Below are 288,358 nucleotides of genomic sequence, written 5' to 3' on the forward strand. Positions count from 1 at the left end.
GCTGAAGCCAAGGATACTATTCCCCCCTTGGAAAAATACATCCATTCATTGGCAAAAGGCAATTCATAGACCTCGTTCATGAAATTCCAAAAGGTTTATTGCAGGCACATGTGAGTGTGACAGCCGACTGCCTAACCCAGCTCCTCACAGGCACACTGGAGTCCAGGCATCCACCCATGACACCATGAGGCCAAAGTTCCTGCTTCGAGCCACCTTTTTATTATGCCCCTAAATACACATTCCCTCCCCATCAATCATGCCTTATTATTTTTTTGGTTGGGGTTTTAAACAAGAAAAAGTCCAATCTCTGAGAGGTACGAAGACATAAAGCTCTGAGAATGCCTTCCAGCAGGGAAGTGTGGAAGGCAGATCTTATGTAAAATCATAGTGTGCAATCTAATATCCTTTTCCTTTAGGGGAGGCAGGAAGGAGAGAACTTTAGATACCAATTATTTTGCCTTTCATAAAGAACGTGTCAGAGTCCCGAAGTCTAAGATTCCAACTCAGTATTTTCTTGGATTAAGAATTTGAAAATATTTCTTCCTTTAAAACTCAACATGTTTAACAATGTTTCTTTTCTATGACTAGTAGAGATAGAACACTCTTAAATTCTTGCCCAGTGTCAAAGCAGGACTTGTAATCCACATGCCAACCTGCTTCACAGGCTATGAGGTAAAGTTTGTAAGAGGTATCATCTCTGTTTTTTAGCAGGCTTATGGAAGAATCTTGCCCTAAGAGAAAAACAGGGATGAGGCTGGGAAGAGGATAAAGTTATAGCAGGATAAAGTTATAAGAAGATAACAAAGCAGGACGACATCACATGGGCCCAAGAAGGGGGCTGCATCATCCCTGGACCTGCTCCTGGGGGCTGTCGGATTGTGGGCGTGGCCGCTTTAGATGCCCAGATGAGCCCTGACACAGAGGTGCTTCCTCACATTACAGTGAGGAGAGGATGGGGCCAGTACAAAGACTGAAGAACCAGCACTCCTCCTGGGTCCGTCTTTGCTAAGTTGAGTCATCCCAGCCCAGGCTCAGATCATGGGCACTGTGGACGGAGAGAGACCTGTCTTCCAGCAGGCTTCTGTGTGCGTGGCTGCTGCAGTTTCTGAGGGCTGACCTAGTTTTCTCATCTCTGGACTTTATACCTTCTTTGTCCCTAAATAGACCACAACACCACTCTGTGTTCTCTGCAAGCCTGGGGCTAGGAAGCATCGCTGAGGTAAAGGCCTTTTTTAAGGTTCTCTGCCAATAACAAACACGTCTTCAATTATGAGAGCAGTACTCCATGATCCTGAATCTCTGCCAACCAAAAGAAAGCTGTGCACACACTGCTGAACTTTTACAACTCTACAACTCAGAGGACATAAGGCGTGTGTAAGCCAGCTGTAAATCTCGTTGACAGTCTTGCCCCACCCACTGGCCACTAGGCAGCTGGATTTCCAATTTTACCCCGGACACGGCCAGCCTATCAACCCTCTCTGCTTAATGCTCTCAGTTCATTTCTCATTTTTCTACCTCCACTCACCAGGCCACTTACCCTCCCTTCCTCCTTCCAGCTTCCTGAGCCCTACAGAGATAACAACTGGCAGAGTGCACCAGCACATACATTGGATTATCCGTTTCATTGTGTCTGAGCCAATCTGCTTAATGTTCAGATACACATGGGGAAAAAAAGGCAAAATATTTTTGCTTTAGATCCTTTCAGAAGACATAAAAAAATAAAGTACAAACACGAATCACTTGACAATTTTATGATTAAAACCAACAAATGGAAAACAGACAGTGTTGGGTGTTGCTGACATAATCAAGCATTTCGTGCGGACCCACTCAACCACCCCATTTCTTGGATCTATTTCTGGATGTACCAAATGTGTCTGAAGGTGAACTCACTTTCGCACGTCAAAGATGTATCCAGTGTTAAACACCGGAGCCAGAACCCAGGTGAAAAGCTGCTGGTTCAGGGCAACACCACTTCTGGCTTTATTAAACACTCAAAAGTCAGGTTCCCAAGAAACGCTTGGATCTATGCACATGTGTAACATGTCAAAAGTGTTAAACATGACCATGAGAAAAATGACATGAGCATGTTTCATCTTTGGGTAGAGGGTGGTGGTTTTCTGGGAAGACACTGTCTGAGACACAGAGTAGAGAAGTCAAATGGAAGACGTTTAGCATGTGCTTAATTCTTGCTTGATAAGAACAAGAAATCCCGGAAAAGGTCACCACAGAACAGTGAGCGAAGTCCCCAGTGAACAAGTTTGAGGTGGGGCTTAGCAGTTCGTTTACAGTTGTGGAAAACTGTTTTAGTCACTTGGCCAAAAACCATATGAGGGGAGGCAACCTGAAACCCTAGACTACTTGACCGTCCCTGCATTTTTCTGCTTGAAGCAGGATAAAAAGCCTAAAATTTTGGCTGCATCTCTATTTATGTAACAGCCACAGCTGCTCCCCAAAATAGCTGCTGTTGGCCAAAAGAATTACGGGATTTTGTTGCTAATATGTGAATCTATAGTCAATAGCACTCTGCTAAGTTTCCTTCCCCTCCCTTTTGCCGTCCCAGGTCTAAAAGGAGATAGGGAATCTCACTATTCACACATCAATTGTGCCATCAGTTATGTGGATAGATTTTAAAATCGAGGCTCATCTTTTCGGCAAGAGCAAATTAACACAGAACATCTTAACTCTCCACCTTCTGCGGGTGGCAGTGTGGCTAATATCAAGGCCCTTCAAAGTCACAACCCCAAAAGAGAGAAACATACAGTGCTCTTGTGTTTTTTGTGGGACAAACCCAGACCCAGACTGCTGGCATGGCATTTAATAGGATGCCCTCCCCTGAAAGTAACAAAGAGAACCCTCGTCAAAGCTATCAAACACATTAAAAAAATACAAAAGTTATTTTCTCCTTTTGATTGCTATTTACTTGTGACAATATTTGTTAAAAATATCACTTCTGTCTTTGAAAAGAGATCATTCTCTTCATATAGTATGGAAAAATAAACTCTGCTGAACACTCAGTCAACATTCCCCACCACTGCCAGGGGATTTTGGCTTTCACATCTCCAAATATCATCATCAGCATAAAAGTATTATGTTTTTGAGTAGGCAAACACTTTTCCTATGTCTAGTGTGCTGGAAGTAAGAGAAAAAGGAAGTGGCAAGGCTCATGTAGCATTTTGAAGGGGGAGAGTTACGAAATAGGATGGTTTATTTGCTAACAAAATGAAATGTAACAAGGTGGTTTCAGGCCCTCCTAAAAAGTCATAGGATGTCCCCTCACCTCTTAGACCACTTTCAGTCTTGCTAATGCTTGGTAGATTCTTAATGGAAGGGTAGGGAGCCCTTTAGGCTACTTATCAGTGTCAATGCAAAGGAGGGCTCAACTTCTGCACCCAGGATCATCTTAAAACACTGAGCTGGATGAATGGGAGAAGACAAGGATCCATAAAAACAGTAAAATGTTTATTTTCTTAGAAAAAAAAGTGAGGAAGAGGGATTCAAAATGATTGTGATCACACTTCCATCTGCATCTGAGCAAAGCCAATGTTGCAAGCTTAATTCTTGATTAAGATACCTATTAAATCAAACAACCTGCCACTCACTCCTACGTCACTTCCAGGAGTCACATCACAGCATGCTTTTAATTGATAATAGCTTCTCTACTTCTTCTGAGCAGAGAAACAGGCTTGGCATAGCAACCATTCCATCTCCAAAGCTCAACACTGCCAGTGAGAAGCAAGGCTCAGTCCATCTCTAGACTGCGTACAAGAGATGGGGAGGAAGGAGAGGGCAGGAGATGCTTGTCTTAGAAGCAGAACCAGTTTAGAAGAGAAGTTTGATATCTGAGTTCCCCACTACCTCATCTTATAGAAAATAGGTTGGAGAGCATCTGTAAAACCAACAGTATCTTTAAGGTGAAATTGCAGAATTTTGCTGCATACCTGGACACAAGAGAAGTGAAAAGTTGCAACAAGTTTTAACTAGCAGCAACAAAGAAAGTTCGATAACAGTTTTTTTTGTTGTTTGTTTTTAGCAATATTCCTTTGCAAGTTCATTAAGAAACACTGTAATTTAATGGGGCGTACAATATGGAACGATCTTCTTTTGCTATAGTGCTGTTTGCTGAATAGAACCGACCTTTGCAAAGATTTCAACTGGGGTGTAACCTATTTACACAGTAGTAGCTCCTGGTTTGAGTGGTAAAATTGGTGCTATGTGATATCCTCTTCTTCCGAACAGTAATCCCGACCCTTGGAGGGAAAAAGAAAAAAGAGCATGTGAATGAGAAATTCAAAGCAGAGCCTGAAATAGTTACTTGTAATCAATTTTCTCTCAATATATGTTTCCTTGCAACAGAATCCAGGCTTTGTCAGTGATAGCTGGCACAGGGGTAGCTACGTCATAAATACATGTTAGCCAATTTATAAGCTATATATACTTCAAGGCATGACAGTTTTACCAAGCCCCAAATAAGCCCTTACTTTATGTTGGTAAGAATTTATATTATAATAGCCGTATTCAAGAGTCAGCCTTTCACTAAGAAATTACCAAATGGCCAGTCCATTCAGGAGATCAATTTCTTATCAGGAAGAATGAACAAGCCACATTCTACAGCTACATCCCTGTGCCCGAAAATCAACATTCTACAGAGAGCATACAATCCAGGGATGTCTGAGTTTAATTCACTCTAAAACGTATTACAAAAAACAACAAACAAGAATCCTTAAACACGCATAACAGGTCTATGCTTGGTATGTGTGGGATGCACAAGAAAGGCAAAGATGCTTCTGATTCATTTGCTAACAAAACAGGTTATCTGAAGCTCTAAGGACTATGTACAATGGTTATTTGTGAACATATTTTATCCTCTCTCCTCTAGGTCATAAACTCAATGAAGACATGATTGGGGCTGGGCTTTAAGGATCCACATTTAACCAAGCTGGCTTGTCTTGGTCAAAACACATGACTCTCTTGGTCTGTAACCCATCACAGGGCACCTGCCCTGCCTGTGTCCGATGTCATAGATAAGGGTTTTGTAAAAAGTCAGGTGTTATTATTATTTGTTTCCTTCAACTTTTTCTTTTTCTTTTAAAATACACACTACATGTTTCATTTTTTTTGGGGGGGAATGTTCTTTTAAAAGCAGAACTTATTTCTAAAAGTACCAATACTTAACGATACTAATAATAATTTTGCATATAACTATTTCTCAGATGTATTAGATGTTTTTTGGACACATTATATAACAGAAATATTTTACATTTTCCTAATATTTAAGCATTACCAAAATGGATTATTTTGTGCCATGTGGCTGGGTGCTAATCTTGACTCTGTGACCTCCTAGCTCTGGGATCCTGGTAAAATTACCTCTCTGTGTCTCAGTCTCTTCATCTGTAAAATGAAGAGAACAATAGTACCTATTTCACAGAATAGTTGAAGATTAAATGAGTTAATAGTAATAAAGTGATTAAATCATTTCTGGCACATACTTTTACACATGATGTATATGTGCCCATGCCCGTGTGTGTTTGGCAAATTACAAAATACTGCTGGCTGGACACGGTGGCTAACGCCTGTAATCCCACACTTTGGGAGGCCGAGGCGGGTGGATCACCTGAGGTCAGGAATTCGAGGCCAGCCTGGCTAACATGGTGAAACCCCATCTCTACTAAAAACACAAAAACTAGCTGGGCATGGTGGCGGGCACCTGTAGTCCCAGCTATTTGGGAGGCTAAGGCAGGAGAATCGCTTGAACCTGGGAGGCAGAGATTGCAGTGAGCCAAGATCGCACCATTGCACTGCAGCCTGGGCGACAGAGTGAGACTCTGTCTCAAAAACAAACAAACAAACAAACAAACAAACAAACTGCCACACAATGAAGTCTTCAGGCCTGTGGAAGCAGGCAGGGCTGCTCACTCCCATGCCAACTGGCCCCAGATTGCTTGCTCCTTTAGAATGGGATTCACCCCTTAGCATGTTTTGGTTCTTCCACCATCAGATTGCTAACTCCCACCCCTACCGCTTGCAGAGTGTCTGAGTCTAGTGTCATCTCTAGGCTTGTTTTACTTGCTGCACAAAACATCTCCTGAGCAGAGAAGCTGGGTAACCAGTCATCCTGACATGAGGAGTGTGTACTTGGCAGTCATCCCATGGGCAGCCTCCCTGGTGACACTGCCCAAGCAGATGCCATCCCTAGCCTTGGCCCAGACCACTCAGGAGACATGCTCTGAGTCACACACTGGAGAGCTAGAAAGAACTTAAAGGTCCCTGGCCACTGGGGATTTATTTTTTAATCTGGGGAACAAGACACATACAAATGTATCCACAGAATGCCATAAATATCAGATGATGCTCTCCACAGATCCCCAACTCACGAGGCTCAGAGAGGAAACTTACAAATGGACCCAAGTATTCAGGTGGAGAGGAAAGGTAGGGCTCATGGAGTTTTCCTGAAGGTTTTATTAGGAAAGGAAAGTGGACATCTCCAGTGTATATATGTACATATACACTGTTGTTTGACAGCACGCAAATTGCTGGGCTTTGGTTTCCTGGGGATAATCACGGTCTCCATCCCATAGGGTTATGGTCAGGATTAAATGGAAAAAAATATAGTGTCTGGCAAGTAGTCAATAAGTGTTAGCTAATGCTACTATTACTACTACTGCTACTATTATTGTAATTGTTGTTATTATAAACTCTGTGTTTGTTCAGTCCCCCTGGCAGGGGAATAGGGACCTCCTCCCTTAGTGGCTGTCAGGTGAGTAAGGACTGTGACCATAAGCTGTCATCTGATAGGTGTCAGGGAACTCTTCCTCCCACCTCAGCCTTGTACTCCAGACAGGCCAAAAACCGATGTACATGAATAAAACTTCTACAGCAGAAACCGAAGTCCCTCTACTACCTATGACTAAATGAGGCCTCAAATCAAAGCAAAGTCTCAGCCAGCTAGTGTGGAGTTTAGAGGGTGCTTCATCCATGAGGAAGAACTTGGAAGGAATGGCAGACAGATACACACACACACACACACACACACGCACAAACACGTGTGCACACAACACGCATACACACGTGTGCACACAAACACACACGTGCACACATGCACACACATGCATACATGAAAGGTGGTGTTCTCATTGTCTTCAATTTGGTAAATGAGTTTCTGGGTTATGCAGCAGAAGGACCATTTCAAACCACAGTAAAGGTTCCCCAACCCCACCTTTTGAGGGACAAATACAATATAAACCTTCTTTGTAAACACAAGACTCTGCAACTTTCATTTCCCAAGCATTGGCTACTCTGAAATTATTATCATTACTGGAGCAAGAAAACAGCATTAGCTGCTTTGCGGATATTATTTTATGTACTATTTATATCAGTCCTGCAAGGCAAAGAGTGAAGCCCTGATGCTTGTGGGGGAAGCTCAGAGAAGTGCAAGCCCACAGGGCTGCTCCTTGCCTTTGTTACAACTGCAGTGATTTGATAACTAAATTCAAATTCAATTCAGCTTCATTTTTATTATCACCTGTTTCAGCAGCACTGAGAAGCAACTGCTTTGGTAACAAACTTTGAAATCAAAACACATTGAAAGTAAGACATGGCCAAAAGCCATATGGCCATCCAGTGCCGTTGTAATAAAGGAGGCCTGAGAATGGTGATTACCAGAGGTGATTACCTCGTGCAAAGGATAGTAGGCTTGGGGCGAGGATGAAGAGAGGCTGGTTAAGAAGGAATAAATTCTAGTGTTCAACAGCACAGTAGGGTGACTAGAGTTAATAGTAATATATTGTATATTTCAAAGTAGTGAGAAGATTTGAAATGTTTCCAACACAAAGAAATGATAACTCTTTGATGTGATACATATACTAAGTACCCTGATTTGACCATTACACACTGTATGCATGTATCAAAATATCACATGTACCCTATAAATACGTACAATTACTATATGCCATTTTAAAAATAAATAAATAAGTAAATAAAAATAAAGGGGATTTGAGAGAATTGTCATCGGAGGGGCCCCATCTCAGCATCACAAGGGACCCTATCTGCACACTGGCCCTACTGGGCAGGACAGGGAGCCTGCTTCTGTAGCATGACTTCATGTCTCATTTAGTTTTTAAAGAACTGTGCTAAAAAGAGAACCTGAAGACCTTCAGCTGTCAGAAAGCAGGAAGTGGGAGCCGGGTTTGGGAGATACACAGCAATTCTTCGCTGAAGTATGCCCTTCCCCCTTAAAGGAACCCCAAATGGAAGTCTTTGTCAGGATGCGTTACTCAATTAGAACTGGAGGCTCTTAGTCACAATCCCACCCTTGTGCAAAGGACACACTGAAAGCTGCAGAGAGCAAGATCCCCAGGAAGCCCTCGAAAGCTAGAACAGAAACTCCTAGTGATGGTGACAAAGAAGGGTTGTTTGAAAGAACCATGAGTGCCTTCGGGTGCAGACTCAAAAAACCCCAAGGAACCTTTGCCTACCAAAATTTTTCCGACCACACCCTACCCTGTGTAGAGGCTTCCACGTCTTCTTCAGTTCTCTGTATTATTATCCTCCTGGAAGTGTAAGTTGATGTCAATGCAGAACACACATTTCTAAGGTTCTAGAGTAAGGGGTTTTTGTTTGTTGAAGTGTCTATAAGAATTAGAAGTATTAAGGAAAGGACATCATCCTAATTTTAAATCCTGCTAGTTTAAAGAGCAACAGCTCAAACAGTGACTTTAAGAACCTGTTCCTCCAATGTGCCTAACGTACTTTTCCTCCACAGGTTTAAAATAGACAAATAGTCTAGGCCAGGGGTCCTCAGTCCCCAAGCCATGGACCACTACTGGTCCATGGCCTGTTAGGAATTAGGCCACACAGCAGGAGGTGAGCGGCAGGCGAGTGAGTGAAGCTGAGCTCTGCCTCCTGTCAGATCAGCGGCAGCATCAGATTCTCATAGGAGCACGAACACTACTGTTAACCGTGCTTGTGAGGGATCTAGGTTGTGTGTTCCTTATGAGAATCCAATGCCTGATGATCTGTCACTGTCTCCCACCATCCCCAGATGGGACCATCTTGTTGCAGGAAAACAAGCTCAAGGCTCCCACTGATTCTACATTATGGTGAACATGTAATAATAGAAATAAAGTGCACAATAAATGTAATGTGCTTGAATCATCCCGAAACCACCCCCACCCCGCCCCACTCAACTCCCCACCCATGGAAAAACTGTCTTCCACAAAACCAGTCCCTGGTGCCAAAAATGTTGGGGACTGCTGGTCTAGGCCTTGCCATTCAGTGTCAGGTATGATTCATCATATATGTTTTTAGTATGTTTCTGTAGACATGTATGCATTCAGCCCAATACACACACCCCTCAGACATGTAACAATCAGTGTGAACTGAGTATCCTCCCACTGGAGTAGACTAGATGAAAGTGACTGAGAGGAAGTGTTGAATCTGTTTCTCCATCTGTAAAATGGGGACAATAAAACCTAACTTGCAGAGTTGTGGGAATTAAACATATACATGAAAGTGTTTAGCAAAGCTAGGCACATGGTGGGTGCTTAATAAATTATAGCTCTTATGATGATACTGAAAAATGAGACCAACTGGTTCAACAGGAAATAAAATTGTCTAGGTGAGAAATGGGGCCCACATCTCAATCAGTCAGTTCACATTCAGATCCTCAAAGAAGCCAAGTGCCAGAGGGCCTCGGTGCTTCTCACTCTGTCCTGGCTGGTTTCTCTTGCTCCCATCTCTTTATTTTTATTTCTTCAGAGAGAGTCTTGCTCTGTCACCCAGGCTGGAGTGCAGTGGCACGATCTCAGCTCACTGCAACCTCCACCTCCCGGGTTCAAGCAATTTTCCTTCCTCAGTCTCCCAAGTAGCTGGGACTTCCCTGTAGTTGCCCTAGGGAGAAACAGTCTCTTCCCTTCTCAGTGGTCCTTCCATCGCACCACCATGCTGTATAGAATTTTAGGCAAAATGTTTGCCTCCCTTACTGAGGGGGAAAACATGTTTCTTGTCCATCTTTGTATTTTGGGTACCTAATGGAATCCTCGTGTGGCCCATATCCAAGGGTTGTGAACACTCTGGCTTTGGAGGGAAGCAGTGCTGGGGTGTGGGGGTAGCAGGGTGGAGGCTGTTAAATGGTATTACACAGAAAGTGTCCTGGTACTTTAGTAAGGGAAGAAAACTATCAACGTTTTGCACATCATAATGGAAGATGCAGCCTTTTTAAACAACACAACTGATAGTAAGTTTTGAGCAAAACTATGCACACAGAATAGGGCATAGACCCTGTTACAAGAATAGCTTGGAACTTAGGAGAGGGGCAACAGGACTGCAAAGAGAGGCAACCGAAGTTGATACTAGAATCCTACTGTCCATTATTCATTATTTGTATTTATTTAAGTACAGTTGTCTCCACTTATCCATGGGGGATTTGTTCCGAAATCACCAGTGGATGCCTGAAACCTCAGAGAGTACTGAACTCTACATATACTATATTTTTCCTACACATACCTACCTACCTATATAAATTAGGCTCACGCCTGTAAGCCCAGCACTCTGGGAGGCCGAGGTGGGTGGATCACTTGAGGTCAGGAGTTCGAGACCAGCCTGACCAACATGGTGAAACCCCATCTCTACCAAAAATACAAAAATTAGCTGGGCGTGGTGGCATGCGCCTGTAATCCCAGCTACTCGGGAGGCTGAGACTGCAGATCACTTGAACTCAGGAGGTGGAGGTTGCAGTGAGCCAAGATGGTGCCACTGTACTCCAGACTGGGTGACAGAGTGAAACTCTGTCTCAAAATTAAAAAAAAAAAGGAAGGAAAAGAAAAAAGAATTAGGCACAGCAAGAGAGTAACAACAATAACAACTAATAATAGAACAATTATAATAATATACTATAATAAAAGTTATGTGAATGTGTTCTCTCTCTCTCAAAATATGTTAGTGTACTATACTCACCCTTCTTCTTGTTGACTCTGGGAAACTGAAACAGTGGATAAAGGGGACTACTAATACCCACATAAATCACATGTGGAATCAGGTCCAGTTCTCTTTCCATAATGTTCAGCCGGCTTTTTTTTTTTTTTTTTTTGAGATGGAATCTGGCTCTGTTGCCCAGGCTGGAGCGCAGTGGCACAATCTTGGCTCACTGCAACCTTCGCCTCCCGAGTAGCATGCACCACCATGCCTGGCTAATTTTTGTATTTTTAGCAGAGACAAGGTTTCATCATGTTGGCCAGGCTGGTCTCGAACTCCTGACCTCAGCTGATCCGCCTGCCTTGGCCTCCCAAAGTGCTGGGATTACAGGTGTGAGTCACCACACCCGGCCTCAGCCAGGCATCTTAAACTCTGTCTTTTGCTTTCATCACAAAGTTCTGAGTTAAAGAACCTCATGGGCAGGGCAATGGAGTCAGCAAACAAGTCCGGTCAAGACTCTTGGGTTTGTAGGAAGCAAACATGAAGTTTTGTTAATAAAGGCTCATGACAGAAGTTCATTTTAATGAGGCTTCTTTCTGTCTGGAAGTGTAAGCTGTTATGCTTGTCATAAAGCAGGCTCTTGTTGCTTGGTGACTAGCTGAATGATCACCTGAAGAATTTTTCCTCCGCTCCTTTACCTGTCTGGATGACACTGGGAATCTCTGTTAGTTGCTGGACTGTGCATTATCACCAAACTATATTTCTAATAGCACAGTCACTGAGATAATGCCTTTTGTTGAATAATTTCCTCATTCAGTAAGGCTTTTAAAAAAATTATAATTTTTTTTATTTCAATAGCTTTTGGGGTACAAGTGGTTTTTGGTTACATGATAAATGACACAGTGGTGAATTCTGAGATTTTAGCGCACCCTTCACCCAAGCAGTGTACACTGTACCAATATGCAGTTTTTTACTCCACATCCTCCTCCCATCCTCCCTGTTCTGAGTCTCCAAAGTCTATTATATCCTGAGTCTCAGTTTCTTGACTTACTGTTATCCTTCCTTGACAGCCTTTATCCCGTACTGTGGGACTTAACTGCTTTCTGAGTGGCAAAGAGCATCTTGATTAATGAAGCACAATTGCCCCATCTGCATTCTGGTGCATAAATTTAATAGGCATCTCCCTCCTCTGTCCACCTAACACCCTTTATCCCCTAACACCTTCCTCCATGTTTTACCATCCACAGGCAACCTCAGATCCAAGTTTCCATAAGAATCTGTATGTTTCAGCTCTGTCCTTGAACCAGGACTGCAGGGGCAGATAACCACGTTCTGCAGCTTGAGCATCTGTGCACGACTAGCTAGAACCCAGAATACACAGGAAGAGGAGGATGGAAAAGTGAAAGGAAGGCTATCCCCAGGGGCTGCTGGGCTTAAACCTCCGCCTGCAGGGTTGCAGGGCCCTCCTCCTGTAGGAAGCAGGTGCCTTCCACCCCTTTCTCAGGGCTGGACGTGTCAGAGCCTCTTTAATCACAGAGCACTTTTCAGCAGCATTTTCGTTTATAGTCAAACAACAAGTCATAAGAACAGTTTTAAATGCCAAAGACATACTGAAGAAAAGCAAAAAATAATTAGCTGTGCTGTTAAAGTCTCCTCCCCCGGCTTACTTCATTAGAAAAATCAATCGAGGCATTAATGGCTTTCTCCGTCTCTAATGAGCTTTATTCTAATTAGACTCACGTGTTATTATTTCAGCTGGAAAAAGGTCTCATTTGTAATGAGCAGTGGAGTGTGACAGCCTCTGACTGTTTCTTTGACCATATATAGGAATGATCACCGTGACAATAACAGCAGTGACAACAATCCCGGGATACTGGGCTTTTCATTTCCAAGAGAGAATAAGTATTAACTAAACAGCTTCGAAACCCCCATGAAGTGTTTATTATACCCGAATCCCCATTTCACCAACAGTAAGGAGGATATTTTAGAAGCTTTTTTTTTTTTTGAGTCAGAGTCTCGCTCTGTCGCTCAGGCTGGAGTGCAGTGGGTGATCTCGGCTCACTACAAGCTCCACCTCCTGGGTTCACAACATTCTCCTGCCTCAGCCTCCCGAGTAGCTGGGACTACAGGCACCTGCCACCAAGCCCAGCTAATTTTTTTGTATTTTTAGTAGAGACAGGATTTCATCGTGTTAGCCAGGATGGTCTCGATCTCCTGACCTTGTGATCCGCCTGCCTCGGCCTCCCAAAGTGCTGGGATTACAGGTGTGAGCCACCGCGCCTGGCCTAGAAGCTTTAAGCCACGTACTTTTCAAGCTTTATCTGAGGCTGGCACTTGGATGACTTCAATGATGTTCTTTCCCCACAAGGAGGTGAGCAGGAGTGAGGATAAAGACATGGAGAGAGAATGCAGATGACCACGTTCTCTTGGCCATACTGAACTGATGTCCGAGAGCAGGCCTTGGCAAACTTCCTCTAGGAAGGGCCACAGTAAATATTTTAGGCCTTCCATTCCATATGGTCTCATTGTGATTCAACTCTGCCATTGTAAGCTTGAAAGCGGCCATAGATAAAAGTAAATGAATGAGTATGGCTGAGTTCCAATAAAACTTAATTTATGGACACTGAAATTTGAATTTCATGCCATTTTTCACACGTCACAAAATAGTCTTCTTTTATTTTCTCCCAACCATTTAAATGTGTAAAAACCATTCTTGTCTCACAGGCTAGATGTGGCCTATGGGCCATAGTTTGCCTGCTCTGCCCCAGAGAACAGAATTAACCACCAGTAGCATCAGAGGCTAACACTGTTCAAGGGTTTTGCCCTCTTTAGAGCCCAAACAGCAGGGATAATTTCCACCTTGAGAGACATCTCTCCAGAGCTCTTCTGCAAAAACTGTTCTTATTTTACAAACATGAAAACATTGAAAATCAAAATTAAATGGAAAAATTCATCCCCAACAGCATCTCTTCCCAGTCTTCAAATTTCATTTCAATCTTTGTCCACATGCATGACATTTTTATACCATTTCAATCCTATTATAGACACAGTGTTTTACTTTGCTTTTTTTCACTTAACATTATCTTATAAAATTCTTCCCTGTTGTGACTGATTTCTTCTAATCAGACATATCATAATTTTTTGTGGAAGATTTCCATGCTATTTGTTGGACTTCATTAAAAGGGATGTCTTAGTGTCTTCTCAAGTGTAAGAGTTAAGACTCAAATGCTACCACCTTGCCCTCAAGCCAGGAAACCTGGGAAAACCCACTTGGTAGACTGGAGCCTCACACACCTCCCCCAGGATTCACTTCCTTTTGGACAATGGCTTTAGCAAATCTGGCATTTTAATTCATTTGCCTCTTGACAAAGATGTGCCTTCCAGACAAACTCTTTAGAGCTCTTTGTTCTGAAATAGCTCTCTGTTCCACATATACCCTAGAATTTATATTGAACTTGGATGGAGGTTTGGGAAGACTAATCACACATCTCCTTTCATTACAGTTTTTAACCAGGAAATATCAGAAGCAGTTAGATGAGGATCAGTTTTCTTGCTGGATTAGAGAACTTGGTAGGTCCCCATTAGTCCCTTGACTCACACCTGCTGAGACCCTCTGGATGGTGACTGACTCATCCAGTCACAAGTGGAGAAAGGAGAAGAGGTTGGGTTTGCCCCTTCACTGTTCCATGGGCTGGGCCCCTGGAGAGGGAGAGGTGAGGGACATACTTTAAGTTGGTTCCTTTCTTTCCTCTCCACAAAGGGGGGTGACACTGTTTGAGGGACCACAGGGCTCACCTTCCCTTCCTTTCTCTTTGCTTTCAGAATAGGAAGCACATGCATTTGGCCAGGAAGAAGACTTCAGCTATTGATGGGAGGGCCCTCTCTCTAGAAGGCAGAGAACAATGGACTAGCCAGACAGGCAGGGGAGAGGCCCAGAGGGCAGCAAGGAGTGGGCATCCGGGGCCCAGTGTTGGGGAGAACACTTCTGTTTGGCTTCCTTCCTCTTCTAGGGCATGGCTAAGGTGGCCAACCTGCATGCACCCCAGAAGAGGAAGATAAGTAGGCCCATGGGACTTTATTATGGAGCTTGAGGCTTCCACTGGCCTGATTAACCCATTTTCTGGGAATGAGCACTTTGGGAGGATAACAATCGAAGGAGCCCCAGAGGACACGTGACAGGCTGGGGCCATCAGAACTACTGATTCGTGGGGACTATCCGGCTTACTGAATTATGAAACACAGGTTAAATTAAGGATTTTCACACATTTGGCTAACTGGCCAATAAGAACAGCAATTAATAGAGGTCAGGCAATTCAACTGCATCTGTGGCCATGACTATCAGAGCCCTTGGAAACAGCAGTGATTTCAAGTGAAATCTAAATCAGCAGTGTTTCAGGTGACCTAGAGCAGGGCCCATGGCCCATATGTTAGCACTTCCTGTAGGTTTTCTTCCACCCAAAGCCACATGTTGGGACCCAGGGGAAGGTGTAGCAAAGCCAGTGACCACTGTGTAATCTGCTTTTGTTTTTTCTATTTGACACTTTGTCAAAAAACACATTCCTGTTTTCATAGACTTCTTTTGATTTTGAGAAATTTAAAAGATAGAGAAAAGTATGAAGAATGTAAAGACACTATATTCCCACCACTAGACATAAGAACTAGTAATATTTTGTACCATCTGCTGCTAGCCTCTGCCCTCCTTCTAAGAAATGAAACTACCACCCATTCATTGCTCATCCCCCATCCCCAGGCACAGCAATGTTCATGGGTTTGGTCGGGTTGTATGTTTGGTATCATTTTAGATACTTTGATATTCATGTTATATTGATATAACAAATATGCTACACTTTTATGTGTATGTGAATATTTAAATATGTAACAGATATAAACACATGCCATTTGTAAATATGCCATGTAAAAACTGATGGTGCTTAATAAATATTTGTTGAATGTCCATCTATAAACAATGTATTTGTGTGTTTTTAACGTACATGGTACCATACAATTTTTATCATTCTGCATAATCCTCTCTTCACTTAATAATTGTATTTAAAATCTATAATTGTGACTCTCTCTCTCTATATGTGTATATATATATACACATGTATATACATATATGCACATATATACATACACATATATATCATATATACACATATATGTGTATATATACACGTGTCATATATGTGTATATATACATGTGTCATATATGTGTATATATACACATATATACACATAAATATACATGTATATATATACACGTGTATATATATATATATGCTTGGTTTATGTCTCTTAACTGCTGCATAATATTGCACTGTACGAATATGGAGGATTTTAATTATTCGTTTCTCCATGGGTGGATACTTAGTTTTCTTCCAGTTTTTTGGCTATTGAATAAAGAATGCTGCAGTGAACTTTATTGTAGTTTAATTGATGGTTTTTACTGGTTTGTACTAATATTACTTCTTTATATATTATGCCTACAAATCATTTGATGTTTTAAGTGTTATGAATATATTCCAAACTCGCTCTGGATCCACACCTGGGAATCAGCCGGCCCATTAATAAGGTAGATACTGGCCATGATACTCATCTGGCTCCCTGTGCCTGTTTTCAATTTGTAAGAAACCCAGAAGACAGGCAGGGTATGATTATGCATCTCTAAGCAAGCCTCCAACAATCCATTTTGTAAATATGAGCTTACAATTTTTTGGTACTCCTTTTTGAAACAACTTAGAAAAATGGAATTGAAGTGAGGGGAGTCTAGAAGTGTCTGCTCCAAGAATGCTTTCTCTAGGAACAGAGCAGAATGTGCCTGCACTCGATAGAATTGTGAAAGAGAGGAATAAAGTGCACCAGAAATAACATGATACTTCAGAATAAATTTTTCAAGCAATGTTCAGAACATAATATGCCTCATAATTCCTTCCCAGCTGATATAAACGGGAATGTCTCATTCTTTGCTACGGAGGGTGCTGTTTAGTGGGAGATGAAAAGTTGAGGGTAAATTGGATAAGACATTCTCTAAAGTTCCTTCCAATGCAAAATGTTATTCTTCCAGATTTGAGGTTCCCTAAAGACAAGAATCCTATTTTCTAATTCCTCATTATGTGCCTCTCATGGCCCTGGCTCATTTCTAGGTCCAGAGAACACGTTCGTGTCAAGCTTATTAAATGGATCAAAGAAGTCAGTCTTACAATTTCTATGATTTTGTTTGGAGCCCCTTTCCTAAATTTTTGTTGTTGTTGTTACAAGCATATTTAGGCTGATATTAATATTTTTTTGTTTTTAAGAGACAAAGTCTTGCTCTGTCACCCAGGCTGGAGTGCAGTGGCACAATCACAGCTCACTGCAGCCTTAAACTCCTGGGCTCAAGTGATCCTCCTGCCTCAGCCTCTCAAGTAACTGGGACTACAAGTGAATGCCACCACGCCTGGCTAATTTTTATTTTTATTTTTTGTAGAGACGGTCTCGCAATGTTGCCCAGGCTGGTCTCAAACTCCTGGCCTGAAGTGATCTTCCCACCTCAGCCTCTCAAAGTGTTGGGATTACAGGCATGAGCCACTACACCTGGCCAATGAATATCTTTTAAAAGGCTTATAAAAGCCTTTCAAATGAGACACAACAATTAAGAGTAAAACTTCCAAACAGAAAAAAAATATATAGAGATTCAGCTGTAGCTGTACCCATGCCACTGACTCATTCTGTAATCACAGCTCGAAAGTTAGCATAGGTTATTTAATGGCTCTGTAAGTGTTCACAAGAATCTAACTCCTGAACATGTTTATTATACCACATAGAAGGCAGGTGGATGAATACACTGGAAAGTGTGCGATTCTAATACTCTTTCTACAAGGAGATATTTGTACCATAGGAAGGCACTTGCTCACGCAGGATCCAAGTTTCTAAGTTCTGCATTTTCAGGTTCAGTCTTAGCACCACCCCCCAACCCCATTCCAAATCCTTCCTGTATAAATGGCCTTGATGGTACAAATACAGGCGACTTCAACTAAAATGAAGGCTACCAATTACAGAGCACATACAACATATCAAACACTACTGGAGAGTCTATGTGTATTTTCTTTAATATCCCAGACAAGTTAGTATTATTTGTCAAATTTTATTGGTGAGGAAACTGAGAATCAGAGAGTTTAACTTAACCTGGGGTCACACAGCTGCTGCCAGAGCCAATCCTTGGCTTTGGCCCAGGTTTGAAGCATGGGCTCTTTCTCTTGCACTGTGCTGCCTCCTTCCCTAGGCCTCTATCAGTCCAATTATCTGGCACTGTGCTTGCTCTATACCTGCTATGCTGCTCCAAGTAGAGAGGTTTACTCTAGGAGTCTTCCAGGTCACATTTCCTGCCTTTGTATGCTTCTGTCTCCATTTGAAGCCCAGTGTTCTTATCTGCACCATTCACTCATTCAACAAGTTTCTTAAGCATCTGTTTTGTCCCAAGCCCTGTGCTAGATTCTGAGGAAACAAAGACAAATGAGACCCAATTCTTATCCTTAGGGAGCTGTCAGTCTAAAGTGAGTCCTTTTAGATGTTCTTAAATAACAATGCAGTAGTTACCAAGACTGGTACACTTTCTCTCCCTGTGTGTTCTCTGTAGGGCGGAAGCAACATCCATGACTGCCAAACCCAATGAATGGAAAGGTAATGGGCAGGAAGAGAAAAGGATAGCTGAAGAGAAGACAGGGCAAGGAGAAGCTGAATGGGAACTAGTCAAGGGAATAAGACACACCAACATTCCTGTCTCTGTTACTCTCAGTGGTACCTTGGGTTTCTTTCCTGGTCCAAATACTTGCATCCATGGCAAAATGATACCATTCACTGATTGTGTCTCACACTGCTATTGAGTTCACAGCATTGTTGGCCACACCTGATGCACAGAAATGGCATGGTTTTTATTTGGACTCATGACTATGTTGCATTAGAAACTGAACTCTCCTTCTCTTCTTGCTCCCTAAAGAGCCAGGCTGATAGATTCTCAAGAATTTTCTGAAAATCAAGCCCTCCAGAAAAAAGAAAGTGTGTTGCATTTCTTTTCAGCTTGTTCCCTGATTCATTTTCCTTGACAGACTCATCTACTACTGTTAGCTGGATGGGCATGCAGGATCCTAAAGCCCAGAGTATACACACACTTCACCAGTGGTTCCTACACCAATGTCATCATCATGACGATTAAGAAGTCATCTGCATAAAACTATGCAGTAGAGATAAAACCAAAACAGACTGAGTCACATCCTTGCCTGTTGTAATTACAGCTCTAATTTGGCTGAAGAATCAGGAAAGGTACACTCAGAAGAGAGAGATGGCAAGGCAAGGTGATGAAGGGAGAGGAGACAAAAACAGACTTGGTTATGAGCAAAGCAACTTGGTTAAAATATGTTTACCATGGAGCAAGAAACTGTTTCATGGAATGACGATGGCAGCCCTGCCCACTGCTAAACTACATATGCCAGCAAGAGTATCTCTCTGCCAGTGCTGAAGGCTTTGGTTGCTACTGAAAGTGACAACCTGCTGGGTGGGAGGAACACACCATGACTTTCTCTGCACACGTGGGGCAGGCCACGTTACATTGTTTAGGTTTTGATATGACAGTCCCAGGTTTTCTTATCATTGGTGGGCACTAAGCAGGCCTTTACACACAGTTAAAAAATAAAACCCATCATCATATCCGCCACATCTGCCAAACATTATATTTGGTTCTGTGACAACTCTGAGGTTAAACAGACTACAGAAATCGTTTATACGTAGAACCCAACATCATAGTTCACAACTATGTGCAAGTCACTCTCTTCACTGGATGAAAAGCAAACGTCTTCTGATCTCTGACACACCGACTCATAACATGGATCAGACTGATCTGATGTACTGTCAAGAGACAATTCTTGAAAAAAATTTACAAATGCAGATTTACCATGACCTTTCTCACCGACCAGGTTGGTTCTGAGGCCATGGAAATAATGCCACTTCAAGAACTCAAACATTTTGTAAGTGTAAATGACTGTTCAATAGATGTAGAGGTCTACAGACCAACAAATATCTTTTATTTATTTTTATTTACTTTTTTGACACGGAGTGTTGCTCTGTCGCCCAGGCTGGAGGGCAGTGGCATGGTCTCTGCTCAACTGTAACCTCCACCTCCCAGGTTCAAGCGATTCTCATGCCTCAGCCTCCCGAGTAGCTGGGATTATAGGCGTGTACCATCAGGCCTGGCTAATTTTTGTATTTTTAGTATAGACAGGGTTTCACCATGTTGGCTAGGCTGGCCTTGAACTCCTGACCTCAGGTGATCCACCAGCCTCGGCCTCCCAAAGTGTTGGGATTATAGGCGTGAGCGACTGCACCCAGCCAAACAAACATCTTTTGAAATCAGCTGATTTAAGTCCACATACTGCTCTTTCTCAGACTTTTCCTGAAATGTCACATTGAATAATATCAATCAACAGAGCCAGAATCTCAAGATCACACTGGAATATGTGAGATGCATTAGGCATGCTCATGGCTCTCCCTCAGGAGACTGTGAACTATTTTTACAGAGAGGAAGGAGGGGATGTAAGAAAGGAAGAAGAATGAGTTTGCATGGTGTCATCTGTACTCAGTTCCCTAATCCTCTTTAAAGTCACAACTATCTATGGATAGGGTCGCCAGCTAGGCTCATGCACGCTCATGACTGCAGCTGGGCCCTGGATCTGACGGAAGCACATCAGCAAAATACATAAGAAAGAAATCCAAAGTTTCTTTGCCTGGGGCCCATGGCCAGGTTCCATGGAGTCTTAAAACCCAGAAATTTATACTTAAAAGTTTTGTGTATATGATTTGTGCATTTTCATAGGGAGAGTCTTTGTAACTTTTATAATAGACTCCAAAAAGATGTACAAGGCCCAACAAACTTTAAGAAGCCTTTCATCAGAAACAGCAACCAGGTGCAAATGGCACTGTACTAAGATACTCTTTATTTAATATTCAGGATCCTCTTTGAGGAAGCCAAGGACTCCCTGGTCATCAGCAAGGGTCTTGCATTTTCATAAAGCAAAATATAAATCCCTGTTTTTGCCTATAGAAGATACTATTATTGCAGATACCTAAAAAATTTATTTACTTTTTCTGCTTTTTACAAACAAACTGGAATGTATAGTGGAAAGCACATCTTAACATCAGATGTCACCTGTATCTGGTACTATATTCAGAAACTCCTCCACAGGCTACTTTAATGTAGATACTGTCTTCCCTCTCTAGGTACAGTGAAAAAATGAAGTTTAAAATCACTATTTTGCTCCACAGAAAACTGTCATTTTCTTAAAGCTGCAAAGTTAGGCAAATGCTAAAACTTCAAATAAGATTCTAGGAGCTTGTGAATCATGAGGTACAATAGTAACTATAGATTCCAACGGAATAACGACGGTTAGGTAGCAGAGTAAAAAATAATGAGGTGAACAGAAATGAGGTGGCTCCCACTGGTTCACAGTGTTTTTACTCTCCAAAAGGAAAAGCAAAAGTAGATCAGATTACAAGCTTCTTTGAACTTTCACTGCTCTCCTGACAATCTGTCTCTCTTGGTCATCTCCGGTTGCAGCAGAGTGTTGTGGCCTCCCACCAGCATAGTGAAATGGTACCAAGTCCCAAATCCCTGGTTAAAGGACCTGAAGTTTCAACCCCTGAACCAGCTTAGAAGGCAAATAGTTGTGTTCCACGGAGGAGAACCTCACTCTCAGTGACAACAGCAGGGTGAGGGTGAGGATGGTGGTGGCAGTGATGGGTGAAGTACTCCTTGATCAGAAAAATAATTAGATATTTTAAAAATTCACTTTTAAAATTGAACTTGTCAAAGCAATGGACTGTTTACTATTTATTTATAGTGTACTCTATAATTCCTATCTAATTTTGTATCCTCAGTAACTAGCATAATGCTTAGTATAGTATTCAGCAGGTGCTGAATCTTATTTTATTTTTTTTTGAGATGGAGTCTTGCTCTGTCACCCAGGCTGGAATGCAGTGGCAGGATCTCAGCTCACTGCAACTTTCACCTCCCGGGTTCAAGTAATTTTCCTACCTCAGCCTCCTGAGTAGCTGAGACTACAGGTGTGTGCCACCACACCCAGCTAATTTTTGTACTTTTAGTAGAGATGAGGTTTCACCATGTTGGCCAGGCTGGTCTCGAACTCCTGACCTCATGATCCGCCCACCTTGGCCTCCCAAAGTGCTGGGATTACAGGCATGAGCCACCGTGCCTGGCCGAATCATTTTCTTAAATTGCATTTTTGCTACTTGCTTTTTCTTGGTCACCGTAACTTCTTAGAAAACCACTTCTTCAGCTGTGGTGCAAAGGTAAACAGCAGCTCTGCACTGTGACAATCTCTGAATTACAGTAGTCCAAAATGTGCAAATTAAGTTTTACTATAAATATGAAACCACCTTTCAGTCCCCGTTTCTGTATACTAATGGGGCTTTTACATCTATTTTGAGGAAGACAGAGCAGAAATTTGTTTTTTGGTATCCAACAACAAATTAGGTTAGAAGGCAAATTCAAGCCATGCCCTAAAGACATCCAATAAATGCAAAGGCTGCATCAAGGAAGGGCATGTTTACATCTCCATGGGTTAGTCAATTTTGCTTCTTATTAATTTAAGGGAGAAAAAAAGAATTACTGGTCATTTCTGAGAGAGATGAAATCTTAAACTCAAGGTCTCTCAGCATGACTCAATCTCTCAACATGAAGCTCTACGTGAGTTTAATTTTCTTTCTGTTTTTAACCAACTCTGTAAAATCTAAATAGATTTGACTTGCATTTATGGTTGTCCTCATGCTAGCCTGGAACAAATAAATATTTAGCAATGGTAAATGCCCAGGAAAACAATTTGGAAGAAATTTGGAAGAATCCAGCTTTCAATTTTGGTTATATAAACGATGGCGAAGATTACATTAAGCAAACACATATATTAAGGAGGAGCATTTTAATTTTTGGGGGCTTAATGTTTAAACGACACATAAGATAGCATATTCAAAATATTTGGAAGGATGAGCTTTAAGAGAGGAGAGGCAGGAAAGCATGGCTCGGAGAGGATAGAAAATTGCCTGTAAGAATCTACAGCTGGGTACCTGTCATGGCTGATACAGGAGCTCTTCTTCCAATGTAAATGTATTCAATAGTGGAAACAGTGTTTATGTTGAATCTACCAATGCTCTTTTGTCCAGGGAAGCTTCCATCCAATAAATGATCAAGTTATAAACTTTATTTTTGTTTTACTCTACATTCTGGATTACTCTTTATTTTGTTGTACTCTACATTCTGGATGCAAAAGCAAAAGGGGATCTCAGATTTCAGGTGGGAGCAATGAACTTCAATTCTAAGTAAAAGGAGGTAGAGTTTCAATTACCAAAACACACTGGGCCAGGCACGGTGGCTCAACGCCCATAATCCCAGCACTTTGGGAGGCCGAGGCAGGTGAATCACCTGACGTCAGGAGTTCGAGACCAGCCTGGCTGACACAGTGAAACTCTGTTTCTACTAAAAATACAAAAATTAGCTGGGCGTGGTGACACACACCTGTGATCCCAGCTACTCAGGAGGCTGAGGCAGGAGAATCACTTGAACCTGGGAGGCAGAGGCCGCAGTGAGCTGAGATTGCACCACTGTACTCCAGCCTGGGTGACAAGTGAGACCTTGTCTCAAAAAAAAAACACAAAAAAACAAAAAAACCCACACTGGATATAGATTATATCATTTTAAGTGTTTGTAAGTGTTGTTTAAAAAGAGAACTTAAAATTCAGGTTTCAAGTTTTACCATCTACCCCTAACTACTATGCAAATCTTTTTCTTACCAAAAAGCTAGTGGGGGGAAGTACAAATAAAGAAAGGAAGAAAAGATCTTCATCGTTTCAGTGGGAAGAAAATACAGGTTGAGTATTCCTTATATGAAATGCCTGGGGCCAGAAGTGTTTTGAATTTCGAACGTTTCTGAATTTTGGAATATTTGTGTTATATATACTTACTGATTGAACAGCCTTAGTCTAGAAATCGAAAATGCTCTGAGCATCATGTCTGCACTCAAAAAGTTACAGATTTTGGAGCATTTTGGATTTCGATTTAGGGATACTTAACCTGTATTTCTTTTTATGCTTCTCTTTACTAAAAAAGGTTATTGACAAATTGAACAGATTTTGAACCAATATGTGAAACTTGGCAACTGTTCCTGGATGAAGTTTCCAACTTAAAAAGTCATTCATAAGCCACAATTCCACTGAAAATTAAAAAAAATTATTATACTTTAATAAGTATTTATTTATTTACATTCAGGGAACATTATAGATTTAACTCTCATTTTAATTCATTATCCATCTCTATTTTTCGCATTGGTGACCTTTGCTGGTCTTTTAATGGTGGCTTAGCAGATGATACAATTATTCTCTCAGAGGGTCCACGTCAAAGTGGGATCTGCTGCTAAATAATACTAATGAATTTAAGACCGTCTTCATTATCTTCTGTTGAGTGATACACATCATAACTTAGAAATTCATGAATAAATACTAAAATAAAAGGGCAACACAAAGTAAAAAACAAATACAAATTAAAACTGGAAGATTTCAAAGGTAAAAATCAGCCTGTCACGCCTTAACCATAGTGTGATATGTTCTGAACTTAGAATTTCACTCTTCTTTAGAATAAAAAAATTACAATACTCGGATTTGTATCTTTAACATTTAAGATTCACCCCTTTGAAGAGATGAATTTAAATTCTATAAGTATGTAAACTCTTCATTATGACAGATCAACTTTGTATCTTACTGTCAATATAAATCCCCACACACTACCAGAGAAGCAACTTGGAGACACTGCTTTGGAGTCAGACAGACCTGGGCTGGAATTCCAACTTGTCCACTATTAGCCTTGCAAATCTGGGTAAATTACTCAAGCATTCTGAGCCTGTTTCCTTCTGTAAAATGTAGATAATACCTGTCTCAACGCCATTTTCCTGAGATAAGTATAAATTGAATTAGGTATAACATGCTTGCAAAGAACTCAGATCAGTGCCATGCATAGGCCCTCGATAGGTTTCAGCAGGTACTATGGGCCCCCTTGCAGTCGGAGGTTAGTGCAGGGCACTGGGTGCAAAATGACATGCAGTGGTCAGAATGCTTGGTCTAGAAAAAAAGACTGCTTATTGCTTTCCAACTGACTTTACATACTTTAATAAGCAAGGACAGTCCTGGATCCTGGGAGTCTCTATTATACATTAAACATTCTCACACACACTTTATTTTGGAAGGGCGGTGACTTTAATTTAACTCTCCACCCAAACGTTCACAAAAATAGCTTTATGACATAGAAACAAGAATGTTATTGCCCTCACATATGAAGCCATTACTATACTTCCCTTGAAACATGTAGGTTATTTATTTCACTTCTTACCTTTTCAATTTTTTCATCCAGCATTCTGAAGAATTCTTGTTGGCTTTCAGAGATGTGCATGCTGAAAAACAAAGGGTAGTTAAGTGCGTATTTTAGTGCTTTGCTAAACCTGGTCCCCTCAAAGGAAAATGCTGAGTCCCCAAACTTTGGGGAAGACATTTATTTATTGCAGACTTTTCCACTGAAATACTCTGAAGTTACATTAAGGATAAACAGTACAGTAATCCTGCAAATGTGTTTCATAATAGTCTATCAGTGCCTATGACTTAAACGAAGACAATTTCCCTTCAATGTACAGATGCTATTTATAGTAATGTTACTGGGAGCTGCATGTCAAATTCTTTCTTCAGATACACATTTGTGATTTTTAAAAAAAGCATGAACAAGCAGCACATGGCATATTTCAAGTGTATTGAAAAAAAATAAAAAAGAAAATGTATCCTAGTTATTGTATTGAAATATATATTTTACAAAGGTTGTCAGTATCAGCATGATCTCCAGCTGACTATGGGTGTGGGCCGGTGGCAAACAAGCTGAGGACATACAGATGACTTGATATTACTCCTGAGCACTTTCTGCACTGGTGGCAGCAGATACACCTCTGAAAACACAATTCCACTGGAACATGGGAGGACGCCATGTCTGAGCAGCACTTGCTCTGTGTTTCCTGTCCTATGACATTTAACAGCCTTCTTAGTGAGATGGCTGACAAGGCTGGTGGGGACAAAATAAGACGGTAAGGACAGCAGGGATGAATTACAGATGGGAAGGGCATGGGGCAGTATAGGACTTAGTCTTAATGGGCCATGGTCTTAAGGACAGTTGCTTCTACCTAGCAGATAGCTGTGCGTGTTCCAAGGAGGTGAAGGATGCTGGATAAGAGACGTTATCACACAGAGTTTCCTTTAGTTACTATCAGTGCCTACTGGTTGTCCTGTCTGAGGGAGGGGGTTGGGGGTGGGCTCTGGAATGGCTTCTTCCCTTCATATCCAAGTGTGGCGAAAAGCCCATCGGATGTACCCTTTAGCATCATGCCTTATCCTTTAGGGGCCACAAGTGACCTGAAACCCTCCAGGCCTCCTGTGACAGACAGTAGGGCCTGAGGCTCAGAGGAGGTTCTCCCCTCTGTATAAAAGCAATTAAATCTGTGAGCAATGACATTAACTTGGCTATCAAAGGAAAACAATGTACATATCTGATTCCATTAATCAACTTTCATGGTTTACAAAGCACTTTCACATATATCACATAATTTTACTTCCCTTTCTCTGATCATTCAAATAAGGTAAACGTTTTGTTTGGGAAACACGCCCTCTCTTATTGCAGGTTTGAAAGGCAGAACAGAATCTGGGATGATGAGAGTACATTAAACTGTCTCCTCTCTGTAGGATCCTGGGCAGAAAAGCCAGTTTGCATAGCTGAGTTTTCCCAGGTTCCTTATGTTTTCACCGTCTCAAGCACCAAAACATTTTTTATTTGAGCCATGCTGGATGCAAATCTTTCTAAATTTCATATTCTTATAATAGAGGATCTCTCTCATAAACCCTTCTTTCTTTTCTTTTCTTTTCTTTCTTTCTTTTTTTTTTTTTTTTTTTTCGAGATGGAGTCTCGCACTTTCGCCCAGGCTGGAGTACAGTGGTGCCATCCCGGCTCACTGCAACTTCCGCCTCCTGGGTTCAAGCAATTCTCCTGCCTCAGCCTCCCGAGTAGTTGGGACTACAGGCATGAGCCACCACGTACAGCTAATTTTGTGTATTTTTAGTATAGATGAGGTTTCACCATGTTGGCCAGGCTAGTCTTGAACACCTGACCTCAGGTGATCCACTCACCTCGGCCTCCTAAAGTGCTTGGATTACAGGCGTAAGCCACTGCGCCTGGCCAGATCTCTTTCTCTTAATACAGGTAACTGGATAGATAACCGTATGTATATGTTGCCCCAGAAATGTTGCCCTAGAAAATATTTCAGAGACCTCATAAAAAACGGCATTTTTAGGATTTGACGTTCATTGTGGAAACTCTCTGGTTGGAGTTTTTAGCATATATTGCCTTGAATATAGCAGGAGGGCAAAAAATATTTCTTAATTAATTGACAGAGTCCCCCTATTTAAGTTCAAGTGATTCATGACCCCTTGCTGAAGCAGCAGAGTTTGTCAGCATGGGTGATGTGCAGAGCCTGAGTCCTCATCTATAAAACCAGGGCTGGTCACTGATGTCCCTTCTACTGTCTATGATCGTCACTAACTTCCATTAGCTCCTTTATTTAAATACCACAACATGAAAACTGCGACGTTTGGTCAGTACTCATACATATGCACATGAGAGGGACAAGAGGGGTTAACTCTGCAAATGTATCTGCAACCTCTGTGATCAAGAATGCACTTATCACACGGTCAGGATCCCTATCAGGAGCTTGAGACCAAAAGTGGTGGCTAAGGACCTCGGGATGCTTATGTAGGAAAGCAACCACAAAACTCTCAGTGATTTCAGTTTTGTGTTGTCCCATGATAAAGAAATGCTGCCTGCTTTTTCTATGTCTAAGAACATTAGAACATGCCTGCCTGCCTTTGCCACATTTCATTACCCACGAAGAAGAGTCACACACCAGACTGAGTCCTCTCTTGACATCTTGAAGTACAGTGCATGGGTTGTGTTAGAAAAGACTGAATGGAAGGGAGCCTGATGCACCAGACAGGCTCCTCCAGATAACCTGCATTGTCACTGGAAGTGTGTCAGACGTTGCCGGGGGAGCAAATGCCCACACAGGTCACCTGTGCATCGTCTCAGATATGGTGTAATCCGAAAGCATGAGGCTGCTATTCTCCATTGGATTGTTTCAGAGAGAAGAAGAGAAATCTCTTCAATGGGACAGAGACAGAATTTTTATTCTGATGAAATAAAAATTTCCCCATATCAACTGATTCCCGTCTAGATAAACATGGGTCCCCTCTTCCCATGTGGAAGAAACTTATCCACACAGCGCCATGAATATGTGTTTACCTTCAAGAGTACCAACTGCACTGTAGAAAACAGTTCCTGCATAAAGACTTGATTCTAAAATCCTTTCTGATGCACAATTTGATGATTGTGAGTGGGGGAGATGAGGAGGAAAAGCTCACTGGATTTCTAACTTTTTTCAAAATATTAGAAAGGGATCACTGAATTGTTTATGACTTAAGTTTATAAAGGATGAATAATTGATTCTAAGATTCACTTACAAAAGATTCACTAGCATTCACTTACAAAAGCCTGCACATTGGTACCTGACTTAACCAATAAGGCTCAATAATTTTAGTAATTCCTATTTCTCTCTCGTAACTAAAACAACCTTGGAAAACTCAATGCAGCACTGGAGCACTCCCTGTGCCGTTAGTTAGCGCTGGCAAAGCTCTTGTGAATTAACTCTGCACCCTCAAACACTCTTCTTCCTGAGACTTCTCAGCTTCATGGGACTAAGGATGACAATACAATGGCATCTTAATGCAAAGTAAACAAATTAATGAATGGTGGGCAAAATAGGCTTTAGAGCTAAAAGATATGGGGCTTTCGCTTTTAGTGTCTTAAAAAAAATAAAATCTGCAAATGATAAAAAGCTAAGCCCAAAAGTATGAGGAGGCAAAGTCCTAATTCCCCAATACCTCACCCATGAAGCCTGGCAGAATAAGCCATCCTAAAATATGCTCACTTTGGCATAAGGACTATTTTGAGCTAAAGACAACTGGAAACAGCAGGTGCAGGAGGGGAATTCTGACCTCCTCTTTTCTTCCTGAAAGAAGGAGATGAAACTCCCATGTGAACAATGCTCTCCCCACACCAGGAGGAAAGAAACATTCTCATCACCAGAGACAGGCAGTCAAGGCCAAGAGAATTCTGTACCAAGAGACTTTGTTAAAATAATTCCTTTCTTCCTTTAGTCTCCCCACATATTTTAGGTGCTTTTCCATAACTGTCTCTGTTTGTTCAACCTAGTATACAAATATGTGGGTTTTGTCACTTCTTGGGTCTTCATTTTCTTATAGGGGCTCCCATGTACATGTAGAAATTGATATCTTTTCTCCTGTTAAATCTGTCTCATGTCAATTTAACTCTCAGGCCCAGCCAGAAATCCTGAGAGTGTTGGGGTAAAGTTCTTCCTCCCCTGCAAAAATGAAATTCAATTACTAGGTGGGTTCCTGGTAAATCTTGGCCTGAACACAGTTTTTCCTTCATGATCGTCATTTTTCAATTGGACCTCAGGGAAGTAGATTCATCCTAACCCTCATTGTGTGACAGACTCCTACTAGTAGTTCATGCATAGCTCACTTTTATTTATTTTGTTAATTACTTTTTTAAAGTAGTATAATAAACACCTGTGAAACCAAACTAAAAAACAAAAGCGAGGACCTTGACAACCACCCATAGCTGACTCCATGTGAGCTCCCATCTGCGTGTGTGTTTCCACAACCCAATGTAACTATCACTCCCTCACTTCGCTTTTATATAGTTTTAATGCATCTCTTTGTATGCCTTTAAAAAACAGATTATTTCAGTTGTTTTTAACTTTATAGAGTGCATCATGTTCTATGTAATCTTTCAGACTTACTCTTTTCTTGTAATATTAGACTGCTAGGGCCCATCCAATATTGTGCATTGCTGCTGTGCATTTGTTTGAACTGCTGACTAATATCCCATTGTGTGACTATAGTGTAGTGCATCCACGCAACCTCCTGTTAAAGGCATTTGGGTTGTTTCTAATATTTAAGGCATTTTTACCAAGTGCCAGACAATGCCATAAGCAGTGGGTATACCCTATTTCATTTGTTCTTCAGCTCAGGACAGGATCTTTCACTTCCATTTCTCTCTGAGAAAACTGAAGCTCAAAGACATAGGTCACTTGCCTGATATCAAATTAAAGCATTAAATGAAGGTATGAAGATGACATGCCTTCATGGTGGTATGAGGATGATCTGCCTTTATAGTATGGGATTGTCCTTCCACTCATGGGGAAGAAGAAGCCTCATCTTATTTTATGCATCAGTATAGTAAATTGATCCTATATGTCAGCAAGTAGGAAAAGTAAAACTCTTCTCTTGGCCCTCCAGAAAGATTTCTTAATTGAATTCCAGGAATCCAATGTTCTGTTCACAGTTTGAAATACATACACACATGTGTGTACACACACACACACACACACACAAGCATGCTGCTGTGGGGAAAACAGAATTTTCTCCTCTGAAAGCTTCAGCACACGCCAGTCTGTGAAGTGTGCTGCTTCAGGGTGTCAATGTTAAGTAAGTATTCTTTCAAACAGAAAAGAGAAATTCTCCTCCATTCAATCTCTCTTTATAACTCTGAGATAAGGGAAGCATTTTAAAATAGCATTTTTCAGACATCCTGGATGATAAGGTGGTTTGGCTGTGTTATCAGATATCTGCTGTCCCCAAAGGCAGATAAAGTGGATGAAAGTGATCAGCAGTAAGGTGGGCTAGGGAGGTTGTGGCCATAGCACATTTACCTGAGGGTGAAAACATCAGCGGCATCATTACACTGACATTGTAAATGGTAAGTGGATTTTAACATGTCCAGTTTTCTTTGAAAGTAAAAATTAAATGACAGAGCCCATTACCTACCCCCTGAGGTCTCCTAACTGCGACACCACAGTGGCCACAGCTGCAGTGATTCCACAGACACTGAGCCAGGGGAAAGTGATTATGAGTTAGGTCATTTTTGTCACAATTTTTTGGAAGAACTAGAGATAACATACCTCCTTCTGCTTATGATTTTGATTTACGGGGCTATCAATACACATATGTAATAGTCAAATTTATTTTGGGTTGGGGTGACTGTGTCAAATGTACCAGTGTCATCGGTACTCTCAGGAAATTTGTCTCCATTTAGGTGAAACACTAATAGAGATTTGTAGCCTCTGGGATAACACAGCCTCTTTGAAGGAGAGGACAGCTTCAAAGTCATACAAAGTACATTTTATCATTAAGGTTAGAGTCAGTTCTAGAACAACCTAGAAAACTACTCATTATTGTTTTTTAACTTTTGAACATGCAATGACCTTTTAAATGAAACATTTAGGGATAGTCATCTGTTGGTAATCAACAATCATATTTTCAAGTTTCTACTATAAGTGGGAAAATGTATTAGGCACTCTATGGATCCTCATGTGATACAATCTTTTTCTTCAAGTTAATTTTTTTCTTTTCTTTTTAACTTTCCAATTGTGATATACCTAACACACAGAAGACATGTAATGTTATTTGTACATTTTTTTCACAAAATAACAATTGAACATTCATGTAATTACCACCCAGATTAAGAAATAGAGCCTCTGGTTCCATTGTCCTCCATTTGGTCAGAAATAACTAATATTCTGAATTTAATGCCTTTTCATTTCCTTATATCTCTTTATTGTTTTACCATATACTAACAGACAACATATGCCTTAGTTCTGTCTTTTTTGACTTCATATGAATGAAACCACATGTATGCATGTATCGCTGCTTACTCTACTGCCTCATCCTTATGAGATTCCTCCATCATGATATGTGTCCCTATAGGCACTCATTTTCACTGATGTACAGTATTCCCACAGTTTAGATGCCACAGTTTAGTTACCCATTATATTTTCTTTTTTTTTTTTCCTTGAGATGGAGTCTCGCTCTGTTGCCCAGGCTGGAGTGCAGTGGAGCCGATCTCTGCTCACTGCAAGCTCCACCTCCAGGGTTCACGCCATTCTCCTGCCTCAGCCTCCCGAGTAGCTGGGACTACAGGAGCCCGCCACCATGCCCGGCTAATTTTTTGTATTTTTAGTAGAGACAGGGTTTCATCGTGTTAGCCAGGATGGTCTCCATCTCCTGACCTTGTGATCCTCCCTCCTTGGCCTCCCAAAGTGCTGGGATTACAGGCGTGAGCCACCGCGCCTGACCTATATTTTCAATGGACATTTGGGTTTTACCTTTAAGAGCTTTAAGAGCTTCTTAATTTTAATGCAGTCATATTAATTAATTATTATCCTTAAGAACTACATCCTTTGTGTCTTACTCAAAATTCTTCCCTACCTCGTGGTCATACTGATAATCTTCTCTGTTTTCTTCTAACTGGCCTACAAAGTCAGCTTTGTCATGTATTGTAGGTCTGTTTTCATTATTCTGTTCTGTTACACCAAACCACTTTCTCAATTACTAAAGCTTTATATTAGATCTTGATTATCTGGTAGGCAAAATGGAACTCACTCTGAAAACATTTTTAGCTCTAAAAACAATGCAGTTGTTCCTTGGTATCTGTGGGCGATTGGTTCCACGACCTCACTGCAGATAGATACCAAAATCTGTAGATGCTCAAATCCCTGATATAAAATGGTATAGTACTTGCATAACCCCCACACATCCTCCCATATACTCTAAATCATCTCTAGATTACTTATAATACCTAATGAAGTGCCTACACGTCACTTCATTCACATGAATTCAACATAGTACTTGGTGTGTGGCAAGTTCAAATTTTGTTTTTTGGAACTTTGTAGAATTATTATTTTTTGAATATTTTTGATCCGTGGGTAGTTGAATCCACAGATGCAGAATCCATGGATATGGAAGGCCGACTATATAAGGAAAACAGAAACTAGAACTTACTTTGCTCTGGGTTGATGAACTAATCCCGGAACCTCTTTATTAGTTTTAAGTCTTACATTTGAGCTGGCACTTTTTTCCTGAAACACATAAACACACACATGTAAAAGACAGGATTAGAATCCACAATTAAACAAGTGTATGAGTTTTCATCACAGAAACGTTCAATCTGTTTGGGGCCCTATACTACGGCTGGTTACCTCACAAGGGCAAAAGTCCTTGCAAAGATGACACACAGAACAGGTAGAACCTGCCAAACAGGGAGCATTGCTATGAAAAGTGAAATTAGCTTTATAACAACTGTGACTCTGTTTAGAAAACAATGTACAGTTAATATTTAATTCTTTAACACTAATAGTAATGAATCAAAGAACAGAAGATCTAGTATCAAGAGAAACAGCAGCAATACAATCACAGCCTTTGTTCACTTGCTCAGGTTAACTGACTTCCGTGCAATTTACTTGTAAAAGACAACTGCACTTACTGAGATGTAAAGTTTGCTGAAGGCCCTAGCCATGACAGGAACAGGAACAGGACTAAAACCCACGACAAATGCTGAGATTGAATTCAATTGAATTACTACAATTCAATCCTAGCCTGTATTCAAGAAACACTTCTTTGGCTTTTAGCCTGACCTAATTTCTTATTCCTAATAACTAGCCACATGGGAAGGAAATACTCTCAAATCTTAAAATGCTAGTATATCAGTAAGGACATGATCTCAATAATACGACTGCTCTGTGTTTTTCAACGTTATCTTAAAAAGATATTCAAGGTGCTTTATAATTTGCTCACAAAACATACCCCTGAAATGAAAGGAAAGACCACTCTGAACCTATGTAACAGGTGACTATACACACTTGAGGAACTTGAGGTAAGGCCACAATTAAAGACCAAATCTAGAGTGAGGAATAAAAACTGCCATGGGCCGATGCAACATTCTCATCACATGCAGAGTGAAGTGGGATGACACATAAAACAGATGGTCTTTTTGTGGTCCTATTTCTCCTAGGACAGCAGAAGCCACTTAAGTCAGTGAAACTCAATGACTTACATATTCTGGTTGTCTTTTTGAGGTCCTATTTCTCCTAGGACAGCAGAAGCCACTTAAGTCAGTGAAACTCAATGACTTACATATTCTGGTTGTTTGTTATTAACTATCAAACATGAGCTTATGTGCCTATCATCAGTACTCCAAAAAATATGTGATTTTGTTTGTTTTCTTTTAGGAAAAGAAACAATCATAAGTTTCTTACAGTCTATCTTACCTTCTTTACCTTACACTAACTTAAGAATGTTTTCATGAACATTTAAGAAGGATAAAACATATTGTTCTGTCTGTTGACGTATGTCAGGGAACAGAAGATGAACACTTCTAATCTTCTACAAAGCAGGTGGGAGAAATTAGAAAACCCGAATGCACTCACACCAGAAGGGCAGGGCCCATGTCCTTTCTTTACCACATGGGGTAAGGGGCCTTGCACTTCATGGGAGGCACTCAGCAAATACTGGTGAATGAATGAACGATGTCAACAAGTCATTCACATGTTTTTATTATTATTATTATTATTATTATACTTTAAGTTTTAGGGTACATGTGCACAATGTGCAGGTTAGTTACATATGCATACATGTGCCATGCTGGTGTGCTGCACCCATTAACTCGTCATTTAGCATTAGGTATATCTCCTAAAGCTATCCCTCCCCGCTTCCCCCACCCCACAACAGTCCCCAGAGTGTGATGTTCCCCTTCTTGTGTCCATGTGTTCTCATTGTTCAATTCCCACCTATGAGTGAGAATATGTGGTGTTTGGTTTTTGTTCTTGCGATAGTTTACTGAGAATGATGATTTCCAATTTCATCCATGTCCCTACAAAGGACATGAACTCATCATTTTTTATGGCTGCATAGTATTCTATGGTGTATATGTGCCACATTTTCTTAATCCAGTCTATCATTGTTGGACATTTGGGTTGGTTCCAAGTCTTTGCTATTGTGAATAGTGCCGCAATAAACATATGTGTGCATGTGTCTTTATAGCACCATGATTTATAATCCTTTGGGTATATACCCAGTAATGGGATGGCTGGGTCAAATGGTATTTCTAGTTCCAGATCCCTGAGGAATCGCCACACTGACTTCCACAAGGGTTGAACTAATTTACAGTCCCACCAACAGTGTAAAAGTGTTCCTATTTCTCCACATCCTCTCCAGCACCTGTTGTTTCCTGACTTTTTAATGATTGCCATGCTAACTGGTGTGAGATGGTACCTCATTGTGGTTTTGATTTGCATTTCTCTGATGGCCAGTGATGGTGAGCATTTTTTCATGTGTTTTTTGGCTGCATAAATGTCTTCTTTTGAGAAGTGTCTGTTCATGTCCTTCGCCCACTTTTTGATGGGGTTGTCTGTCTTTTTCTTGTAAATTTGTTGGAGTTCATTGTAGATTCTGGATATTAGCCCTTTGTCAGATGAGTAGGTTGCGAAAATTTTCTCCCATTTTGTAGGTTGCCTGTTCACTCTGATGGTAGTTTCTTTTGCTGTGCAGAAGCTCTTTAGTTTAATTAGATCCCATTTGTCAATTTTGGCTTTTGTTGCCATTGCTTTTGGTATTTTAGACATGAAGTCCTTGCCCATGCCTATGTCCTGAATGGTAATGCCTAGGTTTTCTTCTAGGGTTTTTATGGTTTGAGGTCTAACGTTTAAGTCTTTAATCCGTCTTGAATTAATTTTTGTATAAGGTGTAAGGAAGGGATCCAGTTTCAGCTTTCTATATATGGCTAGCCAGTTTTCCCAGCACCATTTATTAAATAAGGAATCCTTTCCCCATTGCTTGCTTTTCTCAGGTTTGTCAAAGATCAGATAGTTGTAGAAATGTGGCTTTATTTCTGAGGGCTCTGTTCTGTTCCATTGATCTATATCTCTGTTTTGGTACCAGTACCATGCTGTTTTGGTTACTGTAGCCTTGTAGTAAAGTTTGAAGTCAGGTAGCGTGATGCCTCCAGCTTTGTTCTTTTGGCTTGGGATTGACTGGGCGATGTGGGCTCTTTTTTGGTTCCATATGAACTTTAAAGTAGTTTTTTCCAATTCTGTGAAGAAAGTCATTGGTAGCTTGATGGGGATGGCATTGAATCTATAAATTACCTTGGGCAGTACGGCCATTTTTCACATGTTTTTAAAAGTTAGAGGTAAGAATAGCTCAAATGTAGTCTCTTTGTAGGACTGAAGGCATAAGTTCCTTCCAAGTTGGTCCTTTTCTCCTTTAAATCTTATGTTGTCTTAGATTAAACACTGAAAATGAACAAGACCTTATCCTCTTTCTCTTTCACATAATTTCTGCAACTCTTTGAGCTTAAAAGAAATGCACTATAATTTTAAACATTGCTGAGGCAGGAAAGTGACTTCTAATTCTAAAAATGCAAAGGATATACAGTGGTATGTTGTTTATATTCCATTTATTTAACTGTACCCTTGAAAATTATGTTGCCTCAGCAAGTCTTTCTTAAAAACCCATTCTGTGGTTGCTAAGTAAGGAAGGATCTCCCCAAACAACACAGGCTCAATGGACAAGCAGGACCGAGAAGAGGCCGGCCCTCAGTAACGCATCACTCCCAGGAGTGCACTTCCAGGGCCAAAAGTGAGACAGAGGCAACAGGAAGACAAGCAGTTTAGGATTTCCCATATAATTCCAAAAAAACTTTCTTCTACTATGTATTTACAATGTGTTTGCTCAGTTTTACAAATTTTCACTCACCAAGACCAATAATAACCACTCACTGAGCACTTACTGTAAGTCAGGCATTATTCTAAGCACTTCCAAATATTAACTCATTTTAACATTCACTAATATTTATATATATTAACTCATTTTTATGCCTACAATACCTCTCACGGATGGGTACCATTATTATCCCCATTTTACAGATGAGGAAGCTGAGGCACACAGTGGTGAAGCACTCAACCTGAGACCATACAAGTAATAAGCAGTAGCGCGGGGATTTGAACCCAAGCAGTTTGGCCCCAAACTCCATGCTATTCGCTACTAGCCCAGCATTTCTCAAACTTTTTAGTATCAAGACCCTTTTACCTATAATCTCCAAATTTTGACACATTTCATTGTACAACATAAAAAAATCCCATTTGTTAAAATCACCATCGATCTCATCAGAAAACCATTGACTGAAGCTGTCGAGCTCATGGTAGTGAATCTAAGTTTTCCAAACTTCTAGATTTTGTTTAAAGTTTGAATTTTATCACTGGCAAGAGATACTGTCAGTTATTTTTCTTGAAGTGTCAGGCTCTCTTATTCTTTTTTAAGAAAATGATTCACCAAATACCAGGTCTGAATATCCATAATTTATCTGCCAGAGATAATATATTTTTAAAATAGAGAAGATGTCCCATAAAAAACAACATCTAGTTCAGCTTTCAACTCAATCAGCTACAGAGGTGCTTTTCTCCATGATAACCATCTAACTTGGACATGCAGAAGAAACGCTTTATGCATACTTCCCATTTCATCACACAGGCTATTAAAAAGATATGCATCCAAAGTCTCAGGCTACAAAATCAAGGTACAAAATCAAGGTACAAAATCAATGTATACCGTGGCTGGGCACAGTGGCTCATGCTTGCAATCCTAGCACTTTAGGAGGCTGAGGCAGGCAGATTATGTGAGGTCAGGAGCTCCAGACCAGCCTGGCCAACATGATGAAACCCCATCTCTACAAAAACATAAAAATTAGCCAGGCATGGTGGTGTGTGCCTCTAATCCCAGCTACTCGAGAGGCTAAGGCAGGAGAATCGATCATGACCTGCACTCCAGCCTGGGCAACACAGCAAGACTCCATCTCAAAAAAAAAAAAACCCATACAAAAACAAAAATCAATAGCACTCCTATACACCAACAACAGTCATGCCAAGAGCTAAATTAGGAATGCAGACCCATTCACAATACACACATACACACACACACACACACACACACATACACACACACAATTCCTAGGAATACAGCTAAGCAGGGAGGTAAAAGATCTCTACGAGACACTGCTCAAAGAAATGAGAGATAACACCAGTGGAGAAAACATTCCACGCTTATGGATAGGAAGAATCAATATTGTTAAAAAGGCCATACTACCCAAAGCAATTTATAGATTCAATGCTATTTCTATTAAACTACCAATGTCTTCACAGAACTAGAATAAAACTATTTTAAAATTCACATGGAACCAAAAAAAAAAAAAAAGCCCAAATAGCCAAGGCTGTCCTAAGGAAAAAGAACAAAGCTGGAGGCATCACGCTACCCGACTTTATGCTACAGGACTACAGCAACCAAAACAGCATGGTACTGGTACAAAAACAGACACATAGACCAATGGAACAAAATAGAGAACGCAGAAATAAGCCTGCACACCTACAACTATCTGATCTTTGACAAACCTGACAATAACAAGCAATGAGGAAAGGATTCCCTATTCAATAAATGGTGCTGGAATAACTGGTTAGCCATATGCAGAAGCTTGAAACTGGACCCCTTCCCTACACGATATACAAAAATTAAGTCAAGATGGATTAAAGACTTAAATGTAAAACCCAAAACTATAAAAACCCTGGAAGACAACCTAGGCAATAGCCTTCTGGACATAGGAATGGACAAAGATTTCATGACAAAGACCAAAAACAACTGCAACAAGAGCAAAAATTGACAAATGGGATCTAATTAAACTAAAGAGCTTCTGCTCAGCAAAAAAAAAAAAAAAAAAAAAAAAAAAAAAGAAACAAAAAACAACTGTCATCAGAGCGAACAGACAACCTACAGAACGGGAGAAAAATTTTGCAAACTATGCATCTGACAAGGTCTAATATCCAGCATCAATAACGAACTTAAACAAATTTACAAGAAAAAAACCCCAAACAACCCCCATTTAAAAGTGGACAAAAGACATGAACAAACACTTCTCAAAAGAAGACAGACATGCAGCCAACAAACATATGAAAAAAGCTTAACATCACTGATCATTAGGAAATGCAAATCAAAACCACAATGAGATACCATCTCATGTCAGTCAGAATGGCTATTAAAAAGCCGAAAAATAACAGACGCTATTGAGGTTGTGGAGAAAAAGGAACACTTATACACTGTTGGTGGGAGTGTAAATTAATTCAACCATTTTGAAAGACAGTGTGGCGATTCCTCAAAGATCTAAAAACAGAACTACCATTTGACCCAGTAATCCCATTACCGATTATATACCCAAAGGAATATAAATCGTTCTATCATAAAGACACACGCATGCACATGTGCACTGCAGCACTACTCACAATAGCAAAGACATGGAATCAACCCAAATGCCCATCAGTGGTGGACTGAATAAAGAAAATGTGGTACATATACATCATGGAATACTATGCAGCCATAAAAAAGAATGAGGTCATGTCCTTTGCAGGAACATGGATGGAACTGAAGGCCATTATTCTTAGCAAAATAACAGAGGAACAAAAACCAAATATCGCATGTTTTCAATTATAAGTGGGAGCTAAATAATGAGAAGACATGGACACATAGAGGGGAACATCACACACTGGGTCCTATTAGAGGGTGGAAGGTGGGAGGTGGGAGAGGATCAGGAAAAATAACTGATGGGTATTAGGCTTAATACCTGGGTGACGAAATAATCTGTACAACAAACCCCTATGACACGCATTTACCTATGTAACAAACCTGCATGTGTACCCCTGAACTGAAAATAAAAGTTAAATAAAGGTATGCATACAAACCACAACATTTTATAAAATTAAGTAATTTTTACTGCTTCATTGAGAGCATTCTTAAGTGAAAACAGTGGTGGAGAACACAATGTCTACTAATAAGGTTTGCTGCCAATGCCTTGGTTTAGGCTAAGGCACCAGCAGTTTACCTTACTGTTGCTGTTGCAGCATCAGTGCATACTTCAACACCATGAAAACAGCAAATAGCCTCTTAGTATCATTAGGAAAATGGCTTCAAGAACTCCCTGAGAAAGTCTCAGGGACCCCCAGACCACACTTTGACCATAGCGCCTCTCTATTTCTTTTGCACAGAAAAGAACTATTAATTATTTAATTATGCTATATGGCTTATTTTAAAAACAAATATTTAACAGCCTTATGGGGGTAAAATTTACATTCTATAAAATTCCCCCACTACAACTATATGATTAAATGATTTTAGTAAATTTATAGAGCTACGCAGTCATCACCACAATCCAGTTTCAACATAGCGCCATCATCCCAGAAAGTTTCTTTATCACCATTTACAGGTCATCTCTGCTCTCATTCATAGTGCTGGGCAACCACAGATCTGCTTTCAGTCTCTAGAAATTTGCCTTTTCTAGATTCATATCATGAAATCACACAATATTTAGCCTTTTGTGCCTAGCATTTTTCACTTGGCATAATGTTTTTGAGATTCATCCAAATTGTAGCATATAACAGTATTTTATTCATTTTCATTGCTAAATAATATTCCAATGTATGGATACACCACATTTTGTTCATCTCCCCATCCCTTGATGGACATTGATATTGTGTTCAGTTTGTGGTTATTATGAATAGCGATGTTATGAACATTCAGATAGAAGTCTTTTTGTAGACATGTTTTCATTTCTCTTAGGTAGATTCCTAGGAGTAGAACTGCTAGATTACATAGTAAGTTTATGTTTCATTATTTAAGACCTTCCAAACTGTTTTCCAAGGTGGCTGCACCATTTTACATTCCCATCAACAATGCAGAAGAGCTGTAGTTTCTCCACATCTGCACCACCAACACTTGGCATTGTCTTTTCAACTATTGTCATTCTAGGTAGTGTGTAGTGGGATCTCACTGTGGGTTTTATTTACTTGAAAAACATGATTTTTTAAGGCTTGTTATATTGGTGTATTCTCCAGAAAATCCACCTTGGGAGCATGTATATACTTAACTGGTTGGCGCATTTGCATAAAGAAGTCAGTTTTATATTTGTTTATAAACATTTAACTTCTACTTTGGGATTTGTGTGTTGGGAAAGGGTAGGTTTAAAGAGATCTGCTTTCTTAAAAAAAAAAAAAAAAAAGAAGGAGAAGAAGAACAAGCAAACAAACCAACAGGGCTGGAAGGAGGAGGAAGGAGAAAGTGGTGGGAGCAGTGAGACATGTGGTTCACTATCAGCAGCAGCTTCGATGAAGCAGACCCAGCAGAGGGGGCTGAGAGCCATGCAATATCTGAGGTGCTCCAGAAATAAGAAAAGAGAATAAATTGCGAGACGACAGACGAAGCAACTAAGATATTGTTTCTCTTAGCAAAAAAAAACTATTTTGATGGTATTTGACACTTGTGAACTAAGTATTCTCCCTAAAACAAACCGAGACCAACTGCGACTAAGATAAAGGCTTTTGACAGGGTCTCCACAGGCAGTTCGTTTTTCATCAGCCATCCACACTTGAATCAGAATCATCTGGGATGTGTGTTAAAATAGAGTTTCCCAGGCCCCACTCAAGACATCTCAAGTGGGAGTCTGTGGAAGTGAAGCCCAGGAATCTGCATTTTAAACAAGAGTCTTAGGTTATTCTTCACTCAAAAAAGTTTGAGAACGTCTATTTCAGCAGAAAGATCCTTTACACTTAGTATTTCCCCATTTGGCTCTCTACAGAGCCAGCTTTCAACCTAAGCCTTGGGGCTCCGTGGAGCTATCTCAGGGTTGACAGGCAGACCCACCAGACCAGCAAACTCTTAACTTTATTTATTATTAATATTTAGGGGCTCCATCAGTTGGGAAAAACATCCATTTCTCAAAAATGTTTGCACTACTACTGTCAGGTAGTGACAGATTTATTTACACAGCAAATCAAACAATTTTTTCCTTTGCTTGAAGTAATTTTATTTCTTTATGAATTGAATGTATTTGTCAGTGTCTAGAGTAAACTGATCATTCTCTTCTTAGTTTCTCTGATGCTGAAGACAGTCAAACTCACTATACTTATGCTGTTGTCGTGAGCTTCCCAATCCCTTATTCCCTTTGGTATCTCCCAAAGGGAAAGTGAAAATACCAAGAGGATCTTCTTTAAAACATTCCCGGCCAGGCACAGTGGCTCACGCCTGTAATTCCAGCACTCTGGGAGGCCGAGGCGGGCGGATCACCTGAGGTCAGGAGTTTGAGACCAGCCTGGCCAACATGGTGAAACCCCTTCTCTACTAAAAATACAAAATTTAGCCAGGCGTGGTGGCGTGTGCCTGTAATCCCAGCTACTCGGGAGGCTGAGACAGGAGAATCTCTTGAAATCGGGAGGTGGAGGTTGCAGTGAGCTGAGATGAAGCCATTGCACTCCAGTCTGGGTGACAGAGCAAGATTCCACCTCAAAAAACAAAACAAAACAAACAAACAAACAAAAAAACATTTCCTCAAACCTCACCTTCTTAATTCTGAAGGGAACAACACCATGTTCAGGATGCCGACTGAAAGCATTGTCTGCAAGGAATGGAACTGCTTTTCTCCTATCACTTCTTTACCTTTTTTATCCCACTTAGTCTAAGAAAGCTGTTGCCCTGTAAGGTTCCCTTTGCAAATTGGTTCTGAATTGATAGTGTGGAGAGGAATCTCATTTTCTTTTTCTGGGTCCAGCAATAGGAAGTCTGTCTTACAGAGAAATCTCAGGGGCCAGACAGATGCTGGAGGCATAGAGAAAAGTAGTGGGGATTAGAGTATCGGCTCTTGGGACTGCTAATGAGTGCCCTACACAGAGAGGAGACATAAAAGCACTAAATTGGGACTCTCAAAGGGTGTGCCCTGCACACAGACTGTGAGCATGTGTGTGTGTACATTTGCACAACTGCATTTCAGAAGCACATGAAAACTAGAAAAAATAATTTGACAACTAGAAGCAAGAGATTTGTGGTGAAGTACACACACATTTTAAAAATCTGGCTATAAAATAAATAATAATTCTAGCTTTGGGGGAGTAACCCACAGGATGTAATCTCTAAGAAAACAATCCCATTTGATGTCTTATACTTGATTTCTCAAGCAGTATTAACATGAGATAGGACACTGTCTCCTTCAAATACAAAGGAATTTTATCTTGTCTTCTGAATGATGGTGATCAGAGAAGCCACCTTGACTCTCAGAATTTTGGGATGTTTACAAATGAAAAGGCCCAAGCTGCCAGATTCAACTATTAACTCAAGCCACCAGTATCAATACAATTACCTGAAGTCAACACTTCCATTACAATTACCTGTCCACAGAGATTATTAGAGTTATTAGTATTTTGTTACAATTATTTAGTAGTAATAAAGTTGGCATGTAAAGTCTCAGCTTTTTGGAAGTTATTTTTCTATAAATTAAAATACTGCCATGTATCTCATTTTATATCAAACAAACATGAAGTGGGGCAAATCAGTTTTAAAGCACCTAACATTTTTCACAAAGTTGCTTTTCAAGGTAGACTGCAAACACAATCTTAAGAAAGTAAACAGAGTTGTAAAAAATTGCTCAGAACAGATTTAATTGCATACCAACAAATTTATTAAAAGTCATTAAGTCACCATGTCAATAATTAAAATAAACAAGCTATATTATAAATTCCACCAGGAATTATAAGTTAAGGCTGTTTTAAAAAGATAATATATCTCCAAGTTTTTCAAATAAGTATTATATACACACACAGAAAATCAACGAACTTGGAAGAACCACATTCAATTTTTACCCAGAGTGTTTTTAATCAGTCAGAATAGGGTAGGTTATGCTATAGTAAAAAATGACCCCAGTATTATTATTATTTTTTTTTTTGAGATAGGGTCTCCCTCTGTCACTCAGGCTGGAGTGCAGTGGCACAATCTTGGCTCACTGCAACCTTCGCCTCCCGGGTTCAAGCGATTCTCCCGCCTCAGCCTCCTCCTGAGTGGCTGGGATTACAGATGCATGCCACCATGCCTGGCTAATTTTTGTATTTTTAGTAGAGATAGGGTTTCACCATATTGGTCAGGCTGGTCTGGAACTCCCAACCTCAGGTGATCCATCTGCCTTGGCCTCAAAAAGTGCTGGGATTACAGGCGTGAGCCACCACGCCCAGCCAATATTAATAATTTATCTCCTGCACACGCTACATGACCAGCACAGGCTGCAGGATGGCTCTGCTTAATCTAATCACCCAGCGACTTGGGTTAATGGAGGCCCCATGTCAACAGGTGCTTTTATAATCACCATGGCTGGAGTTCAGCAAGGGTTAGATGTTCTTACTTACTTGGCCAAAACATGTCACAGGACCACATCTAAATTCAAGAGAGAGGAAAAAAATATATAGGGGGTTTTCAAAAAAGTTCATGGAAAATGTGTATTATGAAAAAATTATGCATGGATTTCAAAATTTTTTCCACCAAAATAAATTTGTACTGACTAGTTATAACATGTTTGAGCAGAATCTAGTTCAAGGCACTAAGGATAAGATATCAGTTTGAAAACAGCCCCTATCAGAGCAATATGAATTTTGCTAAAACTGAAGCAAGAACAAACACAAATTTATGGTGAAGCTTAAGTGGAAGAATGGTGAAATCACTGATGCTTGTTGAAAAGTTTATGGGGACAATGTCCCAAAGAAATCAGCAGGTTACAAGTGGATAATTCATATTAAGAAGGGATGAGATGATGTTGAAGACGAAGCCCACAGGGGCAGACCATCCACATCAATTTGTAAGGAAAAAATCAATCTTGTTCATGCCCTATTTGAGGAGGACCAATGATTAACAGAGACATCTCAATTGGTTCAGCTTATGTAAGTCTGACTAAAAAATTCAAGTTGAGTAGACTTTCCATTCGATGGGTACCAAAACTGTTGCACCCAGATTAGCTGCAGACAAGAGCAGAGCTTTCAATGAAAACTTTAAATAAGTGAGATCGAGAACCTGATCTGCATTTCCTCAAAGGATTGTAACAGGAGATGAAACGTGGCTTTACCAGTACAATCCTGAAGACAAAGCACAATCAAAGTGATGGCTACCAAAAGGAGGAAGTGGTCTGCATAAAGCAAAAGTGAACCAGTCAAGAGTCAATGTCATGGCAAAAATTTTTAGGGATGTTCAAGACATTTTGCTTGTTGACTTTCTGGAGGGCCAAAGAATGATAACACCTGATTATTAGGAGAGTGTTTTGAGAAAGTTAGCCAATGCTTTTGGAGAAAAATGCCCCAGAAAGCTTCACTAGAGAGTCCTTCTCCAACATGACAAGGCTCCTGCTCATTCCTCTCATTAAGCAAGGGCAATTTTGCAAGAGTTTTTATGGGAAATCATTAGGCATCCACCCTACAGTCCTGATTTGGCTCCTTCTGACTTTTTGTTTTCTAATTTTAAAAAATCTTTCACACAAGGAGTCATCTCTACTTTAAGAAAATCTTGGGCTGGGCGCAATGGCTCATGCCTGTAATCCCAGCACTTTGACAGGCCGAGGCGAGTGTATCACGAGGTCAGGAGTTTGAGACCAGCCTAACCAACATGGTGAAACCCCGTCTGTACTAAAAATACAAAAATTAGCCAGGTGTGGTGGTGGGTGCCTGTAATCCCAGCTACTCAGGAGGCTGAGGCAGGAGAATCGCTTGAACCCGGGAGGTGGAGGTTGCAGTGAGCCGAGATCATGCCACTGCACTCCAGCCTGGGTGACAAGAGCGAAACTCCATCTTAAAAAAAAAAAAAGGAAAAAAAAAAAAAAAGAAAATCTTGATGGGATGCTGAGGTGGGCGATTGCTTGAGCCCAGGAGTTCAAGACCAGACTGGGCAACATGGTGAGACCTCGTCTCAAAAAAAAAAAAAAAAAACCCAGCTTATATTTTAAAAAATACCTTTAGGTCAGGTGCAGTAGTTCATGCCTATAATCCCAGCACTTCGGGAGGCTGAGGTGGACAGATCACTTGAGGCCAGGAGTTTCAGACCAGCCTGGCTAACATGGTGGAACCCTATCTCTACTAAAAATACCAAAAAAAAAAAAAAAAAAAAAAATTAGCCAGGCATGGTGGTGCACCCCTGTAGTCCCAGCTACTCAGGAGGCTGAAGCACAAGAATTGTTTGAACCCAGGAGGTGGAGGTTGCAATGAGCCGAGATGGAGCCACTGCACTCCTGCCTGGGCAACGGAGTGACTCTGTCTCAAAAAAGAACTTTAAAGGGCACCCATTTTTATTCAGCCAATATGTTAAAAAAAAAAAAAAAAACTGCATTGATATGGTTAAATTACCAAGATCCTCAGTTCCTTTTTTTTTTTTCTTTTTTTTTTTAACCTTCCAAGAGGATGGATGCCAGGTCCTCAGTTCTTTAGTGATGGACTAAATGACAGCTATCATTGCTTACAAGACTGTCTCAAACGTGACAGAGCTTATGCTGAGAAAGTTTATATTTTTATTTTTTAATGCCCTTTATACAATTCTACTCTTGTGCTTGGAAGGAGAATTGGAATATTTATGGATAGCCTTAATAACTACTATAATGCTAATTAATAAAATATGTATGTATTCTTGATCACAGAACTATCTAACTATCTAAGATTGATCACAGAGGTCTCCTCTTCTTAGTAGTCTGATATGCAACTCTGTCAAGTATCTTATTTGTTACGAACATATGTGTATTTCACAGAAATATAGAAAAAACTGTATTGATGATTTAAACTGGGCCAAAATGCCATTTGGAGCTTAAACTTCCAAACAAACTAAAAGTACTCGATTAGCTTACTGTAGTGGAACAGGGCTAGTCAATTATGCTAAATGCCACTTGGACACAATAAAATAGACGAGAGACAAAATCCGTGGTTTATACCCCAGAAAGCTGCATACATACAACCCTACCTTGTTTTCTCCATTTCTAATTTCTCCTCTCTGATTACCAAATGAGACAAAACACGTGAATGGGAATCACATTCACTGTGATCCAAAATAAGACCAAAGATCTTAGGAATTAAACTATTAACTATGCCTGTTGCCTGGTCCCCAGGAGATTGCATTTAAGACCTGACTACTGGCCAGGTATGGTGGCTCACACCTGTAATCCTAACACTTTGGGAGGCTGAGGTGGGTGGATCACGAGGTCAGGAGTTCAAGACCAGCCTGAACAACGCAGTGAAACCCTACCTCTACTAAAAATAAAAAAAATTAGCCAGGCGTGGTGGCAGGCGCCTGTAATCTCAGCTACTCGGGAGGCTGAGGCAGGAGAATTGCTTGAACCCCGGAGGTGGAGGTTGCAGTGAGCTGAGATGGTGGTGCCACTGCACTCCAGCCTGGGCGACAGTGTGAGACTCTGTCTCAAAAACAAAAAACAAAAAACAAAAAACAAACAAACAAACAAAAAACCTGACTACCACAGAATAAAGATGCTTTAAAACTAGATTTTTCTGGTGGGTAAAAATATAGCCAGAAAAATAAAATTACATTGGTAAAAGTTAACAAAATATTATAACAAAGAAATGTATCATCCATCATGTCTTTGATATTTTAACAAATAAAAACCCACCATTTGTGCAGAATTGCTAAACTTTTTCTGTGACTAACCAAAACCTTGCCAGTTTTTTTTCCCACTAAACTGAGAAACTGCACATGTCAAAGCTAAAAACAAAAAGTTAAATGATCTAGTTTTTCTTACAAGCAGATCATTTTTCTCACACTCATTGTGCCATAGAAGCCAGCCAAAAATTAAAATCAGACTCCAGCCTTCCCGAACAAGCTGGACACACCCACAACTCTCTTTAATTCCAAAACTGTCAGTGCCCAGAAAATCTGCTATATTATTTTCCTACTGCTGCTTTAACAAATTAACACACATTCAGTGGCTTAAAATGACATGGATTTATGACGTGACACTTCTGGAGGCCCGCCTTCCTTCTGAAGGCAACAGGAGAGAACTTGTTTCATTGCCTTTCTAGCTTCTACACATCACGGACCCGCCTCGGTCCATAGCTCCTTTCTCCATCTTCAACGCCAGCAGTATAATATATCTTCTATCTCCAATCTCTGCTTCTGTTATTACATCTTCTTTCTCTAACTCTGATTCTCTTGCTTCCCTCTTGTAAGAATCCTTGTGATTATACTGTGTCCACTCAAAGCATTCGAGATAAAGCCAAGATCCCTAATTTCATCACTTCTGTAAAGTCTCTTTTACCATGTAAAATAACATATTTATAGGTTCCGTGGATTTGGATGTGGACATCATTCTTCAGCTTACCACAGTGTGCCCTCTGGGCTGTAAAGAGTCACACCCATCCCACATGCAAAATGCATTCATCCATCCCAAGGTCCCCAAAAGTCTCAAACCATTTACAGCATCGGCTTGGCTCCTGGCTGGAGTGCAGAGTGTAGGCCAGCGGGGGATGAAGCTGAGCCGGGCGCCTCTGCCAGATCCCCAGGGCCTTGCAGACAAATTAAGGATTTGGGGTTTTATTCCAAAAGTCATGGGGAGAGCCTCTGAAGGGTTTTAAGCAGGAAAGTCACAAGAGTGGATCTGAATTCTCTAAAGACCACTCTGGCAGCAGTACCCATGAGAACTGGAGGTAGGGAGGCTGCTTAGGAGCCTGCTGCAGTAATCCTGGGGAGGAAAACGGGGCAGTCAGTTTAGTTGAGCATTGCCGTAGACTGTGACTACACAAGGGTGGGCCTGAAGCTGGGTGGTAGTGGAGGCTTGAGAGGACCCTGGACAATAGAGGAAGAAGAAATTTCGGTTGGCTAGGGCAATGCAGAGGGCAGTGCCAACGAGGACACAGCAGAGGAACTGGCAAGACAGTGAGAGGATAGAAGGTTCTGAGAACTGTCTGTTCTGCAGCAGTTAGGACTCCTTCCCTCAAAAGCCACAGAGGCCGGGTGCGGTGGCTCATGCCCGTAATCCCAGCACTTTGGAAGGCCCAGGTGGGTGGATCACCTGAGGTCAGGAGTTCGAGACCAGCCTGGCCAACGTAGTGAAACCCCATCTCTACTAAAAATACAAAAATTAGCTGGATGTGGTGGCGCATGCCTATAATTCCAGCTACTCAGGAGGCTGAGGCAGGAGAATTGGTTGAACCCAGGAGGTGGAGGTTGCAGTGAGTCGAGATTGTGCTACTGCACTCCAGCCTGGGTGACAGAGTGAGACATTACGCCCAAAAAAAAAAAAAAAAAAAAGTGACAGAAACTCAACTTGATTTACCTCTGCAGAAAAGTGATACGTTGGTTTACCTAACAGGAATGAAGCTGATCAGGCTTGGGCCTGACTGGATTCAGGGAGTCAAGCAATGCCCTCTGTCTCCCTGTCTCCCATTTTTGCTTGTCACCTTGGTTTCATTTTTTTTTCATGACAACCTGGCAACCCCAGAGTCAATCCTTCCTCCTCTGTGGCCCAACAGGCAAGAGGGTCTTCCTGTTTGTATCAATTACAAGCATCCCAGGGAAACACTGGTTAGCCTACCTTTAGTCAGGTGCCTACACTGTATTAAGGGGTTGGGGGGTCTCTTAGCAGGGGTCGGGGGTTTGCTAGGAGAAGAGAAGCCATAGCTAAAACCTCTCTAATTCATCTGGTATGAACTCTTTGTATTAAAATTTTTTTCTATTAGTATACATAGATATAAAATGTATGGATTCTGTTGCACGTATTATGATTTTTTTAAAGTTCTTCTTTCTTTTTTTTTTTTTTTTTTTTTACCTTTTTGTGTTTTCACATACAGGGGGTTTTAAGTTTTTCCCTAATGGAAAAAATGGATTGTTTTCATTTATTACTTCTTCTAGCACTTCTATGATTAGTCCTGGTTAATTGTAAATTTAGGTCCTTATTCATACACCCTCTTCCATACCCCTCTGCAACCTCTTCCCATCAGAAGTCAGAGTAAATGAGGGGAAGTTAATATTTTAACAGTGTACCCCTTCACCTTCTTGGCTTTTTAACTAACACAAGGGTCATCTCTGTTGTGCTATAATTATTTTACAATGTAGAGCCAGTCACTAGATTTCTATACACAATCTGAACAGTCAATAATCAAATCTGGCATTGTTCTATTTCTGAGGTACTTTTAGTCCAAGGCTGCTAGGAAGAGACTGGTTGTAGCTAGAATTTGGGTTAAAAATGTTCTTCAAAATTGAGATACGGTATTTAGGCAATAGAGACTAAGCGCTATTCTTTTTTTCTCCCTTCTTTCCTTTTTGAGAAATGTATGGCTAGAAATATCTTCATTCTAAACTCTGCAAACAGAATAGATCCTGTAGTCCTTTAAAGTGGTGTGTTGAGCCCCAAGTTTCTTCATTTGCATATCTTTTCAGCCTTTTAGAAGCTTTCTTAAAAACTCCCATACTATCTTTCTTCACACTTGCCCTCAAATTTGGTGTGCATTCCCCTAAGACACCTGAGCTGAGCTCATCCTGTGGATGCGGGGTAGCGACAGGACTGGGCCCTCCGCAGCCCGATAGGGACAGCAGCTGGTCAGGGAGAAAGAGTGAGAACAAATGAGCCACGTCCCCTGCTGCTCTTATGGCTCTTCCATCTGAGGCTCTTTCACTAGGAGGCTTTCAAATTAAGCGTTCATTAAAGATACAATAAGCACATTCTTTCCATTCTTTTCACGCCCTCTAGGTCCTGCTAGTCAAGTCAGTCTTAAGAGCCAGTTTCCTTTTGCCCTTATTCCTTGCCTCTCCACTTAAGTGAAAATCTTTTCCTACTTGAGTAAAAGGCAAAGAAAAAAAAGGTAAAGAACATGATTAAGAGCTTTAATGAATCATATAGGTCTGAATGTAAAGTGGTTCCTGTCTTTCCAATGAGATCCTCAGACATGTGTCTTGGCAAACATAAATATATAATCCTTTAGGGATGTGGTTGAAACCTTCAGCTGACTACTTATATGGTTTGTTAATTCAGTGACATATATATTTAAGTTCACATATTATGTAAAAATCATATTTAGAAGTATTACTTTTTCCATATGCACATTTCATGAAACAATTTAAACTTTTCAGATGCATCTGACATCAGAGTTTTCACAATCACTTAGAATCACAAAATGTTTGAGTCTTCTGATGTTTCCCAGGTATATATTATCTTCACTTCTCCTTTTTTTTTTTTGTTTTTTTTTTTTTGTTTTGAGACGGAGTCTTGCTCCGTTACCCAGGCTGGAGTGCAGTGGCACGATCTCAGCTCACTGCAATCTCCACCTCCTGAGTTCAAGTGATTCTCCTGTATCAGCCTCCCAAGTAGCTGGGATTACAAGCGTGTACCACCAAGCCCAGCTAATTTTTGTGTTTTTTTTCTTTTAGTAGAGATGGGGTTTCGCCATGTTGGCTAGCCTGGTCTCGAACTCCTGACCTCAGGTGATCTGCCTGCCTTGGCCTCCCAAAGTGCTGGGGTTACAGGCATGAACCACGGTGCCTGGCCTATCTTCATTTCTACTTTGAAGTAAAAGGCGGTTTGAATTTTTTATTTATTTTATTTTTAATTTTTTAAAGATTTCAACTTTTAATTTATATTCAGGGGGTACATGTGTAGGTTTGTACCAAGGATATATTGCTTGATGCTGAGGTTTGGGGTATGAATGAACCTGTCATCCAGGTTGAATTTTTAATTCCAGGCCACCAATACTCCACATTATTCACCACTTATCATATTATTTTTTCAAAGTAACTGTTAATGCTTTTCCTGTGTAGAAAAAAAATTGAAGCTCGCTGCCAGCACTTATTTAATTTTACGTAAACATGCTCTTTGAGGCTGAAGCAAATCTGACTTTCAATGTGAAAATAAAATATACAAACCGTTTTTGGAGTTATTTCTAAACAGAACTAACATCAGAATTGTCTGAATCATCAGAAACATCTATTTTGGAAAAATCGGATTCATCAAATGAATCTTTGGCCAAGAACTCTTCGAGAATGATGTTAACATCATGCGTAGGAATGTTACGTTTTCTAGGACTTGACATTTTCAGTGATTGAGAATTACTGTATTTTGTAAATGGAAATACCACTACTAAAAACAGAATGGTATGAATAGAATGTCTTTTGTTTCCGAAGTCGATATACTAGAGCGATGTGAAAATAATATTGAAAGAGATTTTGCATGGTGAAAGTTATCTCAGGGTAAACGCTGCAGCTGCAAGTGCCATCAGTGAGTATTCTCAGGGCAAATGGAAAAGGGTTAAAAGGCTGTTTACAATGACACACAGCAATAATGACTACATTAAAATATTTTTTTTTCCTCTGTTAGAACTAAAGTTGATTCTGACAGAAGATCTCTGCAAGCATCCAGAGTGATCATGGGCTGAGAGAGTGCCTACACCATGAGACTTACATACAAGGTGGCATCCACTTGACTGAAATGTGTTTTTTTTTGAGAAGGAGTCTCGCTCTGTCTTCCAGGCTAGAGTACAGTGGCGTGATCTTGGCTCACTGCAACCTCCGCCTCCTGGTTCAAGCGATTCTTTTGCCTCAGCCTCCTGAGTAGCTGAGATTACAGGTGCATGCTACCACGCCTGGCTGATTTTTGTATTTTCAGTAGAGACGGGGTTTCACCATATTGGTCAGGCTGGTCTCAAAATCCTCACTTCATGATCCACCTGTCTCAGCCTTCCAAAGTGCTGGGATTACAGGTGTGAGCCACCGCACCTGGCCTGAAGCGTAATTTTTTTAAAAAAAATCTTGCTTGGCTTATACCATAATGCAGTAGAAACTTTTACCAATGATCATCTTCAACAATTCAACAATGACTTTACCAAACTCCAGGGTTTTCTGATTGATAGAACTTACTAGAAATGTTAGAGACTTTATCCCATTTCTCTAAATTTCACTTCAGTAAACTGCTGAAATGAAAACTCACAAATGTGAGTGCTACATCTGCTGTCTAACAGTCATTTTCCAGAAAACATGTTTACAAAACAGAACAGAACAGCATGTATACTGGTCCATTTACCTATATGCATGTTCTCGCTCCCTCACCCCCTCTTCCTACGCCTCCTTTCTCAAAGAGTTGTATGTTGTAGTTGATAAACTACTAGAATACAGACACGATCGTGCTTAATTTGTTCCTTACATGAGATCTTATGTATATTCTTCACTGATGTTCCCTTGATAATCTGATAATGGAGAGACACAGCTTTTGATTCCTTGTCTCTTATGGTCTCTTGTAATCATAAACACAATAACAACAAAAATAATGGCTATCATTGACAAGCACCCCTCCCAAGAGCCAGACACCCGACTAAGGCCTGTGGGCATTAACTGAGTTAATGCAGATGAAATGCCAGGCACAAGTCCTGCCATGTGGTAAGAGCCCAATAGATGACAGCCATTACTATTATTGCTGTTATCTGTATTAATTGTTATCATTCAATCCTCATAACAACTATATGAGGTAAGCATTCCCACAATTGAGAACATTAAGAAGAACATCAAGGAAACAAGGCCATAGAGTTACTGGCCAAGAGGGGACAGAAACTCTGCATGTCCATCTTTTTCAATAAATATTTTACATTCTTAAAAAGGCCAAATCTATATAAATTAAAGAGGATGAGGAAAAGAGCAGTCCACATATTTTTAAACTCCCCCCTTATGTTCCAGTATCTAACGATGAGAGAGGTCTGGAAGGGACACATAATTTTAATGACAGGGCAAGAACCCTGGAAATCCCCCAATGGCCATAGATGAGAAACAGCAGCTGCCCCTTTCCAGCCCAAAGCAAGTCAAAGCCAGGCAAGTCATGGAAAGAGATGAAGTGTCTCCAGCAAACAACAGGGGGTAGAGGGACCAGGTATAACTGGTAAGATAAAGCCCACTCGAAAGGCAATCAAAATTCTTCTAAAAGGTCATTCAAGTTGACCAAGTAATACATATAGCCGGCGTTGATACTAGGGAGAGCCAGTTGTTAAACACAGTCACATGCTACATAACAGCATTTTGGTCACCGATGAACTGCACATACGACAGGGGTCCTGTAAGATTATAATACTGTATTTTTACCATACCTTTTCTATGCTTAGAGATATTTAGATGGACAAATACTTATCATTGTGTATAAATGCTTGCAAGATTCAGCTCAGTGACATGCTGTACAGGTTTGTAGCCTAGGAGCAACAGGCTATACCACAGAGCCTAGGTGTGTAGAACCTGTATAAGTTCACTCTGTGAGGTTCACATGACGACAAAAATCACCTAAGGATGCATTTCTTAGAACGTTTCCTGGTCGTTAAGCAACCCAAGACTGTGAATATGCCACCTTCATTACATCTGGCAAGATGTTCTGCCTTAGCACTCGGTTGCATTATTTTCCTTTTCTTTCCTGTTCACTATGCTTTAATTCTGAGGACCATAAGAGGGTAGTTTTTAAAAACTTTAATAATGTGTCTAAGCATACCCTTTTCTTAAATTGATGACCTGATGTTAAAATATTACTTTTCATGTCATTTATAATCTTATCAGAATCCATTTAATGAAGTTTGGTTAGACTTCAGTGAAAATTATCTTCCAGAGTTGTTTTCCCTGACTGGGATATAGGGGTAACTTTACTAAAATTAGTAAGTATAGTGCAGAATTTCATGCAAGGGGACTGTGGCAGCAGTCTGATAATTTAAACATTATAATTTAAACATATTTAACAAATTAAACAAACATATTTAACACATTTCAGCATATTTAACATAATTTAAACTTATTAAACATTATTTAAACATTCAAATGAACAAAACAAAAAGGATATATGCACAAACTTGCTGCTACTTAGATCACTGCAGCTTCTAGGATCCAATGTCTTTTACTGATTTAAAAGCACAGCGAAAATAAAAAAATAAAAAAGTTGTGCCTGAAAAATATATATTTAAATCTTATTTAATATAGTATAAAATTTGTTTGCCACCTCTACCTAATTCCTTGTTCCAGGGTGACCAAGGCAGAATGATATTACATAACTAAGTGGCAGCTTTTCCCTCAAATAAATGTCCTTTATCTATTATCAAGAGGAAACTGCAGTTTTGAGGATGATTTGGATAGACCAGACTGCAGTGTCCATGCTACTTTTTGAAGACTCAGTTAAAGGGCCCTACATTCTTGGCTTCTGTAGGCTTTGGCTTAGGACATATGGCTATGCCATAGTCCTCTCCACAGCACAGTGACCTCTTCCTGAACTGACAACAGTAAGTCCTTTACCAACCCTAGCTCACTGTTCTGACATCCCTGGCCCCAATCTTCAAAATAGTATCACCCTGTCACAACCAGTTTCTATCATCATTCTGTCTTGTACAAAGTTTTATTATCTATTTTATTTTTTAGAGATGGAAGTCTTGCTATATTGCCCAGGCTGTCCTTGAACTCCTGGCCTCAGGTGATTCTCCATCTTTGGCCTCCCAAGTAGCCTGGAACAGAGGCACCTGCCATTGCACCCAGTCTGGAGTTTAATTTTACTTTTTCCTCCAAATTAAGTAGTTGTCTATTTAGGTAATTTTATTTGAAAGGAGAATACCATAATCCAGAAATGAATGAGCATTTCCTCACTTAACCTTCCAAAGAAAAGTTCAGCCTCTGACAAAGTGTAAGGCAAGTAACAGAATTTAGCTTATCTGTATACAAAAGGACTCTCAACCACACTCTAGAAAATGTGCACACTTTCATTTAATGACCACTGATGATGGAAATGAGAAGCAAGTGGCAATGGGAACTGCTGCTTCCTTGTCCAAATTAGAGAACCACCCCCTGCTCTACTACTCTGTATCACTGGAACAACTCCAGTTCCTCCAGAGACTATGAAAAGGAACTGCAGAAGCTCGTCAAGGTAGCATGGTACACTCCATCAGGCTTGTGAAGAAAAGCAAAAGAAAACACCATGCTGATGCCCTCTCGTCCTGGGTAGAACCACTGTCTCCCTCCCTATTCCTGGCAGAGACTTATCCCAATGCCTTGGCTCATCTGCTTACATATCTGTCTCTTCTTACGACAGGCTCCTTTAAATGCTTCAACCTAATAAAATGCAAGCCCCTAAAGATGATGTTCATGTCTTATCCATCTTTGTATATAGTAGGTAATGTGGTAGGCACTCAATAAAGGTTTGTTGGAAGAAAGAACGAATGAACATTTGTCCTCCTTTACTTGTGTGCTACAGGGTTCAGCAACGTTAATCCCACTCAGAATGAAGCTGGGCACAGAAAGGGCAGAATGACCTTTGGAGCTGAGGCACAAGAATGGAGGACCATCAAAGAGAAGGAGTGGTGCTTTCATTGTAACCTTGACTAAAATTGTGATTGTGGCTCCATGGGAGAAAAAGAGAGCAAGAAACAGCAGTCACCTCAGTGCATGCACACCATCACTTTTAAGGTGAGTTATAAGAACCTCAGGGTGTTTTTTAAAAAATAGGTTTTAAGTTACTTCAAGGAGGAAAAAGAGCTTAACATGCATCATTTTACTCTAAATAACTTTGAAATATTTTCACCATAAGACTTTTAGGTTGTAATGCCAATAAATATCAAGTATTATTCGCTTATAATACTCATAGTATCATGTAAGAACTTCTCTAAAATGCACAGCAGCCTGGAGTAGTCAAATTCATGGAGAGAGAAAGTAGAATGGTGGTTGCCAGTGACTGGGAACAGCGAGGAAGGAGGAGTTAGTGTTTAATGGGTACAAAGTTTAAGTTTTGCAAGATGAAAAAAGTCCTGGAGAGGATGGTGGTGATGGTTGCACAACAATGTGAATGTACTTAATGCCACTGAACTATATTCTCAAAAATGATTAAGATGATAAATTTTATATTACGTATATTTTACCACAGTTTTTTTTGTGTGTGTATGTGATAAAAGGAAAGTCGCTCTCAAATGCTAGCAGATAGGAGAATGCCTGGGCTCTAGCCTCAAGGGAATCACTTCAAACTTTAGGCTAGAGAGAGGGTTTTAAAATGGTGAACATGGAATGGGAGGTGTGCAGGAGTATGCTGGGTACAAGGTCTAGGTGTCTTGTTCTGGTGGCTGTCTTCAGTCACGGTGCACCTGGAGAGAAGCTGGGTGTCGTCTCAACAATGGCTGGGTTGTGGATTAACTGCCTTGAGGTCATCTCTGGAATTTCACAGCTCAGTCTTCATGCTTGATTGTCTCAAGATTAGCCCCTGGAACTTTCAGTGTGGTTTATTCCTTGTGGTTTCATCACGGGGCCTGCAGGAAACAAAAGCTAGTATGCGGAGGGCCTTGAAGTTTCAAATGGCTTGAACTTCCTTGTAATGCAGTTCAGCATGGGCTGGGTTCACATAGCAACAATTAACTGTCCACCTTCCTTTGACTTTAGCAGCCCTGGAAAAATCTCTGCTTGACCAGTATGAAACTCAAAGCTGGTGATGCCATTGTAGGCTGCAGTCTGCCTAGCATCCTCCACTGCCTGCCCCACCATCGAAATCCCAAGGACCTGCGATATAGCTGAGCCAAAGGGAGGCTGATCACACCGGTTCCACAGCAGATGTCAAGGAGGATGGTGTTAGAGTTCACTCCACTCAGCTTCCCCACAATTCAATACAGCATCTCTGCACCAGCAGTGTTAATCTGGAAAAAGGCATCTGGACAGATGCAGACCTTCAAGCCCAGGAGATCTTTAAAGATATGAGGTTCCCCAAACAAGAGCTGGTAGGTGGACTGATGATGGCTGAAACGGGTCCTGCTTTCCTGGAAGTCAGGTGAAGTCAAGTCACACACTGCTCCAGGACCTTTAATGAAAAATTCCTTTACAGTCTCCTGAACATGGAGCTCCTCTGGACTTAATTCCTGGGGATGGAATGTGATGACAGCCATTGTGTGCCTTAGGCTATTGGTGCGGACTGTGAGCTCACACCAGTATCCACCTTCACGAAGAAGGCAGGGCTCTTTTGGAGACTGTGGAAGGACTACTTCATAGTACTGTGCCACCTGATTGTGTTTCTCAGGGATGTTTTTCAGATGGTTAGACTGTACACAGACGATGTTCCCATCTCTTCAAGTTCCCAGGTCATATTCCACAGTCTTTGGACTGCCATCCAGACCCTGATTCACAGAGAAGGTGGACTTATTTCTGTAGCCACTGACGACAGGAGATGGTATTATAGGATGGAGAAGACAAGACAGCCCCTCAGATTTGGGTGCAGCTGTTGTCACTTGACTCCATCGAGCATTTGGATGTGAGACTCTAGTCTTTGTAAAATTTCACCTTGAGCTGTTCATAGCTCAGCCTCCAGAGCAGCATCACACCACCAGCCAGCCTTTCCTGCCAGGAATCACTTAGTAGTCCCAGATGGCTTGGTTTCTTCTGACTTTTCTTGTCCTTTTTGACACTTCTTGGCTACCACATGCATGAAATTTCCCTTACATACTATGCCCCCAAAGAGGTGTGACCAACCTGGTGGTTTTACGGCACACCAGGGAAGCAGTTTTGATTTGGAGAAGAAACCCACCATGGAGAGGAAGCACCTGAGGCTGTATGTTAGGACTCCTCTCTTAATGCCTACCATCCAAAGACACCTCTCATCCACCTCATCCAAAGACACTGACATCCACCTCTCAGGGTTGAGGTGAGAACAACAAGTTCATATATATGGCGCGCTCTGGACTGTGCTGAACACGGCAGCTGTCTGACATGTGTCACTACTCTTCCTTAGGCTCTGAATTTAAGCATGTCACTTGGTTTCTTCAGGCCTTAATGTCTCCAACCTGCAAAATCGAGGCAGCAAACCAAAAGGGCAGCAGATGGCCCGGTTTACTGTGGCGGGGAAAGAGTCATTTCCTGTTGAGCAGGGCACTTCTACTACTCCCTGGCACACGCAGCCAACCTGGGGGCAGGTGCAGCAGAACGTGGGGCTCCTCCCAGTGCCAGTATAGCAGCTGACCTGGGTACCTCGACTCCTCTCGGGGAGTACCCTTCCCTACTTTGCTGGGGGTTCTTCTCTTGAGACCTTCCTCAAAAGCATTCATAACCCTAATCCACAATTTTAAACAATGTACAACAAAAGTTGGAAGGAGTTCTCACCCCCAGCCTCCCCTAAGCTTCCCCTCCCCTTTTAATATATTATCTCTTTCATTCCATCTATTAAATGTCCTCTCCTTATTTTTATACTCAAAAATCAACATTAAACAGAAAATTTACATACACGGATTGGTTAAAATATTTACTTGTAGATTTATAAATAGTCTGCAGTCCCAAGGACAATTGGCCACATAATCTATTGAACAACAGTGATCTGTCTAAGTTTGGTCACAAAGGAAAACTACAGATCCTGTAAAGGTTTCATATGCAGGACTTTAATAATGTGTAATTTCACACATGCAGGGCCTTTTACATGCCTGTGGACTTTGAGAATTCAGAGCAAACCGACTTCGTGAGAGAAACATGGTACTTGGCTTTTTTATAATTCCAATGCCAATCCACTTTACAGGGGGACACCCCACATAATTTTCCAGTTGAAGGTAATAAAGTCATACTACAAACTCAAAGCAACCATAGGAACTGGAATGAATGTGATGACCTTTCTGGAGAAGCACCAGTGTTCAGAAAAGAGGTGCATGGTGAGGTCTAGAGAACCAGGGCTCTGAAGGTGGCCAGATCTTTAAAAGCTAGACTCTGCCACTTAATGTTTGTAAAGTCTGTAAGTAACTTAAACTCTTAGAGCCTTAGTTTCTTAATCTGTAGACTGAAGATAACAGAATTTCTCTCATAAAACACTATTATTATATCAAATGAGATTAAGTAAGATAGTGCAAGCACCTGGAACATGGTGGATATTCAATAATTCTTAGATACTATTAATTATCCTCATGAATAACATCAGAATATAATATTGTTCTGTTCTAAATTTATTATGTGTGTGCATATGTGTGTGCACACACTTCTGAAAAGTAACCAGGTCAACCTCAGAGTCTTGTCCTGAAATACTTTTTTGTTCTAACATCATGAGGTTTGAGAGCAAGGATGGCACTTTTAAGGGTAGTCTAGTCTAGCCCTTCATTTTACATCAGTGGTAACTAACGTCTAGAGAGAGTAAAGGACTTGATGAAGGTCATACTGTCAGTGGCACAATTAAAGGCTATCCTTTGATCCAGGTCTCCTTCCTTTCTACTGTGGAACTTCTGTAGGCAGCAGAACGAAAACAGGTGAATTTTCAAACCTCACCTTCTAATTCTGGACTGTGTGCCGTGTAAGCAGCAGGTGAAACATGGCAGAGGTGACTCACTGTGTCCTGTGATGGCTGAATTAGAAAACACCCCAGCTAAGGTTTCCAGAGATCCCTAGTGCTAGCAATTCCTGAGCCTCTGGTTCATTCTACATATAACTGGCTTTCTTGGGTTTGCTAAGAAACGCAACTCTTCACTCCCTCAGCTTTCCAATTTACAGAATGTTATAGTATTATTGTCTCCTGTTCTCTTAGCCTTAGAGAATTATTATTATTAGGCCAGGTGTGGTGGCTCACACCTGTAATCCCAGCACTTTGGGAGGCTGAGGCCGGATCACTTGAGGTCAGGAGTTCAAGACCAGCCTGGCCAATATGGTGAAACCTGCTCTCTACTAAAAATACAAAAATTAGCCGGGCGTGGTGGTGCATTCCTGTAGTCCCAACTACTTGGGAGGATGAGGCAGGAGATCACTTGAACCTGGGAGGCGCAGGTTGCAGTGAGCTGAGATCACATCATTGCTCTCCAGCCTGGGCATCAGAGCAAGACTCTGTCTCAAAATAAATAAATACGTAAATAAAGAGAATTATTATTATTATTATTATTCTGTAAGACCAACAGCTGTGTCCTATCTCTTCTACCTAGCCCAGTCTAGGTACTTTGCATATGTATTCTAATTCTAGAGTAGTAAGCAGTAGTTGTTATTATTACTTCTAGTTAGAAATGAGGAAACCAAGTTTCAGCAATTTGCCCAAGGTCTCTCAGAGGGTTTGAATTCAGGTATCTCCAATGTCAGAACCCAGGCTGTAGATCCTGACTTCATTCATGCATCCACGGTGAAATAAGGCTAACAATGACTGTTGATCACCTCTGAGAATTCACTTTGTGCACATTAACCACAACGGCCTTATGATACAAGTACTATTAGCATTTCTCGATTTTATAGAGGAGGAAACTAGGTCACAGAGTGGTTAAACTGCTCAAGAGCCCAAACTCCTGAGACTGTGTTCCTAAAATTCACCGACAGTTAAATATTCTCTGTCCACCTTGTGCATTTCCACAATCTTCTTTAAGAACTTCCCCCAACCTTGTATTTTCTTTCCTAGATGGCTTGTTCCAAAAGAAAACAGAAGTCTCCTTGAACCAGCCAACCAAAGCAGCGACAATGGATAGAGGATAGCCAGAGTTAAGTAAAATCATTTTGAAAATATTTTCACAAGAAATCATTTTGCTAGATTACACTATTCTCTGCTTATAATTACCTTCAGACATTCAATTCAGGAATAATATCAAGAAGGTGCCCATGTAACTAGACACGTAAAAAATGATAACTAGAATTTGCTTTCTAGTCTGACAGCCTGAAATTATGTATGCTAGGGGGAGCTGTTGAACAATTTTAAGGTTTTTATCCATTTGGTATTTTTAGAGTTGCATGTGGTAGTACTTTGGGGTAGGGTGAGCTTGTAATTTTTAATTAAAACCCATTTAACCTCAGCTTGGTAACTTTTAACCAACACAATGTTTTGCTGCAGAAGACATTTTAAAATAAGTTGTATTCATTATATGTGCAGTTAATTTTTATTCATGCAGAAGCATTTATCACCCATTGTTTTTTCTCCTATCACATTTAAGAACTTGATTAAAAGATAACGCAACATAGGTGTTAAACCTAAAGAAAGAGGCAGTGTCTCTAGAGCATTATTGATGATGGTAAGATGTGCATCTCATAGTAGTTAACAGAATCTCTAATATATAGGAAGCAAAGAACCAAAACCTTGGCAATCAGGAAATCTTAGCTCTAACTCTCTTGCTCCACAATTCAGCTAAATGACCTAAGTACTTGTTAATAAATCATGATGCAGAAAATACACAGGACTAGGAAGGTTAGAAAGCAGAGCACCGCTTATGCTGAACTGACACAATTTTGGTCACGTAGGCTCAGTCAAAAATAGAAAATGTGATGTAGTTAAACATAAAAGGTCACACAATAGGCAGAACTACCCCAAAGTCTATATAATTAGGAATTAAGCATATGTGTAAATATATATCCTTCTCTGAACTTTCATTAGTGGTCTACAAAATTATTTGTTGTAGAACAGTGCCTACATCTACACAAAATAATTTTAGTAGTAAATGCTTAAATTTTTTGAATGAATAAAGATGATCAAGTCCAGCAGTTTCAAGTTTGCAGCACTTTTAATACTTGCTTCTTAAAAGAAAATGAAGGAGAATCACTCGTGTGTGCTGAAAGGCGCTGTGTAGACAAATGACAACTTACCAAGATATCACTCTGTTGCCTTAATTATTCCCTTGATGCTTCATATATCGCTTCTCCCATATGGGGCGAATGACTTGAAGTAGGAGGCAATGTCTTTACACGCTGCTCAGACATTTTATGCAGCTGCTAGGGCTGTGCTAGGCAAAAGGAACTCAGTGAACACTTGTTGACTGATAAACTGTGCAGATGAAAATGTGAGCTACTTCCTATGTAGTTTATCCAAGTTTATGGGAACATTCCTGTGGTATGGGGAGAGCTATTGCTATATAACTGCTGTTTAAAAGGTGGAGTGAGCAACCTAACTCCATTTGTTATAATTCACTCTTTGAAAATTACTAAATCAAATATAATTTTTTTTCTTTCCATTCTCAAGTCCAGGAAAATTGTTGCTTATGATGAGAAGATCTGACAGCTGCTGGAACACTGGGGCAAAGGGGTTTTCCTGCTTTCCATGAAAATATGTGAGTTACTCCATGTACTGGTTTTCTAGAACCATTTAGTTTGTTCTTAGAAACAGCTTACGGCAGCATCCACAACACATAGGTCCTTTTGCAGTTGGCAACACTGAAACTACTATTCTGGTACACGGGCTAAAAAAAGAAAACCTAAAAAAGGCCTTTTGGTGGGTGAAAAATGATCTTAGATAATTGTAAAAAAGAAAGAAAGAAAACTGGGGGTGGGGGGAAGCGCCCAAAGGAAAATGTTTTTAAAAATCCCACTTTGGGAGGCCAAGGTGGGCGGATCATGAGGTCAGGAGTTCGAGACCAGCCTGGCCAAGAGACCAGCCTGGCCAATATGGTGAAACCCCATCTCTACTAAAAATACAAAAATTAGCCAGGCGTGGTGGTGGGCGCCTGTAATCCCAGCTACTTGGGAGGCTGAGGCAGGAGAATTACTTGATCCTGGAAGGTGGAGTTTGCAGTGAGCCGAAGATCACACCATCACATTCCAGCCTGGGCAACAGAGCCAGACTCTGACTCAAAACAAACAAACAAACAACCCTAGAAACATACCTGTTCAACAAAGTCAGACTTTTGGAATCAAAAGTTGCTTTTCAGGGAGCAACTTAAAAAGATTTAGGAGAGAAAACACTTTGAGAGGTACTGGGGCTAAGGCACATGATCTGAGTATGTCCTTTGATTCAAATCTACTGATCCTAAAATGCCAGGTGTTGGCTTCATCTCATCACTGACAGTACACTGTCATCCAGATAAAGTCTATCTGTTGGATTATACCAGCCCAGGGGCCTATAGCCCTGCTCAAGGTGGTTTGGCAAAGTTCAGCAGGTATCCTTCCCCGGCTCCACCCTGAAGCCTTAAAATTAGGAGGAGGAGGGAGCTGTACACCAGAGTGTCTTTGAGGAGGGCAGTGGGTTGGGTGAGAGAACCAGCTCTGCAACACATTAAAATGCCTTCTTGCTGTGGCACTGGCAGGCTTAGGTTGGCTAGGCAAATCCACTGCCCTGCAATTTATTCTAAATATGGTAAATGCCCTTGTCAAGATGATCTTGCTAAAACTGGATTATTCCACAAAGGCTGGAAATACACCTCTACTTAGCAAAGGATTTCTCATAGAGAACACAACAGCATTGTAAACAAGAGTCTTAACAGAATTAAGAAAATAAATCTTTCAAGACGCCTTAAGCACATCAGAGAGCATCATTTACATACAGATAATTGGTGTACTAATTAAAAATAATTCCTATTGATTCATTAAAACAGGCAATTTCAGAGCTGCCATTAGTCACCATCTCATTAACCCATGATCAAAGAATCATTCAAGGTAAAGTGAAGAATTAATTTCATAGGGGCATCTTTGCCAGGGACAGATACCTTTTAGAGGTGGTAAGCTGGGGATCATGCCTGTCACACTGGAGGATTCTGGAGAGCCTGCTCTTGGGGCCTCCAGACTTCCTGGTCTGGAGTGTTTGTGGTCAATGACTGGGAGGAAGCTGATCGTCGCCCCCCCACTCCACTTGAGGTGTTTCTCTACCTGCAAAAAAGGTACCTAACAATGATTCTTTCAGCTAATTAGCTTTTACAAGAAAGGGGTGGGGGGAGGATATTGTAATATTTGAAATGAAAAGTTTGAATTTTCTTAAAAATATTCTGATTTGCCTTTTCTTCTGGCTCACATGAACCAGTGCGGTTTTGCTGTCATTGAAATTACTAGAAATTTGGAGTTGACACACATCATCTTACTCATTCTAGTGGGTTATTGTAAAAGGTTTTCAATCTCTACATTTGCAAAGATCTTACGGTGCCTTTTCTTTGGTTTCTAGAAGTTCCAAACCTGAATTACTCTCCAAAGTCATCTAATATCTATTATGTACTAATGTGACAGGCACATTGCTATTATGTCTTAGGCAAACATATCCTTTTTTTTAATCTCTTCAACTAAGCATGTAACTAATAATAATTGTTTAATGTGTGTCTACTCTGTACCAGGCATCTTATATGAATTGTTGCTAATCCCTTAAGTAACCTGGCATGTTACTGATTGCTTGCTACATGTATTAGGCCATTCTTGCATTGCTATAGAGAAACCCGAGGGCTGGGCACGGTGGCTCACGTCTGTAATCCCAGCACTTTGGGAGGTCAAGGCGGGATGACTGCTTGAGCTCAGGAGTCGGAGACCAGCCTGAGGAACATAGTGAGACCCTGTGTCTACAAAAAATACAAAAATCAGCCAGCAATGGTGGCTCATGCCTGTAATCCTAGCACTTTGGAAGGCTGAGGTGGTGGATAACTTGAGCTCAGGAGTTAAGAGACCAGCCTGGGCAACATGGTGAAACCTCATCTTTATAAGAATTACAAAAATTTGCTGGGCATGGTGGCATGCACCGGTAGTCCCAGCTGCTCAGGAGGCTGAGACAGGAGGATTACTTGAGCTCAGGTTGTAGTGAGCCATGATTGGATTGTGCCACTGCACTTTAGTCTGGGTGGCAGAACATGTGAAAGAAAGGAAAGAAAGGAAGGGAGGGAGGGAGGGAGGGAGGGAGGAAGGAAGGAAGGGAGAGAGGAAGAGAGGGAGGGAGGGGAAGAAAGAAAGAGAGATAGAGGAAGGAAGGAAGGAAGGAAGCAAGGAAGGAAGGAGGGAAAGAAGGAAGGAGGGAAGGGAGAGAAAGAAAGATACCTGACACTAGGTAATTTACTTAAAAAGTGGTTTAATTGGCTCATGGTTCTGCAGGCTTTACAGGAAGCACAGCTGCATCTGCTTCTGGGGAGGCCTCAGGGAGCTTCTACTCATGGCAGAAGGTGAGGCAGGAATAGGCACTTCACATGGTGAAAGCAGGAGCAGGAGAGAGAGTGGGGGTGGGAGGAGGTGCCACACATTTTTAAGTGACCAGATCTTGCAATAACTCACTATTAACTCAGACTAAATAACTCAGACCCCCAGCACTGGAGATTACCATTCAACACTAGATTTGGGTGGGGACAAATACCCAAATTATATCACTACAGCAAGTACATACTGGGGATGGACTCCCTATCCATATTTTACAGTCAAGGAAACTCAAGCTCAGAAAATATCAAGCAACTTAACTTCCATGTTCACATGACTAGGTATTGGCAAATTCTGGACTCCTGCCTTGTCAGTCTGACTCAGGTCTATCTGCTTTCTTCTACTCTACAATTCTGCCTACAGGGCCAGTATTACTAACTAGCAGGGACTGAGTATGTGGCTCTTGCCAGGCATTGTCCAGATGGTTTTGCATGTATCAACTGATTTATCACTCACAACAATTCTATGAGGAAATACTATTAGTATTACTAGTGCTATTATTGCTATTGCTACCATTACTATTATTATCACTATTTCAGAGAAAGAAACAGAGAGCTTAAGAAGCTAGCCCAAGTTTACTCGAAGGATCCCAGATGGCCAACAACCAAGGTGGGCAGCCTGGTGACCCGAGAGTTCCCTCTCTCATCAGGAGTGGCCGTCTGCAGCCAAAGGACTCTATGTCTGGGATGCTGGAAAAGGGAGTCTATATTGGATAGATGGCTGCATTTGACCTCCAAACTTCTTTCTAAAGATTCCTAGATGCTTACAATCTAATGGTTTATGTACATTTTGACTTCGGAATTCCTGGCATATAAGATAGGTGTGCTTTAAAAAATCCTAGCAACTACTCTAGAAAAATTTTTTAAAACAGCACAATTTTTCACCTTGTCAAGATCAAATGTTCTGAAAGCATTAGCAGTCATCACACAAATCAGGGCCATAGAAATCATGAATAATTTACTGATGAACATTAAGATTTTATATTCTGTGACATACATGGTAGAAGCTTATTGGTGAGTTTTGAAGGAGATGTGAAGAGGCTGCTGGTAGGAAAGGGAAACAGAAAGCTAAGGTGACTTCTACTGTACTGGCTGCTAATGAATTAATAAGAAGTAGTAAGTAAGAGAAGACAGAAAATCAGCTGGAGAAACTGAGCCTGTAGACAGCCACCCTTTGCTCTTACCATGTTGAAAACCAAAACGGTAAAGTAGGATATAAATGAGACTTTGCATACAGACATGTGCCTGAATTCATACAAAAGACAGGGGTTTAGCGCAATGAAACCTGTTAAGGGCAACTGCATATGCCAGTCAAGTTCCACAGGAATTCCCCACTTCACATCTGCAGAGCTGTGCCCAAATCACAGTGATTTTATCTAGAATGAACAGCTCTATCAGCTACATTATCTGGTAGTACTGCCAACCAGCTGGTAGTGGTATTTTATGTTAAAACAAAATAACTGAAAATAACTAATACATAACCAAAGATCACCAAAATCAATCTAAGTACTTCCTAAATGGAAACTGAAACTTAAAGGGATGAGGTTTTAAATTGAGCTTCTCACACAATTAGCAATTGCAAAAATATGGAACCAGACCAAATGCCCATCAATCAACAAGTGGATAAAGAAAATGTGGTATGTATATACCATGGAATACTACTCAGCCATAAAAAGGAATGAAATAATGGCATTCACATCAACCTGGATGGAACTGGAGACCATTATTCTAAGTGCAGTAACTCAAGAATGCAAAACCAAACATTGTACATTCTCACTCATAAGTGAGAGCTAAGCTATGAGGACGCAAAGGCATGGGAATGATACAATGGACTTTGGGGATTTGGAGGAAAGGGTGGGAGTGGGGCGAGGAATAAAAGACTACACAATGGGTACAGTGTACACTGCTTGGGTGATGGGTGCACCAAAATCTCAGAAATCACCACTCAAGAACTTACCCATGTAAGTTAACACCACCTGTTCCCACAAAACCTATTGAAATAAAACACACACACACACACACACACACAGAAATTGAGCTTCTCAGGCTAACTAAACACTACAAGAACAATAATGGCACAGTTCATGACACCCACATTGACATTCATGAGCGTCAGGAGGCTAAGACATATACGTGGAAAATTCCATCTGATAGTGCAAAGGTGGGAGCAGGGAGCAGTTCACATGCATGCAAACGAATCAGTAATAATTCACAAGTTGATAGAATGTTTGTCAATGAGGAGAAACTACATATTGTTTGGAGCAAGATAAAAACGAATATAAAAAAATACCAGCCATTTTGGGAACAGAGTGGGAGGGGAAATGACATAAAGGTTAGTTAAGTCTTGTGATGCTCAGGCCGCTTTTATCAGAGTGATTCAGTTGGACAAAAAATAGAAATGGGTTTTCTAAGCCAAGACAGTCTTCCATTCATCTTTTCCTTTCTAAAATTATAGTCACCCTCCTTAACAATAAGGATCAGATTTTCAAAAAGTGAGTGTGGCTCATGTGTTTTTCCCTAGGCTTGGTCATATGATACAGATATCACCTTTCCACTCTTTAGAAGTCTGATTCTGTTTCCCCTTCCTTCATTCTTCCTCAACATGTAGAATAGTTCAAAAATAAAACATAATGGCTTTAAGATTTTCCATTTAAAATCATTATTTGACCACATAAATCTGAAAAAATAATGGGCAGTGGTCACAATGGTGGCCAAGACGGTGGAGGGTTCCTTCCTTCCTGTTTTGTGTTTAAATAATCAGGGGACTGTTCTCTGATTCCCGTTCTTTGGCTTGACCTGGCCTCTGGCAGAGGCTCCTGTTCTCCTCTGCCTGGGTCCATGACAGATACAGCCTTCTGGAACAGAACTTCCTTCACCAGCAGAGGCTCTTGATTCTTTTGGCTCTGGAAGCAAGAATGGGTTTTTGGATATGCTTTGATAATAAGCAAGGAGTATACCTAGTATGAGGGCATGTCAGCAGGCACTGCAGGTTCCTTTTCTAAAACAGGGAGCCTGACTCACATCCCCTGCTACTGACCCACCCCACAGTGTTATCCAACAAGTACCTGCATCAGCTTATTTGTCCAAGAAGCCAAATAAAACCACGTGAGAATCCATACTGTGGTGAACACTGTGGATGCCTCTCAGTGTGTGTATGTGTGTGTGTTGTGTGTGTGTTTGGGGTGGGGGGGGTGGTGTGGGAGAGGAGAGAGCAATTACCTATTAGGACATTTCTTACAGATTGTTCTAGAGTACAGTTCAGGACAAAGAAGAAGGGAAGTGGTAAAGCTTTATCTCCCTCTAGCAGGAGTCCCAGCCTGTGGCTAGTGAGATCCCCTCAGGGATCCCTTTTGTCCAGATGGCCTGGAGGGCCAGTGGGTGGATCCTCACAGAGGTAATTGGCATAAGGCACCACATTGTGCCAGGGAAATTATTTTTCCTGCCAGAAGCTTGTTTAGCTAAGTCAGAAGAATGCCTCTGTGTTGGAGGGGAGCCTTCCTCACTCGGAACTTCTGATTTAGTTAAGCCTCCCACCCCACCTCCAGTCCTCCCTCCCCCAACTCCTTGCCCCACTCCTGAGAGTAAGGCCAGAAAGTGAGTTTCACCGAAAGAAAAAAAATGGGGGCACAAGGCTGCTCTGGCCCAATGGTCTGGGTAAAGAAGGTAACAGGTGTTTGTGCATATGTGTGTGACAGTGTGTGTGTGTGTGTGTATGCATGAGGGTGTGTGGGGGTGTGTGTGCTATTCCCACATCACAGCACAGTTTACAGAAGAGTGGACTTTGGTGAAGATCCTTCCATGACAGAAGCAGCAGCATCTGGCTGTGAACACACATCAGTGACCTTAGCTTGGGATCTGAGGGGCTGCCTCAGTGCAGACATTGGCAGCAGCTCACAGGGGCCTCTGCCTACCACCAATGGTTTCTTGGGTGTCAGAGGTCTGGCAGAAGATGCCAGTCCCCGAGATTTCCCAGGAATAACTTAGGGACCTCAAAATGGAGGGGAGATGTCTGGTTCCACACAGCTGATAAGAGGCAGAAAACTGATTTATTTGTTCATTCATTCCATATAAATGAAAATGAGGGCTAGTTATAGGCTAGACATTGTTCCAGGTACTGAGCAGGAAAAATGGCAAAAAGTTACGCCCTGACAGAGCTGCCATTCCAGTGAAGGCAAAGGGAAAGGAGAAATGAGCAAAAACATAACTAGTATCAAGTCAGGTGGTGAGAAGTATGAAGAGAAAATTACAACAGAATAATAGAGACTGGGGGCTGATAGGGGCTACTCTAGCCAGCTGGATAAAGGGCTGTCTCTGGAATCAGAGAAATGTGTATATTCTTGTTACACACATGTGCACACATTTTTGAACTATAAACAATAGAAAGCTTAAATTTTTATTTCTATTTTCAAGAATCTTCCAACCATCAAATTAAAAGAACCCTATCATATACCAGTAAGTTGTAAAAAATTTTTAAGAGACTGTCCCTAATTTTTATTTACTTAGATTTTATTCTGTAAATTAGAAAACAAAGGTTACGTCATAAAGTTTACAAACATTTGTTATACAGATTTCCTTGAATTGGTGTTTGTTTTATTCATTGAATGAATGAATGAGGCACTATAAGCCAGTTAAGAGATGGGGTTAAAACCATCACTTACTTTTTTAAAGGCACTAAAATACGTCAATTTTATTGTTTGGCTATACAAACATTTATTTGCTACTGAAAACTGAAATAACACAGCAAAATTTCCTTTTATTGTAATTCAAATTTTTGGAAACCAAAATATCCAACTAATTAATACGCTCTAGCCAAACCACCCAATAGTTTCTTTACCTTCTTTCTCCATACCTTACTTTGCTTCAAATTCTTGACACTGGGTTTCATCTCACTGATTTGAGGCTTCTAAAACACAGGGGAATGCCTGAGACCTACTGGTGCTTCCTTGGGTCATATCAAAAAGTAGAACTGAAGTATTATTGAAGTCACTCAAATACATTCAAACTATATAGATCCCTTATAAATTACTGGTATCAAGGTAGGAAGGAAAAGATACAAGAAGAAAAAGACATCACAGAACTCATTATAGGTTATCAAAATTATTGGTATACAGTCTGTCTCAGAATAAAGTAGCGTTCTCAACCTGCTGCATAAAATTACCAGTAAGAAAGGAAGGTATAGGAATAAGGTTTATGACTGAACTGGCTCTGTGCCATAATTCTCCATTGTGGCATTGTCAGAAGGATCCCATTAATGCAGAAACTGTAGCTACATTGGAATGGTTCACGTCTTGATTTATTCTTAACTCCCTTAAGCCTAGTGTCTGTTAATTCTCTTTCAAGCCGAGAAAATCAGTTGAGTAAGATGTAACCGAGTTTTACCATCTTTTCTTTCTGAACAAATAACAACAATGACCTTGTTCCTCTCCTCCTGTGTGGCACGCCATCTCTGATGTCCTGGAAGATCTTTTCTTTTCTACCCTGCCATTGGGGTAGACCTTCTGGTAGAGGGGAAAGGGATTTAGTACCAGGGTTGAGAGTCAAGTTATGCTTTGTGATGAGTCCATTGGTGATCTAGCTACAGCTCTAAGCTGCTCCTGGATCTTTGGGTCTCAGGAGAACATGATGCTGGACTCACAAATTGCTACAAGGTAGCCTGGAATAAAGTCTATAGCCCAGAAAAAGCCTGAAAACCTGAACTCCAACAAACAGTGCCCAAAGAGCCAACCCTTCACTCATTAACTTGACTTCTAAGCCTATTTCTGTAAAACAGGAATAAGAACCTTAACCATCAGATTGTAAAGACAAGGTAAGATAGTCCATTCAGTGTTTATGGCACAGAACCAGGAAAAACAGTAAGCAGGCACTCACTTCTGTAGGTTAAAAAGAAAAATAGAATGAAACTTATGAGTTCTAAATTAGTTTAAAAAATCATTTAAAGACAACCTATGAAATAACTTCTTTGCCTAGGATTATTAATGGAAATCCAGCAGATATTCTCAAGAAAAAAATGGAATTAGTTTTTCCCCTCTTTGGACTTATGAATAAACAGTGTTAGAACTAAATGGTTTTTTTCCTATTCTAAAATCAAAAAAATACACCATCCCTCATCCTCGTATCTGTGACAAGTCGTACCCAGACTGTATTAAGAATTGAAAAGCCATTCTCATTAGACTTGAGGGCCCTGTAGACATGCACAACAGACATTTATTGAGCACCTATTATGACCACCAGGAGTAGACCAAGAGCTTTAGATGGATTCTCTGAGTCCTTCTTAACCAATATGCCAGAATTCATGGAAATAACTTCATTGTTGAGCAGACATGTCTCTTCTCTAGGCCAAATGACAAAAATGTACATTTTGCTTGGTATAAATACCAAATATGTTGTTGCTGTTGTTTTTCTTATAACCAAAGCAATATTTCATTTTAGAAAATAAATAGTCTGTTATCCTACCAATTGAGTGCCATTAAAATTTGGAATGTTTCCTATGTCATTTTTTTCTCTCTCTGCTGTTTATCTACAAAATTGGAATTATGTAATCAAACATTCTTTGAGCAAATGCTTTTTTGGTGGTTTATACTATCTCATTATATGGATAAGCCATTAATTAACCATCTGGGTAATATTGGGAAATTTGGTTATTACCTTTTTTTCACCATGACAAATAAAGCTGTAGTAACCATCTTTGTACATCTCTTTGATTTTCCTCTTCCTAGGAAAATAATTATTAATTTGAACACGACTATCTTTTGGGCTTGCAATATCTTCATCCAGAAAGGTTGTGCCTATTTACACTCTCAGCAGCGGTATATGAATATGAGTGCCTGACTCCTCTACTTTTGTCAGAATTGACAGTGTGATTTTAAAAACACACAAAAAAGTTTACAAAAAAGTTGCCAATTTCCTAGGAAAAAAAGTATCTGATTGTTTTCTTAAATCTGCATTTTTAAACTGTATACTATAAGGTTATTCTTCTACCTTCCTTCCATACAGGCTATTTTCTTTGTTCTGCAAATTATCTATTCCTATCCTTTGCCCATTTAAAAATCTGTGTTAGGGATATCCTTCTTGTCTGGCAAAAACACTTTCTAAGTTAAAAGTATTAATTTTTTTCCTGTAATATTTGTTACAGTTACTACAGTATTACAACAGTATTTCTGGGCAGTATTTATCTTTTAAATGTTTACTGTACTATTTCCATGTAAAAAGTTTCAAATTTGTGTATACAAATGAATCATCCATGGCCTGCCCAAAGCCCTCTTGTTTTCTTTCTGTTTCAAAAAAAATGTTAATTCTATCACCTCAAGTTTTTTTTTTTTTTTTTTTTTTTTTGAGACAGGGTCTTTCTCTGTCACCCAGGCTCAATTACAGTGGTGTAACCATAGCCAGGTCTACAGGCACATGCCACTACACCCAGCTAATTTTATTTTTTGTAGAGATGTGGTCTTACCACATTGTCCAGACTGGTCTCAAACTCCTAGTCTTGAGTGATGGTCCCACCTCAGCCTCCAAAAGTGCTGGGATTATAGGCATGAGCCACTGCACCCTGGACTCCCAAAGCCCCTTTCTGTCCAATTCATTTCTGCCCAGAGGAGGCGATGGATCCACCCTCCTGCCAAACACGGTAGATTGGTACAGGGAGGGGCAGCTAACCAGAAAGATGCAGACGCAGGTGATGTAACAAAACTACATTAATGATGAGCCCAGTGAGGGAAGATCCTCAGATTCAGTGCCCAAATCCTGGTCCTTCCAGAATCTAGCCTTGCTTCTCTATCTCAGCCTTGAGAAGGTCCAGCCCAATGACAGTCCCTGCCCTGAGGTTAATCCAAGATCACTTTACAGTAAACTCTCCATTTACTTGTGGTAATTTGAGTTGGTTTTGTTCCTCACACTCAAATTTATCTTCACTAAAACATGACAAATAATTCTTTCCCTTGTGGTTTCTTCCATTGCTTTTATATTTAAAAATACTTCCCCATCCCATTATTAGTTAGGTTGTCATTTTTTTCTCCTGGAGTTTTTAAAAACATGATTTAAGAAAAATACACACATAGTTCTCTAAATAATTCGTCTGGAGTTTATTTTGGTGTAGTTTGCTGAATAATCTACATTTTCCCCATGGGATTGCTGTATTCCAGGGATCATATGTGTCTGTATGTTGTCTGTCTGTGCATTTCAGGGCTATTTATTCTGTTCTATGTGATTCCTATGCTGGCACTAAACTGTTTTTAGCTTTACTACATATTTTACATTTGAAACAGCAAGTTTCTCTTCGTTGCTCTTTTAAAATGTTTCCTAGCTATCCTCTCTAAAACCATTTTGTTATCAGAAAATTCTTTTTTATTTCATCATGTCACTGACTGAACTATCTCAACCTCTAGACAGCCAGTTATGGCTTAACCAAGTCCAGGAAATCCATCTTTATAAAACCAGAAGACAGCCTGGTGTGGCAACTCATGCCTGTAATCCCAGCACTTTGGGAGGCTGAGGCTGAAGGATCACTTGAGCCCAGGAGTTTGAGACCAGCCTGGGCAACATAGTGAAGCCCCATCTCCACAAAAATATGGAAAAATTAGCCAGGCTAAGTGGCATGCACCTGAAGTCCCAGCTACTCAGGAGGCTGAGGTTGGAGGATCGTTTGAGCCCAGGAGGTCAAGGCTGCAGTGAGCCATGATTGCACCACTGCATTCCAGCCTGGGTAACAGAATGAGATCCTGTCTCAAAAAACAAACAAACAAACAAACAAACAAAACAAAACAAAATCCCCACAACTTGAAGAGATGAAATCACTTCACGACAGCCAGGTCTACTGCTGTAACTCCTGTCTTGCAGCCCTGCCAGATAAAATTAAGAAGGCAGCAAAGAGAAATTTAGCAAATGTGTTCTAAATAGTATTATAATTTGCCTCTTTTTTTCTTGTATTGGGTGAAGAAAACTGAGCAGTCCATGAAATTAAAACAAATTAATTTACTTTCCTGCTAAAAGGTTTTTAAAAATAGACAATAACAACCTTTATAATCTCATCTAGCACTATATGCGTTCCTTGATATTAAATCTTTTTTATTCTTAAACACTTACACTATTTGTTTTTACAAAACAAGATTCAATAGTCATTGGGACTTTAAGGAAAAATATCTATAACAACAACAACCAACTACTACATTTTGTCACATCATGACTTAAACTAGCTTACCTTAAACGTGCTGAGAACACTGACGTTAGCCTACAGTTGGGCAAAATCAGGTAACACAAAGCCTATTTTAAAATTAAGTGCTGAGATCTCAGGTAATTTATCGAATATTGTGCTGAATGTGAAAAACAGAATGATTCCACACCACCGTAAAGTTGAAAAATCATAAATCAAACCATCATATGCCAGACAATCCGTGTATGATTGGATATTTTCAGTGAAATATAAAAACATTTATACATTATCTAAATCTAGTATTTATGTATATTATTTGTATACGTAAAAATAAATAGGAAAATTACTCATATTGGGACTGTAGTGATGAATTTTTCATTAAAAGGAAAAGTGATAGACTAGAGAAAAAACACCTGCCAGGAATGTTCCAGAACTGCCTGGTTGGCAGTCCCTTCCCTCCCTGCTGCTCCACTCCTGAATTTTTACACATCACAAAAACAATCAAACAAAAAGAAAAAAAAAAAACTCAAAAGATGTTATATCATAGGGAAAAGTATGAGTAAGGAATACAATGTTACCTCCTTACCAGAAAACTAGAGACTACAAAATATTTTAAAATGCAACAACTAAAAAGGTAAAAATGTTAGTGCATGTAACATGTTTTTACTTTATATATTTAATACATATATTTAAATATCAATTTAGTATATTTCACAACACTGCTGTTGACTGAGAAGACAAATGCAAATAAACAGATCTGAAGATTGCAGGTGATTTCTTAATGATTCTACTTCATTAATTTAAAAGCAAAGTACTTTAAAGAAGGCGTCACACTTTTTAATAACCAGAGGAAGAAGAAGTCATCCCTTGACTGAGATTCTCATCCACTTCACCAAAATCATCACTCATCTTAAACCATTTTGCAGATGACAAAACTGAGTCTCAGATGTTGCTATTCTAAAGTTCCACGGCTAGGAGACTGACCAGGACTTGAGCCCACCACCCAAGGAGTTCTTTAGCTTTTTTGTGCCATGTACTCCTCTGACAGTCTGGTAAAACCTACGTACCTCTTCTCAGAATAATATTTTTAAATTCCTAAAACAAATACATAACATTAGAAAGGACAAAAATTATAAAGAAATAATAATTATCAAAATATTTTTAGGAAAAAAATTGTGATAGAGTAATATATGTTCTTTATTAATGTATTAAATAAGAAGATATACTAGTGGGTCTGATTACTATGGTAATTTTAAAGGAGTCATGAGCATTAATATTTCAACAACTTTAACATGGTATGAAAACAACTGTGACTTTTATTGTTGAAAAGTCACAGGTACTGCTATTACTACTGGCTTGTTGCCTACATTCATAATTAGGGTGTCATTTGCTGAATACTTTAGTTCCTTCTCCAAAGGAAAGTACCCTGCAAATTTGTCCAAATCAAATGTCTAAAATTTCCATTAAAGGTTAGTGAAAATAAAGATGTAATTTTTTTTTTTTCTCATGGAAGTTCACAAACTCCCTGAATTCTGTCTACAGACCTCTTTAACTGCCTATTTTGGCTAAGCGCTTAGCGTAGATTCCAGGTAGACTTCTCTAAGGAGTCTGCAATGGGGAGAATGGCGTGAACCCGGGAGGCGGAGCTTGTAGTGAGTTGAGATGGCGCCACTGCACTCTAGCCTGGGCAACAAAGCGAGACTCTGTCTCAAAAAAAAAAAAAAAAAAAAAGAGTCTGCAATGGGTATAAAATTAATGAATAAATGCAAGTTCCCACTAAAACACTGAGGTGGGTCAGGCACCACTGCCAGACGGTTCACTTCCTCTTTCAAGGCCAATTTAACCAGCCCATGCTCCCTAACTACAGTGTGAGTGTGTGTGTGTGTGTGTGTGTGTTGGGGATTTGAGATATGGATTACTATACTTCCTAGAGGTACCTTCATTTACCTGCCTAACCAGTATCTTGTATCACTTGATTCTCATTTTCTAAGATCACACAGCCTGAGGTACCAGAAGGTATAATCAGGTCTTTGGGAAACAGACCAGGTTGTGAGGCCCAGCAGAGAGTAAAAGCCTCAGCTAGTCTGCAGCAGCCTCTGCTATGGTCAGGAGGAGCAGGAGATGGTCAAGTGGGTACTGATGGGACAGCAGCCAGTGCCGCCGTGGCCACAGCAGGTATCCATTTCCAATGGTATAACTTGTCTGCCTTGGAGCAGCACATTTCTGATGCCCTGGGTCAACATTTCAGATTGTTATGAATGTCAAACAACTGTTACTGAGATTCTTGTCTGATATTCCCTACACCTTCTTTCTAGAGAGGAGCATACTCCAGTATTTTGATTATTCTCTTCATAAAGGATGGTATATGCTCATTTCATCTATTCAAATTTTTAGATTAACTTAAGATAGTTAATAATTTAAATATCTAAAATGCTGTCAAAATAAAAGAGAAAACACATTTGTCTTTATTCTCTCAACTTTGTATGTGAGAGAGAACATTCCTGTGTTCATGTGCATGTGCGTGCACACGTGTACACTGCTTCGTGGGGAAGGAAACAGAGCTTCCCTGTGATTTCCTAGATTTCCTCCCTGTGGTTTTCAGAAACCATGTTCCCAGCAGCAAATCCAAAGACTTGCCTTGAGCATTCATGCCATTTTTGCAAAGAGACCAAAAAAAAAAAAAAAAAAAAAAAGTCTGGATGTATCTTTCAATGGCAAGGAAGTAGGATCCTAAACACAAATTTAAATAAGCAAAGAATGATTAAACTTCAAAGCAAAAAAGGAAACAGAATAATTCAGACCCTGATATAAATAAAAGAACGATACTCTAGTTCAAATTCCCTAGCTAGGCATTCAAGACCATGCTCAATCCAGCTCTACCGACTTGTCCTCAGAGGTCCTGCCCTGCATGGTCTGGCCTCTTCTGGCTGCTCTGGCTTTGTATCAACCTACTCTTGCTCTAATTCTCCTTCTCTAGACTCAGTTCCTGGAATATTCCAGGCTCTCTCCTACTTTGGTGACTTTTAACATGCAGTTTTATCTGCCTGAAAGGCTCTTGATGGTCTTGCCCATCGCCCTTCTCCCATTTTTTAGTTACTGCTGTTCATTCTTCAGGCTTCATCTCAGGCCTTCCCTGATCCTCCAGATCAGCCAGATTTCCAAGTCCTGTGCATTAGATTGGGTCAACTGTGCTCTAAATCAGGGTTTAGAGTCAAGTATGGGGATGGCGAGGCTGCCCTACTGGCCAAGCCATGCACCTTAGTGCTGGGTTTTGTCCAACTGGACACTTTTTCCAGTCCTTTATGTGAACTGGAAAAGACTCCACTGGCTTGCCAAACCGTGTGCCTAGAGGTTTTCATATACCTGGGGGTTGCCTTTTGTTTTGTCCTCTGAGAGGGGATAGCTTTTTCTAATGTGCACAAAGGCATGCATATCATATTACTGACCCTACAAATCTCCCTGCTTTACATATGCAGTTGGCCTTTTCATTCATAGACTTAACAGAGTCTTTAGTGTGTAGTCATTGATGTGTATGTGTAATTGAGTGGTATCAGAGTTTCCCATTAGATGGTAAGATCCATCAGGGCAGGAACCATGGCTTTTTGCTCACAATTATCCCCAGTCCCTAACACAGTGTCTGGCACAGAATAGATGCTAAATGCATTTTTTTGTTTGTTTGTTTTTGAGATGGAGTCCTGCTCCTTCACCCAGGCTGGAGTGCAGCAGTGCAATCTCGGCTCACTGCAGCCTCTGCCTCCCGGGTTCAAGCAATCCTCCCATCTCAGCCTCCCAAGTAGCTGGGACTACAGGTGTGCACCACCATGCCCAGTTAATTTGTATATTTTTAGTAGAGACAGGGTTTCGCCATGTTGGCCAGGCTCGTCTTGAACTCCTGGCCTCAAGTGATATGCCCACCTTGGCCTCTCAAAGTGCTAGGATTACAGGTGTGAGCCACTGTGCCCAGCCTGCTAAATGCATGTTTATGAAGTGAATTAATTAAGAAGAAAGCCATAGATATGCTGTAATGAAAGAAATAACCAGACTTAGGGCAAGATGGAGGTGTCTAGCAGATTTACTTATACTTACTGAATAAATCAGGATTTGACAGATAGTAAGAAGGAAAAGTTGGCAGACCGAAGGACAGACTTTGCAACTTCATAATCGAAGTAGAATCTCCACTGAAGCATTTCACCCTAGGGCTAGGAAGAAACATGCTGCTTCTAGAAGAAAGCAGAGTCAGGCTGGTAGTGCCTCAAGAGCCTCCTTGGGAATAAAGGGCGTTTTAAATAGGATAGCAAGCTGGGAGGAAACCTAAGTGAGACAAAAATCTAATGATTCATGAGATTCCAGGCAGACCAAGAACCCTGGAACTTGCAAAACTTGTTGCAACAAGAATTCTTGTTCAGTTGGCTGAAGACACTGAGGCAGAAAGCCTCTGTGTGTCACTTAGTGCACTGCACAACAGGAAAACCAGCTTCAAGTGAAGATCTGAGGCGAGCATAGTAGTAGTTATGGCCTGAACAGCCCTGAGACTTGGAAAATAAAGATCTGTATAGTTCCCTGAAGACAGGCAGGGAACACGAGCATCAGTACAGACTTAGGTGCTTCAATTCTAAATTTCTAAAAATTTCTCCCTATGGAAAGGGAGGGAGGGAAAAATGCAAAACACTTTTTCATTCTAGAAAAAAAAATATATGCTACACCAGATTACATGTATATATTTTAAATTTATCTAAAATATATCAAGCTATATAGCACTATTATAAATTCATTCTTTACTTAATAGTATAACTTAAAGATCTTTTCATATCTGCACATACAGATTTTTTATTCTTTTTAACAGGTGCGACACATTCCACAGTATGATGGATCATTCTTTAGCATAAAGAGGGTCATTCAGCTTGGTGATACAGCTCAGGCTTTTGTGTTTTTAGAGTAGCCTCATGGGGTAGGAAGACTCCAAGATGGCCTGCAAGGACCCCAGCTTCTAAGATTCACACCCTCGTGTAACCCCTTCCCACACTGTACCTATACCAGGGTTGGTCTATGTGATCAATAATCTACAGCAGAAATAATGGTAGGCCACTTCCAAGATTTGGTTATAAATGATTGCAGCTTCCCTCTTGGGTGCTCTCTGACTGGCTCCCTCTGTCTCTCTTGGTTCATATGCTTTGAAAGAAGCCAGCATGCACATCATAAAGACACTCAGGCCACCCACGGAAGGTCCAGCTGGTGAGGAACTGAGGCCTCCCAACAGCAAACATGAGTGAGTGTGCTTGGGAAGTGAATTCCCCAGCCCCACTTGAGCTTTGAGATGAATGCAGCTGCTGCCCACAGTTTGGCAGCAACTTCATGAGAGACCCTAAACCACAAATGCCCAGCTAAAGTGCTCCCAATTCCTGAACTCAGAAACTGTATGAGATAATAAATATTTGTTGTTTTAAGCTGCTAAATTTTGTGGTAATGTGTTATGTAGTACTAGGTAACTAATACATCACATATGGTGAAGTCCTAGCAGTAGACTACGTAGATCAATGGTACATGCATTAAACATTTTGAAAGATATTGATAAATTATCTACCAATGAGGAGCCACTAACACAGCAAGGGCTCTGGTTTCCCCAAATCCTCACCAGCATCAGAAATTATTAAACTCAACAATGTTTGCTAAACTAAATGGGTGAAAAATGGCATCTGATTGCTTTGACCTGTGTGTTTTTTTTAATTTCAAAAGTTCTTTGGGGCACATACCAGGCTTCATCAGCAATGCACAGGAAAAGGTGCGTGGTAGGGTTCAAGTGATTCATTACACAATAAGAGACTCTGAGCCACCCTGCCTCAACCTCTAAACCACTGCCTTTCATTTAAAATTCCCATTAAGCAATTAATTTTATAAAAGAAATAACCACTGAAGTTGAGTCTAGGAGTGAGAGTGTCTGATTTTGATTACTTGCTCAGAAATGTATAGAACATTAAATGATTTTAATAAGAGGCGTGCCCTTGAACCTCAAGCCATGAGCTTCAAATCAGAAGAGATGTAAATTCAAGTGTTAATTCCCTTTAATGTTGCTGAACCAGAAGTTTGATGACAAACTAGAGTGAGTAACCGGGATCAAATGGCAACCAAATGTCTGCATTTTCCAAAGCTACTTAAATGAAACATCACTATAGTCTCAAATCAAATATGAACTCAACTATGTCTTTATTTGGATTTAGTTCCTGGTGAGAATAAATGGTTCTGAAAAAAATTATCTTTTATAAAAAGCTATAAAGAAGACTGGAACTCAGTGATATTTGAGAAAAGCAAAAATAATACTTCTTGCTAGAGAAAAGCATCTGAAATCATTATAAGTCTCCTACCGCCAGCAACCCCAAGTTCCATAATAATGAAGACAAATGTATATTTAGTATTTTTTAAAATAAACACTATTCTTGATGACATCTCATTAAATTATCAAATATATCTGTTTCTACTGCCAGAAGTGATAACATTTTTATAAAAATAAACCTAACTCTTATAAAGATACAGTGGACATATCACATCAGAGAAATTCTAGAAAGAAGTTCCCAGATACCAAGGGCCAAAAACCAAGACAAATAGTTTAGATGATTTCAAATGGTCTTTAATCACATAAATAAACAACTCAGAAGGCTTTGTATGGTTATTAAACTAACTAGCTGATTTCTCACTTGTACATGACGAATAAGTGACAATATAATTTAATTATTACTGTTACTTTCCCAGGCTACAATGGTCAGAGAAAGATTTTTTTTTTCTTCTTGTAAGAGATTGAGTCTTGCTCTGTTGCCCAGGCTGGGCGATCATGGCTCACTGCAGCCTTGACCTCCCGGGCTCACGTGATCCTCACACCTCAGCCTCCAGAGTAGGTGGGACCACAGGCACACACCACTACCTAGCCCAGCTAATTTTTAAATTTTTTTGTGAAGAAGGGGTCTCACTATATTGCCAAGGCTGGAATTCCTGGTTTCAACTGATCCTCCCGCAAAAGCATCCCAAAGTGCCAGGATTACAGGCGTGAGCCAGAGGAAAGGAAATTAAAGTGTTGGTTCCCACAGCAAGGTGGATGCCATGCTCAGGGTTCTCTAAGGTTCAGGCCAGAGGACATTTTATTTGCACTAAGCAGTATCATCCCCCAAAGCACTCTTTCCCAATAACAGTCAAAGAAGGCTTTGGATAAGGCCATGGAATGTTAACTCTCTCTTTCCTCCCTTAGGATAATGTGGCCATGGAAGGCAGGCAGTCTCCAAAAAGCCAGGAGAGTGAGGGGCTCTGGCCTCATTGAAGTGAACTCTCCTTCTTCTCCCTAGAGGTCTGCTGGATCCTCACAGAGACACAAAGACAATCATCCTTGTCTTGTTACTGGCACATGCTCCACACACAGCGTGTGCTCCATAAAGATTTTCTAATAACTCATCTATGTATAAGCACTATCTCTTATTGTACTCACTAACTCACCACCTCTCCATGTAGGAAGGAGAAAGGATTCTCTGACATGGAAGTTTCTCATCCAGTGGCAGCTCAGAATTCTGACATGCTTGCCAGGTACATCATCTACAACCTTCAGACAACACAAAACAAACATATGTTTTGTTGAGATATGCATTCTATCCTATGAATCATTATGGATCCTATTGAATCCCTTGAGTGAATACTACTGTGAATTATGATTGGGTCATTCTGGCTACTGCAGCCAGCCTGCTTGGGTTTGAATCTAGCTCCATTCTTTACTGGTTGTGTGACCCCAGGCAAGTTACCTAAGTGTTTAAGTTTTCCTCATCTCTAAAATAAGGATACGAAAAACCTTTTCCTAAGACACGTAAAGTGCTTAGAACTGTGCCTGGCACATGGTATATGCTGTTGCTGTTGGTATTATTATATGAATTGCCCTGTCTTTTACCTTGATATCCCCACATCTGGTAGGATGTTCATGTGAGACCCTGCAGAAGGGCTGGGGTTTCTGCTCAAATATTTAGGCGACTCTATGTGGCTAAGCCGACGATCTTCCCAACAAGTTGTGACAATAACTGACAAGCTAAAGATGACTGCACCCGGTATAGAAATTTGCCTGAAAGCAAAAACGAGAGCACAGTTCAATCACCTTCGCCCTTCCTTTCCCAGAATATTCAACTTCAGCATATTCAAGAGTTCTGTACTTGTAAAACTGTCATAGGATAGCTGGCTAAGCTCACAAACCACACCGGCCCGAAGCCACACTGAATCCTGTCACCTTCCCACACAAGTTCAGATGCTTCTAGCTGAGCAACTCTGCACGCCAGTCCGTGATCACCCTGGTTTCCAGATTATTAAATGAAAACACATTCGTTGGCACACCTTTCCCAAAAAGCCAACCAAGCAAATGAGCTTTCCCTCTGGACTGCCAGGTCCACTCTGAAAGAAGAAACCCAGGCCACTGCTTTTAAAGTTTTAATGGGAGCGCACTATAAACAATTAAGATTCTTTGGGTTCTTAACATCATCAGAGGACCATGATGAGATCTCTTCGTAAATATTTAAGAATCACATATTTTCTCCCCGTCATTTCTGCCAGGGTCTGAGCACAAGATATATATCTGTATCTGTCATCTGAAGACATCCAGACAGGCCACTTATAAACAGCCCTAGCTGGAGACCTAAAGAAGAGGTGAGGTCATAATTCTGTGTGCTGGGGTGGAGGCATGAGGTAGACGGCGAGGTCAAGGCTGGTTCTTCTAATGATGATAAGAAAGTATGATCATTGAAGATGGTGCTCAAAGTAATTATTTTAAAGACATTTACTTAAATAAACAAGAAAAAATAAAACCTAGGGGTCCTGAGGGGGAAAATAACACACTGGCTGTGTGTGAAAAAAGTATAATTTATATTTCATCCGTACTGCTACCTTCACACTTGGGCAAAATCAACAACAGACATAAGTAGTTCTGGGATCCCACCCTTCTCCAAGAGGCCAGATGTCACAGACAATATGTCTTTAAATCCCAATTCCTTCATACCCACCCCCAACTATGTGGGGTTTAGTACATTTATTGGTTTCTCTATATCTCAGTTTCCTCAGGTAAATGATGATTGTTATGAAGATTTTTGAGATAATTCATATGGACCACTTAGATCTACATGGCAAATAGGAAGCATACAACAATTGTTAGCTATTCTCATTTATTTTTGGAACTGGCTTTCAAATAAATGAAATAATTCTTTTAAATGGTTAAAAAATAATAAACATTTGGAGAAAAAACTGGTATGATGGCATTTACACTATTTGTGGCAATACCATTTACAGGTACAGATCAAAAAGTCACCAAATTGCAGGGCATCAGAACTACAAAAATAATTTTTTAGCTTCATAAACTTTTTCTAAAACTAGATTAGAAATTCCTGGCTGGGCGCGGTGGCTCACGCCTGTAATCCCAGCACTTTGGGAGACCAAGGCGGGCAGATCACCTGAGGTCAGGAGTTCAAGACCAGCCTGACCAACATGGCAAAACCCTGTCTCTACTAAAAATACAAAACCTTAGCTGGGCATGGTGTCATGCACCTATAGTCCCAGGTACTCGGAAAGCTGAGGTGGGAGAATTGCTTGAACCCAGGAGGTGGAGGTTGCAGTTGAGATTGTGCCACTGCACTCCAGCCTGAAGGAAGGAGTGAGACCCAGTCTCAAAAAAAAAAAAACTCCTACAGCCACCAATGCTGCCAGAATCAAAGATGTATCATAAGTCTGTCTATCTCTTTTAAAATCTTGGTACATCTTATAACTTAAAAATTATGTTAAGATGCAATTTGTGAATATACATTTACTTAAAATATTACTACTACTATGAAAGAACACTAACAACTAAATTGAACTAATAATTTGAGCACTAGTTTTTAGTATTTGGGTAAAAGATACATGCATTATGCACTGGATTTCTCTGGCATTTATTACATTTATTAACAATTATCAACAATAATGGATCTTTATTTAATGACTTCACTTTCAAAAACTAAGTAGTACCTGACATGCTACCACTCATTATCCACAGGTGAGGTATTTTAGTTTGGTTATGTTGTAGTAACAAACATCCCCAAAACAGAATGGCTTAAAACAACAAGGGTTTATTTCTCACTCATGGGTACATGTTCATCACAGGTCAGCAGGGTCACTGCTCCGTGTCATGTCCTTATTCAGGAATGCAGACTGAAAGAGATCAGAAATCTGGAACTTTGCAGGTCACCATGGTAGGCAGAATGGAGTTTGTAGAATCCTGCATTGGTTCTTAAGACTTCGCCTTAAAGGTGACACATATCCCCTCCACCCACATTTCATCTGGAAAAACAAGTCACATGGTCACAATGGGCAAAGAAGTGCCCATGGACCCAGAGGGAGGAGATTTGGAATACTAGTGACCATGTCAAGTGACTACCATACCATATAAAGAAACTTTGCAGGATTTTTTCACTTTAATTTAAAGGTTAAAACATGCAGCTGTGAAAAGTCCTGGGCCTGATTGCTTCACTGGTGAGTTCTACCAAACATTTAAAGAACAAATACCAATCCTTCTCAAACTTTTCTAAATAACTGAAGAAGAGGAAACACTTACTAACTTATTTATATAAGACCAGCATTATCCTGATATGGAAACCAGACAAAGACACTACAGAAAAGAAAATTATAGACCAATATTTCTTATGAACATTGATGCAAAAATCCTCAACAAAATACAAGCAAACTGAATTCAGCATATTAAAAAGATTATACACCATGACCAAGTGGGATTTATTCCTAGAATGCCAAGATGGTTCAACACATAAAAATCAATCAATGTAATATACCACATTTACAGAATAAAGGGAAAAAAACATAACCATCTTAATTGATGGTGAAAGAGCATTTGACAAAACTCAACACCCTTTCATGATAAACACCCAACAAACTAGTAGTAGAAGGAAATCACCTCAACATAATAAAAGCCACATGTGAAAAACCCCAGTGAACATCATACTCTATGGTGAAACACTAAAATCTTCCCCTCTAATATCAAGAACAAGGTAAGGATGCCCATTTTCATCACTTCAATTCAACATGGAACTGGAAGTTCTAGCCACAGCAATTAGGCAAGAAAAAGAAATCAAAGGTATTCAAATTGTAAAGAAAAAAGTAAACATTTCTTTTTGCAAGTAATATAATCTTATGTTTGGAAAATGCTAAAGATTCCACACACAATAAAAAAGTCTGTTAGAACAAACGACTTAATTACAAAATTACAATAATCAAAACAGTGTGGTACTGACATAAACATAGACATATAAAATGAAACAGAATGGAGAACTCAGAAATATACTTTTGTATATGTGGTCAAATGATTTTTGACAAGGCTGCCAAGACCATTCAATGGAGAAAAGAGAGTCTTTCCAACAAACGGTGCTGGAAAAACTGGACATCCATATGCAAAAGAATGACATTACTCTTACTTAATACTATGTACAAAATGACCTCAAAATGGATCAAAGATTGAAACATAGGACTAAAACCATAAAGCTGTTATTAGAAAGCATAGGGCAAAAGCTTCTTGACATTGCATTTGATAGTGATTTATTGGAAATGACACCAAAGTCACAGGCAACAAAAGAAAAAAAAAATTGGATTTCATGAAAATGAAAAATTTTGTTCATCAAAAGATATGAGTGACAGAATAAAAAGGCAACCTACAGAATGAGAAAGATTATTTGAAATCGCATATCTATTCAGGGATTAATATCAAAATATATATAGATTTCCTAAAACTTAACAAGAAAAGAAGCAAACAACTAAATTGAAAGACTGGAAAAGGACTTGAATAGACATTTCTCCAAAGAAGATATACAAATGGCTAATAAGCATATGAAAAGATGTTCGACCTCACTAAATCATCAGGGAGATATAATTTGAAACTACAATGAATTACCACCTCACACTCAGTAGGATGACTACTCTCATGAAAACCCAGAAAATATCAAGTGTTGGTGAGGATGCAGAGTAACTAGAATTCTTGTACAGTGTTGGTGGGAATGCGAAAAGTTACAGCGACTGTGGAAAACAGTTATGGCAGCTCCTCAAAACATTAAAAATCAAACTTCCATATGGTCCAGCAATTCCACTTCTGGGTATGTGCCCAAAAGAATTGAAATTAGGGTCTGGGCGCAGTAGCTCACGCCTGCAATCCCAGCATTTTGGGAGGCCGAGGAGGGCGGATCACCTGAGGTCAGCAGTTCGAGACCAGCCTGACCAACATGGAGAACCCCGTCTCTACTAAAAATACAAAATTAGCCAGCATGGTGGCGCATACCTGTACTCCTAGCTACTCAGGAGGCTGAGGCAGGAGAGTAGCTTGAACCCAGGAGGTGGAGGTTGTGGTGAGCCAAGATCATGCCATTGCACTCCAGCCTGGGCAACAATAGTGAGACTCTGTCTCAAAAAAAAGAAAAAATAAAAAGAATTGAAATTAGGGTCTCGAAGAGATACTTGTACACCCATGTTCAAGGCAGCATTATTCACAATAGCTAACACATGGAGGCAACTCTAGTTTCTACCGACAGATGAACACGTAAGTAAAATGTGTATATACATACAATGGAATATTATTCAGCCTTAAAAAGGAGAAGCTAAAGAGGAAATTCTGATATAGAATACAACATGGATGGACCTTCAGAACATTATGCTAAGTGAAACAACCCATTCTCAAAATGACAAACATTATATGTTTCCACTTATATGAGGCACTTAGAGTAGTTAAAACTATAGAGACAGAAAATAGAATGGTGGTTGCCAGGGACAGAGGGGAAAGAGGAATGGGAAGTTACTGTGTAATGGGTATAGAATTTCAGTTTTGCTAGATGAAGAGTTCTGGAGATGGACGATGGTGATGGATACACAGAATTATGAATGTATTTAATGTCACTGAACTGTACACAACTATTAAGATGGTTAATATTGTTATGTGAATTTTACCACAATTAAAAAAACCCAAACATGCAGCTATATCTAATTCAAATATCAGACATAACAAATGTGCCTTTTCAATTTCCCCTTGCACAGCCCATACATAACCTGGGCTATGCAAGGGAGCGAATTAGTACTTTGTATTCAACAGAAGCCAACTTGATTTTTGGATGCAAAACGAAACTTGGATAAGAAAGTTGCAAAAAGAAATTAAGGTCCCAGTTAATTTGTTTCTTTTTGAATTTCTTATCTGTTTTTCCATTTTTAGGGAAAGTAATCTTTTTTTTTTTTTTTTTTTTCACACAAAGAGTGCACTCCATCAGACTATGCTGTTGAAATTTACAAGGTCACCCCTGCTGCGCTTTCTTCCATCTACCTCCTCTGCCACCTTCAAACACAGGCATCTGCACAAGAGGGACAGTGTCTGAATTTTTTTCATAGGTTGATAGGCAATTAGACATGGAACTTGCACACATTATTTATTTTTAAAACTGAAAAGGACCTCACATGCTATGGCAGGCACCTACTAGTTGTCCTCAGATATCTACCCCTCCCCAACACACACATCGCAGTTGTACATGACAACTATATGACATGACGTGACAGCCATTTCTCACCTCTCTCCCAGTGAGGTGTGACCATGTGACTACATTCTGGTCAAAGGGGTATGAGTGGAGGCCGTGTGTCACTTTTAGATCATGCCTCTAAAGGAGGGGGTGTGTCTTCCCCTTGGTCCTTTCCCTTCTCTCACTGGCTGGTGTGTGGACATGAGTGTGGGCACTGGAGCAGCAGACTCAACCACAGGGTGAAGCTGTGTGGTGAGCACAGCGGAGCAACAAGATAGCAAGAACCTGGGTCCCTGAAACTGTGAAGTTCCCACCCAGCTCTTAGAGTGTGTATGCCAACATTGTATGTGGAAGAAAGAAATGTTTGTAATAAAGTTTGACCCAGGTCAGATGGGTCAAATCTCACTTTAAAATGAAGAAACTGAGGCCAAAGAGATTAAAAGGCATGCCCAGGGTCATACAGCCATCCCCTCTGTAAACTGTATATTACAACGATGGAAAATTACTCTTTCTTCCTGTTAATGGCCATGAGATTAAAATCTTCTTTCTGCAATTCCTTCTTGAATGATTTAATGTCATACTCAGCAGGGGTAACAATAGAATGTAATGGTAAGAACCATATCATTTCAAGTTTCTTAGGATGATAAACATGTCTTATTAATAGAAATTATTTAATTCAGTGTAGATTGCCAGAGTATAAAGCAAATGGAAAATTTTGAAGGTTTTAACAGAGGAAACAGCTGAACTATGAGACAGTCTAGAAGTACATTTCCTAAAGTCCACAGGAAGACAATCAGTGAGTTGTACTGTATTTATACTTCCTTCTGAGTAGGAACAGTAAGCCTTCAAACGTGATGGAACTTGGCTCTGAGTGGTGAAAGTATCCAGCTTTAGTAAGCACACATCCAAGAAACCACAGCCTTACCCTACTAAGATCAAGTCCATCTATGATGCTGCATTTGTTTTTAGTTAACTTTTTCATAGAAATGGAGAAAAAGGGTTCTCAATTCACTATGTCCTTGGTATTCTCATTTGCTGTTTAAAAATGACATTCACCAGGAATGATGCTGTTTGACATACTTCATGTGTCTGATGCTCTAAGGGATTGCAAAATGGCTTGGAATTGTTTCAGAGAGTACAAAAACATCTGACCTTATTGGTTTAAGCTTTGGGTACAGTTTGTGGAAAACAAGAAATTCTTTTTCTCCTTTGGAACATACTTTGGAAGCACTTCTTTTAGGTTCTACTTAGCGACTTCCTGTTGAGAGAGCTGATACTAGGTCACAACATCACAGGACAACTAAAACCATCAGAATGCAAAGCCATTTGGTTCAATTTTACGTTAACCCTCTTTCCAAGCTCCTACACAGCTGTCCTGAATCATTCTTACTACTAGCAGAAATGACAGCTGGTGTGAAGGGGGCTCACTTCCCTACAACAGATCGTAGTTCCCTGTTTCACTGTACTTGTAGCTCTCAAAATCTTCAATGCCAGTTAATGTTTCAAATCTGATGTCACACACCTATTTTAAAGAATTTCAAGAGCTCCTTGTTGCCTCGAGAATACCTTACCTTTAGCACCCAAAGACCTCAAGTCCCCCCACCCTGCCTCTTCAGATCCAGCCCCTTACTGTTCCTCTTTGCTTCCACTACCTCGGACTATACTCCAGTTCAGGGACTTTCTCACCCCACCCTTCTGTACTCTCTGCCTGGGCTGTCACCCGCCCCAATCTCTTCCATATTTATGACCTCTGCCTGCCCTCTCTCCTACTCCCACGTAAAAGTGACCATTTCTTAGACTTTCCTACCTCTACAGAGTTACCTGTTCAACTGCATTTTACTTATTCATGTACCCGTGCCCCATTCTATGTCGTGAGCACCTCAAAGGGAGGCATCGTGTCTTAATCTTCTTCCTAACATCTGGGATGGTTCTTGGCACACAGATGTACAATATATGCTTGCTGAATGACTATGAGAATAAAAGAAAAAAAGAATCAGAAAGTACGCAGCTTAAATCACTAAAAAAAAAACCAAAAAACCAACACAACCAAATGTGTGAAGAAATCACAATTTGTAATAGTGTCTTTGTTAAATCTATTATGCTGAGATAGAAAGAAGCAAATCATCTATGGTGCAGAAAAGCCCGGTGAGAGGCAATTGATGTCTTTACACCTGGAATGAGAAGACCCAGATTTGAGTCTTAGCTCTACCACCTTCTGCCTCTAACTCTGGGCAATTGACATGTACAAAATGAAAATCTAAATTCCACCTCATTCCAAAGTAAATCTCGGCAATAGCTGGCAAGAAACACCCCACTGAGCTTTTCTTTTCCCTTTCTAAATTCGCTTAAACAGAATTTAGAAATTTAAACAGAGATGAAAATACCCACAGTACCGACCTCACAGTGTGTGAGGCTCCAATGAGCTAGTGACTGTAAAAGCACTCTATAAACTATGCAATGACACATAAATGAAAGGCATTATTATCATAGACAGGAAAGAAAGAAACTATTCAGAGTGGTTACTGTGGGCCAGGTGTTAGGGATTCAAAGACAACTCAGAAATTCAGGACTGCCCCGGTGAATGCTCTCTCAGACAGATCCCACCCCACTCTTGGGTGGAATCAGAACCACTCACATGACTTTACTCTGCCAACCAACTTCTGTCCCCATAGGTCTGAGTATCATGGACCAAGTACAAGTCTGGATATGGCAAAGAAACAAAGGCAGCCCAAGGTAGAGACATAACACACCAAATACTGAAGAAAATGCTCCGTCACATACCCCATTCACTGCCCACTCCCCAGCCCCGGCCAGGGCCTCCTGTGGAACTGGCTGGCAACCATTCACCCTTTCCTGAAGGACATTTTGTGGGGGATTGTGTGGAGCAAGGTCCCAGAGTTGGGGATATTTGTAATTGGGAAAGGTATACAGAACTGGTCACTTCTTACTTGAAATGAGGATTGCAATATAATTTAATTTTACTTTATTCTTTGTCAAAGAACCAATAGCTGAAAAAAAATCATGTTGGAACATTTATTTTTGAAGTTGTTAGGAAGCCTTATTTCTTAGCATCCAACCTGCCTAAGTCTTGGATCTACAGGAAGTATTAAAAATAAAAGACCATGCCTTCTTTAACATTATGTTCAAGATCACAGTCATTCATTCATTCATCCTGCAAATATTTATCCAGCACTTATGACCTGCTAGGGCAGTAGGCTACGTACTGGGGAAACAGCTATTAACCACCTAGAAGTAGGGGCCTAGAGCAAACAGGACTTTAATTATGATTATGATATGAGTTACAAAGGAGAAGTATAGGCTTCCATGCTCTAATGAAATCTGTGTGGGGAAGAGGATGTGGTGGGAGGGGTCAGGGAGCAGTCAAGGGAGGAAGCTGCAGGAGTGCAGGCTCTAGTGGGGAAGGAGCTTGGCCAGAGCTTGAGCCAGAGGGAAGGGAGAGAGAGGACCCCAGAGAGGAGTGAGAGGTCATCCCTGCTCAGGTTATTACCCGGGAGCAGCAGGAAGCCACTGTAGGAAGGGCTTTATACTGGGGAATGACATCATTAGCTATATGTTAAAAAACAAAAACAAAAGATGACTTTAATACTCATGATGGTGGTAAGAAGCTTGCAGACCTAGAAAAAGGTGACAGGAAGAAGTCATCACTGTTGCACCACCTCTTCAATATATGGATGAAGACACCAAACCTAAAAAATGAAGTGACCTGGCCAAGATCACACAGATTCTGGCAGAGCCTCATTTTTCTGACTTGGTCCAGTGGTTTTAAAATTTTTCTACAATAAAAACTGTAACTGTGAAGTTGGAGTCAGAGTTCTCCAAATCTTATCTTTAAGAAACAAGTTCTTGATTTGTTGCTCAGGCTGAAGTGCAGTGGCACAGTCATAGCTCACTGTAAACTTGAACTCCCAGGCTCAAGAGACCCTCCTGCTTCAGCCTCCTGAGTAGCTGGGACTATAACTGTGTGCCATCAGGCTTGGCTAATTTTTTTTTTTAATTTTTAGTAGAGACAGCATCTTTTTATGTTGCCCAGGCTGATCACAAACTCCTGGCCTCAAGTGATCCTCCAGCCTCAGTCTCCCAAAGTGCTGGTATTACAGACATGAGCCATAATGCCTGGCCTCTCTCAATCTTTGACTCATATCCACATAATCATAGAACTGACAGTGCTTTCTCACCACTTTGAACTTAATAACACTACTAATAATAGCAGCAATCACTTACTAGAAACCTTCCAAGTGACCGGCAACTTGCTAGGTGCTTTCCATATCTCATCTTTACAACAATCTTGTAAGATGGGTATTATTTTTATTGTTTTACAGTTGAAAGAATGAGGGTCAGAAATATTTGTTTAATTGCTCAAGGTCACAGAAGTGAGTTGAGTGTGATCAGAATCTGCAGCCATTTCCCTCTCACTCTAAACTCTGCCACCATGCCATGCCAAATCTAGATTTTATTATTATCCAATGCTAAATTCTGGCTTTCTAGGGAAAATCAGAATAGAAAAGGAGAGCTTCCTCTCCCTAAATTAAAAAAAAAAAACCTACATGAAATTGTCTGAAAAGTTCAATCAATTAATCAAATGTATACAAACACAAAGAATAATAATAATTGAAAAAATTTTTATTTTTAAGCTACATTAGAGGCACAAAATTCTAAGAATTCTCCTATAATCTGTTTTAAGAGATAAACATTGGGAGTAACCATGTGGTTGGGCCAAGATAAAAATGTCTCATTAAAATTGTCTGATCTACAATCTCAGCTGCAGGAAGTGCACTGCTGATTCCTGAAAAGGTGAGCCGTGGGGAAAAAAGAGATCATCTCTGATTGACCTGCTCTTGACCCTCCAAAACTGATGGAAATGAAATTTAAAGTCAGCTTCCATATGATAAACACTCCAAAAATTGGAGAGGAAGTATAAGAAAATGGAAAAAAAAACTGGGCCTAATGAGAAAGTTATGTAGCCCAAAAGAAAAATGGAAAACTAAGATTTTATAAGCAATTATAGCCCACCTTAAATAAACCTTGGACATCACATGAAAAAATTATTCAGGAAACAGCTGTTATTCATTCTTAAGGAGCTAGAAATATTCCCATTAAGACACAGGAACAGACCAGGATACACTCATTCTATGACAGACGAAATAAGATCATCACTGCATATAGTAAACATTAAAATCAACACTGCAGGAAATTGGGCTAGTGAATCAGAAATAGATACAAGAAATACATATGGAGGGTTGAAAGAAGGAGAGAGAAGATGGCAGACACAGAAAATAGAGCGTAGAGACGTAACCTGCAAGCAATGGTAGTCTCTAAGAAGAAAGGAACAAATGAAAGACAGTCGATTTTCCAGAAGTTAACACCAAAGCCAGATACAAAATATTTGTGGTGTAAAGATGGGAAATGCTCTGTGTTCTCTTATATTTATAAGCAGAAAAACACATGCAGGCCTATCTGTTTTAGGCAAACAAAAAAGCTTTTTTAAGTCTAAAACCAGATCACTTTGAAACAGGTGGAAATTTATATAGCTTTAGTTTTTCCCATGGTAAAAACCAATTCTAATGAGAAAACAGAAAAGTGGGAGTACAGGGACTGGGGACTTGGGAAGAGGGTAAAACCTACATAATATTTAAATGGCCGTAGGTATCCCAAAATGTTTCTGCTTGCACCCATGTTACCACAATGCCATTTCTACAAATATCAGACTGTTGCCCCAAATACCAGAAGAAAAGGGGCAATCTCTTAAAGGGAGGATACTGACGTTCCACAGGGTATGGGTGATCATAAAGTCAGTTTTCCACTTGGAAATAAGTAAGCAAGATCATAAATTCAAGGTAGGATAGTTGCTGAATAAAAAGAGCTATAAGAAAAAAAAGTCATAAGTGTTGAGCTTGATGAATCTAATAGCTGATGAAAATATTGAAACAAAATAGACAAAAGAGAAATAGAAGTGAACCCCAGCTCAAAAAAAAAAAAAAAGAAAAAAGAAAAAAGAGACTTTTAAGACTCTCAGGAGAGATTAATGAAGTATGACCAAGGGAAAGCATAAAAAGAACTCAAAAGGCACAGAATTACTTATATTATTAAAATGGAGTAAAGTTATTTGGTCCAAAGATGTAGCTGTCATCATCATCAGCATCATCATTGCCTTCATCATCACTGTCATCATCATCATCATCATCATTGTCATCATCATCAAAGCTATCACTGATGCAGCACTTATTATGCAGCAGGCACCATTCTTAATGCTCAAAATAAATCTATGTGGTGGGTGCCATTATTGTCTCCATCTAACAGATGAGGAAACTGAGGCCCAGAGAGATAACTTGTCCAAGGCCCAGAGTTAATAACTGAGATTTAGTCCAGCTCTTAACTACTTCATTCTTCTACCTCTCTAAGACTAGTTATGACTAGAAGAATAGAGCATGTATGGGATATGTTTTAAAATAATCACTACTATATTTAGAGTACTAATAATTAAAGCATCTACTATTTGCAAAGGACCTATTATGTGCCAGGCATTGCATTAAGCATTTTGGAGACATCAGTTCATTTAATCCTAGCACCCTTGCAAGATATTGTAAAGGTGAAGCGTGTAAAAGTAAAGATATAGTAAAGATTGCAAAGGTGTTAAGATTCTTGCCCAAGGTCATGCAGCTAGTAAGTTGCAAAGCCATGATCTGAACCAGGGTCTATTTGACCCTAAAGCCCAGGCTTCTTCTCTACTAAGCTAATACCCACATAGGGACAAGATAGTCACATTCCGAATGGCATTCAAAGGTAAAAAGATACCAGACCCAATGACTTCTAAGTAGCCCAATCTGGTCCACTCCTGACTTCTTTAAATTCCTTCCTTCCACTGCTGTCCTCTGATTTTCCTCCCACCTGACTGCCTTTTTCTTTCATTCTCCTTTATTGGACTGCTCTTTGTCCATCTTCTTATCTTCATTGCTCCTATCTTTGGGCATGGGTCCTCTTGTCATCCCATGATAATAATGATCCAATATGATACATCTCCAGATTTTTGTCGATACACATGGGTGCATGTGCACACACATATCTGTATGCAACTTCCTGTTAAGTATACTCATAAATACATATGTACAGACAGAATCTATATATGTTTCAAAATATCTTGACAGCCAAGAAGTTTGACTGTTCTCCTCCCTCTATGTCTATATGTTCTTATTATATGTGGACACCTATCAAAGTGCTTATCACATAAAGCTGAAGTCTGTTTGCTCAAATATCTCCCCTACCAGACATAAAATCCTGTATCTTTCACTTCACATTTGTATCCAAAACATGAAGCACAGGATCTGGTGCAAAGTGCAAAGTAAACACTCAAGAAATGTTATTAATTGAATAATAAAAACTAGAGGAGAAAGAAAGCAGAAAAGAGAGTAGGAACTAAATTAGGCAGCAATCTATTTTAAAGAATAATCAAAATATGCAAAAAATAAAATGGCCTTGAGGTATCATTTTTACTCTTAAGTAAATCAGCAAGAATTAAAAAAAATAAAATTCTCATTGCTAGTAAGGGTGTCAATTCTGCCTCTTATCTCAGTGTTGAAATTGGCAGTCTCCATATACTGCTGGTGGAAGGCACCAGGCAATATATGTCCAAAACAATAAAACGATTCATAATAATCAATCCAATGATCCCATTCCTGGAAACTTATCTAAAGAAATAAATCAACAGAAGAGAATGGCTGTATTTGGGAATATGCTTACAGAAGTATTATGTAATATATAATAACAAAAAACAGGAAATAGACTAATACCCAACAGCAAGATAAAAGCTAAGGAAAATCAATTTGATGTGCTTTTACACATCCATTAAAATTTAACACAATGACTATAAAGGAAAATAGAAAATGATATAATGCTCAATTTGGGAGGCTGAGGCGAGTGGATCACCTGAGGTCAGGAGTTCGAGACCAGCCTGGCCAACATGCTGAAACCCTGTCTCTACTAAAAATACAAAAATTAGCTGGGTGGGGTAGCAGGCACCTGTAATCTCAGCACCTTGAGAGGCTGAGACAGCAGAATTGCTGGAACCCGGGAGGCAGAGGTTGCAGTGAGCAGAGACTGCACCATTGCAGTCCAGCCTGGGCTGACAACAGTGAGACTCTGTTTCAAGAAAAAGAGAAGAGAAGAGAAGAGAAGGGAAGGGAAGGGGAGGGGAGAGGGGAGGGGAGGGGAGAGGGGAGGGGAGGGGAGAGGGGAGGGGAGAGGGGAGGGGAGGGGAGAGGGGAGGGGAGGGGAGGGGAGGAGAGGAGAGGAGAGGAGAGGAGAAGAGGAAAGGAAAAGAAAAGAGAAGAGAAGAGAAGAGAAGAGAAGAGAAGAGAAGAGAAGAGAAGAAAGGAAAAGAAAGAAAATGATATAATGCTAAGAAAAAAGTGGAATGTGAAATTTATGCAGGCTATGCCTACAATTCTGTAAAAACTATTACTTGCACCTGGGAAAAGATGGAAAGCATCTCACAAAAATGAAAAATGTGTTGTGATGATAGGACTAGGTATGTCTTTTAAAATCATATTTTAAGATGCAGCTGCTACAATATGAAATGAGACAGAGATTGAATACTGGTTCCATACTTTATTAGTTGTATTACTTTAGACAAGAAGTTTAACTTATCTGAATTCTGCTTACTCATCTGTAAAGTGGAAAAATTTTATTTCTATTGCTTAGCAGATTTCATTAACTTAAAATATAGAATAAACACTTATACAGCACTTACTATATACCTGGCACCATTCTAGGCACTTTACAAATATTAACTTGTTTAATCATCAAAACAATATTTTAACAGGATGCACAAAGAGGTTCTGGAATATGGAGTGACAACAGCAAGATAATAACTTTCTATAGCTTTCCAATGTCCATGGGATAAAACTGTAAATAAAATTAACTGCTAACATTTATTGAGTGTTTGCTATGTGACAAGCATTGTGCTAGTGCTTTCCTGACCTTATCTCAGATAGCCCTTACAACAATCCTGTTAGGTAGTTACTATAAACTATACTTTCCTGAGGACTGAGAAAACTCGGGCTCAGAGAGGTTAGGTAACATGCTAGTAAGTGACAGGGTCTATATCTAAATCTGGGTTTCTCTGAGTTCACAGCCAGGTTCTTCACCACAGTAGGACAGCGTGTCCCATTTTGTTAGGAGAGTATACAAAGTCTTTCACAACCTGAACCTTACTCCCAGTCCCATCACTCCAAATCTGGGACAGTTCTGGGTGGATACCCTCACCTTTCAAGTCCCTGGCCTCTGTTCCCGCTGTTCCTCACCTGATCTTTTTTAAATACTTATTCAGCCCTTAAGGCTCCGCTTTCCCATACCTTCTGAGACATAATCAATTGTTCCCTCATCTGCTGTCATTTAGACACTAATTTGTGCTTATAAGTCAGTGTGTAATATATTATTTTTATGCTTCTTTACCAGCCTGTTTCTTCCAGACTATGAATCTCACAAAAGCAAAGACCATGTTTTACGCTGTTTTGTATACTGCTGTACTCCTTGTTCTAAGCATAGCTGCCACACTTGATAAGGACCCAACAATTACTCGGTGAATGCACAAACACTTCTGGCATAGAGGATATTCCCAAGACTCACCAGTCAACACTGGAGCATCATTTGCTAAGTACAAAGGATTAAGCATCAGGACATGGTATTTCTTGATACGGTTTTTCACAGAGCTTTGATGCTGAAGGTAGTTTAGCTAAATGAGAGCATAAAGGGGGCCCCTCCATTAAGAAGGCTTCCCTGATGTTCCAAGTTTGGGTTATGTGTGTACAATATGATGCGTTTCCCTGTTAGGTCCATTAGCATACTTCATGGAAACTGCCTGCTCACTGGCTTGCCTCCTCCTTCTTAGACAGTGAGCCCCTTAAGGACGGGACTGTGCGTTTTACTTATAATACCCAGAACCAAGGACAGTAGCTAGCAGGTAGCTGGTGATTAATAAATACTTGTTGAGGGAGCGAATGAATGAATGAATGAATGGAGGGGGTTGAGACATTTTCTTTCCCTCAGTTCTCCCTTCCTTACCTCTATAAACATTCTATTCAGATTTTGGGCTATTTCTCAGTGAATAGGCTACAGGTAAGTGTTATGTTCCAAAGCTGATGCTTTTATTTTTAATCCAGAAAACAGAGTAGGTTTTTGCAAAATTATTAGATATACTTGGAGTTAGCTGGCCATAAAGTTGTCAAACAACTCTCATTTTTTAAAACAATAGCCAAAACACGACTTAGTCCCTGACCAGCTTTAGAAAGATGACAACCTGATTTATGTTTGTATTACCTGCCAAGTTCTACCCAAGCTAAGAGAGAATTCAGCACTAATGATCCCAGGTAAAAGAATAAAATGCTGGGGATGGAAGGATGCTTCAAAAATACCTGTAGGTTTAGTATAAAAGAAATTATTGTAAAAATATTTTCTAGGGGATGTCAGAAGGCTAGCAAAGAATTAGTCAAACATCCTCAGCTTCTGATTCTATTGTTCAGTTTTTTGGTGTTTTTAACAGTGACCTTAAGGCAAGGCAAGACATTGAATCATGAAGAAAAATTCACTAATGTTTAAAATCCTGTATTTACTAACAAGGAGAAAACTTTCAACAATAAGGCAAGAATGATCAGCACACTCCAGTCCTTGGACAATATGGTTAACTCAACATTTTCTGTCATTAACTCTAACAATAAAATTTTAAAATGACTGCCACTTTCCTAAATAATGGGAATAGCTTCACAACAGTACTTCCACCGTATCTTTTAAAGAACTAAAAAGCCAAAGTAATTTGTCCACATGGTGAATGTATTTACCTTATAAAGTCCTGAAATTATATATTGCTACAATCATTAATTTACCATCTACAGCAGAACGAAGTTTCCACTGATGCTCCACAGAGATGGAAATTAGGTGACTGGACATTCTCCTTCTTCTCATAGAATGTCCATTACAAGAAGAAAAGCAACAGGCTTTTGATCTGGCAGAAAGTCTGCTGTTCTGCCCAGCTGTAAATCCTTGTGTTTTAAATGCTTTTTGTATAATTTTATTTTCTTGAGTTGTAAAGTAATACCTTTCACTAAGGGGCAAACCTTTTTAAATGTAGAAAAGAATTTTAAAAATAATCTCCCATAACCCTACCACCCAGAGATAATCCCTCATATCCTTCTGGTCAGTTAACACCAGCAAACTTCTCTCATAGGTTATTCTACAGGTGCGTTTCATGATCAGATCACTAAGTTCCTGTGCATATCACAACCTCGATATGGCTTTTGATTATGCAATTGGAACCCCAAGCCAATATTTCTCAATGATGATATGGATGATTTCTTGGCTTAAAAACAAACAAATAGAAAAGCTAAATGATGGAAAAGAAAGAGGTCACCAAAGAAAGGAATAAAATTAAAACTAGTAAAGTTGGAAAATCATAATTCAATCACACTGAAATATAGTAGGAAGAGCACACTATATACATTTTATGATAATTCGATGACAAATTAAGATGTTATCACCAAAAGTCAACTTTCCATGGAAACCAGTGGTATGAGAATAATCATCCATGAATAATTACGAGAATGACCAAAATTTATATAAAAATAAAATGGAGGTTTTAATAGTTAACCCTATGTTTAAAACAAAAGTTTTTTTTTTCTGTTTATCCATGCAGGTATGTTTATTTTTGCCTAAACAATGCAAAATATCACCATACTGCAAAAACATGATGTGTAAGAGACTTTCACTCTTTAGGGAGAAAAAAATTTGCCATTCTTCCAACTCAGAAAATACTGTTATTTTAAGAGATAATCTCAATGTACTCCTCAGACTAATGGATATTTTAAGAAGTAACCAATGAAAATATTTTCTATAATAAAACCAATAATGCCCACTTAAAGATTTTAGTCCCTGCTCAATTCTCCCATCATTTACTAGACTACAAGCTGCCTTGAGGTTGAAGCAGAAACCTTATAAATTTTGATGTTCCTAGTCCACATCATGGAGGAGGGGTGCTCCTCTTTAGGGGTTTGAAACCCGTTGAATGATGTAAATCATCTAGCAGCCAGTGAAGCTATACTGTCTAGCTGTATTTATTTGTCTAATTCAATACTGTTGGAATAACTAATGAATACTTCAAAGTCATTTAAAAAAACCCTAGTTCTATATTAAAAAAAAAACCCAGTTCTATATTCTAACTGAATGGAAGAATGTACAGATAGATGAGTAGATGAGTGATTTTAGAAGAATATTTTAATCTGGGACAATTCCAGCTAATGTCATGATTTTTTTCCATCTTATGCAATGTTCTTGTGTGGTATAATCTTGGCTCAAATTCAAATGCAACATAATAAATGATGAGTCAACTTATCTAAGTAAGGTTCAAGGAGGTCATTACTTAGGAATTCTCCACGAAGGTACCCAGTCTTATAGTTTCATATTCATATGTAAGAATAGAATTAACAAAGTCTTTAGTTCTAATTTTTTTTCTAGATTCCAATGAAAGGAAAACTTAAGATTCCAGTCAAAGGGAAATGTATGAAATATAGTATATTCATTTGTTCAGCAAATATTTATTAGTACCTGCTCTTTGTCAGGTCCTGAACAAAACAGACAAGGATCTCACCCTTGTGGACCTTACACTCTAGCTTATAAACACATTTTAGAAAGTGCAAACTCATTACTATAGTAATCAAAAAGTACAAATCAAAACAAAAAGATACAAGTTGTTTATAAACAACAACTGAAACTTGTAAAATTACCTGTAGTGGTAAAAAGTCAAAAGAAATCAGCATGCTCATATTTTGGTGGTGGGAAGACAAGTTGACGTAAGATTTCTTTTTTGGAGGGAGGCTTATTTGGTGTACATATCAAAAAAACCTTTTTGTCTCAATAACCCTACATAAAGTGGTTTATCCTCATGGAATGCTTGGAGATACAAAGTATTACAGAACACTGTTCATTAAAGTATTAGTTAAATTATGGCATATTCAAATGGCATTTCACAGTGTGTACCGTATAGGTCCTTTTTCATACTTAAACAAATTTTATACCTTAAATTACAGTTTTAGACTTACATAAAAGTGAGGATAGTACAGAGAATTTACATATACCCCATACCTAGCTTTCTCTTCTAGTAACATCTGACATTAGATAATACACTTGTCACAATTAATCAAGTAACATTGATAAGACACTCCCTTACGGTTTTTATTTAGTGTCCTTTTTCTGTTCTAGGATCCCATTTAAGACACCATGGTACATTTAATTGCTGTCTCACCTTAGATTCCTTTTGGCTGTGACAGTTTCTCAGATTTTCCTTGTTTCTGATGACCTTGATAGTTTTCAGGAGTACCAGTCAGATATTTCGTAGAATGCCCCTCAATTGAAGCACATTTTTCTCATGATTATACTGAAGCTTAAGGTTTGGGGTGGAAGACCACAGAGATAAAATGCCTTTCTCATCACAGCACATCAAGGATATATGCTATTAACATGACTTATCACTACTGACGTTAATTTTGATCACCTGGCTGAGGTATTGTTTGTCAGGTTTCTCCATTGTAAAGTTCTCATTTTTTCCTAATTTCCATACTGTACTCTTGTAATGAAGTCATTATGCGCAATCCACATTTACTAATTGAGAAGTAATGTTCCACCTCCTTAAGGGTAGACTATCTACATAAATGATATGAAATTACTCTGCATAGATTTATCAATTCGTCTGCATGTATTTATTCAGTCATTTACATCAGTATGGACTCATGGATATTTATTTTATACTCTGTATAAAGTATATTCTTTGTAAGTCTGGGCGTACTGGCTCATGCCCGTCATCCCAGCACTTTGGGAGGCCGAGGCAGGTGGATTGCTTGAGCTCAAGAGTTCAAGACCAGCCTGGACAACCGGCAAAACCCTGTCTCTACAAAACATACAAAAAATTAGCCGGGCATAGTGGTATGTGCCCGTGGTCCCAACTACTCAGGAGGCTGAAGTGGGGGAATTACCCAAGCCTGGGAGTTCAAGGCTGCAGTGAGCCAAAATTGCACCACTGCACTCCAGCCTGGGCAAATCGGAGTGAGACTCTGTCTCAAAAATAAATACAATAAAAAATAAAGTATATAGTTTATATTCTCCACTAGATTAATAGTGTAATCTAACACTACATTACATATTTTGTTGCTCAAATTATTTCAGCTTTGGTCACTGGAGCTTTTCAGTGGGCTCCCGTGTCCCTTTGACATATCCCATCATATTGTGTGTATGTGCGTACACACACTTCCTAAATTTCTGACACTACAAGACGCACCAGGAGCCTCTTACATATTCTCCAGCCCTAGACTCAGACATTTCAAGAAGCCCTAGTTCCTTTTATTGGAGAATGGTACTAGAAACAAGATCTGGATGTGGGTATGCTTATTGCTACTGGGGTGTCATTGTTTCTAGGCCCTCTTAACTGACAGAGCAATAAAATAAGTGTATACATACATGTATCTACACTTTTGCAACCATATATACATTATATGTATTTACACATGTATGTACAAATATCTATTAATATTTTTCCATGTTTCCATCTGTATCTATATTAACCTAAGCATCAGTTCATACTGACATCTCTAACTCTAATCTATTGCTGCAGGATCATTCTAGCCATCCCCTGTTAAATACCTGTAACCTCCCACTCCAACAGTGAGAAACCTGGCTTCACCATCCAGTAGCCAATATTTAATTGTTCAGTTAAGTATACATTTATAGTGTTTTCAGAATTGTTAATTATTACCTCCATAGTAAAAATTAGTATAGTGCTTATGTATGGTTGCTTTTAGTTTTGGTCTCACAGTCTTCGTTGATTTCCAAAGTTACTTAGGTTAGCATCTTTCCCTCAATCTCCTTCAGTAAGGTTATTTCACATATTTGTAATACTGTTAGATTCTTTTGTCAAAGTCTGCATTCTATACCGAGATCCCCAGGCTTTCATTTTTGTTTGTGTTTTTAATTTATGTACGTTAAATTTCACTCTCTTTGCTATAAAGCTCTATGAATTTTGACAAATGTATAGTAACAGGTACCTACCATTACAGTACCATACAGAATAGTTTCACCATCCTAAAAGAAAAATCCTCTGTGCTTCACCTATACACCCTTCTTTTTTGTACAAATCTCTGGAAATTTACAGTTCTGCCTATTTCAGAATATCATTCAAGTAGAATCATGCAGTGTGTATCTTTCAGACTGGCTTTTCTCACTTAGCAATATGCACTTATCCATGTTTTTTTCATGGCTTGGTAGCTCATTCCTTCTTATTACTAAGTAATATTCCATTGTCTGGATGTACTACAGTTTGTCCACTCATCTATTGAAGGACAACTTGGTTGCTTCTAGTTTTTGGTGATTATGAATAAAGCTGTTCAACAGTCACATAAAGGTTTTTGTATGGTTACAGTTTTTCCAATCAGTTGGGAAAATACCCTGGGAGCACGATTTCTAGACATACGGTAAGATTATGTTTAGCATTGTAAGAAATTCAGATCTATTTTGTTTAGAAAAAATTATATTGGCCGGGTGTAGTGGCTCATACCTGTAGTCCCAACACTTTGGGAGGCCGAGGCGAGTGGAGGTCGGGAGTTCGAGACCAGCCTGACCAATATGGAGAAACACTGTCTCTACTAAAAATATAAAATTAGCCAGGCATAGTGGCGCACACCTGTAATCCCAGCTACTCAGGAGGCTGAGGCAGGAGAATCATTTGAACCCAGGAGGCAGAGGTTGTGGTGAGCCAAGATCGTGCCATTGCCCTCCAGCCTGGGCAACAAGAGCGAGATTCCATCCCAAAAAAAAAGTTATATTTCTGTATTTCTATTTATATTAGGCATAAAAACATAAATGATTGTTATGGGGTTTATGCCTGATTTTATTTTTTATTCACTTCTGTATTTCCCAAAGTATGTTTGAAAGTAATTCAAGCAAGTAGTATGTTTACAAACAGAGAAAGGTTAATTTTAAAAGTACAATTAAATAAAGTACAATTATTTAAAGTACAATAAATAAGAAAAAGACAGGAGTAAACCAATCCATTAGCTATGTGTGGTTTACTTTGTCTCACTAAATGGCCATCTCCTGGCCAGCAGAGATTGTTTGATTTGAGCTGAAACATTATGAGCAGTAAGGCATCGCTATGAATCATTAGAATGAGATCCTCTGTTCTCTTTGTCTGCAGTTGGTGTTCCCTGCTGTTCCTTTTGGTTTCATTGTGTCTCAGACTTAGGAGAAGCAAAGGAACCCTGGCCTGTATTTGGAAGACCCTGATCATGTTAGACCCCTGTGCTAATAATGAATCTTCAGCTTCGTTTCTGAGACCAAGCCCTACCTCATATTCCAGTTCCACTCACCAGATTCCTGTCTCATTTTATGCACTCAACTGTAAAAATTCTAAAAGAAGTATTTGCCTAAAATTAAGCAAGCTCTCAAGTTATCCAGTTATAAGCAGAAGTTTGCCAGTAAATGAGACTCTGTAATGTACCATTACACTCGGACAGGAACCAAAAAACTGAGTCATCTCATTACATTTTGGGAAATATTGTTGTCATTATCAATTGTTTTACTTTTCAAAGAAGGAAGAAATTTGGCACCTGTTATCATACAGAGGACTGAGTAAATAAGTTAATCCTATTATGAACATGAAGCAGGCACTTATAATGGTACCTTCATATACCTATTATAATGTTGACAAGCTAAACAATATTCCTCCTCCCTCCAAGGAAGATGTATGAAATTTTTATGCTTCATTATTTATTTCTGTTTTCTGGATGACAGGAATAAACTCCATTTTCAGAACTACCAAAAACCTTGTAAAAATAAAAATCATAAGGCTGGTGAATCCTGTACTCTGTTAATACTGGGTATTATTTGCTCACAAGTGAAGTCGACAGGAAGAGACACTTACCAGAGCCCAGACTCCTGGAAACATAATGGTTACTTTTGATACTCTCACCTCCAAGGCATAAATTATTAATGTTGGGTGAAGCTACCTCACTGAGTTTGCCAACAGATGAGTGAAACTTATATGCTCTGGTTTTATTTTTAGCAACACACAGGGAATAAGAGAAATCTGAACAACCTGCAGAAAGTAACACCACTGTGTTATTGTTCTGGGTACTCTAGTAACAGTGGCCCAGCCTTAAAGGTGGCACTCTCAATTGTCACTCATTTCCCCCGACTCAGGTGTCTCAATGGGGCCACTTGCATATAAAAAATGCTCATGTTTTAGTGAGATAAATAAATCCACTACCTAAAATGACCATGTAGATCAAACAGGATCAAGCTTTGAAGAGAGCTTCTTTCTACTTTCTACTTAAATATCAGGGTCCTGCTCTTGGAGAAGAGGCCAGAAATCTAAAGTATTGTTTATGTTGCTGTATTTCCAAAAGTTAAACAGGAAAGTTTCAGGGGATAAACTAGATGCTATCCTTTACTGGACAGGAGGAGGTCAGAGTAAATCTGTTCAACCACTTTTAGATAGCACCCTGCATCTAAGGAAAGCATGTTTAAAAGCAATCATATTTATAACAATGCTGGGAAAAGGGAAGTCATTATCAACACCTCAATCTTTAAATTAGACCAGCAGAGGTCTGTTCTATTTATTCTGTAGTTACAAATACTGCAAACTGGCCAAAGAATGTGACTATTGGTAAACCAAAAATTAATGTGCTGACAGGAAAAAAAAACCCAGCTAGCCAAATAAACACTTCCTAAATTATTCCATCAGCCTCCCAAACCACTTCGTTATTCATGCCACGTCTCCATGCCGGGGTGACACTATTCCTTCTGCTTGAAATCTGTTTCCCAATTTCATCTGCCAGTGAAAACCTGGTCTCATTCGAGGCCCTGGTCTCATTCAAGAACCTCCATCAGAGACTCACAGTATGTTTATCTATCTCCTCTTGAGTTTCCTGAGAGTTGCAACTGTGCATTGTCAATCCTTACACACTTTCAGGGCCTATATTATGCCTAAATGACAGTGAGAGTACACTGAAATAGAAACTGATTCAAGAGATATGTTGTACTGGGACACTAACACTGTGTTCACCTGAATATGGTCAGTTCAGCGTTGAGCATGTAAAAGAGAAAAAAACATTTAAAACAGGATTGCAGTCATGTAGTTGCTTCAAAAACCACCAGAGTCATTAATTTCTGTGTACGTTAAGTTGAGATATACTTTAATATCATCCTTTCTTCACAGGAGATTGAAATGTGAAGATATAACTCTTTCTTCAAGGGAAGTAGGTATTAACTCTTACCTACACCCACAAGCATGCTGTGCCGTAACTTTGTTTCCACTATAAAATAGCAATGAACAGAAATGAAGCCAAGTGTCCTCTTTTAACTAGCAATAACAATAATCATTATAATTTGTTGGGCTTTTTGTTTACAAAGCAATTTTGTGTGCATTATTTTATTCTCCCAGTATTCTGCTCCTGAATCAAAAACTTTGCTTCCGTTCAACACTTAAAACTTGGAAGACTGATTTAATAAATCTCTCATCCTTAGAGAATTAAACTCTACTCCAGATCTACTCTAAATCAAATTACCACAGTGCCAGAATAATCTCTAAGACCTTGAATGTGCTTGGCTCATGTAACACAAAAATGCTAGCTGGATATAGGAAGTCTTCCAAGATCAATGAAGGGGTATCATTCTTCTCTCTTATACTTTCTATGCCACAACAAACAGAATAGAATGACTCCTGTGAGTAAGGTTATTCCTTTAAGAAACTAAATGTTCAGGTAGATGGTGTCTGGGATCCTGACACTATCGCTCTAACTATCTGGAAGAAGTTCAGGCTGATGTCACCATCACATAAGGCATGAGAGAATAAGGAGAGAGACTACTGAGTTAGAACCATGAGATCTTTGGGGATGAATCTGATGCTTTAAAATGGTATTTATTAAGCTGTCTAGGAAGGGGTATATCTTATCTAAATCAGACAGCTAGAATCACTATCTATCTTCACTTTAGTTTGGGGAACACCTCAGTCCTCTAGAGGTCCCCAAACTATGAAGTACCTCCCTCAAGTCCAGAACTTTCTCTTATAATTCATCCCAGCCCCACCCAGCCTGTGCTCAAATCCAATCTGTCCCTAGAAGGAGAAAGTGAGAAGAGAAGTAGTACTTCATATAGCTTGACACTTTGCCTATTAATACCAGTTTCACTCTTGCTGGTTTCTTTTACTTTATTCTCAAAAGTGCTAGGAATGTACAAGCGGCTTGGGAAATTGGGGCTATTCAAAGTCATGGTCTTTTGCATTAGTTGGTCTCTAAAAATAATTACTTGACCTTGCATTTGAGAGTGAGAACTCAAAGGTAAATAGTCATTTCTAAGATAATCAGGTACAACCTTTACACAGAAAAGTCAGTTTGCTGTTATATTAGCTGCTCTACAGAGTCATAGGAAAAGTAAACATAGTACTTATTAAAGAGTTCAAATGGACTTGTAGAGGGTTCCTAAATATGAGAATATGTACAGGGGAATGTATATTACTATAACAAACATTTTATTAGTGATTGAAAGTTTTAACATTCATTCACAAGCCTTTTATTCCTTACAAGTTATATTCTAACAAATAGAGTAATATGACGACCATGATCTTGAGCTCTTGGCTTTCCTGCTGACCTACAGTGAATGAATGGAATTGCAGAATATCCTCTGGTTTATGTTTCAGGCTGCCAATCAATCAAATGCTTTGGAAAACACAAGCTCCCTTACAGGGTACTGCTTCAACCACAGCTTATTCTGCCGATCAGGCCCACTTCCCAGTTTTCACCAACTGAATGCCACTGCTCCAAAGAGCTCACATGAGCTTCTGAAGCATTTCATCTGATCAGGGATGCCTTCTAATTTCCAAGTCTTCATTTCTTCAGCTGGATGTTAATATGGTTTGACTCTGTGTCCCCACCCAAATCTCACTTTGAATTGTACTCTCATAACTCCCATGTGTTGTGGGAGGGACCTAGTGGGAGATAATTGAATCATGGGGGCAGTTTCCCCCACACTGTTCTCATGGTAGTGAATAAATCTCACGAGAGCTGATGGTTTTATCAAGGGCTTCCGTTTTGCGTCTTCCTCATTCTCTCTTTGCCTGCTGCCATCCACGTAAGATGGGACTTGCTCCTCCTTGCCTTCTGCCATGATTGTGAGGCTTCCCCATCCACGTGGAACTCTAAGTCCAATTAAACCGCTGTCTTACATAAATTGCCCAGATTGGGTATGTCTTTGTCAGCAGTGTGAAAATGGACTAACCCAGTAAAGATGTCCTGACATGTATTGGAAATTTAATGCATTGGAGATAGGTCAGGAAACTCTCATAAGCTCCACAGGTGCGGGGATGTAGTCATGCCTAAAATTTGATTTCAATCTCCTTTTCTGCTAACGCACATTAAAACATCCTGTTTTGTTTGTTTTAATTTTGTCATATAATTGTTTTCAGGAATTGATGACTGTGAAAGGGTGTTTCAAATTAGTCCTCAACTCTATAGATAAGACTGAAATCAAAAGCTCAACCAACCATGTTATATGTCATCAAAGAGAAAACAATCTTTTCATTTGTACGTAGATACCTGGAAACAGTGAATCAAAAACCAATGCAGGCTGGGCGTGGTGGCTCATGTCTGTAATCCCAGCACTTTGGGAAACCAAGGCAGGTGGATCACTTGAGGCCAGGAGTTCAAGACCAGCCTGGCCATCATAGTGAAACCCCATCTCTACTAAAAATACAAAAATTAGACGGACGTGGTGGCAGGCGCCTGTAATCCCAGCTACTCAGGAAGCTGAGGCAGGAGAATTGCTTAAACCTGGAGGCGGAGGTTGCAGTGAGCCGAGATCATGCCATTGCACTCTGGCCTGGGGGACAAGAGCAAGACTCAAAACAAACAAACAAACAAACAAACCGAAACTAATGTAATACGTTTAAAGCTAGGAAATACAAGCAAACAAACAAACAAATAAAAAAATCCATCATCAAATGGCTTAATATTCTTAAGGGAATATGGGCTCATAATGACAAGTGTTAATTAAAGAAATAATTTTCCTTAATGTCCTTAATATTTTCCTTAAATGATTTTTTTTGTATAGTAAGAAGGAACACTTAAAAACTAAAATGGGAATGTCCTTTATCTGCCAAAATACTTACTTTAGAGAAGCCAAGGAATCTGAGTACTGCCAAGTCTAGGGTAATATACTTTTAAATCATTTATATGCAAAACTGGTAACCTACGTAAAGCGACGCCCGGTGATTCTCAAGTTTCCTTCTAACTGTGTTCTAACAGTCCCAATCTGTTAATCAGACTTCAGAGATGACTAAAAACTGAGGATATGTAAGATAAAGAGAAAATGTCCTAATTCTACTTGCAGATTCCCAAGTAGTCAATATTGGACTTTTATTATTGTTATCTCTCTTTTTAAAAATCAATTTTAAAGCACACAGATAATATACTCATATTTTCTTGAAAAAATTAAAAACATTAAGTTTAAGGATAAAAATCCCCTTTAACCACCACACGCAGTTCTTCTAATCCATTCCCACCTGACCCAACTCCACTAATAAAAGTAACAGGAAAATAGCCAAGAATGGCATTTTCTATGCCAGGAAGTGTTCAAAGAGGTGATAGGTATATCTTATTTAATTTTCATAACTTCCCACTAAAGTGGTTCCAATTATTCTCCCCATTTTGCAGAGCAGGAAACTGAGTCTTTATATTCTTAGGTTCCCTATCAACTCAGGTATCCACTGTTACATCCACCCAGTTTTTAATCTATGAATAACTATACATATATGGGTACCCACAGAAAATACAGAGTGTTGCTGTTTTATTTTGTTTAATAAAACCTTAAATGTCATCATGCTATACACATCCATTCCACAATCTGCATGATTTTTCGATGGCAGCTCATAGAATTCTAACTCATTCTTCTTAATTGCTGCCTTGTATAATATAGCTGTATTATTCTCGTATCGACAAGCAGGGAGGTTATTTTCTAATTTTCACTAATATAAACAATGCTGTAGTGAACAAGTCTTGTGCAAGCTTCCTCATGCACATGGGCAGCTGCTAGGGTGGACAGCAAGATGTGGACGTGCTGGGTTATGGGTGTGCATGTTTAAACTTTAACAGATGCTGTTAAACTATCCTCCAAAATGTTTACCATTAGTATTTGAATACCTATTTTCCTATAATCAGGCCAAAATCTGATATTATCAAACTTCAACATTTTGCCAATCTAATGGGTGAAAAATGGGATCATGTCATAGTCTGCATTTCTCTGATTACAATAAAAGTCCTATTAGGCAACACCATCCAAACTGGTAATTAAACAATCTAGTGAGTTAAATGTATATACACATTAAACATATGATTTTATTTTAAATTATATGAATGTGTATTTCCTCTTTTTAGAGACAGGGTCTTGCTCTGCCACTCAGGCTAGAGAGCACTGGCATGATCAGAGCTCACCGTAGCCTTGAATTCCTGGGCTCAAGCGATCCTCCTGCCTCAGCCTGCTGAGTCACTGGGACTATTGGCATGCACCACCAGGCACAGCTAATTCTATTTTTACTTTTATTTTTGTAGAGACAGAGTCTTGCTATGTTGCCCAGGCTGGCCTCAAAGTCCTGGCCTCAAGTGATCCTCCCATTTTGGCCTCCCAAAGTGCTGGAATTATAGGCATGAGCCACCGCACCTAGCCCACTCCCATTTTTTGATGTAGGAACAAGGCTTCTCCTTTAAGCAAGGAACCACTGACTAGGGCTGCACATTCACCTTCTGCATTGACCATATCATCTCATCTAAGATTCTCTGTTTTGGTTTCTTATGTGAAGTGGGAATGTAAAGACCTTGTGAAATAATCTGAGCACAGAATTTAACATCAAGCTTTTAGTAATTTGCCTTCATCAAGACTTTCCAAAGCATTCGGCTTAATTTTCACTGAAATAGCTCTTTCCATACTTGTGTTTCATTGGCTTACGTATTATTTAACTAAATTACATAATTACAATGGCATTCAACCAGTATGAACCAGTTTGGGAACCAACAAACCAGCTCTTGGAAAACACACAATTAACTGTGGGAGCAAATGCATAGAGGTGTTCTAGTGAATAGCCTACCAGCCATCCAGGCAAGTATGCTTTGGCTGCAGCCAGTATCTTTCAGAGAGAGATTTGCAGAGCTGGTTAAGAGGGTATCCACTGTTCTAGTGATACAGAACATATTTTCATACACTTATCAACAATGTCCTCTACTGTAAACCATCTGTTCATTTATCTATTTTTCTAACAGATTATCTTTTTCTCAATTATTTACATGTTCCTTCTGAATCCCAGTCACTAATCCTTTGTCTTTCATCTATCATAAAAATTTCCTCCCAGGATTTTGCTCATCCTTAAACTACTTTTTGTAGTTATTCTGCTTTACCAAAATATTTAATTTCAATGTAATGAAAGAAAGCTTTTTCTTCATAGCTTTTGCTTTCCCTCCCTTTGCTTAGGTTGTAAACATATTCTCACATAATTTCTTCTAATACTTTAATACAGCGGTCCCCAACCTTTTTGACACCAGGAACTGGTTTCATGGAAGATAATTTTTTTCACAGACCAGGGTGAAGGGGCAAAGGGGTGGGGCTTCGGAATGAAACTGTTTCACCCAGATCATCAGACATTAGTTAAGAATCTCATAAGGAGCATGCAACCTAGATCCCTCACTTGCGCAGTTCATGATAGAGCTTGTTCTCCTATGAGAATCTCACGCCACTGCTGATCTGACAGGAGGCGGAGCTCAGGTGGTAATGTGAGTGATGGGGAGCAGATGCAAATACAGATGAAGCTTCGCTCTCTCACCCGCCTGCTGCTCACCTCCTGCTGTGTGGCCTAGTTTCTAGCAGGCCACCGACTGGTACTGGTCCAGGGTCTGAGGCTTGGGGACCCCTGTGTCAATAATTAATAATTTTGCGATTCTCCAGGTTCCAGATGAGGAACTTGAAGTCTGAAAGTTTTCGATATTTGGCCAAAATTATAAAGCTAGAAATGGGGAAGCTAGGCCTCATACTGATATTTACCTATGTATACCCTCCAAAGCAAATGCTACTACTTCACACCACCATCCTTAAGATGGAATTAAAGTCAGACAGAAGCAAAGTGGAATATATGACATTAAGCAATGATGAAAACTGGGATAATGAACATCTTCATATTGTGAGTACATAAATGACTGACATATAAATCATTTATCACCAGCCTCAGAAAACCAGCACGATCTTCTCCATTGCACAGCCCTGATGACAAGGGGCTCAAGAAACTGGAGGTCTGCAGCAATTATTGAGCAACCACTAGGTGCTACGAACTCTTAGGTGCTAGACACTTAACCATAGGCCAAAAAGATAGTTTTTAGCCTCGTGAGCTTACAGTCCAAAAGAGGAACACATATTAAGCAGATTATACACAGTTATCCCAAAACAGTTGTGCTGAGTACTATAAAGAACTTGGATATAATCCGAATGAATAACGGAGAATCTTTAAAAATGAACCACCGATGATGAGGCCTGCTGTGAGCAAGGAGGACAGTGGCAAGACAGAAACCAAAGCCTCCTGTGGGCACAGACCACCTAGGGAGGGCCTTGAAGTGGACCTTGGAGTCTCAAGAGGCTTTCTTTGACCATTGTCTCTTCTCTTCCTTTTGGCTGCCCCATTTATACTCAAGTGATACAGTCTGGCTCTGTGTCCCCACCCAAGTCTCATCTTGAATTGTAATCTTCACTTGTAGGGGGAAGGACCTCATGGTAGGTGATTAGATCATGGGGCCAGTTCCCCCATGCTGTTCTCATGACAGTGAGTGAGTTCTCATGAGATCTGATGGTTTTATAAAGGGCTCTTCTCCCCTTCACTACGCACTTCTCTTTCCTGCCACCATGTGAACAAGGACGGGTTTATTTTCCCTTCTACCATGATTGTAAGTTTCCTGAGGCCTCCCCAGCCATGTGGAACTGTGACTCAATTAAACCTCTGGCTTTATAAATTACCCAGTCTCAGATATGTCTTTATAGCAGCATGAACACGGACTAATATATCAAGTGTTCAGCCATCAACTTGATCTAAATGTATATCTATAGGCCCAACTATGCCTATTCATTCATTCTTCTGTTCATTCAAACCAACAAAAATATTCTGAACACCTGACATGTCCCAAGCAATGCTGCTGAGCTGCACACCTTCATTTCCATCTCTTCACCAGAGTTTTTCCACATGAATGTTCTACAAGTTCCTAAAGCTCTGCTTGCTCAAAACCAATCTCTATTTTCACATAGTACCCTGAATTGTGGTAATTTAGGTCACATGCCTGCTATCTGCTATCAGAAAGTGGGTTGCCAAGGGGGGTTTATGTCTAATGTGCTTTTGTCTCCCAGATAATCTGACTGCCTAAGAATCTAGTAGTAACAGGTGAAGTTCTGTTACTGCACTTATTACATTGTTGTATGACCCATGGCTTAACTTTCTCTTTTGTGTACTATACTTTGAGCTTTTTAAGGATTAACAGGAATAAATAATGAATGAATAGACGGATACCTTATATTTTCCTCAAACACAATCTTCCTACTGATTTCACCATATCATTATGCTCACTACTTATTCTCACCACCACCAACCCATCATCGTTCCAGTGGGTCTAAATCTTGGCATTACCATCTCCTGATTCATTGGTCTTCTTTAATATCTAATGAGTTGTCAAATCTTGTGCTTCTACTTCTGCAACCTTACCCAAATCTTTCCTACTCTCCCTGCCAACACCTTGGTTCAGACTTACTGCCTCTTGAAAAAATTATTGTGACTGGTCTCCCATTTTGGTTCCCCAACCAAATCCGTATTACACCAGCTGTTGCCACATAAACTTTCCTGAATTGCAATCCCATTCTACCAATCCCCAGTTTATGAACACTCAAAGCCTCCATTTAATCCACTGCATTAATTTTAGGCCTCTCGGCTGGATATTAAGGCTCTATACATTAGCCCATCTATGTTTTGATTCTAATCTCCCACTGCTTCCCTACTGACACCTACTCCTTCTCTTCTCTGCCATTCCCCAACCAAAAGGACTATGTGCTTTTTATTAAATATATCTTATGTTTTCCACCTGTTACTTCTGCTTGGGCACTTGTCCCCAATTCCATACTTTGAGGCCCATCGTAAATGTCAACTTTTTCATGAAGTAGGTCCTGATACCCCAACAGACGAGTTCTCAGCCTCCTTTGAATAGCTGCAGCTTTTTGTATTTCTTTCTTAAAGTTCAAGCTCACCTTGTTTTACTTATAGTCATTTCATACTTACTTTGTCCACTGCAATATAAGCACCCTGAGGATCAGTGGTTTTCTTATTTATCTGTTTCTCTGCAGAGTCTAGTGCAAAGGCACTCTCTTTGCAAGAGGCAATCAAATATTTGTTGAATTGAGCAAAATTATACTGTAAGCTCCTTGAGGACTGTGACCTTAAGTATTCTGTGTCTCTCAAAACTTAGTGAGTGTTTTGTACATAATAGGCACTAAATGAATACATAATAAGTATTCATTTAGAAACCTCTCACCAATTAACATAAAGGAAAAAAGAAAGAAACCTGATTTTAACACTCTTTATTCTTTCTTTTTGTTTTGCATGATGATGCCTAACTCTTACAGGTGCTTATCATGTGCTAAGCACTGAACTCAGTCTTACGACTATCATCTCATGCAGTACTCACAACAGGACTATGAGGCACTGTTTTTTCCTCATGTGATGGGTGGGAGGTTTAGAGAAATAAACAACTTGATCCTACAGTGAGCAAGTGGCAGAGCTGAGACTGGAACCCTAAGTCCTCACCATCATGCCATACTTCCTTGGTTGTGTTTGCTGAGCCCCTTCAATGCAACAGTTTGAGTTTAAATAAACTTTTAAAAAACACTTTAACCTACATCTTAGTATCATTCTTTGAAACGCAAGAACTTCCCGATACTTATTTTAAAGAGTGTTTTTTATTTTTAAAAAAAGAATTGTTAAATCTATTTTATCTACCTTCCAATGTTAAGCTTCAAGTTTAGGAGGCTATTGGTATTTTTTCAAATGATGTGTATGGTCAATACTTGATTATGTACCCCAAAGGATGGAGTAGGTAACAAAGACAACAAATTACCAAATAACTGAACAGTCACTTAATTTTGGAAAACAGTCTAGAAATTTCAGATCAAAGACAGCTATTTACTCCCCAGTCTCCATGCAAACCTTTACACACTTGAAAAGTTCTATTGGGATCCTGGACTCTGGCTGGCTGGCAGAGCAAAGGGGCGAGGCTTGTCACAGATAATCCACAAATAAATCAGAATGACCAAATATTTTTCTCTTTTCAAATCCCTATTCAGTCTGATTCTGACCACAATGTTGAAAAAGAATACACCAAGTACCAAGTAGTTGACAGATTGCAAAACTGAGAGAGAAAGAAAAAAGTTATACTGGTCCTAAATATGATGAAAGCACACTGAGAAAAAACTCACAAACTATACAAGGTGTTGCTTCTTTGGTTCTAGAGACATAAGCATGTGAAGCAGAGACACACATTAGTAGATTTAAGGAGAAACCACTGCCAGACTACTCACAAATAGCTCTCTAGCCTCTACAGTAAATATTATTATTAAGGATGAGATTGATAACTCAAGCTGAAACTATATCAAGCAAGGACAAACTCTGCTATTTAGTAAAATAAAGTAGAAAAATGACTACTGATATTTCAATACTCAGGTCTTCGATTTATCCATTCAAAACAAAATAAACACCACGTAGACAGTATGGTAATATTAACTTTTAGTATTTAGTCATAGCTACTTTCCTGGATTTAAGTGTTAATGTTAAAATACATTATCACTCTAGATATGATGAATCTCTGTGTCTTAAATGATACTTTAAAATCCAAATCCCATTTATGAAGCAAGACTTCATTATCTAGAGTATATTTTCATTCCTTGAAAATGATCTAAAATATTCACTTGTTGATACTTCAGTATTTCAAGTTATAGATCATATATTCAGAAAAGAATTAGGGAAAAGAATCAGCCTCCAATATTTACAAATGTGTAATGGAAAATAACAGCCCTAAATACTCCTGTGCACTGCTTAATATTCTGCCAAATTCCTCTGCTGTAGCAGAAGTCATTAAAACAAAAACAAAGCACATCATAAAAAACAACTTTAAGTCAAGTGAAAGTATTATACGACATTGCGAGCTTCTTAAAAATACCTTTTTTAACTCAATTATGAAAAAAACAAATATAGGTAATCCAAAAATAAACAACAAAAACAATTTTGCTCCAATACAACTGAGTAAATACATATTCTTAACAATTTGTAACTGCTTTTAAGAAATCATCTATATTATAATTAGCTAAATGTTTTTATAGATATGGGAGGTTAAGATGGAATGTGTACACTGATTCCTACTCAAAAAACGGATTCCTAACTTCCTGTTTCAGATCTTCACAATTCTCACATAAACTCAAAACCCACAATACCTTTAATATTGTGAATGTGAAGTACTGACTCTCTGGAGAAAGACTTACCTTGAAGTAAGTTGCTTTTCCTTTGAAAATGACCTTTGATTCCTTTGAAAAGCAACTTTGTCAACATTACATGTCTAGAATAATGAAACAACCATTCATCCTGATTTGGATATGAGTTAAAAGAGGTAGAAAAAAACAAAACTAAAACAATCCTCCCCTCACAAACCTCAATCCTACTTCATTATTTTTCCCTTAAATTTAGCTATTTTAAAACACAAATAATTTTGCTATATTTTCCCTGGAGCATTCCCCATCAAGATTAAAGAAGGGCTTATTCAGAGACAAACAGGATACAGGAGTAATGGTGCAGCTTCCAGGCAAGCTATAAATAGCTGCAGCATTTTCAAGAAATCTTGTGCCAGTGTGTAAGCTGCAGTTAAAACATGCAGTGCAGATTTGATTACAATGGTGTCAACAAAATTCATTGTTAAGTGAGAAAATCAATTCTTACCAAGTTTTCTTGGTTCCTGGCTGCTATTTTCTGCTCTTCTTCTGCCCCATTTTTCATGTATTTGACCTCTTCCACTGGTTTGATCCTATACTCATCTGAGTGCCAAAAAAAGAAAACACATTTTATAATTTTTTCCCCAATAGTAGAAAAGTGTCAGTCAGAAAATCCCAATAGCGTAATTTGCTAGACCCTTTCGCCTGTGGCCTTCATATGTGGTTCATTTGGAACAATCTGGAAGAAGCTTAACCAGGCATGTTAGATCTTTTTATGAGGCCCTCTCCTCTGTCTACTAGAAAAAGCTCAGCATCACGAATGCATCTAATCAAAGTGTCACTGCCTAGTCCTTCCACAGAGAGCAAATGTTGCAGAGGAAACAGGATACTCCATCTCTAAAGACTTTTTGAAATGTATGTTACACTAGGACATATCACAGAATTGTCTGATAAGATTCAAGAAAATATTCTTATCTTTCTCCAAGAGAGTATTAGTCCAAAATGCCTGTGCCAACAATTTTCAGTGATATATTCATTCTTTAATTTCTCTTTTGAAAAAACAGAGTAAGACTAAAGAGTTATATTGATAAATAGAAACAACTGAAGAATTGAGACTTTTTTCTGTGATCCCTATATTAAATTTAAGCAGTCTGCAATTATTTCACATTAAATATATATATTTCATATATATATTTATTTCATATATATGTATATATACACTTTAATTCAATCTCTCTGTAAAGTCATATGCATGAAGAGCTATTATACCTAACAGATGAAATGGTAGGTATATCACTCAAGGCTGGAGAGTATAGTGGGATGTGGAGGGGACCCAGCCCCCGCAACAGCCAGAGAGAGAACACAGATCCCAATATCAATATACATCATAGAACAAACTCAGGAAAACTTGCAGCTTCAGTTCTCCAGAATAGTAATCACTATGATGACATTTCCATCAGATTCCTGTCAACAGAAAATGATTTGAGCACACTAAAGTCAAAAATAGGTGTGACTCTGAATCATTCTTAACCCAATTTGTGGGAAACATCACAGAAATTGTAAAATTAGAAAATATCATCAACCAACAAACTGACGATTGTCTGGCATATGGCATGGAGTAATGTCTAACTATAGGGACCACCTGAAAGACAGCTGTCTATCACTAAGAGAGTTTATATTTCAGTTCAGAAAGTTGCAATATGTTTTCTTATTAACTATGATTAAATGGGTACAAAGACTATATTCTTATTTAATTTCTTATCTTAGTATCTATAACACCACTTTCTAATATAGTTTCAGGTTTCCTCATCATATTACCCCTTAACACACAACTCCCAAAGATGTTTGTTATAGTAATATTTCTGCAAGTAATTATGCTGTCCAAATGTTTCTCAAAATTATCATTCTTAAGAATGTAACACATTTGCATGTATCTGAATAAAGACTTCATGTTCACTAAGCCAACTGTTTTTTCCACCTGACAATTTAGAGTTATTATTGATTCTATTTTTTTGTAAAGATATTAGAAAGACTAGTGTAAGGTTCGGTAATGAGCCCTTTAGGAATACTAGGTCCTAAATATATTAACAAGTTAATCAACAGATTCTGATCCACAATTACAACACAAAAGAATTTTACATACCAACTTGGTATTTTGAAGAGACAAAAATGAATGTAAATTAATAATACTGACAAATTTGATGAAGGATTATTTACTGAGAATTTGAAAAAACAATTGTTAATTAAAAAAGAGAAGACACTGACAAATTTGCCCCCAACACAATTACACAGAGATAAAAAAAAAAGTAAAAATGGGCCTCCCTAACTTCAGTTTGGGACATTAATATTTATAAATCCTGGCAGACTGAGATAATTACTATTAATAACTTTTTTTTTTGTTTTAGACAGAGTTTCATTCTACCGCCCAGGCTGGAGTGCGACGGTGTGATCTCGGCTCACTGCAACCTCCGCCTCCTGGATTCAAGCAATTCTCCTGCCTCAGCCTCCTAACTAGCTGGGATTACAGGCGCCTGCTACCACGCTTGGCTAATTTTTCGTATTTTTAGTAGAGACGGGTTTTATCATGTTGGCCAGGGTGGTCTCGAACTCCTGACCTCAGGTGATCCATCCGCCTCGGCCTCCCAAAGTGCTGAGATTACAGGTGTGAGCCATTATGCCTGGCCTACTATTAATAAACTTTAACTGAACTAAATTGGGAACTTAATTGCTAATGGTGAGTTTCTAATTATTTAAATACAAAGAATACTGATATAAATATATATGTGTATATATATGTCTATATATATGTGTATATATATGTCTATATATATGTGTATATATATGTCTATATATGTGTATATATGTGTCTATATATGTGTGTATATATATGTCTATATATGTGTATATATATATTTCTTCATGTATCACAAGTGGATTCTATGATTTTGTCTGTAGGATGGGGAAGAGGGTAACATTTTCGGACCTAAGCGGAACCTTCTGAAAGACCCAGATGGCCCCTTGTCCACTGCGTGGTGAAGGTTTCTCCTAGGGAGGAGATGCCCTTGCCCTTGCCCACTGTCCTCTCCCATCCACCAAGCCACAGACTAGTGCAGACATACTCTGAGCAGCCCAGTAACATTCAGTCTTCATTTTCTTATCCCTCCAGGGAACACAACTAAATTGAAGGTAGTGGACAAACTATTACTATTTTTCCAATATATTTTTCCAATGAAATGGAAAAGCTACTGGCTACATGACTTTCAAAGCAGCATTATTCTAAACACAGGCCATTTTTTAAATCAAGACAGAATCCCCACCAATTTAGACAGAAGATAGGCTTTAACATGTCATTAACAACCCCGACTGGCTAGCCAACGTGGTGTTAGAGGAACACAATAAGATTGGATACAAAGGAAGAGAAAACAGACAGCCACGACTACAAAGCCAGACCTATCATTATTACTTACACAACACACCGCACAAAATCCATCATGGTATAAAACAAAAAAAGCTGGGCAAGATCCTTCAATAGGCCACAATTTGTACAAAGCAAATATTTAAAAATGGTCTGTCACATTCTCAAAGGCTGGTGCTGGGAAGGAAGATGTCCATCTGGAAACAGACATCTCATCAGCAAATGCACCACATATTCCCAAGGCAAGGCAGCCATCAGGAACGTCTTACCTCACCAACCAGCCTCTGAGCGAATGAATGAAGCATTTTGGGTTACGACAGTAAAACAATCACTACCAAAATCCAGTTTTCCTTTTGTTGAAGACATGGGGGATTAATTTGAGACTTTAGGTTCCCTTTATCAGAGCCCACACTGGAGGAAATGGAGACAGCCACTGTTACAGCCAGAGGGTCCTGGCAGCAGAAAAACGTGCCAACTCGAGGAAGAGCAGGGAGACATAGGACCTGTCTTCCTTCGGCTTCCCCCAGCTCCCTTGCACCTGCTCACAATTTTTCTTTTCTTCCTGTTGATCTTGTCAGGTGGCTTATTAAAATGCACGTCGGGAACAGTAGGCTGACTCCTGTTCTCTGCATGTAAACAGTTGCAGGCTGTGCTAGTCAAAATAGATCTGGGGTAAAAGCAATGCCTGGGTGATATTTTTAGCATTTTATTCCTCAGATTACATCCAAGTGGGGCTGGGATTGTTCAGTGGCATTGATCAAAAGAAGACTAGGTGAGAAGGTGTCAGAGTAGGTTTAAATTTTCATCATTTTAGAAAACTGTAAGATCCCTTCTGATCTCAAACAGTAGTGGGTACAGTCTGCTTCTGCCATTTTTCCTGCTTCTCCCTTGAACATGTACATCTATGAAAATTTTTAACTTTTTAATAATCCTGACATGCCAAACTCATTCCAGCAACCATTTCTCTAGTTGATTCATTTAAAAGTCAGTTCTATTAATTACAAAGGTAACCTCGTGTCAGATCTTCTATCTGCAAAGCTTGGAAGGAATGGGGTCTGGCCCACGAGTTCTAGTATTGTAGCTAGCAATAGGTCAGAACCTAACATCTTTATTGGGTTGAACACAAGTTTGTTGGAGAGGAATTAAAGAGCAGAGAAGAGTGAAGCCGTCAATCACTTCAGCATAGCTAACTATGGTTTACTTCTACACTGGAAGTAGAAGTCCTCATCTGGAAGGTGTACACTCAGTACAGTCTGAGTACCTATGTGCTGGGCTCTGTACTAAGCGATGAAGGGATGTAGAGGAGAGGGGATGAAGGACAGCAGAGAGCGCCCAAGGAAAACCAGCTGTCTTGAGGGGAAGACTAATGCTCTGAGAACTCATCTTCTACTTGACTGACCACAGATAACTAGGGCTGACTCTAAATTTGGAGTAAACTTACACACAAAGACTCAGCTGAAGGACCTCATATACTACTATCAATTCCCTGAGTCAGGCAGTCCCTGAACGATAAGCTTTCCTCACTAGTAGAAAGTGATTTAGTCAGTTCCAATGTAGTAGTCATTATTAAGCAACTTTTAGGGTAGTTATAAACTTCCTAACAAGAAGCTTTGGTACACTTAGTATAAAATATTCTCAGTTCCTTCCAGAGTTCGCTTCAAATTAACCTAATAAAGGCAAACATTTCAAAATAAGATTGCTTGATACATCTTTTTAAAAATTATTTATTTATTTATTTATTTTGAGACAATGTCTTACCCTTCACCCAAGCTGGAGTGCAATGGCATGATCACGGCTCACTGCAACCTCATCTCCCAGGCTCAAGTGATCCTCCCACCTCAGCATCCTGAGTAGCTGGGTCCACAGGTGCACACCATCATGCCTACCTAATTTTTGTATTTTTTGTAGAGGCAGGGTTTCATCATGTTGGCCAGGATGGTCTCAAATTCCTGGACTCAAGCAATGCTCCCACCTCAGACTCCCAAAGTGTTGGAATTACAGGTGTCAGCCATCATGCCTGGCCACGTTAAGTTCTAATAATCTAAAAATACGATTTGTTAAAAGTAACAAGCAGGAAAATTATGTCTTTAGACTTTAAGTTTGTAGAGACTAAACATGAAAGGTGTCTGACCACTGTATCTCTAGTAGGGGAAGTATAAAGACTGTACATATTTGTACATATCCCTTATGATACCTCATAATCCAAAAATGTTAATGTCACTAAGACAGCAATTCTCATATGCCTTTTGTATCCTTATTCACTACTGAAACCTAATGCTTATTTACATTTAAATCAGAGATAAACAAACAAACAAAAAAAAACAGAGATGAAAAGCCCTGTGGTGGTGCTTATTATTGCCTTGGTGGTTGCTATGGTTTGAATGTTGACGTTCCCTCCAAAATTCATGTTGAATTTAATTCCCATGACGGTGGTATTGAGAGGTGGGGCCTTTGGAAGGTGATGAAGTCATGAGGGCTCAACCCTCATGAATGGGATTACAGCCCCTTGTAAAAGGCCTTGCAGGAGTGAATTTAGCCTGCTTGTCTTCCACCTTCTGCCATGTGAAGGCACAAGCAGGCTCTCATCAGATACAAAATGCAGGCACCTTGGTCTTGGACATCCCAGCCTCTAGAACTGTGAAAAACAAATTTCCATTGTTTGCAAATTACCCAGTCTGTGGTATTTTGTTACACCAGCACAAATGAACTAACACGGTGGTGTAAGACTCATTTCAGTGCAGCCTCACTAATAAAGGGTATTATCATTTTGTAAAATTTGTAATAAATTGAAGGATGAAAATGGTAACTAATTTTTATTTTTGTTTAATGTTTTAAAATTTACTAGTGACACTGGATACTTTTCCTATGTGTTGATCATTTATTTGTATTCCTTTATTTGTGAAGTGTCTCTTCATATCCTTTGCCCTTTTTTTCTTATTAGAGGTGTGGTGTTTTTCTTATTGACTGCTATGAACTCCCACAAATCACACCATTTTATGGGCACACTTCTGGCCCAAAAAGGTCTGAGCAAAAATACCTCTTGATTTTAGCCCAGACATAAAGATGGAAGAAACTATCTGCTTTCTGTCCTTGAGTCAAGTGCTGGGCACTATCCCCTGCTATCCTTTCTGTGTTTCTTCTTTACTTCAACAATATTTATAAAGCACCTACCGTGTGCCAGAGACAACACTCAGCCCTGGGATTATGTCTAGGAAAGGAAGCAGTCAGTCCCTGTTCTAAAGGAGTTAATGGCCAGTAGGAGAGGATGTAAGAAAATAAGAAAGTAGTGCGTACAGTTTTTATGGCTATGAAAAGCACATGTAGGGGTGGTGGTTATAAGAATGGAAAGAAGAGACCCCTAATCAAGGTTAAGCGGAGTCTTGGAGGACGTGACATATCTCAGTGGAGTCCTGAGGAACACAGCTTCTATGTGTGGGAAGGAGCTTTCAGGAAAGGGCTCAGTGAATTCCAAAGCCAAAGGGAGCACAGCAAATGGAGGGAACAGCAAGTCATGCAACATGGCAGACATGCAGAATTCCAGGAGGTAAGACAGGTGTAACGAGAAAAGGCTGATAGGGCTACAGGAACTGAAGACCTTATACAAGTCTTACTAAGGAGTCAGGCTCCATTCTGAAGGTGATATGGCCTCCCCGGCCAGTGTCCAGGCACTGAAGCTGCCATTAATAGGCTAAGCCTCTTTCCTCTGGCCTGTCCTCAAGCATCTCCTCTGGGGAGACTCCTAACCAGCTTAATCCAGGGCTTTCTGCCTCTCTCTGAAAAAAGGCAAAGGTGGAATTGATTAATACATCCTGAGATGGACCAGTCTGTTGAGGCAGGTGAGGAAGAACACATGGGGAAGACTAGGAAGGAGCCAGAGAAGCCACAGCAAGTCTCAAGAGGGAAGAAAGGTCAGCTGCTGGGGGGCTGGGGGTATGAGGCTTAAGATGCAACATATCCCAGGGCCTTGTTTCCTGCCTCCTCCAACAGACATGCCTTCGCCTGAAGACTGGGAGGCATCACTGTCCTCAGAATGAGGAGCAGTCATGACTTATCCTAGGGGAAAAAGAGAATGCCACTGAATCATGATCCCAGCTCCTTCTCCTTCAACTGTCACTGAAACAGCACACCAGTGAATTACAATGAACACAGCACTGGCTTCAAAAGGCCTTTCTCTTCTGCACCTGGCTTTGTGACTTCCCAGCTGTGTGCCGTGGAGATTGAGTATAGACCTCTCTGGGTGAACTGAATGAGTTGAGATGCACATGCACAGGATGATACAGTCTCTTAGCAATCCTAGGGTCTTGCCCATGTTTTTGAGAGCAGAAGATGAAAGGCGCCCTCAGCTGCAAAGAGGAAAAGGTGACCTTAGGGTTCAGGGGTTCTATAAGAAGGATCAAAATGATAAAGCTTCTGTCACGACAGCACCTTTAATAATTAAGAGGTCCAGGACCTGCAGGCCCCATTCCTGAATCATTTAATCATTCCTGAGGCCAGACAACACATTTCCTTCATTCATCTGGGGTCCATTATTCAGTGACCAAGGACCTATTACCCAGTCATTAAGGGCCCTGGAACATTCATCTTCTGACAAGCTCCGACAAAAGACATACAACCAGATCCAAATCCAGCCTGGACTCTTTTAGGAAGGTGCACTGCAAACCAAGGCTCTCTATAGCAGGAGGGGGCTTAACACCTGTGCTGTACAGTAATCATTCCCAATCAAGGAACAGAATGAGTGGCCAAGGATTCGGAGCCACTTCCAGAAAGGGAAGACATGCATGGTTGTTCTGAGAGACATTTATCTAATTTCTCAAGAGCCCTTCTCTGACTCTCCTACTGCTCATTTTCCACCCACTGAAGAACTGCTGGGACTCTTGAAGTCTCAGGTCAGCTAAATCCTCTCAACTATTCCTAGCAGGATTCCTGTTATCCTTGGTAACCACTCAGGATAAAAGGCTGTCCTAGTCAGCTAACCTCTCCCCTGCTTTGACTTAATCCTCGTGTCTACCCTACGAGGCCAGTATCATGACTCTCTTTTACAGCTGCAGAGAGATTTGTCGTTGGTTGGTTAGTCACAGGGTAGTGCTGGGCTCAAATCCAGGTTGGTCTGAGTCTAGAGACAGGCTCTTAACTACCAAGTCAGTTTTTTTTTTCCCTACCACAAAGCACAAGAAGTAATTTTTTCAGGAGATGATGTAGGAATAAAGTATATCAGAAAGAATGTGGACACATTTCCAAATCATAATCCTTTGTAAATCACAGAGAGATGAGCAAAAGTTAGAAGTACATCTAGCCTTCATAGATAACATCAGAAAAACTACCATATCCTCTCTTGTCACGTCTCTGGGGCCTTTATCAGTGGGAGAATACCAGCCCTGTGCTACTTAAGTTAGGAATTCATGTGATATCCAAAGGAAATGCTGTGAAATCTTGCGTTAAAATGAGGATTTGACCACCACTGCATCTAAAAGGAGAAAACTGAAGTTTTTCTCCAGTATATGGTAATTAATGCAAGGTCTTTACAACTTGGCTTAAAGTAACTTCATTTTAAGGCCTGCTGATATTCTAGTAGAATTTAGACATATATTCTTAGCATTAAGGCCAAGCAATAAAATCAAGGATCTCTTCCTTCACGAAAGTGAACAGGAGCAGAAAGGGGAAGAGGAGGAGGAGGAAGGGGAGGAGGAAGAAGAGGGGGAGGAGGAAGAAGAAGGGTAAGAGGCAGAAGAGGAGGAGGAGGAGGAGAAATGAGAGCTACCATTTACAGAGCCCTTTCAATGTTCTGGATCTAGTTCTGAAAGTTTCACATATAACCCATTTAATGCTGACAACAGCTTTATGAAGTGGAACCATTAATGTCTCCATCATAAAGAAAAGGAACTAAGGCACAGTTATCTAGCTGTACATCTACAGAGTGGTGGGACTGGGCCAGGCCTTGAACCCAGTGGTCTGATTCAGAGCCCATGCTCTTACTAGTGTTTCCCACAAATGGGTAGTGAAGTAAATTTCTGATAAAATGAAAAGTTCTCTTTATATACTGATATCCATTACAAAACCTGCAGGACTACAGCACTTCACAAAATGTATCATTTCCACAAACAGTGATGTTCTTTTTCCAGGTAAACTATATTGCAATAACAGCAAATATGAAAAGATACTAATATAGTATCTCACATGCCCTCCTTTGTATATGAAATCAACAAAACTCCACCATCATCAGGAGGACCTAAAACATGAGTTGTTTTTCTAGGGCTGGGAATAAATTTCTGCTGACTCATCTGTAGTTACTTCTTCACTGCCATCGAGACTGACGGTCATGGATTTACAGGATGGCTGTTAGGATTAGGAAATTATATGACCATTCCAAAAACTCTTCTTCATTTGTGTGACTGCCTTCTGAACATTTAACAATTTGGCCAAAGGTGAGAGAGAGAGAGAGAGAACGCATGGACATACACGCATGGATGCATGTCTTAAAGAAGAAATATATCTTAATGATCTTTATGTGCATCTGACTTAATTCCTTTAATTGGATTCTGTCTTAAGTGAATTTCAGTGAATGAAAAATTCTCAGATAATAACCATCACAGAATAAAGCATTAGCCTTTGAGCATCTCAGGCCCCCACCCCCAAGCCACCTGGCGGAGGAGAGCTGCCTTTGGCCAGATGGGCTAGTGCGCTTTTGTGATGCAGATTGGGGAAGGGGTGAGGAGGTTAGTGGGAGAATTGTGGCGGTCTGGATTGACACCGGAAAGAGCAAAGCTAATGAGAGGCATAGAATAGATACAGCGAGGTGCAGAAAGCCCAGAGTAGGCTGAGCAGGAGGGAAAGTTTTGCAGAAGATGAGAGAGATGAGAGATTTTTGAGGTAGAAGAGAGACAGATGAAAAGTCATCAGAGTGGCAGAGAGCTATAGATTCTTGAAGGGGTAGGCTTCAGAATGTTGTGCTGTGGTTTATGAATGAGATTATCCAGTATAAATTTAAACTGGTTTTCAGTGATATTTGGTGCTTCTTTTCATATGTCTCTGGGCTGAAGCTGGCTTCCAGGAGGCCTGACTTTATCTGGGTTATACAACTTTTAGAAAGAATTCAGTGGCTCCAAAGTCATTAACGAAATAGGAAGAAACTGGACAGATTAATTTTCAGCTCAAGTAATTCTCTCGTATGAGCACTGCCAATGAATTTTTAAAATGGAAAAATACATCTGAAATATCTTCTGTGATAAAATTACATCATTTCTCTCTTTATAAAAAATATTCATGACTTGACTTTCCACTGCAGATCTCCCAAAATCAGTGCTCATATTCATGAAGAAAGCCCCCTGAAAGCTGGTGGGAGCACCCACTCACATGTGTGCACGTGGGGAGGCAGCAGGCAATCCCTCTCCTTCTTTCCTTCTGACCGTCTGTACCTTTTCTCACAAGAGCTTCATTCACATAAAACAAAAGATCATTTCCAGTTGATACGAATCACCAACTTATTTTCCCCTCAGAGACTAAAGTGTGTTCTGACAACAACAAAGAATAGCTCTTTAGGAATAATGTCTGGGTGAGTGGGGAAAACGCATGCTCCATGATAGCTTAATGGTGGGCAGCACAGTAAATATGAACACACTAACTTCCACAACCTGGGAAGCTTGAACAAGCCTATTTTGGCAACACATTCTGCTCAGTTTGTTTGTAAAAGATGGTAGCTGTTCTGAATATTTATCTTTTGAGGAGAGGGTATGAGGATTCATTCATGAAAGTTTCAGAGCGGTTTGATTAAATTAAAATCAACCAAAGCAAGGTAGGCTCTGTACTGAGAGCCTGAGGACACAGAGCTGATGCAGAGGTGGTCCTCATGGACCCTCACCCTCCATCTATTTGCAACCTATTTAAACGTAGAGTAAGACACCTTGAATGTTCTTAAAGGTAATGTTATATTCTGCTTTCTCAAAAAAGATGTGCAATAGAAAAAAAAGAACTGCAGCAATTTCTAGAACTTTTAATGATTTTTAAGTTAGACATTTTTAACCTATAGCAAAGTATGAAAGGCCTACATAATTCTGTATAAACAAGCCAAAGGTAAACTGGGGCGGATAGCTCATACAGGGTGCAGAACAGCCACAGCACCTTAGCACATCTTCTCTACTGTCTTCTTTCAAGCGGAGAGCTACTCTTCTGAGATGCTGCTTGTGTTTGAAGGCCTGAGTTAGGTAAAATTCCAGAATTCAATAATTTTCAAGTATAATGCATGACCCGGACATGGTCCAATATTCCTCTTATTTGGTTTGCAACTGAAGCAGCACATACAAGGTGCAAGGAGACCTTTTCACCTGATCAAGCCAGTGGGTGAATGTGACTCTCCACCACTCCCACTGGATCTGACAGAGGTATGCCCGAAATCCGGGGGTCTTGGCAGCACATAAACAATGAAATATTTGCCAAAGCAGCAGGGCAAGAATTGCAGGTGTACTGTCTTTTATACTCTCACTATGTCAGTTTCCAGAAACAGCTGATATCACTACTTGAGGCAACTGTTCCCTACAGAGCAAGCCACATTACCCACTGTAAGGTCTGGGTTTTAGGCCTTGAACTCCTTCCTGCACTAAGACTTCAGTCACCTTTTAACTGAGGAGAGCCCAGAAATTATCTGTTTGTGTCTCCTTCAGGATACTCTATGGGTAGACCTGGCCTTGGCTTACCAAACCCCATGCAAATAACCCATTACCTGCCCCCTTTTCCACCCCTTCCAGTGGGCCACTCCTTTAACATCTCATCTTCCAGGATTCATCTTCTGTCAACTTCTCTTCACCCTACAATCTGCAGAAGCAAAGAAATCCTCCAAAAACCAACTTTCTACAAAAAAGTGAGTGTACCTAACAGAAAGCTTACACATTCACCTTTTTTTTTTTTTTTTTTTTGAGACGGAGTCTCACTCTGTCACCCAGGCTGGAGTGCAGTGGCACGATCTTGGCTCACTGCAACCTCTGCCTCCTGGGTTCAAGCGATTCTCTGCGTCAGCCTCCCAAGTAGCTGGGATTACGTCACCTGCCACCATGCCAGGCTAATTTTTGTATTTTCAGTAGAGATGGGGTTTCACCATCTTGGCCAGGCTGGTCTTGAACTCCTGACCTTGTGATCCACCCGCCTTGGCCTCCCAAAGTGCTGGAATTACAGGCATGAGCCACCACACCCGGCCCACCATATCTTGTAATAAACAAAAATAGTGTCTTTTACAGAGAATATTGATGCTATTTGATGGTGATGCTGGTAGTGGGGGGAGGGAGGGAAGATGAGTAAATATATTGACGTTAATTTTTTCTTTAAAAGGTAACAATGCAAAGTGGAAAGGAGATTCAGAATGAGAAATTATCTGGGGGCTTGGTTTGACCTCCACAGAGATCTATGCTTCATTTATGTATTCGCTCTCTCTTCTCATAGAGCACTGCTCCTATTCTGGGAAGACATAAAAAGAAAGATAAACTGAACTGGCATGGTGGGTACAAGAGGATGGGAACAGGGATCAAAGCTCAGAGCAGCTCATGGAGATCAGAAACTGGAGCTCAGAGTTCCATGAGGAACAAAAGAGTGTAGGGATGAGAGTCTATGTTGCGGGGGGAAAGGAAGAGCCAGGTGAATGGGAGGTGGCTGTTACAGGAAGGGAGGCGAGAGTAGAAACTTGCCTCTTCGGGCACCCTGGCCCTTAAGAAACTTGCTAAAAATGAACAAGCAAGCCATGTCTGAAACCCCTTCACTCTCAGGTTGAATGAAATGAGACATCACTGTGTAACGATGACATGCTGAGCAGATGAACCGCAGTCCCAGGATGTTCTAGAGAGCTGCAGTACTTCTCCTCACCTGGGCCATGCCCTGTGCCTGAGTACAGCTGAGTCCTGGAAACTGAAGTAGGAACGTAACTGTTAATGCTGCTCTTTTTATCCCAGGTAGCATCAAACAAATTTGCCTCAAGAAGGTTAAAAAAAAAAAAAAAAAAAAGCAAAAGCAAAAACCATTAATGTAGAATTTTGACCCTATTAATCCTTACAGCCCCATCTTGAAAATCTTCGCTTTCACAATTTTCAAATTTCATTTTTCATTCCATGTTGCTAAGCCTCAGACCATGGTCATTGCTCTAAAGCATAAAAACTCTGCCTCCTGCAAGCTACCACTGAAGAGGAAATTCCACCTCCCACTGCTGCCCTTAACAGAGAAAACCACAGACACGATATGCTCTAATGAAGCTCATATTTAATCATTCCCCAATATCCCAAGCCCGCCCATATCTCATTATCTCCATTCATACCTCCCTAATCCAGACCACCACCATCTCTTGCTAGGACTACTGAGCAAGACTCTAACTGGTCAACTGCTTCACTTTCTTCCTATAGTCTATTCCCTACGTAGCAGTCAGACCTCATCACTGCCCTGCACTCAAAACCCTCTCCTGATTTCTATTACATTTAGAACAGAAGCCAGTGTACAGAGCAGTACAGTCTGGCCCTGGACTGCCTCTGTGAGTTTGTCACCCATCACCCTGCTGGCACAAGGGCATCAGGCTTCTTCCTGGAATCCACTAGCCAGCCTCCTCTCAGAAATTTGGCTTTGTTGTTCCTCTGCCTGAAACATTCTGTTCCCAGGTATTCTCATGGTTTGCTCAAAGGTCAGTTCCTCAGATAGACCTTCTCTGACAGATGACTCTGAAACAGCCATCCTGTCAACTCTCCATCCCCTTTTGTATTCTTGTGACACTTTTCCCCGACAGTATATGTTTGTCTCTCTTTTTATTACATTTATTACCTGCTAGAATGTGAGCCAAATGACGGCAATCATTACCATATTACATGTTATATCCCTTAGTAAAATCCAGTTTACAGTATTTGCTCAATAAATAGTTCTTGAATGAATAACTTTAATTTTCAGAGTTCCATCAGAGTTAAAAGCACATTGTCTTTCATTTTAACATGCTGGCCGTTTAACAATTGCATCATGGGAAACAAGGCAAGAAACAAAGGAGGAAAGCTACACTCCAAACTCAAGATCTTATAAATACTTTCAGATAAAAAGACATCTCTTGAGTGACAGAAGGCAATGAAGACTAAAAGATTAATGAAAAAATATTGTGTTAAACAGCCGACACAATAAATGCAAAAATACTTGGTGCCACATTAAAAATAAAATCCTATTTCATAAATAATTTGACAATTTCTTCTTTGGTTATAGATCAAAATCAACAGTGACATTTATACAGTGAGGCATGCATATCTATAGCTGGAAGGGAATTTAAATGTAATTTAGCCTGTCTTGAATGTGGTTTTCAAAACAAAAATCAAATGTAGTCTAAATAAAGATTTGTACTCGTGTGACTGTTTGGCAGTTTGAAGGAATTAATTAGCTTCAAAGATGTGCTATTTTAACATCATGATTTTTCACTTCACCCTTACTCTTTTACCTTCAATGCTTATAAGCCATGCACATAAACTTTTAAAATTATTTTTAGATAAAATGTAAATGTCCATTTATATTATAGCTTCCAGCACAGATTATTACTAAGAAGAAAGCTGACTATAAACATTGTATTCCTCATGGCCTGTGTCCTCTCCAGCAGGCATCTTCCCCAGCTATGGCCGTTCCATCCAAGAAACTTTAATTATGTAACCTTTAAAAAACTGTGAAAGACCATTTTTATTCATAGTTTAAACACGTGTTCTGAGTTATATTTTAGAGAATTTTATATACTTAATCTTATAGCCACAGAAATATTATCCTTTAGAATCTGACTTTCTGTAAATTTTTACTTCTTCTTGCCCTATTATAGTCTGGCTGGACCAACAGAGTACAGCTATATAAGTTAATATACAAAACCACACTCTCGGAGTGATCAGATCATAGTAAAGTAGCTCTTGAGAAAATCAGCAACCTGGGAAATTAAATGTTCTCCTTTTGGCCTAGATTTTGTTTATAACTGTCTTCTATTAGACATATCATTATCCCTTTCAAATAACAGGACCAATCTACCCTACCCTGACTTCTACCACAAATCTTTAAACAGAAAGCCAACAAATGGAATCCTTCACTGACTAGCAGCAGCTGCACACCACCAATTCAAGCATCACTGGATGAAAGATAAATTTACAAACCAGCCAGCCAAGGTGGAAGCAGAGATACAACTCCACACACTTCACGCTTTCTCACCTTCAGGCTCATGGTAATGTTCTGAAGATACAGAAGATATTGGTGATACTTCTTTCTAATTTTTCATTGAAAAAGTAAATATCACAATGCAATTAACACTTTGGTCAACTCTGGACCATAAAGCTTTTAATAGCTGAACACTAGCACCACCACCATTTTTTTCTGAGAGCAATCAACAAAGCAGTAATCATATATAATCTTGCCAATGGCTTCACTGCAGGAAAGAAACCAACACCACACAGTTGAGGGAATTGTCCATAGTGTGGGGAGCAGGTAAATAGAACCTTTGAACATTAGCACTCAACACTCCCATAGCAATCACACAGTTCCACCCACTCACTCCCAAGATGCAGAAACCAGAAACCACAGAGGTCACCCTGTAGCATGGTTACTCTGTGGCAGAATCCAAATGTAACCAGGTTCTGCAGGCAAGTCAATGTCTTCTCTATAAACTGGGCTCACTAGGCTTTATAGCCACTTGTTTTTGTTTGTGTGCTTGTTCTAATAAAACCTTACACAGTACATAGCTCACTGTGATCTCTAAGAGGAGTTATTTCTGTGAAGGTTTGCTTACAGAAGAAAATTTGAGAAAAACTGAGAAATTGAGATTAAAGTTACAAAGAATGAAGATGGCTCCATTTCAGATTAGTCCTTTGTCAAGCTCTACATCATGCTTCTGATTCCTTCTCTTCCCAAGAGACTTTACGCCTCCGAATGAAGAGCAAGACAAGGCCCGTTAGCTAAAAATAAACTTGAGATATGGAATTATATCATAGTTATTTCCTATCTTTACTTTTGTTCTCATAGCTTAAGCAACCTCTTGGGTGCAGGGCTGAAGACAGGCAAAATGAAACCAAACCACCAAACCACTTAACCAGTGTCATGTGAGTTAGCAAAGCCCTGAAGGTCACTGTCATTGATGATTCATAGCCTGTGGCCCAGAACTTTGCTATAAGTAACCATAACGGTTACTGCTAAAAACAAAGGAAAAGGGCTGAGCACAGTGGCTCATGCCTGTAATCCCAGCACTTTGGGAGGACAAGGTGGGCAGATTGCTTGAGCTCAGGAGTTCGAGAACAGCCTGGGCAATATGGTGAAAATCTGTTTCTACTGAAAATACAAAAAATTAGCTGGGCATGGTGGTGCTCAACTGTAGTCCCAGCTATTTAGGAGGCTGAGGTGGGAGAATCACCTGAGCTTGGGAGGTTGAGGCTGCAATGAGCTGGGATCATGCCACTGCACTCCAGCCTGGGCAACCAGAGTGAGAGAGAACCTGTTTCAAAAAAAAAAAAAAAAAAAAAAAAACAGAAGGAAAGTACTACACACACTAATGATATCTGCAGGTAAATGAATTTTAAGGAAAAAGTTTTCCTTTTTCTGAATGAAGTTTTTATTCTTATTAAAAAAAGCACTATGCTAAAGTTTACTGTCATAAAGATGAAAATGTGCTCATCTTTCATATATGAGAGAATAATCCAGAGAACTTTCTAAATAAAGTTCACTGATTATTTATACAGCACTTTTTGCGCGCCAGGCACTATTTTAAGTGTTTTATTACTTATTAATTCATTTAATCCTCATAGCATCTTATGAGGTAGGTTCCAATTTTAGAAATGAGGAACCTATCAGTTTGGTTCCCAAATTAGTATGATTAGCCACTATACCTTGCTCCACAAGTTCTTTCTCAATGTCACCACCTACATAGTTATAAAATACTTCTTTAGAAAAAGGCATGTAGAATATTTGGAAAATATAAAAGAAGTACAAAAACTAACTAGTAATCAGCACCACCCAGAGATAATCATTACTAACCTTTCCTGGTAAACGGTCTCATCTACACAAGGCCGTGTTCTGGCATTATTACTCAGGGCTCATAATAATCTAACCTGAGGTGAGGCTGGCCACTTAAACAGCTTAAGGAATTAGCATCAAATTTTCTGTTTTCTAAATCTTCAGCTAACTTCCAATCTCTAACATGATTCTTATATTGTCTATATGAGCTTTTAAGTGTCTTGAAAAAAAATCCAGAGTAAAGTTTTCAAATATTTAAGACTCCTACCGTTAACGTGAGATTCTCTAAAGTTATGTCTCCACCGGTTGGTTAAAGCTTCCCAGTCTCCCCTGCTATATTGTATGTGTGGTGTACCTCTAAGCCTTTGTTCTCACTGACTCTCAGACTAAACCTCCTGCTCTGTCTCACTTAGTTCCTTTGGCTGGTATTCATATTTTAAGACTCAGCTGAGGCTTTAATCATCCTCTTTACAAGTCTTCCTCTAATCCTCGGAAAAAGAGACCTTCTGCCTTATCACCCTATGGTACTGACATTTTCTGTCAAGATGTCCATCTATTGCATCTTTACCAGTTCCTTAAGGGCAGGGATCAGGTTGAATTCGTCTTTACAGCCTCAGTGCCTAGCACAGCACCTAATTCATGCAAGGTAGTCAACAAGTGCTTCTTAGGATGAAGTGAAATGCTAGGTTTTAAATGAAACCAACAAGTGCCAGTCATCAGACTCCATCTGTACGCCTGGGCTAACATTTCTGTCAGTCAGATCCCTGTTGCCCTGGGGCTATTTCCAGTGATAGTGCTTTCTCCTCTGGGATAGATTTCACCATTGCCCTGAAAACACAACTAAAGGCCTTCTGGAGATGGAACATTTGAATTATATTTATCAAAATTAACAGCTGTAGTGAATGATAAATGTTAATCATAAAAGATTCAAGACACACAGAAAAATACAAAGAAGAAATTAAGAATCACCTGAAATTTCACAATAAAGAGACTGCCATCATAAAAGTTTTGGTGAATGATCTTTCAAACACTTCTTTTATGCACTCACACAGAATTTTACATATATTTTAAACAAGCAGAATTTACAAACAAGATATGCTGCATAAAATCCCTTTACTCCTTTCACTTAATAATCTGTCACAAATCTTTTGCCATATCAATAAGTATAGAACACCTTGATCTCTAATGGCTCTATTCCATGCATGTTTCATCACTGAGAAAGACCCTTGAACACACAGGTTTGCACACTTGTCCAATTACGTTCCTAAGATAAATTCCTAGCAGTGGGTCTCCTGCGGCAAAGGGCATGCTCATTTACATTTTTGATATATGTTACTATTTTGTGCCCCAGAAAAATTGTTTTGCGTTGACATTCCCCATTATAGCATGAGACAGATGCCACCTGTTCCTGCCCAATCTGAAGGGTAAAAAATGTTTTGTTTTGCTTTGGGTTTTTTTGCTGGTTTGTTTTTGTGGTTTATTTTATTACTGAGAAGTAGAATATCTTTCTGTACTTTTTTGTCCCTTTATATTTTTTCTCTTTTGAATTGCCTGGCCATGAACTTTGTCCATTTTTCAATTGGCATGTTAGTTCTTTCCTTACAGATTTTGAAGGGTCTTTTTCTATTAGTCATATTAACTTCAGTTGTATTGCAAATATTATTCTCAGTTTGACATTTGTCTTTTGACTTAGTTTATGTGGTTTATTTTTTGCTATGCAAAATTTTAGATTTTATATAATCACAGTTTATCACAAACTTTTTCTTTTGGTATTGGGTTTTGTGGCATTATAAGAAAGACATTTTGCAACCTAAGATTATAAAAATACTCACTTGTATTTTTTGTAGTACTTTTACAGTTTCTTTTCTTTCTTTCTTTTTTTTTTTCTTGAGACAGAGTCTCGCTCTGTCGCCCAGGCTGGAGTGCAGTGGCGTGATCTTGGCTCACTGCAACCTCTGCCTCCTGGGTTCAAGCAATTCTCCCGCCTCAGTCTCCCAAGTAGCTGGGACTACAGACGCACGCTGCCACATCCAGCTAATTTTTTGTATTTTAGTAGAGACAGGATTTCACCGTGTTGCCCAGGCTGGTTGCGAACTCCTGAGCTCAGGCAACCTGCTCGCCTCGGCCTCCCAAAGTGCTGGGATTATAGGCGTGAGCCACTGCGTCCAACCTACAGTTTCTTATTTGACGGTTAAATTTTTAGATTAATCTGAAAAATTCTAATATGAAGAGATAAATTGGGGGATTTCATTTTTAATATTATAATCACAAATAACAGAATATCTTCAAAGAATAAAATGTGAATTGAAATGGTACCCAATTAATTGGTATATCTTTTTATTTCAGCTGCTTATGGATGCGTTTATCCCATTACAATCGCTGGGGCATCATCTGTGTCTGCTGCCTCTAGTCCTCTCACGGTGCTTTACTCCTTACTTCTACCAACATCTCACTCTGCATGATAAACAAAACACACATACTCATGTATAGATTTATGGTTGATAAGCGAAAAATGTATTTGTTAACCTCTATGGTGGGATTTCTTTTAAACTACACTTTGAAAGAAATGAGGCATAATATTATATTCATCATTCCTGAATCGCGTCCTTTGGTCTTTTCATTTAAAAGACAAATATTCACGTATACATCTTACACAGTACAGAAACTGGTCTAGGTCAAACCAGAGAAAGAACAAACCATAGGAACACACATATCTTAAAATCTAAAAGAAAGAGATAAGTATTGCATGGATAATTGATCATCTTTTAAGTTTAGAGAATTATACATCTACAAATAAACTGATGATGCATTCTCCTCCAGTGTAATCAGAGGAAACCAAGCAACCATTTTCAGAAATGCAAACTGCATAGGTCAGAGGTCTGTGCAACTTCAGGCTGCTAATAAGATGATGAGCACACTAACTCAGTGCTTATCATGTGCCAAGTACTATGCTAAGATTTACAAATATTAATACATTTTCGTCTCACAACAGCCCTGTGAAGGCAGGCAAGTACTAGTTTTATTCCCCACACTACACAGATGGGAAAACCCAGGCAAAAAGAGCCTATACAATTTGCCAAGACTACATGTTAGTGAGTAGCCGAGCCAGGATCTGAAAACAATCTGCCATATTTTCAGTCTGTGTGCTTACCATAACATTGTATTTCAGTTCCACGGAAAACAGCCCTAATGACCATATTAGAATCTCCAGACATCCTCATTTAAAAACTGAGTCTGACCTCAAGTGGCCAGTTAACAATGACTTCTCAAAGACTTCTGAGCAAAGGTTGGTTTGGACTTAATATCAATGTGTTATTCCCAAGGAGGAATCTCCCTTAGTCGAGTCAGCATCTGCCATTGTAGCCACCGTCCCACTTCTTAAGTGAACTGGGGTAGTTCTTAACTTCAGTTTCCCCTTCTATCAAGTAGGGATAATCATGATAATAATTACGTTTGAAGAAGCCTCATACACTGTAAAGCACAAATCCAAGTTGTAACGGTTCAGGGGCAAAATAACCAGTCACATGTAAAGTTCCAAGTGCAGAAGGCAGGAGCTGTACTAGTCTCTACAGAGGACAGACAGGGCCTAATGAGGCCCAGAGGCCAGGTAGGGGCTGCCTGGAGAGGTGCTCATAGCAAGGCAGGTGCCTTCAGTCACACCAGCCAGGAGTCCAGGAAGGAGCCATTGTTTTGAATGTCTGAATTCTGTAGTGTCATTCAGGAGAAAATAACTCCAAGAGGAAGTGCAACAGGTAAAGAAACCTTTGACTTTCTCTCTTGTCACTGAGGCACGTTTTGAGAACTTCCCTCATCCCCAAGCAGGCCTTACCTGCAGCTCCACTCCTCTCACCTTTCACTGAATGGTGCCAGAGGGCCAGGAAGCACCCAGCAGGTCTCCACTGCTACAGACAATACAAGCACTTGAAGGGGCAAGGGAGTAATTGAAGAAAACCAAAGGGACTCAGAGGGCCCTGCCAGCGTGTCGCTGCCAATGGTCTCTGAAAACTCAGGTGCTCCCTCATCTTGCAACCCGGCTGCCTGGCAGCAGAGAGTGACAAATGGTCTTATTTTCCACTTATCTCTCTAACTTTAAAAGAACAGGCTCATGATACCAGCTCGCAAGGGAAGGAAAAGTAGCACTTGGATTTTTTTTCATATAGAAAGTATAGAGCATTTCTAAACTTTCTGTCATAGAAAACGTTTCCAAGTAGAAATTTTTGCTGGCTTTACCTCAGCTAGACCAAACTTGGCACCAAGGCGGCATCTAGCATGGTATCTATTTTGTGCTGGCAGAGGGGAGGAGAGTGAAGAGGTGGGGCCAGTCTACTCAGGCCCATCTACTATTTATAACAAGTGCTTCCATGCTAATTGTGCACTGGCCTTGTTCTGGATGCTCTCCTTATTAACTATGTGTTCCTCCTCAGAACTCCAAGTGGTGGATACCATTATTACCTCCATATTATAGATGTGGAAACAAATACAGCTAAGTTATCTATCCAAGACAGCACAGGCAGTGGTGATGCTGGAATCAAACCCCAGCTGGTAAGACAGAATTCACAACTACTCCATTCCATGCTCACATACACGCATGTTTCATTTTTCCTATTGAAGTGAGCGCCATCAGCATGGCCCAGGAACCACCTAAAAGGAAATAAAACTAACATATTATGAGCGCCTTCTCTGAGTCAGACACTGGGCTGAGCACTTTTACTTCAGAAGAATGCAGTTAAAGCTCTGAGCCAAGGTCGACTGGCTTCTGTGATTCCATGAGCCCCATGTGCACTTCGAGCCATTAAGACCTTTCTGAGGCTCAGCTCAAGACATCAGGGAGCCTTCAAAGCCTAAACCCAAGACCATGTTCCTCACTTATCTTGACTTAAATTTCTCAGCTTTTATGACTATAATCTGGCCTATCACAAATCCGTCAAACACTTCTCCTGCCCTTAGGGCTCTTTACTGTCTCCTATGATTCACTAAAAACAGAAAAAGGGAAACATGATTTTCTCTCTCACCTTCGGGAAATAACAGCTTCAGAAGCCAATAGAAGCTTCCTTATGCCAGCAAAAAAGTTACAGTAGAGGCAGCTAAAGTCTACCACTAAGCAGCACAGAGAGGAGCAAGGTGGCATTGCTCCTGTTCACTGGCCAAGCTGACTCCCAAGTCTGCCTCTCTGGTGCTCCCCCATGTACCCCTCTTTCCCCAAATCACCCCGACACACAAAAGGCTGAGTGTACACACCTAGTGCTCACTTAACGCATAGAGATTCCAAGCAGAAAATGAGGGCCACTGCCTCCATCAAACTCCTTTTCTCTTAGATCCAATAAGAACTAAAACTTGAAAGAGAAGGAAATTTTCACACTACCACTGCTACCTCTCAGTCACATAAATCAGCACTGTGCAGTAGAAATATGTGAGTTATGTGTGTACTTTTAATGCTTCTAGTAGCCACATTAGATAAAAAGCAGCAGGTGAAATTCATCTTCATATATTTTATTTAACCTGATAGATCTAAAATATATCATTTAACATGTAATCAATAATTATTCATGAGCTATTTTATATTCTTTTTACATATTAAATATTCATTTAATATGAAACTTAAAAGGGCATTTTACACTTACAGCACATCTCAATTAGGACTAGTCACGTTTCTCATGCTCAATAGCCACATGTGGCTCATGGGTACTGTGCTGGACTGCACTGACAAACATTATTCTCTCTGTTACTGTCCACAAACACAGGTATCTTTAATCCATCTTCACTGAATGCAATCAAAAATTATGAGACATAAACAGTGAATTATGACTTTGCCTCCAAGTGCTTTTAATTTCTGAATAAATCTGATGTATTTTCTCATTTAATTTTCACCATAACCTTGTGAAATAGGTCTCACAGCATTTTAGATGAGTAATAGATTGGCATAACACCATCACACACACACACACACAGCCACAAGCACCTGTTATATGCTCTCATTTAGGTATACCCAAGGATCAGAACTTAACTGAAGCCACATAGCAATACAAAGTCCAAGTGAAAGAAAGCAGCCAAATTCTTGCTCACTTTACTGCTGCTCAGTCTCACACCATCATTCCAGAAGAATTTACTGCAATAATCTAAGCCCCTCCATTTAAAGGGATGTTTATAAACATCAGGCTTAAGCCAAACTCGGCGGCAGTGTGGGTCACCTTAGTTATATGGGAGGGCTGGTTCAGTCAGTGCCCAACCTGATTCCTGAATAATCTCTCTGCCTCCAGCTCCTTGGCCATCTGGGAGCGCTCTGTCCTCTCAAGACCATGCAGTTCCTGCCTTCGGGGAGCTAACCAGCTCATAAGAGAGATTAGACATATAAACAAATAAATCAAATAAATAAAAAGTATTCTGGGATGGCAGGAAAGAGATACCTTCTGAAGGTATTAGAGGAAGCTCTGTATAAAAGTTTACATTTGGAAAACGAGCAGGATTTAAAGACATGAAGTCGAGAAAAGGGGCCCATGCCAAGCAGAGGTCACCATGTACTGGAGGGCCTAGAGCAGCGAAGGTGCAGGATAAGTTCACAAGGCTGCCTTGCTCAGTTGACTGAAGAAGGCAATCATGAAGGAACGGAGTATAAAACAAGGCTGCGCCTGTAATCCTAGCACTTTGGGAGGCCAAGGCAGGTGGATTGCCTGAGGTTAGGAGTTCAAGACCAGCCTGGCCAAAATGGTGAAACCCTGTCTCCACTAAAAAAATATATAAAAATTAGCCGGGCGCGGTGGTGGGTGCCTGTAATCCCAGCTACTTGGGAGCTGAGGCAAGAGAATTGCTTGAAGCCGGGAGATGGAGGTTGCAGTGAGCTGAGATCACGCCACTGCACTCCAGCCTGGGCGACAGAGTGAGACTCCATCTCAAAACACACACACACACACACACACACACACACACACACACACACACAAAGGCAGCAAAGGTGGATATGAGCTACCTTCAGGTGTCCTGGATGTTAACTAAGGATTTGGGATTTATTGGCTAAGAACCAGGCACAAACAGAAAGTTCTACAGAAGATTTGATACTAACAGAGGAGTACTTTAAAAAGCTGATCTGATAGTGGTGCCAAAAAATGAAGAAGTAAAAACAGACCAAAAACAAGCAAAGGAACAAACAAGCATAAAGGAGGTTAACAGGAGACTCCTCCTGAGAACACTGCAGTTCTTGGGGTGATGGGCTGTCACAGCCTAAACTACAATGGTGGTAAGAAAAGCAATGCTAGGAGAGGGTGAGATTTATAGGATCTGGAAACTAACTGCAAAAGCCAAAAGTGACTCAAGTTTAAAGCCTACATTATTGAAACAATGGAAACAGAAAAAGCGCAAAAAAGAAAGTCAATGTAACTGTAAGAGTTTCTCCCCACTTGGGGGCGGGCTGCAGGAGAGACCATGATCTCAAGCCTGACGTATTAATTTCCCTAATAAGGCCTAAATATGTTCTATGCACCCACTTTAGTTGTCTAAGAGAATGACTGTTGAAAGAAATCCAATAAGCACTTGGCTTTCTAGAACTTGCTTAACCAGTTCATGATAACTCGAACCTGTTGGTCACTTACTTTTTGCAAGCTAGTCTTGGCAATCTGCTCAGCTGTCCTCTGAATGACCTCAGCAGATCTGCTGACCACTATTCACATCTGCCCTGACAACTGAGAGAAGGAAAATTCCAATCTGAAGATGAAACCTTCTGAAGTGGATCTGACTTCTGAAAAGGCCACAGTGTGTCAGGCAGAACTTTAGATCTGAAACTTTTTATGCTTCAACACTTAAAGTGAAAGAAAATATGTAAGTAAATATCACTGATGAAGTTCCTTGTCAATGATCTCCTAAATTTTCTGAAATCTAGGAGTCAAGATGCCCATTTAGCATTTAATTCTGCATGGTGGAACATGCTACAGAAATTCTGTCACACACATTTGTTGTAGTGGAGCTCCTAAATAACCAAGACATCATGGAGCCCAAATTGCTTCAAAAAAATGGAAATTACCATTTGTACAAACACATTGGGTATCAAAACTCCTGAGCATATCTTCAGAAGCTTTGAAATTAAATTAACACCTTTAGGAAAAGGATCAAATGTGTGTGTACACACACTCAGAGACACATACTTCAGAGCCATCCCCAAATATGCCACCCTTCACAGACTTTGCCACATCTTCAACAACATGTGGTAATAACATTTTAAAACATTTTTAAATGTTTAGCTTTTAAAGCATAAATAAGGCCACTTGATTCAGTGAAAAATAGAGGGGTATTTTAGAAAGCAGACTATAATTGTCCAGGTTGAAATATATCCCAGTCACGGAGTCATAATTTCCTCTTGCAATGGGCGTTGGTCTCCAAAGATGGCTCCCAACAATTCCTTCCCTTTCTACGGGCACATACTCAAGAGGTGGAGAGACTCTACTCCTTCAACTCTAGGCTGGTCTTATGACTTGCTTTCATCAACAGAAGGCAGCAAATGTAGCATTCTTGAACTTTCAAGCTCAGGTCCTAAGAGGCCTGGCAGCTTCCACTTCTCTTGGAAGCCGGGCTGAAAAGTTTGGCTACCCAGCTGGAAAGAGTGGCCTTGTGGACAGAAGCCCAACTCCATTTGGGATAGTTGAGTTCAGCTGAGATCCCAGCTGTATGCAGCTGCATGACTGAGCCCGGGCGAGAACAGCAGATGAACTCCCGCAGAATCATGAGAAATAATAAGCTGGTTATGTTTCAAGGTACCATGTTTGGGGTATTTGTTATACAATAAGAGACCACAGAAATAATGGGTTACAAATGGTTAAAAAGTGGGCTATCACTATCACTCATCTGCCACCATCTGTGATCATTGTGGGATTTTTGAAAACTTCTTCTACTTGCAAATTGATTTAAGTGAAGAAACACAAACAAGACCTTAACTCGTCATATTTAAAATGTGATATTCAGTAATATCTAGGGTACTGGAACTGTCTTGACATTGGATTCTGGTAATCCTTCCCCCAGAGCCCTGCAGGGCTAGAAAAAGTATCTCCCTTGATTGGTGAAGTTCTCTCCCCGTTGTATTCCTGCTTTATTTAACACAATCCCACAAACTTGCTAATATTTATGTCAGAGAGATTAACAAAATGATAGAATGCTGGAGTAAATAAAATCTCAATGTGGGCGTTAAGAGGATGAAGAAAATTTAGCAGAGGCCTTAACTGACGCTTTATGGCATGAACTACATAGAAGGCACAGAGACAGCAATGACCAGGTGGGCTCGGGGTAAACTGATTTTTAGCCCCAATTCTTGACCCTCCCTGCACCTATACCCTTGCTGTAAATGCACTATGGTCAGAGTGTACTTTTTTGCCTAACTTTGGGCTCACTCATGTGACCTGCTTTGGCTAGTGGCATGTGGGTATGAGTGACAGTGTGCCAGCTCTAAGTCCAAGCTTAAGATGCACCATATGTATCACTTGCACGCTTGCCCTTCTGTGAAAGGAGATCATGCTCCCACTGGCTTGCTGGTCCCTGGAGAAAGATGAGAGATACATAGAGAAGGGTCACCACAGCTGACCCACCAATTCATAGTCAAGAAAAAAACAGTTACTGTGGAATGCGACTGGGAGCTTCAAGTTGTCTTGTAACCAAGTATCCCCATTTTTCTAAGAGAGAGAGGTTTTTTAAATTATTTCTTCTTTTCTCTTTCCTTCCTTTCCTCTGTTTCCATTTCCTACCTAGCTCTTCAGAAGTGCAATCATAACCTTTACCTTCCCTTCACCAGACACTCACTACACTGGAAGCTTACCTAACTACGTGCTTACTTTGAAGCTCCAGAGCAGAAACTCTCTCCCACAAGGAGATTGCCTCAAGAGACAATAGTCAATTTGCAACCTAAAGTATGTCCCTGATGGAAGGATCTCCCACCTGGAGAGTGTCTTGAGACAAAGGCCACTATACAACCTAGCTCTGCTTGTGATGAAGCCAGCTTGACCACCAGTAGATTAAGCACCAAAGCGAGTCACACAGACCCCCACCTGCTCACTCCCTCCCCTGAATGCCATTCATGCCAAATCCCCCTTTAAAAGTCCATGCTTTCTGCCCCAAAAGCAAAACAGTACCCTTAAAGGCAGGAGCCTGCACCTCTTCCCCGAAGCTAAGCTGTGGAATAAAGTCACTTTCTTTATGCCAGACCTCGCTCTTGTGAATTAGACTCTGCAAGTGGCAAGTGACTGAACCTGAGTTTGTTACAGTCTATGCAGCAATAGTTGACTAACACAAAGCTCCTTTATCAGATGCTAACATCTGCAAAATACACATGGTGCTTTAGAACAATAGAGTCTTCCTGGCTACACAAGTTGTAAAGGGATGGTTAAGTGGTCTCATTGCCAAGCAGAATGTAAGCACAACATATTGAATATCACCAAATCTTGCTCTGACAATCTAAGGTTATCTTTTTAAAGACTGTCATTTGGTATTCGAAGTTCTCCATAACTTAACCCTAACTTAGTGTTCTAGCCAATTCTGTCCCATTTATAGTTTATGTTCCATTCATTAGTTCCATAAATTAGAATATTTATTATTCTTGAATAAGTCTTACATTACCTAGCTGTTCCTTTTCCAGTTTAGATTGAGACAGGTTTCGTTTCTTTCAGTCCTTTAAGGCCAGGTTTGGATGTCATCTCTGTAAGAAATCTGCTCTGATTCTGCAGTTTAAGGCAGAGCATCTATCCCCTGACTGTTATCATGAGGTATGTCTTTTCCTCTTAGGGCATTTGGCTTATTCTGTCCCGTAACGCTTTCTTATCTTCTTACAAAGTCTTAGATGGCAAGGTTTATGGATTATTTACCTCTGTAATCTCCAAGGCATTTAGCAAAAGGCCTTATACATAGGATACAGACCAATCAATACTTTTGTGCATTAAAGAATGAGGGCCGGGTGTGGTGGTTCATGCCTGTAATCCCCGCCCTTTGGGAGGCCATGGTGGGCAGATTGCTTGAGTCCAGGAGTTTTAGATTAGCCTTGGAAACATGGCAAAACCCTATCTCTATTAAAAATATAAAAAATTAGCCAGATGTGAGGGCACATGCCTGTAGTCCCAAAGCTACTCAGGGAGCTGAGGTGAGAGGATCACTTGAGCCCAGGAAGTCAAGGCTGCAGTGAACCCTGATTGCACCACTGCACTCCAGCCTAGGCCACAGAGCAAGACTGTCTCAAAAAAAAAAAAAAGAACAACAAAAAAAAAGACCTATGGGAGGCTGCAGGGCATCAGGAAACAACATGGAGAAAGAAAGGTGGACTTTGGAGTCTGAGCAATCTGGATTCTAGCACTTCGTAGCTGGGTAACCTTGGACAAGTCCGTCTCTCTGTGTTCAGTTTCCAAGTATGTAAAATTTGCATAGCACACATTTCACAAGATTGTTGTGAAAATTCAACATAAAAATGAATGTAAACGCCTCGCGATGTTTGACATATGGTGGCGGCTCCATAAATGGTAGCTGTATTATAAAAATGATAATGACACACGACATCAGGTAGAAGTTAAATAAATCCCTGATGTTAGATTATTTTCTCTTAAAAGTTAAGCCTTTGAGGATGACAGTAATGACTCTAGTTCCAATCAACTCTTTCCCTAAAAACTGTAGTTTCAAAGATCTGGACTGTAGTTTTATTAAGATGTTCATATATGTTACTCTTCTCCACAGTTCTCAATGCTATAGGTAGTTACCAGTAGAAGCAAATTTGTTCCAGGCAAAGCAAATTTGTTCCAGGCAATTAATGCATCTCCTTGGAACAAAATGCAACAAAGTCTTCCTTCCCAAACACACGAGTCCACTTTTAACTGAGCATTAGCTCTTTCGTACCATTCCCAATTCTTCACCAGGAGAGTAAAACAATCATTACAATGAACCAAAAGCTAGAGATTCTAAAAGTAGAATTATTTGACAGTGACTGAATGATGCAGCTACAGTTATTTACACGTAAACATTATCTCAGTGAGGTTCTACAACATATCTCTATGATGTCCCTTACTGATTAAGAGTTGAAGAAGTGTTTTTATAAATAAAAGCATCATGCAAATGTCAAGTAGTAGGTATTATTGTTAAAATAATTCCACAAAAATTGCTTCATCTGCCTGGTACTAATTGAAATTTTGTTTATATATCCATACTTCACAATAATCATCTAAGGGCCAATCTCAAGATCAGGCAAGCATAAAAGCCTGTAAGTGGCCAGGTAATGTCAATGAGCAAACAACTCGGTGTGCATGCACCGAGGAAGGATTAGCAGTTCACTGGAGGCCACAGCCTGGCTGCAGGGGCAATTGCTACCCCACCCCCTGACTGTTGTCGCAAGGAATGAAGACCTATTGTTGCCAGCTCTTTTGAAGAAATTTGGGGTTTTATGTGAAATATTCTGATTTTTAAAGGCTGCCTTGCTTTTTATTTTAAAATTCTTTGGGGAGGGGGCAAAAAAATGTATTTGCAGACCAGATGTGGTCATGGGTTGCCAGTTTGTGGCCTTTGCACTAGGTATCCTAAAGTCATTCTGAGTCAACAGAGAGAAGTTAAAAGATGATTATTAGATTCATTGTATATTTATTTTAAATCTGAAAATGTATAATTCACTCTCTATTACACCTTAAAAAAAACACCTCACTCCCTCATTTATAAATCCTCACTCACTCCCCTTTTGGACTTCTGTTTTTAGTCCTACAGTTCTCCTCTACCAGGACACCCCATGGCCACTGTCCCATGCACCAATTTAAATTCTGCTGATTCTTTGAAGCTTGATTTAAATGCTAGCTCCTGCAAAAAAAGACCTCCATGTTCCTCCTCAAAGACCACTTTGTATAAATTATGATGTAGATGATCCAAAGTAAAGATCCACATTGATTTCCACTGGGTCTCATCACCCCTTCACCTCAGACGGTATAACCCAATAATCACTGTAATTATTCACTGTCAGAAAAATGAAAGGCTTAGAAGGAATAAGATCTAATGTTCCATAACAGAGTAGGGTGACTCTAGTGAAAAATAATGTACTGTATATTTCCAAATAGCTCAAAGATACGTTTTGAAATGTTCCCAACACATAGAAACGATAAATGCTCGAGGCGATAGATATCCTAAATACCCTGACTTGATCGTTACACATTCGAGGCATGTAACAAAATATCACAAGCACCCCATAAATACGTACAAATATTATGTATCAATAAAAAAAAGTGAAAGGCCTAGAATCAATGGGTCAAGAGTTAAGTTTGATAGGACTCACCGCCAAACACATCTCCATTCTGGTAGTTTTTCCCTTTCTGGGCTTCCTCTTCATTTTGAACAGTGGCAACATGCTTGGCGGAGGCACAGCCCATAGTCTCATTCGGTCAGCTTCAGCCGGGCTGAACTGCAAATCATCTCTACAGACACGGGGACATTTTTTTTTCTTTAAACACAAAGAAAATCCACCTTGCTGCTGAGTTGGTCAAGATGTGTGCACCTGCAAGAAAAGAAAGCTAGATTAGAATGGGCAGTGACTGCAGCAAAACACAAGCCTCAGTATCTTGGTGTGCTGTGCCCTGCAGTGCACTAGAAGTCATGCACAGACCCACCCATTGCACTGTTGTTGTGGTGGGTACAGAAGAACCACGTGCAGCGTGGCCCATTCTCACTTGATTTCCCACTCAGAAAGCAAGATGGAAAGGCATGTCCCTACGCAACACATGGCCGAGGAGTGAACTTTTTGAGGAGATACCAAAAATATGTATTTATTCAAATACATATTTGGGCACTACTGCTTGCCATGCATACTCTTAAAGTACCCATAAGTTTACTAATGTTCTGAAATCTCAAAAACTGTCGAGGAAGGAGAGCACACTCTTGAGATCCACCTAGTTCAGGAGGCTGGGAAAAACTCTTCATCTTCCTCACCCTACGGCCAGCCCTCCCAGCTCCTCAAATTTTGCCAGGAAAAGGCAGCCATCCTCCTCAGACTGGTACATGGGCTACTTTATACATTTCTGGTTAAGGCTGTAAATAATTCAGTATTTTATTTTACCTGAGGTGGCACTGTTTTGGAGACAAAGGAAGGAGATGGGGCAAGGTCTAAAACTTACTTCTGTCCATTTTCTGCTTAGCTAGCCAAATGTTCTAAGGATTGGGCAGAAGATGTCAAAATATGAAGAAAAGCAACAAAGCAGTTGTCAAGCTTTTGGTGTAAACTTCATGCTTCTACCGATTTCTCATAAAGGCTTAAAGAGTATTTACAGATACACTGCAAAAGAGATAATCTTCAAATCGACTTCAGTGACTTTACCTTTCCCTGTCCCATCCAAGCCACCCAAGGTGGCTGCTCAAATTCTGAGTGTTTGCTCTGCTCAGCTTGCTCATTTTTGTTTTATTCTTTCATCATCCTAACCCAACCATTCCAGGCCTATAGATGACTTACACCAGTCTTGTAAATGTTTCCTTTGAAACATCTCTCCTACACATTCCTTTGTTTCCATCCCTCTCACTGTAACACAGGCCCTTACCTCCTCAGAGTCCTGGCAGAACAAAGAAGGCATCAAGCCTCTTTGAATCTTCATCAGCACCCACGTCCCACTGCCCCCAGCCCATGAACAGTGGAAGTTTCTCAAGTTTCACAGACAGTGCTACTACACAGTAGCTATAAGCTTTCTCTACCAAGAAGACTAGAGCTTCTAAACCCTCCTTGCTAGAGCACTAAGGACATCTCTGGATGTAGAAATTTAATCATTTAAATCATAACATCTCAGCAAAGAGAATTTTTCAAATTAACATAATCAATCTAATAAATGAACTTAGATATAAAGGCAGTGATCTTAAATTAAGCCAAGCAAATACAAATTGCCATAAATATTGACAATGACTATAACATTGGTCATGTCTCACATAATTCTTCAAACTATTTTCTATCACTGGTTATGTTAAATTATTAATAGGAAGTGTAGAGTTGATTGGTAAAGTTCTACAAACCAGGAAGATTTTCTCCTAGATGGCTAATGTTTATATCTTACCCATACTTGATGTAACTTAATGTTAACAGGTCTTCATCTCAAAACTATATGAAATCCAGGCCTGTGGATAAACACACACACATACACACACACACACATCCTATTCCATTATTTAGCAGTAATGTCTTCAAGGCTACAGTGTTTCTATTTGATTGTCTATTCATACTGGTGTATAGAGCTCAGGGGCCTTATGGAGAAGAGACGCTGACATTTTAAAAATTGCACGCAATACAGTGTAATACGAGCTCTGACTGTAGTTTCACAGGATCTATGGCAATGCAGAATTCAAAAAAGCAGATTAGATTATGACTAGGAAGAGGAAGGAAGCAGTATTTTTGTAGGGTATCAAAGGTTTGGTGGAAATTTACCAGGCTGAAAGGATGGTAGCATTATTCAGCTGCAAGGAACAGACCGAGCTAAGACACTAGAATGTGGAAGAGCATGGCGTATTTGTGTGTGTTCATTTCAGAAGGGTCAGGTGGAGATGGGGGGGCAGGGCATAGGACTGGACTGCTGATACTTCGTGAAGGGCCTGCAGAAGGACTTGCTACCTTCATCCAACTGAATAAACTAAAGAATGTCGTCGTAAGACCATAGTTAGCCTTTCTGATCCAAGTTAGAGCACACTGTGAGAAAATATTAAATTAGTTGCGGAGAGGTCCATTCTGTCAACCTGTCATAGTTTTTGAAGAAACATCAATGAAATATTAGACAAGAGGGAGAGGACAAGGGGTTCAGCTGTAAAGGTGGGAGAAGGGAAGAATCCCCTCTCTAACCCGGAGGCTGCTGCGAGTTGCTGTTTTTGTTGCTGCGGCCAATGCTGTTGCTACTTCTGCTTTTGCTGTTGTTGTTGTTGTTGTTGTTATTGCTGCTGCTACTGCTGCTGTTTTGGATTCCCAGCCAGCACCTTCTCAGGGGCAGCATCCATCCCCCTGCTTCCTCATCCCCAGCATCATCACATAAGGTAACAGGTGTGGGCTCCCAGACGTGATTCCTTACTGTTCAAAAAGGAAGTATGGGAAAACGACTTCACACTTACACATATGCAGGAGAGATCGAAGTGAGAGGGGGAACCTAGGTGGCTTCCCTGCCACCTCTTCAGAATAAACTAAGTAAAAACAGGAGAGAGGGGGCAATCCTAACAAAATCACAGTACAGTGAGAATTAAGAGACGACTTAACAATCATCCTCTTTGAGAATCCTCTTGCTTTTCCAATTTCATATCTACAGCCTCTTATGCTATCCAAGAAGCAAAGGGAAGAATTGAAGACATGACTTATCCTTTGCTACTCCCGAAAAGCAGTTAGTGATGTTTCTTCTGTGTTTTAAAAGTTGTGTTTGCATAAAAAAATTTTATTTGAATTTTAAAGGTGGAAATTATTTGAAATCAAGTACATTGCAGAAGGCTAACAGAAATAAGACACAGAAGAATGGCTCTTTTTTTTAAAGGATGTCTCTGTTATTCAAGCATGGGGTGAGGAGCAGGTTAACAAGCAGATTAGACATGATTTACACCCAATTCAAATGATGACTCAAGAAATTTCACTTTAATTACACATATTTTAAAGCACTATAGCTCAATGAGTTCTCACCAAATTATAAATAGGTATAGATTTTGTTTCTGAAACATACGTGCTACATTATTTTATAGCAGTAATTCAAATTTAAGAGTGATGCTTTCAAGTTTCAGGACCTCATCAGGAATATATTTTAGTAATTTACTCATTTGAAGGTGATAATTATGAAGTCATTTGAGGGGCAAAAGATCTCTAATTCACAAAGTTAATCATAGATCACTGAAGAAAGTTTTTTACTATGTCACATAAACATTTGTCCAATTATCCATTCATTTAATCAACAGATTTTGATTTTAAAATACTAAGTGACAGATATGTGTTTGGTAGGTATTGTGCATACAGTGGCAAACAAGGCAAGATATATGTTTTTCTTCTCTATCCCTATAGAACAAGAATGATCAGAGAAGGAGATAATTAGAAAGACCAGTTGTGCAGCAATGACATACAGCTATTGCAGCTTAAATACAGGATGTCAAGAGAGTTCACCTCACAGGCATTTGACTCAGCTTTGGCATGGAGCATATCAAGAAATGTCAGGTTAGAGACCTGACCAGAGCTAAAGAAACAGGATTAAAATACCCCTGATTTGTATCTTTTTATAGCCTGATATAATGTCAAGATTTCATTTCTAATGAAAATTCTTTCACTTAATCTCAATCCAACTGAGACCTCACACTGAGCAGACCTTCAAAAACATATCCCCAAAGACTGCTGGAATCATCTGCTCAAAAGACGTTCCCTTCAGTTTATGCTATCCTTCACGTAAACTTCAGCGTTTTTTTGTTTTTGTTTTTGTTTTTTGTTTTAGCTTCTATTTTTTCATTAGCTTTGCTCAGCTTTTCTCTCCCAACCTCACATGCTCTATTGTTTACCTTCCTGAAACTACAGCGCTTAGAGAGAGGTAAGTCTGATGGTGCAAACAAGCATGCAGAGACCACGACCCGGAGCAGCTCTGAGACTTTTGTTGTCACATGTTGTTATTACCAGCATGTTATTTCTGAAATCACAGATCACAGTATGAGAATTAAATCGAAGCATCCCTTTGATGTTTGATGGAGTCTTCTAAAACTAAGTCCCACTGAGGATGATTTTTCTTTAATCTAAATGATCTATGTCATAGGATCATCAAGCACCTCTAAAAACATGAGGTCCAATTAACTGCCCCATGGCTTTGTGTAAACCCCTCCCCAAATGGTTGTATGTCTACATTATCTTGCCTTATGTAATTAGAAGTGCAATCCACAATACCATGAGCTAGCCTAATTGAATGCCGTCTTTACAGGACATTTTTCCCACTTTTGATAAAATAATCAGCAAATTTGTAAGCCCAATTGAAATTTTTTTAAAAATGTAAAAATGTGTAACTGTGCATGTTTATTCTTCCTCTCCTTACATCGTACCTCAAAGTGCTTCATATATCAGAAGGGAAACTACTGTTCCAGAACACTTCATGTGACAACATGAGGAAGTTCTCCCCATGCAAGTAGGTCCATTACTTTTGTATGAATACATATCACATATTACACACATGAAATACCTTGTCCTTTTATAAGGAAAGATTATAATAATTCTTTCCATTACCTTAGTTGTTTTTTAACTAGAAACAAGGTTTCATCAAAAAAAACCCTACTTTTATAAAATACGGAAGGAATAAAAAAAGCAAAATCTGTTTTTAAGAAAAAGCAGAGATATTTGAACTTTTTTTTAAAAAAGGCTACAGGAAAATATTTCTATTTACATAACATTATGTGTAATTTCACTTTCCACTAATTAGTCCTGGACTTTTTCATTTTGGATACAAAAGGCAAAAATATTGTAGATAAATTCTCTGTCAAGAAAGGCACTTCTAAAATACGAATTAAAAGTGATACATTCCATAAAGAAATTCTAGGCCAAAAAGAACATGAGGTTTGGAGGACTGGAGAGAAATCAAATTCTGATTGCAATGGGCACACAGAGAGCTATGAAGTCAGCAGTTAAGCAAAGGATACAGCCACATTATTAATAGATCAGGAGCAAAGTGCCCCCTTTCTTCTTCTGATTAAAAAGGCAAACCAAGACAAGACAACATCTAAAAACTCCTCTCTTTTATTGAAGAAACAGCTAACATCTAAGCTCCATAAAGGAAAAAAATATATCTATCTATATATAAATAACTAATCAGTCTGTTTGCCCATCTGCTCGGCTTCTCTATAATGAGTGTTAATACAGCAGCCCACCGAGGGGGGAGAAGAAAGGCAACTTAAAAGTGATTTCTAATCTTGAAGCTTTGGTATCCTTGGGCTACTGTTAACACCATTTCACATTTCATTGTGAACATTAAAAATAATACATAAAGAGATGTCACATTTGACATGAGAATAATCTAGAAAAGTCAAGCCTTTCATTACCCAACAATCGCTGGCATCACAGAAGACATTCATTCCTCGCCTCGCACTCATCTGATGGCATGACAATCAACAATATGCTATTAATTCCAAAGATACGAGGATTTTGGCTTCTGCCTTCTTTATGGGAAAACTCTCATGTCCGCATATAGTAATTCTACAGAGTTGTCTCTCAGAAATGTAACCACAATAAGTGTTTATGCAATAGGACACATTTCTGCTAGATTCAGGCAGTAAGGTGTGGGGCCAAGGAGAAGAGGTGGCAAGTGGAAAGAGTGTTGGAGAGGGCATGAGAAGCCTGAGCTCTGGTCCCAGCTGTCACACGCCTGCCTCAGGACCACAGCTGGGTTTCTTGTGTCTCAGCCTCTTTCTTAGACTCTATGATCTACCTCAACATATGTCCAAGTAGTGACATGAAGGATGAAATGACCACTTAAAAAAAAGCCAAGTCTTACCTACATCCAATTTATTCACACTCTTTGTTTTTGGTACTAACTCAATTAGGATATACTTGCAAGTCTGAAACCTCAAAATTTTCAGGAGGCCCTATAAGGTCTAAAGATGATTACCAATGATGCTTTGGCCTAATAGTGTTGATTTCAATTGTGTATTTGCTGGAAAAATAAACACAGCTTAGCTCCCCTATTTCTTCTTCTCTATCTTGCCTTTAATGAATGAAATTAATTTTAACAGTATTTCTTACAGGGAGCTTGTTAGAAAAAGTTGGTGCAATAATTGTTCTTCAGCTAAGGATTTAAGAGTGTTGCACCTTTTTCCTGCACCAGAAAACTCCTCTGTGTTACCTGTGTATGTTGACATGAGCTCATGCATGGCTGACACTATTTCTGAGAAGGCAAGAGAGGAAAACACCAGGTCCTGATTAAAGTCACACATTCACAGCTGTGTGGACCCACGCAGAAGACTTAACGCTGCTTCTAGATTTGCTCCTCAGTGGTCAAAGGCAATGGCAGATATTCCTGGACACTGAGTTCTCTTTCTTGTTCTTTTTTTTTTTTTTTTTTTTTTTTTGAGAAAGAGTCTTACTCTGTTGCCCAGGCTGGAGTGCACTGGCGTGATCTCAGCTCACTGCAACCTCCACCTCCTGGGTTCAAGTGATTCTGCTGCCTCAGCCTCCCTAGTAGCTGGGATTACAAGTGCATGCCACCATGCCCGGATCATTTTTGTATTTTTAGCAGAGATGGGATTTCGCCATGTTGGCCAGGCTGGTCTCGAACTCCTAACCTCAAGTGATCTTCCCATCTTGGCCTCCCAAAGTACTGGGATTTCAGGCGTGAGCCACCACACCTGGCTCTCTTTTTCCACTTCTAAGACCCAGAATACCAAAGGTATTTGCAAGAGGTCTTCAGCTTGTGTCATGGGGGACCTCTGCACCACTGCTTTTACAGAAAGACACCTGTGACTAGAATTTCTTGACAAATGTGCTGCTGGTTCCCCATGTCACTTAGGACAAAGCCATGTGATTTCCTTGTTAGTATCTTAAAATTAATAATAGCAGCACCTGTTTTCCCCCTTTTTTTTCTGGACTGTTTTGAAAATCTAAGTAGATAAGAAAATGCTTTGAAAAAGCACTTACATATGCAAGGTGATATTCGGCATGTACTCTGTTATGCCAGGTGGACAACACTTCTAGTCAGACGTGGGGCTTTTCATGAGCACTGGGTGAAATCAGCTTGCCCAGAGGGCCCTTATAGCAGGCAACTTTGCTGATCTAACCCAAGTACACTCAGACTACTAACGACCAGGAACAGACAGAGAAAATGAGAGAAAACAGATGGAAAGGGAGAGATTTTTAAAAATTAAAAAAAAAAAAACACAAAAGTGAGTGCAGAATAAGTATGAATTACTAAAAGGCACAATTTGATTTTAATCAAAGAGAATAAGTCGTGATCCTTCTGGAATAGCCATGGAAAAACATCCTAGGCACTCCACATGTTGAAACATAGTGTAAGAAACAGATAGGATTCCTGCCCTTGGAGGACCAGCATCCAGTCAGGGCTAACAGATCATAAACATAATAAAGTAAAATAAAATCCCAATGACTAATGTACGTTGCAAGGAAACAAAGGATCAGAGATGCTCGTGAGAGTCAGAAGATATTTCAAGATAATTAAATTAGTGCTTGCCCTAGCTTTATTTTATGCATCAAGGGATGCAGGATCATACAGCAAAATGTGCAACTCTTAGCAGACCCTCCGTAAGCATTTGCTGATGGAGAGGATAATGAAACAGATGTCCTATCGGTCTGAGCTGCTGATCCTCCCTAACACCATAAACTACAACAGAGAACTGTAGCTGGATTAATCTATCAGAAACCTGCAGTTTACTTTCATGGTGCCAGATGACAAAAAAGAGTTAATGCCACTGATCCCTTGGCCCATGCACACATCTGAAAAGCACATGTGTTTTCATCATTGAATTGCAAAGCCTCAACTTCTACACAAATCCAGTATATTCCACATTTTCAATCCAGTTCAATCCCTTAGTTTACTGCTAGCATGACCTGTATCTCAGCCCTAAGCTGGTTACTGAGCTAGATGTAAGGAAATACAACAAACACACGAAAGATCATGAATTTTCTAAGCTAATCATTAGAAGCAAACACGTGAATAGTTTTTTTTGTTCCTTTGTTTTGTTTTATTTTGTTTTGATTACAGAGTCTCACTGTCACCCAGGCTGGAGTGCAGTGGCACGATCTCGGCTCACTGCAACCTCTGCCTCCTGGGTTCAAGCAATTCTCGTGCCTCAGCCTCCTGAGTAGCTGGGACTACAGGCGCGTGCCACCATGCCTGGCTGATTTTTTTTCTTTCTTTTTTTTTTTTTTTGTATTTTTTAGTAGAGACAGGGTTTCACCATGTTGGCCACACTGGTTTCGAACTCTTGACCTCAAGCGATGCACCCGTCTCAGCCTCCCAAAGTGCTGGGACTACAGGCATGAGCCACCGAGCCTGGCCTTTTTGTTTGTTTGTTTTGTTTTGTTTTGTTTTTGGGATGGAGTCTTGCTGTGTTGCCCAGGCTGGAGTGCAGTGGCACAATCTCGGCTCACTGCACCTCTGCCTCCTGAGTTCAAGCAATTCTTCTGCCTCAGCCTCCTGAGTAGCTGGGATTACAGGTGTGTGCCACCACACCCAGCTAATTTTTGTATTTTCAGTAGAGATGGTGTTTCACCATGTTGGCCAGGCTAGTCTTGAACTTCTGACCTCAGGTGATCTGCCTGCCTCAGCCTCCCAAAGTGCTGGGATTACAGGCCAGCCACTATGCCCGGCCAAGAATCGTTTTTTTAAAAACAAAAAAAGCCTATTCATATTTTGAGTACTTGATTTGATATTTGAGTAAAAATATATTTAATATTCTTGGGATTGTCAATCATTTTAATAATGTAATGTAGTATTATAATACTTTGAAAAGATCTGAATCCTACAGATTGAAAAACTGTTTCCCTTAAAATCTAAATACATATCCCTCTTCCCTTCCAAAATAACCTCCTTCCTCCTTTTTTCCCCCTCCTTAATAAAATAAATAAAATTATCTATGACAGACTGATGTAAACTGTGACCTAAGATCCTTCTCTCCTTGTGCTCTGCCTCGGGCCACATTATTTCAGGTCTGAAGAGAGTCTGAGATGATCCAATGATTCAGAAAACCTGCTTCTGTCCTGCTAGGCAGAGAGCTGCTCAAGGAAATAAGCATCTCTAGAGGAAAGCCTTGACTATCTGAAAGTCTTCTGGAACTGTCAAGGTCTGTCTAGAACAGCTCAAGATTAGGAAGTTCCCTGAAAACAAAAAAAGTAAACATAAAACCCTCTTTTTGGGGGAAAGGAGTTAGTCTCATTCTCTTTCTCTCTCTCTCTCTCAATCTCTCTTTGTCTGTCTCTCTTTCTCACACACACACACCCACCCACCCACCCACCCACACACACACACACACCATAAAAGCTCTAAAGATGAAAACTGCAACAGAGAATACCCAGTATTTTGTGATTTTTGTGAATGATGGAAAGAAAGATGTTATGTGTCTCTGGGCAAATTACTTACTTCACAGTGCCTTGGGTCCTCGTTTATAAAATGATATATGACCTCACGAATTTTGAGAGGGGCAGATGAGATGATCTATGTAAAATGTTTAGCACAGCACCTGGCACATAGTAAGCAATCAATAAGAGATAGCTATTGTCATAACCATCACTGTCATCATTATTATGGTAATGGAATGGTGATGAACTCTAAGATGAGAGGGGCAGGGACAAGAGACACTAGAAAGAAGAGATGGTCAAGACAGATGAGAGGTTAATTTTGGCAGCTTGGTGGTTTTTAGGAATTGTATGTTTTAGGAAACATAAACAGGCAGACTGGACGCAGACAGAAAGCAGGAGACAGCAGTTCTGCAGCAGGAGAAGTACATGCTCCCTGTGCAGCACCTGCAAAGGCAGCCCTGAGCAGTGCCAGGGGTTTCTGCTGTGCTGGGGCAGGGAGGTCAGCTTCTGTGTGCCACATCCAAGGGCTCTAAAGGGAAAGACTATGTAAAGACAAGTCAAGGTCAGTGAGCTCTCTCCTGCTTCATCATAGCCTCAATGAGCATGTAGCTCACATCTTCCAACTGTTACACTTTTATGTGTCTGTCTCCTTCACCAGGCAGGTTTCCAAGGCCATGACCATCTCCTCATCATTCCTTTCTGTATTCCCTCCGGCACAATGTCAGGCTCATAGTAGGTCCGCAATAAATGAATGAATGAATTTTCTTAGAAACTCCTTTTCATGGAGAGATGAGACGGCTTTTAAGGAAGGGAGTACCCCTCTCAGCCCCATGTCCTGGGTCACCTGCATGGACAATGACTTCTTCAGTTCATCACCAATAACTAAATTTAAAAATGTTTATCTGGGCCATCATAGAGAATCTTAAATTATGTTTAGTATATACTCCCTAAAAAGACAGAAAAGGAGTAATATGTAGTTTCATACCAGTATAATGGAATTCTGAAAGCTGTTAGCACTTGTATGATTGGCCCTAATCTGCCCCCCCAAATTGTGCTATTTATTTATTTCAACAATCATTTTTGGGGAACCTGCTTAGTCCTCAACATTTCACTAGGGACCAGAGATTCCAAAATGAGTAAGACAACTAGACTGTAACGTCCATTTCCTCACTTTCAAATAGAATCCAGGGATATTTACTAGTACCTCTAATCTTGCCCATCTGAAAAAAAAAAAATCAAGGTTTTTGTTTGCATGTATAAGTTTTTCCTTAAAATTAAATCTTCGATTAGTTTACCATAACAAAGAACTATTTAAGGGTGATGTCCTTAGAAGGCCAAACAAATTAAAATTATAAATATTATTTTCAGGTAGCACAAATCAATGCCCCTTTAACCTACCACATTTAAGAAAAAGGCACCTCAGTTCTCATATTGCTCTCAAGAAATGCATAAGACTTTTGGGAACTTCATTGATTTTGTAGCACTTGGCCAAAAACACATTCTGTGCAATCATCCACTAAAGGAAAACAAAAAGCAGGCAACTGAGAGAAGAGACCCAGGAGGGCAATGCAAAGTTAGTTGAGTGATGGCCTCTCCCTTCTCATATACCAGGATTCTACTGCCCTTGACGAGTTTGCTCGTTACTCTGGACTGAAGAGTCTTTAGACCATACCTACCATCATTTCTGGGATGTTTCATGGGGTTTGAGATAACAAAACATAAAAGTGAGGGCAAGATGCTCTTCCTTAACCTTGATGCCCTTGTTCAGCCACTGAAACACTGTTAAAGAACACATAGGGTTACAGGTTATGAGCTATTAGGACCTCACAAATGACCTTTACCAGAAATTGTAGCCTATTCTAAAATAATTATTTTAAATCAGCCAATGTTCTCCATTTGAAGTAGCATCATTAGTGAACATGGTGTTCTTTCCTACAGCAAAAAGGTACTTAGAGAAAGAGACCATAGTGACAAGCTCAGAAGTAGACAACACAAGCAGGAAGAACATGCCTGAGGCTGACCACCAGGAGACGGCAGTGCAGCGTCAAGATGCATCAGCCAGCGCCTCGTGGTGTTACTCTTAAGCACATCACATCTACTTCTAGTCTGAGACATTAAAATTTGAAGTTTTTATCTGAATAGAGCACTAAAGGTGTGACTTGATGACACACTCTTTTATCAGAAAACAGTATAACAGTATTAGGGTAAATTGAGGATCTGATCACATTCTATTCTAAGGAGGCCTTTGCCCCAGCTGTCTGTCTCTGTGAGCCCTCCAGTGGGTGGCCCAGCTGTGGTGGTTACATTCCTGCATATGACAAAGGTACAGCTGGCAAACTGCTTATTTTTCTTGAATCTGGGATGATATCCCATCACCTCTATTACATCACTGCCATTACCACCCCAGGAACAGGCCGATAAAAACAAAAGACATGCATTTTCTAATTCCAAGATCTCTCTGAAAATTTAAAAGAATTTTTAGAATCTAAATTAAAATCTAAATTTGTAGATCATTTTCTGGACCAAGCCCCAAAACCTCTTACTTATTATTAATCGGCTTTTTCTATGCCCAGATTTTTATTTGTTTCTTGCTTTTTTGAAAGAGAAAAAAACTCACATAGTCATGTCCAATGGAAATCAGGATGATCCTACTGGCTTTTCAATGCATCAGAATATGATTAAACATTTCAGTAAAAAATTTTACTTCTAATAAATTATCACATTAATTTTCTAAGAGAAAGACAAATTAGCATTCCTAAAGCACAAATTCTGTTGGGTCCTTCCTCTGGTCCCAAATCCTCCATGATTAACTAATGCCTTTAGGGTAAAGTCCAAGATATACCTGGATTTTCAAGCTAGACATGACTGAGGTCAAGGTTCCTAGAAAACTGGCTGGGCATGGTGGCTCACTCCTGTAATCCCAACACTTTGGGAGGCTGACGCGGGAGTGTCACTTGAGGCCAGGAGTTCCTGATCAGCCTGGGCAACATGGCAAGATCCCTTCTCTCTTTAAAAGAGAGAGAGAGAGAGAGGCAGAGAGAGAAAGAGAGAAAGAGAGAGAGAACTGAGGCTGAGTTTAGATAACTTACTAGGGGTCCCCCAGGACCCAGCCCTGTTGACCCGCTGTTGCTTCTTCCTACTGCTCCAAGGTAGCTAAGCAACCTCTTCATCACATCAGGTGGGTCTCAAAAACCACCCCTCTTCCTCAATATTCTGCTCATAGTCCTACTTCTCCATTTCTGCTTAAGCTATATTTTTCCAGGAGGAAGTCTATACACCATTCCATGCCTTCCTTCAATTTGCTCTCTTTCCTAAACTCTTACTATGAGAGTCAACTATTTCATATTTCTTAAACATTTCTCTCAAAATAGATACTAAGTGCTTTGAGGGCAGAAACCATCTCCTGTATTTGTCTCTCTTGCTATGCCGGGTGCCCTGTCAGGCGGAGAGCAGAAACTCAACAAATCCTCTTGAAAATGGTGAGCAGGGGGCTGTCTTTTTCTTCTGCACCTGCCACAGGTGGCATGTGCCACCACCCTGCCTAGAAGGCTCTCCTTCACCTTTGCCTTAATAACTTAAGGTCTAGGTAAGCTGTTCTTCCCAAAAAGTCCCAGCATACCTCATAATTATCCCTTCATAGCCCTCATCATAGTGCAGGATATTCTTACTTCCTAATTACCTGTCTACTGGGTACATAAGTAAGGAATGCAAACTCCTTGAGAGGCACAGACATATGTTTCTTGTCCCCTTTGGTATATCACCAGCTACTAACAGGGCTTAGCTCAGAACATGTGCTCAATAAATAGAAAATAAATGAATGCCTCCAAAAGAAAGTTTTAACTCCTTCTCATGGAATTCAAGGCTTTCCATCCATATTTCCAATCCCATCTAGCTTTCTATAGGCATCTTGCTCCAGCCAGTCTAGTCTCTAACTACTAACCCCACTATGTACTTTCCTGTTCTCTGCTTAGTCTTCCCGTTAAATAGAAAGCCCTCCCCATTAATCTCCGTCTGTTATTCAAATTCTGCCCAACCTTCAAGGTCCAGAACAAGTCTTATCACCTCTAAGAAATCTTGCTCCAGGCACTCAGATCTTCCCCTTCTCTAACGTCATCTGTATGTGTGTCTATGTGAGCCATTCCTCACCTATCCATGTTGTTACATGTCATAATTGTCTGCAGTTATTTTTCCATCTCAGTCCAACCTGGCCCACAGGGAGTCTTCTTCCTTCTGAAGTTAGCATTTACCTCTATTTTAGGAAATAATTCTATACACAGCCTTGGGACATCTTCACTGTTGTTCTATATTGTTAAGTTGTATGCACTGTCATTTAGAAATTTTTAAGGCAAGTCATGGTTTTGATGTGTTTCATTCTATCCAATTCTTTGCACAAAGTAGGAGATTAATAGACATTTCTCACCTGACATGTTGGTTAGAAAGCAAAAGTGTGTGTAAGATGAGTAACCTACGGAAATTAGTAAAAAAAATAAAAACTTTTACCAAAAGTGCAGCTGAAAATTTATAATTATTAGAAGCTATATAAAAAGGTCAAATGTTGAGAGTATAATTACACAAAGTAGTAATTATTCTCTGAATAAAGGTTATTTTTAAATAGAAACTTTTGTCCATATGATAAAAATTATGAATAGAAGAGAAAATTTGGTAGAAAAGGAGTAAAAACGCAAAGAAAGAAAAAGATATACCCTAGACTGACATCCTAAGCCCTACCCCGAGATCACGAGGATTGGCCTGCAGCATGCACAACTGCATCAGTTGACTTTTATTACAAGTCTAGGTCATAGCTGAGCTAACGCCACAGCTCTACAAAGGCTTGACCAACAACTGCCTGCACACGAACACTATAATTCTTCTTCTTCTTCTTCTTCTTTTTTTTTTGAGATGGAGTCTTGCTTGTGTCGCCCAGGTCAGAGTGCAATGGCATGATCTCGGCTCACTGCAACCTCCGCCTCCCAGGTTCAAGTGATTCTCCTGCCTCAGCCTCCCAAGTAAATGGGATTACAGGCGCCTGCCACCACGCCAAGCTACTTTTTGTTTTTTTAGTAGAGACGGGGTTTCACCATGTTGGCCAGGCTGGTCTTGAACTCCTGACCTCAGGCAATCCGCCCACCTCAGCCTCCCAAAGTGCTAGGATTACAGGCATGAGCCACCATGCCCGGCCGAACACTATAATTCTTCTGATGTTGGATGGAGAGGAGGGGGGGATCAATCTCTTTTACCTGGTTTGTAATAAACATTTTCTTACAATTACTTTTTGATGCACTGTATCTAACTATTTAGTTTTATTTATTTTATATTTCCCTGTATTCCCCCCCAAAATATGGATAGCAGCTGCTTTCGACCATAAATAACAATCTGAGAACAAAAATACTGTGTTCAAGGTTCAGTAATTCAGGGTTCAGTAACCTAGCAACAGAATGTCAAGAGACCTCCTAACCTATGCCCTCAACAGCCAAATACCTATATACCTCGAAGACATGGGCCTGTAGATCTGCTACTCAAGTCAGGTTTGGCTCATTACAAATTGATATTGGCCAACCAGAAAAAAAAATCACAAAACGCTGGAGGCTTTTTGCCAAGTTTCAAGAACCTGAGTGTCATGGGATATAAATAGGAAGTAGACTTGAAACCAGAGGCCACAAAGTTGCCAGTTAGGCTTTTGTCTTGGCAAAACCCAAATTAGCCAGCATCTTTAACCCTCTAACAACTAATACCGAACATATGTTTTGTATGCCCTAGGCTGAATACACATTTTTAATGGCAAGGAGAAAATGTATTCATTACTAGGTGTGTTCCATCAAATGAGGAAGACAGGAAGAAAGGTGACACTTTAGTGTTTTAACAAATTAACAAAAGGTGAATCCTCATCTCTAAGGCATATTACAAGAAATAAAAGAAAGACCCATATCCTCCTCCCTGTTGTTTAATTTGGTTTGGTTTATCAGCTCATCCATCTCACTGTAGTGGACTCTGGCTTCTAATGGGCATTTATAGTTAAGGGTCCTTCATTGTTTAAAAGAATATAGATATTTTACTGGTTTTCCTTCTCTACCCAATGGTGAAGGTCAGGACATAGGAAAGCAGCATAACAATGTGTTTTGTTTTGTTTTGTTTTTTTAATCAACCATTCCAGCAGTGGCAAAAATAAATGAAACGTGGGAGGCTGTTTATTTGTACGTCAAAGAGAAAGTGAAATTCTCTATAGGGTGTCATGATCATTTGTTTCCCCCAATGAAGCAAACAAATCAAATCGGAATAAAACAGGAGCCTACCCTCCATCATTCACGGTGTAATGAGTTCTTGCTAGATTAACCATTTTCCTTTCTTGTTATACTCATCCCCAAAAAACAGATATACAATGACATCAACAAAACAGCTAAAGGTCATCAATCTACAAGACAGGAAATGCAGCAGCCAGACCTGGATCCTTTCTAAACATTAGCTGACTCCTGGCCAGTGGCTCTGGTTCTGCAGGAAATGGGCTCACTGATAAGACACATCTTTGGGAGGCAGCAATGATCAGGAGCAGATTTATCAGTTGCAGTGTCCTAGGACATGGAGATCCCTAACCTGCCAGGGCTCTCAACATTGCGTGGCTGCTTATTTGGTATGTTTAAAACCAAAAATCTTGGACTCATTGAATTTTGTGGTTCTTCCCCATCCAACTTAACCACTCATTATTAGAAGCTGAAAGCTGAACACCAACAGCATTCTGTCAAGAAGACCAAAAACAGAGTGTGTGGAGGCATCAGGGAGCCCTGTCCAACTGCCATGAGAACAGACCATTAAATGGAGTAGGTCAACGCACTGCCTAGAAGGAACGGGCCAGTTCAAAGCCTGGTTGGCTGAGGCTCTGAGGTCCTAAGCAAGACTCAGGGGGTGTTCCTGGGTCCCAGGAGTGAGGTGAGGTGCTGATACTGACAATACTGCCTCCAGCAGTGGTGCTTAGAGTTGAAGATGACGGCAGGTACACAAGCCACATTTTCTCCATAGCTAGAGGCAAGGAAGGACAGCTGTCCTCAACGTCAAACACTGATGGAAAGCTACAGAATTCAGAGCATCTGCTGTACCACAGGTACAAAAACAACTGTCACTTTACCACTTGCCTTTCACACACATTGGCTCTGTCTTATCTAGATTACTTAGAAGATACTAGGGAGGCCAAGTCGGGAAGACTGATTGAACCCAGGAGTTTGAGACCAGCCTGGGCAACATAGTGAGACCCCATTTCTTAAAAAAAAAAAAAAGGAAGAAGAGAAAAAAAGAAAGAAGAAAGAAGAAGAAGACGATGACGACAATACTAACAGCCCAACTCCAGATGCTTATCAAGTCAGTCCAGATGTACCAAGCCCTAGTGATGTGAAGAGAAGCACTACCTTAGAAAGAGAGGTAGTCACCCCATTTTTATTCCCTCTGCTTGAGAGTAGAAATGTTTTAGTAAACAGAAAAATCTATGAGTATTGATGGAAGTTCAATGCTATTTATAACATCTGCAGCCTTAGTACTTCTTGTTAATACATACACAACTCAACTTCTATTGAATGTCTACTGAAGCTTCATTTTATTTGTGATGTAAACATTCATACAGGAATGACCTTCTCCTGACAATGGGAGCAGTTGCTCAAATGAGCAGGACAAACACTGGGATTTGGGGGATTTACTGAATGGCTTTCCTCCTACCTCTTGCTGTTCCCTGCCCCCACTAAACTATTTCAGTCACCACCTACTAACAGGATTTTGAATCAAATCAGTGGCTAAATGTCTACAGAAAAGCAGTGATGATTTCCAATCTGCCACCGAGGAAGTGTGTGTTTCTCCCAGGGTGCTTGTTGGCTCTGCTAACCTTGGTGTGGAAGGAGCCCGTGTGTGGAGTCCCTGTGGGGAAGGCCCTGAAGAACAAGAGCTGGAGAGAAATTGAGTGAAGGGAAACAGTGTGCTGAGCAGCTGTGGGAGGCTGAGGAAACTGGAAGCGGCCAGAGGAAAAGTGAGAGAAATAAAAACGGAAGTAAAGTGCATGGGTGAATGCAAAAGCTTTTTGGGATGCCCTCCCTGCTAGGTCTGCTCAACCTCCTGCCTCAGCTCAAAGCACCTGGTTTCTAGGAAGCCTCTGTGGTCCATGTCCCTCCTAGGGCTCACAGCTCTTTCCTGCGCTTCCTACGTCCTATCCTTACTGTCCTTTTATGTGTCTTCTTTCCAACTAGATCGTGAGTGACAAAAGCAGGGACTCTCTCTTATTCACTTTTTAAATAATCTACCCCCAACTCCTAGCACAGAAGGTGTTCAATGCCAAAGTACAGATGAATCATAAAACTATAAGAGATGGTCACAAATAGATACTGGCCATAACAATTCTCAGCCAGCTTTGGGATCCTAAATCCATATACAGTATAGCAAACAGTAATAAATTTCTGTTATAGGAAAGTAAAGTCATTTAGTCAGTGGGAAATAAAGAATGAGAGCAGCATGTAGTTTCTCTCAATATTCTGCGAGGCCAAATTGGGCACTTTTATAACTGGCATCAATTCCTCATGGGTACAAATTTAACAACTAGTACTCTTTGTTCTAAAAGTGTTAAGGCAAATCTTAAAAGAATCCGACTTACCCTTCACCCTCTCCAGGAACAACTTACACACTGGAAAAATACAGCTTATTCTGTTTGAGTGATGAATTCCTTTGAATGTCAGGCTATTTACTAAATAAATTATTCTATAGACCACTTTCCTTTTATTCTTCTAGTAAAGATGGTAGAAGCTGACAAGAAAAGTTTAGAACCCTGGAAAAGTCCCTATAATGTCAGTGTTCCCCAGAAAGAGATCAAGATACGGAAAAAAAGTACTTCATAACAAACAGCATAATGCAATCTACATAGAAGGGTTAAATAACGTTTAAGTAGATATGATTACTATTGAGATATTGCTTTATGAAAAGACACACACAACTTCACTCAAAGAGTGGAAAAACATTTGAGAGAATTAATTCTACAACACAAAAACTTAATAATAAAGGTATAAATACTACCCTAATTTCTAGTCATTTAAATGTGCCACAAAATCATTTATTCAAGAGTTAATTTATCACCCTTTTTAGAGTTTTACCTTCACCATTTTGTTACTAAACACAAAGTTTAATGCCCCTTAACCTCTGAATTAGTCTAAGTTTGATTTTTTAAAGATTTTTTATGGCACATATTTAGGAATGAATTAAAATTAACTTTGCTATGTGAAAATTTTGAAATATTTAATGATAAGTGGCAACAAGCCAGATAATTGTAAAAGCCAGAGTTGGTATAAGTGAATGAAGAATGCTAAGTTGAAATACTTTCGGAGCTGTTTCAAATTACAGCAGAGTTGAAACCATATCCATTTACTATTCAGCACACATGTGCCAGGTATAATATATAGTTCTTATGGCTTCAAATAGTCTAGATCTAGAAGTAAAGACATTAACTCCCTTAGATAAAAGTCCTTTTATCTAATTCCCTAAAGGGACCCAGCACAGATTAAAGAATAACTATGAGACTGTGACAAACATTCTACCTCTACCTAGTATCTTTTGGTTGGACTCAAAAATAGCAAATACTGCAGAAGATAAAAGAGCAAACACCATTGGACTATCTGTATCTTACATAATAAAACAGTAAGAACTTCCCCCACCAGAATCAGTTATCCAGCCCCTTAAATACCTGGCCCAAAGCTTGTAAGGGGAGGAAGGGAGTCCCCTTAGTCACATATCCCCCACACTTAGCACAGGACACTTAATATCACCTACAGAGCCAGAACGGGTCAGGCAAAGGAACGTAGGCTTTAGAGTCAGACTGGGGTAGAATCAGGCTCTACTATGTACCAACTATGAGACCCAGGGAAAGTTAATTACTCTAAATCTCAGTTTCCTCTTTTATAAAATGGGTATAATACTATCTACCTTACAGGACCATTCTGAGGATTTGAAACAATATCTACAAAGCAACTGCTATGATGCCAAGCACATAGTAGGAACTTAATTGAAGATACCTATCCTTATAAATAAGTGAATACTTACCAGGAAGTACACATGCCTTTAAATGATAAAATGGCTATTATTTCCTAAATGCTCTTTATACTTAGCTGTCACTCCCATAAAAATGCCTCAGGATACTCAAAGCTGATGCAATCTCACTTTCTCTTTATTTATATTACAGCCCATAGCAAACCAGACTGAGGAAAGAGAATAGAGAAGCAAGCACACGGATAGCTGGCAAGATACCCATCGGAGAGGCACCAAAGAGCCAGGAGCAGATGCAAAAGCCCAGAATAGTCTGGAAAATGCAGTACAGAGACAGCAGCTTTCAATGACTGAGCCCCAAAACCAGTGTTCATGTGAATGATCACAAAGAGGTCAGATTGCCTGCGGTAGACTGATTCTGCTTAAGAAGCCGAGAGAAATAGAATCTATGTAAAAATATATATATATTTATATTCAACTAGTTAGCCTGGACTCCTTCCAGCTGGAATCCATGTCTTTTCCCTTTAGGTTCTCATAGCATTTTGCTTGCTTCTCCACGACAGAGCTAAGCACAGTCTGTTTGATGATGTTAGTCTACGCATCAGGAGAACACAAACCCCTTGAAAGTAGGTAACCAGTTTTACTCATCTTTGCTCAGTAAGTATTTGTTGAATATACCAATTTACTTTACAAGATAACAGATGCAATTCTAGTCACTTCTATGTCCTCAACAAGTTCCTTCAAGAATTAAGTTAGAATATTCTGTAAGTATTTTCATGGTTTATTAATTACACAGCAACAGCATTTATGGACCATTTATTTACAACTTTAAAATACTGGGGGCGCTATTATCATAATTATAGGTCAAGAGATACTATCAAACCAAGCGATCACTATCACCTTCTCCAGAAAGCTGCCCCAGATACATTCTTCTGCCTGGTTTGATTTTATAACTCCCTAAATGCTCAAACCATTTATTCATTTTTTTCGGTCAACATATACTGCTGCTGTGGGTCCAACCTTATACTGAGCACCCCTGGAGACATCTAAGAATACATATATGAAAGGTTTTGTCTTCAATGAAGTGATTGTCAGAGAGTAAAAGATGAGCAAGTAAGAAACTGCAATATAATAAGGTAATTGATATAACTAGCATGAAGCCAAGCATAGGAGATAAAGTTACAAAGTGTGCCTATTGGATGGAGTCAAGAAAAACTGTGCAGAGAAGGGAGGATTTTAGTTGAGTCTTGGTGAAAGTTAACATGAAAAATATCAAATCTGGCACCTGTGCTATCATAACTGTTTCTAAAGAGGAAGAGTGGAACTGTCTTTACCGTAAAACAATATAAACATATCATAACCTTTCTGAAGGTCATCGAATTTCTATTTCATATTGCCTTTTTGCTGTTAGCTATGACAGTGAAATTACTTAACTTGGTTAATTAAAGAGGAAGTTAAATTTAAGGAAGAAGCACTGAAAAGAGATCAGATGTCAACCTGACAACCCACAGCAAGGAAGAATTGGGTTTCAGTATATATACTCTTGTCAACCTTAAATGAGATTCAGAAAATATAACTAAGCATAGAGTCGATTCAAGCACAAAGCTTGAGGACAGGCATGCAGAAAACACAGACTCCAAAGGGATGGGGTCGGTGGTTCAAAATAGAGAAGCTAAGGTTTCACTTATATAGGCAGAAACAGTTTTGGGAGGATGGCAATATTTTCCCTATAAGGCCAATATGTACATTGCAGTGATTGGATTAGTATAGCTTGCTACATTCCAAGGAAGGCTGCTTTAACATTCTGTGAGGAGGAGTAATGTTCTGAGAGGGTCTTACCTCTGGCACCACTCAGTCATTCCTACTCATTTACAGGAAAAACCAGAAGTTGCAACTGCAAGCTACATAGCCACATTCCTCTCAAGGCTCAAAATAATTTAACGTTCCAAAGGCTTTAAGTTTTAATTAATTTAACACTCTACACCTATACACAGAGAATTATACAGTTTCTTGATGTGTTTCTAGGGGCTACTATCAAAAATTTAACAGTGAAAACCAAACATGAATAGTATTCATAATATCCCAAAGTCTGAATGTTATATATTCACCCATTCATGATCCCATTCAGCAGATATTTATTCAGGCCCTGGTAGTGCCAGGAGCCATTCTAGATGCTGGAGCTATGATAGGAACAAGGAATGAAGTTTTCAGTGTTTATCTGAAAGGTTATTTGAAATATCTTAATATTAGCAATCCTAGAAAGGTAATCATTGATGGCAGTATTTTCACACTGTCCGCAAAGGGAAAAAACATCTGTAAGGGAGAATTAGAAAAGGAGAGTTCCTGATTTGGGGATGGGAGGAGGTTGGATGTCTCTCAGCTACTTTCTAAGACTTTGTTTCTCAAAGTGTAACCTGGGGACCAACAGGACTGGGATACACCTGGGATCTTTTCAGGAATGCAGAATCTCAGCCCTACCCCAGACCACAGAATCTGCAATTCTCACAAGACCCCAAGTGATCCCTAGTTATTTGTATGTACATTGAAGTTTCAGAAATGTTGCTCTGATAGGTTTTATTTACAAGTTTAAACACAGGTCACCTTACATTTGTGGCAGAATCAGACCTGTAAGGCTCCTTCTGACTTTTAAGACTCAGGCTTTGAGAACTTGTTTTTGATAGTTGGAACAGCAAAACAGCACTGCAACGTGAGTCCACACATGGGCCTGAGTATGCTTATACCATTTCTGAATGGCCCAAAGTGTTTATTCACTTTGGGCAGAACTGATCCTCCTTAATAGATAAGGAGATCTACACAAACAGCCAGTTTCTACATAAGAGAAATAATCTAAAGCAACCTGAAAAATCACCCAGGATCAGCTCTAAAGTTCCACCTAGCCCAGTACTATGACAGTGGTGTTCAAAGTCTGGAGAGAGCCCATTTGCCCTTAAAAAATGTTAGGTCATAAGGTTAAGGACAAATCTACAAATACCATTGGCATCTTTAACGGTAGACCGTTGAGAAATTCAGAATTCACCTATCAGAATAGTTGTATTATTAGACATACATGACACATCACATATCATTAAACTCTAATTTCTCCTTTCCAAATCAGGCTGTTTTGAAAAAACGGTGTAACTAACTAATTTGAAATTACCTACCTATGTAAAAGAAATATATTTACTGCCCCCTAATCCCTCCAAAAAATGCAATGTCTGAGAGCAGTTTGCACTTGCTTGGAATCAGTCACTTATAATTTGTAAGTAATTTAGAAAAAACACATTGCGATACTAGATATCTTGTGAAGGACCCCATCTCCTCCACATGCTCTTTACTAGTGGGTTGTGTTGCCCACTGCTGTTGGACCTACCATTGTATTTACCTCTAAGTATTGTGAAAGGAAAATAAAATCTTGGGACTCCAAACTCACTATGACAATGGGAAAAGTTAAGCTTGCAACCTGAATCACGCAAAAAAAAACTGCCTTCCTTTTCACTCCTGAATAGATAGCTACAAAGACACAAAGCAGTATATCTCCCTAAGGGGTCTCTCTCACAATTTGCTCACAAGAAAATTCCTTGTGGGTCCCAAGATCTTTACCCTCAAACAGAGTTCTGTTGAATTTCATCCTGACAATGTAAATTAACAGCTTATCTTCGCAGGTATGAGGCAAGGACAAGACTAGAAGTCATCCTCTATGTTGACTTTATCATAAAAATGCAGATTCACTGAGCCTGAAACAAATACATAATTGATTGTCCCCCCGCCCCCTTCTTTTCACATGCAACATGTGGATTCAGTGAGCTCTAGTCAAAGCCTCACAAGAATGTGACCTTGCCCTCTTTCTTTCTCTTTTCTCTTATGGCCTGCTTTTCCTCCTTTAAATATTTGTATTAATCCATTCTCGCACTGCTATAAAGAAACACCTGAGACTGGGTAATTTATAAAGAAAAGAGGTTGAATTGGCTCCCAGTTCCACAGGCTGCACAGGAAGCATGATGCTAGCACATGCCCAACTTCTAGGGAGGCATCAGGAAGCTTACAACTATGGTAGACGGCAAAGAGGGAGTCAGCATGTCCTAGAAGGCATGAACAGGAGCAAGAGAGAGGGGAGGTGCCACATAGATTTAAACAACCAGATCTCATGAGGACTCTACCACGAGAACGGCACCAGGGGATGGTGCTAAAACATTCATGAGAAATCCACCCCCATGATCCAATCACCTCCCTCCAGGCCCCACCTCCAACATCAGGGACCACAATTTGACATGAGATTTGGTGGGGACACAGAGCCAAACCATATCAATATTGAAGAACTCAAAATCCTCTTTGGAAAAAGTACAGGCCACAGGTCCTACTGTGGCTTATGTCCCTTTAGCCCAGCCATGTCCTCAACTTTGGCAAAATAAACCTCTAAATTCATTAAGACTCACCTCAGTCATTTTCTTTAGTTTCAAGGTATCTTTAATTATAATTACTGATTCTACTTACATATACCTTGATAAGAGATTATCCATACAAAATAACAAGTTCCTAATCTACTCAACCATATCATACTGAAAAATATAAAATATAGCAAAACTTGAAATATTGCTATCCTTTCCTTTGATTCTCAGTTTCAGTAACTGGATAAGGATTAAGTTTTAAACATACAAAGTTGCTTCTCCAAAAGTAAACAAAAGAAATCCATTGACTCTAAGTATTTGTTAGTGTTTTCCTCATGGATCTGATGCCAATGATGTCTTCAGCACAAAGCACTCAGGGTCCCTACACAATTCCCATTAACCTTCTGTCCATATAATGCTTTGTTTCTTGCTTTCAATTTTAGAAATAAATTTCAATCAATCTCTCCAACAGCTGGAAAGAAAGAGTAAATATAATCTCTCTTCTCTTTCAGAGTTCACTTTTGAAACTATAATTCAAAAGCACATTCTGGGCAAAGTAGGGACAGTAGCTTCATTCAATCTTATAGGCTAACTCAAATAGACAAAAGCTGTGAAATATCTGGCCCTCACTGTCCCTTCACCTCTGAGGTTTCACACATAAAAACTAACAGCTATTTCTTGAAGAACAAGTCAAACACAGCAGCTATAAACAAATAATCTAATAAAAAAACAGTCTAGATATCTTCAGAGATTACAAACTAAAATAGGTGGCAGTATCAAGCAAAGTCAAGGCTTCAGAACAGAAGAGAGGATATTAACATCAGTATATTCAGCAAACTAATAAAAAGACAAAACATTAAAACACAGATCAATGTTTACATTGAGTAGCTTCCTTTAGGAAAATGAAACACTCGTTTCCTGAGAAAGGCAGCACTAGTAAAAATGTGTCACTAAATTGTATATGCGTCAATACTTCAAAATAAAATTTTACGAAAAGCATAGAAAGAGTTGCAAAGCAAAAGCAGAACCGTCAGAAGCACTGCTTTCTGTTCAACCTGCACCTGGGGCAATGCTGCATTTACCTGGGACTGCACGGATGCAAATGTCTGAAGGCAAAGTCAGCTAGTTAATATTGCATTCTCCCTTCCGCTCAGAGAATCTCTGTAGAAGGAAATGGGGTTCAGTTCTTTAAAATAAGCTTGGCTATAACACAACTCTGGCTTCCTCTCCCCAAAGTGATGTGGGCTGTAGTATGCATCACTTAGAGGCATTTCATGGTGCGCTTCCCAGCTAGAAGGTCTTCCTAGAAAGATCTGGTCAGTCAGTTTACTGTTTAGGAGGGAAATGTCCCTAGCTGAATTCAGACCAATTGCCTCTGGAACACATCAATCCTTTCAATGAAAGGCTTTATGCTTCTTTCTGACTCAAAGTTTTCTCCTCATGATACCAGGGACAACTTTTAAGGCATAAACAATAGAGATAAAACAAAGCTACTAAAATTTTTAAAAACCTTAAAAATCTCTCATCAAACAGAGCAGGTTATATTAAAACAAGATAGACAGACAGAGCTCAAGAGGGAACAGGCCAAGAGAATTAACAAGGAAGATACTGATTTTGCTCCTACCCTGTATAACCTGAACAATGACAACAATTATGTGTAATACCACGAATATAAAGAGATTCATGGAACTTCTTTGTATTATTTATCTATAAAAAGATCAAAGTTTGTTCTGAGCCACTGACCACACAGATGTACTGTGAACAAGTACAAATGCCTCATGTTACATGGGGCAAATATGACCTTATTTCATAAGCAGAAAAACAAAGAGCTCACTTCTGGTGCAATCTTTAATTCTGCTGTTTCTGACAAACACAACAGCATCCAGTTACCCACCTCCAATTGTGACCCTACCTATAAGATATGAAGTGCATTCTCCCTTTGGACTGACAAAGAATTGTTCTCACACTCACACCTGCAATGAAGAGAAATTGTGCTTTGCACTCAGCCTGTGGGGACTCTAGAAACCAAACTCTTTATAAAAGAAATAAGCCCTTCATAGGAGACATGGTGGCCATACCATCATCTTTCATCCTGCCAATCAAATCTTCTATCTTATAAACAATAAATAAGCTCCCCACCAAAAGCTTCTTGTGACATTCTCATTAGGAATACTTCTACATTGCACATGGACATCTCTAGGAGTTTAGGAAGCATTCCACACTACCAAGAAGGAAATTTCATTTAAGGAGGCAGCTTTGGCTTGGACTTGTGATTTCAATGTCACAAAATTTTTCGCCTTCCAGGGAAAGCAAAAGATTAATTGGGGACTGACAAGTGCTTTTATTCATCTCCAACAACAAACTAACACTAACATTTATTTTTAAAAACAAAATTATTTATAAAGGATATAATCACTCAATGGAGCATTTGCTCATGAAGTTTATAAACATGGAAAACTTGAGCTTTCAGATGCTTGTAATTTGCTAATGCCCTTTTCGTGAACTTGGAGCACAAGAGGCCTACAACGTGCAATATGCTCATTTGGGAGAAAATTCTGCAGTTAGCTTTTAACTCATTTATTTTTGAGCATTCCAGGCAACCATGCCTAAGTCTTTAGAGAAATGTGTCTGTGTGTAGAATTCTTTAGGACTACAAAACACACTATTACAACTTGAAGGACAGACTGAGATTAGAAAAGTGTTCCACATTGGGCCTGGTAGCTCATGCTTGTAATCCCAACATTCTGAGAGTCCGAGATGGGAGGATCACTTGAGGCCAGGAGTTCAAGACAAGCCTGGGCAACACAATGAGACTCTGTCTGTCCAAAAAAAAAAAAAAAATTTAAATTAGCCAGGCATGATGGTGTATGCCTATAGTCCCAGCTACCTGAGAGCCTGAGGTGGGAGGGTTACTTGAGCCCAGGAAGTCGGGGCTTCAGTGAGCTATGATTGTGCCGTTGCACTCCAGCCTGGGAGATGGAGTGAGACCCTGTCCCTAAAAAATAAAACAAAAACAAAATAATGTTCCAAAGTTGGGTAAAAATATTAAATGGTTAAAAGAATAGACATGGCAATTATTTTTATATGGTCCATTAAAAAAAATCATAGGCTTAAAAAGCAATTTTTAGCCCAGGCACGGCAGTTCACACCTGTAATCCCAGCAGTTTGGGAGGCCAAGGCAGACGGATCACCTGAGGTCAGGAGTTCAAGACCAGCCTGGCCAACATGGCGAAACCCCGTCTCTACTAAAAATACAAAAATTAGCTGGGCGTGGTGGCATGTGCCTGTAATCTCAGCTACTCAGGAGGCTAAGGTTGGAGAATCACTTGAACCCAGGAGGCAGAAGTTGTAGTGAGCCGAGATTGCGCCACTGCACTCCAGCCTGGGCGACAGAGGAAGATTCTGTTGGGAAAACAAATAAACAAACAAACAAAAACACGCAATTTTTATACTGTTGGTGAATTCAGAGGTCACATGAAACTTTTTTCTCCATCATCATTTCTGATTTTAAAGAATAAAATAACTCATTAATAACAACAAAAATAGATTAGGTTCTCTCTTGTCCTTTATAAAGCCTTTCAGCCACATAAATTTAATTAAGTATAATATTGATATGGACATGGCAGAAGACAGGAAAGTTAAAGCAAAAGAGGCAATTTGGCTAAATGTTTATTTTGATAAACTTTATCTGGCTATGTGTGTGTATATGTGCGTCTGTGTGTGTGTTGTGTACACTTTTGTGAATGCCAAAACCTACAAGGTTGGTATCTCACTAGGAGTATCACCTCTGCTACCTCACAGATTTCTCATTCTCATAAAGCTCACAGATTTCTCATTCTTCCTATTAAAAGCATTGTTGACATTCATTAAAATGCATACAGTATTGAGTAGATAGCTTATTCTATCATGAGTAACCCTCCCTGATTTAGTGCTACAGCTGGTCAGGCACCCATCAAGGGTGCCTCTGACTGGGACAAGGGGAGTCCGGAAAAGGACAGTGACTGGAGCGCTGTCTGGAGGGGCACCAGGTTCACAGGGCTCCTGAGAAGCCTGCATTCAATGTGGTGGCGTGCTCTCCACCTCCCTGACATGGAGAATCCCATAAGAGGTGCTTCTGTGATTGAAGCTTGAGTAACAAGCCCTTCATGCAAGTGCTCTACAAGGTGACCCCACACCTTCCCTCCATGACTGTATCAGGCATCCACCTACAACCTCACTGTCCTGCCTTCTAAGCAACTGACTCATAACGCCTGGAACTGAAGACACCACACACCCGAATCTTACCATAAAAATACCTCCCTCCATCTTGTGTTCTGTCTGTTACCCATAACCTGCACATCAGGAAGGAGACTTTTCTGTGATTTCCAACATCCAATGCGAGCCTTCCTTTCCTAATTTCAGAACTAATAAAGCCAAGCGCATCCTGCCTTCTCCCTGAACCTGGCGTGGTGAGTATTACCAAACACTGAAGGAAAGTGATATGGAGATATGTGATCACACAACTGGACACAAACTCACAGTTGCTAATCCATAGCTTATAAATATATTACACATAGGGATCTTAATTTTGACTGGTACTATATGTATCATGTTGAGATACAAGACTTTTCCAACTAAAACTGTTCTTAGAAGACTTAAATTATATTTAAGACTTAAATTATAATATATATAATTATATAGTAGAAAATGGGTCCACTATCAATAATTTAGTTCAGTGGTTCCTGAGTATTAAGAAATCTAGTTAAGAACTAGAAATACCATTTGACCCAGCCATCCCATTACTGGGTATATACCCAAAGGATTATAAATCATGCTGCTATAAAGACACACGCACATGTATGTTTATTGTGGCACTATTCACAATAGCAAAGACCTGGAACCAACCCAAATGTTCAACAATGATAGACTGGATTAAGAAAATGTGGCACATATACACCATGGAATACCATGCAGCCGTAAAAAATGATGAGTTCATATCCTTTGTAGGGACATGGATGAAGCTCGAAACCATCATTCTCAGCAAACTATCACAAGGACAAAAAACCAAACATCGCATATTCTCACTCATAGGTGGGAACTGAACAATGAGAACACCTGGACACAGAAGGGGGACATCACACACCGGGGCCTGTTGTGGGGTCAGGGGAAGCAGGAGGGACAGCATTAGGAGATACACCGAATGTAAATGACGAGTTAATGGGTGCAGCACACCAACATGGCACATGTATACATATGTAACAAACCTGCACGTTGTGCACATGTACCCTAGAACTTAAAGTATAATAATAATAATAATAAAAGAAATCTAGTTAAATTTGATTTTCATTGCTAAAATACTAAAAAATAAATTAAAAATTAAGTTTGGTCACCTTAATTCATTTGAAAATACATATATTTAGGCAGGAAGATTTGGAAGAAAGTGTATTATTTCAAATCTTTTACTCACATACTTTGAAGTGGTCACTAAGAAATGGGAGGAAGTAGAGAAACTTAGAACTAAGAAAGGGAGGGACTTAATAAATTACCAAAGAAGAACTTCAGCTTGAAAACTCTCTCACTGCCCCTGCCTGCAACCACTCTCTTCACACCTTTCCTTTCTTCAGGAAATGAGATCCAAGAGAAAAAGAAGCCCCGTGGTCTCCCTGCTACTATTTCTTTGAAAGAGCTTGAGGTAGTGCCTACACCTAGAGAAGGAAAAGAGTCTCTGGAGGCCCAGGTCAGCATGCAGTCCACCACCACATGGTAAAAGCTCATGCCTGCAGTACTAGGTAAAAGCTAGATACTGTCAAAGATGCTCTGATAGTCCTAACTGGTTAGTTCACAGCTCTGCAAACAATTACGGGGCAATTAAAAGCAACAACAACAATCCTGAATGTCAGTGCTTACAAATGTAGCACCCAAAGATTCCAGCAAATCCTCCAGCAAGCCTCAGAGAGAAGGGTCATCCTTAAGACTTGAAAGATAAGCCAGATGCGGTGGCTCACGCCTGTAATCCCAGCACTTTGGGAGGCTAAGGGGAGGATCACTTGAGGTCATGAGTTCGAGACCAGCCTGGCCAACATGGCAAAACCCTATCTCTACTAAAAATACAAAAATTAGCTGGGCATACTGATGTGTGCCTGTAATCCCAGCTACTTGGGAGGCTAAGGTAGGAGAACTGCTTGAACCTAGGAGGCAGAGGCTACAGTGACCCAAGATCCTGCCACTGCATTCCAGCCTGGGGGATAGAGTGAGATTCTGTCTCAAAAAAAAAAGGAAAAGACTTGAAAGATAAAGTGGTATTTCCCATGTTGTCAAGACAGAAGCGGGTAGGGTGGTGGTAAGGGATGGTGAGCTCTAGGTAGAATAAATATATAAGCAAAGTCTAGGAGACTTGACAAATACATCATGCTGTAAATAGGTCTGAGGACTGAGGTCAGGAAATGAGACCACTTAAGTGGCCCAGGGTTGGATAATGAAGGGCTGTACTAAGATATTATCAGCCATGATGTCAGCAGAAATGTGAAATGACCAGATTTTTTTGTTAGTGACATCATTCCTTCAAACAGAAAAGATGGGGATAGAGGCAAGGGAATCGGTAAGAAGCTTTACAGTGGGAGTCCAGTGACCAGGGGAGAGATGTTGAGGGTCTAAACTGAGACATTGTACCAAATAACGAGAAGACAGAAAAGGTATCATTTAAGAGGTAAAATTCCAAGAGTTTGATGAATATTTAAATGTAGATGTTTAGGTGAGGAAGAAAGTAAAATCTAGGCCAATTCAGAGATATTTGACATGAAGAGCAATTAGGTAAACAGTAAAACTGACACCCAAACATATTATCTTTGAGTTGTTAGGTGGAGATAAAGAGTAGACGAATGAATAGGGCTGAAGCACAGGACAGAGTTGTGGACCAGACATGTGATATCACACATACAGAGAGAAGAAAAAGCCATGAAACGTGATTATTCAGGACAGTGAGCAGTGAGGCTGTCTGTAACATTCTTGAATCATGGACACTTGGAAGGCTGGTAAAAAGCATTAACCTAACAACTAAAAAACGCACATTTGCATATGCAGACAAAGCACTATATATTTCAGAGGAATGACAGATCCTTCGAAGCTCATCTCTGAACCCACAGGCCAAGAATGCCTAGTATAAAGCAAGACTAGGAGAGGGCTGAGGAAGGAGACAGCTAAGAAGCAGAGCACACAGAAGAAGAAACTGTAAGAACAGCTCAGAAAAATTAGAGCCTCTACAGTGATTAGAAGTCACTCTAACTAGAAATGTTTGTGAAGTAATGGGCAGTACAGATAGACAGGACTGAGTCTCAAAGCAGAGAATTAATTTGTTGTTGTTGCTTTTTAATATTTTCTTATGGAAAATTTCAACATACTCAAAGTAGAGAAAACAGTATAATGTAGTCTCTTATACCCATGATGAAACTTCAATTATCAACTCATCGTTTCATCCCAAAATATCAGTACCTGTCTCCAAAAAAAAAAAACCACGAAAAAATCATAACCATACTACGACTATCACACCTTAAAAAATTAACAATAAGTCCTTAAAATCATCAAATATCTGGTTACTGTTCAACTTCCCCCAGTGGCCTCATATTTTCTCATATTGTTTTGTTTTGTTTTTCACTCAGGACCCAAGTAAGCTCCATACACTGAAACTGGCTGAGAAGTGTCTTTAGTCTCTTCTGATCTATAGGTATTCATTACATGTCTGTCTGTCTTTCTTTTCCCCTTGGTCATTTGTCTTGTAAAGTTCTGTTTGTTTTGGAACTTTGCTGATTGTATCATTGAAGTATCATTTAACATGTTCATTTAATTCTTCTATATCCTGCAGACTGGCACTTGGATATAGTGATGTGATCAAATTCAGGTTCAATATTTTGGCAAGAATAATGTATAGGGAGTGTTGAGCTCGATCAGACGACACAAAAGTAGGATTTCTTAAAAGATAGAGCTGATAAATCATACTTGCCGCTTGGGAAAGAAGCCAGTGAAAACAGTGAGGCTGAAGAATAGGAAAAGGAATAGAAATAAAATATAGTAGATAGTGAGGAGAGAGACAGAAAAATATAAAAACTGACTGTATACTCTACTCTGAAGCACCAAGCTCTGGAACCAATTCAAGCAGCCCTGAGCATCTCTCGATGGCATTTGAGATAATAACTGACATCCATTGCAATAATCCTAAAGGCATGAAAAAGAAAAGACTAAATTGCTTTGCATTTACTTTGACCCAAAGTGTGAAGCATTTCCTGAATTCTAAAGTCTATCATTAAAATTGTCAAAATTAAAATTTTCTGTGTTTAAAGAGTTAATCTCCCAAGAAAATTCACAGGAGTCTCTACCATATCACCCACATGGGTAACTATTTTGTCCTCTAAACACAGGGTCCATACAATCACATCCTTCTACTTGGCAAGGGAAATATTTAGCCAATAATATTATGTTAATGTAATTGTTATGATAAAATGGTAATAAAGAGAGAGATCTATGGTTATGATTATGCCCTTTTAATTAATCTTCACCATTATCCCTATGTAACATTTTTTTTCATAGGAACTAAAACTTTCATTTTACAAAATGCACCTATGAGAAACATGGTTCTGCTAACTAATGCCCTCCTAAGGGCCACATGCATTCCATTAACCAGCTCTCTCCAGAAAACCTGTCTCATTGTCTTTGGCTTTTCTCCTGTCCCTGCCTCAAAAGAACAAATTTTTTTTCAATATCTACAGCAAGTATGTTCCAATGAGTTGAGTGTTCCTGTGAACTATAATTACCCTTTCGTTAGCAACAAACTCCAGCTCTAAAAACAAAGCACGTTTTAATTTAAAATGTAGTCGAATCAGGTAAAAAAAAAAAAAAAAAAGGTCCGGATAAATTAATAGGTTTTTCCTTTTTTTATGGGGTTGGGTGGGGGGATAAAGAGTGGAAAGTTTAATAGACAGAAGAAAGGAGAAAGGAGAGCAGCTCCTTGCGAGAGAGAGAGAGAGAGACGTCCGAAAAAAGGGCATGGTTTTACATCATAACATTTTATATTCTAAAAACTTTCTCTGAAAACATGCCTGATTTTAATGCATTTATAAACACATCTGTGAGGTGTTTATTAGAATGTTATTAGAATGAATGGACAAATCAGAAGTCAGTGACAGCTTCCTACATGCCAGTATGGAAACTAATGTCAGTCCTCTGCAAAGTGTAAAAAATAAGGGCAACATATTAAGTTTTTCATGAAGCTTTACTCATCCACCAAGGCCCAACTCAAACGTTGTCTCTACTGAGAGGTCTGTCTACACTCCATGAAAGTAGTAATCCACCATCTTGCTATTTTCCCATATTGCATCACATATAATATTACAGCACAAGTCACGCTACACATGACCATTGAACAAATACTATATTCATCCCAGGTGTTAATACACTGAGGATACAACAGGAGACAAAGGAATCTTTTTGCTTGGAAGAGTCTTCTTTTGATCTCCCTAGATACAAGACCATGTACCTCTGTACTTAGTACCTCCTAAGTACTTAAGTACCTCTGTACTTAGCACAAACTCCTACTTAGTGCTTATCATGGGTTCACTGAATGCTTGAAAACAGCACTTTTTTCATTTTACTCACAACAATCTTGTGAGATGGACAGAAGGATATATATTATACATTCATTTTTACATAAAGGAAGTAGGTCCAAATTAACATAACTTCCCAAAGTCTCACAGATAGTAAGTAGGCACCCTGAAACCCAGTTGTATTAGTCCACTTTCATTCTGCTGATAAAGACATACCCGAGACTGGGAAGAAAAAGAGGTTTAATTGGACTTACAGTTCCACATGGCTGGGGAGGCCTCAGAATCATGGTGGGAGGCGAAAGGCACTTCCTACATGGCGGCGGCAAGAGAAAATGAGGAAGATGCAAAAGCGGAAACCCCTGATAAAACCATCAGATCTCATGAGACGTATTCACTACCATGAGAACAGTATGGGGGAAACTGACCTCATGATTCAAATTATCTTCCACCGGGTCCCTTCCACAACACGTGGGAATTATGGGAGTACAATTCAAAATGAGATTTGGGTGGGGACACAGCCAAACCATATCACCAGTTCATTTTGAGAATCACTGGGTGAGAAGATCAATGAACCAAGGTAGTTACTGTATAAAGCTGGGGATAAGAGGCAAAGGAAGAAAACATTTAAAATCTTCCTTTGCAGAGGCTGACAATTACGCCCTGGGATCTCTTTGCAGACTGTCTTCATTGAGAGGCAGAATCTTCCATGGAGACACAGGTTACACAAATTGAAATGAAAGGCATTTTAGGAGGCTATATTCTCCCTAAGGCAAGAATCTTTTAATTGAAAGAATTTTCAATGACCAGCTCATTCTCAAAGGCCATGATTTGCTTCTGGTCGCTATGGAAAACACTGCCCTCATATACCCCCTGTCATGGGATTGGGCCTTCTTACCTCCTCCCCAGCAGGGACAGGAGGCTCTACACAGTGCAATCAAGTGCACTTCAGGATTTGCTTGGTATCCAGTGCCTGATGACCCCATTTCAGGGACTCCACACCAATGAGATCTTGGCCTGCTATCATTTCTGCAGCTCTATCCTTCCCTTCCCTGTGGTTAAGGGGAAGTTCAGTACTGTCCCTGCAGGCTTGAGGGAGGATGGATGTGAATCCTAGAGAAATAAATCACCAACAGTGTAATGACTGGAGGAAATAACCTGGAATGAAGAACTTTCCCAGTGCCCTTTAAATAACACCAAGTAGACAAACCTATTTTAACTTTTACAGGTACTATGTTTAAAAGGAAATTTTCTTTTCAGGGTTTCAGGAGCCCACAACAGGGCATATGTTCTTGATGAATGCTAGAGGAGATGAAGTCTCCTTCTGAGAGAGAAGGGAGGAAAGTTAACATGGTATTTATAGACTTGTTAGCCGGTGGAATATAAAATCTGGCATCTAGTGGAGAACAAAACTTGGATTTAAAACCAGATAACTATCCACCTCAGAATAGCGATTGTACGCCCAGTTCCAAACAGCAAAAAGCAGGTTGGGTGAGATCTTACATTACATGTTAATAATCTCACCCAGAGCTCTTTACGCAAGGCACAGAGGAACAGTCCACAGAAATAAAATAAATTTGCACACAAGGAGTAGAAATGCTAAGTATATGGTTAAAGGATTTTGCACCTAAACCACAGGGAAGAGCCTGCAAGCAGAGGAACTCCTTTCAGGAAAATGCACAGTACAATTCTTTATTTAGCTGCTTTGGTCACCTTTTCTTCACATTCAAAACTCAGCACATTACTATTGTTATTACTGACTTCACAACTATAACGCTTCATATAAAGTTGGATAGGAAGAATACAGCAGAGATCAAATAAATTAAATTGTCACACAATGTTAAATTATTTTAAATGCCGATGATCTCAGTATTAAATTCTGAATCACTGGCAACAATCACAGAGAGGACTGAACCATCCAATTCACACATTAATGTATATTAATCATTGCCTGACATATTCCTTTGACTTAGAATTTTTTATATATATAAATAGTTTTATTCAGCACAGAATGTATCCAGGAAGATGGAGATAAAGATTATAGAAGAATAAGAACTTTAGTCTTAACAATCAAGTAAGTTGGTATCCTCAGAGTATTTCTAGATCTAATCAAAATCATGACCCAGAGAGTAAAAATAACTTTCTCAATCACTCATAAGATTAGAGCCAAACTGATACATGCCATGGGGAAACTAATGTTCAATATTAAATAAAGCTCTCTAAAAATTCTAGGCCCTATATCTGCCTATTCTGAAAGACAGGCAACAGGCCAACCAAAGGGAGGGGTTTGCTATCATTTGTGAAGGTCAATTAGAGCTGGACATTTTACAGACGTCACTTTTCACGTAATCTTTATCATAATCCTGTGTTAAATATTATCCGCATTGTGCAGATAAGCAGATGCAAACTCAGAGGGGCAAAGTGACTTAACAAAGGCCATTTTACTAGTAGAATCTGAACTTGCACTAAGTCTGTCTGATCTTTAAGTCTGTCTGATCCTTCCCAACTTGGATTCTATGATCATGATGATTGTTATGAACAACTACAATTTTATTGGATGTTATTATATTATGTACAACGTCTAAGCAATTTACATACATTGTCCCATTTAATTTAACCACTACCATATGAGATATTATTATTTCCATTTTACAGATGAATATACTGATATTAGAAGGGATAAGTGGCCTGCAAGCTCATCCAAGCATAGAGTAAAAGTCAGGATTTGAATCGTTTCTTTTGACTTGAAAATCCATGATGCACTTTATTACCAGTCTGTTCCATTCACTGACTACAACATAACTAAATGGAATCCAAGAGTTTGCTGTGACATTCACTAATATCGCTCATAATTTTACCAGTGAATATCAAGCCCTAGGAACATCAATACCGGCTGAACAGGAAACACTTGCAAAATGGGCCTACACATTTCTTTAATTACTGTCAAATTTTCTGACATGCTTCTAAATCAGATTAAAAAATTTAAGATTATCTTAAGTTTATAACAGCTTTAAATACACAAATTTTCAATCAATTTAGAGTTGTAAATTTACTTTACAGTACTATCTGGCAGTGTAAACACAGTGGTTAGGATTACTAGTTCTGCCTACTCATCTATAAAATGGAGATGACACAACTTATCTCAAGGGACTGTGGTACGAGACTTAAATGAAATCATGTATGTGCTTAGCTGTACATAATAATCACACATTATAATAATCACTCAATATTCCTACTGTCCTCCTATTTTGGAATTGGATTTAAAAGCAAAAATGTTCCTTTAGGTTGAGTAAGAATACAAGGACTAACAAACTAGTGAATGAATTTGAATTGTGTCTTGACTGTGAATCAAGATTTGGGGGCAAATCTGATACCCGATTTCTGGACAAACCAGGTCTTCCCCCTGCCACCCCTTTTTGTAAAGAGGAGGATCAAAATATTTAAAGTATCTCTCAGTGCAGGAAAAGTTTAAGAAAAGGGCTGTGGGAATTAGTCAATGGAGAAAGAGAAGTAAAAGATACAGCATAGTTAAATAAGAAACGGGAGAAACAAGATAACTTGCTAAAAGTAACTCAATCACAAAAACCAAGAGGAAGCTGTATAGAGGTAAAAATGCCTAGATATGCTGGGAGTGGAAATTTCCACTAACCAAAAGAGGATGTTTTCTGCTAACAGAAGACTTAGAATTTTAAGAGGGTACTTCCCCCCTGATGCCTCTCCAAAAGGAGTAGGTAGAATTTCAGTTTACTTCTAGGACATTAGGTCAAACAAAAAACATCAAATAGGATCCTTCAGTTCAAAATACTGAATAAGGAAAACTTCTCTATCTTTCAGCTATCTCTGGTGTCAACATTCAAAAGGAAATGTGATCTTTCTAGGATTTGATTTTCTTCGAAAATGTAGAATCTGGCCAGCCTCTCAGCCAGGTCCCTTTAATTGGAAAAGTTAAGCCAGGTTTTCCTAATTATTTTTTAACATAAGTGCTGAATATATAACACATATTTTTAAGTGACATATATTTCACAGACTTTATAAACCCTTCCCTCTCTCCTCTGTCCTATAAGTATCAAAGATATTCAAACTTACCATCTTACTTATTAGAATATTTTTGTTCAACTTCTTAGTAAATTTCTTTCAAAGGAGCTTTTAGAATCATTGGATTTCCTCAAGGCAAATACTTAGGTAGCTTCCTCTAATATTTAAAAAAAAAAAAAAAAAAAAAGGCCAGGTGCGGTGGCTCACGCCTGTAATCCCAGCACTTTGGGAGGCCGAGGCAGGTGGATCACCTGAGGTCAGGGGTTTGAGACCAGCCTGACCAATATGGTGAAACCCCGTCTCTACTAAAAATACAAACAACAACAACAACAACAACAACAAAATAGCCGGTGTAGGGCATGCGCCTGTAGTCCCAGCTACTCGGGAGGCTAAGACAGGTGAATTGCTTGGACCCGGGAGGCAGAGGTTGCAGTGAACCGAGATTGCGCCACTGCACTCCAGCCTGGGTGACAGAGCAAGACTCCGTCTCAAAAAATAAATAAATAAATACATAAAAATAATAATAATAATAAAGGAAATCAATATGTTTTCTGATGCTGTTCATCTTAAACCAAGTCTCAATCATGCTAATTTCTACCAAAACAATCAATATGTACTGTGGAGAAATCGGAAATCACTTCCTACCACCCTCTCCCAAACATCATTTAAAAATCCATCGTATTGGCTCCTCACTTTCAAAGGACAACACCCCAGTCAGAACTCAGGAAGTAGAAACATGTCTAATATATATCTCAGGGTTCAGTGTCTTTGGAAAAATTTATTGGCTACCAAACTGAATTCTTATTTCATTTTAATTTTTTCTAAATTAACAACCACAAAAACCTAAATAAATCATTAGTTTCAATTTTTATGCCACTTTTCATACCATCTTTCTTTTTTGTAACTCCAAAACATAAGACAATAGCCCATAATGTTTTGTTTTTTTGTTTTTTAATAGAGATAGAGTCTCCCTGTATTGCCCAGGGTGGTCTTGAACTCCTGAACTTAAGTGATCCTCCTGCTTCAGCCTCCCAAATTGCTGGGATTACAGATGTGAGCCACTGCGCCCAGCCGTAATGTAGGTTGAGTGATTGATCTCAAGTACTTTACAAATTGTTGGATTGATCCCAAGTATTTAATAAATCTAGGCATTGTTAGCCAGTATTTATTTTAACTAAATTGCAAAGTCTCTCAAAAAATGTTCTCTCTGACTTCTCTGGTGTCTTGTATGTGTGGCTGTGTAGATTTAAAAAGGCTCCTATAGAGTGAGTTTGATGGAGTGATGTAGAGCAAGGGCCTTGCAGATAGATAGCCCTTGGGTAGTATCACATGCTAGATGATTTCATTATCCTCACTGAACAGATGAGGAAACCAGGGTCTCAAGACAGTAAGTAACCTGATCAAGGTGAAACAGCCAATGAGTGGCAGAGCCAGGACCCAAACCTGAGCAGTGTGATTCCAGATCAGAGTGAACACATAAAAATAGGGACAGAAAAAGAACAGTTTTGTTTTGGTTTTTTTCTTTGAGACAGAGTCTTGCTCTGTCACCCAGGCTGGAGTGCAGTGGTGCGATCTTGGCTCACTGCAACCTTCGCCTCCCGGGTTCAAGCGATTCTCCTGCCTCAGCCTCCTGAGTAGCTGGGATTACAGGCATGCACCACCACGCCTGGCCAGTTTTTATATTTTTAGTAGAAACGGGTTTTCGCTGCGTTGGCCAGGCTGGTCTCGAACTCCTGACCTCAGGTGATTTGCCTGCTTTGGCCTCCTAAAGTGCTGGGATTATAGGCATGAGCCACTGCGCCCAGCCAAGAACAGTTTTTAATGACACATCTTTAATGCAACCCAACGACATATCTTTGGTTATCAATGACACTTAAGAAAGTAAACTCTGTGGTCACCTCCCACTGAAGAGATCTTTGTTGCATGTAAGGCAACCATATATTCATGGGCTCTCTACCAGCTGCAGAACTTCTCAAGGGCCTGAGGTTTTTAATTTAAGAAAGACCAAAACACAGCTCCTACCCTCAAGGGGCATGGAACCTAGTGAGGAAGGCGATCTATCAGCAGAGCTACCCACCGATGGATTTTCAGTGTGCCAACATATCCCCTCTCTCCTGTAACAACACACTGACCCAGCCCCAGACCTCAGTCCATGTCTGGCCTTGAGCAACCTTGTCTATTTACTCCAATGTGTCTTGCCAAGATGATCATTTTCTACATGGAGTGTGAGGTGAAAAGTGTCTGGAAACATTGCACTATGGAACTTGAGGGGGCTGAACAGCGAGAGGAGCCAGTCTGTCCTTCTGGTACCAAGTCATCCAGACAAAACATTGCCATAGAAGTACATACCAAGGGACTTCCCTGGGTGATGCAGACAAGCTGCAAGATCCCTTCCAACTCTCAAATTCCTGAAAAGGAATACAACTGGAGAATGAAACTTTTTTCTCAAAATAGCACCTTCTCAAGACTTTCAGGGCAACACAGAGTTTGGAGTTGAGCTAAGTTCTATATTACCTTCATCAGGAAGAAGTCTGTTTTTGAGAGTTCCTAGGAAGGTTAACTCTTTAGCCTCCTCTTTTTTTTTCTTTCACTAGGAAAAGTCCATTAAATCAGGGGACCCTGGTATCAGTCCATGGTCTGTTGGGAACCAAGCCACACAGCAGGTGAGTGGTGGGTGAGAAAAGCAAAGCTTCATCTGTATTTACAGCAGCTCCCCATTGCTCCCATTCCTGCCTGAGTTCTGCCTCCTGTCAGATGAGTGATGGCATCAGATTCTCATAGAAGCGCAAACCCTATTGTGAACTGCACATGAGAGGGATCTAGGTTGTGCGCTCCTTAGGAAAATCTAATACCTGATGATCTGTCACTGTCTCTCATCACCCCCAGATGGGACCATCTAGTTGCAGGAAAATGAGCTGAAGGCTCCCACTGATTCTAAAGTATGGTGAGTTATATAATTATTTCATTATATATTACAATGTAATAATAATAGAAATAAAGTACACAATAAATGTAATACATTTGACTCATCCCAAGACCCCGTTCATGGAAAAACTGTCTTCCATGAAACTGGTCTCTGGTGCCAAAAAGGTTGAAGATCACTGCATTAAATGGTGTTACAGCTGGAAATTACACATAAATTCCTTCTGGACCCCACCCAGCAAGCACACAAACAACCTGACACCTCCACGCCTCCTGCCCACCTTGACCTTACTGCTGCGTACTACCTTTGCACTCAGGGTGTGACGCCAGGCAAAGAAAACAGGTTCTCAGGTAAGATAGGAGCCAAACACAGAGAGCAAGATGGGAGGAAAAACTAAGCACCAAGGGAAGGTCTGGGTGGAACTTCTTATGAGAGAAGGATTTCCTGATCGATGGCTGTTGGCTTTGCTGAAACAAGAGGCTTGATTTTGTGTTTCAGGTCAATTTTCTCGGTTCATTTTGGAGTAAGCCTGATCTGAATGCCAACCTCTTTTTGTGCTTGCAGGATGATTTTGTTTCCAGAAATGAACAGTTGTTGAAATGTAGGGGGCTATGAGGGGGAGACAGAGAGAGGGAGCTAGATACTGAGAATCCTTCCATGGTGAGATTCAAACATCTTAATCTTCTGAACAAAAAGTGTCAAGAGGATTTCTTCACCCCATCCCACAGGCTCTCTTTCATCTAGTCTCTTTTTCTCTACCATGGACAGAAAAGGTCTTGGGTTGTCAACAATTCCTTTTTTCCTACCCTCCAGGGCTCAGCAAAAAGGTCAGATTCTCAGAGGGACCTTCAAAAGTATCCCCCAACTCGCCGCTCAATCTCACTGCCCATTTGTTGACTTTACTGATATGCTTATCAGTATCTGAAATGATCATATGCCATCATTTCTTTCCCTCATTATGGCTGTCACCTCTCTTAGAACAGATGTTCCATGAGACCAGGGACCTCCTGCCTTGTCTGCAGCCATATTCCCAGCACAAAGCCCAATACCTCCCACGGGTAGGTGTTCAACAGATGTTTATCGAAAAAGGGAAAGCTAAAGGGACAAGAGAAAGGGGGAAGTCCTAGGAAGGGGAGAGGGGAGTGAAAGGTTATTACCTTTACGTGTTCCAACAACTTCTCAGTCCGTTCAGTGAGGACTAAGTGGCATAGTACAGGTCACATTTTTTTTTTCTCCTTTAGGGAAGCATGTTGCTATGTCAAGGGCTCCTGGGGGCTGGGCAGAACTGGGTTCCAATGCCACTCTGCCTCAGAAGTAGAGAAGTGGCAACTTTGCATCATGCTGAATGTGTCTCGTGGGCTGCCAACTTTGCACCACACCCTTCTACACACCCTTTGCAGGTACACTGTCCACTCTCCAAGCCAACCACTGCCAAATCTCCAAATCTCAAACACTTCCCCTGTTCTTCTTGACTAGTACGATAATGCACTTCATAAAGAAAACAGATGCCGTAAAATAAGAACTACTCCATCGTCCCAATAATAATGTCACCAATGTGGCTGCATCTATCCCATATACCCTACCTTCTTCCAACAAGTTGTAACACAAACTTGCCTTCTGCTAAGGCCAAGCTCCCCACTCCTTCTCATCTACCAAGGACCTCTCTTCTGCAATTTTCCCTTCTCCTGCATCCATCACCAGCATCTCCCTTCCTATTGGCTCATTTTGTCCCACACGTCCCATTTTCTTCTCCACGCACTCCTGTTGGGCTTTGGTCTCCACGTGCCGCTGTCCTCACTAGTTTCGCATTTTGACCCCACAGCAATGGCAACGGCTGCTTCTTTGTCACATGTTACTCCACCTCCACCTCCATGCAACATTAGTTGCAACTGATCATGCCTCTTTCTGCTTAATTTTAGAAACACATTTGTTCAAATTTCAGATTTTGTCCTTCCCAATGCTGAAAATTACACTCCGGCCTTTCAATCACTTTCTTAGCTTAGCTACTGTGATATCACATCCTGCTAGTTTTCCTTTTGCCTCAGTTGGTTGTTCTTCCAGGCTCCTTTTCTATGTCCTTCTCTTCTACTGGACTCCTCAAACTTGCAGGGCCTTGGAGCTCAGTCCCAGGCCAGTCTCTTGCTTCAAATACCATCTATATGCCAGGCGCAGTGGCTCACACCTGGAATCCCAGCACTTTGGGAGGTCAAGGTGGGCAGATCACCTGAGGTCAGGAGTTCAAGATCAGCCTCACCAACATGGGGAAAACCCATCTCTACTAAACATAAAAAATTAGCTGGGCATGGTGGTGCATGTCTGTAATCCCAGTTACTCGGGAGGCTGAGGCAGGAGAATTGCTTGCACTTAGGAGGCGGAGGTTGCAGTGAGCTGAGACTATGCCACTGCACTCCAGGCTGGGCAACAGAGTGAGAATCCGTCTCAAAAGCAACAACAACAACAAAAAACAAATACCATTTATAAGTGAATGACTCTCAAATGTATCCTTTCATCCTGAACCATATCCCTGAGCTCAGTGCTAGAATGTCTAAATTCCAACAGAACTTAATACAGCCAAACCAGAGCTATGGATTGCCCTGCCTCAAAATCACTAAGCTTTCTTCATCTCAGTCAAGGCATCCAATGACAGAAGTCCAAACCCAGAGAACTGTTCTTGACTTTCCTCATACATCTCACCAGTAATGCTCTATACCCTACTTCCAAATATATTTTAATCCAACCAGCTCCCACCTTCTCTATTGCTCCAAACCTAATCCAAGCCATTATCTATCTCTCATGGCTCTATAGCAATAGCCACTACTGTAATAACATAAGCAGGGAGAGTGATCTTTCTAAAGCTTAAATCAAATTATCCCACTCCCTGGCTCAAAACCCACCAAAACTTTCCCAGTATCCATAGAATAAAATCCAAAAACTTTCAACAAACTCCTGCAAGGCCTTGCCTCCCTCTCTGACCTGAATTCCCTCCATTCTCCTTGCTCACGACTGCCCAGGAATGAAAGTCTTAGCTCTGTTTCTTAGACATGGCCGGTTCGTTTCTAGGAATATCTTATGTGGGTTGCTCATCTCAACTCTTCCTTGGAACCCTTTCATGGGTGCCTTCCATCACCCTTCTCATCATTCAATTCTCAACCCAGTGTTGCCACTCACAGGGGCCCCTGGAGGCCCCAGAGCCATACACACTCTACCCCAGCACTGTACCATCCTGTCTTCTTCCAGCATTGCTCAGTTAGCTGAAATAATCTCATCCACTTACATGCATAAGCTTCCCCCAACCAAATCTAAGTTCCTAAAGGACAGAGTCTCTGCCTCTTTCGTCCAATGCTATTATCCCCTGTGTCTGAAACAGTGCCTAGCATGTACTTGGTGGCCAATACACAATTACTGACTGACTGAATGAATGACTTTGAGTCTCATTCCCTGCATCTTTACATGAAGATAATAGCACCTACCTGATAGAGTAAAGTCAGGATCAGGTAATATATACATCAAGTGCTTGACACCACAGACACCCTCAGGGAGTGCTCAGCAGTCACCTGGTATTAGCCTTAGCCACACTCATACTTTTACCCCAGTGTTTATTCAAGAGTCACTGAATGCCTGCTGTATTCTGACACCATGCTAAGTGCTGGTTAAACAAAAATAAATAGGAAACCGTCCCCATCATGAAAGTGCTCATGGTCTAGTGAAGGACAGGTACAGAGTCTGGAAAATAATTACAGTACACAGGGAGGAAACCTGCTGGAGAATCAGGGGTTTTAAGAGCCCTGGGAATGGAGCACTTTGTCTGCCCTTGGTGAGAAGTGGACCGGGATGGGCTCTTAGGGAAAGACCCTCAGAAGAAGTGATACTTAAAAATGTAAAGAAAGGACTGGAATTTCTCAGGCATGGGAAAGAAATAGCTCATGTAAATGTTCCGAAGTAGGAAAGAGGCAAGCATTGTTCCTAGGATTGAAAGAGAGGTGGGGATTGGGGTCCGAGGGGAACTAAAGGTCAAGAGACCAAAACTATTTGGTCCAGTGTGGTAGCTGCTAGCTACATGTAGCTTCTAAGCACATGAAATATGACTAGTGTCACATGCTGAAATAATATTTTTGATATACTGGATACAATAAAATATGTTGTTAAAACTAACTTTATCTGTTTATTTTTCTATTTTATAATGTGACAACTAAAAAATTTTAAATTACATATGTGGCTTGCTTTACATTCCTGATGGACAGCAATGGTCTAGGAAGATAGGAAGAGACTGGTCATGAAAGGCTTTGCATATTGTACTAAGAAATTTGAGTTTATTCCATAATCATTCCTTCTGTAGGCAATGGGAACAATTGGAAGCATCTATGTGTGCAAGTAACATGTTCAGATCTGCACTTTACAAAGACAGGCACACAGATGACACTATGAATGCATGACATGTTTTAAACCAGTCCTCTATAAAGAGAAGATTCAGGAAGAAAGACTTCCACATATCCACTCCTCTCTGCCAGCCCAGCAGAGAGCCCCAGTGCCACTGTTGGCACTCTGAGCAGAAGAAGAAAGGATTTTCCATGGCTAGGGTTTTAGAGCAGAGCAGGAAGGACTCTATCACTCTGCACACACACCCCACCACATCCCTATAATCAGGGGAAAAGCTGCCAGACCTGCTACACCACTGAGGCCAACAGGGGATGGCCACAGCAGGTGAAAAAGTCTATCCACCTATGTCTGGGGATAGCTCAGCAAAGAGAGCTATTTGTGGTTCCTTACCCTACAAACCTGAGGGGACAGTAGCATGTACCTCTTGGGTCTGACTCGGATACCACTGATCTTGAATTTTGGTGTCAAAAATTATGTGACTGAGGTTTTTTAAAAATGAAGATTCTGGAACTTGTCTCTTGTTATCAAATACAATAAAGAAAATGGCAAAATTATATTCTATATTCTCTTTTCCTTCAATAAAGACAGCAAAAACAAAGCAGAGGAATCTTAAGGATTTTGCAAGCCTCTCCTGTTCTCCATTTAGGACTTCAGCAAATATCTAAACTCACAAAAAGCCTATAAATTTTGCAAGGACATGGGGCTGTATTTTTCCTTCTTCCTCACAGAGGCACCAGATATTTTTTCTTTTCTTTCTTTTTTTTTTTTTTTTAATACTTTAAGTGCTGAGATACATGTGCGGAACGTGCAGGTTTGTTACATAGGTATACATGTGCCATGGTGGTTTGCTGCACCCATCAACCCATCATCTACATTAGGTATTTCTCCTAATGCTATCCCTCCCCTAGCCCCTACCCTGCAACAGGCCCCGGCATGTGATATTCCCCTCCCTGTGTCCCTGTGTTCTCATTGTTCAGCTCCTACTTATCAGTGAGAACATGCAGTGTTTGGTTTTCTGTTCCTGTGTTAGTTTGCTGAGAATGATGGTCAACTTCATCCATGTCCCTGCAAAGGACATGAACTCATTCTTTTTTATGGTTGCATAGTATTCCATGTATATGTCCCACATTTTCTTTATCCAGTCTATCATTGATGGGTACTTAGACTGGTTCCAAGTCTTTGCTATTGTGAATAGTGCTGCAGTAAACATACATGTGCATGTGTCATTAGAGTAGAATGATTTATAATCCTTCGGGTATATACCCAGTAATGGGATTGCTGGGTCAAATGGTATTTCTGGTTTTAGATCCTTGAGGAATCGCCACACTGTCTTCCACAATAGTTGAACTAATGTACACTCCCACAACAGTGTAAAAGTGTTCCTATTGCTCCACATCCTCTCCAGCATCTGTTGTTTCCTGACTTTTTAATGATCGCCATTCTAACTGGCGTGAGGGGGTATCTCATCGTGGTTTTGATTTGCATTTGTCTAATGATCAGTGATGATGAGCTTTTTTTCATGTTTGTTTGCTGCATAAATGTCTTCTTTTGAGAAGTGTCTGTTCATATCCTTTGCCCACTTTTTGATGAAGCTGTTTGTTTTTTTCTTGTAAATCTGTTTAAGTTCCTGGCCACTTTTTGATGAGGTTGTTTGTTTTTTTCTTGTAAATTTGTTTCAGTTCCTTGTGCATTCTGGATATCAGCCCTTTGTAAGATGGACAGATTGCAAAAATTTTCTCCCATTCTGTAGGTTCCCTGTTCACTCTGATGGTAGTTTCTTTTTCTGTACAGAAGCTCTTTAGTTTAATTAGATCCCATTTGTCAATTTTGGCTTTTGTTGCTATTGCTTTTGGTGTTTTGATCATGAAGTCTTTGCCCATGCCTATGTCCTGAATGGTATTGCTTAGGTTTTCTTCTAGGGTTTTTATGGTTTTAGGTCTTATGTTTAAGTCTTTAATCCATCTTGAGTTAATTTTTGTATAAGGCATAAGGAAAGGGTCCAGTTTCAGTTTTCTGCATATGGCTAGCCAGATTTCCCAATACAATTTATTAAATAGGAAATCCTGTCCTCATTGTTTGTTTCTATCAGGTTTGTCAAAGATCAGATGGTTGTAGATGTGTGGTGTTATTTCTGAGGCCTCTGTTCTGTTCCACTGGCCTATATATCTGTTTTTGTACCAGTACCATGCTGTTTTGGTTACTGTAGCCTTGTAGTATAGTTTGAAATCAGGTAGCGTGATGCCTTCAGCTTTGTTCTTTTTGCTTAGGATTGTCTTGGCTATATGGGCTCTTTTTTGGTTCCATATGAAATCAATGTGCAAAAATCACAAGCATTCCTATATATCAATAATAGACAAACAGACAGCCAAATCATGAGTGAACGCCAATTCACAATTGCTACAAAGAGAATAAAATATCTATGGATACTACTTACAAGGGATGTGAAGGACCTCTTCAAGGAGAACTACAAACCACTGCTCAAGGAAATAAGAGAGGACACAAACAAATGGAAAAACATTCCATGCTAATGGATAGGAAGAATCAATATCGTGAAAATGGCCATACTACCCAAAGTAATTTATAGATTCAATGCTATCCCCATCAAGCTACCATTGACTTTCTTCACAGAATTAGAAAAAACTGCTTTAAATTTAATATGGAACCAGAAGCACCAGATCTTAAAAGAAGGAATGATGAATGGGTATAGTTATAAATATTCCAAAGCTAATTAGAACCAAAGATGAAAAATCTGTAGAAGAATCTGGTATTTGGGGGCCAGATGCTGGTGTGTGCTTGAATTAACAGGTCTCCACCTCATATAAATTACAGAGCTAACTTATCAGATAAGAAAAATTAAGCCCCAAAAGCACTCATAAATTCTATAAATTCAAATTTCACCAATATTTTAAAAGTCTGTCTTTCAAAATGTAAGTAGCTACTAATGAAGATACAAATTATACGTATGGACATTTTAAGGATTTTAATAGAATGGTTGTTTGTCATTTTATTAATAGTTGGCAGAAAAGAAACATTAATCAAAGTCTTACAAATCATAAACTGTGCTGTTTGAAATCACAATCCTCATATCTGAGGAGGGGCTCAGAGTGGAGGACAGTCACTGGCACATCAAACATTTAATTGGCTGAAAAGTTTCTGATCATCTGATAGACACTTTTGTGCAGTATTATTACCTCTACTGATATATTCTCAATATCACAGATCATAGACAGAGGCTACCTAGAGTTGCCAGGTTTAGCTTAAAAAAAAAAATAGGCTCCCCAGTTAAATGTGAATTTCAGATAAACAATGGATTTTTTTTTTGTTTTTTTTTGTGAAGCGGAGTCTTGCTCTGTCGCTCAGGCTGGAGTGCAGTGGGGTGATCTCGGCTCCCTGCAAGCTCCACCTCCTGGGTTCACGCCATTCTCCTGCCTCAGCCTCCCGAGTAGCTGGGACTACAGGAACCTACCACCTCGTCCGGCTAATTTTGTTTTTGTATTTTTAGTAGAGACAGGGTTTCACCATATTAGCCAGGATGGTCTCGATCTTCTGACCTCATGATGCGCCTACCTCAGCCTCCCAAAGTGCTGGGATTACAAGCGTGAGCCAGCATGCGCAGCCAAACAATGAATTATTTTTAGTATAAGTATGTCCCAAAGTATATCACATGGGATATACTTATCCTAAAAATTATTTGTTAATAATATTATAAGTAAAATACTCTTTGTATTTTTAGTATATTGTATATTACCTGGCAAACCGAACACTGTCTTGTGGTTATGCTACTAAGCTGCTGGAACATTTCAACTGAATCTTAGAACGACAGAGCCATCTAAGTACCTTGAGTTGCCCTCACACCAAAATCCAGTAATTCTTTTATGCCAGATGGTGCCAAATGTGACTAAGCAGACACCTCAACATAACATCCACAGTGTCCATGGAAACACGTACAAAAACTGTCTGCCTGCTTTCCTAAATTAATTTAGAATCATACAATCACAGAATTTTAGAATTGGAGACTTGCATAGATTCTTTTTCTTAAGAAAAAAATTATGTCATTTGCAAACGATATAATTTACAAATGATGCAAAGACCTTTCCTACAACCAGTTACCCATGTGGGGGTAAGGAGGGTGTCATGAACTCCATGCTGAACTATAAGATACCCAAGAAGATGCCAGGGCCTCTCCAGCCCCAGAATCTATTTATTCTTTCAATGCTAGCAACGTGCTGAGGGCCATTTCTAAAAGTGGTGCTATAAATAGAAAAGAAATGGACTATGCCCTCCTCTAGGACCAAATCGCTGTTGAATTCATTTGAGTAATCAAAGTGTTTAGCACTCATTGGGCACTTAATGGATGCTTGGTGAATGAATGAGTGACTGAGTGTGTTGCCTGGAGTCAATGAGACAAAAAGTGTGTTGGACTGGGTTGGGGGATGGGGCCAGGGGTAGGATCAGATGGGGAAAACTGTACAAGGAATGTAAGCTGGGGGGCAGGGTGACCATAGCCCCTGCCCTGAGTCCATTTTCCTGACCAGATCCTTTCATTTGGCAAGTCCTTAATAGCAATACAGAGATGTCATCACTCCCTGCATTTGGGTCCTCAGAAAAGCAACGAGATCTCATCCCAGGTTCAGCTCAGACCCAGCTTCTTTCCCTGTCTAGGCCCATTTTATCCACCAGGGGCACAAGCACAGGCCAGTGTGCCACAGACTTTTCACAGACCTATGAAAACATCCTAGACCCAAGGAAAACATAATTAGCTCTAAGATACAAAAGTAAATCAGAACTATGAAAATTTACAAATGTTTGCTTAAATGTCTACAAAGTATTACTTTAAGGTCAATAATCAACTGCAACTTGATGTTCGTATCATTAAGTATAAGTCATATTTAATGTAGGATGTAGGTACATTTTGTTAATTCTGATACAACATGAAGTGTGACCAGCCCTCTTCATGTTCTTTCTCTCTCCCTTCTGAAGCTGCTCTAATCACAATGCAAATTACCTGGTAGACCACTTCTTGCAACATTTAGAAAAAGAATTATTTCTTCTGGTCCCTCCCTGCCTCCTATCCTCTTCCTCTTCTCAGCTGCTCATTGAAGTAATGCCCTGATTTTAAATGTTTTTTCCATGCAGCACATTTGTTTACCTGCAAAGTTTCATACTGTCCCCTATACAATGATATACCATGTGGGACAGCTTAAGAATTCAGTGTAGATCTTCTGGAAAATGTTCCAATAGTTGACAAATGGAAAAAGGCACAAATATTTAAAATGGCTAACTTTCAAAGATTATGCACCATACCTAAATTACTGTGTTCAGGAAGGTACTGATGATACCTCACAACACCCACTGAAGTGGGATCTATTATCATCCTCATTTTATAGACAAGGAAACCGAGACTCAGAGGGCTTAAGTGTCTTGCCCAAGGTTGTACAGCTGAACTAGTATTTAAAATTGAGCAACCTGATCTTGTTTTAGATAAGTCATTGAGTGTTCCAGCCCTGGAGTCCAGTGGACATAAGGCCCTTACCTAAGTCATAAGGCCCTTACTTAAGAGTGATTGAAACCTGTAAGAATGTCAGGATGGCTGTGCCCAAAATGAGCTAAGACTACAGGAAAGTATGTGGAGGGTGGGAGGAGAAGAAAGATAACCAAACAGATTTTTCCAAGCAAGGCCGATGGCAAAGATGGAAAAGGTAAGATATAAATGCCTGAAATTGAAGGCAGAGTTAACTTCAACCTATATTTTGGAGCTGGAGGGTCACTAGATCAGGAAATGGAGCTTCCTATTGCCCAGAGCTGAAGGGAGACATCAATTTCATTCATTTCAACCGCATCATTTGACAGATGGGTGATCAAAGCCAAGAAAGGTTCAATAACCTGCCCAAGATCACCCAGCTGAAGAGAATTCCAGGGACCCAGACTCCACTCTAGTGCTCACTTATTTCCTACCCCTAAGTGTCTCACTGGTCCTGAAAGTGAGAAGGGAAAGGCAAAAATCATTGGGGGAAAAAAAAGCAATCCAGGACAGATCCTGACCTCCAAGTTTCTCTGAGAAATCTTGAGGGCTCCACAGAGTAAGAGAAGCTCATACGAACAGAGACATGTCAGATTTTATTTTATTTTTTAATATGGGAGTAGATTCAGGAAACTAAACCAGTAGAGAGATTTCTGTCAAAGCTAAAAAGTAGCGTTAGCAGATTTTTGTAAGCACTAGGCACTAATAAGGATTCACTAAGAATATCATCTCAAGTTAACTTTTACAACCTGGTTTTGACGGAGTTCTTGGTGAGCAGGAAGTCTGGTCCACTTAGGGTGTCAAGATTTTGGCAGTGTTTGTGCCAGTCTGATATCTGGTGAATAAAATGGTAAAATAAGAGCTGGATTCAGCTCAAACATAACATTCTTACCTTCACCAGCCCTGGGCAGACCTAGAAACTTGATCCTCTCCATTGGCTGTGCTAGCAAAGGTGACATCTTCCTGTGGTTCCTTTACCTGTATGAATCTCCTAAGTACCCAGCCCCTGCACACAGGAGGGTCTCAATAAAGGTAGGTTGAAGAAATGAATTCAGACTTTATGTTTATTCAGCCATCATCAGATGAGCATCTACAGTACGTCAGGCATTGTGCTATCACACCCAGTATGCCTTGGTTAGACAGACAAGGTCCCTGCCTGCTTCCAGGGAACTCAGAATCTACTGGGAGGGAAAGGCATTAGGAATAATTATACAAATAATTATCAGCATTCAGAAGAGAAAGTACCTGATGCTAAGAGAGGCACATTAGGGAAGATTTCTCTGAGGAAATGACATTTAAGCCAAGAATCAAGATAGGAGTTGGCAAATGAAAAGATAGGAGGAAGACCGTTTCAAGAAGAGCCTAAGTGAAATCCCATAGGCAGGGAGATGCAGGCATTCAGAGAACTGAAAGACAACCTGTGGGGATGAAATAGGGTGGAGCGCACCCCAGAGAGAGGTGGGTGGGTCTCGCTCAGGGTTCCTGCTCTGACACCAATGGGGTGTGTTACTGAAGGATTTGAAGCAGGGGAGTGATGTAATCAGACGGGCTTTTTAAAAGATCGCTCTGACGGTGCTTGCAGAATAAATTAGAGGGAGAAGGTGGAAGACCACCAGTTAGGAGACTCCTCAGTAATCCTGGACAGACGTATTGATCATGCGCTGTTCTGAGGACTCACCATTACATAACAACAACGCCAGAGATAATTTATGATTGGGTAATAATTTGGAGGAAGAGCTTAACACAGGGCCACATTTCTCCGTGGCTCCGCCCCTGGCCCTGCCCTTTCCAACATCTTTATCTTGATCGGGATGATGCCAGAAGGGAAACTGGCAGAGCTGCTGAGTACATAAATCTGGGTGGGATGGCCAATATCAAAGACCCAATTGAATCACTATTTGACTCTCTTTATAGCCTCCCTGAAGGGGAAGACTCATAAAGACAAAAACTATATGGTCTCCGTTCTCAAGGAACTCTCTTCTAGTGGGGGAAGTGTGGACATAACAAATACTAATTCAAGGTGGACTGAGATAAGGGCTATATCAGTGCTGTAAACAAAGCTGTGTGAATGTCTACTGGTAAGAAAAATTAATTCTGCCAGGCAAGTAAAGAAAGGTTTTTCAAAATTGGCCTCTGACCTTGCCCTTTCAAGCTAAGTAACATTTTGAGGGGTGACAGAGGGGAGGAAAGGGGGCCATTCCTGGCAGCAGGAAAAACCTGAATAAGGCAACAACAGAGGGAGGCAAGACTGCTGGAGACCATGGGTAAGGCAGGCTACACTCCATATTTTAAGACACCAGGATCAGGGCCAGGCGTGGTAGCTCATGCCTGTAATCCCAACACTTTGGGAGGCCAGGACGGGAAAATTGCTTGAGCCCGGGAGTTTGGAATCAGCCTGGGTACCAGAGAGAGACCTCGTCTCTACAAAAAATTTAAAAATTAGGCATGGTGGCGCATGCCTGTAGTCTCAGCTACTCTGGAGGCTGAGGCAGGAGGATTGCTTGAGCCCAGGAGGTGGAGGCTGCAGGGCCAAGATCACACCACTGCACTCCATCCTGGGTGCCAGAACGAGACCTTGTCTCAAGGAGAAAAAAAAAAAGATATCAGGATTATCATCAATTTGCTGGTTTGCAAAGTCCTTCTACATATACCATCTCAGTTAATCTCATACCCACACTGAGGTCAGGACAGCTAATCTTCATTGACATCGATTGACATCTAAGAACATTACATCACCCAATCACATGGGATAGAGCCAGAAGTCACACTCAAACATTCAGGCCCCATTCATGAGCCTTATTCCACTATTAATTAGATGGGGCAAAGCCAATGGCGTGACATTTAACAGAAATTAAGTTAAAGACCTCCACCTAAGTTTTTTAAGATGTTCACAAATGCAGGATGGAGAACATCTGACTCTGCCCCATTCAAGGTATACAGGGCTAGGTGTTCTGATAACCAGAAACTCAACCCGTGCTCACAAATACTATGCTTCTGCTAACATATCTTCACTACAGTTGGAGATTATGGTAAATAATGGCCCTTCTGTGGGAGGAAGTCAGTGCACTGACTTTGAAGTTGACAGCCCTGCATTTGATTTCCAGTACTTCCACTTACTGGCTGTGTGCCCGTGAACTGGAAATTACTTCACTCCTCTGAGGCTCAGTTTCCCTATCTTAGTATTAGCATACTAAACCCACCCAATGAGGGCTGTTGCGAGGCTGAATGAGAAAATGCAGATAATAAGGCTTATGGAGCCGGGCACATTCTCTTAGTGTTGGCCTTTATTAACTCTCATCACAGCTCTCTACCAAGGTTAGAACGCATCTGAGACACCATACTTCATTTCTGGTTCCACAATTTTGAGAGATATTGAAAATTTACAGAACGTTTGGGAAGGGTTATCAGGACAGACAGTTTGAAAAAGCACTAGTCTTGCAAGTCTGGACAATGGAAAGCCTGAATTCTTGTCCTAGTTTTGCCACTAACTAGCTCTATGATCTTAGGCAAGTCACAACTTATTTGTGACTCAGCTCCTATCTGTAAAGTGATGAGGGCTGAGATATGAATTGTAAATGACTTCTAAAGTCTCACTCAGCTCCAAAAGTCCTTAAGTTTTATGAATTCAGCCTTAGGAGGCCCTTTTAAGGGAACTGGATTTTCCACAGAGAAGACAAGGAAGCTCCATGATATGGTTTGTAAAAATGATAAAAGCAATCACAAAAAAAGAGAATCTTAGTGTATTACAAGAGAAAATTAGAAAAGTAGGACCAGTAGGAGACAGGCCTAAAATAAAGGAGATTTCACTCAATCCAAGGAAAAAAGAACTTTCCAACAATAATAATTATTCAATAATGGACACCAAGTATGAGCACTAGACTGTGAGATCCTCAAGGGCAGGACTATTGTATTCAACTTTACGCTGCCAGCACCTACCCCAGTAACAGGCATTAAGGAAACCCTTAAATGATGGATGGATGGATGGATGGATGGATGGATGGATGGATGGATGGATGGATGGACGGACGGACAGACGACGGGTAGATGGATGAGTGGAGGGATGGATGGGTGGATGGGTGGATGGATGGATGGGTAGACGGATGGATGGAAGAAGAGATGGATGGAGGGATGAATGGATGGTTGTCTGGAGAGGAGGGAAAAACCGAAATAGGGAGAAAGGAAGAAAGGAAAGAAGGAGCTGCCTAAGGAAGAAGTGAACTTCCCCTTCCTGGTGTGTTCAGGCATCAGCTGGATAACCATCTGTAAGGGGTGCTGCAGAATGGATTTCTATTCTGTGTAGGAGGTTTCACTAAAGGTCTATGTGATATTTATTTCCTCATTTCTCTCCCCACTAACTCATCCTACATATTTTTGTCAGATTAATCTTCCTAAAGGACAGTTCTGTTGATGTCTCCTACTCAAAAAATCTCAGTGGCTCCCCACTGCCTATTCAGTTAAGTCCACAATCCCAGTATTTGAAGGCTTCATTCCTGCTCTGCCTTAAGGACTTTTATTCATTTTTCAAAACCCATCTTGGATATATCCTCCATCATGAAGACTTCTCTTCACCTTTCATCCTCACAAAGTTATCTGTTTTGTACATTATTGCATAGATTATAATTTACTTGGTGACCATTCTTCTCTTCTATGAGACTGGTGAAGTTCCTGAATGAGGGAGGAATCTTTATTTCTGTACCTCCAACAGGTAGCAGAGTACCTTACTTTCAGCAGTTATTCAGCAATGATAAAAGTAATTGTTTATTGCTTATCATAAACCAGGCATTCTGTTAAATCCCTGATACACATTGTCTCCTTGGCTCTTTATAACAACTCATTGTCCCCATTAAGTAAACAAGGAAGTGGAGGCTTAAGGGAGGATATACAGTTTACACAAGACATAATGCCAACGGATGGTAGGGGCTGGATTAAAACCCAGTAGTACATGCCTTAACGTCTTACGTATGAACCACTCCACGGGACTGCTTTCCCTGCAGCAAGTCAATCTGTGCCAGACAAAACATTTTATTCGTTCAGTCCATCAACACTTACCGAGCCATTGGGGGACAAGTTCTGTACGTAGAGTTACCTCAAGAAGCTTTCTGTCTAACATGTGAAATAGACAATTCAACAGTTATGGCAAAGTGCAACAATGCTCTCAGAGGGATATGTACAGGAAGAAAATCCTATCAATGAAACTGAAGAGACAGGAAATATTAACAATAGAAAAGACTTCCAATTATCTACTGCATGCTGAATAGTGTGCTGAAAATTTTATCACAAGGCCTTACAAATAAACTGCAGCCTAGCAAGGTTCTAGTGTAGTGGTTAAGAGCATAGTTTCTGAACTCAAAGAACCAGTGTTCTACTCTTTGTACTTCTACTTTCTAGCTGTGTGTCCTGAAGCAAGTTACTTACCCTTTCTACACCTCAGTTCCCCACCTGTAAAATGAGAATAATAATAGCTCCTACCTCATTAGGGATGTTGTTATGATTAAATGACCAGACCTATGCAAGGTGCTAAGAATGCTGCCTGGCTTGCAGTGTTACACAAATTTTGCTTATTATTAAGCTACTTGACCAAGAGGAAGGCAAGTGTTTGATTCCAAAATCTGCATGCATTTCAAACAAAGCCTTCCTCAGGAACACACCTAGGACAAGGTGATATTCGAGCTGAGTTTCGAAAGGGAAATGAGCGGGGGAGGATAGGATCGGCAATGGGAACATCCACACGGCCCTGATGCTGCACTATTGCTTATTCTTTTTTCTGCCTGATACTCTTTCTCTAGCCATCTTGACCCACTGAAATTTTATCCATCAGCCAAAGCCATCCCATCGGACTTCTTCCAAGAATGCTCCCCACGTATTCAGTTGATATCTTTCATCAAGGTTAGCCTTGTATATACAGTTGGCATTTACATGCTTTCATCCATGCACATATGCACGCACATGCATACATATGAACAGATATCCACATGGCTTCCAGAGGACCTTGCACTCATGGGGAAGCGGACTTTATAAAGCACCATAGACAAAGGTCATCAGCTTAAGTTCAGAGATATTTGTTATACTAATTACCGCTTCAATGCTGAAATTAGAAACCATCCCCAAACTACAGACAGCTCCACTGTAAACAGTATTTCCCACTCATCCTAACTCATCATCTTGAATTTCTCACCCATGGAGGAGGTAAACTATGATTTATTTTTTAAGACTGTAACTCCATCTGAGTAGTTAAAAAAACAAAAAAGGAGACCCTGAGACACAGAAACCTCTACCTCCCCAAGTACATATTTATTAGAAGCTGTCACGTTTACTTTCTTGGTTTCCTGTAAAGCTGAGGTGGAAAAACATGGGAAGAAATTTTATATTAAAAATTATCTGAAACACAATAAAAATTTCCTAATGCTGGCATATGTCAAATATTGTTGTTGTTTTGTTTTAAAGCCTAAAAGAATTTTGTTTTTCTCATGGCCAACTTTTGGTTTGATGAAACACCTCAAGAATACACATTCAAAGCTGAGAACGGTGGCTCATGTCCAGCACTTTGGAAGGCCCAAGTAAGAGGATTGCTTGAGCCCAGGAGTTCAAGGCCAGGCTGGGCAACACAGTGAGACCCCCATCTCTACAAAAAATTTAAAAATTAGCTGGGTATGGTGGCATGCCTTGGGAGGCCGAGGCAGGCCCTTGAGCTCAAGAGTTGGAGGTTACAGTGAGTTATGATCACACCAGTACACTCCAGCCTGGGTGACAGAGTAAGACCCTGTCTCTAAAACAAAACAAAAGAATGTATTAAAGCAGAAATGTAATCTTGGGTCAGGGAGAAATGAAGAGAGAAATGCACCAAAACAATAGTGAAACTGTGAAGTTAATAGATGAAAATAGACAAATATAAATCCCATCTCTTTTCCGTCTTTCAGCCCAGTCACATAGAAAAGGTAGGTGCAGTTGTGGTCACAAGATAGGCAAAGTAACAGAAAGGAAGCAAGAAGATCAAGATGATCCAAAAATCAGACAATCATCCCTCCCTCAAATAATTAACTTGGTATCTGAGTACTGATTAATTGTTATATATTACAGGTTTTCTTATTTTAAAAAAAACTCATGGGCTTAAAAATATTTAGAAAATTACAACTGAAGGAGGATTAATGTTGTGTGGGGGGGTTATTTTAGACATCAACTTATTTTTTAACAACTTCAGGTTAAGCAAAAGGCCGGATAAAAGTACATTTTGATGCCAAATAAAACATTTTTTGGATTTCCCCAAAGCAGAGGTAAAGTAGAGAGACTGGGAGTTAAAAATGAAAAGGCCTCATAGTAAGGCTAGCCTACCAAACTATTTATTTTTTCCTCCTAATAATCTAAAATTAGACACCTTAGCAATGATGTCTTTCTTTAGGTAACAATGATTTATTACCACAGGCCTAACTTTTAGCACCATTGAAGTATTTTGTATTTTGGTCCCATAACTTCTTGACAGTGAACTTTATAGCTAACCAGACCTAGAAAATTTAAGTCTAATAAAATGTCACCGCCAACGTAATGAAATCCCATGTCTTACATGAAGAATCCATCTAAAAACACACATCCATGTGGAAAAACCGGCCCACCCCCCAACAAAAGTAATTTTAGGCTACAAAAATGCCTCAGTTTTCATACCCCAAAGATACACTGTTACTTAAAAAAAAAAGAGACCAGCATTTTTTTTTCTTCTTGCACAACCTAAATCCTGGCTCTTAGAGAGTAATCAGGTATTTCAAGATTTCCCTGAAAACTTCCTTCCATTTTGGATGTCTGATACTCACAGTGGTATGGCAGCAGACCCAGGATTTGAGCTCTGACTCCAGATTCTATCCTAACTCATGAAGGAATTAATGGTGTCCTCTGCCATCTATGTCTCCATCTGCTTACTCTGAGTCACAGCCAGTGATCCTATAAAAACTAAGGCAGAACATGTCATTTCCCTGTTAGAAACCCTTCACCTTCCCTCTGAGTAAAAACCAAAGCCCTCAGTGGCCTCCAGGGCCTCACACAATCTGGCGCTGTGCCCTCGCCTCCTGTTTTTCTCCCCTTTGCTCATCCCTCCAGCCACACTGGCCTGGATGCCCAGTGACTCTCTCTGCACTGGCTGTTCCCTGGCCTGGAAGGTTCCTCCCTCAAATAGCTGCATGGCTAACTCCAGCACCTTCGAAGCTATGAATAAATGTTACCCTCCCAGTTAGATTCATTTAAAATTTTATGTCCTTTAAGCTCTGTTTTTTTTTTCTTCTGTTTTTCCCCTAGTACTAAACACTTTCAAACAAATAGCGTAACTGACATGACTGTGTGTATTGTTTATTGTCTGTTTCCCCCAGTTCTAAGGTATATGCTCCTCAAGGGCTGAGATTTGTATTGCTCAGTGAAACCTCAAGTGCCTGGTATGTAGCAGGTGTTCAATAAATACTTGTAGAGTGAATGAATAAGACCTTTTATTGCTCTAACTTCTTAGGACACCATAAGGAATTCAATACTCCCTGCATGGTAAACTGGTAAGGGGTTATCTTCCCCACAAAAACCAACCCAAGAAATTGAGTTACTACAGTACGAAAACATTTGACTGCCACCATTTAGTGAAAATTTACTATGCACAGGATATCGTTTTACATTTCTTCTTATTTTATCTTCACCAAAAGCCAGTAAGCAAGACATTATTATCCAAATGTTACAGACGAGGAAACAGAGGCTTGGAAAGAGGAAATAAATAAGCCAAGATCACACCACCGTGAATGCCTGTGCTGGGCTTTCTGTAGATCCAGGGCTGTTTGACATCCCATTCTACCTCCTTCATTATAAAACTAATTCACCTCTTCAACAGCACCAAACAATAGAAAGACCCCTTGGACATATTATGGAAAGCCTCTAGAGTGCAGTTACTCATGTAAAGAAAACATGGCCCAAGAACACTCAGACACATATACACACAGAAAAAAAGAAGCTGTACTTTTATAACAAAACATATGGTCATTCTTATAAAATCATTCTGACATTGTGATAGCCAAACCAACAGTAATAGAATGTGAAACAGGAACTGGCATGAGCTACTAAATTCAACATCAGTCTCCCTGAAGACCTGCTGCATGACCAGGAGAGCCTCAGACCTCTTCACTGAGCCTCAACAAACTGGTGTTGCCACCCAGCCTTCTGTAGTGCCTGAGGATATTGACATTAAATGAGAAAAATCTGTGTCAAAATTAATGAATCCACAAAAGAAAGGCATTCTGTAAATTCAATTATTTCTTGATCATAAACAAATTCTGAGTAGTGTGAGAGCCATTTCACAAGCCCAACAGAGCAAAACCTAAGTCAAGTCAGACAGCTAAGTCCAGCAGTTCTCAGAGCGCAGAAGAAAAGTTATAACTTGGCCCGGGCACAGTGGTTCAAGCCTGTAATCACAGCACTTTGAGAGGCCAAGGCAGGTAGATTGCTTCAGCCCAGGAGTTCAAGACCACACTGGGCAACATGGTGAAACCCTGTCTCTACAAAAAACATACAAAAAAATTAGCCAGGCATGGTGGCACATGCCAGCTATTTGGGAGGCTGAGGTGGGAAGATCACCTGAGCCCAGGAGGCAAGGCTGCAGTGAGCCATGATGGCGCCACTGCACTCCAGCCGTGGGAGACAGAGTAAGACCCTGCCTCAAAAAAAAAAGAGAGAGAGAAGTTATGATAACTCTATGGGAGGTTCTTTCCTCTGATTCATCATAGTGGTGGACCAAAGTTTTAGTTGATGACAGGCCACAAAGGAGACAGGATCTATGAGCAAAAGTTTCCAGAAGGGTCAGCTTTTCTTTAGGAAAGGGTAAATACTCCAAACCAGTCACTCACTTATTTGGCTAAGAATAGGGACTGGGTGGTTAGGCAAGGGTGGGAATGCCCACCCAGAGGCTACCATCACCACCTTAACCAATTCCTGAACCAAAGACATTGAAAGGAGAGGGAGGTCAGCAAAGAGTTCTGCCACCCCCACACATTCATGCAGTGATACCCCGTCCCCTGTCAGACCTGGCCTTATGCCAACACATTGATTATGTCTTCTATACAAACTCCCATAGTGGTTTCTCCACCAGATACAGCATAAGAAAACATTTGCTTTCACCATTCCAAGACGGGAGATGGCAAGCTCAGTGACTAGAGAAAGAGGGAGAAGAATCTGGCATTTTGATGTTTGAAATTGCATGATTCAGATGAAATACCTTCTACTGCAAGGTATCATGTGAATAACTGAAGTTTTACTTTTACTTGTTAGTTCTATATTTTGAGTTTAAAGATGCAAAGTTAGATTACACACAAACACCAAGAATTCCTTTTGTGATAAGTGTTAAAAACCTCAAATTTTAAATCCCTGCTTAAACTGTGTTAAATAAGATACCAAACCTAAAGTCTAAATATTTGAGGTCTATAATTTGCAGATATTTTTACTTTATTGTAGTGTAAAATAAACAAGCTGGGTTAAATTAAAAGCCTTCACAAGCATTCCGTAGCTACTCTGAGAGCTATCTTGACACATGGATGTCTTTGGGGGAGGGGTGTATTTCAGATCTAACTGTACTTAAAAAATAGCATTGTCGCTATGGAAGCAGCTCTAAATTTTGACCATTTTTCCTTATGCTAGCAAAGGCCATTTTCTTTTTATGCAGCTTTTCTTTTCACTGAAAAGGGCTCTGACAGTAATCCTCCGAGTCTGCAGCATGTCCTGCCTTGCCTACAGTCACCCTTCCCTCTTAGTGTCAAGCACTGCTTTTTCGACTGAGCCAAAAACAGGAGAGTATAAATCACCTGGAATTCACACACACACACCCCACAAGAGATTTTCATTCGTTCAATCATTCCTTCCTTGAAGGAATCATATAGGCAATACCCATTCAGGTCCTTGTCACTAAACTGGCCTAATTCCAATCTCCTGTTTCTCAGACCCTTCATTGACAACTTTTCCATCAAAATCATCAAGTAAGTGTGACCAATTTTTGTTTTAAAACAAATGTGTCAGGAATTTTATGTCTAAGAGTGGTCATCTTCAGAAACTAGCATTTCTTCCAGTAACACAATGAAAAACATTGCTCAATTATGTTTGAAACACTTCCTTCTGAGCTGCCTCCAAAGTCTGTGTCCCATTCCAATAGGTCAGGGATGATTATCATTCTTTGAAGATATATTTCATTCTGGGAAGCAACAACAGGCATTCAGAGACAACCCTGCCAAATAAGGTAGGTGATCATGCTGAGTAATACTGCTTTTCATAAAAATGAGGTGTAGCCCTTAAGCAATGAAACCAGTTTTCTCATGAGGATCATTACCTGACTTTGAAGGGAAATTCAAGAGTTCCAAAAGTGATTTGTGCTGGACATTCTTGCTTTTTTTTTTTTTATTTTAAGCAATGGCAAATTATTTGGAATTAGTATAAAAATCACCAAAGCTACTTGGAAGACAGCATTTCCCACTTAGACACACATAGGTACATATATAATAAATTAAATTAAATTAAATTAATGATTTCTGTCAACTGCCTTCTAATCTAACATTTTGATTAATTTTCATAAAACTTTATTATTTTCCCATTGTAATTCTTATAGGTTAAAATCATCCACTGCAATGGAAACAAAATCTTAAAATACATGATTCCTTCAAGGAACAAATTATTGAATGAGTAAAAGTCTTATTTAAAATCTTAGAATAAAATAGCTTTAGAAAGCACTCATCCAAAAAAAACATTTATGGAGCAAATACTAGTGAAGAAAGAGATATTCAGTTTGCCAGAGGTGACCATCTAGATCGCCTTTCAATAAATCATCTCTTTAGGAAGATGATTTTGTTCCTATGAAGATGTGGTTTGGTTCATCTCTGGCAATCCTTTTTGCCTAGGACTGTTACTTACATGTTATCCAAATTGTTTTCACTAAGTGGAAGGGAATAAGGTTCCCGATTATATTCCTGAGAAGATGTAGAAAGGATCTTCCTACTCTATGTTCTAATCCTAAGAAAAAGTTTCTTTTGCAATGATGGGATCAACACTTCTATCCTGTGGCAGTTCAGGGGACATTGTCAATATTAAAACCTGTAAAACAGGTAATCAGTGCTGCAGGAGAAGGATGAATTCAAAATCTTCGATTTGCACATTCAAGTCAATTTGCTGTAAGCCGGCCTAATAGACTTTTGAAGGTACAGACTTGGAAATAAGGTGTTGCTGTAACGAATACCTAAAAATATAGGAGGTGGCTTTCTAACTTCATTGAGCTTCACTCCATGATGCTTCCAATAATTTCCTTTCTCTTCTGTTTCATTTTTTTAATGCTTTTCAAAATCTACTAAATTGATTTAATGACTCGTTAATAGGTCACCTCCCACAGTTTGGAAAGCACTGACCCACGCCACGTGTTTTTGGCAACGTGGCTCACAGACCACCTCCATCAGAACAGAATATGTAAAATAAGCAAATCTCAGGGCTCCATCCCAGACCTACTGAACGGATTATCTGTTAGTAAAGCCCAGGAACTGTTGTTTCAATTACATTCCTAGATGATTCTGATGTGCACTTAAGTTTGAAAACTAGTCTAGACACTTATCGAGTAATGAGTCAAAAGAAAAAGGTCCAAAGAAGCTAAGTGATTTTTTAACGTCACATTCCTAATTAGTAGTAAAGCCAACAGGAGAGGTCCTTGCCTCCTGGCTTCCTGGTTAGTGTTCTTTAAACACATAAACTTGGGCTACCTATGCCCATCTCCAATGCAACACCCCATAACTTTACTCAACGGCCACGCTCCAGTACCTGGAACAATGTCATGTTGAGTGAGGGTCAGGAGGAACCAAAGGAAAGTATGTCTCACCATTTTTAAAACGTAAGTTCCAAGAAGATAGCAGCCCAAAACTACACATGTGGCCAATCCAACAACCAATGCACTGTTTATTAAGTACTGACCTTCATCACACGTACCTCTGATCTAACAAACTATCTCAAACATTGAAAAACAAAGTCATGAAAGCAAAGGTGGCTTGCTTTCCCCCCACACAAAAATAAGAAGAAAACATTACATAATTGATCTAAAGGTGGCCAAAAGAACCAATAAACTGGTCATGAGACCCATCAGTTTTAGCTCCTAAGTCATAAAACTTAATGAATGGTTTTCCAAGATTTTAACAAAGGAACAGTATCAACAAAAAACAAGTCAATCTAGGATGCTAAATAAAGCTATGTAAGAAAATAAAAACAGACCATGGAATTTGAACATTTATTGACAAATCTATAGTTTGGTTAGGCTGTCTGATTTTTGTCTTTCTAATACAGTGTCTTTTTTTTTTTTTTTTTTCAACCAGAAGGGCTCTTACACTTAGTTCAGGTTTACACAGTCAAGCTTTGGTGTACACAAACACAGTAATTCTCACAGTAAGACCAATGCTCAATGAGGATTCTGCTGAATAATATCTACCCTCTCTTTGAGAAACAGTCCAAAGATGGGTTCCCCAGGGTCTAAAATCAAATCCGGCCGAGCGTAGTGGCTTACACTTATCATCTCACACTTTGAAACGCTGAGGCAGGAGAAATGCTTGAGCCCAGGAGTTCGAGACCAGCCCAGGCAACATATCAAGACCTTGTCTCAACAAAAAAATTAAAAAATTAGCCAGGCATGTTGGCATGCCTATGGTCCCAGCTACTTGGGAGGCTGAAGTGGGAGGATCGCTTGAGCCTGGGAGTCGAGGCCGCAGTGAGCCATGGTTGCACCCCTGCACTCCAGCCTGAGCAACAGAGATCCTCTAGAAAAAGAAAAAGTGAAATTAATTCAACATGCATTTATTGAGCAACTCTTAACTGTGGTCCAGTGTTAGGCTCAGGGAAAAGACACTCTGCAGTTCTCAAGGCACACCTTCTATTGCAAAAGCTCTCTGTGTATACATAAATATTATGTTATTTTAAATGACACAAGAAGGCACAATGGTCAATAGGTTTACCTGAGATGAAGGAGGAAGCAACTGCAATATGTATACAAAGAAAAATTATTTTCAGGAAAACTGGCAAATTTAAGGCAGAGTGACCTTTCCTTGCTCCTCCTCTCTGACTTTGAGAATCTCCTTCCTCCTTTTCCTTTTGACTTCCCAGCAAAGTATAAATGGGAAAAGAGGCCTGAAGATAACCCCACCACACATGGACCATATTTTCATGGTAGAGACACTTCTTCACAAGGCTCCAGGAGTAATGGCAAAGCTGACAGTCTTGTCACTTCATTTCCTATATCCCGCTCCAAGAGTCCCCACAGTGAGACAGCCAGCCGCTGTATCCACAGACTCAATGCCTTGGGTTCCTGGCGTTTTTCAGAAACATAGTTTTCTGGTGCAGTCAGGTCTGACCAGAGCTACTTCAGAGACTTACTGCCAATCTCTATAGCTGGTCAAAACAAGAAAGAAATATTTTACAGATTTCAAACACATTAATGAACCTAAAAAAATTCAACTCTACCATCAATATGTTAATACAGGACATCTACGCTTCACTCCCTTATTTTGGTCATCCTTAATACTATGAGATTTTGTTTAAATAAATTCTAGAACTGACTGCAAATATTCTGTATAATTTTTATGGGGATGTGAGGATGAGCTTCACCTCTAGGTTTGATGATAAATATTAGCATTTTAAGAATTTCTCCCACATATATTTTGTCACACATGTATATACATATAACATCTCAGCATGCATGAAGTCCCAGTCACTCCTTCCCTTGAAGAAATGAAGAAACTTCATGGTGGACACTGCAGGATTACCACAGCAACAGGTGTCCACCAAAGAGATATCAGGAAGAATAACAGAGATTAGGTTTCCTTCACTTGCTCTTAGGAATCTTGGGATGAGTATGTCCTGAGAGTTAATTCCTCCAGATGTGTAAAACGTGGTGTCTCACAATGCTCCATGCCTGCAGTCATCAAAACAGAATTATTTCTAGAAAGGCTAAGGAAGATATCTCGGTTTTCCCAAGCAAAGATAAACTGTCAACTCTCAATGTCCCTTCACAAGGAGAAATTTCTCTCTCAGTTGTAGGAACTGCTGCACTTGTCCAAAGCAATGATATATATTTTTCTTTTCTTATAACTGAATTTTTTGTTTTTGTTTTTGAGGCAGGGTCTCGCTCTGTGGCCCAGGCTGGAGTGTGGTGGCACAATCATAGCTCACTGCAACCTTGAACTCCTGGGCTCAAGCAAACCTCTGGCCTCAGTCTCCCCAACAGCTAGGATGACAGGTGTGTGCCACCATGCCCAACTATTTTTTTTTCTTTCTTGTAGAGATGGGGTCTCACTATGTTGCCCAGGCTATAACAGAATCTTATAACTGATAGTGTTTCTTCTTTTCATATGGTTACAGGAAAACTCAGGGCCAGATTTGCAAATTACTTTTAATATAATTAGGCAGAGCCTTAGAAAATACATTTCTGGATATTAACACTCTTCTGGTTTCATCTGTTTGATCCATACACCATTTTTGTCTTTATTATTGTGTTTCTTTAAGAAACAAGCAAATTAAGTACCTAGGCTTTGCTTATCCTACCTGAGGCTTCCCCTAAGAGATGTCCATCACCTGGGAGGACATTCCCAAGCATGGAAACAGGTTCACATCACCCTGAGTCTGTAATCTATACCTTCAAACGCATTCCTTACAAAAGAAAACCCATCCTTGCCCTACTGACAATACCTGCAACTTAACAGTGGGGTGGTAATGCAGTCTTCTCACTAAGTAGAAATTAAACCTGGCTTCATCATTTCCTAAGAAAATCCTTGTTTTAGCTGACAGGAATATTTAAAAATGGGGGTAAGGGAACTAAAATAACTAATCTAAAATTATAGAAATATAAAACCCCCCAATGATATAATCCTTGCCACAGAATCCATCACATTAAAAAGCTGTCCGGACTTCTGCAATAAAGGGAGACAGAGGTAGATTGTAAAGCCTTTTCATCCCAGTTTCTCTTCAAGATTTTATTAGGCAATAAACAGCCATATCAAATAATGTCTAAATATACAATCATCTCTGCATAATTTTAGGTAGTCCAACCATATTAGGACCAGGACAGCATCAAATAAGTCTTGTATCTCACATCTGGGTCCAGATCCCTCTGAGACAAACTTGGTGGACTGAAGACAAATTCAAGTTTATGACAGAACATATAGAAGCTCTTATATATGGCTTCTTAAGAAATACCCATAACTGGCCGGGCGCGGTGGCTCACGCCTGCAATCCCAGCACTTTGGGAGGCCGAGACGGGCGGATCACGAGGTCAGGAGATCCAGGCCATCCTGGCTAACACAGTGAAACCCTGTCTCTATTAAAAATACAAAAAAATTAGCCAGGCGTGATGGCAGGCGCCTGTAGTCCCAGCTACTCGGGAGGCTGAGGCAGGAGAATGGTGTGAACCCGGGGGGCGGAGCTTGCAGTGAGCCGAGATTGCACCACTGCACTCCAGCCTGGGCGACAGAGTGAGACTCCATCTCAAAAAAAAAAAAAAAAAAGGAAATACCCATAACCAATAATTTTTCATTATGTTGGCTTAAGGAAAAGATAACATTGAACTCTCCATGCTCTGACTTGATAGTATGGAAAACTGCCCAGCAAGCAACATTCTACTACAAAGAACAAATAAATATTCTTAATTATTTTGCAATCATTAATAAGGGAATAATGTCCCCCAATGGGCTTGCAGAAGGGCTCTCTAGAACTTAGAGAAGCCAGTAGGTTTTTCAAGCCTGCTGAAAAGCCAAAACCTGAAAACTAGATGGGACCTCACAGACTCTTACGTTTGATCACAAACTTTCCCGTAAACCACATATGTTCCTGTTTAAACAAAAAAATTAGCAGCAAAATACAAAGAATCAGTAAGGCATTTTCTCCAAATCGGAACTATTTCACTTACATTATCTCTGCAGGATTTTAGAATTGCCTGAGAGAAGCAACTCTCGTTGACGCAGAGATTTAGGGGAAAAAAATATTTTCGAGGCCAGGTGCAGTGGCTCACCCCTGTAATCCCAACAGTTTGGCAGGCCAAGGCGGGTGTATCACCTGACGTCAGGAGTGCGAGACCAGCCTGGCCAACGTGGCAAAACCCCGACTCTACTAAAAATACAAAAATTAGCCTGGTGTGGTGGCAGCCGCCTGTAAGGAGGGAGGCTGAGGCAGGAGAATCACTTGAACCTGGGAGGCAGAGGTTGCAGTGAGCCAAGATCACACCATTGCACTCCAGACTGGGCAACAGGAGCGAAACTCCATCTCAAAAAAAAAAAAAAAAGTATATATATATATAATACAACATAGCGAAAGATTAATATGCCATATTATATATATATATGGCATATTAATCTTTCGCTATGTTGAATAAAATTAATCCAAAGAATATATGTATTAGAAGAAAATCTGAAAACTGACTATAACCTCTTATTTAATACCATCATATGCCATTAGCAACCTTCATCCACATAAAAATTCATTGTAAATTATTTCAATTTACAGAAATATGTTCACCTGGAAAAAAACTGACCCTCGTTTTGCACACTAAATTGAGACTGAATCTAAAATGTTCGTTGTGCTATTGCGAATTTGGTGAAAATCATTCAACGTCTTCAAAAGTTAGGACAAAAGTATAAAATCCAAGATATCCACCTGAAAAATCATCCTTTATCTCAGCATAATCCTGTCAAGATAAATTCAAACTTCTTGAAACATTTTCACCTACCCAGACACAGATATAATTATCAGGACATTGTTTCCAAAGCTATTATTCCTGATGCACAAGCTATTCACAGATCTTTTATCTAATATAGTTTTTTTTCTTTGACCAGAACAATAAGTTCTTAAATAAGAAGAACCTTACAGTATATTTACTAGCTATATTTTAAAATTTAAGATCAGACACTTTATTTCAATTCATAATAAAAAAATACATTTCCTACTGGACTTTCTTCTCCACAGAGCATGTCTAATATATCACTTTTATTTCTCGTAAGTCTGCCAATTTTTCATACATGAATCCCTATTCTGCTGTCTTTGCCTGCCATTATATGAATTTATATAAATGTTTTGATTCTGTTCTGTTGGGAGCTACTCTGCAGTGCTGCTAGAGAAGGGCATAAATAAGAACAAAGCCAACTGAAGGCATAGTCTAGAACAGTAAAATACTACTCAGTAATTCACAGACAAGGGAAATTAAACAGACAATACCCAGAGCCCCTGGAGTCACGATAACATTTAATTCTATTTGGTGCATATTTGTCCAGGCCCACCCTGAATCAGGTGGTGTGCTGGGTAGCAGATGCTACAAATGAGGCAGGACATGTAGACCAAAGACCTCACTCTTTAAGTTCGTTGGTGTTCTATAAGGAGTTAGTTGTCATAACCAAGATGGTTATATTATTTTGGTCAAGATCACCTTCTTTCTTCTTTCTGTTTTAATTTTCCAAGATCCATTATGAATCCCTTCATTCCAGTAGGACTAGAAAGAGGACTTGTACTAAAAATCCACCTGCGGGTCATTTTCTGCAATCTTTCCATCCCCCTACCCGCAGCCCACATTCCTCACCCCACAAACACTCCATTAGTACCTCATTTCACTTCCTCCCCAATATTGGAAGGCTATTTCTTTCTACAAAAAGCAAATATTAAAGTCAATGCCAACATAAGAAGGACCTGCTCACTGACAAATACAAACAGCAGATTTTCTGGGCCTCTCAGCTGTGACTCATCTAGACCAGAAGAAACTACAGTAAGATCCCACCCTAGTCTAGGCAACTGCTGGCCCAGGTCGTCCCAGCACTAGAAAACACGCCAAAGGAAGCTTTCTTTGAAAACTGAGAAAGAATGAACAAAAAAGTGCTGAATAGGAAATGGAAGTGTTGGAAACTACCCATATTTCACCTTCTCAGCTGAAATAACTCAGTAGTTTCTTCTAGGACCACTGCTGACATCCAAACCCATTAGGTCACTGTGAGAACGGCCATGTGATTAAGGCATAGACTTTGTTCTAAAATGTTCTGGGGGAAGCATTGTGAGAATTAAATAAAAGGACCCTAATGTGCCATTTTTATTATGCATGAGACTTCATCAGATTGGGATGCCAGAGAAAAGGCGGTGAAACTTGACTGGCCTCACAACTGCCTCTTCAAAGGTCGGACTATCCCCAAGGGGTGGTAAAGCCTTCAGGGGAATTGCCTTCACTTTCTATCTAGTTAGCAGCTTATCAGAGATTCCTCTCTCCTCACAAAGACTCAACACAGATAAAAATCCCTCCTTAATGGTAAACAGTTTAACTGATAGCTCAATTTAGCAAACAAAGCTCCAGGCCCTAACAAATGACCCAAATAATAACCTTTGTTGATCTGGATTCAAAATAATGGAAAAAAAAATCAAGGCAATGAAAAGCCCAGTAGAACAGTGATTTCTCACTGACGGGATGGGATATGAAAGTCTCTTTGGGGGCAGAATTTTCCTACAAGCACAAACCCTCCAAGCCCTGGGCTGCTGCAGCAGAATAAATTCACTCACCTTCGCTGTTCATTCAGCTGGCCGTCTATTTAATGAAAAGTAATGTTTCCATTCAGGCTTTATGTTTGATTTGCAAATAAACCACCCTCAACAAAAATAAACCATTCCCCACTGTGATGTAACAATATTAACACACACATTCCAGTTTTAATAGAGCAATTTTAATGTTTTACCAAGTGTATTGAGTCATCTACCTACTCAGCGAGGAAATACTGAATTGCTGCAATTTCTATTTAGGACACTTTTCTCATTCTTAGCTGCCTAATCTCAGTATTATTGAGTTATTAATTCTCCAGCTGCTCTGTCTTATGTCGATCATCTTAGGTAACAAAAATAGAGGCCAGGTTAATAAAAAGTGAAAATGAGAACTCAGACTGTCTGTGGCCCACCTGATGGTTTCTAAAACCCTGATATGGAAGGTTAGGGCTTCCTTTCTCACCTGACATCCATTAGCCCATCTGCAATGAAGTTTATATGGCCATGCTGTGCAGAAACCAGACCATGGGACCTTTTCAAACTGTTTCCTGTTTATCGTGACTATCAGCGCAACCAAGATATATAACTTTTTATTTTAGGGTTCTTTACACTTCATTTTGTAAAAGGATAAATAGTATTTAAATATATTGTTCATCTGGCATCCAAACAGCCATGAATAATTTGCTAGCCACCACTCCCCCTCAAAAGTCATGATGCTTCAAAGGCAAGCAGGTAAGAGATTTATTATAGCTACCAAAATAATCCAAGGTGATGTATTTTCTTTGCTTTGGGGGGAGATGGTGTTTATGGATTTCTGGACTCATGAGCACTCATTTGTTTAACAGATGCACACGCTGCACTAAGTGGATGTGGCAGAACTCAGGATGTGACCCGTGGGGAAAGTTTCATTTAGCTTAAAAAGAAAATCTTACCTGAGAGATTTTCTGAGTTTTTCACATTACATGTTACCAGATAAATGTAGCTGCATATTCATTCAATTATGGTAAATATCATTTAGGTACCTATTTCATTTTTTCCCATTTTAGACATGTAAAATGTTTTGGCCACAGTTAGTTCCACATTAAAGACTCAATTCCACAGAAAAACTGGGGTTGGGGGAAGTATGGGGTGTGGTGGCTCATGCCTGTAGTCCCAGCAACTTGCAATGCTAAAGTGGGAAGATCACTTGAGGCCAGGAGTTCAAGATCAGCCTGGGCAACATAGCGAGACCCTGTCTCTAAATTTTTTTTTAAATTAGCCAAACCTAGTGATGTGCACCCATAGTCCCAGCTACTGGAGAGGCTAAAGCGAGGTGGGAAGATCACTTGAGCCCAGGAGCCTGAGGCTGCAGTAAGCTACTATGATTGAGCCACTGTATTCCAGTTTGGACGACAGAGCAAGACTTGGTCTCTAGAAAAACAAAGAGAAAAAAAAATCAGGGCCTAGCATGGTGGCTCACACCTGTAATCCCATCATTTTGGTAGGCCGAGGCAAGAGGATAACTTGAGCCCAGAAGTTGAGTCTGCTGTGAGCTGTGATCATGCCACTGTATTCCAGCTTGGGTGACAGGGCAAGACCCTGTCTCAAAAAATAAAAAGAAAAATCAGAGTAGGAGGCAGTGTGGAAAGGAGGAAAAAACACACTTACTGTGACAAACCCATTCAAATTTGGACCATGGCCTCCATAAATTTCCCTTACCCTTAGATACACATGCAGCTGGCCCATTAAAGCACAATGTAACAGACATAGTAAGGCTCCAGTCCTTCCTGAATAGCCCTTTAAAGGAGCAATCAGGAAAAGATGTTCCGAATGCACTTCTGTAAATTACAAGGTTGTCTTCAGGCTGCATAGAGAAGACTAGCAGTGTTAACCCAGCTTAATTCCTTCCCCTCCCAGTTATGATCCTCTATGCCACTTAATAAATAGCCTACCACAAACTCTAATACAAATTTTATTTTCCAAAGAACAACACTTGATCATTAATATCAATGTTTTTTTTTCCTTCTCTTAAAAGAGTATTACTCCCTCACCCTCAGTCTAATCCCACCTTTGTGACTGACAACATTTAAGATCCAAAGAAGAGCCCCAGCATTGTTGTTATATTATTTAACATAGTAGTAGAAAACCAAGATGAATTTTCTGTGCATTTCATTTCTAGATATACTCATTTTACTTCCTTGCTAATCACAGGAGTTTATTTTATTCTATTGAGTTCATTTTTAACTTGGTTAATTTGAGATGTAATTATCCCCAAAAAAGTGAAAAATCAAAACACATGTAAGAGATTTTATCTTCACACAGAAGATCATAAAATTCTCATTTGAGATAATACTAAGAGAAAGTATTTTTCTTGACATTTCAACCAAAAGGAAATTTGGTAGACACTCAAATATAATGAAAATAGAAGATATAAAGAGGGTTTTAGTATCACTATAAAAACTCTCCTGCTAGGACTTGGAGAGGCACACATATCCCTACAGATCAGAAGATAAGATAAGGATTCACCAACTTCACTCTTACACTGACCTCATTTTGATTAGAATAAATTTTTTGTCACTTCAGTCCCTGGAAACAGCAAGTCTAACAGCCCCCAGGGAAAGAAGCTGAATAACTTTAGGAGCTTCAGTCAGCTCCAAAGCTGGAGGAGCACCAATCTAAAGAGGAATAGACAGAGATTCCACACAGCTCTGCTGTAATTTCTAAACAACTTTGGGAAGTCACAACTACTGAGTAAACTAGGTTCCCTAGCAACCAAATGCTCATTTGAATGCTCCCTCCCACCCTGTCCCCTTCATCGCTGCATTCTCTGCGAAAATATCAGTGGAAAGTAGGGGTAGCAAGAATGGGGGATCTGCAAAGACAAACATGATGTAACTTTAAAGCATAATAGGAATTTTTAGGGCCAGGTGTGGTGGCTTACACCTGTAACCCCAGCACTTTGGAGGCCGAGGCAGGTAGATGGCTTGGGACTGGGAGTTCAAGACCAGCCTGGGCAACACAGTGAAACCCTGTCTCTCCAAAAAATACACAAATTTGCCAGGCATGGTGGCACATTCCTGAAGTCCAAGCTACTCAGGAGGCTACAGTGGGAGGACTGATAGAGCCAGGGAGATTGAGGCTGCAATGGGCTGTGATCGTGCCACTGCACTCCAGCATGGGCAACAGAGCCCATGCTCTGTCTCAAAAAGAAAAAAAAAAAAAAAGAATTATTAGCGCTGGGTCTAATAAAAACATGCCAAATAATGATTCAGATAAAAGACCAGGGAACGTTTCATTTGCTGATATCACAATTTGCATAACATAAGGTAATCTCCGAAGAATTAAGAAAAAAAGGTTTTAAAATTTTGACGGGCTGGAGAAATAGATACATAAAATTTTAATGCAAGGAGAAATGGGATGCAAGTGTTTTGCACAGGCTTAGCCAAGAAAGGTTTTAATGTCCAGGGTAATCTTGAGGATGGAAAACTGTGGAAGGCCTCAGATCAGAAAACAAACAAATAGAAATCCAAGCAGGTCTCTCTCTGACCAGTCAATCAAATTCTTTAGGGCCAGCAAATCTATGAAAGGACACATCACGAGGGGGTAGAGAGTGACTGTTTAATGGCATTAAAGAAAAGCAAGCTTAAAATTGATGTTAACATTCACTTAGCTATTGTGAAGAATTGCCACAATCTATTCAAGGATTTCCTTCTCTGGACTTTAAGAGTAGAAATACCTTCTGGGATGGGCCTTGCTATGGTTTGAATGTCTGTCCCTTCTAAAACTTATGTTGAAATTGAATTGCTATTGTAACTGTATTAAGAGGCAAGAGTTTAAAGAGGTGATTACACCATTAAGGCTCTACTCTCGTGGGTAGAATTGGTGCCAGAAAAGAAGGGCAAGTCCAGCCCTCTTTCTCACTTTCTCTGGGCTCTTCTGCTTTCCCGTTCCTCCCGTCTGGAGGATGCAGCATTCAAGGAGCCATCTTGGAAGCCAAGACTGGACCCTCATGAGACACCAAACCTGCCAGCACCTTGACCTCAGACTTCCCAGACCCCAGAACCTTGAGAGATAAATTTTTGTTCTTTATAAATTACCCAGTCTCAGTTGTTCTGTTATAGCAGCACAAAATGGACTAAGGACTCCACTGAGAAAAGGTAGAGATTAGCACCTGAAGTTCTTAACAAGATACTCTGGAACAGAAAGCTGAAAACACAGGCTTTGGGGACAGATAAACCTGCGTTAAAATCCCATCATGTACTTCCTGTGTGACTTTGGACATGCTGCTTAACCTCTCTGAGTCTCAGTTTCTTCATCTGTAAAATGTAGACCATATCTAATTCTTCATGGGCTATTATCCGATTAAATGAGTTAATGTAGGTGCTATATCTGGCATATAACATATCCTTAATAAACATTTCCTATTTATTATGTTCCTTCAAAAATCTCCTGCCGAATAAAGCTTAAAATTGGCTGTGATGATATTTTGCATAAATGGTACCAAAAAACTGCTTAGTGTTAAAGTACCCATGACTCTACCTGGTGATGTAATTGTCATTCATGTGTGTATAATACACAATAACAGATTTCTTACTGCTTGACCCAGACACTAAAAGGAAATTTCTATCTGCAATCTTTAATACAACCAATCAAAAAGTTATTGCCACTAAATAAAAAATTAAAAGCCAAGTGTTCCACTTGAGAAAGAAGTTTTTCTCAACCATAAATTTAATTATTTGAGTTTCAGTTAGCCTATTCCTGTGCCTAGATTTTTGTTTTTGTTGTTTTGTTTCTCTTTTGTTATGAAATAATCACATAATACATGTACAATTTAATGTATAAAAGCAAATGAACAACTATGTACATACCTGCAGAACATCACAAGCACCTTTGAAGTCTCATGTATAACCCTGCCCAAGCACAACATACCCTTCACCCCAGAAGTAATTAACTATCCTTCTGCATTTTGTTAATCTTCCCCTGCTTTTCTTAGCAGTCTTCCCATTTATTAGTCTATCCTTAAACAATATATTACTTTAGCCGTTTTTGAACTTTACATAAATAGAATCATATTGTATTAGTCTTCTATCTTGCTTTTCCACTCATCTTTATGCTTTTGAATTCATCCCTGTTGGCATACACAGTTGTAGGTTACTCTTACTATTGTTTCATATGAATGTATCACAATTTCTTTATTCACTACACTGTTGATCCACATATACACTGTTTGCAGGGTTTCAGTATTATCAACAGTGTTACTTTGTGCATTCTTGTACATGTTAAGGGTTCTTTTAAGGCAGTGTTTCCCAACCTTTTTCACAATCCAACTGGTAAAGAAGACGGTAATATTGGTAGGGCAAACTGAAGTTATTAGACAAAAGTGCTCCCACTCCAGCCTTGCTACCTGCCCTATTCCTTTATTCTGCTACCCTGAAAGATAAGGGAAGCAGGGGAACACTTTACAAGGTATAGTCTATTCAGAATTATTCTAACAACTTATACTCTCACCAGCATGGTATGCATGTTTCTTTCCTTTGCCCTATGCCTTTTCCAAACACTTAATATTGACAGGTACTTGCCAATCTGGTAGACGCGAAATGGCATCTTGCCATGGTTTTAATATGAAGACATACTGTATAACCTCTGTGATTAAAACAGTAGGGTATTGGAACATGAAGGGACAGACCAATAGAATAAAGCAGAAAACGCAGAAATATAGCCAACCATGTATAGAAATGAATTATATAAGGGGGGGCACATCTCAAATCAGTGGGAAAAAGATGGACTTTTTTTTTTTTTTTTTTTTTTTTTGAGACAAGGTCTTGCTCTGTCACCCAGGCTGGAGTGCAGTGGCACAATCACTGTAACCTTGAATTCCTGGGTTCAAGCCATCCTCCCACCTCAGCCTCCCCAGTAGCTGGGACTTCAGGCATGCAACACTACGCCCAGCTAAGTTTATAAAATTTTTCTGAAGAGATGAGGTCTCATTATGTTGCCCTGGCTGGTCTCAAATTCCTGGCCTCAGGTGATCCTTCTGCCTGGCCAAAGATGGACTTTTTAATAAGCGGTTAGTGATGCCAGATAGCCATGTTGCAAAAATTAGATCCATTCTCCATACCATACAACAAAATAAATTCATACATGTAAATGTTCATGATAAAATCACACAAGTACTAAAAGAAAATACAGATGACTGTCTCTACAACTGCACTGTCCAAAATGGTAGCCATTATCCATATGTGGCTACTGAGACCTTGAAATATTGATAGTGTGACCGAGGAGCTAAATTTTCAGTTTTATTTAATTTTAATTAATTGAAATTTTAAAATGGATATTCAATTAGGTATTGGAAAACTTTTTAAGTACAACTAGAACAACCTGGTTATGTGAATTTACTTTTTTCAACTGTAAATTTTATGAAACCTAAATACAGATCAAGCATTTATGATGAAAATTTAGTGACCAAATTGAAATATGTTAAATATATAAAACATACATTAGTTCTTAAAAACTTAGCATGAAAAAAGAATGAAAAATATCTCACTAATATTTCTTAAATACTGATTACTTATTGAAATGATAATATTTTTGATACTTTGGGTTAAATAAAATATATTATTAAAATTAATTTCACCTGGGTTTTTTTTGCTATAAATGTATCTACTAAATATTTACACATGTATTGTATTTACATATGTCTTGCTCTATAATCTGGATGTAAGGAAATTTTTTCCAACAATGACTTAAAACTAACAGGCAATCAAGAAACACTGATAATACTGACTGCACCAAAGAAAATAATTTGCTTAACACCATAATCAAAGAAAAATGACAAATAATAAACTGGGAAAAATATTTGCCAAATATTAGGGATGTTATCCCTAATATAAAATAAAGGGGGCTAGGCGCTGTGGCTCACACCTGTAATCCCAGTACTTTGGGAGACTGAGGCAGGCGGATCACCTGATCTGCCAAGTCAGGAGTTCTAGACCAGGCTGGCCAACATGGCGAAACCCCGTCTCTACGAAAAATATAAAAATTAGCAGGGCATGGTGGCGCATGCCTGTAATCCCAGCTACTGGGGAGGCTGAGGCAGGAGAATCACTTGAACCCAGGAGGTAGAGGTTGCAGTGAGCCGAGGTGGTGCCACTGCACTCCAGCCTGGGCAACAAGAGTGAAACTCCATCTCAAAAAATAAAAATAAGTAAAATAAAATAAAACGGAAAAAGACCTACAACTCTATAAAAATGGGCAAAAAAAAATGAAGAAACTATTCATAGAAAAAGAAATGCAGACCCCTAGACACATGAAAAAGAGCTGAAGCTAGCTCAGAATTAGAGAGATACAAATTAAAATTACACTAGACTATCATTTCTCACCATTTAGATGGCTAAGACCTAAAGGCTGTACAATGTTTTTCTATTGGTGAGGCTCTAGGGTAAGAGGCAGTCTCATATTTTGTTAGTGGGAATGCAAAATAATGTAGCACATAACACCCACAGAAGGGAATTTGGTAATGTCTAGCAAAACTGCAAATGTATTTATCCTTTGACCCAGTGATCCCACTTCTGGGAATCTATTTTAAAGATAAACCAGTAAGAATATGAATGTAAATATTCACAAAGCTGTTTATTGTATCACTGTTCATTCCACAGTCCATCTAGTTAATAAAATGAAGTTTCACTTCTGGCTTTGTTTGACTTACAAATAAACCCCCATCAACAACAACAACAACAACAAAAAACATTCCCCACTAAAATGTACAGGCAAAAGATTAGAAACAACCATATATCCAAATGAATAATTATGGTATATTTGTACAGTAGAATTTCTGCAGTTGTAAAATGCAATGAGAAATGTCTACTCATGGTACAGAGTGATCTCTGAAATATACTGTTAAGTACAAAATGCAAGGTGCAGAACTACAGTAGGCAACCTTTTTGCTAAGAGGAAAGAAATAAGGAAACAATATGTAAACATGCATATATACATATATATCATACGTACACATACATACAAACACACACACATATATATATCTGAGTAGACACATATGTACACATACATATTTTTCTGAACTCTGTCCACTGAAAAGGCCTAGAAACAATGACCAGCTCAAAGGCAATGAGAACCCCTAACAACTGTACTGTGGTCTCTAAATACTGTTTACCACTAAAAATATCTGGGGTAGAAAAAGTACAAAATAAATCTGAAATATCTTATTAAACCAGAAAGTAAAAATGTTATCAAAAACTACTGTAGTCTCATCGAAAAGATTCAGAAGCCAATTTAAAGAGTCTCACACTGGACACAAAAATAATTTGAGCTTCAAAATAAACTGCAAGGGATTAAAATACATAAATTGTGTTAAAATCCACAAGTTCATAATGATACTAAAAAAAAAAAAATCTTGTTGGTTTCCTCTAGAGGCTACTAGAAAATCAGCTCATTATTCTGATATTGGTTTAAACAGAAGAAAGAAAACCAAGCATCAATTTTCCTACATAAACTACATCTCAGGGTAACAAATAGTTGATGTTGTTAAGGTCTCTTGAGAGAAAAATTCCAGCTAGGAAATGCAGAAGGGATGACAGAATATCACCATTTTATAACCCTTACTAAATAATAATCACAGTAGCATCAGTGTTTTTTACAGGGCCTGTGATCAGACTAATAACACCTAAATCCACTGTTAGACTTAACTTCACAAAAGAAGAAACGAGAAGGCATGTGTGCCTCCTGATGTGATGTAATGGGAAGTAACTAACATGGCCAGGAGTGGTGGCTCATGCCTGTAATCCTAGCACTTTGGGAGCCAAAGGTGGGCAGATAGCTTGAGCTCACGAATTCGAGACCAGCCTGGGCAACATGGCAAAAACCCCTCTCTACAAAAAATTAGCTGGGTGTGGTGGCACACACCTATAGTCCCAGCTACTCGACAGGCTTGAGGTGGGAAGATGGCTTGAGCCCAGGAGGCAGAGGCTGCAGTGAGCCGAGATCACACCATTACACTCCAGCCTGGCCAACAGAGTCAGACCTTGTCTCAAAGAAAAAAGAAAAAGAAAAAGAAATACATAACACTTCCTGTGATGTGCTCTTGCCAAAAATTTCTAATAAGCTTCCAGTCTAGCTCAAACTACTAGTTTACAGGAAATACAGGAAGAAAGAGAGAAATATAATAAAAAACAGCAACAAAGAAGATGCAGTCAGGATACACGGAATCCTATAGACAAATCCCTGTTTCCTCAACAAATAAACTTCCAGACAAGGAAAAGAGATAAAAATAGGGAAAGGAAGCCTGTAAATAAGACAAATGCATCTCTCAGGTATGGAAATTGTTTGGATCCCAAAAATGCAAAAAAGTAATAATTTTAAAAAATGATGACAATCAAGGAAATTTGCTTTCTGACTAAATATTTGATATTAGGAAATTACTGTTAGAAATTAGATATGATAATAATATTATGATTATTTTAAAAGGAAAAAGACTCTGCATCTTTTAGAAATACATACAGCCATGTGCCACATAACCATGTTTTGGTCAGCAATGGTCAATGGATATGAAACTGTGGTCTCATAAGATTATATAATGGAGCTGTCCTACACAGGCATACCATTTTTTATCTTTTATACCATATTTTACCTTTTCTATATTTAGATGTTTGGATACACAAATACCATTTTGTTACAACTGCCCATAGTATTCAGTACAGAGATGTACTGTACAGGTCTATAGCCTAGGAGCAATAGGCTATATCCTATAGCCTAGGTGTGCAGCAGGCTATACCATCTAGGTTTGTGTAAGTACACTCTATGATGTATGCACAATGACGAAATCATCTAAAGACACATTTCTTAGAATATATCTGTGTGGTTAAATGACAAAGAACTTTATAATCTATTATGTACAGAGCAGATAATACAATGTTTGATTTGCTTCATAAAGAACCAGTAAATGAGAAGAAAGGGGTGTACGAGGAAGGGGGCAGAGAAAATAGAACTGGCTGGGAGTTGACAATTAAAATCCTGACTTTAAAGTAGGAGAGCCTGGATTCCAGTCTTAGCACCACCACTATTAGCTACAAGACCTAATCAAGATCCTAAACACACTGAGGCTTAGTCATTCTCTGTCTATAAAGAAGAGGTAACAGTAGTGGGTTCCTCATAGAGGTGCTGCAAGCATTAAAGAAACAGTGCATGTATTGTACTCAGCACAGTACCTAGGCACAGAGTCATCACTCAGTACATGTTAGCTTTCATTATTACTATTGTCAATTATTGCTGTTGTCATTCAAGATCACTAATCTGGAGTTAGGAGGTGGCTAAACTAGGATAGCATCTGCTGAATCCATAGCCCACATTCTTCCCGCTACATCATGATGCCTCACCTACCTCTCCTTGACTCTCAGTGCAGTCCGAGAATGAGTAACAAACATACTCTGCAATAAGCTTCCCTATTTGTACTACAAACCTTTAATGACACTGCTTCTCAGCCTCCACTTCTGGAATCAAATAGCCATCATTTGCTGTAACTTAAAGTGTTCTTACAATTGATGGCTATTCATCTGGTAGGATGTAAATACCCAAGTATTTTTAATCCCCTTACAAATTAATGCACACACTTATAAATTCACAACGATTAAACATTGTGCACTTTCAACATCCTCCCAAACCATGGCTCCAAATTTTTACTACATTGGGTGCTGGCATAAGTTATACAAAGCTAAACTCAGATTCCAAACATACAAAACTAACAAAGTCATAAAACATTCAACTTTGCATGCAGCATAAGCTAATACATAATATTACGATGCTAAGTAGCCATACGGTTTTTTTTTTTTTGAGACCGAGTCTCGCTCTGTCGCCCAGGCTGGAGTGCAGTAGCGCGATCTCGGCTCACTGCAAGCTCTGCCTAGCTCTGCCTCCCGGGTTCACAACATTCTCCTACCTCAGCCTCCCAAGTAGCTGGGACTACAGGTGCCCGCCACCACACCCGGCTATTTTTTTGTGTTTTTAGTAGAGACGGGGTTTCACCGTGTTAGCCAGGATGGTCTCGATCTCCTGACCTTGTGATCTGCCCGCCTTGGCCTCCTAAAGTGCTGGGATTACAGGCGTGAGCCACCGTGCCCGGCCAGCCATACAGTTTTTTAATGGTGAGAAAACATGTTGATGTCTTCCCATCAAATAAATGTTCCCACATCTATTTAATAACAGACATTATGAAAATGTCTTTAGATTTGTTTTACTTCTTCATGCAACAATTCTGACCACATGCCACTGCCTGATCCTCCCTTTTCTTTGACAGACACCACACTTGCTTGGTTTGAGTCTCCTTCACCATCCTTTTCTATCACACCTCTGAAACACTAGGGTTCCCTAGAACTCACTGTTTAGTTTTCTTCTACATACTTTCCCTGTGCAAACTGATGCTGAATCACAACAGCTTCAACTGTCACATTTATAAAAACTCTTTGAATCACTGATTTATTCATCCATTCAACAAATATGTGCTGGGCCCCTAGTGTGTGGCAGGTGTTCTTTGGATACAAAAGGATCAAAAACAAATGCAGTCTTGCCTTCATGAACCCTACAGTTGTGGGGGGTGGGGGGGTGGTATTAGCATTAATCAAATAAACTCAAAAATGAATGAGCAATTACAATATTGGAAAGTGCATACAGACAAGGAGAGGAGGTACGTGGTGTGGTAAGAGGGCAGAATAGAGGGATTTGACCTCATCATAGAAATGTAGTGAATGATTCCCTGAGAAAATGATGACTGAGCTGACAGCAAACTCATAATTCTATCCCAACCCTCTCTTCTGAATTATAGACCCGAATTTCAGTTACGTGTTAGATATCTCCATCTAAGAGAGCATACACACCAGAAACTCAACCTCTTGCAAACTGAGTTAATTATCTTTCCCTTTAATGGCTATTAGCTTCCACAGCTCAGAGTATAATCCAAGCAGAAATTTTACAATTATCCTTTACTCTATCCCCTTTATCACTCTCCTGCCCAATTTTTCACTGAGTCCTATCAGTTCTGCTTCCTAAATCCTTCTTCTGTCTGTCCCCTTTCTCCATTTTCAGTTCTCAGTATCTCCCTCCTAGTTAGTACTACAGTTCACTTGTTCTGACTCATCTCTGTCCCCTCCAGTCTCTTACCCATACTCAATAGAGAACCAAACATCATACAAAATAGGTCTTTTCTCTCTTTATAATCTTTCAGTGACCCTCACTGCTTATACTGTAGGCAAAAAGTCCAAACTCTTAGCATGACCTAACAGGATTTGCATAGTTCATCAGCCTCATCTCCCATCACTCCCTATCATATGTGGAAAGTCCAGCGACATCAATCCATAACCACATGGCTCCACATCATTACATTTCTTCTGTCCGAAGTGGCCTACTTCATCTTCCATCTGCCCCCAAACCCCTTTATCCCCAAATGCCAGTAAGAGAATTGGTCTATGAGTGTATAGTAAAATAAAAAAAATTCAAAGTTAGCAAACCAGTGTTAGTCCCCAGTATTTTTGGCAATGTGAGCAGTGTCCTGGAGGACTCCTGGTAGCTTTCAAGTGTCAGTCCAAATATATCCCTCTCTGTGATGCTTTTTATGACTTCTCAATGTTGGGGAGTCATCATTTATTGTCCAAACTGAGATCCTTTTGAGAGTAAAGGGAACACTATTATTAACTATGTTGGACAGTGGGAATAAGCCAGGACTGCCCCAGGGAAACTGGGATGCACAGTCTGCTTCCCACTAAACAGAGCTTGGTGCTTTCTTATCTTAACTCCCAAAGCACCTTTGTCTATTCACCGCATATCATGTGTTCGCATGTCAATTCTCCTGCTTGTCTGAGAACTCCACAAAGGCAGGGCCAGGCCTTTTTATCTATCTCCAGGATCTCTCCAGTCCCAGGCACCAGAAATGACACAAAACATCATTAACAAAAGTCAATGTTTGTTCAATAAATTATCTGAGTGAATAACAAAGATTAGGTGCCTTAACCCTGGCCAACAAAGGAATTTAAAAATTTATATTATCTTTTCTCATTCCAGACGATTCTTCCTCATTATATTAAAGAAGGCTTCAAATGGGAGTAAGATCTTCATAGACAGAAACTGTAAGCCTCAGGATCAATGACAAGCTGTCAATCAATCAATAACTACTTATTTAGACCAATCTACTCTTAAGGCCCAGTGGGCACAATAGAAGGTTTACATTTGGCTGGGGACAAAAATATATATAATAAAAATCAAAACTAATAATAAAATAAACTAAGCCTAAAATAAGTATTACTGCAGTTCATGGAAGGTAAGGGAAAAACCACTCTTACAGCAGAAAAAGGACTCCTTGGAAGAGGCGGGATTTGAAGTGAGATTTGAGAAATATCTTGGATCTCAAGAGACACAGTAGAGGGGAAGAAGGATATCCCAGGGTGAGGCAGGGGTGGGTGCTGGGGAGGCATAAAATTTGTTTTGGGAGTTGCATCTAGACTGTCATGGATTCCTGGCACAAACCAGAATATCTGAATTTTCAGCAACTACTAAGCAACTCAAGAGATATTCCTGGATTCTCACTTCCTTCATGAAAATATTATCCTCCTGAAACATATAATGAGATATATGTTGCTTATTCCTTATAACCTATTAATTGCAAGAACTGTTAACAAAATTATCTTAGAAAAACTCCTTTTGGCAGAACTTTGAGATAGAACCGCTGAAGTCACCCTGACTATCTGTGTCTTTGAGAAGTTTCCTGCAAATCACAGCCTGGCAGCCCGCAGCATCTCCTTACTTTACACTCGGCCTTTCAATTGTCTCATGTAAAAGGACACAGTGCTAATACAGGGGCTCTACTAGGCCTCCTTGTCAACTGTGGAATTCAGGAAGAAGCTTTTAGGAGTGGCTATGATATGCATGCATGCCATAGTTTATTGAGAGTACATCCCTTAGCACTTATATCTATGATGATGGGTATGAAAAAGGTTCCCACACTTCAGTGAAAACAATCAACTTCTCAATCGCCTTTCCCCACCCAGTTCAGGTGGGAAAAACCATAAGTCACCAGGTGAAGTAAAATATATTCTAACATGTGGTTTAACAATGAACTGAAACTGCTGCAGTATCCATGACACTCAAATAAAATACAGATCCATCCAAGAAAAGGAATTATTACTTAAAAACCATCATGTCCCCGTTCTGCTTTAAAGTACCTTTTTCCAAAAGCCCTAAAGCACTCAGGATATTGCATAACTAATGTTGGATCTACTTTTGAAGTAGTTTTCTAAAAAGACCAATCCAAATTCATATGTAGTGAGTCAATGGGATATATTTTTCCAGTAGTAGTGCTCAGTTTACTTTTTTCCCCACTGACCCTACTGATAGGGCTGATATAGGCTATAAACTTATAGAGGAAACCAACAACATTAGGTGTTAGCTAAAAAATCTTTGCTTGGCATAAATGTGTCCCATGAATTTATAAAATTTTCATGGAGAGCAGTAAAATTACAACAAATTGGAAAAAAAATTAGTTCAAGTTGCAGGAATACTTATTTAACCAACATTTACTCAACCAAAGGAGAAAAAAAAGGTAATGAAGATGAAATTAAATAAACCATTCTACTTTTGTGATTAGCAAGTCGAATTTAGTGTGTAATAAAGTCTTTCTATGGTGCTATTATGAAAATCTCTGGAATGCTTTTCCAGATTTGTTGTCCAAATCTTTTAAAATAACAATAATCATCAAGATATTTCCTTTATCTTATCCAATGGAGAATGTAATAACTAAGTGAAGTGAAGAAGCAAAGTACTCACCTATTATTAAATGGCTTAAGAGCCTTACACAGTCAACAATATAACATACTAGAATCAAAAATGAAAACAAAGGCAGAAAGATTCCTAAACTTGGGGGTGCTCTAATTCCACTTTTCTACAAGGTATAAAGTATGTGGATGTCAACTCATGAATACTATAAACACATGTGTTGAGATGGCGGGAGCCTGAGAAACAGGCAGAGGCAGGTATGTGCTGGAAGATCTAAAGGCTTGATGGAGAGAAGCGGGTGGGAGGAAGAAGGGAGGAGGTGTGGGGCAAAGTAGGACAGGGGCCCTGAGGGAAGAAGGGAGTCACTGGGCTGGAAGCAAGAAGTCTACTCTCAGGCAGGTGGGAGGAGCCAGATAGACAGTGGATCTCGAGATATGGTTAAAATACTGTACTGGAAAAGCTCATTCAGACACATTCAGACAATAAAGTCTTGCAGGCAAAAGTAAGGTGTGGCATAGGAAGCAGAAGGGAGCCTGACACAGTGGCTGATGCTGCGGTGGTCTTGGGGAGGCTGAGGCGGGGGGATCGCTTGAGCTCAGGAGTTCCAGACCAGCCTGGGCGACATGGCAAGACCACGTCTCTAGAAAAAAAACACAAAAACTCTCCAGGTGTGTGGTGTACACCTGTGGCTCCAGCTACTCAACAGTCTGATGTGGGAGGATGACTTGAGCCAGGGAGGCAGACGTTGCAGTGAGCCACGATTGTGCCACTGCACTCCAGCCTGGGTGACAGAATGAAACCCTGTCTCAAGAAAAAAAAAAAAAAAAAAAAGGAGGAGTATCTATGGATAAAAATCTATGGGCCAGAAAAACATGAAAAATCTTCAGAAAGGAAGCGATAGATGAAAGGGATACTTGTCAAAGGTGGACTAAGAGGCCAAAGACAGCCCAAGAGACAGAACAGGTGTAGGGGGAAAGCCACTGGATGCTGGGAGCCTGAGTGGGCTCAGTGCACTAACAGGTCTCAACTTTCCTTTACGTTAGTTATTATTTTTTTAAAATTTAGATTTAGATGATAGGAGTCCAGTTCTGTGACATGGATATATTGTGTAGTGGTGAAGTCTGGGCTTTTAGTGTACCCATCACCCAAATAGTGTACATTGTGCCCAATAGGTAATTTCTCAACCCTCGCCACCCTCCCATCCTCCCATCTTTTGGAGTCTCCAGTGTCTATTATTCCACTCTAAACGTCCATGTGTACACACTGTTTAGCTCCTGCTTTATTCAGGTTATCTTAGAGGGAGCAGCAGTGAATCTCATAAATCAAGAGGTGGAGGGCTTCCTGAGCTTTCCCTGGACCTCTCCAGCACTCCTTGATCCAGGCACATTCTGGGAAAGATCCCAGCATGGAAAACCCTGACTGCTATGGCTGCAGCCAAATGTCAAATGAGACAAGGTACGTGAAAGGACTTTGAAAACCATAAGGCACACTATAAATATTAGGCACTGTTATTCACCGAATCCCTGAGGCAAATAAGATAAAGACCACAGCTACAATCATAAGGGAAGGACTGCCTGTCAAATACAGAAATTATATCTATTCCAAATCAAGATGCCCCTAACTAGAAATTCTTGTAATTTGGGGGCTGGGCGTGGTGGCTCATGCCTGTAATCCCAGCACTTTGGGAGGCCATGGTGGGCAGATCACTTGAGGTCAAGAGATCGAGACCATCCTGGCCAACATGGCAAAACCCTGTCTCTATTAAAAATACAAAAATTAGCCAGCCATGGTAGCACCTGCCTGTAATCCCAGCTACTCAGGAGGCTGAGGCATGAGAATTGCTTGGACCCAGGAGGTGGAGATTGCTGTGAGATTGCGCCACTGCACTCCAGCTTGGGTGACAGAGCAAGACTCCGTCTTGAAAAAAAAAAGAAAGAAAGAAATTTCAGTAATTTGAGAGGACGTCATGCTTGGTATGTTTCCTGTCAAATATGTCTCAACATTTAAAAATCCTACCTGAGGCATAATATGGGGCTCTTAATAAACTACCACACACATTTATTAAAACTTAAGTCCACATCTAATGTATTTCTCCAAGGAAATTTTGACACATTGCAGATCTTAACTAATTAGGTAAATTCCATTCCATTCAATCACTCATTGAGTGACTTCCAAGTGCAAAGTAGTATGCTAGCTGCTATGGGGGTTGCTGAGATGAGCAAAAAGGCCTAGCCTTCCAGTAGCTTGGCCAATTAGTCTTCTCAGTTTCCATTTTAGATTGGGGAAGTTGCATCTCCTTTCACAAATGTAAGAGAAAGCAATCATTATTTTAGGTAATTAGCCTGCAACCTGGGAAATACATTTTCTAGTAACATAGTTAATAAAAAAAGCAAAGAAACTTCTTAATACCTGATGACTGGAGACACTGTTGTGTGCTCATTTCTATGTTTATCCTAGTCCAGTTTACATCCAATCACTCTTGTCATAATTGCATAACCACAGCATGTCATGTTGTTTCTTGTTGCAACTATAACTTGTAAAATTAAACTTCAGAACCGAGACAGTCAAGCTAAATAATTGCCTACTTTAAAAAATATGTATGTATGTAATTTACATGCCACTTCAGATAAGCTCTTGAATTATGATCTCTGGAAGTCAAAACTGTCACCATTTTTTAAAATATAGTTTCACTGTCACAATTCTTCTTGTACACAAGCCCTATCCCTGTTTTTTGTTTTCTAAGCAAAGTTTTTTGTTTTCTAATACTGGTCTATTGCAATCTGCTTTTTGTGTTTTATGTAGAACCCAATTAAGCACAATTTTTATTTACTCCATGCTATGGGACTTTTAAAATTGAGGCTCAAAGAAGGATCATGAAGTGGCCAAAGATGTATTTGTTTGCCAAAAGCCTATTAATAAAAGTATCTTTACACAGTAAAGCTGGAAAAAAAAAAAAGGTCATCTGAGTACCCACCACGTACATTGTGTAGGGTTCTCCAACCTCCAACGTACATTGTGTAGGTATTTTTAGGAGATGTATATTTTCATGAAGACTGATCGACCTAGTATCTCTGAGTGAATTCCGATTGACTAGATGTATAAGTAGATTTACACAGTCAATATGTTCCTAAAAAACTGGAGGCAAATCAACTTTCACATACAAATTATTTTCATGTAAACTTGCATTGTAAGATCAGACCTGCCGTACCCTCACTTCTGATTGATAATCAGTACTGTGCTGCTCAGAGCACTTGCTGGAGTCTGAAGCTTACCCATGTGTACATACCCTTTCCTAACAAGTCTCTGATGAGTTTGGATTCCATTCCACCCATGAGGAGGTGCAGAATGAAACAGTTTAAATCACCTGAAATAAGCAGTGACCACACTCTGAGATACCAGCTAAACATCAGGAGAGAAAATACAAGCAAAGCAATGTTCCCTCCTCCCTTTATATTTGGTTCTGCCAAGCTGGAGGAAAACAAAGTATCATAAGACAGTGAGGTTTCACCAATTTTTCTGTTAACTGGCAGTCTCCTACGATCTCCCTCCGGAATTACTGTGCTATTACCCTTTAGTTAGGGCCACGCTCAAAGTGGAGCTGGAAGGAAACTTCAAAGGATACAGAACCCCAAGACCTCTGTACTTAAACATGTGAGCTACACAAGATGCCTCATTATATGGCTGTAAGTTGTATTGATAAATTCAAATGAAGACAGTCATATTTATCACCTTAGGACTCTTCTGTAAATATGTCACCTGCCTTCTCCTGCCCTATTGGAAGGTAACACGACATTCCCTCTCCCAGCCTTTGGTATCTCCTTTAGACAAAAACAAACAAAAAACAAAAACAAAAACAAAAAAACATCTTACAGAAGGGGGCTGCTTAGAGCCTGGAGCAAGCCACTCAGAATGTAAAACTCAAAGCTTGCCTGGTCACAAAGGCAACACAGTGCTGAGGCATGATTCACTTGGAAATTATAATAGAGCAAACCACCTTCCTCCTTAGTAGGATTTTTGAATCAGTCATAGCAAATAGTACCAAAGCTCTTGAATGATGCCCTGTGATTCTTCAAGAAGCTCAAACCCCTTCAGACAGTGGCCTATTAATTCCCAGAAACCCATGTTGAATGATAAACGGAGATGGGGCGGAGGAGGGATAAATTTCTAGCCAGGAAAACAAAATTATCAGTTTTCTAAACTCAGAGTTAAATTAAGTCAAACCTGAGGAGGAAAGCTGGAACTTTAAGGTCCTTCTAGGATGAACTTTTAACACTGGAGGATGTGAGACCTCTCTACCACCCAAGGCCATTTTTCTTTGCAAACATGCCCAGTTGTGACAAAGCTAGACAACAGAAGCACCCCGCCCCTCCTCAGGCACCCACCCACCCAAGAGCTGAGCGCACTGGTCTTTGTTGCCCTTTTTAGAAGCCTCCAGTACTGTTCTCTGAAGCAGGTTTGCACAGCAGTAAACACTGAGTGACATTCGATTTCAATGCTGCATTTGTGATCTGTGAAGTACCAGTCCCAGCATTGGTTTAACGCCTATAAATACACTCAGTTGTCCTATCACTGGTACTTCCTACTTTGTAAGTAGCAAAACAAAAATAGGTGATCCAATCCAAATTAATTTCCATGTCTGACAATTGCATTTCCAAACGCCAACATAGAACATGTTCTATTGATCCTACAATCCAGCTTTAGACAATATGAAAAAGGGGAGAAAACTCCAAATTCAGCATCTTGAACTTAAAAGACCCTTCAGAAACCTCACCTTCTCCCCACAACAGTGCTGAAGGAGCTCAGGCCCACTCCACCTATGTTTGTTTCTATCCTGGTACATCCCAATTCTATCAAATCAAAAGGTTATTCCTATTAGGCAGAAGCTGAGCCCATCCCCTTGAATAGGGAGGTGTTCATTACATCTGTCTGTGTAATGAACTTGTCATTTCCCCAAACGGTCTGGACAGTCTCCTAAAAAAAAAAAAAAAAAGAAAAAATACTCCATGGAATCTATGGTGTGTCAGTCCCCTTTCTAACATCTGAGTCAGACTACGTGTGTCTTTACTGAGGTTCTGGGTGCCCAGGGTGTATCACTTTCCGAGTTGCTTCAGTAACTGAACTATGGCTGTCTTCCAGCCACGGACAACACAAGCACTATCTATTTTAAAACAATTTTCCTAACCCACAGGCAATGGAAGAGATCCCATAGGTCACCGACTTCCTATTGGAAACAAATTATTTCTCTCTCAAACTGCTTGCCGTCTCAGAATTAATGCGTGTTTATGTGTGCATATTTTTATCTTTGGCCATGTAACTCTTGGAGCAAAGAGGACCACCCCAAATTTTACCGACATGCCTGAGCCATTCAGAGCTTTAGAAGAGAAATGAACGAGTGCTGAGAGCCCTTAAGCCCAGGACTTCTCTCACACAAACAGTAAGTGGAAAGGAAAAAACAAAAACTAACCCTCCGTAGAGGGAGGGAGCAGGGTGGATGATAAGGAAAGGACATTAACCAGCAGACCAAAGGCAGCCGCGGCGGCGGCACTTCGCGAACTGCCTGCAGAGGAGAGTGAAATCTGTTTCGTGTACAATAACCAAGCACCCTCTGGCTGCCTCGCATGGGCACGAATAATAAATACACCGAGGTGGGCAAACAGATGCACCGAAACGAGCCACCCCAAAAAGGTCAAAACTTCAGAAATCCCGGGGGTCAAACCACCTATACAAACACATCAATCAGTCGGAGCGGGAGAAGGGACTTAGATACTTAGCAAAGGATCCTAAATTGTGTTTTTCCTTTCAAGCTCTGGCTTGCAAAGTACGGTGGCTACATGCAAAGCTAGAGGAGAGCAGGAAGGCTGAGGGCGGCAGGGTGCGGGTGGGAAGGGAGGGGTGTCTAACACCAGCCACCCAGGCCTCGATGTGACGAAAGTCGTCAGCAGCCCCGACCACATCCCAGCCCCTCCGCCCAGGCCGGCAGACGCCCCTCGCGGCTCCCCCACCCCAGCTTCCGTCCCTGGCAGCAGCCCCGCCAGCCCCGCACCAGCAGCAGCCCCGGCCCGGGCCCCGCGCAGGCAGCGCCACGACCAGGGCTCCCATCCCTTCCGTGCGGCAGACACCCCGCAGGCCTCCCTCCCTGCCCACCCGGGAATGCCCGGGTAGCCGAGCCGGGGCGGGCTGCACCGCCAGCTCCCCCCGCCCCAGAGCAGGCAATGGCTCACGCTTACCTTGGGCATTCGCGGGGGGGCTGAAGGTGGCAAGCCTCCCGCCCCCCGCCCCTGTCCTCCTCGTCTTTTTTCTTCCTCCCTCCTCCTCTTCTTCCTCCTCCTCTCCACAGTGTGCCCGGGGCTCCCCCTCCTCCCCGCCGCTTGGAGTAAGAACCCAAAACCCCGAAGCCGGGCCCGCGTGCAAGCGTGCGGGAGGCGGCGGCGCGCGGCCAGCTCTCCAGTAACTGAGCGCGGCGCGCAGCTCCCAACTAAAGTGTGAAAGAAGCAGCGGCCGCGGCGGCCGCGGCACGGAACGTCCCCCCGGGAGTGGGCAGGGAGCGAGCGGGAGCTTGCGAGGAGCGAGCGAGGGAGGGGAGCTCCTCGCTCAGTCACTCACTGGAGGGGCGGGGGCAGCAGACACTCCCCCACCGCCGGCCCCTCCCCGCGCCTAGCTCCCGCGCGCGCCTGGCTCTCCTCCCCGGGGCGGGGCCTGCGGAGGCCGCCGGGGCTCAGCGCGCTGGGGAGCGGGCTGGGGGCTGCTAGGGCTGCGGGGCGGGAAGGAGGCGGGAGTGTGTGTGCGTAGGCGGGTGTGTGTGGGCAGGTGTGTGTGTGTGTGTGTGTGTGTACGTGTGTGTGCGCGCGCGCCCTGCAGCGGCCGGCCAGCCGGAGGGGAGACCCCGGCGGGAGACTGCGTCCGGTCCGGCCTTCCTGTGCCTGTCACTTGGGCGGTGGCGTGGGAGCGGCGAGGCTGCCCGGTGGGTAGCCGGGTGGGCCCAGCTCTAGGGGAGATTCGGGTCAGCCCTTGAGCCCAGCCTCGGGGCTGTGCCTGCTGGAAGCAGACGGAGGGAAGGCCGGGCGTCCTTGGCCCACCGCGCGGCCGCTCCCCTCCCGGGCCAGGCTGAACCGGCGGGCGCAGCCCAGAGGCCCGGGCCCTACCACCCATCCGCCTCCATACTGACCCGAGCTGCGGCGCCTGCAAGATTAATGAAGCATCTGCGTTTCAGTAGAGGCGGCACCGGGAGGAAAGACACAAGATCGTGCTGCGCCCCTCTCCCCACCCTTCTCAGCCTCCTAGGACCTAAAGGCGTAGGCTGGGTCTGCTGGGCGCGTCCGGAGTGGTCCAGAGAGATCGCCATCCACCACTGCATCCGTCCAGTTCTTTGTGGACCCTCATAGAAGCTCAATCAATTTCCCACCCTCTGGGAAAGGGTATTTTTCTCTTCCCTGGCATATTCGGTGTTTCTTGTGTGCACCTGATTGATCTTTTTCCATTGATAGCCTTTGGATGTCTTTTGTGCGGCTTCCCCGCGCTTCACTGCTCCCTCATTTCCTTAGACACGCGAGGAATGTCAGGCCCCTAGAGTGAGAACACCCAAGAAAACAATAGGGGCAAAAGATCCTCCCTGGGCCTCGCGGATTATGCACAAACCAGATCATTTCCCACATTCAGCCAGGATGAAGGTGGAAAATGGAAAAGGACGCATCAGAGCGGTGACACTGACGAGAAAGCCAATTCATAATTTAGTTTAATGAAATGAGTTAGTAATCAACCACTAATGTCTAGGAAATTGGCCTTTTTTGAAAACTGGTTTTCCCTTTCTCCACCCCCTTTTTTTTTTCTTTTTTCAAATTAAAACTCTAGTACCCCACTGTTGTTGTTTTAATTTTTATTGTTTTCAGGGATGGGGTCTCCTGCCAAGGCTGGACTCGAACTCCTGAACCCAAGAGATCCTCCTCAAGGGATCTTCCCCATCTCAGCCTCCCAAGTAGCTGAGACTACAGGCCACCGCACCCTGCCTAACATCACATTGTTCAGGAACCTCATCTTACATTCCATTTTTACAAAATATCCATATTCTGGTTCATACTTCTTGGACCCCAAATTTTTTTGTAGTCTAGCCTCTTGGAAAGGAGCGGTTAAGAAGGGAGGGTAGACAAATTGAGATTTCAATCAGGGGCAGCCAGCGCCATCCCTTTCACCATTGGTGACTTGTTTCATTTCTTCTTTCTTTCCTCATCTGTAAAGGGATTGATAATGATCGTTCCTACCTCATAAGCTTGTGAAAGTAAAAAAAATAAAACGAGGTGGCAATGCATGTAAAGCACTTTGCATAGTGCCTGACACATGGGTGAGAACTCAATAAATAGAAGCTATTGTTTCAAACATGATTATTTTAAACTCAAATTTGGTAGAATTTTATTCTCTTTCCATTCCTTCTGAAAAGTTAGGGAGGAGAATGGACACAGCTGATGGATTTATTCAAATGTAGTCCACTCTTCCCTTGGGTTTTTATGCCCTGCCTGAAACTTTTGCCTGGTAAAATGAAATAAATACATAACTGAGGTGTGTGTGTGTGTGTGTGTGTGTGTGTGTGTGTGTGTGTGTGTGTGTGTGTGTGTGTTCATCCATATAAAAGGATCTTTGAGGACAATAAGTTTCATTCTTCCCCCTCCTTTTTCCTTCCCTCATCTACATAGACCACCCTGAATAGACAGAGCTCTGTGATGTTGACCTGTGTACCCCTTCAGGGCTCAGACAGTGCTTGGTACTGTAGATTTCTTGAGGGCAAGGCTATGGGGTTTGCTTGGCTTGATATCCTTAGAACTAACCGAAGGCCACAGAAGAAGCACTTCATACATGTGTAGATGAAAGAACATCTATACTACGAACTTTTAAAGCTAGGTTTAGATTACTCAAGATAATACAGGTTCATTGTGGAAATTTTCAACATTTGAAAAAAGCTAAGTACAAAGAAAATGAAAATAAAATCATAATTCCACCATCTAGAGAGAAGCATTCAATAAGTGCTCCAAGTTTGTCTATTTTCCCCTCATTTATTTCATCATCATTCAATCAACAAACATTAAGTACCTAGTTAGAGATCAGACAATTTACCAATACAAGAAAAGATTGTATATGTGTTGTAAGTGTTGTTTGTTTCTCACAGAAACTGTTCCACAGAAGCAACATTTTATACAGTAGTAAGGTTCTCAGGATAGCCTACAAAAGCCCATGGAAGGAATCCCACAATTAAATGACCATGCTGACCAGAGACAATCCAGATTTTGTGGGACTTGAAGCACTTAAAATTTGGGGAGCCACCTTCAAGATTAAAAAAGACAAAAGTACTAAAACCCCTTAGGAGACGCTAATGTAAATAAGGTCGTGAAACAATTTGGGGAGCTGCCTTCAGTGTAAGGAAGACAAAAGTACAAAATCCCCTTGATTGGGCTCATGTAAATGAAGGTCTAAGCCCCATTTGCTTTTGAGTAAACCTACTCTCTTTGGTGCTGGAATTTCTATAGAAATTAACTACTTTGATAAACATTGCTTCAATGTGAAATGTTCCTCATTTTACCTGGGATCCCTGGGACACCTCCCCTCCCCTCCCCCACAAATTTAGAAGAGGTGAGAGGGAGACTCCCATCACCACCAACACACACTTCCCTGCACCTGGCCACAGCAGGGGCAGTGGGACTGGGGACCTCTATAGGGGCTGCAGAAGGAAAGGAGGGAGAGAAGAGCAAAATGGGAGGGGAGGGGACGACAGATTGGCCACCAAGGTGCTGGAGAGGCACATCGGCCATTGGTATGCACACCAACTCACTAACTGTGCAACAGGAGTGGCCACAAATTGCAAATCTGCTTGGTGTGCACAAGCTAAATCTACTAGACATTTTATCACAGAATAATCTCTCTAGCTATTCATAATTAGTAAGATGACTATAAGCATATTTACATAAAAAGAATGAAGAACATGATTTTTTTTCCCCTGGTTGCATCACCCTTCCACACCACCAGAATCTCTGGATTCCATATCTTCAAACACTCTAAATATGATTTTCCAAAAATTTAATATTCTTTTTGCCCAGAAAAGTTACATTTTAATCTTCAAAGGCACCACTCTCATTATCAATTTTCTCTTAGTCCTAAAGCTTTAGCTTATAAAGACTTGCATCTGTAGGACTGTACATAACATAATGGTTTGAATTATTTCTTTCTTCTTTTTCTTTTAAATATGATATGCCCTTCAATGGGCTTTTGTAGGCCAAACTGAATGTTTGAAGCCCTAACCCTCAATGTGATGGTATTAGAATGTGAGGTCTTTAGGAGGCAATTGGAGTTTGATGATTTGAGAGTGGGGTCCTCATGATAGGATTAGTGCATTGATAAGAAAAGCCAGACAGCTTGTTCCCTCCCACCCGCATATGAGAACACAGCAAGAAGACAGCCATCTCAGCCAGGAAGAGGGTTCTACCAAGAACCTGAGCAGGCTGGCATCATGATCTTGGACTTTAAGCCTCCAGACCTGTGAGAAATGAATATCTTTTGTTTAAACCTTGCAGTCTATGGTGTTTTGTTATAGCAGCCTGGACCCACCAAGACAATAGGTTCCCTTTATCATTGATAGTTAAGGAAAATGCATGATGGTTTAAAAGATAGTAAAAGCAGCACACCACTCTCCTATAACTTCTCATATAAATCTAAATTAATTCATTTTATGTGGCTTATTTTTTAAAGGTTTTTCCATAAAGTTAATTTTTCTGAATAATCAAGTTCAAAAGTAGCTTTGGCAGAGTCATTCAAAAATAAGTGACCCTAAGCTGAAGGCTACTCTGAAATGTGCTTTCTTTCCATTTGCTCCATGCAATCACAGCTAACACTGTATGTCAAGCATGGCATCATGTAATTCATAATACAAACTAACTCACTTCATCTTCCTGACAACACACTCAGATAGATGCTAATATTATCATCATTCCCATGCAGATGTGGAAACAGAGGTGCAGAGGTGTGAAGTCATGAGTGCAAGGTAAAGTAGTTGATTTTCATTAGTCAGATGCCAGAGCCCATGCTTTTGACTGTATTTTTTTTTTTTTTTTTTTTTTGAAACGGAGTCTCACTCTGTCACCCAGGCTGGAGTGCAGTGGCACAATCTTGGCTCTCTGCAGCCTCCGCCTCCCGGGTTCACACCACTCTCCTGCCTCAGCCTCCTGAGTAGCTGGGACTATAGACGCCCACCACTAAGCCCGCCACTATGCCCGGCTAATTTTTTTTGCATTTTTTTAGTAGAGACGGGGTTTCACCATGTTAGCCAGGATGGTCTCGATCTCTTGACCTCATGATCCGCCCGTCTCGGCCTCCCAAAGTGCTGAGATTACAGGCATGAGCCACCGCGCCTGGCCTTAACTGTTAAGAAATATGTTTTCTCTTCAATCTCCTCTGTTTTTCTGCCTCAGTTTTACTCATCTTTCAAGGCCAGGAACCCTAACTCCTAAGTGAGTGATCTCAGCTTCTGAGTTTCTGAACTTTTGAAGTGTCCAGGATCTTCCACAGCCTTACGCTGTTGGGGACCTTCCACATCTTTTACATTAGCTCCACCAGGCTTGATTGTGTGTGTGTGTGTGTGTGTGTATGTGTGTGTGTGTGTGTGTGGTGTGTTTAAAATCTTCCTTTGGGGATACCACAGCACACACACAAGTAAAGGACCCAATAAGCAGCTGTGAATGGAGGGCTGTTTATGCATTTTTATTTTATAATGGTGCCACTTATGGTGACACAGCTCCTTCTGGATGGTTCCAGGCTAAATCAGAGAAGAGTTTAAAGTCAGTGTTAACAACTTGCTAATGGTTCTAATTGGTCTTTCAATGATGTGTGAATTACTGAGTAACCAGCTTTTCCAGACCTTAGATAGCTCTTACTTTCTTGTTTATATCTGTTATCTGTTTATTTTCTTCTTGGCTTTCTCCTTAGGGGTTTTTTTTGGTTTGTTTTTTGTTTTGTTTTGTTTTGTTTGAGATGGAGTCTCTGTCACCAGGCTGGAGTGCAGTGGCGCGATCTTGGCTCACCGCAACCTCTGCCTCTTGGGTTCAAGCGATTCTCCTGCCTCCACCTCCCGAGTAGCTGGGACTACAGGCATGCGCCACCACGCCCAGCTCTTTTTTCCATTTTTAGTAGAGATGGGGTTTCACCATGTTGGCCAGGAGGTCTCGATCTCTTGATCTTGTGATCCTCTTGCCTCGGCCTCCCAAAGTGCTGGGATTACAGGTGTGAGCCACTGCGCCCGGCCTGTATTCTCTTTTATGTCGTTTTCAAGAGTTGGGTAGATAGAAGATAAGAACATGGAACATTTTCCCTTGAAGCAAGGAGTATAAGAGCCCATCACCAGAGTAAGACTCAAAATGAGGCAGAGGGAAGGTAAAATCCAGATACTATTAAGCGGTCAGCAGAGCCTCTCAAGGTTGCCGGCTTCCTCCCCTTTTTGTTTTCTGGCCTTTGCTTCACCCAGATATTGAAGTTAGCATTCCAGTGTAGAGCTCTTTTCTCCCAGGCCACTTGACAGCCCCACCACTGTGGGTATAACTGATGAATCCCCAGACGCTCAAGTCATCTGGCCCTTACTGATACCTGCTTAGAGTATTGTTCCGCTGCCAGCTTATACATGCGAATAGTATTGTTATTTCACACACTGGCCCTGTCTCGCCAATCAACTATAAGCTCTATGAAAACAGGAGACCTTGTTGTTCCTATAGGGCTCAGGCTCAATATACCTTTGGAAGTTGATGGATCAATCAATTAAGTTACTATGTGCATTCTTCTTAGTGGAAATAGAAAGCAAATATTGACATCCAGAAATTTCAGCAACTGTGACACAGCAAGAAGGATGTGGCTAAAAGGAAATAGAGAGTGAGAAGAAACAAAAAAAAAACCACATTATTTTTCATCTCTTTCTCAGCTTTACCTCTTTGAAAATGTCCTCTCCTTCCCCCATCCTTTTCAGAAAGTGAAACAGTGTTGAAAAGATAAACACAGGCTGGGTGTGGTGGCTCACGCCTGTAATCCCAGCACTTTGAGAGGCTGAGGTGGATGGACTGCTTGAGCTCAGGAGTTTAAGATCAGCCTGAGCAATATAGGGAGACTTCATCTCTATAAAAAATTTAAAAATTAGCCAGGTGTGGTGGCGTGCACCTACCTGTAGTCCTAGCTACTTGCGAGGCTGAGTTGGAGGATCGTTTGAGCCTTAGAGGTCAAGGCTGCAGTGAGCCATGTTCAAGCCACTTCATTTGAGCCTGGGCAACAGAATGAGACTCCATCTCAAATAAACAGATAGATAGATAGATAGATAGATAGATAGATAGATAGATAGATAGATAGATAAACACAGGGAGTAAAGTTGCAGTTTTGTTCATCATAATGAAGCAGGAACCCTTAAAGCAGCTAGTAAGTCTTTAGCATGGATTACACTGCAGTTTTCAAAAGCTGTACTGGTTCTGATACTATGGTCTGATTTCAGATGCAATTGTTGAGAATCAAGTTATCTTAGGAGTGAATGGAAAATATTGCTACCATAGAGATACAAGCAAACTATTATTTCAAGATTGTATTATATAAAGGAGAAAGGAAGGGATTGGAAAATCCCAAAACAAGAATTTCAAATAGTTTTTGGATATTAGTGTGTATTAAGCAGTTTTCTAATCTTTACTGCCTGTTTAAACTGATTTGAGCCTCCCAACAGTGCTATGAAGATGTTATTATTATTATCTCTATTTTCTAGATATGAAATCCAAGGAACAGCAAGGTTAAGTAAGTAGAGCAAAGTCAAGGGTGCCCAGCTATAAGTGGCAGAGCTGGGATTTGCTCTTAAGCCTGGTACTAAACCATTACCCCAAACTGATGGTGGCCTCTAAACCTTTGTGACTCTGGGTATAGAAGTGAACAATTTATCTCCTGGAATCTGCTAAATGATAGATAGCTGCAGTATACTTTCCACCTTCTCCTGCGTGGGTGCAGTCTTTATGACATGTGAGGGGCCAGGACAAGGAAAAGGGGATTAACGTTCTCAGACCATGCCACCTACCGGCTAACAGAAGCTCCCCCTTGCTTCTCCTAGCCAGAAGACTATTAACCTCATGAGGTAGGAGCCTATAACAGAGCAAAGAGGGCTAGAAGGTTTAGGGCAGGATAGCATTTCCATGCATCAGCACTCAGTTTAATTAAATCGGTCCTTGGTCCAAAATAACGCTGTTGATGAAGAACATCATTTCACCTTATTTGGAGTGTCAAATGTTAATGGAAAGGAATGTAAACACTTAAAATGCTTGCACCAATTTGAAATGATGGTTTTATCAGCTTCCTCCTTTCCTCCTTGTTTAGTTCTGCAACCCTAGCCCAGACCTCAGTCTCCCTATCCTGGATTCTTTACCAGTTGTCTTGACGTCAGGCTCTGTGGTTGTGCATCATCCTTGCTGCTAAAGCCCTGTCTCTAAAGCATAGATCAGTTCCAGCTTAAAAGTTCCAGCTCCTGGAAGAGTTCAGAATGAAGCCTAAACTTTTCCACCATGCATGCAAAACCTTCCATAAATTGGCTCCTGCCTACTTTTTCAGACAGATCCCTGGTTCCAAACACTAACTGGAAAAATAGCCCAATCACCTGGCTGCCTTGCTGGTTCCCATCCATATTCTGCTGTTTTCTACCCCTTCACCCTTGCACTTATCCTTCCCTCTGCGTAGACTACTCAAACCCCTACACATTTCAGAAGCTGCCTCTCAGCCAGTCTCACTCTTTGCCTGACTCTCATTAGCTCTCTGGCCATGGGCAAGCCACATTGACCTCTCTGATGGTCTTCATCTGCAACAAAGAGAACATGTTATGTAGACAGAGAATTTGAAATAAAGACCTGGAACTCTGCACACTTACAGAGCAGATACAGGTGTTTTGTAAATGGCTATCATGTTAACCCTTGTTCCTTGTGATCTGGCTTAAATGCTATTTGTTCTGAGAAGCTTTCCAAAATTTCCCTTGTTAGAATGGAGCTCTTCCCCTCTTCATCTCTTGTTAAAGTTTCGAGGTTTTTTGAAAGCCTCAGAAATTTGGTTTATTCATTATAATTCTGACTAATACAAGGCAGATATGTACTTTGTAAATTACACAATTCAGTGGTGTTTAATATATTTACATGACTGTGCAACCATCACCACCATCTAATTTTGGAAAATTTCTATCACTCCAAAGAACAGAAGAGCTCCCATTTCTCCACATCCTCACAGTTTATTGCCTGACTTTTTTTTTTTTTTTTTTTTTTTTGAGACTGAGTTTCACTCTGTCACCCAGGCTGGAGTGCCGTGGCATGATCTTGGCTCACTACAACCTCTGCCTCCCAGGTTCAGGCAATTCTCAGCCTCCCGAGTAGCTGGGACTATAGGGCATGCCACCATGCCCGGCTAATTTTTGTATTTTTAGTAGAGATGGAGTTTCACCATGTTGGCCAGGCTGGTCCCGAACCACTGACCTCAGGTGATCTGCCCGCCTCGGCCTCCCAAAGTGCTGGGATTATAGGCGTGAGCCCCTGTGCCTGGCCTGACTTTTTTATTCTAGCTATCCTAGTGGATGTGAAATGGTAGCTCTTTATAGTTTTCAAATACATTTCCCTAATAACGAATCATGTTGAGCATTTTTTTTAAATGTGCTGTCCTGTGGAAGTTTACAATTTTACGATGGCAGTTGCTATAGCCAGTACTCAGTTACCCTTTGCATGTCCTACAATTCTTTGCTCAAAGTTTTACAAATTGTGGGTCTCCAAATGTGTTTATTGAATGAGTTATTTACTCCTGATATTATCACCCATTAGGTATCCTGACATGAAACGACTACAAGGGAGAAGAGAGAGAATAAAGAAGGTACAAAGAAAAAAATTGAGCAAAACTCAAAGAATATGTTGCATACCATTCTGAGATTATCCATTATATGTTTTTATTGTTTGTTTGGTTGGTTTGGTTTTTTTTTGAGAAGGGGTCTCACTCTGTTGCCCAGGCTGGGGTGCAGTGGTGCAATCATGGCTCACTGCAGCCTCAAACTCCTGGGCTTAAGCAATCCTTCCACTTCAGCCTCCTGAGTAGCTAGAACTACAGGCGTATGCCAACACAGCCAACTAAGTTTTTTAAAAATATTTTTGTAGAGGTAGGGGTCTTGTTATGTTGCTCAGGCTGTAATTATATTTAATATGTTTCATTCCAGCTATTAAAAATGTCCTAGTATTTCTACCAACTGATGCCTATTCATTGTACTTTTCTTCCCTTAATTACTTGGGCAGATTCAATAAAGAGGTATTATTTTAAAATGAAAACTTTTTAGTTTAAAATGAGAAAAAAGGAATAAAACCAGGAAAAGTAATTTTCAACTCATAATGGTAATTGGAGCACAAAGGCTTAACTCACCCATGTTCCCTCAAAATCCACTCTTAAAGGAATTAAAACAATAGGGTGACATTTGTGACCATCCTAGAAACTCAATTGAGGTGCTACCACATTCCAGAGCAATCTACAAAATATGTATTAGATACTCGCTTTCAATGAAGTGCAATGCATTTGAAAGAAAAGAAGGAAAACTCTCAATTCACCAAACGCAAAAGAAAGACCCAAAGAGCCAGAGAAGGAGGTTTGTAGCAGAATCTTCCTGTAACTGTGGCTAGAGGGGCTGGAGCTACTATAACCAGGGAGGGGGGAATAGGTACCTACTAAATCCCTTTGGAAGTGTACCAAACAGCAAAGCTCAGAGTTCAGATCCCAAGGCAGTGCCAGGCCCTGTCGCCATGGGAGGACTCTTGGGGGAGAAGGCCTGGTCCAGCTATGCAACATCTCCAGGGAGCCGCTACTCAGTAGAGGTATCCCGGTCTGCTAGGGCTGCTTGCCTCCTTACAGACCCATGTTTGAGCTTCTCTGGTATGAACTGGACCCTCTTCCAGCCCTAAAGAATGCTCATGGTGTTTCAATTAGGCTTTTTTTTTTTTTCTTTTTTAAATTATAAGGAATAGAGGCTTAATCATACTGGCTTGAGTCAGAGGGACCAGAAAGAATTACTGTAATTACTCTCTGCAGCATCACAGCAAGCAGAGTCCTTCTTGAAATTCAAAAACAGAAACCACAATGGCCAGGCCTCGAGGACACCAACGCATAGGAACCTTGGCAGCCACCACCCAGCACTTCTGTTACTCCATGCTGTGATTCCATACAGCTCCCACCAGTCTGTCCCACTAGAAAGAACTGTAATGCTGGTGAGTAAGGATTATATTATTATTGGAGAGACATCAAAAATACCCTAATTTGGCTGGGTGCCGTGGCTCACACCTGTAATCCCAGCATTTTGGGAGGTCGAGCCGAGCGGATCACCTAAGGTTAGGAGTTTGAGACCAGCCTGCCCAATGTGGTGAAACCCCGTCTCTACTAAAAATACAAAAATTAGCCAGGCCTCATGGTGCATGCCTGTAATCCCAGTTACTTGGGAGGCTGAGGCAGGAGAATCGCTTAAACCCCAGAGGCGTAGGTTGAGTGAACCAAGATTATGCCATTGCACTCCAGTCTGGACAACAAGAGTGAAACTCTGTCTCAAAAAAAAAGCCAAAATCCTAATTTATAAAAATGTACACCATTCACAAGTTTAAATATTTTAAAATAGTCAAATTTTACTTTGCAACACACCACGTAACATAACAGTTCACCGTGACTGAGACCCATTATACTTTGCAAAAGAGCAATGTCCGTATATTTCCCAAAGTAGACAAATATCTAGGCCATGTTCTCTGATGACAATGCAATAAAACTGGAAATGAATTACAAAAGAATTTTTAAAACCCACAGCAATTTTTAAAACATTATCCTTGTGCAAGATGAAAATTCAAATAAATAGGAAAGGATAGATTATGCCATAGTGTTGGGAACAACTGGCAATATTTTGTAAAATAAGAAAATTAGCTTCCTAACTTCATTAATATATAAAAATAAATTCCAGATGGATGACATATTGAATATGAAAAGTAAATCCACTTTTGTTTTCCTTTCGGTAGAAGAAAAAACATAAGGAAATTTGTATATAATCTTGAAACAGGCAAGGCTTACCTAAGCAGAAACCATAAATGAAAAGATTGCTAGTTTTGCATACATGAAACAATTATATGTCAGAAAAACATCATAAACAAAAATGGAAAATAGGCCGGGCGCAGTGGCTCACGCCTGTAATCCCAGCACTTTGGGAGGCCGAGGCAGGCAGATCATGAGGTCAGGAGATCGAGACCATCCTGGCTAACACGGTGAAACCGCGTCTCTACTAAAAATACAAAAAATTAGCTGGGCGTGGTGGCGGGCGCCTGTAGTCCCAGCTACTCGGGAGGCTGAGGCAGGAGAATGGCGTGAACCCTGGGGGGCGGAGCCTGCAGTGAGCCGAGATCACGCCACTGCACTCCAGCCTGGGTGACAGAGCGAGACTCCGTTTCAAAAAAAAAAAAGGAAAATAAATGACCCACTGGACTGACATTTGTAATATATTTGATAGTTAAATGATTAGTTCACTTAATATGTAAAGAGTCCTAGGCCGGGCGTAGTGGCTCATGCCTGTAATCCCAGCACTTTGGGAGGCTGAGGTGGGAGGATATCTTGAGGCCAGGAGTTTGAGAGCAGCCTAGGCAACATGGTAAAACCCTGTCTCTACTAAAAATAGAAAAATTAGCTGGGCATGGTGGTGCACACCTGTAGTCCCAGCTACTTGGGTAGCTGAGGCACGAGAATCACTTGAGCCCTAGAGGCAGAGGTTGCAATAAGCTGAGATCACACCACTGCACTCCAGCCTGGGTGACAGAGCGAGACTCTGTCTCAAAACAAACAAACAAAAAGAGTCCTATAAGTCCAGAAAAAAACAGCAAATCAATAGAAAACTGGTCAATCAAGGATGTGAAGAAATAATTTACAAAAGAGGAAATACAAATTATTAACAAAATAAATGAAAAATTTCAATGTTACTAGTAATAAAAGGAAATACATTGAAAATATGATGCCATTTTCTGTCTATTCAATTGACAAAGATTTTTTTAAAGTAGTTCTCTAGAGTTGAGGAAGGTTTAGAAAAAGAGGCACTCTTACCCCACTGATAAAGTAATTTATCACTATGTTCAAAACTAGAAGTTGTATATCCTTTGTCCTAGCAATTATTAGCCTTCTAAGAATTTACCATGAGAAAATAATCAGAGATGTATAATAATATATGTTAAGAAGGTTTTTTTTTTTTTTTTTGACAGTGTCTTGCTCTGTTGCCCAGGCTGGAGTGCAGTGGTGAGATGACAGCTTACTGCAGCCTAGAATCCAAGAGACTCTCCTGTCTCAGCATTTTTTTTTTTTTTTGAGACGGAGTTTCACTCTTGTCACCCATGCTGGAGTGCAATGGCACAATCTCAGCTCACTGCAGCCTCTGCCTCTTAAGTTCAAGCAATTCTCCCACCTCAGCCTCCTGAGTAGCTATGATTACAGGCGCTCGCCACCCCGCCCAGCTAATTTTTGTATTTTTAGTAGAGACGGGGTTTCACCATGTTGGCCAGGCTGGTCTTGAACTCCTGACCTAGTTGATCCACCCACCTTGGCCTCCCAAAGTGCTGGGATTATAGGCTTGAGCCACCACGCCCAGCCTGCCTCAGCTTCTTGAGTAGCTGGGACTACAGGTGTGTGCCACTATGCCCAGCTAATTTTTGTATTTTTAGTAGAGATGAGGTCTCGCTATGTTGGTCAGGCTGGTCTCAAACTCCAGGCCTCAAGCGATCTGCCTGCTGCGGCCTCCCAAAGTGCTGGGATTACAAGCATGAGCCACTATGCCCAGCCTGTTAAGGAATTTTTAATGATATGGGTAAATGTTTATGATACATTATACTACAAAAGAGTATGTAAAATTGTATATATACTATGATCTAATTACAATAGATACAAGCGTGCTTTGGAAAAATAAAATGTTAATGATAAGTTTTACGTGGTAGGATTTGGGGTGATTGCTCTTTAAAATACATTTTCTCTAAATTTCAAAGTTTCTATGAAGAGTACATTTTACTTTATTATAGACAGAAAAAAAAACCAGTTATTGAAAAAGGAGTTGATGCCTTTAAGAGTCTTTCCCTGAAAATAGTTAAAGAAGTATAGCTGTCGGAATTGGAAGTGACTTTTAAGATTTTTAGTTCAAACTCCTATTCTCACTGTAAACTCATTTAGCACTTCAACTTATACTACAATTAATATATTTTGGGTTTACTCTTTTTTCTTTAGGTACATATATATTTCTTCATAGTCTTCAGAGGGGAGCCATGCAGATAAATGAAGGATGAACCATAAGACCTAGGTGGGCAGGTAAAGATACTGGTATTCTAAGGATGAGAGAAAGTGGTGGCCACTTTCAGTCTTTGCTCTTTCGCAGGGAATATTCTCATGTATTTTCTAGATTGACCACTGGATACCATAGATGGCTCCTGCAGCTGCTGAGAATGCATTCGCTGACCTCCAACTAGGGAGAACACACAGGACCCAGGGCCCCAGGCTACTGTGCCCTGAAACCCATTGCTGTGCGTCTGCAGAGGCCACACTTCCCATAGGCTACTCCCAGCCAATGACTGAGTGCAGTAGGGATACTAAGGCACCCCATTCCTGGGAGACACAGGATTCCTCCGACTTTGTCCCCAGGTCTCTCCCATGCTTTGCTGAACCTGCCTTAGGCTGCACAGCAGCCTGGGATGCTTCCACTCAACTTTCTCTCCCTCTCTCCTTCTGAAGGCTTAGACTTACTCTCCCTGCCTTCTCTGGGTCTCTCCCTATTTTCTTTCCCACAAGCATTTCCCCTAATAAAAACTCATGTGCATTTAACCCCAACTTGCATTTGCTTCTTAGAGGACCCAAGCAAACACAACTTCCCAGCAGTCTTGAAATCCTAAACCTTCCTGCCTCCTCCTCCCCATTCTCCATCTCACCATCATCTTCACCAGGAAGTGTCAGTTAAAGCAGAAGGAAAAGGTTGAGAATCAGATTAAAGGACAGACATCCTGTTGCAGTTCCAGGTTCTATGCGGTACTAGACACAGATCTAGTCACATTTCACCTATTTTGATTCATATTCCATTTCCATTAGGGTGCCTATATCACCCCAACTACTGGGAGTTTGGGTACATTTTTGCTGAACATACATTCACCAACAAGACCAATGCTATTCAATAGAAATATAATGCAAGCCACACGTTATTTTAAATTTTCTAGTATCTACACTGGAAACTAAAAAAAAATCATAAAATTATTTTTAATAACAGATTGCATTTAACCCAATATATCAAAATATTATCATTTCAAAATATCTTTAAAATCTAGTGTCACTAAAATGTCATTAAATATCATTAAAATCCAGCATGTATTTTACACGTACAGCACAGCTTGATTCAGACTAACTACATTTCCAGTGCTCGGGAGCCCCATGTGGTTAGGGAATATCGTATTGGGTGGCACAGAACTAGGCTGTAAGTGCCTTGAGCATAGGGGTGAGTTTTCTTCTAACTTTTGAATTTTCCCAATTTCTTGAAATTTTCCTATTCAGAGAGCAACCAGGACCGTAATGGACATTTAGTAGGTGCTTCGTAATTACTTGTTAGCTGGTTATTTGTACATGACATGGTGCAGAAAGTGGATAAGTGTCCCTTACTCACATGCCTATAAAGGCTCAGAAGTAACTTGGGCGATAGGGCAGGCTGTAGGGACTGGGGCACATCAGGGCATGCCCCACTCCACCATCTGCAGGGGGCAGCCACCTCCCAGTTTCAGGTGGTCACTGACATCTGTGGGGGTGAATCTCATATGCTTTATCAAGAGAGGCCAGAAATAGATTTTTACATGCAATTTTGAGTTGTTAATATCAGCAATTAATTCAAATGTAAAAAGTCAGTGCTAGCTTGTGGAACACACATGCTTGTGACTAGTACTGTTCACTGTATGTAACTCCTTTGAGGACAGACAAAATACAGCGACAAGCTAACTCATATTAGTAAGAGAAGTAAACAAAAAAATCATAAAACTGCCATATTGCCTTTTTGTGAGGAAGGGGGCAGTTTTAATATGTTTTTGAAAGCTTGAGTTAACCTATTTCAGAAATATAAATATCTGCTTTCTTAACTTCTCTCTCTGTCTTTCTCTCTATATACATACAGCTAGAGCTTTATGTTTCTCTATAGAAGCCTAGCTAGATGAGGCACAACAGCTTTAAATGCCTGGCATCACCATTGCTAACAACCCATGGGGCAGAAAGTGCTTATTGTATTTAAATGTGACAATGCCAAAATCCTTTCCATTCTCAGCTACAAAAGAGCTGTGACCTCTTGTTGGCAGAGACAGACTTAGGAAGTCACCTTGTGAAGCACTGCTGTGGTGGGACAGCTGTAACCCACGATCCTCTGGGTTTGCCTGGGGTTCAGAGTGGCCAAGAAGCTATTATTAGGCACCATGAACATTCTGGATGCAATCCTGAGCATCCTTCATGCTGATACCACATTGCTGTGGGTGTAGATTCAACGCTGATTCTGTAGATCTGGGCTCGAAGTGAGTGGAGTTGCCACTTCCACTGACTGCAACGCATCTGAAGACAGGCACAGTAAAAACTACAGTGCCAAATGTTTCCTTCACCACTGGGGCTGGCTGGCTGTCACTCTCTCCCAGGTCTTTAAACTGAGGATTTTCTGATTCCAGGGCCATGATTCTTTCATCGTGCTCTCTAGGCAGAGGGTGGTGGCCTGCACATATCACCTTCACTGCTGAGCCACTCTGTCTCCCCACAGCCATTGGATATGGAGGTGAAATAACACCTCCTACAACAGCGTCTATGTCCTGAGGCTCTCTGCATGCCAGGCACAGCGCTGTTTGACTTGCATCATTTCCATTTGATCCTCACAGCATCTCTGTGAGGAAGGTGCTATTATACCCAATTAACAGATGAAGATATGGAAGCTCATGGAATTTAGGTCACTTACACAAAGTCCTCCCAAAGCTAGTAAATAGCATTCAGATTTGAACCTGGGATTTTTTTTTTTTTTTACATTCATTTATTATCCCATTCACCTCCTAAAAGGATTGGAGGCTAGCATTGTCAGCAGTGATAAATCCCAGAAGTTACTTTTATAAAACTGATTCTAGAGGAAAGTGAGGTGAGGAGGGGGGATTCAGGGCAGGCTCAAGGGAATTTTTTTTACTACAGGAATCTATACTTCTAGACAGGTCTGTGTCAATGAATACTTTTATTTAGGTTGTCAACTATGAATTAAGGTAATATTTTCCTGGGTTGCCCAAACTTGGAATCATCAATCACTCCTCCCATTCCCACACTTGTCCAATCAGCACTTACTCTCCCCAAATTTGGCCCTCTTCTCTGCTCCTATCGCTGCTCCCACAGTGCAGGTTCACATCATCTCTTGCTGAGTATCGAAGTAGTTTCCAAACACATCCTCTCTCTGTTCCTTTTTCCTCTACACTGTCACGAGAATCTTGTTGATTTTTACCTCCTAAATAGGCTTCCTGTCCATTCCTTCTCTGTTTCAGCTCAGACTTTACCATTTCTTGCCTGGTGATCTAACCTGTCTCTCTACCTCTTGGCCTTGCCCCATTCAAACCCAACTTCCAACGCACCAATTAAAAATATCAATTATTGGCTTAAATTATTTACTGACCTTTTGTACATCAAAGGACACTGTCAACAACGTGAAAAGGCAACCCACAAAATGGGAGAAAATATTTGCAAATCATGCATCTTATAAGTAATTAAGATCCAGAATATAGAAGGAAATCCTATGACTTAACAACAAAAAAGCAAACAACCCAATTTTAAAATGCACAAAGGACTTAAATAGACATTTCTCCTAAGAAGATATACAAATGCCCAATAAACACATGAAAAAAATGCTCAACACAAACTACTCACTAGAGAAATGCAAATTCAAGCCACAGTGAGATCCACTACACTTCATTAGGATGGCTACTAATTTTTTATTTTTATTTTTATTTTTTTTTGAGACGAAGTCTCGCTCTGTTGCCCAGGCTGGAGTGGGAGTGTAGCGGCACAATCTCCACTCACTACAACTTCCCCCTCCCGGGTTCAAGCAATTCTCCTGCCTCAGCCTCCCAAGTAGCTGGGACTACAGGTACATGCCACCAAGTCCAGCTAATTTTTGTATTTTTAGTAGAGAAGGGGTTTCGCCATATTGGTCAGGCTTGTCTCTAACTGCTGACCTCAGGTGATCCACCCATCTCAGCCTCCCAAAGTGCTGGGATTACAGGTGTGAGCAACCGTGCCTGGCTCAGGTTGGCTACTATTAACCACCCCCAATCCCAGAAAATAACAAGTGTTGGCAAGGATATGGAGAAATTGGAACTCTTGTGAAATGCTTGTAGGAATGTAAAATGTCGCAGCTGCTGTGTAGAACAGATTGACTGTTCTTCAAAAAGTTAAATTAGAATTACCATATAACCTATCTGTCCACTTCTAGGTATATACCACAAAAACTTGAAAGGTCTTATTGGCCAATCTAAGCAGCCTGGATTTTATCTTGCTGGCAGTCAATAATACATTTTTTTATTGTGGTAAAATGTACATAACATACAATTTACCATTTTAACTATTTTTAAGTATGCAGTTCATTGGCATTAAGTACATTCACAATGTTGTGCAACCATCACCACTATCCATTTTCATAATTTTTTCATCATTCCAAACAGAAACTCATTATTAAACATGACATCCCCACTCTTCTCTCTCCTCAGCCTCTGGTAACCACTATTTTACTTTCTGTCTCTATAAATTTGCCTACTCTAGGAACTTCTAGCGGGAATAATATAATATTTGTCCTTTGGTGTCTGGCTTAGATCACTTATTGAATGTTTTTGAGGTTTGTTCATTCGTAGCATGTGTAACAATTTCATTCTTTTTAAGGCTGAATAATATTCCATTATATATACACCAAATTTTGTTAATGCAGTAATCTGTTGGTATACATTTGGGTTGCTTCCACTATTTGGCTAATGTGAATAGTGCTGCTATGAACATTGTTTGATTTCATTTTTGTGGGCTGGTTATCTTTTAGCTTTAAGGATATATCGACACATAATCAGTTGTCATTACTACTACTTTCAGAATAAAGTAGCTTTCAGAAGAAGAAAAATACTAGAAAAAAAACAGAAGTAAACTTTTAATAACTTCCAGAAAATGTATGTCTTTAGATAGAAATATTTCACTCAAACCATGGAGCATACCGCTACCTAATGCTATTTCTTCACAATTGTATTGCCTTGTATTACCCAATCTCTACCTTCCCAACATAAATCGTTATATCATTACTCACTCCTGTTTTCAGTTGTTCCTACCATCATCAAATGTTAACCTTCAGCCAAAGTCATTCTTAAACACAAACTTCCAGGAAAGTCTAATACAGAAGGAGGGAATAATAAGTACAAATTTTGAATACTTGTTATTCCAGGCTCTGCCCCTCAGTGTACTACTTATGCTCCCTGCATTTGTTTGCTATGATGCCTATAACAAAGCACCAGGAACACAGTGGCTTAAACTACAGAAATTTGTGGTCTTAGAGTTCTGGAGGCTAGAAGGCCAAGATCAAGTTGTTGGTCTAGTTGGTATGGGTCCTTCTGAGGGCTGGAAAGAAGAATGTGTACCATGCCTCTCCCTTAGCTTCTGGTGGTTGGCTGATCATCTCTGGTGTTCCTTGGCTTGTAGAAATATCACTCTGACGTCTGCCTTAATCTTCACATGGTGTTCTCCTTGCATGCTTTTCTGACTCCAAATTTTCCCTTCTTATAAGGTCACCAGTTGTACCAGAGTAGGGTGAACACGCTTTTCCAGTTTGGCCTTATCTTAATAAGCTACATTGGCAATGGCCATATTTCCAAATGAGGTCACATTCTGAGGTACTGGGAGATAGGATTCCAACATATAAATTTTGCAGGGGGCCACTATTCCACCTGTATCATCACCTCATTTCACTTTTCCAACAATCCATTGAGAAATTTGTTGTTATCCCCATTTCATAGAGGATGAAACTGAGGCTCAGTGATGCTAGGTAATTAACTCAAACTAGAACAATCAGTGAGTGACAAAGCTGGAATTCAAAACATGGTCTATCTGATTCCAAACCCCAGACTCTTCTCATTATATGAGCAGAACACTTTTATTTACAGTCTCTGTCTTATTTCTTCTCAGCTTAGTAAATATCTGCCAACTGATAGAGTCTGGGCCCTTTCACTGTTACAGAATGATTTAGTTCCATTTCAAAATATTTACTGAGTGTCTGCTACTGTAAGTATTTCAGGCACTGGGGTTCAAAGATGACTTGAAACATGGACCAGGCTTCAAGGTACTTAAAATTTAATGGAAGAAACAGACATATAAGCAAGTCACTGTTTCATAAGGAAACATTAAGTAAGTGTTAGGTAGAGATTCAAGCCACTCTGCTGTGGAGGGATTAATACAAATCATTGGGATTCAGCCAATAATTTTTATATTCTCGCATGGATGACCAGGGACCGCAGGGAGCACATTAAATATACGTTTCCCTTGCTGTCACATGCTCTCCTCCTTCATGGGACGATTGCAGAAGTACTGTCCACTGAGAATTAATTTCTGAAGCAGAATTAGCTTCAGAGAAGCCCAGTCTCAGCGTGATGCTTCTTTTTCTCCATTGAGGTCATTCAATCTCTCCCAGTGAGTAGGATCTGATTCTTGCAACATTTAATCTTAGCGTGAATCAGCCTCCCTTCTCTGAGACAGATGATGAAGTTTCCACAAGAAAGCAGGAGGACATTTCCTTCTGTGGCCACGCTCACACTGACTGTCACAAATCTGCCCTTCTCTGGACAGGGAGATAGTGGGGGGAAGGCACACAGGAAAGCGAACAAAGCCAATTCTTTTCTTTACCCTAGCTACCAAAGTCAGTCTGCTGGATAAAATATTTCCAAAGACGGTACTTCTTCAAAGCAATGCTATATACAGTCTTACACCTTTGAAGTTTTCCAATAAACTAGCTACTATAGAGCCGACATAACTACACGACCCTCTCAAAATGCACACACCAATGCACCAGAGTCTTGTAACCAACAGTGATGGAATTCCTTGGGCTTCAAAGAAAAATCTTCTTGCAGGCATGAAACTATCTGTTTAAAAAATATTCACAGGGGCCAGGCGCAGTGGCTCACACCTGTAATCCCAGCACTTTGGGAGGCCCAGGCGGGCAGATCACAAGGTCAGGAGATTGAGACCATCCTGGCTAACATAGTGAAACCCCGTCTCTACTAAAAATACAAACAAATTAGCCGGGATTGGTGGCGGGCACCTATAGTCCCAGCTACTTGGGAGGCTGAGGCAGGAGAATGGCGTGAATCTGGGAGGCGGAACTTGCAGTGAGCCTAGACTGCACCACTGCACTCCAGTCCGGGCGACAGAGCAAGACTCCGTCTCAAAAAAAAAAAAAAAAAATTCACAGGATCAGATCATTTAGATTCCAAAACTTCCAGAGAGAGCAAGCATGAGAATCAGAGGAAGAGCAAGGAAGGAGGGCACTTCATTCTTAAAAAGGGTGCTATGATACTTTTTACTCTTTGGTTTTAACTAGGTGTGGCAGAAAAAGGCTAGTTAGTATTTCAGTTTCTATCTCAAAAATAGAACCACACATATCTTCAAGTTCTCCAAATCCTCCTTGACATTCTAATTGTAACTAGAGTTCACTCATGCATTCATACAACAAACATTTGTTAAATGCCTATTATATGTGAAGCACTGGGCATATTATAGAGAAGCTTTTGGGGAGCTCAGACTGCTGGCAATGGAGATGACAATGTCAATGCCAACAACAACAAACAGATAATTAAAATGCCAGCACCTGAATGATAAAGACTTCTCTTCATTGTTTCGGTGTCTGATGTGGCTAGGACTACCATTCTGTTTTAGGCTGATGCAATAATGTCAGAACTAAAAGCTCAGTCAGGTCTTCATGAATAAGTGGTAGCTATAAAGTACTCAGTGAGACTAAGCCTTGTGGTGGAGACAAGCTGCTATGTCAGCATGGGAGAAAACTAGGAAAGGAATGAGCAAAAAAAAAAAAAATCTTTCTCCCAACAGAAAAATCCCAGTACTAATATGTATTTTCTTGGAGTAATCAGATACTTACTATAATATGAGATATAAGGTTCTTTTAGAGTTGGTCATGGGGCTAACAGATGTATTAGTTAAGAAGCTTTTGTTGTTATCTTTCACTCTGTTGCCCAGGCGGGAGTGCAGGGATGCGATCACAGCTCAGTGTAGCCTTCACCTCCCAGACTCAAGTAATCTTCCCACCTCAGCCTCCCAAGTGGATAGGACTATGAGCACATACAACCATGCCTTGCTAATTTTTATATATTTTGTAGAGAGGGGGTTTCACCATGTTGCCCAGGCTGGTCTCGAACTCCTGAGCTCAAGTGATCCACCCACCTCAGCCTCCCCAAATGCTGGGACTACAGGTGTGAGCCACCTTGCCTGGCTAGTTAGGATGCTTTTGACTGTAAGAACAGAAAATCCACCAGAAGTGGCTTAGACAATAAGGGCATTTATTACCTCACATAACAATAAAGTCTTGAAGTCTTGAAGTCTTGAATAAAGTGATGTTGGGGTTTTAAATTCAGCTCAGAGTTCACTGGGGATCCAGATTCTTCCCATCTGTGATGGCTAATTTTTTGTGTCAACTTGACTGGGTAAGGAATACCCAGGTAGGTGACTAAACATTATTTTTGGATGTGTCTGCGAGAGTGTTTCTGGAAGAGATTAGCATTTGAATCAGTGCGCTAAGTAAAGAAGATCTGCCCTCACCATTGTGGGCAAGTATCATCCAATCCACTGAATGCCCACTGAATAAAAGAGTGAATTCTCTCCCTGTCTGTTTCTTTTTGAGATGGAGTCTCACTCTGTCACCCAGGCTGGAGTGCAGTAGCACAATCTTGGCTTACTACAGCCTCCACCTCCTGGGTTCAAGTGATTCTCCTGCCCCAGCCTCCCAAGTAGCTGGGATTATAGGCACGCACCACCACCTCTGGCTAATTTTTTTTTTTTTTTTTTTTTTTTTGGTACAGACGGGATTTCACCATGTTGGCCAGGCTGATCTTGAACTCTTGACGTCAAGTGATCCGCCTACCTTTGCCTCCCAAAGTGCTGGGATTACAGGCATGAGCCACCATGCCCAGCCTCTCCCTGTCTCCTTGATCTGAGACATCCATTTTTCTCCCACCCTTGGACATCAGAGCTCTTGGTTCTGGGGCCTTCTGACTCTGGGACATACACTAGCTCCACCTCCCACTGTCCCTCCCTTGACCCCACTCCGGGTTCTCAGGCTTTTGGCCTTGGAGTGGGAGTTACATCACCAGGAGTCAATTTCCTGGTTCTCCAGCTTGCCGTTGGCAGATCTTGGAACTTCTAGGCCTCCATAATTGTGTGAGCCAAGTTTCATTATATGTCTCCTCTTACATCTCTCTATATTTCTCTCCATATATGTTTCTCTGGAGAACCTAATAAACCATCTTTCTATTACACCATCCTCATTGTGTTAGCTTTTGGCTCCAGACATATTCACTCACGGTTTCAAGGTGGCTACAGCAGCCCTGAGCATCATATCCACACAAAAGTATCCAATGGCCTAAGAAGAAACATCTTTCTTTATATTTCTTTTGAACAGCAAAGAGAACTTTCCAGAAGCTCCTCCTGCAGAGTCCTCTATGCAAACACTAATGAAGCCACTACCTTGCTGAGAAGACTTGCCCTCGATCCCTCTTGCTCACACGATCAATCATGCCTTACTCACGAAGCCTCAGGGCTGCATGGTGCCAAGCTCGGGCACTCATCTGCCTGCCTGTCCCAGGCCTGTGGGCTGTGTGTCACCTGTGCTAAGGCCCTGGGCTCAGAGAGCTTCCATCCTAGCTAGGAGCAACACTGCAGAGAAGCTAAATAGCCCACCCCAGCCTCTGCTGGGGACCCAGGAGGAAGCAGTAATGGTGAGGTGTGCAGCCACGGGGGCTGGTGAGGTCAGAGCACCCCCATATCCAGGTGAGGACAAAGTCATCCATGGGACATGTAGCTCTAGAATAAGGCTATTTTCACCAGGAGTTTTCAAGCCATTTTGCCTCAGAGCTCGTTTTGCAGCAGCAAACCCCAGGCCAGAGCCCAGACCTCAGCTGTACTGTGTTCTGTGTGCAGGGAATCCCATGAACTTTGACAGCTATGGGGACATACATGTCCCTGCTGTGATCCTGAAGACCTTCCTGTGAGAGCTGCCCCAACTGCTGCCCATCTTTGAGGCCTGCAGACTTCCCCTTGCAGAAGTCCCCCTGCAGACTTCCTGTCAAAACAAGAAGTATTATTGGCCAGAACTGTGGGTCACATGCTTATTCCTAAACCAATGACTGGAAAGGAAATGGAATTACCATGATTTGTTCAACCACTGAGATTCAACCCCTGGGGCTGGGGAGAAGGCCAGCCTCCCCTGAAGAATTTGGCTGTCTGATTCCTGAACAAATGGGAATACCTATAACAAGAAACCAGGGCAGTAGTTGGTGGTAGAGGGAATGGATGTAAGGTGGGCAACTAGAGGGTCTGCCACAGCAGAGGTACAAGGCAGAAGCACTTCCATGCAAAGAGCAACTCCAGCTAGGGGATCCTTCTCTGATGACCACTGGGCTTGACCTTGATTCACAGATGAGCTTCTCTTACAGGAATGAGTTTTGCTGATCTTTAAGATAGCTTCTGAGGACACTCTGTACTGTATATTCTGCTGGTTCATATTACACCACCTTGACCTGAAGCCAAATTATGCATAAGAGTTCTAAAATGGTTTATGGCTAGGCAGGCAAGCTGATGTCATTTGTCAAATGTGGCACTCTAGAATTATCCTACCAGTATAAAACCATACAAAGGCTTTTCCACAGAATATTTATAGGAAAAATGTGCTTTTGCAACAAGAATGAATCATCCTACAACTTACTCCATTTGGAATAATGAAATAAGGAACCAGCTTGTTGGGCAATGGTGAGGGGAGTAAGAAAATGGTAACCAGTGAAGATGTCTTTCAGGTTTAACCTCAGTGAACAAATCTGGGTGGTGCTTCTTGAGTTGGTCCTTCCTTGTAAAATGGAAATTATAAGCTTCTTTGAAATGGAGAAGTTTGATTTCCCATATGCAAACTACTCAGAAGTAGATGGGATCATATAAATATGCTTCAAGAAAATATTTCCAGGATACCTAACTTGGTGCTTTATATGTAGTACTGTATAGCCATCCTTTGATTAATTGATTGTCATGAAATTCCTTCAAGAAATTATCAAAACAAGAAGATTCTCAAGTATTGTATACCTTGGCAATATTATTAGCGCTAAATCTTTCTTTGCAGATACAAAAACTATCTCCCAGATTTATACCAGTGGTTTTCAGCTGTGGCTGCCCATTGAATCACCTGCAGGACTTTAAACAACGGATGCCTCGTCCCGCCCCCAGAGTTTCTGATTTGATATAGGGTGAAGCCTGGATATTGAAATGTTTTAAGGGTGATTTTAATATGCAACCGCTGTTGAATGCCTGCATCAGAATCACCTGGAAGGCTTATTACTGTACGGATTACTGGGCCCAACTTGAGAATTTCTGATTCAGTAGGTTTGGGATGGGGCCCGAGAATTTGCATCTTTGAACAAATTCCCAAAAGACGTTGATGCTGCTGGTTAGGGGACTACACTTTGAGAACCACTGATCTACAGCGGGGTTCAGCAAACTATAGATTGTGGGTCCAGTCTGGCTAGAGGCTTTTGTATATAGCCCATGAGCTCAGAATGGTTTTACATTTTAAAATGTAAAGAAGGCAAAAAAGGTAAAGGTATAAAGAAACAAAACCAGAACAACAACAATAGCAAAAACAAAGAAGAATATACAACAGATACCCTGCAGCCCACACAGCCTAAAGTATCAACTATCTGGGCTTTTACAAAAAATGTTTGCTTGAGCCCTGCTCTAAAGGATCATGAGTTCTCATGGAAGAAAAGTAAGATTCTTAAGGAGAAGGGAAAAGCTTTGGTGGGTAAATTTGTTTTGGTAGCATGGGGGAAACTCTAAACCCAGCTGTGAGATTTTTAACCCTTTACTATGTGCCAGGGGAGTGGCATAATTTCATTTAATCTTGACAACAATACAATTAGTATCGCTCCCTCTTTTATGGATCAGAAAATGGAGGCTCAAGAAATAGTAACTTGCTAGTATATAAAGTTACTAAAGTCATAGAACTATTGAGGTAGGAGATGGGACATGATTCTGGAGGTGGGGCTCAGCCACCAGACCAAATTGAGGACTAGCTAAAACAGGGAAAGTTTAGAAACAGCTTTCCATATAGGACATGCCTTCCAGTGTGCCATGTCAGTTTACCATTGCCATGCAACACCTCAAAGTCACCTCCCCTCTCCATGGCAACAACCTCACCACCTGAAGGTTACCACCCTTTTCCTAAAAGTTTCTGCATAATCCGCCCCTTAATTTGCATGTAATTAAAAGTGGGGATAAATATAACTACAAAACAGCCTCTGAGCTTCTCCTTTCCACACACTGCCTATGGGATAGCCTGCTCTGCAGGAGCAGTCTCGGAGCTGTAATACTGTCACCTCCATGAAGCTGATTTGTTCTACCACTGGCTCACTCTTAAAAGAGGGGAACAACACCACGGAGGCCTTTAAGAGTGGAGGGTGGGAGGAGGGAGAGGATCAGGAAAAGTAACTAATGAGTAGTAGGCTTAATACCTGGGTGATGAAATAATGTGTACAACAAACTCCATGACACAAGTTTATCTATGTAACAAACCTGCACTTGTACCCCTGAACTTAAAAGTTAGAAAACAATTCTTTTCTGAGCAAAGCCAAGAACCCTTTGGGGCTAAGCTCCAATTTGGGGCTCACCTGCCCTACACTACTATGAAAAAGCTTTCTACTAATCACACAATGTTCTAGAAGAAGCTTATATTTCTGTATAGAAGTGGTTGTAACTCCCAGAGTGAGCCTAAAAATATAATAAGCATCTAAAAACATCCTTTTCCCCAGTGGTTCAATACAATTTATTATTGACTGTATTTCAGGCACGTGCTAGGCACTCATGCCACAAAAATATATGAAATATTGTTCCGACCTTCAAGGAACTTACAGGATAGTGAAAGAAACAGACATGGGAAGAAGCTTATCAAAGTCGGGTGGGGCTCAAAGGAGGGCATCAAGGTGAGCAAGGTTTCACAGAGCAGAGGGCCCTTGTAGGATGCTGATTCTCTAGTTGGACAAGGCTTGGTCCTACAGAGCAAACAACACTGATGCTCCAATATAGGCAAGTCTCAGATGGAAGGATTTTACCAGTTCGAAGAGTCTCTCAGGATTCCTGTAGGATGTAGAGTTCAACCTCACCTTGGCCTGTGGCTGAACAAATAAGAGACTGGGAGATAGCAGAGAAGAGGCCCCTGCCCCACCAGCAGTTAGTGTGTGAAGTCAACGTTGGTCCAATTTCAGTGAAACAAGAAACTTTCAATTCAATTTCATGGTTTTACATGATCATTTCCAAGCAAAGTTATTAAAAGAAAGCTTTATTTAAGTTAATGCTTAGTCTGCTGATGGACAAGGAGAGTTGTAAGAGAGCATGTGATAATGATACAAGGGTTGGGTTTCATACCACCACTTTTGGGCAGAACAATCTGAAACCACCAATTTTATAGATGTGTGATTCACCACGCCAAGTTGAGGAAGCAGGCAGGATTCTGCATCATTCACTGCTGTTAGTTCAAGAGACTAATATTTTCACTTCTCATTTGAATTCATTTTTAAGAGTCAAGTTTCAGGTGAAATCACTAGACAAGAAATATCATTCAGACTGCCTAGGGCTATGTTCTGAAGCTACAGGGGTGAGTAAAACAGAGGCTTGTGTGTAAGGAATTCACAGCTCTGTTGGGGCCTGTGGGTAGGGGGAAGGAGGAGTGGGAGGCGGGTGAACAGATTAATTCAGTACAATGCAGAAAATGCTGAGGTCAAGTCAGGACAGCACAAGAACCCAAGAGAGGCACCCTTCACCCTCCGAGGGACTTAAGGAAGGCTTCCAGGGGAGACTGCAGATCAAAAAGTTTGCTTCTGAAATCCGATGATGACACCTTTAGCTATTTCTTTGGGACAGGCTATTTTTTTTTCTTACTGTAAACCACATATCCAATCCATCAGGTTTGGCCTGACTTTTAATAATTTAGGTATAGTCCTAAGGAATTCTATCATCTATCACTGAAGTACACCTGCCCCTGGGGGAGTAAGTTGAGAACAGTTTAAGGGTACAACGTAACACCAGACCACAGAATCCAGAGGATGTTCTGGGAAACAACTAAACTAGAAAAAGCTAAATGTTTACATGGAAACATTCTAGAATCTGCCATTTAGGTCAGACATTGCATTTTAAAATTTCATATGCTGCTTTTTAAAACATGGGAGAATAATATATGATAATTGTAGAAGATTTGGAAAATAAGGAAAAAGTTCAAAGAAGAAAAAATTATTTATATTAGTACAACCCAAAGTTAATATTTTACTATTTTGGTATATTTTCTTCTAAATTTTTTCCATGTCTATATAGATACATAGGTCTTTTTAAAAAAAAACTTAAAAATTTTTAACAGAGACTAGTGTTTCACTATGTTGCTCAGGCTGGTCTTGAACTCCTGGGCTCAAGTAATCCTCCTGCCTCAGCCTCCCAAAGTGCTAGGATTACAGGTGTGAGCCACCACGCCTGGTGATACACAGGTTTTAAGTAAATGAAATTGTAGTGCATATATAGCTTTGTATAGTTTTTTATTTAGCATTATTTCATACAAATTTTTTCATGATTTCACAGTTTCATCAACATTTCTTCCACCGAGGCCAAGGACAGTGGCTCACGCCTGTAATCCCAGCACTTTGGGAGGCCGAGGTGGGCGGATCACTTGAGGCCAGGAGTTCAAGACCAGCCTGGGCAACATGGCAAAACCCTATCTCTACAAAAAAACACAAAAAATTACTCAGGTGTGGTGGTGCATGCCCGTAATCCCAGCTACTCTGGAGGCTGAGGTAGGAGGATCGCTTGAGCCCAGGAGGTGGAGGTTGCAGTGAGCAGGGATTGCCCCACTACACTCTAGCCTGGGCAATAAAGCCTGACCTTGTCTCAGAAAAAAAAAAAAAATCTTCCATTACACATTTTAATTATTTGAACCTTTTACTTTCCCTTTAGAGATCTATTTTTCTTCCCAGTTTTTGGACATGGTAAATAATACATCTATTTTTCTCCCCAGTTTTTGGCCATTATAAATAATAATATAAATATGGTCTTTCCCTGTTTGACTGGGAACTTTAAAGATTTTTGGCACATATTGCCAAAATGCTTTCCAGAAAATCTATTCCCTTGCCAGTGTTAAGTATTATTATTTTTGAAATATGTAGTAAAGTGATAGATCAAACTGAGTATCTTAGTCTAATTTCCATTTCCACACTACTAGTAATACTGACCACTTAAACAGGTTTTAAATGGCTATTGTTATTTTTTCTTCTTAAAATTGTCAGTGCCCTTTGCCAATCTTTCTATTGAGAAAATAATTTTCTTTTTGATTATATTAATGCTTTATAAATGAAGGTGATTAAGAAGAGTATATTCTTACTTTTTGTTTGCCTTTAGTTTTTTTTTTTACATGAAGAGGAATTTAACTTTTATGTGCTGAAAACTTTAATTTTTTTCTTAATATTTTAATGGCTCTATTTCTCAAATGTGAGAAAGATAAATATTCATCTAAATTTTATTTTAGTTTTAAAAATTATTGTTGTATTTTCTACAATTACTTCTTAAATCATTCTGGAATTTATTTTGGTTTATGGTGTAAGGTAGGATCACACATATATCATCGAGAGAAGCTCCCAAACTAAGGCAACATTCCATGACTAGAAAGTGTGTTTCATTCTCTGTAAGAATGAACAGGGCCAAACATAATCTCAAGAAGCTTTTCATTTACTTGAGATGACTGAGATCAGGCTAAAATGTCATGTTTCTTTGCGTTTTACTATAATTATATTGAGTCCAGGAGATAAAACTAGTTATACTGATCTGTAAAAGCAAATCCATTATTATTCAAATGCAAATTGTCTACTAGACAAACTTTGAAAATCTGAAACACGTGGGAGAAAATAATACAAGTGTCCTTGATACTTATTCATTTGATGAATATATATTTTTTATTTTTATTTTTTGAGACAGAGTTTCACTCTTGTTGCCCAGGCTGAAGTGCAATGGTGCAATCTCGGCTCACTGCAACCTCCACCTCCCAGATTCAAGTGATTCTCCTGCCTCAGCCTCCTGAGTAACTGGGATTATAGGCATGCACCACCACTCCTGGCTAATTTTTTGTATTTTCAGTAAAGACGGGGTTTCTCCATGTTGGTCAGGCTAGTCTTGAACTCCTGACCTCAGGTGATCCGCCCACCTCAGACTCCCAAAGTACTGGGATTACAGGCATGAGCCACCACGCCTGGCCTGATGCATATTTATTGAGCACCTATGTCTACAAAGAACTGTACTAGATTGTGAAATTACTGGAATCACAATTTCTGTGTTTGAGGACACAGCACCACCATGTCTTACACTGTAGGGACAAATGTTGTCAATTTAATATGTTTCATATGCTTGCCAGAAGCAATTGTTTTAAAAGACAGCTGATTCAGAAATGCCTTAACATGGGACATAGCAATGTTATGAGGGAATGCAATGACAGAAGTTTCTGGCGAACTCTCAGGACTGCTTAAAAGGGAGAGAAGAATGATGTTTTGTCGTGGCTTACCCAAGAAAGACGCTAGTTTTTGGTATTTCAGTCATTAGAAAGTTATACTATATAGTGCGTTGGCAATAATATCCCAGGATTCAAAAATTCTACAAAATGATCACATTCCCTTTGGTATTACCCACCTATGCGTCTCAGTAGTCTAGATTCTTTTTCTGAGATTAAATTAGAACACATTATCTGGACCCACTCTGGAACTGTCTTTATTGAATTATGCCCGAGGCTTATGCCCTTGGCATTTACTAAGGGATATTACATAGCCTTATGAATTATGAAGTTCATTGCTTCATTTGTCATAGAAATAAGGACATTGTCTAACATATCACTTGCTGTCCCTCCTGTGACAGTCTATCCAAAAACTTTTCCTTCTTTCTTTCTTCCTCCCTTCCATCCTCCCTTTCTCACTCCTTTTCTTCTTTCCTTCCTTCCTCCCTCCCTTCCTTGCTTTTTTCCTTCCTGTCTACCTTCTTTTTCTTTCTTTTTTAAGCTTCTGATACCAGTAAACCTATATTAAGTTCTAATGACATTAACTACACAGAACCATGCCCCTTCCCCCATCTTGATGTCCTAATTTATTTTATAATTCCTTAATTCTAATTTATTTTCACTTGTGTTATTTTATTTCCTAATTTTATTATTTTTTTTGTAATTGGTCATTTGCTTTGATTCCATTTTTGCCAAACAATATTCTAATAAATTATTACTTCCTAGGTACCTTGATATCAGGAAGAATAGCAATGGCAGAAAATGTTTCTTTTTTTTTAATTATTATTATTATTATTATACTTTAGGTTTTATGGTACATGTGCACAATGTGCAGGTAAGTTACACATGTATACATGTGCCATGCTGGTGTGCTGCACCCACTAACTCATCATCTAGCATTAGGTATATCTCCCAATGCTATCCCTCCCCCCTCCCCCCACCCCACAACAGTCCCCGAAGTGTGATGTTCCCCTTCCTGTGTCCATGTGTTCTCATTGTTCAGTTCCCACCTATGAGTGAGAATATGCGGTGTTTGGTTTTTTGTTCTTACGATAGTTTACTGAGAATGATGATTTCCAATTTCATCCATGTCCCTACAAAGGACATGAACTCATCATTTTTTATGGCTGCATAGTATTCCATGGTGTATATGTGCCACATTTTCTTAATCCAATCTATAATTGTTGGACATTTGGGTTGGTTCCAAGTCTTTGCTATTGTGAATAATGCCGCAATAAACATACGTGTGCATGTGTCTTTATAGCAGCATGATTTATAGTCCTTTGGGTATATACCCAGTAATGGGATGGCTGGGACAGGGTCAAATGGAATTTCTAGTTCTAGAACCCTGAGGAATCGCCATACTGACTTCCACAAGGGTTGAACTAGTTTACAGTCCCACCAACAGTGTAAAAGTGTTCCTATTTCTCCACATCCTCTCCAGCACCTGTTGTTTCCTGACTTTTTAATGATTGCCATTCTAACTGGTGTGAGATGGTATCTTATTGTGGTTTTGATTTGCATTTCTCTGATGGCCAGTGATGGTGAGCATTTTTTCATGTGTTTTTTGGCTGCATAAATATCTTCTTTTGAGAAGTGTCTGTTCATGTCCTTCGCCCACTTTTTGATGGGGTTGTTTGTTTTTTTCTTGTAAATTTGTTTGAGTTCATTGTAGATTCTGGATATTAGCCCTTTGTCAGATGAGTAGGCTGCAAAAATTTTCTCCCATTTTGTAGGTTGCCTGTTCACTCTGATGGTAGTTTCCTTTGCTGTGCAGAAGCTCTTTAGTTTAATTAGATCCCATTTGTCAATTTTGGCTTTTGTTGCCATTGCTTTTGGTGTTTTAGACATGAAGTCCTTGCCCATGCCTATGTCCTGAATGGTATTGCCTAGGTTTTCTTCTAGGGTTTTTATGGTTTTAGGTCTAACATTTAAGTCTTTAATCCATCTTGAATTGATTTTTGTATAAGGTGTAAGGAAGGGATCCAGTTTTAGCTTTCTACATATGGCTAGCCAGTTTTCCCAGCACCATTTATTAAATAGGGAATCCTTTCCCCATTTCTTGTTTTTCTCAGGTTTGTCAAAGATCAAATAGTTGTAGATATGTGGCATTATTTCTGAGGGCTCTGTTCTGTTCCATTGATCTATATCTCTGTTTTGGTACCAGTACCATGCTGTTTTGGTTACTGTAGCCTTGTAGTATAGTTTGAAGTCAGGTAGTGTGATGCCTCCAGCTTTGTTCTTTTGGCTTAGGATTGACTTGGCGATGTGGGCTCTTTTTTGGTTCCATATGAACTTTAAAGTAGTTTTTTCCAATTCTGTGAAGAAAGTCATTGGTAGCTTGATGGGGATGGCATTGAATCTGTAAATTACCTTGGGAAGGATGGCCATTTTCACGATATTGATTCTTCCTACCCATGAGCATGGAATGTTCTTCCATTTGTTTGTATCCTCTTTTATTTCCTTGAGCAGTTGTTTGTAGTTCTCCTTGAAGAGGTCCTTCACGTCCCTTGTAAGTTGGATTCCTAGGTATTTTATTCTCTTTGAAGCAATTGTGAATGGGAGTTCACTCATGATTTGGCTCTCTGTTTGTCTGTTGTTGGTGTATAAGAATGCTTGTGATTTTTGTACATTGATTTTGTATCCTGAGACTTTGCTGAAGTTGCTTATCATGCCAAAATGTAAAGACCATCGAGACTAGGAAGAGACTGCATCAACTAATGAGCAAAATAACCAGCTAACATCATAATGACAGGATCAAATTCACACATAACAATATTAACTTTAAATGTAAATGGACTAAATGCTCCAATTAAAAGACACAGACTGGCAAATTGGATAAAGACTCAAGACCCATCAGTGTGCTGTATTCAGGAAACCCATCTCACGTGCAGAGACACACATAGGCTCAAAATAAAAGGATGGAGGAAGATCTACCAAGCAAATGGAAAACAAAAAAAGGCAGGGGTTGCAATCCTAGTCTCTGATAAAACAGACTTTAAACCAACAAAGATCAAAAGAGACAAAGAAGGCCATTACATAATGGTAAAGGGATTAATTCAACAAGAAGAGCTAACTATCCTAAATATATATGCACCCAATACAGGAGCACCCAGATTCATAAAGCAAGTCCTGAGTGACCTACAAAGAGACTTAGACTCCCACACATTAATAATGGGAGACTTTAACACCCCACTGTCAACATTAGACAGATCAACGAGACAGAAAGTCAACAAGGATACCCAGGAGTTGAACTCAGCTCTGCACCAAGCAGAAAATGTTTCATCTTGCATGCCAGCACAGACCAATGGCAATGGATGTCTGAATCACTGTGTTAACAAGGAAAAGAGTGCTGTGCTTAAGTAGCAATGTCTGCTCTGAGCATGGCAGGAGAAATTATTGGCACCTCTGTCGGATAATTGATACCTATTTCTTAAATAGAATACATACATATTCTAAGAACAAGAAAAGCATAAATTACTTTCTGACTTCTAAACCAGTAACTTGTGAGTTTCATTAACCCACATCCATTTCCCAAAGCATGAATACACCTATGTGAAAGGAAAAACCTGAGTTTTTACACCTCACATCGAAATGAGATCTTTTTCCTAAATCTTACTAGCCCCAACCTCAGGAGTAGGTAAAATAGGCTCTAGAAGGGGAGATTTAAGGAGCCTGGTTGTGAAATCTCCCACTATCTATTGAAGATCACGAAGTTTGCAATTAGAGGTCCATTTCTTTAGATTTTAAAAGTTAGCTCTTCGTGAATCCTTTACTAAAAGAAACATAGTCCTAGAGGGGTAATAATTTAGCTCTTACTGGCTAATTGGTTGACTACTAGTTAAAAGAAGATGGGAGAGTGGGGATGGGGGATAGGATGAGGATACAAACAGTTCTAAGGAGAGATGGCAGAGCCAAATTTTGCTTATTTCACAGTCTTGTCTGGGCTTTAAGCAACGAGTAAACTTACAAATGCATCATTGTTGGCCATAAATAATGAGGCATGTGGCAGTTCTCTAACAAGGCATAGAAAGGAACATGCAGACAACCATTAATGACACAAATAAAACACCTCGTCATATGCAGATGGAGAATTCTTAATTTTTTGGTAAATAATTTGTTACTCAACTCCTCTCAAATCCAATAGACATGTTTCTGAGAGGAGCTTATTTTTTAAATAGGCAGATTAGGAAGAAAGGTACTCCCCCCTCATTCTTTCATTCATTGCATTCTGTGAATCAGTAAGTATTTCTCTTCTGTGCTGACAGGGTTCTAGCATGGTAGAGTGCTACTCAGGAGGCGAAAGTAATGGAAGATGCAGTTCCTGCCTCTGCAGAGGTTATATCTGGGCTGGGAGATGAGTGATATGTACTTGAAACAACAGGTGAAAAATACCTGCCTGGATAAAATCAAGCATGAGGGTATTTGGTTCAGACTGCAAACACTATTGAATTCAGAGACAAGAAAGATCATAGAAGGAGAGAAATCAAAGAACATTCACTTTGAAAGGGATTACAAGAAGCCGCTTTTCCTGTCTCAGGTGTCTGTGGTAAACTGTGGCTGTTATCACCCTGGGAAATCCCTGAAATCAAGACTGTGTGATATTCCACACCCGCCCTGGACAAAATTCCACTCCAAGAATATCCTATTAACCACCTAGAGAAGGAATTCAACCATGGCATCTTAAAAGTTTTATTTTAGATCACTCACAGGCCAGGCACAGTGGCTCAGGCCTGTAATCCAAGCACTTTGGGAGGCCGAGGCGGGCAAATCACCTGAGGTCAGGAGTTTGAGACCAGCCTGGCCAACATGGTGAAACCCTGTCTCTACTAAAAATACAAAAAATTAGCTGAGTGTGGTGGTGCATCCCTGTAATCGCAGCTACCTCGGAGGCTGAGGAAGGAGATTGCTTGAACCCAGGTGGCAGAGGTTGCTGTGAACCGAGATTGTGCCACTGCATTCCATCCTAGGCGACAGAGTGAGACTTCAACTGAAAAAAAGAAAAAGAAAGAAAGAAGGAAGGAAGGAAAGAAAGAGAGAGAGAAAGAAAGAAAGAAAGAAAGAAAGAAAGAGAGAGAGGAAGAAAGAAAGAAAGAAAGAAAGAAAGAAAGAGAGAAAGAAAGAGAAAGAAAAAACAATTCTTATTCTTGGCGTGTAAGTTCTCTAAGGTGCTGAACTGTGACCTTCACTATTCTGGTCTTCACTATTCTGAAAAAGTGTTAAGCATAAGGATATGGGTATGGGCATAGCAGGTACAGATCTCAATTCACAAAGCCATGTTCATTTTTGTTCAAATTTAGAAAATTATTGATACAATGCCATAATCTAAGATGCAGGTGACCATTAATGACAAAAATAAAACACGTCCTCATATGCAGATGGAGAATTCTTAATTTTTTGGCAAACAATTTGTTTACAGAATATACATTTGTTTACCAAATATACATATATATATATATATATATATATTTGAATGTATAGGCCAGCTGTTTGAAAGAATGTCCCCCTCCATTTGAGTTTTACCAATTGTTTCTTCAAAATTAGTCATTTTATGTTTTATGACTCAATTTCTATTTATTTATTTATTTTAGAGACAAGGTCTTGCTATGTTGCCATGACCTACTCCATTTCTGACCTGGTCCAGTTCACTCATCCTTGAGCAACCTAGTGGTCCTCTTCTCCTGGAGGTCACCATATTGATGCTGAACTTAGTGCAGACACCCAGTCAGCATAGCACACTGCAGCCCAGAACTCCTGGCCTCAAGCGATCCTCCTGCCTCAGCCTCCCAAGTAGCTGGGACTACAGGTGCTCACCACCATTCCTGGCTATGACTCAATTTCTATTTGATGCCACCATCAGGGCAATTGCTTTGGTAGGGCATCTGAGGTGACCATTTCAGGTCCACGGTTGAAGGGTAACCCTATCATGAGGCACCGTACTTCACTTGTGTCTCCTAAGAATTACTGAAATAACATTTCAAAATTTTTGTCTTTCACATTATTCCAAAGAGCCTATGAAAGGTGCTAACAACATAGCCTCCTTTCAAATGCACCATCTTGGTTTCTCCACTTTCCCTCAGTTCATGGTTGAGTTCTGGAAGCTTCCCATTGCTACATTGTCAGGGCATTTGGTGTGAGGAGGATAATCTTTTCTATGAATTTATCTCTTCATTCAGGTGTCAACAAACATGTCATCATCATGATTGGGCATTGGTTCATGCAGGCCACTTTGAAGATTGTTCACTTGGCCTATTCTGGACAGCATATCCCTACTTTCCAACCATTCCCACACCTGGAGAGCAGGAAAGTCAATGAGTGATTCTAAAACCCTGACTGCCTAAAGCAGCAATCTTATGCTTTGCTGTCTCCCTAGAGCCCGAAGGAAGCAGAGCCTTTTTCTATATAAATTACTAACATGTCTATGTAGTTATTACTTCTCCTCCTCCCCTGCCTTCCAACCCCTTAGCCCAGAAAATCCTTTTCTAGTCTTGAGCCAGGAAAGTTTTCTACTTGCCTAAATCTTTTATGTAGACTGGTGGTTCTCCAAGTGTGGTTCCGGGGCCAGCAGGATCAGCACCAGCTAGGAATTTGTTAGGAATGCAAATTCTCCCCACCCCAGCCCCACTGAATCAGACATTCACAGAGTAGGATCTAGTGATCTTTGTTTCAACAAGCTCTTCAGGGGATTCTGAGGCAACACAAAATTTGAGACCCACTGATCTATGCCTTGAGTTATTTTCTTCCCCTACTACACTGGTTCTTAAACTTTAACTACATCAGAATCACCGGGAGGGCTTGTTAAACTCGGTTAATGTTTGGTCCAGTAGGTCTAAGGAGAGGCCCGAGAATTTGCAATTCTACCAAGTCCCCCAGTGATGACTATATTTTAGAAAACCATTTCCCCAGAGGTCTCAGATCCGTAACAGTCCATTTGCTTCCTTCCATGGCTCCTGATAGGGTTCATCTGATTCTTATTGCTAAGTCAATAAAACATATTTTCTAAGAATATGTTTATATATAGTTACATTCAATCCAGAGCCATCTGTCACCAATTTGACTTGGGCATATACTAATGTTTCCAAAAACCAAAGTCTGATGTTAGGCCGGCAGTTCTTAAGTTTTTTCATCCCAGGTCCCTTCCCCAATTAAATGGCTCAATAGCTAGTGCATCTGTAGAACATCCCAGAAAATTCAGAAAGAGGAGAAGAGCCCACTGTTCACTTTGCAAGCTCAGTTTTATAAATAGCAGGTCAGAGTCCCATTGGTCTCTACCTAGAACCCAGAGGGGAGAAGACACTGAGGAAAATATGGCCCTTGAGGACATACAGAGGAGTCAGGGAAAAGGGGATGGGGAGGGAGGTCAGCAGCAAATGAGTGAGCACACGCTTTGAGAGTCAAATACTGCTTCCTTGGGGTGAAGACTTTTTGTCATGGTTTGGGGCAGAAGGCAAAAGCACTTTAACCCCATAAATTATTGAAGTTTAATTTTTGGTGTCAATATCCCTAGATTTAAGGAGAATAAAAAGTTCTCCTTTCTGCTTAGTTATATTTAAATTTATTTCCTTGCCTACTGCATCATCAGGGGCCCTAAAGCCCTTGGTTTTATCTATTTTTTGTTTTCTGCCTGGCCTCCTGAAGAGATGCAATGTCTCCTCCTTTCCTTTCCTTTCCTTTCTTTTCTGTCTCTTTTTCTGTCTTTTCTTCTTTCTTTCTCTCTCCTTCCTTCCTTCCCTCTTTTCTTTTCTTTCCCTCCCTCCCTCCCTTCCTCCCTCCCTCCTTCCTTCCTTCCTTCCTTCCTTCCTTCCTTCCTTCCTTTCGCTAAATTGCCTCAGTACAATTACTTTAAGTCTGTGGGGCACAGCTACCCTCTCAACTAGGCAACGAGCTACTCCAGATAATGGCTTATTCTATACTTGGTCTTAAAAAAAAAAATGAAATTCTATTTTGTTAAGTGACCCACATGGGTCTGCATGAAAGTACCTACCAAAGAACATGCTGAATAGTAGTTACCATAATTATTTGGATAGTTCAGCATCATTTATTAATACTTACAAGCATTGCTATTATTAGGATGGTCCTGAGGGCTCCCAGAACATAAATAGGACTATTTCACTTAAGACAAAGTTGCAAAGACTTTTCTGCTGAAACAACAGAACACTCCTATTGCCACTATAGAGATAGGTGAAGATTTCTTTCCTTCTGTTTGTGTTCCGGTACAATGGGATTCCTTGTGTTCTTTAAATATTTGCCATAAGTTTTTTTACTCTCATCTTTTCCCTCTCCTCAGCACTAATCACGGAATCTTATTTTTCATGGGCACTCAATAAATATTTTTTGAGTTGAATTAAATTAAAACAGAAACTTCCAATTAAAGATAGGAAAGAAGGCTTTTTTGTTCTACTCTTCTCTGTCAAACCAGTAATAACAAAACAATAATGAACCATGGAGAAGAAAATGAAATAAGGAAGGCACGATGCCAGGGAATGATAGTTTATGAAGAATGCTATCAAATGTAGTAATATGTAGATCAAACATAGGGAGCAGAGCAAGAGTGGACACATATCTTAACATATACCTTAACAGTTCCTGGAGGGGCAGACAGATTTCCTTAAAGTGTTTGCCTATACTGAGGGCCAACCATTATTTGCTGACTTGTATCGGTAGGTCTGCGGGGCGTGGAGATTGGTGTGAGAGTATCCCAAGCCTGGTTTAACACCCTAGAGCAGCAGGAGAGGAGGGGCTGGATGATCATCCGATTAGACCTGCCATTTCTGGAAGAACGGGTGTCAGTTTGATGGGATAGATGAGAGAAGGCAAGTGACAATTAGCTTAGTGCTGATGATAATTGAGAAAGAAAAATAATCAGCAGTAGTTATCATTAAATCACCATTAAATCACCATTAAAGAAAGCCATGGCATACAGGAGACAAGTGGACTTCCTGCTTATCCCAAAGGGGGCTCCAGAATATAGAATTTGAGACATGCATTTGGTAAGAGGATTTGAGAAAGTCCTAAACCCAGGCTACTTTCTGTCTCTACTCACTTCATGGAGCCTTCCCACACACCTTTTATAAACAACTGCTGCAGAAAAGCCCTGGCCCCATTCAGAATTGAGTAGTAATCAAAAGCAACCATAAAGAAAAAGGTATATAATGAGCAAAAATCGATAAAAAATATTCACAAAACAGAAACATGCTACAGAAGATGTGTTTCCCTTCTGATATCAAATAAGTTAAGGAGGACATGGTCCCTAGAAATAAGAAGTTAAAGAGGAAATAATGGTGTTCACATATAAGGTGAAAAACTATTAAAGGAGATGACAAGTGAGCAGACATAGCTTTGGAAAGAATGGGTGAGAAAAATGAAACCATTGTAGATACAGAAGCCACAAGAGAAGCAGCAAAAGGAATCCGTAATAAGGGAAAGGAAGACAGGATATAGACAAATAGAAAAAAATGTGCAAGAATATACTTAAGGAGGATTTGAGACAAAAAGGAACCTATAGAAGACAATGGAGGGCTATCCTTGCTACACCAGAACAAAGGAAGAGACTTAATAGAAAGGAGAAATGTGCTAAAGGTGTCATAGAAACAGCTTTGGAGAATGATGAAGACCTGAATATCTTCACTTCACTTCCTTCAGGTTTTTACTCGTTTTATCCTATCAGTAACTCTTTCCTTAATGGCCCGATTTAAAATGTCCATCTCACTCACCCGGGTGCTATTTTCCTTCCCTACTTTATTTTTCTCAATGCAATATCTGAAAGAAAGTTATACTGACTGGGATGAATAGCAGCTTAGACACCACAGAAAAAATATCAGTGATCTTTGAAGACATAACATTAGAAACTAAGTAAAATAAAACACAAAAGGGGGAAAACCTGGGGAAATAAGGAACAGGATATCAGTGTTGTGAGATGATATCTAGAAGTCTAACATGTGTGTAATGTGAGCCCTGGCAGGTGGAGGGAGAGAGAAAAAAAATTCAAGAAATAATGGCTGGAAAATGTCTAAATGATGAATACTCTAAACTTGCAATACAACAAGCCTAACGAACCACGAACAAAGGAAAAAAGAATACCACACCAAGGCATATCATAATCAAATTGCTGGAAACCAGTGATAAGCAGAAAATCTTAAAAGCAAGTGCAGAGTATGGGGCCACAACACACAGAAAAAAACAACAATAACAACAAAAAAGCAGACTTCCTGTCAAAGCTAGAAGGTAATGAAGTGAAGTCTTTAAAATATTGAAAGAAAAAAGCATCATCCTGGAAGTCTACAACCTACAAAAGTATCTTTCAAAATGTAGGCTAAAGAGAGACTTTTTAAAAAGGGAAACAAAACTGAGAGAACTTATTGCCAGAAGACCTATGCTACAAAAAAAAAAAAAAAAAAAAAAAAAAATGTTAAAAGAAGTTCTTCCGGCAGAAGGAATGTGATACTAAAAGAAATTTGGATCTACACTAAGGAATAGAGATTGTTGAAAATAGTAAATATGTAGGTAAGCAGATAAATTTTCCTCACTTTTAAAGTCTCTTCAAAAGATAATTGTTTAAGGAAAAGTATAATAAGCATGTATTGTTAGGTTTATAACATGTAGAACTAAAACAGGTGACAACAATAGCACAAAGGATGGGAGGGCAGAAATGGGAGTACACTATTGTAAGGTTCTTAAAATATATGGGAAGTGTTACAAAACTATTCGAAGGTAGACTGTGATAAAATGGATACACAGTTGGCCCTCTGTATCAGTGGGTTCTGCATCCATGGATTCAACCAACTGTGAATTGAAAGTATTCGAAAAAAAAATGGATGGTTTCATTTGTACTGAGCATGTACAGATCTTTTTTTGGTCATAATTCCCTCAACAATACAGTGTAACATCTGTTTATATAGCATTTACCTTGTAGTAGGTATTACACGTAATCTAGACACAATTTATAGTATATGGGAGGATGTGTGCCAATATTGTATGCCAATAATATACTATTTTATATAAGGAACTTGAGCATCCATGAATTTTGGTGTCTGTGAGGGGTCCTGGAACCAATCCCCCATAGATACGAAGGGACAATTCAATTGTATATTATAAATCACAGAGCAATAACTACAAAAGAAAAAGAGAAATATTTAATAAGCCAATAGTGAATAAAATGGAATTATAAAAAAATTTTTTAAGAAGAGTAAGAAGAAAAAAAGAACAAAGGAGAGATGGGATGAAATAGAAAACAAATAGCAAAAAGATATATTTAAACCTAACCATATTTATAATTGCACTACATGTAAATGGCAGAAAATGTTTATATAATAAACCCACATTACATATAAAGATATGAATAGGTTAAAAGTAAAAAGATAAAAAATACTAATCTAAAGGATGCTGAACTGGCCATGTTAATATCAGACAATAGGGATTTCACAGCAAGAGATATAACCAGGAGTAAATAATGCCCTTCAATTTGTTGCATGCTTTGCTTAATTTTTAGAGTTTGAAATGGTTGTTGGACAATTTTCTCTAGTTTTATCATTGCTTTTTGAGGAGAATATTTGCTGAGCTTCTCATGCAGTTCTTCTGGAAGTTTCACCCCCTATCTGGAGTGTCATAAGAATGAATATTGAGTTTCTTAAATAGCTTTTCAGTACTTTTGATATATCACACATTTTTCTTTTGTTGTCCTAATGAATTACCTGGATAGACTTCCTAACGTACAATTACCTCTGCATTCTTTGAATAAATCCTAATTATCATGCTGTTTTTTAAAGACAAATGCTTATTCTTTCATTGATTCATTCAATAAATATTTGAATGGCTACCAAAAATTATTTAATGAATTAATTTATTTTGTTCCATGCCAGTTTTCATTTGCTAATTTTTAAAAACAATTGTTGCATCCAAACACATAAATGAAATTAGTTATCTGTTTCTGTACTTTCTTTAAAAAGCTTAATACAACTTTTTTTGCATTAAAGTTGTACAGGTTTTGTAAAATGAGTCAAGGGCTTCTGTATTTTTTTCTGACTTAGAATCATTTGAATAACATAGGAACTAGATGTTCTTTAAAGGTTAGATTTCAGTTATGAAGCCAGTAGGTAACATTTTTAGTGAAAGGTCTTTTTAACCTTTCTAGTGTCTTCTGTGGTAATTGGCCTATTCAAAGTTTTTCATATATTTTTCTTGGGACAATTTTGGTCATTCACATTTTACTAAGAAATTATTCATTTCTTCTAGATTCACAAATTTGTTGCCATGGAGTTGCATCTAATTCCATCTTGTAATTAAAAAAAATTCTCCTGTATTGTAGTTTGTCTCTTTTCTCACTCCTGATCCTCTACGTTTTCATTTTTTCTTTTATCTCCTAAAATAAGTTTGCGATAGGTTATGTATTTTATTGGGTCCTTTGAAATACCAGCATTTGGATTAATTTATCATCTGCTAATTTTTGTTGCTCATTTGGTTGAATTCAAATTTTATTTCTATAAATTCTCTCTTCCTAAAGTGGCTTTCCATTTTTCATTAATTTACTGGATAGGTACCAAGTTTCTTCATCTTTTATTTATTTATTTATTTAAATTAAATTAAATTAATGAGGTTTTTGTTTGTTTTGTTTTGTTTTTTGGGTTTTTTTGGGTTGGGGGAGGAGGGTAGGGTCCCATTTTGTCTCCCAGGCTGGAGTGCAGTGGAGCAATCACAGCTCACTGCAGTCACAACCTCCTGGCCTCAAGTGATCCTCCCACCTCAGCCTCCTGAGTAGCTGGGATTACAGGCATAGGCCACCATGCCCGGCTAATTTTTGTGTTTTTTGTAGAGGCTGGATTTCACCACGGGGTCCAGGCTTTTACATTTAAAATCCTAATGGCATTATGACTATTTTTTCAGATCTCTGAGTATATCTTTGGCTGTCTCTCATAAGTTCATCTATGAAGTGTTCTTTTTACTTGCTTCTATAGCATTCATAATTTTAGCTTTGACATTTTCTTGATCTAATGGCTATTTGGAAATGTCTTTCTTACTTTCTAAATTGTTAATGCTTTTTATTTTTGGTCAACATTTTATTATTTATTCTTAATATAATTGGGTTATTTTATAGCCTCAATTTATAAAGTCTACTATATGTATATACACATATATGTGTGTATGTGCATGCATATATATACACATATATGATTGATTTTGATAAATATTTTATGGTCATATGAAAATTGTATATTTTACACAAGGCAAATACCAAACAAACAAAAAGGGAAAAGGGAGTGGTAATACTAAAATTAGGCAAAGTTGGAAAGTACTAAAAGTACCAAAGTTATTCTAAATATTTTATTACTTTTTATTTTTGATATATTACTTAATCTCATTTTCTCTTTATTTTTATTTGAGTACAGTATTCTTTGATTCTGAAAGAAATATACAGACATCTCACACTTTAGGTGAATTTAAAATAGCTTCCTAATTGGTTTGCTTTGTGTATATTTAGCTCCTGTGCTGTTTGGTTTAAGCCAGTTTATGACTGTTACAACTTCTTCACAATGTTGTGCTTTTTTATTATCATATTATGCTCACTTGTGTCCTTTGAGTTCTTTTAACCTTACTTTCCACCTTGCCTAATTTTAATATGACCACTCCTTTTTTTGTTTGTTGTTTAGCGTTTGTCCTGTATCTCTTTGCTAATGCCTTTTTTTTCAACCTCTTGAAATCACTTCGTTTGGAATGTTCTTACCATGTGTGGGATACTCCTAGGGCTTTTGGTTATTTTGTTGTGACAGTCACTGTCTCTTTTATAAATGTTTGATTGCAGCATATTATACACATAGAAAAGGGCACAATTCATAAGTGTACACGTAGTTCACTGAATTTTTACAAAGTAAACACATCTTTGTAACCACTACCCAGATCAAACTATAGAACCATAGAACCCTTCCTCATGCGCTTCCCAGCCCCTGTCCCCCTCCTCACAAGTTAACCATTATTCTAACTTCTATAACCATAAGTTAGTTTTGCCTCTGTTAAAGGTTATATGAATGAAATCATATAGTACATTCTTCTTTGAGTTTGGTTTCTTTGGCTTAACATTGTGTTTTTGTGTTTTATTCATATATTTGTGTGTGGTAGTAATTTATTATTTTTTATTGCTGTATAATATTCCATAATATAAATATGCTAACATTTCTTTATCCATCCTGTTATTGATTGTTGATAAATGTTGATATTATTTTCACTTTTCTCAATTGTAAATTATGTTGCTGTGATAATTTTTATACAGCATTTTTGTGCACATGTGTAGGCTTGATCCATAATTTTTATTTGTAGATATGTATGTCACAGAGATACATAAAAATTCATAGAGCTATATACCTATGATATATATTTTTCTGTATGTATATTATACTTCAATAAAATGCTTATTTAATAAAAGATACAAGAGAGATAATGAAAATTAAACATAAAATTAAAAAGCAGAAATAACATCAGCCTCAACAAAGATTCTTAAAAATAATGAAAGAGAATTATAATATTTGATAACTTTTATATAATAGACAAATGCCTAGAAAATGGAAGGTGTCAAAATTGGCATAAGAGGAAATGGAAAATTTAAATAGGCCAGGAAATACCAATAATTACTAACTGAAATGGTATCTGAAAGACAAGCCATCACATGAAATCCCAGGCATAGATGGTTTTACACATTAGTATTACCAGTATTTTTTAAGGAAAAATCACTTTCTATCTTATGGAAGTACATATAGAACACAGGAAATGAATTGCCCAGATCGTTCTGTGAAGCAAGTGTAATTTTGACATGTAAGTAGATAGAAAGAACACAAAAAACATCCACAAAAGAAAATAATAGGTATATTTTACTTATGGTCATAGAGAAAAAAATCCTAAATAAAAGATTTGTTATTCTTTATATGCCTGGAATGAAAGGATGGTTTAACAAAAAATTTCTAGCCACATAATTCACCACATAACTAGTCTAATGTAAAAATAAATGATCTCAGTTGATGTGGAAAAAGCATTTGATAAAACATAAATAAGTTAATACCTATTTAGGATAAGCCTATCAATATAGAAGGAACTGAAGGGACTCTTTAACATAGTAGAGTTCTATACTGGAAACCCACAAGAAAAACTATACTTATGGAAAAACTCAATGTGCAGTCCCTTTAAGATTGGGAATAAGAAAAAGATACCCACTATCACTGCTACTGTTAAAATAACATTGGCAGTTTCCCATGCAATACGAAAACAGAAAAAAAGAGGTCAACTATAGAAAGGGAAAAATACAAAACCCTCATAATTTGCATCTTGGTAGTGGGAAAGGACTTCCTAAAAAAATTCAGGAGCACAAATCATAAGAAAAAATAAAATAAAAATAAACAGGTGAATCCAATTTTATCAAAGGATTGCTATTCAGTATGGAATAACATGGAAAAAGTTAACAGACAGATGATAGTTTGGCAGAAAATATTTTCACTGTCTAACGTCAATAAAAGACCTATACATAGCATTTACAAGAAGTTCTTGTAAAATCAGCAAGAAAAAGTAATACTAGTTGAAAAAACAGGCAAAAGCCATGAACAGGCAATTTACAGAAGAGGAAACCTAAGTTATGGCACATAAAAGGTGCTCAAATTCATTAGCTATCAAAACATCCCACCTCTTTAAGTGACAAAACTCAGAAAGTTGGAAAATGCCTAATGTTCACTTGGATCAAATTGCCTGGATATTTGTATTGAGGGGTGCAGATATTGGCTCCCTTATGCGCTACTGGTAAGAATATAGGCTGTAGGCCTTCTGGAGAGCCATTTGACAGTACATTTTCAGATCAAATACACAAGATTACCCAGCAATCCCACTGATATATGTTGCAAAATAATTCTCACACAAGACTACAATAATGGGATGTTTACTGTTTGTGAGTGGGAACCAATCTAACCTGGTGTCCATCCCAAAGAAGGAATTGTCAAAAGGCAGTGGATGCACCAGACAGTACTATGCGGCAGTGAGAAGACATGGACTAGATGAAAAATGCTACATAGATGGATCTTCATGACACCATGTGTAAAAAGTAAGAAGAAAAATGTGATTTATTACACAATATCATTTATATAAATTAAAAATATAGAAAACATCAATATACAATTTATAATAACACCTACAAACAAAATGGTAGGCTGCTTACAGTAGGTGAGGAAATGCAGGTGGGGAATTTGGGTAAAAGGAAATAAACAAGATAACCAACAAACATACAAGAGAAGGATCTTATGTGGATCAAAGATGCTAATGCTCCACAAACTAAGGAATATGACTGACAGGATTCTGCCTCTGGGTTCCCCTTCCCATACAACAGCAGCAATAATAACAAACAATGAGAGGCTGAAAACTGGCAGGGATGCCAGATCAAGTATGATTACGAAGGCCATGGTCAGGAGTTTGCTGTCATTCTTCATGTTGTGGGAAGAAATCACTGGAGGGTTTTAAGGAGTTAGTGACAACTCTTTCTAAAGACCACTAGGCCACATGTGATGAAGTGGGAGAGGAAGTAGGGAGGCCGATTAGGAGACTTGCAGAAGCTCATGTGGGAGATGAAGATGGCCCAGATTAGGGTAGCAACAACAGAGATGGAGAGCAGTGAGCAGATACTGGTTATATTTTCAAGAGAAACATGACAAGAGCTGCTGAGAAATTAAATGTGGGCAGGAGAGCAATGAAAGATGATATTGAAGCTTTTGTCTTTGGCAAGTGGGTGGTACCAATGACCGAGATTGGAAAGATGAGGATGAAAGGGGAAACCAAAACTTCTAATTTGGATTTACTTAGTGGGTTATGTTTGATATGTCTGTTAGACATTCAAGTGGAGATATCAGAGGGACAGCTGGATATATGGTCTGAATTCAGGGAAGATACACATTTGGAAGTTGAATCAGTATATAGAGGTTAAATAACTGGCTCCAATACTCAGTATTTATGTCACCTTGGCCAAGTTACATGATTTCTGGGTCTTTATTTATTTACAAAATGGCAATGATGTTATCTCTTTCCCAGGGCTGTTATGAATATTAAATCGGATAATGCATCTAAAGAACTTGGCGCAGGGCCTGGCATGAAATAAGTGCCTAATAAAGGCTTCTGTGGCTGGAGAATAGTGAAGGGGAAGACAATATCAGACGAAGGAGGTTGACAGTCGGGAGATCATGCCAGAATTTCGAGGCCATGGTAAATAGCTTGCAATAAGTGGCCATTAGTGGGTTTTATGCAAGGAGTGACATAATCTGGCATTACTAATAGTATTAGCAGATCATTTAAGTATTAGCATTTGACACTGTTTTATCAGACTATAGATAAGTGGGTTGTCATAAACAACCAATAAACAAAGAAATACATTTTTTAAAACTCTGATTCTATGAGAATACACTTTGTAAATTATAGCAAATGGAAGCATTTTTATCTGAAAGGCACTAGTATAGTCTCAACAATTCTTGAATCTACAGTACTATCAAGGGCTTCTCTGCCAGTTTGTGCATAGTTCTATTTTGTGCATTGACTTCATTCTTGAGTAGTAAGCAATTGGAGCCATAGGGACAGCTGGCATTTTGTAGCTAAGCAGAGTTCCAACCCCATAAAGTGAAGCATCAGTACTTTATATTTACTGAAGTGCATTAACACAGATGCTAAAGTCAGACATTGCCCAACGTTTCAGAAAATATCTTCTTTCTGATGCATCCAATTTCTTACCTGTATCCAGTAAGTGATTTGGTATATCAGAAAAGATTGCCTTTCATAGAAGAAGAATTATATAAGTATCTGACTGTTACACAAAAACTTGAGGTTGTTTAATTCTTGGACTAGATGTGCTGAGAATTGCCTATACCTTACCTTAAATGTGGTGAATAAATATCAGTAGCCCAGATACAGTAGCCTGAGCAGTGCATGCTGGTGGTTCTGAATTGACATTTCTGTTTATTTACAGACTTGATGTAACTAGTGAGAATGGGCTCCATAATTCTTTCAGCTGTTCATTCTTTATTAAGCCCCTAAGTGGGAAAATTATGGTATCACATCTGGAATACTAGAAAGAAAGTTTACCATGAAGAATTGAAATATCTCAGTGGCAACAGAAATGGGAATGCCCTTTGATCAGTTTTCTAGTTAACTATTGCTGCCTGACAAAGTATCCTGAGAATGAAATGTTTTAAAACAGTACCTTCTTATTATATCTCATGATTCTGTGGGTCAGGATTTGAGTTAGGGCTCAGCTGGCTAATTCTACTGCCCCCTGTGGTGTTGTCTGGGGTGATTCAGTAATATTCATTCAGTGAGTGATCTGGTCTCTAGGGTCTAAGACATTTCTACTCACATATCTGTTGTCTTTTGGAGGGTGCCAGGAAGCTGGGCTCAGCTGGCCCCCTCTCCTATTCTATGAAGTTTCAGAGCCTCTCCATGTGGGTGTTCAAGCAAGGTAGTGGGTGTTCTTATAAGGCATCCCAGGGCTTTGAGAGACCAGTGTCAAGCTGCTAGTCTCTTAAAGGTGAGGTCTGGAAATGGAATAGTTCCATTTCCACTTCATTCTAGTAGTCAAAGTGGTCACAGCTCTGCACCAAGCGGACCTAATAGACATCGACAGAACTCTCCACCCCAAATCAACAGAATATACATTCTTCTCAGCACTACACTGCACTTATTCCAAAATTGACCACATAGTTGGAAGTAAAGCACTCCTCAGCAAATGTAAAAGGACAGAAATTACAACAAACTGTCTCTCAGACTACAGTGCAATCAAACTAGAACTCAGGATTAAGAAACTCACTCAAAACCGCTCAACTACATGGAAACTGAACAACCTGCTCCTGAATGACTACTGGGTACATAACGAAATGAAGGCAGAAATAAAGATGTTCTTTGAAACCATGAGAACAAAGACACAACATACCAGAATCTCTGGGACACATTCAAAGCAGTGTGTAGAGGGAAATTTATAGCACTAAATGCCCACAAGAGAAAGCAGGAAAGATCTAAAATTGACACCCTAACATCACAATTAAAAGAACTAGAGAAGCAAGAGCAAACACATTCAAAAGCTAGCAGAAGGCAAGAAATAACTAAGATCAGAGCAGAACTGAAGGAAACAGAGAGACAAAAAACCCTTCAAAAAATCAGTGAAT

At 40.0% G+C, this 288,358-nt stretch overlaps 1 protein-coding gene and 1 pseudogene across 3 annotated transcripts; both read right to left on the reverse strand.

Moving 5' to 3' along the window:
* Positions 1-1,736: 1,736 nt before the first annotated feature.
* On the reverse strand, positions 1,737-239,615 carry C1H1orf21 (chromosome 1 C1orf21 homolog). 3 transcript variants are annotated; one of them, XM_054524290.2, is made up of 7 exons: positions 239,463-239,615; positions 147,512-147,730; positions 117,376-117,470; positions 32,947-33,023; positions 25,328-25,388; positions 11,381-11,426; positions 1,737-4,247 (listed from the first exon to the last, which is right to left on the reverse strand). In XM_054524290.2, the coding sequence occupies exons 2-6, from the start codon at positions 147,603-147,605 to the stop codon at positions 11,382-11,384; spliced, it is 372 nt and encodes a 123-aa protein (XP_054380265.1). In that variant the 5' UTR covers positions 147,606-147,730; positions 239,463-239,615; the 3' UTR covers positions 1,737-4,247; position 11,381. The 3 variants fall into 3 exon arrangements, with proteins under 3 accessions (XP_054380265.1, XP_054380258.1, XP_002809744.1); XM_054524283.2 differs by lacking the exon at positions 239,463-239,615 and adding an exon at positions 238,525-238,917; XM_002809698.6 differs by lacking the exons at positions 11,381-11,426; positions 239,463-239,615 and adding an exon at positions 238,525-238,925 and having other exon boundaries at positions 1,957-4,247.
* LOC129048595 (tRNA (uracil-5-)-methyltransferase homolog B-like) lies at positions 45,518-64,134 on the reverse strand (annotated as a pseudogene).
* Positions 239,616-288,358: the final 48,743 nt, after the last annotated feature.

The sequence above is a fragment of the Pongo abelii genome, chromosome 1 (assembly GCF_028885655.2).
Source record: "Pongo abelii isolate AG06213 chromosome 1, NHGRI_mPonAbe1-v2.0_pri, whole genome shotgun sequence".
Taxonomy (NCBI): Eukaryota; Metazoa; Chordata; class Mammalia; order Primates; family Hominidae; genus Pongo; species Pongo abelii.

Excerpts from the sequence above, each read along its gene's own strand:
- C1H1orf21 (XM_054524290.2), bottom strand. The coding sequence starts at position 147,605 with ATGGGCTGTGCCTCCGCCAAGCATGTTGCCACTGTTCAAAATGAAGAG. Across the intron at positions 117,471-147,511 it reads GAATGGAGATGTGTTTGGCG|ATGAGTATAGGATCAAACCA; the intron begins GTGAGTCCTATC and ends TTTGGCACTCAG. Across the intron at positions 25,389-32,946 it reads GTTCATCAACCCAGAGCAAA|CATGCACATCTCTGAAAGCC; the intron begins GTAAGTTCTAGT and ends TTTGTTTTTCAG.